General features: G+C 41.8%; 6 protein-coding genes and 1 long non-coding RNA gene across 28 annotated transcripts; 5 read left to right on the forward strand and 2 right to left on the reverse strand.

The window, feature by feature from the left end:
- Nucleotides 1-12,509: 12,509 nt before the first annotated feature.
- Nucleotides 12,510-36,916, reverse strand: LOC135235112 (uncharacterized). The gene is made up of 3 exons (XR_010324282.1): nt 36,749-36,916; nt 13,136-13,253; nt 12,510-12,827 (listed from the first exon to the last, which is right to left on the reverse strand). It is a non-coding gene; the product is annotated as an uncharacterized LOC135235112 (long non-coding RNA).
- An 8,752-nt stretch (nt 36,917-45,668) lies between these two features.
- On the forward strand, nt 45,669-47,121 carry LOC135234594 (rhodopsin, freshwater form). The gene has a single exon (XM_064299348.1). It carries the CDS (start codon nt 45,759-45,761, stop codon nt 46,815-46,817), a length of 1,059 nt encoding a protein of 352 aa, XP_064155418.1. The 5' UTR covers nt 45,669-45,758; the 3' UTR covers nt 46,818-47,121.
- A 7,457-nt stretch (nt 47,122-54,578) lies between these two features.
- On the reverse strand, nt 54,579-143,023 carry LOC135234595 (membrane-associated guanylate kinase, WW and PDZ domain-containing protein 1-like). 8 transcript variants are annotated; one of them, XM_064299356.1, is made up of 23 exons: nt 142,752-143,022; nt 115,251-115,396; nt 111,863-112,072; nt 108,779-108,998; nt 106,968-107,050; nt 105,495-105,530; nt 101,722-101,779; nt 100,735-100,838; nt 97,432-97,593; nt 96,748-96,933; nt 95,511-96,134; nt 87,819-87,850; nt 86,158-86,428; nt 82,083-82,174; nt 78,901-79,093; nt 75,639-75,950; nt 73,991-74,194; nt 70,780-70,876; nt 69,282-69,372; nt 68,082-68,225; nt 66,745-66,883; nt 64,907-64,995; nt 59,890-60,083 (listed from the first exon to the last, which is right to left on the reverse strand). In XM_064299356.1, the coding sequence occupies exons 3-23, from the start codon at nt 111,879-111,881 to the stop codon at nt 60,030-60,032; spliced, it is 3,210 nt and encodes a 1,069-aa protein (XP_064155426.1). In that variant the 5' UTR covers nt 111,882-112,072; nt 115,251-115,396; nt 142,752-143,022; the 3' UTR covers nt 59,890-60,029. The 8 variants fall into 8 exon arrangements, with proteins under 8 accessions (XP_064155421.1, XP_064155425.1, XP_064155422.1 ...); XM_064299351.1 differs by lacking the exon at nt 64,907-64,995 and having other exon boundaries at nt 54,579-60,083; nt 86,158-86,425; XM_064299355.1 differs by lacking the exon at nt 64,907-64,995 and having other exon boundaries at nt 54,579-60,083; nt 97,477-97,593; nt 100,753-100,838; nt 142,752-143,021.
- Nucleotides 143,024-176,755: 33,732 nt separating this feature from the next.
- On the forward strand, nt 176,756-260,237 carry plxnb1a (plexin b1a). Of its 3 annotated transcripts, XM_064299359.1 has the most exons (39): nt 176,756-177,193; nt 216,621-216,735; nt 225,409-225,499; nt 226,343-227,456; nt 230,011-230,193; nt 234,952-235,080; nt 235,264-235,364; nt 235,751-235,883; nt 236,565-236,721; nt 237,834-237,942; nt 238,290-238,398; nt 239,044-239,922; nt 240,446-240,580; nt 241,248-241,370; nt 242,785-242,878; nt 243,029-243,195; nt 243,530-243,681; nt 243,838-243,943; nt 245,028-245,164; nt 245,481-245,657; nt 246,191-246,410; nt 246,949-247,191; nt 247,920-248,096; nt 248,349-248,497; nt 248,770-248,870; nt 249,188-249,405; nt 249,989-250,167; nt 250,583-250,649; nt 250,967-251,113; nt 251,626-251,791; nt 252,762-252,865; nt 253,193-253,277; nt 253,890-254,056; nt 254,635-254,795; nt 255,119-255,266; nt 255,741-255,805; nt 256,420-256,495; nt 256,825-256,899; nt 257,368-260,237. In XM_064299359.1, the coding sequence occupies exons 4-39, from the start codon at nt 226,365-226,367 to the stop codon at nt 257,470-257,472; spliced, it is 6,636 nt and encodes a 2,211-aa protein (XP_064155429.1). In that variant the 5' UTR covers nt 176,756-177,193; nt 216,621-216,735; nt 225,409-225,499; nt 226,343-226,364; the 3' UTR covers nt 257,473-260,237. The 3 variants fall into 3 exon arrangements, with proteins under 3 accessions (XP_064155429.1, XP_064155428.1, XP_064155431.1); XM_064299358.1 differs by lacking the exon at nt 216,621-216,735; XM_064299361.1 differs by lacking the exons at nt 216,621-216,735; nt 239,044-239,922 and having other exon boundaries at nt 176,759-177,193.
- Nucleotides 260,238-262,815: 2,578 nt separating this feature from the next.
- LOC135234597 (ankyrin repeat, PH and SEC7 domain containing protein secG-like) lies at nt 262,816-267,659 on the forward strand. 6 transcript variants are annotated; one of them, XM_064299364.1, is made up of 5 exons: nt 262,816-263,432; nt 263,576-264,081; nt 264,997-265,223; nt 266,078-266,206; nt 266,435-267,659. In XM_064299364.1, exons 2-5 carry the CDS (start codon nt 263,901-263,903, stop codon nt 266,711-266,713), a joined length of 816 nt encoding a protein of 271 aa, XP_064155434.1. In that variant the 5' UTR covers nt 262,816-263,432; nt 263,576-263,900; the 3' UTR covers nt 266,714-267,659. The 6 variants fall into 6 exon arrangements, with proteins under 6 accessions (XP_064155434.1, XP_064155436.1, XP_064155433.1 ...); XM_064299366.1 differs by having other exon boundaries at nt 263,918-264,081; XM_064299362.1 differs by having other exon boundaries at nt 262,819-263,432; nt 263,899-264,081.
- A 3,983-nt stretch (nt 267,660-271,642) lies between these two features.
- si:ch211-220i18.4 (SRSF protein kinase 3) lies at nt 271,643-278,187 on the forward strand. Of its 2 annotated transcripts, none has more exons than XM_064299368.1 (12): nt 271,643-272,080; nt 273,231-273,342; nt 273,848-273,956; nt 274,110-274,287; nt 274,625-274,712; nt 274,856-274,962; nt 275,301-275,469; nt 276,023-276,117; nt 276,354-276,461; nt 276,588-276,657; nt 276,764-276,856; nt 277,473-278,187. In XM_064299368.1, exons 1-12 carry the CDS (start codon nt 271,982-271,984, stop codon nt 277,655-277,657), a joined length of 1,413 nt encoding a protein of 470 aa, XP_064155438.1. In that variant the 5' UTR covers nt 271,643-271,981; the 3' UTR covers nt 277,658-278,187. The 2 variants fall into 2 exon arrangements, with proteins under 2 accessions (XP_064155438.1, XP_064155439.1); XM_064299369.1 differs by having other exon boundaries at nt 271,648-272,080; nt 274,200-274,287.
- Nucleotides 278,188-279,333: 1,146 nt separating this feature from the next.
- LOC135234600 (probable peptidyl-tRNA hydrolase 2) lies at nt 279,334-287,478 on the forward strand. Of its 7 annotated transcripts, none has more exons than XM_064299372.1 (8): nt 279,334-279,594; nt 279,777-279,837; nt 280,628-280,742; nt 281,228-281,299; nt 281,754-281,828; nt 282,200-282,297; nt 284,516-284,630; nt 285,093-287,478. In XM_064299372.1, the coding sequence occupies exons 3-8, from the start codon at nt 280,635-280,637 to the stop codon at nt 285,177-285,179; spliced, it is 555 nt and encodes a 184-aa protein (XP_064155442.1). In that variant the 5' UTR covers nt 279,334-279,594; nt 279,777-279,837; nt 280,628-280,634; the 3' UTR covers nt 285,180-287,478. The 7 variants fall into 7 exon arrangements, with proteins under 7 accessions (XP_064155442.1, XP_064155443.1, XP_064155440.1 ...); XM_064299373.1 differs by having other exon boundaries at nt 280,632-280,742; XM_064299374.1 differs by having other exon boundaries at nt 279,380-279,398; nt 280,632-280,742.
- The last annotated feature ends 880 nt before the right edge of the window (nt 287,479-288,358 follow it).

A 288,358-nucleotide genomic window follows, 5' to 3' on the forward strand; every position in this document is an offset into this window, starting at 1 on the left:
GGATTTATATCAAAGTCAAATTGGACAGCATATGATCCACACAAAAAACCCCAAAATTAGCAATCCGCCATATGCTGGGCTGTGACTTGTAGACATGGTCTGAGCAGGCGGGGGGAGAGGGCCCAAATTTCAGACTAGGTGGATACCAAAATTGCAATGAGCTGCACAAAAATTGCAGTATGCTGTCTGATCTTGACTGAAACACCCCCAGCCAAATCACCAAATGGCTCAGGCGCTTCAAAATCTATGACGAAAATACCACTTCACCAGGGCGGCTCGCTCCACGCCAAGCACTGGTCAGAAAAAAAGAGCTCTTAGTCTTTCATATACTTTGTCTTTTTAGTGTAGCATAGGCAAAATGATGAAATAGGCTGAAAAATGAGAAGCATATAACCAGCATAATGATTACTGTGAACAAAGCTAATCTTGAAATAGTGTCAAAGGAGTCGACAGACATTAATATCAAAAGATAAAATTATTGTAAATGTCCTCTGTCATGTAGACACATGCAAATGCACAGTGAGACACTCATACAGACATACATATAGACAGGCATACACAAAAAGGCTAAAATATTTTAGAGGAATTATGTTGTCTGTCCTTACATGTCCTTTCAGCTAGCAGTGGAGAGCCAGTTTTACACAGTGGGCATGCTGTGGCCGTGGCGAGGACCAAAACCACTACTACATTCTTCCTCCATCCTCCTTCCTCACAAAGGCACTTTTAACCAAGTGAAGCGACCAACCTTATGGGCTCACTGAAAGGGAAACTATATGAACATGGGAGAGCTGCATATTGGACCTGGGTTTCAGAGAGGGACCAGTTTGATCAAGCTGGCCTGTCCTCACCACCACAGTAATAACACTCAGTTTCATCTCCTCTCACAAAATGGCTTCCCATCCCTGGTCCTCGAAGGCGAAAAGATCTGCTGGGTACCATAACTCTGGTGCCGGAGAGCTGCAGGGTCTGATGGCTTTTATTCTCAGTTTGTTACCACTAAAACTATCAATTAAAGCTATTGATTACACTGGGGATTACACCCCAGTCCTGGAGATTGCATGCCAGTTTTCATTTCAAACTTAATTGCCATTCCTGAAGTATAAAGAGCAGTTAATTGTCCAAATGAGGGACGGTTTACCCTGTTAATGCGTCTAATGTCAGAGACAGACATTGATGTTACAAAGAATGAATATCCCATATTAGTTTCATGACTTTTAATCAGTAAAATCAGTTAGTCAACTCATGCTTTACTTTTCAGTAATGAGGAAAATGATACCTTTGAAAGAGGTTACATTTTGTATTGATTCATTGCATTGATTTTGGCCTACAGCTGCTATCTGGGAACTCCTAAAATGCTGAAACTGACATTGAAACTAAACCAGTTGTAGAAACTGTACTGTGTTACAATAACTGTTTTAAACCCATGTTTTCAGTAATTCGAGGTTGAATGGAACAAAATCTAGAACAAGGATTGTCAGAGTTCAGAGTTAGGAACCCATGGATACAGTCAACCTCACCTGGGTTTCTTGGGTTTAACTATCTGTTTTTGGGTGTACACATAAACCAGCACACCTTGCAGACCAGCAACACAGCCTACTTGACTGTTATCAACTAAAATGTATGTCTCTTGGGAATATAAATTTTTCTTGGGAAGTGAATATTTGCATAGGAACCACCTTGCAAGTGATTAGCTTAATGCCAATCACATTCAATGTCAATGTACCACTTTTAGGTTTTAATATTTTTCAGGAAAGAGCCTAGTACTGTAAGGATTTAGTTGAAAATCAAATTCAGAGCCCAAGTTCTGTTTCATGAAGAAAAATGTTGTGAACTCACAGATTTCCTCAGGAGCTGCACAGGTGCCAGGGATGTGTTGCAGGTTATGTCATGATCCAGTCTTGCTCCTTTTCCAGGTGTCCTCAGAAAAGAAGCTAGAAAGTGGAGAGAAGAGGAAAAGTTTCCTCGCATCCCCGGAATTTGTTTGCCACATAGAAATATTTACTTTTAAATTAATACCATTGTATCTCAAAAAAGTATGTTGAAAGACATTTGATAGTATTTTAGTTTCATACTCACTATCTGAAGAAATGTATGGCTACAGAGTAATTAAGTAAACCATTATTTACAAAACATTTTTTATGAACATATGTGTACATATATATACTTATATATTTATATAACATACAGGACTCCATCAAATACCATCAATCTGACTGGCCCTGCCAGGAGGCTAAAACTAGATCATGGTTGGATCTTCCAGCAGGACAATGATTCATAACCGATCTCCCAGTCTTCACAAAATGGTTAATTGACCACAGGATAAAGTTTCTGCAATGGCCATCCCAGGCCTCTGCCCTAAACCCCATTGAAAACGTGGGTGAGCTTAAGAGGAAGGATCTGACATTTTCTATGGTAGAATAGTCTCAGACCCCTTCATATGGGTTCTTCCACTTCATCAAGCATTATAAGGGTAGACTTGTCTGCCCTTTTGACAGAAGGATGGTGCACAAAGTACCAAATGAGGGTGCTAATAATTGTGACAATAATAATTTTGTGTTAAATGCTTTTTTCCACTGAGCATTAGTATCACAACAAAACTACCTATTTTTTTTCAAATTGTTAAGCATAGAAAATCTTTAATAAACAATAGTGAATGTTATCCAAAAATGTTTTGCTCATATTAATTGAAGGTGCCAATAATTCTGGAGGGCACTGTATAGTGAGAACAAAATTGAACCAAGAATTGATCCCTCGAAGACAGCAGATACTATAACAAAACAAATTCAGCTACAGAGGCTTTTCTCTTAGACAGGTAAGGAGGACAAGCAGTCAGGGTCAGTTCCAGATATACCCAACCACTGTCTAAGCTCGTCTAGAAGGACACCATGAACAATAGTGCTAAACGCCACACTAATGTCCAGTAACAGCTGAATAGAGCATTCACTAGAATTGGAATGCATTGAGAAATCATACATGACCCTGAGGAGAGCAGTTTCAGTAGAATGCAGTTTTATAAAGGCAGAAATTTGTCATATACATTATTGTTTACAACATCTCTAATAGTTGTTTGCAGACACCTTTCTCGATGATTTTGGGAGAAGTACATGATAGTACACAATTGTATCTTGGTTTCAGTGAGTGGCAATCTCTCATTAGTATAACAGGCATATGATATCTGCATTGTGACTTACATAACTAACAGCATGTACCCATTCTGCTGAGCAGAAAGGTCTGTGATAAGCTTGATTGCATGGAGACCATGGGAGTCATCTTGAAAGTTATGCAACCCACTGAATGGTGTGTGAGCATTGTCATTGTCCCAGAGGCAACGGGAAAGATCTGGATCTGTGTTGATCTTACCCATTTGGACAAATGGGTAAAGAGAGAGCAACAAATTCTGCCATCTATGGACCAGATGCACTGCTTTTGGAAGCGAATGTAGTCTCAAAACTAAATGCCTAGTCATGTTCCTGGCGGATAACATTGGCTCATGAATCGTCTCTGCTAATGACATTCATCACTCGCAAGGGCAGATACTGTTTCAACAGCCTGCCTTTCAGAAGCTCCTTGGCTAGCAGAACATTTCCAGTGGTGGATGTCCCAATGATGGAGAACCATGAAATGGTGCTCTGTCATGCTGATGACATTCTGGTGTTCGGCTAAGACCGATATGAACATGACAGTGCATACATGAAGCCCTTCAGAAACTGCGAGATGAAGGGTTCAAGTTCAGCAAAGACAACATGCTTTTTGTGGAGCACAAGATAACTGCAACTGTGGAAAAGTCAAAGCCATAATGCAAAAGCCTGAACCTGAGAGGGTAGCATATATGTACAGGCTGCTAACAATGGCTAACTACCAGGCAAAGCTAATTCCGGAGCTGACATTCACTACACTGCTAATAGAGTTACTCTGCAAGACTACTGTTGGGCAGCAAGACAATTTGAGGTTTTTCAGGAGCTGAAGTCAAAACTTAGCTCTCCCACAGTGCTCCCCGAGAGCTGAAACAAGGGTTCCAGCGATTGCATCCTCATGTAGAATTGCGCTGTTCTCATGCAGAAACAAACAGATGAAACATGGAAACATTGGCCTGAAGCCAACGGTATGCCCAAAAAGGAGGTGTTCGCCATCTTCTGGGCATGTGAACACCTTTACTACTTACTTGGGTTGTATTTCATGAGTATTCTCATGACCGACCACAAGCCATTGTTGCTGCTGCTGGGTAGACTGGTCTAGACTGAAGGTAAATTAAATGCCTAGATGGGCTGAATGAACTGTTTTCATTAAGATAAGGGGTTACATTACATTATGTCTGGAGACTGATTAAAAAATAGATTTATACAAAAGCTGTCTTGTACTATAATTCAAATCACTTGAAAGTCATTCTGGATAAGATAATCTTCCGAATTATGTAAATGTAATTGCCAACAGGTGACATTGAGTAAAAAGGAAGACAAATGTTGAGACATCCATCCATCCATCCATCCATCCAGTATCTATACCCACTTATCCTGAGCAGGGTCACAGGGGGTGCTGGAGCTTATCCAAGCATGCATTGGGCAAGAGGCAGGAATACACCCTGGGCAGGCCGCCAATCTATCGCAGGGCACACACACCATTCACTCACACACTCATACTTATGGGCAATTTAGAGTATCCAATTAGCCTACCTGCATGTCTTTGTACTATGGGAGGAAACCCGCGTGGACACGGGGAAAACATGCAAAGTCCAATATTGAGACAATATAATTTAATTTATCCTTTTAAAAAGGGTTACAATTCAAAATGTAATCAGTAAATCCCATGTGCTTTTGTGACACCCATCTGAGCCATTGTGTGTGTGCACCATTACATCAGCGAGAACAAAATGCACAGGATAGAATGTGGTGGTGCGAGCTGTACATGATCTTAAGATTTCGTTGGTTGTGCAGTCTGAGCCCAGCATAAGGCTGAATCATCTGGGGAGTATTTACCTTTATTTAGAAAGCAAATATGTGTGAAAAGTACATTTTTCTGTTAAATTAAGACATGCATGTTCTGTAATACAATGCATTAGGCTAGGTTCCATCCAAGCCATTTGTTTGTATGCACATAAATTCTGTTCTTCTGAAAGAATAATTTGTGACCCCTCCATCTGATATTTTGACTGATATTTTGTTTGATTCCGATTCCCGTCTACCCATTCTGGTTTGTTTGCTGATTAGATCTTGTGTATGACCACTGACTCATTCCTTTGTCTTTGATTCTTGCCTTAGTCCTTCTGGTTTGTTTGCCCCATGATTTTGTGTTTCTGACATTCGCTCTCGTATTCGATTCTTATTCTTGCCTAGCCCTCTGGCTTGTTTGCTGATTGGACTTAGTGTTCAACCATTTTTCCCTCTGTTCGCCGTATAGTGCTCCAGGTAGTCAGTGTGTTCCCAGTTGGAATACAAATCCTTCCATTGGGACACAGGTTTGTTATTTTGCTTTGTTATTTTTCCTTTATTATTTTGAAGGTACTTTGTGTGGAGATGTAGCACTCCTTTGGAGGTACGCTATTCAGACTTTTGGTTTCAGACTATTGCTACTTACAGAGTAGTTCAGCATTCAAAGCTGCCCCTTGCCCAGTACCCTTTCCCTTACCCATTCCCCACTCACTTCCCTTATCACTCACCCTGCCACGGTTTGACCCTAGACCAGGTCGTGCGTGCTGGTTGGAAGCTGAGTGCAAAGTAGGCAAAGCCTCTCAATCAAGTAATATGAATGACTCAACTGAGAAAATGAATCATTACTCCTGATTCAGTAAAAAAATTTGAACGAATCATTCGCAAACTGCATCATCACAAATGTGCAATTGTGCCTGACATTGCTTACTGTATACACATGCGCTTATGCACATACCTGCGCTTAAATACGTTAATTCATTCACTCATTCAGTCACTCATTCACTCTCTCACATATACACTTAGACATAGGGACTTGAGTTTATATCAGGGTACTTGCATGGACATTCCTAGTGCCATTTTAAAATGTCTTATTGCTATACTTGTATTAATTGTAACTTTGATGCTTTACTTATATAATTTTTATTTACAATTTTTTAATTATTCTTTTTTTTCATTTTGTTATGTGATTATTGTCGCTTACGTATTGATTGAAGCCACCCTCTGATATTCAAATAATTTCCTTGTCTTCAAATTCATTACATTAAATTATTAATAGAACAAATTTAGTTTAACTGAATTATGAATACAATTAATAAATTTTACCATTAATATCTGCAATTTTAATTAATAATTAAAATTACAAATATTACTGGTTGACCATTTGTGAGACTGATATAGAGAAACAGCTGCTGCCTCTTGTTCAGCTCAGCTTGTTCAGCTTTCAAATTATCGTAAATAATTACTGTTTACTGTTTAAAATTACAGTTTTTTATTTGACAGGGGCAGTACACACTATATAAAGTTTGTGTATCATATCAAAATGTAAAACTTGATGAACTCATAAAAACCAAGATTACATATTTTTATTAAAGCCTTAGGTACCTTTTGAATGATTAAATAACTGGGAAAATGTGTACTCCATTAAAATACAAAATAGAAATATGGAAATCTAAATATAACCAAAAATGGGAGAGAAGTTATTGATACTGGTTTGATGTAGTTGTTCCACAGATACTGAAATGGCCTTGCACAACTACATTTCAAATTCATGCGAATATGAGAGATAAAGTACTATAGAGAACCACTGCTGAAGCCATTTGTCCTCAGTGGATTTCAGTGTCAAGCTGGTAATAGGTCCTTACAGCTTAGACAGTAGAAAGTCATGATGATTACAAACCTCAGTGCTTCACTTTAAGAATTTCTTTTCTTCTCAGATTTTCATTATCTCAGAAGTAAATGTGACAATGGCAGACAGGCAGACTCTCTCTCCCACATAAAAATGCACGTAGCTGAGAACAAAAATTGTTTCTGTCATACCCCCGTTCCAGAGTAAGTCTAGGCAGTCAATAGGGGTGATGAAGGCATCGCCAATATTCTCAGAATACACTGGGGCCAGCTGACATTCATGACCTAACTCTGTTTGTGGTCACCATTCAACGCGAGAACTGCTGTGGCTGAACCAGTGCAGCCAGGCTGAATGGGAGCTTGTGGGACATTTCTGGCACTGGCTTCCTCATTCAGAGAGCCGATGAAAGCCTATGGAGAGACTTTGCCATCACAAAATGAAGCAACGTACCTGTTTTTCACAGGGCCTGCTGAGCTACCTAACCAAGAGCAGCCAAGTGTGAAAGCTAAAGAACCTGCAGCATTACTGTGATCTACAGCTCCTCAGGGTCATAACAATAAAATCCAAGGAAATATAAGATGATCCTTGTTTGTAGAACTCCAGAGCTAAATAGCTTCTTGGCTGAAAAAGATGATGTAGATTTGTGCCTTATAGGCAACTTCATTTCTGTAAAAGTAAATTAATGCGGCAAAACGTTCAGTGTAAAATCCACTTTGATACGGTACTTTGCACTCTAATAGATAGATACACATTGGGCTCTGTTTTCCAAAATCAATGTCACACTGCGCATGGTGTGCTGGGCGTGGCTTGTGATTGTTGGTATTGTTGTGATTGTAAGGTTTTTAAACTTCAGGTGCAGGACAGTCAAAGAAAATCATGGAAACTCTATGAAATAGGAAAATCATAGAAAGTTATCTACACATATGGTGTGCATAATGTGAATCTGTTTTATCTTGAGATAAGCATGTTTACTACTGTAAGTGGTTCTCCAATGATACACCTTACAGTAGTTTAATGGGTTTCAACAGCAATCCTGTCAGGCAGGATTCAAGGAAGATCTGTTTCAGTCTTAACTCCTCCATACTTTTTCTGACACTCTAAAAAACTTAATGACAACGTGCGCACGATCCTGTGGTTTAAGGACTGGAAGACAGAAAGTGTTGAGACAGAAGATTGGGCCTGCAATTGAGTCACTGCCAAGGCTGGGATTTTTCATCCTCCTACTCTGCAGATGGCATTGCTTTAGGAGAGTCGGAGCGGACAGAGTGGTGCAGATTAAGTGATCCGCGATCAGGACCCCAACCATTTAGCAGCAGTGGCTTCACCCATCACCACCTCCACCGCCTCAGAGTGCACGCCCTTCTCACACGGGGGACTAACGCTGCTGGCCTATCACAGCCATTCACTGTGCTACATAGAATGTCTTTGCTCTCATGTATACAGTAACATCAGAATAAGTTTATTGTCCTGGCAAGCATGATGATACAAAGGCACTAAGACTATCTGCCCTGTCCATCACAGAGCTGGTACTCATGAACTGTCAGCAAGTTCAGCACCGGCCAAATGCATCCCAATAAAAAATCTTTTTAAGTCACTGAAGTCTCCACTAGCAGCCATGCTAGCCGTAATTATAGGCTACCAGGCCTGTCCAGCAAGTTCATACATTATAGTATGCATCGTATGCAAGGATGTTATTCGCTGAATTAATGGATGAGTGCTTCGTTCACTGTAGCACATAAGGGATCTTATGCACAGCAATGACAGGCATGCCAAATGTATTCAGTTTTCATACAATAGAGGTATTCTCTGGAAAAATCAATGTAATTAATGTAATTATTATTGTAATGGGGAAGCCCTAAGATATAGATAGCAGAGTTTTTAGCTGCGACCACAGCTCTATAGCTCTGTCTGTCGGTTGGTCCACAAAAAGTATCCCACCCCGTAGCGGTCACAGTTCTCCCCCCGGCTGAAATTTGGCATGGACGTTGGTCATGACCGCAGGTAGAGCTGAGTAACTTTCAAGGGCGATTGACCAAGAGGGGGCGTGGCAATGGGCGTGGCCTATCACAAAAAGGTGCATAACTCCCAAATGGATTCACAGATTTTGTGGATAGGTTGGTCATGAGCCAAAGAAGAGGTCACGTGTTTGTGTGAGGGTGTGTGCATGAATGCATACACACATGGATGCATGCGCGTGTGCGGTCGCAGCTATTGCGGATTCGCACTTGTTTCTCTTTCACTCCGCCCCACTGCACAGAAGATGGTGCATTCCTGTTTGATTGGATTGATTCATATGGGATACATATGAAGCAGTGACTGATGCGTTTGCTTCTGCAGCGATTTGCACATTTACATTGAATGCCGAGATCACCCACATGGGGTGAGAATTAAACATCTCAAAGATTGCCGATTCTTAAGGTGAGAAATGCATTTGAGCTAGATCACCCCATATGTGTTGACAGCTGTCACAATGAGTAGCAGGAATCTATGGCAGTGATAATATTCAGCTTTTTAATCATCTGGTCCCAGAAGCTAATCAGACTAATTCTGCTCATTCAGCATGCTCATCAAAGAAGCAATACAGGGATCCATCCCCAGTGACCCATTAAAAACCAATTCCTCTCTGAGGGTCCAAACCAATCTCAAGCCGAGAAGGCAGAACTTAACAGCTGAAATAGGAACTTCGACAAAACACTCCTCCCTGCTATTAGTCCAACGACAGGCCCCGCCCAGTCTCCCCAGTGTTGATCCTTTCTCCCTGGGTCCATTCTCACAGATGATTATGGAAAATTCATTTTTCATTTATGCTAATATACTTGTGCATGCGCATGCATAATGTGAAGGAAATCAGAGATGTTTTTAATAAGCCTGATGGTCCTCATGTAAAAATGTGGAGGAGCCTGTTTGGTCCAGTACTTTAAACAAGTGTATGACTTATTTGGCAACACAGAGGATAGTATGAATTTAATTAAACAAGGCCACCATTCTGGGAGACATGTTTATGAAGCTGCTGCAAACTAAAACAAAAGAAGGAAAGTCACATCCCCTTGAGTCATTTTATTGTAGGAAAGGGCATCCTGATAGTCTGTTCACAGGATGGGAAGCATGGCTCTGACAGCAAACATGTGAACTTCATGAATTTGGTGTCATCTGTTCCACAATGCTAACACAGTGAGAGGTACATCATCTCAAATTTGGATTTCTAGTATTTTTGCTAGTATTGCCAACTGTCCCATATAAGGCAGGGCATTCTGTATCTCAGGACAGGAATGCCCCTTGTCCCTCAGCTCCCTATATCCTAAAAATGTTACTGCCATTGAATTATCATGACACAAATTGAAAAACTAACAGCAGACAGGTGATCGAAAAACCAGACTGCTAGGTGGGGCCATTGTGAATTTGATGACTACCCAAAATGAGTCCAAGGCTAACCGATCTAGTAATCTGGTGGGTGCCGATCTTGCTGATGTACTATCCAGGCTTTAGAGGTCAATTCTATTGTGGCCATTTCATGAAACCCACAAACAAGTACAGAGAGGAAATATGTATTGCATTTGGGAAAATTGGTTTTGTTCAGTAAACAAAAAAAAAAAAAAACTTTGGCTAAACCTCAAATTCCTTTTTCTTTAATTACATTTCTCTTCATAGTTTTCACAGCTCCCCACAATAACAAATACATAAATAAATAAATAAATAAATGGATGAGGACAAAGATCCAGAGAGGATGACGAATGTACTGGTGGGCTGGAGTGCTGCTCAGCTTGTTCTTCAGACTCATTCCTTTTCCTGTTTTCTCATTCTGAAAGCCCAGCTCAGCCCCCACAACACCTGTTTTAGCAATAGAGAGGGTCCAAGGGGACGGCACACCAAACCGTTTTGGGCAAGAAAGAGAGAGGCAGACAGAACAAGAGAAAGGTAGTCATCTTTCTATTTTTTTAAGTCTATTCTCCCCTGGAAATGCAGCTGTGTACAGACATCCCAGCATGCCTTCTGAGGGCTGGAAGGGGGAGAAACAGTGGCAGCCTGACCTGCGTGTACGAGCTCAGTACGCGGCCTATACGTCCGACTGAACGAATCAGAAAGAGGGAGAGACAAAAAACAGCCCAAACGATCAATGTCATCTGGGTATCCTGACTGTTCCCCCCCCCCCCCACGCCCCGCCCTTCTGTGAGATATTGTACATGTGCACTCCAACATTTTCTGTAGTAGCGCTCACAAGGACAGGTTTTCAGATAAGAGGGAACCTCCCTGTAGCTCAGTAGCTGTTATCAGAGTGATGGGTTCAGAATGAGTTGTTGTGAATGTAAATTAGACCACTGAAAGAGGGACCTCGGGCTCATCTGAAATGATGGGCATATTCTACCATTCCAGCAGTTAATGCTGAGCCTGCCCACAGAGGTTCAGTGTGAGTAGGACCCTGAGAGCACTTGGGAGCCTGTATCTCCAGGTGAAATTCTGCTCTCTCCTGTACAAATGTAATAAATTAATAAATAATACCACACAAAATGTAATCAGAATATTATGATATATCAAAATACAAAGCACACCAACTAACTTACAAATATATTCATTGTATTTAGGTTAAAATATGTAACTATATGTAATCTATCAAGCTACAGGTAGTGAACAAAAACTGAGAAATGAAAGACAAATACTGGACATCCAAATTATTATTGCAAGCATTGTCTGAAAAAAGAGACCTCATTGGCTGACATAAGCAGACATAGTTTATGCTGCATCACTATGTGTGTGACTGATACATATTGTAGCCTATATACCGGAGGTTAAAATGGAATGAAGCAATAGTGTGATGCACTGAAGTCAGTGAAATTATGCTTTTAACTAAAAAGAACAGGAAAAAAGCTTGACCTGATAAAGCTTGCTTCAAAATAATCTGCAAGCCTTCCACTTTGCTCTGGCTGAAAATAGAAGCTGATTGAACTGAAGCAGCCAATCCTGATTCTGCAGCAGTACAAATGGCAGAAAGGGAACAAATGCAAATTACTATAATAACATAAAAAAAAGATCTCCAAAGTCTATGACCTTTGAAGGGACTCATAATTCTTTTCTTTCTTTTTTTGCGATGGGCACAGTTTTTGCTGAAATTTTTTTTCCAGCTGCCGGTCCTGCAGTTTACCGTACAAATTGTCCAGCAATCATCACAAATTGCAAGGCTCAGAACACAACAACTTTGTCCCTTTGATTTTGGGGAAGTACAATAGACTGATGCTTATAACTGTGAAAAATTCTTCGGATTCATTCTTTCATGTCCTCTCACCATACATTTTTGATTTCACAATGTACATGTGGATGTGATTTTGCAACAAAATATTTCACTAAGCGCATACTGTAGGTCTAATTAGGCACTATGTCAAATTACTGGGAAATATGCGCAGTGATATTGTAAGCATTAACCAAAAAGTCTTCACAATCTGTCATTGCTGAGATCAACAGGAGTGGTCAGCAGAGGACATGTATGTGGGAAAATTAACAAAATGGAAACACAAACTATTAAACCAATAGCATTACCAATGGGAATTCATTTCTTACAGAAAGGAAAATGTAGACTTCCATGGTTTAAAAGGTTCAAGTATACCGCATGACAAATTTCATTGAACAGCACATGGAAGATGTGGCATATTTTAGCTCCTTATGCTGTGATTCAAGCTAAAAATTGGCATTTAATGAATTTTACTTGACTCCATGTTTTGTACCCACATCATCTTGTCCTCCTAAGAGAATGCAGTCTTCCAAACTTTGTATGTTTGATGATGGGAAGCAGGGCAGCCCAGATGTCCCTCTCCCCAGCGGCTTCCCGTGACTCATCCTGGGGCTAGGCGATCCCTGGCCAACTGGGAGATATAACCCCTCCAGTGTGTCCTAGCCTAGGTCTGCCACTGGGTCCCCTCTCGGCTGACCGTTCCCAGTACACCTTCAAAGGGGGGCGTCCAGGGGGCATCTTTATCAGATGCCTGAACCAGCACAACTGGCTCCTCTCAATGCAGAGGAGCAGCAGCTCCACTCTGAGGTCCTGCCAGATGGCTGAGCTTCTCACCCTGTCAAGGAAAGTAAACCCCACCACCCTTCAGAGAAACCTCATTTTGGCTGCTTGTATTCACAATCTCTCTTTCTGTTGCTACCCATAGCTTGTGAGAGTGAGAGTAGGAACAGAGATCGACGGGTAAATCAAGAGTTCTGCCTTTTGGCTCCGCTTCTTTTTCATCACCATACAATACAATGCCCACATTTCGGCAGTCACTGCAACAACACAGCAGACAATCTCCCAATCCCTTTTACTTTCACTAGTGAATAAGGCCCTGAGATACTTAAACTCCACCACCAGGGGCAGTTGTTTCCTCCTCACCTGAAGAGGAGAAGCTATCTTTCACACTCCTGTGCAGCCACGGTATCAGCTGCCTCCTGTGCAACCCCAGTCAGCTCCTGTGCACCCCAGCCAGCTTCTCTGCAGCCCCAGCCAGGTCCTGTGCAGGACACATACACAAAGGAAAGGCTTACCCTAGCATTAGCATTGAAGCTATTGGATTAATAGCTGTAGCTCAGGTTGAAGACACGGGCTAGAGTAGTCCCTACCAAATATATCTGAAATGTGAAATGTATATCTACAGAAGTTTACATAAGGATTATTATGGTATATGTTCACCACAAACATGATATTACCCATATCCTATGTGGGTTAAAATGTTCCTAAATTCTGCTGAGACCAAATAAAATGCATGTTGTCAACAGTCATTAAACCCAGGCACAAGTGTTTAGACTACATAAATGATGAGAATCAATGGGCTGATTGCCTTCTTCTCGTCATTATGTATTGTAATGTTCTTATACTATTGATATACCCTTGCTTCAGTAAAAACTTGCTTCAGATTCTGAAGCAAATGGTTTCTTGCTTTCAAATTATCACGACTGCAGGTGCAATGTTCTCAAATATTTTTTGTCTGTATGCCGTGACCGTATGAAAATGTTAGATAGCTCCAGATTGATTTAGCTCTTGGACCTATGGTCAGTTTCCCACCTTCATTAATCATGCCTGACGTTCAATTTCTCCGGGCAAATCAAAGCATTCACATTCTGAGGCTAATTGGATGAGGCCCCAAGCCTGCTCTATAGTCCAGCTGAACCTGTCCACCCTGGGTTCTGAGATTCGGCCCACAGCCTGCTCACTGACTGTGGTAAAATGACTGCAGATCATTAATCAACAGCGGAGGCACAATGTGCACTTGTCAGTCGAGCCACCATTTTAAACCCATTACAGTAACGTGACGCTTAATTTGGAATCATGTAAATGTTCCTTTGTTTTCTGCAGCCTACCTCATGTCTCCTCCCTCATCAATCTGAACAGGAAAAAATGGCAGCTTGACTGTTTCCAGGGATGTAGAGGATGACAACTGTGAACATTAAAAATCATCTGTACTACTGTTTTCTACACCATTATTCCTCTTAACACAACTGCTGCATAGTTCTTCTGTTAAGGCACTTTTAGTCCTCTGACTGACAAATAACATGGCTTGTATGCAGAAGGCCAATTTGGACTCACTCACAGCATAGACTTGCTCTGTTATCCAGTACAAATTACGAAGCTAATGTTTTATTTTATACACCCCCATTTATACAGGCCGGGATTCACTAAAGCAAACCAGATGAAGTACATTCTTCAAGGATACTACAGCAGTGCCCCTACCAGGAGGTCGCAAAAAAATAGCTGAAAATAGAAACACATTTAAAAAATAATAATAATATAAAGTTTCAATTTATTATAATTATTTTTAAATATTACATTAATTTAAATCAAGCTTGTGTTTGAAATGTTTAATTTTAATTAGAAAACATAAAAATGTGTTAAAAATAAACAGATTGAATTAACATAACATAATATAACATAACGTAAGATGAGAACAGGCCATTCAGCCCAACACTGCTCGTCTATAACTACCACTAAACTGTACTTAATGCTTAGTTTACCTAAAAGCTAGACAGCATCTAACACTGTATCAAGCCGGGCCTTGAATACCCCCATTGTTTCTGCTTCCACTACATGTCCAGGCAAGCTATTCCACACAATGACCACTCTCTGTGTGAAAAAATATTTCCTAATGTTTGTGTAAAATTTACCAATTTCCATTTATGCCCTCTCGTTCTGCTAACTGAACTACGGTATGCTGCATGAACCTTGAACTTCACGTACGCTGCCACAAACTGTCATTCAGCGCACAGTGAGCCAGAATGGTCTCACAGCTAGCTAGCTAGCAGACTATTGAATTGTCTTCAAAACAGCGGTTACTATAAATGCAATCGTCACAAAAATACGGATGAAAATGCATCTCGTATCCATGAGTTAAATGCGCAACGCCTATTCTATTGTCCAAATAAGGGACGATTCCGATTTGCGGGATGCGTAAATAAAGCTAGCAACAGTAACTAGAAATGTGATTCAACTTTGCCATCAATTGTGAAATTGGACATTGAAAAGGGGAGGGGATGTAACAACAATTCAAAAGCGAAATAATAATGTTGCTGTTTAAACTGCTTTAGAATGCTGCATTTTGTAGCGCATTGATTTTAGAACTGTTAAAATGCTGAGGTGTCCCTTTACTGAGAAATAATGCCCACCCTTGGACCAATCAGAATCGAGTATTCAGCCAAGCCGTTGTATAATTTCCAATAACGGGACAGGCTGGCAGCCCGTCGTGTTTATTCCTTACATAACACCATTAACAAAAGGACGTTAACACTGCAAGCGATGATATTCCGTCCAGTCCAGTTTTTTTTTTCTTCCAGTCCAGTTTTTTTTTTATCTTCCAGTCCAGGTTTAAAAAAAAAAATTATTTTACTTTTTTACTATTTGTTTTTAATGTGTAAAACAAGTACTGGATCTCCTGTAGTCCTCTGGCCTGTCAAGTGTAAAAGGCCAATATAAAATAGTCACTGGCTTTCTTCTGTAGTGTCATGTGGTGCCAAACAGGTCTGCAATCGCTATCTCCAGCACACAGATCCCCACTCCTCCCTGTCCTTGATCTCACCTAGGGTGGCAGAATGGCTACAGCCATGTCTGGAATAAGGTTTAGTTTCTTTAAGAGAGGTTAAATATCTAAAATATGAAGGTACTAAGCCAATAAGCAGGGAGCTATTAACAATAGAATATCAGAGAAGTCAAGTACCTTTAGAATTTCCTTTAGAAGTCTAGTAGTTACAATGTCCTTGGAAAAAGTGGAAGATTTCATGTGTACAAATTATCTCAAAAACAGCCTCATCAGATACAGGCTGGAAATAGATTAACTCAACCGTGCTCTGAAAACATTACAGTCTTGTACAGGGGGAGAGATCTGAGATTGGATGTTGACCACCTTATTGACAAATATATCATATCTCTGGAGATGATTCTACAATACAATTGAGATGAGAATTCACACTGTGATAAATTGTACTAAAGACTGTACGACCCCACTGTTGGTAATGTTTTCAGGTATAATAGTAGATTAGTACTTAGCTCTCCAATCGTTAACTGCATTGTTAAAATGCTTCTTCGTGAGGCTGTAGTGAACTTGTAAATTATATGCATTCTATCTGATCTGCCATTGTGCACTCCCTCTTTTTAAAACGAATATGGCCATTGATCCATGGCTTGTGTATTATAGTATGGCTAGATTTCATTTTGCGAGGAGCAACTGCATCTAACATGCAGACAATCATATGCTATTGAAGTTGTTAACTAAGTCCTCAGTATGGTGTAACTGAGTGGGCAGTGTTTGAAGTTGAAAAGACTACAGAGAATTTATCTAGTTGATAACTACATCTAGTTGATGTAAATGATAATCTTAAAATCAACAGAGTACCCTTCACTAGTGACAGGGGTAGGCAGATAGATATGAGGGGTGGAAGTAACAAAAAGTATTTAATAGGCACTGAATCTGAATTGTCGCTCTGGTCGTCCATTTAACACGCACCCCCTCCCTGCAGTTTCATCTACAACTACACCCCCCACCCATGACATAATGGACAATATTGTCTATCTTGGCATTCATAAAAATATTATTTTACCACTAAAAAAATCGTATTCCGTCATAGAAACAAGATAAACCCGACAATAGCCCTAAGATATGCCAATACAGCAGTGAAAATGCTGCTCACTGAATAACGAAATAAATGAGAAAAAGTTTTTTAAAATGATACCATGTCATTCTACAGTCATGGGACTAAATATTGAATAAATATACAACCTTACCGTTAGTTTTGGGCGTAGAGATGTCCCTTTTGAGATTAAGTGGTCATATATTGTCTTGGACAATCCGTTTGTGAAATATACATGCATTTGTGATGCCTGGGTACCTTTCAAAATAGCTGTGCGTAATACCACACGTGTTGTTTACGGCGCTGTCGCCATTTTTAGTACAGTCTGGCTTGATTGACAATTCATTAATTCAGTAGGTGAGAGTATAAGCTTTCTAACGATGTACAACATGTCTAATTTTGCTTTTGGAATAGCGCTTTATAGGTCAGCTTAACCAAATTTTTTCTTATCATCGCATTCACTTATGCATTCACTCTGTGTTAGCAGTAAAAGACGCTGCACTTAACAAAACGTGGTCAACACTTTTTCGTAATTTCTTGGAAAATACTATTAATATTGAGGCCATAGCTAAGCCATACGTTTGCTGATAGACCTAGCTGACATCGTTTTATGGAGCAAAACAGACCAAATAGAACAGTATCATTGATTTACTGTCCCTGTCTCCATCTACTGGACATAGATACAATTTCATCATTGCTATGTAAGTATTACTGCTCAAAATATTTCGGTTATACGTTATTTTTTAAATTGAGTGTCTTTAAATAAGTTTGTGGTATTTAATAATGTAGATATTTTGCACTGTAATGTAAGCGTTAGTTAGTAGTGTAATAATTTTTGTGAGGCATGCAACAGTGATGACGTGAGTGTTGGAACATTGCCAAAACGTGGTGGACGGTTGAAGATTGTTTTCATGTCGTCCCATCCCCATACAAGAAAATATACGAGAGTACAGAGTATAGAAATACATACAAGAATGAATTATTACACATTTAGCTACTGTACCGCATTGTGTGACAATATCTTTGCATTATTTTTTAATCTGATAGCAATGTTTCATCTTAAACCTTCACAAGGGGCTCATTTGTATGCTTTATAGGCTAATGGACAAAAAACATTTTATTCATTTTTGGAGAGATTTTGGATATGTTTCTGGACCCCTAGATATTTTAGACCACTGTACTGGCTGAAAGCTTGTAATTCCCACTTGAAAATGATGCAACAGTGAGTTTCTTGAGTCAAAACAGTTGATTTGTAGTGAAATTAGTGAACATGTTGTGATTTACAGCAATGCATAATTTAGACATTTTGGATGGATTTGGAGACACTGGGTACACTGCTTAGTTTTTGCATCATACATCTATTGTAGTTCTACATATCCACCCTTAGATTTTATGAACATGTGGTCAAGAAGTTTTTGACCCAGCACATGTATAGTTTAACCTGCTGTATAGGCTATATGCAATTTCTCAGTATTTCACTGCCAGAATCAATGCACATATGGCCAGGAGTCCGGGTAGATGGACTAGAACCAGATGTGATTCTAGCAAGATGGTTGCTTCCCCGTATTTCTGTGAATAAATTAATTGTCAAAAAGATTCACAATTGGCTGTGGGGGTTCAGCCAACATAAGTGGTTGGGCCAGCTCAGGATACTATTTAATTAAACAGTGACTGACTAGGGACCAAAATAGCTGGCTGGGCCTATATTTGACACTAGTTTGCTACTACTGTAGGTTTAGGCTCCCTACATGGCGCTAATATAAGCAAGCATGGTTCCCTAAATGCTTAGCCCCAAATGTGACAGAAACTGACATACAGCAACTCTGTCAATTGCTGTCACATATGGGGCAACCTAAAATGTGTGCTTTGCTAGCTAACCTGCATAACAATATTAATAAATAATAATAATAATAGTAGTAATAAAGAAATGTAAAGCCTCTTTGAGCTAAATGTCAGACACACTGAAATGACACACCAAACAACTTTTCCACAATGGGCCCTTTGCCAAAACCACACGCAAGATCCCGCGGCTGGATAGCAGTGTTGCCAACTCTCGGGAGACAATTAAGCAACCTCTCCAAGGAAAACAAGCAACAAGCCCAAACAAGCTGTGAGAAAATAAAGGATATGATGCTGCTGACACCAAATCAAAAGTGTTGAAACGTTTCAGGTTCTGAAAGACACTGGACAAAATGGCAGCAATATGCAAAATATATCAAACAGAAATTAATACATAGATAACAGAACAAACACTGCTAACCACATGAAGCAACAACACTTGATCTGGCTCAACCAAGCAATGCTACACCAAGTTCAGAATCACCATCCATATAGTTATCTGCAAAGTTCTCTGGCCTTACAGCATGGTGGAGAATCCTGGCTTTTGCGATTTGATGCATGTATTTGAACCAAGGTATGTGATACCCAGCAGACAACATTTCAGCCAAACATGCATTCCCGCAATGTATAAGGAGGCAAAGACACAGGTCCAACTATTTTTGCAGAGTGCAGAAAGAATGTGTTAACTACAGTACCGACAGACAGACAGTTTGTTCTACCCAAGACCATGTGGCGATGACATCGCATCATATTTCCCCAGATTGCACCACGAAGAAAATATATCCTGCAAACGTGCATCCTACAATTGTGCACACCAGGAAAAAATAAATATTGAGTTGTGGATGCATATTCTGTGTGGAACATTCTGAACAAAAACCCTGCGCTTGTGACTGACAGTGCAAGGAACATGACCGTGGCAGGTGCTGAAGCTGGGCTGTCTCCACATTCGAGGTGTTTTGTTTCCCGTGCCGTAAATCTCGCCTCTCAGAAAGCTCTTAAGTGCAACGGGGCCGACCGTTGGCTAGGCAAGGACTGTCATGTGCAGGGAGAAACAACCCACCCTCTCCCTTGTTGCACTGCTCCACGGGAAATTGGTTGGACACTTGGTATCCTGCGGGGGTGATGACTCCCCACTTATCACAGAGATGGAAGGCAACAGTGGTCAAAGACCTAAAGGACCGTTACAAGGCTGTACTGAGTGCTCTTCTTGTTGCCTCAGCCCGAGATTTAAGAAGTTGCCCTTTCTGAACAAAGGCGAGAAGAACCTGACCTACAAAATTGTCATTTCTAGGCTGCTACTCTGTGGGACAGAAAAAAATAAGTTGATGCTTCTCTTAATCTACTATTTTAATATTAGTTTACACATTTGAATATTCATGTATTATTAGGGGGAAAAGCATAATTAAAATGCAAATGAAAACATTTTCTGTATTATTTTCTCGTCAACATTAGGTGCCTGCAGAAGCCTGTGCCTGCTCCAGCTCTTCCTCATAGGTGCGAGGAGGTGGTGACAGGTTAGTGTATTCTCTGTTCATTTATGGTTTTATTGTCTTCCACTAGCAAGTAACAGGGAAATAACAAGTGGAAATGGGGGCACAGACTAAATCTATTACACCTCAGGCTACATCTTAATGGGGTGGGAAGTAACAAGATGAAAATATTGGAGAACATATTTGACACATCACGCTCTTGAACCTTCCTTAGGAATGTATAATAATTTGAATTCAAACATAAAAGGTGTAATTTGTATTCAAATCAGGACAGTAAAAAATAAGACAAAAATGATCATTGTGATTATTTTACCTAATATTTTGATTGCAAATACTAATTGTGGTTCAATACTAAATGGAATGCAGTACTTACAGCCTTTTCATAGTATGTAGCATATACAGTTCATTGTGCAGCCTTAGTTAAAATGTATGATCTTGTAGTGCAGTTAGCCAGATACAAATGTTGTATATTCTTTCATCATAAAGATTTTGTTACTTCGAAAATGAATATTAAATTCACCAAGAATCGCAATTATTTCAAATGACAAGTTGAACAAAACTTTGGGAATAGGAAATAAGAAAATAATTTCACTCGTGACAAAGAGAGTGATTTAAAGCAGAGAACTTGTAACTTAAAGTGAGTTCCGGAGGGGGAAAATGTACAGTATGAGAAGTTTTGCGTCTCTGCATGATCCATCTGTCAGTGGAATTGTGTGTAGAGGAGACCCCTTCCGGATGCACAGAAATGTTAAAAAAACTAGCCTCAAGCTCAAACTAGCTTGTTCCCCTTTCACAATCTCTTTGAGTTAAAGTTTGCTCTCGAAGCAGAAGGATCTCGTGTTTGAGATTATCATTTGCCTCCGCGTTTCACAGTTGTAGTCATCAGTGAACTCTTCAGTTGGCGCAACAACAAGCATTCTGCAGGAACCACATGCCACTCTCTTCTTGTTGTTATCCGTATTGCACTTTACTGAAAACAAAATAGGAGAACTCTGACTCCCAGTATGGCCCGTTCTCCGGTGTGTACCAGATTTGTTGGAAGTACAACACTCTGAGAGATTAGAAAGGGAAGAGTGTGTATTATGCAGGCGTAATGCAGACATGCCTATTCACGAAAATATTTCTACATTAGCCGCGTTTCCACCAAAATTACCCGGAACTTTCAGTCCCAGGAACTGCTTTACCAGGAACTAAAAGGTTCCTTCAGCCAATGGCTGTCTGCGTTTCCACCGGGGTCTAAAGTCCCGCGAAGATTAGGCAAATTAGCCCACTGACGTATGGAAAAGCGACGTTGTCGTCGGTCCATCTGTCATATGATTTCTTCTGTAACACCATACTACCACCGAAGTAGCCTACATTATTTTCTAATAACCGGGACAGCCCGGAGGGGTTTATTCCACTTATATACAACGGGTTACCAACAATGACTATATATATGGGTACTTTTGTATTTATTGATTTTTATCGATTTAATCACATGGAATTGAAATATTCTTCTGCAGCCGTTTGGGCATATTTTACTGTTGTCAAGCAAAACTGTCGTTGGTAGTTGAACTTGGACCGTTATGCAACAAATAGGATATAACAGACCAATAGTCAGATTGTAACTGTTTTATATATCCTCTCAAACACATTCATTATGTTTTTATGCGAACATTCGCTTTCATGTCTTGACATCCGAAGTGACAGAATGCATTCACATTTCCAATATAGGCTAACTGGCAACAACAGCAGAAAACATGCACACGTTGTAAACAATTTGCTGTTTGATTACTTTCTCATCGTCAATTCTATATAGGCTAATCGCAATATGACAAGAATAGAACGAAAACTCGGACTTGCGTGAAAATTTAAATTAGTAGTGGTACAGCCACCGTTTGTTTTCCTTCGGAGTTACTGCTAGCCGAGCAGCGAAGTGTGCCCACCAGATGCGAACCATGCACCATAAATTAGTCCATAGTCTTCCTGGTCTTTTTGTGAAATTGAAGAATGGCAGAGTAAAATTACGGCAGTCTGAAAAAGCTAAAGGTACTATTACTAGAATTAACCTGTTATTTTACCATGACAAAAAGTGCGGAAGGTGATTTCCAGTTTGCTTTTACTGTAGGCTATCACCAATGTGAATTACGCAGAACTACCGCATACCTCACATAACTGTATCAAACGTTTTGAGTCAATTACAACGGGCTAACAAAGAAAATCCGGAAGAAAATATTCAGCAACCGAATTAATCAGTTTGAATGTTTTAGTACGTAATATGCTGTCCCAGCACGAATGCTTAGCATTTTATAAAACGAATACTAAAGCAAGAAAAGAACAGAAGAGCACACGTTATAATTCCAAGACGTTGACAGGCTATAACCAAAACTAGGCTACTGCGCCGCATAACATACAAGTTTGATTTGAAGTTATTATGAAAATAAATCGGGTTGCGCCCGCATATTTTCAAACATGGCGGGTAATGGCGGAAAATAAATACAACACAAATGCTACGAGTACTCGACCAATCAGAAATGTTCAGCGCCGCAAGCTCCACCCAAAAGGTTCCTGTACTTTCGGAAAGTACTACCCCCCGAGCAGGAACGTTTTGGGGGGTAAAACAAAGCCCCCAGAACTAAATTTAGACCCTAGTTCCTGCGGTGGAAACGCACTGAGTTCCTCAAAAGGTTCCTAGTTCCGGGGTATAGTTCCTGCGGTGGAAACGCGGCTATAGATTCTGAAGTTGAGTAATAAAAAAGCAACTTGTACAATAGTGTCATTTCTTTAAACACCACTTAAAACCCCCGTCTTAAATAAACCCCATTATCTCCAAAATTATATACAGTGCAGGCATGGTTCAAAGCTTTAAATAAAGAGCACATTTGTATCAGAATGACCAAATCCCCTGATCTCATGCGAGTATCACTTTGTAAACATACAGGACATTTATTTTGCAAAACAACAAGGAAATACAAAAATCTATTCGTATTTTCTTTATTTTGTAGTGATTATATGTACTTCTGATACCGTATGAAATCATGTTTCTTTTTCCAATCACAACACATGATGTGTACAACACCAGGATAAATGTTTGGAGTGGATTGGACAAAGCAGTAAAATTTGACGTGTTTTCCCAAACGTGAGTCCAAATGTCCTCTCCAAATGGCACCAAATTAGAATATTGTGTATATCTTTTTCCCTAGCCATATTCCACCCCAGATGCTAATTCCATTGAGGGTGGTACCCTCTGGAACCCCACAAAACAAATATTCTTTTATATCCATTCTCTCGTTTTGACTAAGCCCCGTATTTCAGTCAAATGTTGTCCTTATGGAGTACAAAATGTGTTCATAATGGTTAATTATCACTACTTATAAACTATATTCACTTAGAAACTAAATATATGTATTCTAAACATCTCAACATTTATAACACAACATTTGTAAAATTCAGGCTTTCGTGTTTTGCACTGTGCTGTGTATATTCAAACATTTTACAATCACGTGATGTAGCTAGCTAGCAAAGCAGAATTTCGTTTTTTTCCAGTCATGTTAGTGGCCATGTTAATTAACCAGTTGGCTAGCTATAGTGGCTTTTTCTTTTTTTGTATTTTTCTTGTTAATATCAGAAAAGCAGTTATCAGAGTTGCAAGAGCTCACAGAGATGCTTTAAAAAAAACAGATTTTTTTTAATGTAGTAGCTATTTCAAGCATAGGCATGCACATTTGAGGCCAAACGATGTATGATGCGGTGTAAATGGTAATACCAGCACACCACCTTTCATCCACCGGAGTAAACGGTGTCCATACAGATAAACCAACACTTATTTCGAGACAGAAGATTGTCAGTGAGATTGGTGTCATGTCACACGAGGAAAGGGTCAGCCTATAGAAACACGATAAATGAAAGTGGTTTTGATTCTGGCATGGACTGAAGGTGTGCAGACCATGGGGAATATCATGTGTATGTAAAGTGTACAGAGGGGGATGACTCTCTGAAACCTGAATGATTAGCTGCAGCAAAAGCCTTGTTAATAGAGGTATAAAATGTCTCTGAACAGCTCCTGTTACATTCTCTCTCTCTCCTTATTTTTCCTCTCTTCGCTTGTTACCGTATCAGGGATATGGTTGTTGGTGACATAATAATATGATTCTATCATGACACCGAGTGACAAAAATATCCTCACAGCTTGATTTCATTCCAATTTTCTCTGTCTCTCTCAACCACTCCTGTATTATTCTTACCCTCCATCCATTCACCTCTCTCTCTTCTGCCGTCCCTTCATCTCAGTCATCTTCCTTCTTTCCGGTTTCCTCTACCTCCCTCCTCCTCCCCAGACATCTTTCTTTCTTATTATCCCTTTTCTCTAAGCTCTATTTTGACAAACCAATAAAGCACAATACGGAGTTTACCATTATGTATTTTAAGTAAGCAACATGCAGCTGCTGACTGATAAAATAACTGAATTTGTTTTCAAAAAGCTATTTATCTTCCCCCAGCAGATGTTTACTTTCTAAGGATTTGGATTCTGTCATAGGAAGGGAAGAACAAGTTTGTCTGACTGAAAACCTCTAATCGGAATGTTTAGGAAATTTTGTTAGTACGAGTGGGGAAGGTGCTATGGAAACATGACGAGCCCAGAGACAACCTGATGTGTGTGCTTTGGTGCCGGTCAGCATTCCTGCATCTTGAAGTCCATGCATGGCACCAGCACCACCCTCTGGCTTTGTCTCAGAGGTCTGGGGACTTGTTTTTAGCTTATGAGAAACTCAGAGGTCTTCAGACGTGTTATCTGGGTTGGTACCTCTTGGTTGGAGGTCTTGTGACTTAGAATCTATTTCAGTGAAACTCAGAAGTATTTCAGACTTAGAGTCTGTTGCTACAAACTCGAGAGGTCTCCTGAGACTTCTCACCTAACTTAGTACTCAGAGGTCTGTGAGACTCTGAATCGAGTGCTAAAACTTAGCGGTCCTTGTGACTTGTACCAAACTCTGAGTGAAGCACAGGGTCTCTCACTCCAAGATCCAAGTATATATACCACAGTACCCAGAAGAACATACACACTGGAAATAGTGGGTTCTTATAAGCTGGGTTCTTAGTATTTGTGAAGCTGTGAAAGAGAAAGGAAAGACACAGATGAGGTGAAAACATGATGATTTCTTAGTAAACATAATTACTGCCTAAGTCTGTGTGAGCAAATATGAACACAATTAATACCTATAGCTAAAATCATCTTTTCGTATGAAATGTAATGGTCATCAATCAGGTTTTAAAATATCACTGAGGAGGTTTAATTTTGATGATAGTTCCCATTCACTCCAATGTTTTGCCCTCAAGACACACAGTACAGGCTTACTTCCAGGTCTTCACAAGCTTAGGTTAGCTGAAGGTGTGCTTGCCTGTCTAGTTAAATATGCATGTCTATGCGTCGTAATCGCCTCCATTCATTTCAATGTGAGCCAATGTTTTTCATCCGCAAGGTATGCTGGGATAGCTGGCGATGCAAGGCAAGTGGGCGAAGCGACTGAAAACACGGGGAACATGGTGTGATAACTAATCAGATATATTTTTCCCCCATTCCACATAGTTCTGTTAAGGAGGACCTGTTAATTATTGCAGTGTGGAGATTTCCAAAATACACAATTGGTATACTTTTAACGAACACTGTTTTAAAAATAGAAAACACGCCCACAAGGGGCCGACTGTGGGAGGGGAGAGCGATGTCAGGCGACCTCGTCGGAGGATGTGTGCCTTTACCCTTAAATGCAGTCTTGAGGAAGCCTTCCATACTTCACAAATCCCTCAGTTTGCCCAAATAAGGTCTGGCCAGGAATGGCTGTAACACCCAGGAAGAAAGATGCTGCATAGTTTACTCCCCTATAATCTTGTGATAGTAATGAGATGCTTTGTAAGACAGTACATGACCTAATGATTGCAACTGTGATTTCTCTAGATACCTTTCTATGGAGGTCCAAGGTGGTGGCACCCTCTGTGATCCAGGCACTTATGTAGGCATGGATATCTATGTATAAATATCCTCCTAAGGCCCAGAAATTCATTTTTGTCCCCTGTAGAGGATGTGAATTTCTAGTCTTAAGAACTCAAGAACAATATGTTCTAATATGAGGAAGACTATATTACAAGGGACATTCACTTAAAACCGTCTAATTATCCCATCACATATCCTGGTTTCTTGCCTGTCTGGTCCAAGAGGTGTTGGTAGGGGTGAAAAAGGACGCAAGGCTGTCCCATGTCCTGAAGATTGCTGTGGGCTCAACAACTTGCCAAGCTCAATAAGCTAAATAAAACAATTCACAGGACCACTTCCAGTACTCAGTTACACTAGGGTTGCGCTACCGGACGCTGCACTACGAAGTACCATACGATGTTCTCACACGTTAAGTGGTATAAAAGATTGTTGTAACACTGTCTAATTACTGTTACCATCTATATGGAATCATTCATGTTGCTACAAATGTGATTTTCAATATCTCCAGCCACCTCACCTCTTGACAGTTTTGACAGTTTGGGGGGGGGGGGGGGGGTCTCAACCAAGGTGTGGGTGGGGTTGAGGACAGAGGAGGAGACAACACAGAGTCTAGAAGGGCCAAAAAAAACCTGCATAGTATACATTTAAGCCTAAAATCTGTGTTGTGCCTTGTTCCACTACGTAACGTTACTGATCGTGTATGAAACTGGCGCAAGATAATGACATATTCAAGTGTGTATTGATTTTCTTTAAGTCAAAATGCTCACATTCACCACTGCGCCCGCACTGGTATCAACTTTTTAACTAGGCTACTGTAGCTACCCTGCAATTCCACATTTCTAAATTAATGTTAGCTAGCCCTATATATCCTCTACCAGCATACAAACAATTAATAGGTCTGTTATGTACAATAGCTCATTAAAAACACTTCCATTTAAAAATATGCCATACACTTGCATTTATTTGTCTTCATGGTATAGGAAAAATGATTGAATCCATGCCTATGTGTTTCTTTCAGCTAGAATTTTGGCTATGAGTGTTTGCGTGAATTTATGTGTATGCATGTCTCTCATATATACTTTTTATATGCATGACTATTATCACTTACTCATAACAAACGCACTAGAAAAAGAAATGATATCAGATGAAAAACACATTTTCAACATACAAAAATGCCAAGTTACTTGAAACAATTTAGGAAACATTGGGTAGCTATGCTTTGGAATACATCTTGTTTCATTTGAGTGGGCTAAGATAGCCAGTATTGTTCATTGTAATTTTGATGTCAGTACTTTCAATGGCAGACATACATTGCCAGTTTGAATTAATGATTTATAGTCAGTGCTTTGTGTGTAACTTGGCATTTTTGTATGATTTTTTACAAAGAGTACAGTTTTATTACTGCATTCCTTCCCCCAAAAGATCATCTGCTTCAGTTGGTTTCTGACCAGTGGTCTGCACAACTGCCAATATACCAACATATCGCACAGACTGCCATTTCCTTGGAAACCAAAAAGCTCACATTAGCTAAAATGGGTAGAAACAGCCGTCTATTAAAATGTGCCGTAACAAAAGCAAAGGAGACATCTGCAGTGAGGATACAATATATGTGCTCTGCTCTGATTGTATTATTTATGACTTTGACACTGTATTGAGCAAGAACAGCTGAATCTAGAAATCTCTTCTGTTCAAGCCATCTTTTTATCCTGCTCCTTAGCACCATCTGGTGAGGAAATAGGATGTATTCCTAACTGTTACACAATCAAAATAACTGCCTATTAAATACAGACAGCACATTAAATATATAAACTACATTACAACATTTAGCATAAGCTGTTATCCTGATTGACTTACATTATTTTTCATACTATCCATTTATACAACTGGTTATTTACTGTAACTATTCACGTTAAATAGCTTGCTTAACCCTTTGGCGCAGATTCTAAATCTGGCCGGTCCTTTCCCATTTAGGGCGTGTTCTGCTTTATAACTCCACATGTGAGCACCACAGTGACTTGGAAAAGGGCTAAAATGAAGCAAGACACCTTTGCAGTACTAAGATTAGTTTATATTCATAATTTAGTAAATAAATGGCTAAATGCAGTTGTAAACATTATAGAGCAGTGCCCTCTGCTGGTGATTGCATCTCTGTTGAAGCATATTATATACTCATTCAGTGCAAAAGCTTTATACAGTATATCTGTGCAGAGATCAGCATAAGAACAAATAGCAATATTCAAGCCACAGAAAAACTGCCTAATTTACACATCCCACTCTTGCAATTAAATTGTTTTCTTCGATATTATTTTCAATCTATTGATCAAGTCGGTCACACTTTATTCAGTAATATGTGCTTCTTGTCAGTTGGCCAGCTATGAACAAAAAAAGTGATTCCAAGATCATATACATCTTGAACAACAAAAAATGATCAGTAAAAATCAAGTCATGTAATGTGCATATGTTTAAGTAAGTTAAGTTTCATTCAATTTTGAAAGTACATGGCACCAGGGGAAGTCATTAATTTAAAGGGGAACCTCAGGCCAAGGGAGTTCAGATCTACAGACAAAACACTTAATCTGTGGCTAGGCGAGAAGATAACATTAATTCGTTTGGCAAAAGCAGTAATAGGCTCTCGGTCCTGCCAACATTTTAGAGTAATATTTTCTGAGGCATTTCTTTTCAAAGACTTAAGACTCAGTTATGAGCCATCAGTAAAACTAAATGACAGGCTGTCACATGACAACATGTTTACAGTTTACAATTTGGTATTTAGCAGACACTCTTATCCAGAGCAACTTATGAAATAGCAGTGTCAGAAGTGAACATTCTGGAAGTTTCATTGATAAACCTCTAAGTGTCCTGAAAACAATAAATCAAATGACAACAAGGAATAGACTAAACAACATACATGTACACATTGTACAGAACAAAAGGCAATGTATACATCCAACTTTACAACGAAGCACAAAGATGTGAAGAAGAATGGGGTGTGGTGTTAGCAACAAAATGAAAATAAAATTCAGAAATGGAAATGAGAAAGGTATTTCTATTTAGGAGAGATTGGCAAACCTGTGCCTCCACCACAACTGGATGGCCTGGGTGATTAGCTGAAGTTGAAGGCTTCAGGCTTCAGAGAGTGCAGCAGGTTTGGCTGTATTTTTCGGTGTGATCCAAGCCTCAGTGAGACAAAGTAAATGTAGAGAGCGAAGGAAGACGTATGCTGAAATTAAGTCAGCTTTCTGGACTTTCTCAGACTGGTAGTTCCATGGCACCGCCTCAACAGTTGACCTAGGTTGATTGATAAGGTTAGAGGGATTGCAATGATGGACAGGAACATGCGATGCAAAGGGCATCGAAAGGAAGAGAACCAAATTGAATAGAAATTAGATACATGATCATAAATACAGATTTTTTAAAATGATACAAACAACTGACAGTACCACTGAGTTGTAGGCCCTTTATGTGCCCGAGTTTCCATGCGGCTAGGCAGCCACTCTTTATTAACAGGCACACAATAAATACTGAAAGTATAGCACCTGTGCTGAGCTGATCAGCTGCAGGCATAGCTAGATAATTTTCAATTGAGAATCTGGAACACTTAACACAAACAATAGAAGCTCTACTATTGATGTCAAAGTGCTCTCCCGGAACTCTGATTCATGCAATTAATCACCAGCAGAATAAAAGTAACTAAGCCAAATTCTACTCAATGGATCGTTTTAATATGGATGAACACTACAAAATGGAACATACTGTTCTCCTCTGTGAGCACAATGCAAATAGACAGCAGTAAGCTTGGCGTCCCCAGAATTCTCAGAATATGCACACTTGTGATGATGCTCTGTTATCAGAATGCTGTCCACTTCAATGGAGAGAACAGGTGGCCTGAAAAGCCTGCAGGAAGGCTTTGGCTTTGATGCAGTGCAGTAAGTGTGCTAGCCAGATGGAGGTACCTACTGTGACACCTCATGCAGGTCTGTCTTCAGGGACTAAACCCAGAATGCATTTGTGCTATGTATGTATATGTGTATGTGTGAACTTGAGTTTAATGGGGTGCACTGAATGTGTGTATGTGTATATGTACATATGACTGTGTCTGTGCGTGCATATGTATCAGATAACTATTTATGATTATTGCCTTAGAGAGACAAACAAAATTACGTGGTCTGGCAAACTTGCTCATCGTCCACGTTATGATTAAATGGCCTTCTCTCTGTTTGACCTGACCTAGGAATGCAGTCTTTATCTCTCTTCTCAATTGCACATCAAAGGAACCATCACTGGGGCAATTAAAAGTCACGTTACAAGTCTTATCTCTGTATACAAACCTGGGGTGTCCTGGAGTCTTCTCTCTTTGAAAGTTTTATTACTTTGTTTAGAAACATACCACACCAGAACCATTGGGGGTCAGAGGCCCAGCGTGACCACAGAATGCCATAAGGATCACAGTTTCTTTTTTATTTTAAATTTGAATGCCAATCTGTGACATTTAATTGAAATCATCAATTGAAAGTCTGAATGTCTATATACTGTAGATAATGGTGGTGGAGGCCTGACATTTGGAATTTGCATTTTTAGAAGCAGTTCCAGTGGAGATTACTGTTGGCTGGATTTAACAATTTAACAATTCACCTCTTTGTCAGATGTGGGAGTAAACTTCCATTTTTGTAAAGGTACTCGACAGCTGAGCTGGATTACATCCTAGCAAATTTATGTTTGGTCTTGAGGCTAAAACCATGAATCTTTTGATAATATCATGCTTGGCCCTGCTTATATCCGGCTTATACATAAGCCAGGCTTTGTTTGACTCCACTTACACACCTCACCCAATCAGCACAACCATCCTCCCCTGATCATTGAGTAAGCATGGGCCAGGAGAAGCAAGGCTGTCCCTCGCCCTCATTCAACGACACATAATGTGGACCTGTCTACAACTTTTGGGTGCTTAACATTAGTCAGTTTACAGCCGTTGTGGTGGACATGATGTTGGTATCTGGAGAATTTGAACCTAGCATTTGGGGCTGATGTATATTAGTGTTCGGTGTGCACAGGGTCTGATATTCCTGGTCTTACAGCTCATATGACATTTTAACAATTTTTCTCACTGGCTTTTTGGAATATATGGTTTTATTGGAATTAATTTGGGATGAACAAGCTGTGGTTTGGTATTTTCTTTCATTCATTTCTTTTGTGACTGTAACCTATCCATGTCCATAACATTCATTGTTTAAGGTAGTTGAAACTATGTCTGTTGATTAGACGTTGAATATTTGTTGTACTTAATAAATATCTTAATTTTTACCTGGTTGTTAGTTGTACATTTTGATAAAGGTTGATCCAATAGTGTTTGGCCATGCATAACGGGACATAAGGGAATAGGATGCAAGGGAAAAACTTTGTCTAAGATGTGTAAGGGTTGTCCCTTACAACATGTTAGGAAAACACTTAGGTTGATTATAGGTCTATGGTACTTATTTGTTCATACACAGTTGCAAGGGTAAACTTGAAAGGAGCCAGTTGAAAATAAAACAGTTTGAAGTAATATTTTTGAGCATTTCTTCATATCATCATGAATATTGTTGTCGCAAAAAATATTTGAAATATTGTGATATTATTTTTTAATCCATGTTACCCATCCCTAATTTGTGGGAGATTTCTGACCTATTGCTGGCATCAGGGTGCTAATTCCAAAATATGGGAAACACCTGGAGCTACTGGGAAAGGTGGGATGTATGCTATATTATATTATAAATTTCATCACATTTAAAAGTGTGAGTCTCTGGCACCTGCAGTCTACACTAACTGGTGTGCGAACAGCTTTCCCCCACTAATACATGTTGCATAGAAGTTATATTTATGCTTTAATTTAGCACCCTGAGCTTTTGAATTCCATGAAATAAAGCAACATAATCACTATTAACTTCACTATTGAATTCACTCAAGAATGTGCAATTGGAATTTTATTTCCAGAATTGATCCTAGAAGAGAATGTCATTATAACTACTGAGGAGAAGAGGATACAGCTGGAGAAACTACAGGAACAGGAAACCAGCCCTTCTCAGCAGGGTTCTAGCCTGAGCAAATAACGACAAGAATAAATGCCTACCACAGTGTTTGAGACGACAAAAGAATCCTAAAGATAATCCCACATTTGTCGAGAAATGGGGTCAAATTGTTAATAAGGGTTCCCTTGATTTAGTGCTGTCAATCATTGAGCATGTCTTGGTGAAGCTAAATCGCTTGAGGGTGAAAAAAAATGGAAGGAAGAGGTGTTTAAACCAGAACATGGCCCAAACTTCACATAGACTGATGAAACCATTAAAGAACCGCAGAAAACTACAAGGGACACTTACAGGTGATGAAATGGAACACTTTCAAGTGGAACGTGATGGACCACCAGCATGACAGGGTTTCCAGATACGAGGGACAGGATAACAAAAGAAAGGCCAGTCGGCCCAGACAAAGCACTCCGTTAGGATAGGTCTGAGAGTGAGTTTCTCTTAATTAAATGCGTTTATACGACCACTATGTTTACCAATCCTCATTATCAAGCGAGCGAGCTAGCTAACATATTTGCTTCACTTTAGCAAGCTAGCTGGCTAGCAAGCCTTTATGAAGTGGCAGTGAGCACATACGCAGCGTAGGATCTACATTTCCAGAGGACATCGCTGTATTCTCAAATAAATAACCAGCCAAAATAAAATGGTGATTGAATGTATCACACATTTGTTTTTTTATCTGAGATAATGATATTAGCTACTATATGATGCTGTGTAAATAGCCAACGCGTGATTGCAAGCGAGTGTGTCATCTAGTCACGCGTCATCATAGCAAGCTAACCAGACAGTAAAAACGCAGATAAAACACTTCTAACATGGATCATTTTAAGCCATGTTATCTAGCGTTGTCGTGATAACATGAGAGAAGGATTGCTGTTGGAGAAGTGAATCAACCAACAGTTAGCGCGGGTAACCTGCATGAAAGCGCATTGTAGTTTTTTCACGTAGGCTATTTCATCCAGTCAATTTAATTTCATCTAACGTTACACTTGATTCACTCTTTAGCTCCGCTAGATAATGTCTTACTCTTTGAGATAATGTAGTAGAAATAAAATAAGAAAATATAATTCATTTAACTTACTGAGAATATATAATAAGAAATAATGAGGCTGTGTCAATAGCTAATTGCGAGCGAGTGTGTCATCTACTCACGCGTCAGAGCGCATTGTAGTTATTTTCACCGCCTAATTCTTATGGACAGGGAAGCTCGCTAGATAGTCTTACTCTTTGAGATCATGTAGTAGGAATAAAATAAGAAAATATAATTAATGTACTGAGAATAGATACTAAGAAATAATAATAACAAATTAATAACAACAACAACAATAATAATATTCATAAAAATACATGCTTGAAACTGGAAAACTTTTTTTTTTAATTAATTTTTTATAGATGGCTGGAAAAGAAAGGAGTAAAAGCAAGGTGTGGAGTTATTTTGATAACTTAAAGATGGTGTTAATATATATATATATATTTAATTTAATATCATCTTTTACTTTTTCTATCTAAAAAGTTATTTGTGTGTTTATTTTTATTTTTATTTGTTTGCTTATAAGTTAAATATTCTCAAATATAGAAACTTAAATAAAAAATAAAATATAAGTTTTTTTAATTGATTTGAAAATGTTGCACTTTTTGACAAAATATCGGTCAAAACATCGGTAATCGGTGGGCTAGGACTCTCCAAAATCGGGATCGGCATCGGACCCAAAAATCTGGCATCGGTCGGGCTCTAGTCTGTACACTACAGTACATTTTCTTTTGTCGCACGAGACTCAGGCAACATTTTTACAAATGTTACTTTATAGTCACTCCTAGGGAAATTTTACCTTCATCAAGCCCACAGTAAATTAAAAATCCCAGTAAATTAATGAGTATTTTCCAAGCCCTAAGTGACAAGTATAGCCCATGAAGTAATACCCCACATTATGTATGATAAGATAACAATAAAATAATATTCCACCTTCAAAACACATGTTGGCGATGTTCTAGTTTCATGGTAAACTAGTAACCTGAAATAGGGGTTTATTTATAAAAAAGGCAGGCATTTCTGTGTGGTGAAACCAAATAGTGTAAAAATATCCTTTAATAAAATCTGGGAATGTGTACTTGTTTGATTAGAAATCAAAAATTCTGGAGTACAGAGCCAAATCAAGAAAAAAAGATGTCCCAAACATTTTGGAGTATATATGTGACTGTATATAAATATGTCACCCCAAAGCAGCTAAATGAGATTGGGATCTCCCCAAAGCAGCTTCCATACTTCTCCGTCACTCTGCTGCCATCCAGTGGACTAAATATTAATGTCAACTGTAACCCGCCAACACAAACAAAATCCCTAAATCATTACTGTGGTTCTGGCGTGATTTAAAAAAAGAAAAAAAAAAGGACATACAGGCTGCTGTTGACACTAAGATCTGTAGTTGTCTGGAAACTTTTTGAATAAAAACAAATATGGGGCTTATTAATGAATAGGCAAGTTACACTGGTGTACTGTAAAACTGGCTGTAAGATAGTGTGGATATCCTACAATGGATCATGCACTTGTATGAGTAATTCTGAATATAATGATGTTTAAGCAATAAGAAGCAGGCTTACAAGTAGACATGACTGGACTTTATTTTCTTAAATTACATGTAGTAGTAAAAATATTTAATTTACAACATAAAATCATCTCATATATGTATCCATAAGCATACATGCATAACTGGTGAATACTTTTCAATATGCCAAAATACACTTCTCACCTTAAAACGTACATTCATATCTAATCTTCTATATCCTCATTATCTCCCAGCTTCAATATGATTGGTCCGGCCCCAGTGGGAGACTTACTTTTGTAATAAAGAAGCAGTATATGATCATTTAATGTATTTATAAATGAAAGGATCACATACTGCATATGATCCTTTCAACTGTGTATGATACTTTAGAAACACATCTCTCTCTCTCTCTCTCTGTCTGTCTCTCTCCAGTATATAATGGTTTTATGGAATACCGCTTTTGTCAGGCAGGTTGTCTTGTAAGTCAAAACGATTTTATTGAAGATAATGGGAGCAGCGGTTTCTTCCACCAACTACAGAGCATTTAAGGGGGTGCTGTGACGGGGGCTCTTAAAAGGGGGCTTTGAAACCTGGCAAGAGCCAGATTTCTTATCTGTACTTGAGGGCTATAATTACAATGCCAAATACTTTTGTTTTAGTATTTTAGTATTTTTTATTTTCTACTGTACTGAGCACCTTCTCTGGTAAAAAATAAACCGCACACTTTAGCAGAAGTCGGTCCTCAGTTGCATCTTTGTTTTCAGCCTTGAAAACACATTAGGTGCACTACCTGTCTTGATTTTATGAAGGCTACCCTGTAAAAAACGCTGGAGGCATCTTTTCTGCAGTTGCTAGGCAACCACACTCCGCTACTATCAATCACTTGGCTGACATTGGTAACATTGTTAATGGCATTACCAAACTAATTTCACTGGGAAGTTGGATTTGTTTTTTTGTTTTTTTGTTTTTTGTTTGTTTCATTTTTAAAACAATGGATAAGCAGAGAGCACTTTCTTTTGTTCTTTTGTAGAGTGAGCGACAAAACAAGTTGAAAAACAACTTTTGTGAAATAATATGTCTGTGAAACAGGAACAACCAATTTCTCCTCAGTCTTCTTTACAATGGATCCTAATGGCAAAACCAAGGCCCGCCTCTATTTTCATGTGATTGGACAGCAGAGAAAAGAATGACAGTGACGTAGGGAGTATTTTGCTCAGAGCGCATCAAAATAGGATAATTTTCAGCTCCATGCTAACCTAAAAATAGCGTGGCACCTGGGGCGGATCAACACAAGGCGCCTGGTGCCCAAAAGCTGCGAGGAAAAAGCTTCAGACCCATTGAGAATAATTCCAAAAATCTTGCGCAGTTGTTAAAGTGCGTCCAGTGTGATCGCAGCCTTACAACATCACTGCCTGGCCAGACCTCTCACAGACTGTTTAAATGCTGGATTGATTTGGGTACTCACAGATAAAAGTGGTGTGTGAGCTCATGACCCTTCATTAAGAATTTCTGCAATTTTTTTAAATGTGAATTTCTGCCATGTTTTAAAATGTGGTCCGTTAAATGCTGTTTTTCGTGTGTTCATGCTATACTTCAATTATGGAACACAGATAGAGAAAAAGAGAAATTAATTGCTGAAATTAAATGATTGTCTGTACAGTTAAGCAAAGTACTATGAACTATTATTTGAAATACAATCTTGCTCTGACCTAGAGTAAGTTTAACCCCTTCAGTCTGTTTAAAATGATTATTATTAGATGCCAGTGACTAATTTTAAATGGCCATAGGGGGTTATAAGGTGATTTTTCACTCTGGAATTTGAACAATTTTTTATTTTACTTTTAGTGTATGTTTTTCAGTAGTCCAGGCAGTTTTTGTGTGCAGTGAAGGATATTTTAACCATTGAAATCACTCAATAATTAGTATGGCCACATAGTGTCAGTTTCCCATGTATTGTTTGTAATTAAGAGGATGAGCTGGATTAAATCCTACCTCTCTGGACATTCCTTCAAATTGAATGGATGTTGTGTAGAATCTAACACTAGTCTTCCAGCATGGTCTCCCAGTCTTCTGCTCATGGCTCATGGTCATGCCATAGTGAATACTGCTGACACTCAGCCTTCTCTCGTTCACTCCCTCTGACACTTTGTCCATTTTTAGTGTCACACGTCACCTCAAACTGAATGCCTAGGAACCTCTTGAAGCTCCATCTGGCTAAGACGGATATGCTTTTTATCCCTGCTGCTTTAGTTGTATAAGGGCTGCCCTCCATGTGTCCTCACCTACATAGCAACGCACAGCCGAGACTCTCACCTCCGGTGACCTCCAAGTGAAGCTGGTCATTAAGCTTCTCCAACCTGCAGTAACCTTGCACCGCTTGTTTTGTCTGTTGATGGTCTGAAGATAGGGCAGTCATTAGCAGGAATGACCCACTTGAAGGCTTAGTGTGTGAACGATGAACCATGTCCATAGTAGTATAACTCATCGTTGAAAATACATTTTTATTAAAAGACCTGCTAACAAGCTAATGCTATTGCTCAGCACACAGACAATGCCGTTATTGATTGAAAACCAGAAAATTGAGGATACTGTTTATAAGGCACTCCACTGCAGATTAATTAGTTAAAGGGAGAGACAACGCTTGATTTTCCTTGGAGCTTTCAGAACTAATTAATTAACGAAATGTTGCCTGGTCTAAAGCCAGGGAATCAAATTCCTCTTCTCTCTGGACTGTATTTCACCATCCCTGTAATAAATCAGGCTTGTATATAAGGAAGTCAAAATCTAATTTTTAATTTATTTTTTGTGATCAATTTTTTTTTTCAGTAGACAAATCATAACATAAACAGCACACAACCATAATTCAGATACCAACAGAGTTATACTAGAATAAAAAGAAAATCTGACATTAATAATCGAAGAATAAAAGCACAAATACAATAACATCTTGGACATCCTGGAGATTTACCCTATACAATGTATTTAGTTCACGAGACATTTTGTCTCAAGCTTGAATGGTAGAAGGACATGATTTATTAATACAAGCTACTGAATGTTCTATCAAAACAATATTTTGAAACTGAGAGAGCCACACATCTCCCTTTAATGGATCTGGGGATGCCTTTCGTGACAACAAAATAGTTTCTAGTGGCTATTAAAGCAGCCGAGCAGAGTTAAAGCATACCTTACATTTAAAACATTTTTAGAGGAAGAGAGGGGATGTCATTGAGGAGAAATAAATTGGGCAGGAATGCAATATTGGTGTGTAGTGATTCTGCAAGAATATATGGAAAAACTGGACTAAAGGAAGTAATGTATGGACACCCATGAAAACATATCCAAATGTGCTCCCTTATTGCATTTAGTACAATTAGGACACTGCATCAGCTTCATTTGATATCTTTTATCAGGATTCACATAAGCTTTGTGAATACATTTTAAGTGTATAAATTGGTGTGCTGGATTTCTGGATGATAACAATTAAAACACACAGAATAATAATTCACCTCAACATCATAAGTGCCAATCTCTTTCTCCCATACAGTTGTAACACCCAGTTTGTTCCAATGTATTAATACAAGCTTTCTGTATATATTGACCACCATTCCAGTAGATTATGTTTGAGGATCTGCTTAGAAATTGGGTGTTGAGGTAGTGGGCAGTCCCATGATACATATTTGATGGATATGCTTTTAAAGAGGATCTCAAACATAAATATATAAAAAAATGAACAGCCAGTTGATTGTATGTCGTCTTCAATTCCTGAAAACCCTTCATCATAAATATCTTTCAACTTTCCAATGACTGACCATAGGGATAATTAAATGGTTTGGAATCAATAAGAATATGGTAATTGTTACAGATGGGTGATTGATTGATAGATGGATGGATGGATGGATCTCTCATCAGAACATATACCTCTCATGAAAACACCAGAGTGTTCAGGGTTTAAATAAAATAATTTATAAAACCAGTTATACTGTTTGAAGTCGGGGACAGAAAGACCACCAAGTTCTTTAGGGGGCTGTAATGTTGAAAGTTTCAGCATCTCTTATAATTCCATGAAAAGTGTATCAAGTTCAAAAAATCTATTGGAGAGGAACGGGAAGGAGGGGAAAACAAATGAAGCCTTCCTAATATATTCATTTTCACGATCGAAACTTGAGCCTGAAGTGGAAGGTTAAGAGATAAAATCATAGGTATTTGCTTTTTTGACGTGACATCGTATTGTAATTTTCTTTCAACATAACGTCTATGTCAAGTTGATACCTGGATGCAGAGTGAAGGTTTCCTTATGCCATTTGACAGGGATTGTGGGTGGGATGGGGGTAGTGCACTTCAATGTGTTTAAAGGAACTAAAACAGATTTTTCCACGTTTATTTTATGTCTGATAGTGTTTCAAGTTCCCAGAATATTTTTTTATTATTCAGTTAAGGGATTCCTGTGTTTTGGAGAAGTATAGCAGAATGTCATAGGTGAAAAGACTGATTTTATTTACAGAATATTTAACTGTAACTGGGGATATTTGAGAATCTTGCCTAATTATTTGAGCCAGGGGTTCTACTGAGCAGGTTAAATTGAGCAGCCCTGTCTCAACCCACGGCATAAGTGGAAAGGTTTGGAGAGAATACAATTTGTTTTAACAATGGCTACAGTGGATATATAAAGAACCTTGATCATTTTAATGAAACAAAAACTGATACCAAAAATTTCTATTACTACCCACAAGCAGTCCCAATCTAATCTATCGAAAGCTTTGAAACAATTCAGAGAAAATTGTGCAGCAGTATGATCCGTTGTTTCAGATCCTTACGTGATTACGTGAATGAGGCATCTGACTTTGTTAGAAGCTGACCTTCCCTTTATGAACCCTGTCTCATCCAAATGAATACGTTTTTTCATTCAAGGTTCAAGGAAGCACGCTAGGACTTTAGCATATAATTTCAGCTCAGTTGATATGGGTGATAGATGTCCATACCTACTACAGTCAAGTGCATTTTTTTTGTTTCCTCAGCAGTACAGCAATTAAGGGTGTGTTCTGCTCTCTATGGAAAATCACAATTTCAACTGTGTATGAAGGAGTTCAACATGAGAGGTCCTACTGCCCCATATCTCCAGTAGGACTGGGGAAAACCCATCCAGGCCAGGTGGTTTACTCTTATTCACTGAATGTAGAGCTACATTAAGTTCTTTAAGAGTATCTGGACTATCAATGAGTTTAGACTCCCCAGCAGCTAACTTGGGCAGGTCTAACTTGTTGAGAAAATGTCTAACTTCTGTGGGCGGGGGTGCAGATAAAAAAAAAAAATAAAAAAAATACAGTTCTTCATAAAAGTATTGTTAATGAAATCTGAATTTTATCTCAACTCATTTCTGATAACTTAATTAACTCTGCTAAATTTAGGAAAACCATTACATCTCTTAACCCTATTGTTTCTTTGATACTCACACAGCAAGTGATTCATAATTCCCAGCTGATAACGGATAAACAATGATTTTTTCACTGTACACTTGTTTCTGCTGGGTATTGATTTGACCACATATACCATGGTCCTAGACCTAGTGTTTCAATACCCATGTTTGCTTGTGATGGGACCTCAGATTCTGGTTTTGCTTTTGAGTGTATTTCAATGACTGAAGTACTTAAAACTTTGAAGGGTATAGATCCAAAAAAAGATTTCTTGACCCAAACCCAAATGATTTTGGCAGCTAAATCCCATTTGAAAGCTGGCAGTATTTGCAAAGGTCATGAAGTCATTGGTTAATGCCCAGCTAAAATATTTCTTGCAGGCTAATTTCATACTGAGCCCAGCAAAATCAGATTTTAGATAAGGCAACAGCATTATAATTGGTCCCTCATGGGTGTTAAATGACATTGTACTGGTTTGAAAATCATTGTGATAGGTGTTCATGCAGATGCTCAAAAATAATCCTCTAAGTTAATTCCCCAAGGTGTACCACAAGGGTCTAGTCAAGGTCCAGTGCTGTTCACTGTTTACATAACATTGATTGTTGTGAAGAACTCAAACTTTGTAATGCAGATGACACAATTCTATACTTCTGTGCTGTTTCCCTGAATAGAGCTGTTCAAGATTTCCAAGAGTAGTTTAACTCTATACATGCATATTGACAATCTTGTTAAAAAGCTTATGGTTAAGTTTAGGTTTTTTTATTCGTGGTCATATTCTTTACATCGATGCATCTGCTTCTATACTGCAGGCTATTGACATAGTGTATTATGGTGCCTTACATTTCACTACAAATATAAATCTCTTACACATCAATGTCATTTGTATGAAAGAGTCTTTAGTTTTTCATAGATTGTTTCATCGGTACACTTTTATTTACCAAGCAATTATAGGGCAACTCCCTTACTATTTAACTTGCCTTTTTAGCTGGAAGACAAATTCTTATGGTTTGCATTCACAAAGCTTGCCTTTTTTTACGGTACCACAGAATTTGGAAAGATGGCTTTTAGTTCTTATGCCCCATTGTCCTGGAAACAGCTCCAGAACAATATTAAACTGGACTACTTTATGCCTCTAAATGATTTTAAGAGCTTATTAGAGACCTTGTTTTATGTGTAAACGGGCTCTCATGAAAAAGAGATGGAAATCTCAATGGTATTCACTTGGTAAAATAAAGGAGAAATAAAAAATACCAAATGTACTTCCTGCCCCTACTGATTAATTGATGGTACTTCACAGGAGTTAACCCTCCACCCAGCCTTGAAAACAAAAACAAAAACAAAAACCCAGAAATGTAAGCCATTTTTGCAGGCGCAAAAACAGAAACAAAACCAGTATTACTGTTCCTCAGAAAAAATGTGATGTGAAAATATAGGTAACAATTAATAATGTTTTTTTTTTTTTTTCATTCCATGCAATTTAAATACTTAACCTATTTCCACTGGCCCAGCTGCCAAAACAAATAACCTTTTTTAAGAGATTACAGACTGTCTGTATTCAAAGGTGTCAAAACACCAATCTTTTTACAAAGATGTTTTCGCAGCATTTAGCTTGCATTTAAAAATACTGGGTGTGCTTTCATGTAATTTACTAATATAGGGTTTCAGTTAGTTTGCAAGTTACAAAATAGTTTGCATCAACAAAGGGTTCATTATAGCAGTATAATCTATATGCTATTTCATTAAAAGGGCACAATATTTTAGTATGCTGTTGTTGGCTAAATGCTACTACACAACCCAATGGCGAAAATTGTTCAACAGGAGTAGTGCAACTTCAGCAAATGGAAATGGATGGATAATCAAGATTTCACATTGGTTATTGATAAGCAAGCATTGATACAGAATTGATCAAGTTGTAGTGTAGTTTCCAAGATGGTAAAAACACCCTTTTCTCTTTGACCATAAAACTTATAAAACGTATTTAGGCTAGTCAACATCATGTTTCCCTGTGTGATGGTGCACAATTGTGGTGGCAGCAGGCATTTTTCATTTCCCAAGTTGAACTAGATTTCTTGAGGGTTTTATTTGGCACGATTGACTTCCTGGCTTGTTGGACACGATGGATCGGTATCATTCAAATGGGTCTGCGAGGCGAAATTGACTCAGCAGTTCTGCAGAATGTTACCTGGCATCAGCTGTTTTTATTTTATTTATTTTTTTGAGTAGCTGCTGCTACATGCTCATACCAGTGATTAATTTCATTTCAGTCAGCAATTGTCCAAAGAGAGAGCAAACTTTGTTTCCAAGGTCTAGATTTATTGCAAACTACACAAAACCAGCAGACAATGCAGGACTAGTTTTTGAGAACCCTGGTGTAAAGGTTTAATGTAAGTCATTCGACTCTCTGATTGACAACATAGTTGATTGTGCTAAACCTATATTTCATTTTAACACAAACAACGTAACTCAGTGTTGAATCAACTCTTAGAGTACTCATGGTCTCTGCTGGACTCGTGTCTGTATGTACTCTGGCAGCTTTGAATTAACACTGGACATTTTGCTGTCTACTGTTGCACTGTTATTGCCAATAAAGGTACCCCTCTTTTAAATCATTAACCCTGCACTTGTATTTTGGTTTGCTTGTAATTTTGGATGAGTGTCTGCTAAAACATACTACTATATGTAATATAGTATTGTGTTTATGCCTAAGGAATTATGAAAACACTTATAAAACAAGCCCCCTTTATAAAAAGGTTCTATATGTTAACAATTAGTACCTAAAACCTCTCTTTTAAAAAACTACTGTAACAAAATATATAAAATTAAATATTACCCATTTTGAATTTGTATAAAATTGAATATAAATGCCGTATTGTGCAAAAATGGCATTGCTCCATATTTCCATATTTTTTAAATTTTAAATTGAAACTTAGAGTATGTGCCTTCACAATCATTTCTAACCAAAGATAAGTGAAATATTTTTTTCAGTAGTATATAGTCGGATAAAAAAGTGAGCCTTAAAGTAGTAAATCAGAAGAAAATATTTAGTGGTAAATGTAATTACCTTCTCGTGTTCTTGTTGAAGTATTTTAACAAAGGACATTACAATCTTTGTATATTAAAATACAAATTTTATTGTATCATATTTTGTAATTGATGCAACCACACTTTAATAAGACTTTTACTTAAATAAAATAAATAAAACAGGAAAAAAAATAAACCTTCTCAATTATGGCAATAAAGTTGTTCTGCCTAAAGTCACCACAAGGAGGGGGCCTTTTCAACCCTCTTAAGCAGGTCTCAGTATAACTATAATCTTCAAATCTCTTTAATGCGGGATGTCTTATAAAATTGCTGAGTATCCCTGTTATGGCAGCTTAGATAGTCTTTTGCTTCTCCTGTATCTGTGTAATCTGTAAGCCAATCACCTACAGTATTGTATAAGCAGCCAGTTTCTTCTACTTCTTCCTCTTCTTCTTCTTATAACCTATGTTATTGTTAACGATAATTTGAAAATTAAAATTTTTAAATAAAACAATTTTTTTAAATGTCCATATTGGATTTTTGAGTGTTAATTTTGAAAGACAGGCTCACATATCTACTGAAACTTGGGATACATTTGCCATAACACAAGGAGTCATTTCACTATTTATACACCCCTACCACATTTGAATCTGTTCTGTACAGCAGTGCCTCCAAAACATTATGAACCCAGGACCCACTGTCCAAATGCGTGTTTACTTTAACTAGTGAAGTCAATGCAACAAGTGTTAAATGAGACTGGTGTAAATGTACAAAAAAAGGGGAGTTTATACAGGAATATCCTTTTTTTAATATTAGATTTCCCTTCAACCCCTGTCATGGCCCACCACTGGGTTTACCGTAAAAATACACTGAGAGATAATCTGTGCTTTAAACAGCATGGCTGTACCCTCCCACTTACAGGGAAGCGTACTGATGCCAAGCGGCAGGAAACCTAATTTTTGGGCTGACAATGGTGTGAGGCTGAAATGTTTGCGCTACACCGCCACACCATGTTTGCCTATGTGCAGGTCCCGGCCTGCTAGGCTTCTAATGACATCCCAGCCATAATCCAATCAATTTAAGACATTTATCTAGGTACAGCATGTAGCTGCAGTGTGGCATAACATTGATTGTATTATCATAATATTTGATGCCAAAGAGCTCAATGCATTGTCATATGTTAAAAACACAACCTCCTTAACTGAACTATGATTGTAATGATAATAACATATATTATGGGTCACAGTTCAAAGATATTCCTTTAAGCTTCCTATGGCAGGCACGAGCAATTTGTGTTCAACCATTTGTGATAATTTTATGGGCTGTTGGGTGCCTCATTCATTCCAAGGCGTGTTCTGGTATCACATCCATGTCATTGCCAGCTACCCGAAAGCCCCACAGGGTGACACACAATTAGTGTTGAGCAGGAGAGACTCAGCTGGGCAGGGAGCAGGAGAGAGTCAGGCAAGGATGACGGCACTTAATTGTGCACCGGCGCCCCCGACTGGCCGAATTTGCTAGTCCACCTGTTGAGATTCAGTGTCTTTCTCTGGCTCATGTCTGTGTGAGCTCAACTTGTTAACTTCTGTGTGTTCAGAAGTTGTGGTGGGAAGAGAGCACATGTTTTTCTGCACTTACCCAAATGGCGGAGGTAGCAGCTATGAGCACTAGTGATGAATATGATTAGCCATTGTAAAATTGGGAGACAACAGGGGGAAAAATTATTTTAAAAATGTAATTTGTCACAAAGCCCTGAAATTCAAATACATTGTACAGACCGATACATACATGGGTTGATAATATGGCGGCCATGTACCATATTCCTTATGATGCCTGGCTGCCCTCTGCCTGCAACTCCTAATTTTAGAATTTATTTTCTGTTTCTCGTCTGTATTTTTCTGCAATTTAATGAACTCTTTAAAAATACCCAGATCAACAACATAATCTATTTTTCATTCCTTTAATAAACTGGATAATATGTTAATTTAAAGTTTAATGAAGCACAAGTATTAAAACTATATAAATTATTAATGAATATGCAAATAATGAAACTTTTTTTTACAGTATATTAAAAACACCCATTCTCTGACAGAGAAAATGTACCTCAAATATCTCTGAAACCCATTCTTTATGACAGAAAAAAATCTCATTGATGTTTCAAAACTCCAAGAGGAAAAATCTCTTGGGATTTTCAAACATCTACTGCGCCTTTTCATGTTTGAAGGCTCCTGGATTGGTAGCACTTTACTTTAACAGTGTAAAATAAAAGTATTCATATAGATAAGAGTCCTATTAGGCAGTCATGTGGGAGCTCGCTGATAAGGACAGGAAGGTGAAAAATTTATAAGCTGATGAGTGGCCAGTTATGTTTTCATTGGCGGCTGGATTACTTCTAAACCAGTGGCCTAATTCATAGTCTGCTGACAAATTAGAACGTCAGACTAATCCAGTGCATACCTTTATAAACAGCTGGGCTAGGGCTCCAGTCTATTTTGTGGTCCATGCTTCTCCTGCTCAGCCTGACAAAACAACACTGCTGAAGGGCTGACCACTACTGACGAACCGCAACCATGAATGGCACAGAGGGACCTAACTTCTACGTCCCCATGTCAAATGTCACCGGCGTGGTGAGGAGTCCGTTCGAATATCCACAGTACTACCTTGCAGAACCATGGGCTTATTCAGCTCTGGCTGCTTACATGTTCTTCCTGATCATCGCCGGATTCCCCATCAACTTCCTCACCCTGTATGTCACCATCGAACACAAGAAACTAAGGACCCCCCTGAACTACATTCTGCTGAACCTGGCTGTGGCCGACCTCTTCATGGTGTTTGGCGGATTCACCACCACGATGTACACCTCCATGCACGGCTACTTCGTCTTCGGCCCCACCGGCTGCAACATCGAAGGTTTCTTCGCCACCCTCGGCGGTGAGATTGCGCTCTGGTGCCTAGTCGTCTTGGCCATTGAGAGGTGGGTGGTTGTCTGCAAGCCAATGAGCAATTTCCGCTTTGGTGAGAACCATGCCATCATGGGCGTTGCGTTCACCTGGGTGATGGCTCTGGCCTGTGCTGCCCCCCCTCTCTTTGGCTGGTCTCGGTACATTCCTGAAGGTATGCAGTGCTCGTGTGGGATTGACTACTACACCCCAAACCCTGAGACCTACAATGAGTCCTTTGTCATCTACATGTTTATCTGCCACTTCTCCATCCCGCTCACCGTCATCACTTTCTGCTATGGCCGACTGGTGTGCACCGTCAAAGAGGCCGCTGCTCAGCAACAGGAGTCAGAGACCACCCAGAGGGCCGAGCGGGAGGTCACCCGCATGGTCGTCATCATGGTCATCTCATTCCTGGTCTGCTGGGTGCCCTACGCCAGCGTGGCCTGGTACATCTTCACCCACCAGGGAAGCAGCTTTGGACCCGTTTTCATGACCATTCCAGCCTTCTTTGCCAAGAGTTCATCCCTCTACAACCCCCTCATCTACATCTGCATGAACAAGCAGTTCCGAAACTGCATGATCACCACCCTCTGCTGCGGAAAGAACCCCTTTGAAGAGGAGGAGGGAGCGTCCACCACGGCTTCCAAAACCGAGGCTTCATCTGTGTCCTCTGTCTCCCCGGCATAAACCTTGTCTCACAGAACACGGCATATTACCACGAAGACCGCGAATGCTCACTGAAACCGCTAAACGCTACCATTTCAGAGACGTTTTACGATTTTTTTACACAACCACAGAGGCTTAGCCCTGTATACTGGTTGTCGTCAATGTGATGTCAGTATGTACAGAATAGTCAACATGATAGCAAGGCTTTCTTTTACAAGGAAAATGTCCTGTGTTATTCAGTTTGATTCCATGTTGTTGGCTTATTTGAGATTGTAGAGACAATGTAATCAACCATATGTGAAATAAATTGCAATTTAAAAAATGAGTTAAGTTGTTCTTATACTCTGTTTCAAGTAGATGGAGGCAACTATGTAATGGTATTTAAATTCATATTTACAATCAGTCATGGAAATAGGTTGAGACACAAATCAGGCAGCAAATGTTTAAGATTATTCATTTTCAAACAATAATGTAAAATGATGATATTTGTAAATGATGCACATTTTTGTTTTTTGAATAAGAGTACCTTCAGTATTAAATCATTTTCAAATGTATTCTTGACATCACAAAAAATATAATTTTCCAATATTTAAAATAATTTTATATTATTGTTTGAAAATGAATCATTAATTGGCTATGATTTTCATTCTGCCCCATTGCCATAATTGTTAGCACATATAAGGTTAAACATCCTAACAAATCTGCTGCAAAGGTATTTCCCACTTCATAAAAATATCAACAATTTACCACCAGACGGGGCTTATTTTTATATATTTTATGTGGTTGAATGAATCTTGCTTTGCTCAAGTTTGCTTCAAGGTCATTCAATGTTACTTAAATGCAACGGCAACTAATTAATCCCCTTACTTTATGGAAAGTGTTATAAGACGTATTAAGAGTGTTTTAAGCTCTGACCCACATAGGTAAGCACAAGGTGAGGTACCTTAGGGTCAATCGTATTATAACCCTTCATACCTAATTATGTGTAATGGTATAGTGAGGAATTTCAGCAGTGTCCAAGTGCGTATGTTGATAAATACCAATCAAAGCTCATTCACAGAACTTTTGATTAACATAAATCGATGTCTCTAAAATACCATATAGGGAGCTTGGAATTCCATTGCAGGCAATTTAAAGAGATGGTGGAGAAAAGCAAAGATCTGAAGTAAAGTTTGAAGTGCTGTTAATGGAAGTAAAATCTTTTGATTAGCAGTTTAAGCAGTGGAGTGTCAGGGCCGGGGAAAGAGTGTCAAGCCTGGCGAGCTACAGCTGTTGTAGGCTCTGTTGTCTCAAGCTCCGTGTAGCCTACTATGCAACTGATAAAATGACAATGATTTAACATGATTTAAAATGGAGGCAAAGAAGAAAATCTTAATTTCTAATAAAGCTTCTAATTAAGTGTGGCCAGCCATAGCAATGAAGGCATAAGCTATGACTTCTGCACTGTATTTATATCAAACTTTGTTCAGGTGGTTTATGGAATTTATGTTTAATGCATTAGATTAATCTGCTTTTTAAGCAAAAAGAGGCAGAAAGGGACTGGAACAGGAAGCAGTCCACAGGGATAACTAAAAACCATTTTGCACGGGCACATTGGAGATGAGCTGTATTGAACCCAAATCGATCCAAGATGGTGGATATAGCTCAATTTGCTTTTTAATTATACTCTGTTGGCCCTCAACCAAGGGTATACCAAATACTGTCATCAACATTGCAGTGCATTTTGGGTACCACAGGCTTTTTGGAAGGATTCAAACATGATGGACTATGATGGAAGCTGATTTTATTTCTGATACTGGTGTTTTGTTTTTCTTCCAAAAGAAAGACACATTTGACCACACAATCATTCAGTATATCTACTTAATAAATTGTGTGTGACTGAATTGGCTTACAAAGTAGTTTATAAACATATAGTAGATTTGTATACTGACAAAAGTAGCAATATAGGTTACCATATGTAATGTAAAACGTGAAATGCAGTTTACCGTATGTAATGTAAAACAGTATATCAAATGTTGAGAGGTCATAATTCAGAAATATTTATCACACTTGAAATACACATTTATCCCTTGGCCTTCTGGGTAAGTGTAGGAACATCTATTTCCAGATTTCCAGTGATTTAGTCATATCTAACAAACAACAGCCAAGCGCAGACTGTATTCCATATTCAAGCTTACATTTCCAGTTTGCAAACACATTCCCAGTGTGCTTGAAAGAATGGCATTTGTGCTGAGAAACATCACCCGCATAGCCTACCAGAAGTTACATCAATCAGAGGCTTTATGAGGGCTGGTACGAAACCAATGTTCCTCGTTGAAAACGTGACCATGACATCTGCGTTCATTCATTTATTGCACTGACTCATTCAGCGTGCTCCTGTGGCTTCCATCAGATTTGGACTCTACCGCACAGAATCCATTCTCACGTTCCCATGGCAACAACCTTTCAAGGTCACCTAGCCTTTCAGCTGTGGTGGTTTTCATGATGACATTGTAATTGCATAGAACGGAGGTTGCTCCAGCACAGATCTTCAGCTTACTGTCCGTTGCAAACCAGAAAAACAAAAAACTTGGCAAACAAATTATTCTGTAATTAATTAAACAAGATTGTTTAAGGAACGAGCAGAGTAGCATTTGGCAACAGTACTTGCTTATCCATTGCTTATGCTCGGACCCTTTACTGGTTCAGTTGCTCTAAGTGCTGATTTATACTGTATGCCAACACTATCAATATATTGTCAGTCATGCATCCTGACTCCTAAAAGGACTCACCCTCATTTAAAATGGTTATTGATACACTACAAATGGTGTAGTGGTGAGGAATAAGATGCTAAAGGCAAAAGCTTCAACTTTAGTATCAACAGTCACACCTCAGACCCTAGACTGCACCAGGCTTATACTGAATTCTGACTGCAGGTTCAAAATGACCACATATCTGACTGAACCCTTCTGTGACCCAGTCTTAAAAAAATTAAAAAAAACCTGTATGTTGTGAGCTTCACAATTCTGGTACTTATGGCTGAGCTGCCATTCAGATACCATTTGTTTGCAAAGTTAATGCACTCATAACCTGGTGTAGGTAGCACAAAACCTGGATTGCTAAGCAATGGAAAAGATTTATCTGATCTGATGAGTAATCTTTTAGACGTTTTGCTACATCTGGCCGGGAGAAAACCAAAGAAAGCCTTCAACACACAATGTCTCTTCCCAACTATATGGATATGCAATGGCATGGGCAGTCATGCCATGGGAGTTATTGGGCTTGATGGTTGCCCTGCACGGAGCAGTTGTGCGGGTGGTCATTTTTGGAGGCCCTACTTATGGCGTGTTTAGCAGCCATCCTGTAAAACATCTTTTTGTCCCTGTTTGTGAGCTTTGTTTTTGAATACCCACCTACACCCCTGCAAAGCCTGAAAAGCATGTTAGCCCATTCAGCTAAAAGCACATGCCCCGAGCTAAGGGGACAATGGCTGCTTTCCAAGTCTCAGGGAGACTGTCCCCCACCACTCTAGAAATAGGTGCTTGGGCATGCTGAAGGACAAAAAAATAGTTTTCCCAAACAAAAATATCAATTGTTTTGGTATTATCAATGTTCTTGTGTAGTAATAGAGGAAAAGTAAAGATGTATAGAATTTCACTGAATAGCATATTTGTGAAGTGTCTGTTGGGATTATTTAATGCATTATTAAAATGTATATAGCATAATGCACATTATTTCTAGCCTACATAAAGTGCCATATGTTTGATATGTTTCAGCAAAGCCCCTTCATCCACACTGCCTGCACATAATTTTAAATATTGAAATAAACACTCATATCTAATTATATAAACATGCTAAATTTCTCTGTGAGTATTCCACAGTAAGAGACTGAAGAGATGAATGTGCTGCTTGGACATCAAAGCAGACCATCTGCTGGTTTAAATGTTGACCTTTAACGTGACCAAGCCAATTGTCTTTATAGAGTGTATGGTTTTAAGGCTCCTTGGCTTGATGAGTGGGAAATTGGTTATTTTCACCACATAAGGATGTGTGAAACGGGATTAATGCATTCCCCTAGTTTTGGCAAACGCTGAAAACAATAAAAAGCATGATCATCTGTGTAAGATTATCTTTCTGTTTCTTTGCTCCCAGTTACATGTTTAAAGAGTAATTGTACTCACTGTTTCACCCTGGCTCCACCTACTACAGAATTTTGAAAAATGCATCCTATGTGTGTCCATTCATTTGCATGAAGTATTCTATATGAAAATTAATTTGTACAGCATAGTTGCACCTGAGACATGGATCAAACTGTGAAACTAGGTGTTGCAGATCATCTGATCATATGAATCTGATCTCTCCTTAAATGTTTACCGAAACATATTTTAGTGGACTCATTGGGAGGAACATGACAAATTCTATGAACAGGCTGCCATGTTTCTCGAGTTTGTAAATCATTGGGCCAAAACCAATCTGGCAAATCGGGTGCCAGCAGTCTTCTGTCATATTAAAAAGTAAACTTAAAAATTTGTGGGCGGCAACAATTTTCTGGCTGGATATCTTCATTGACATCTACGTGACGTAGTAGTTCTTCCAGAGAGGGCCTCTAATGTCATGACTGGGGCGGGGCCAGAGCAGAATGCCGAAAGCGTTTTTCAAACAGAGGGCAGCACCAGGACGAGTTCTACCAGTTTTTTTTTCTGCCAAATTACATTATTTCAGAAATGTTGAAATAATGGCATGGATTAAAATGTTTCATTATAAAGTAGGCATACAACACGTTTACCACTAAAAAACTGATCTAGGGTGCAATTACCTTTTAATAAACATTTACTGCGTTTCATATGTACAAATATGTGAAACTCATGTTTATACTTAAGCTGCCACATTGGAAGTCAGTCAGAGGTCCACAAACTTTTATCTGCCAGGGCCAGATCACTCAGTCTTGATCTTAAGTAGGGCTGTAGATAGAAAATAATATGGGCTGGAGTGAGTCTGTTATTATAGAAATGGATTTTGAGTCATGCCAACTTATTATGATGATATTTTTACTAATTATCTATTTATTTATTAAGGCTAGCCTGGTTGATTTAAAATTTATTTATTTATCGTTATGCTCATGGAGTTCACATTGATCTACTGCCATGTGGGTATTAATTAAAATTGAACTTGAATAGTAATTAAAAGGCTGCAGTACACAGTTGTAGCCTATTTAAGGAAGACTTTTCAAATAAGATAGATGTACGTAAAGACCATTACTATTATCATACTTATATTTTCATTAAATATTGCAATTAAAACAAGAGCATTGAGCTTTCCTCTGCATGTTCATAATCAGTGTGAACTGTGGGCCTGCATCTGGCTAGTAAGAAATGTAATGTCTCCATTCTGGTCACAGCCCGTCTCAATGATTGATGTAAATGTTCATCTGAGAGTCTTGATCTCGTTTTAGTGTTGGGGAAGCGATAATCTGTTTAGATATGACAATTTCCTAATCCCGCACTTTTTAAGAACTAGCACCCGTTTAATGTTCAGCATTCTGAATATAGAACACAAGTGCATTTACAGTTAAAACCCCTCACTTATCCAACATGTAAAATATATTTATTTAATTTAATTTGTTAATTATTATCCAAGATATAAATAATCAATTAAGTCACCAATTCACTGACTGGCAGGGAAACCTGTTGGATAGACCTTTATCAACCTTTATCAAACCTATCCCAGTATGTATTGGGCAAGGGGGCAGGAATGTATAGGTGAAAGTTCACCTAAGATACAGTGTACTTCATTTTCTGGTACACATTCAGTACTCTCAAGGTGTATTGTGTTCCATAACAAATACCCTAGAAGTAGGAGAAACACACAACTTTATTCTGCTCAAATGAATAATTAAAAAATATACATAGACTTATATACATATATTTAAAAGGAAATACATAAAACCATGATTGACAATGACAGATAAAATAACAATACAGTTAATAAATCAAAAAGAACAGTACAATTAAACATGGCAGCAGTGGATACTGAATAGGTGTTAGAAAAGTGTAATTCACTTTTCCGGGATGGAAACAAAGTGCTAGTAGTATACTTACTGAAAGCATACTTTAATTTCATTACTTGTTGGAGTACTTTAGTATCCCTTTTGAAAGGATACTTTAAATATGATTATATCAAATCATATTTAGAGTACATTTTCAAAAAGGAAACATGAAACATTTTTGTATACTTAAATTATATTTTGAATACACTTCAGTCCACAATTTTTTCACTTGGGTGTTAGGAGGTAATTCAGCTCAGCTATTGAATACCTCTACAAAAATGTGAATTGACTACTGCTTTTAAAGAACAAAGGTGATAGTTGTAGGCAACAATGGTTAAGTCCAGCCAGTAATGCAGTCTCCATCTTCAGGCAAAATATTATCCATGCAACATGGCCAGTCGTAACATGCTGACCTCCACTTGAAACTGGCCGGCCTCAGCAACCATTATCTACATAGACATTAAGACTTTCAATTGATGATTTCAATTGAATGTCACAGATTGGTATTCAAATTTTCAATAAAAAAGGAAACCACAATCCTTATGGTATTCTGTTGGTCATGCTGGGCCCCTGACTCCATAAATGGCTTTGTGTTTTGCATCTCTTTGGAGATAGTTAGACTCTCCAGGAAAGGAGACACCAGACCTCGGATTTTTATACATAGATAAGGCCCTCAAGTGTGTCTTTTAATTGCCTAAAAACATTCCTTTTTATGCCCGTGGAAGAGGGAGAGAGAGAAACAGGCAGCATTCCTGCGGTCATGTCAAACAGAGCAGGCCGCTTAAAAACAATTCAATATTCCATGGACCATGAGCAAGTTTGGAATATGAAATTATATTGTCTCACTCTCAAAGGCAATAATCTAAAAACTAGATATCCAACAGGAGTTTTCAGAAGTTTCACTTGTGAGGTTTTTTCACAGATGTAGGTGCTGCCAAAGAGCATGCTTTTTAATATAAAGGTAGCTAACAAGGCTATCTACCTAGCTAGCTAGCACAATTATGGGTAATTATGAATTACACTCGATGGCTAATGTTAGCTACATACCTGCTACATAGCAGTTCTGATTATGATTGCTAACATTAGGTAGTTGGCTGCCCAAATATAGCTAGCTTGCGAGAAGATAACGCCATATTAAATTTGGTTCAATGCATATCATGTAAATATTGTATTTATCTAATGTTGATGTTTTGAATGCACTGTGAAGATTCAGTTTTGCAAATGTATGTGAAATTACTGGTACATAGACTTTCCTGCTAACTAGTGTGATCCTGCTAAGTGACCACGTAGCTAGTGATTGCTACGTATGCACATAGCAATTGTGATTTAGTTGCAAGTTATTTTGCAGTGCTATAATAACTTCTTTAGCCAGCAATAAGTGGTTGATACATCACAATGGCACCAGAACTGGGAAAGAGAGGGATGCCACCAGAGGTTGGGGATTCAGCCTACATCGTTACACTGGCATGGTTCATAGTTTGGGGACCCCTGACCTATGTTCTCTAACTGTACAAGTTGTTCCCTTGCAATTGGTTATGGGTGCACCCACCTATAATTCAGTGCTACCATACGAAACAAAATCTGCTGTGCTGTTTAGCTAGCTAACATTAACTGTCTTCCAGTCTGTCAACAGGGATTCTTCCTTTTTAAATAGTCTAGATAGCAGATAAAAACAAACAGAATCTGTCAAATATTTCAATTAAAACAGTGCCTAATGTTTTACAACGACTGTGTACACACTCTGAGGGTATGTCCAATTTGTCCAGATTAGTTTGATGATTTCAACCACAGGACAGATAATTTTTAAAGAACATCGGCACATACAGTTGAAATGAAAGGTGAGAAAAGGGGGCGATAGCTATTGCGGGTACATATGCATTTTGGGGAGTTTCAATGTGAAACTGCTGAAGACTTTGGAGAGAGTGCACAATGTATGCTATTAATCAAGGCTGCAGGACAAGTAAGTGCTTGTGTAAGCACTCAAACCTGTGGGTGTAAGCAAAACAATAGCTTTGTTTCAGGCACCATTTGAGAGGGAATCCATCTATCTCTCATCCACTGGTCTGAAGAACACTATCAAAATACTTTGATGATCGCATCCAACCTCACTTCATCGGCTATTGCGGATGAAAGATGAGCTAAAAGCACTGAGAGACATTCCGTTCCTTCTCACCATGTTGAATGAATTTGGTTCTGGAAAATTCTAGCACAGTAGGAATCTTAAGTCTCCATCATCCAGTGCACTTTTTCTTTCTGTCCTGCTTGGACTTATTATAAACCGTTTGAGTAAACCCTGAACATTTTACTGCGTATGAAATGAAAGGACAATTTATTTTGGCATTTCATCTTTTCTTTACAGTTTGTATGTTTTATTTTGGAGGGCAAAAGATGGATATTATGCCTGGCAATTGTAAATTATGTGTACATGTCGTTCTTGCGGTGTGTACATACAGTTATATATATGTTTTTTTTAAATGTGTTTAAATGTATGTATTGCATGTGGGTTCTTTTAACTAATTACTTTGAGCAAATCCAATGTAACCACAAAAATTATATGTTAGCACCCACAATGCTACAATGTGACACTTGGAAATTTGTATGGAAAACTTTTATTTGATAATAAAAATAGCATTCACAGACTTCTTTTTTTTTAGCTACATATACATTGTGATCCATTTGGAGGAAAGAAGCTTTACTAGGTAAGTCCACATCTACTTGTACTTCGACTAATGTTATGTATAGCTTCATGGGTCAAATAAAGCTATGAACAATGTAGTATTTATATATGCATAGTGTTTTATAAAAAAGATTGGCCCATATACAAGTACTGCTTTTAACCAACACAGAATATAGCAATATGTCTACAGCACATTGCAAGAAATAATGCTTAAAGAACACAGACTGCATACAAGTGCTTTATAATACAAAGGCAGGCTCACCATCAAGAGAAATACTCAAACAGACGAAAAAAGACCTTCTGATTGACTAATACCATCTTCCATTTTAAAACATCTTTACATACCTGATTCAGAGTACTCTAACATATTTCCCATGAATCAACTGTTCCATATCAGAAATATAAACACATATCACATTCCTCACAGATGAGGTTTCTCATAAATTCTCTTTTATACAAGAAAAAAAGGCAACATTTCCCTCCCCCCCCCCACCCCCCCAAAACAGGCTATTAGTTACATACTTAATTCTGTACAGATAATGGCTGGCCGTTAAACTTTGTTACAGTACCATGGTGACGACAGTGATTAAACTTTTTTGAGATGCTTTTTTTGTGACCTCGCATCTTTTTTTTTTTTTTTTTTCCTTTAGTGAAACATATTATACATACAGTATACACACAGAAATACATCGTAAGCAGCATTCATAATCCAGTGGTCTGACAGAAGTGGCATGGCTCAGCGTGGCAGGTGTACTCTTCTGGAATTCTTACCAAAGCAGACTCAACAACACACAACGTCGCTTCAATGTCTCTGGACTCCAAAGGCATGCAGTCGTCAAACCGAGCTCTGCCTGCCTGGGCTCACTGTACAGTTGTTTCTTTATTTGGTTGTCGGGTTGAAAAAAAAAAAGCTAATGTTGCGGTTGATCTAGCTACCCTCATTTCCCATAATTTAGCTGTGATAAACATGACAAAACACAGCGTGTGGTGTTAGGGTAAGGAGTAGGGTTCGTCGAAATTGATAGATGATGGTATCGATGCACTGTGTTTCCTCTTTTATATAAAACAAAGAACAAACAGAAACCCAAAAACGTGTTTAGAAGTTGACAGTAAAGGCAGTGTATTGAGCACAATGCAGCCAAACAACAGAGTAATTTCTTATCCCGTTCTTGCATTTCATTAACAGGCATCATTGTGGAAAATCAACAAAAACAAAGAAACCAATGAGCAGTTATTTCCTCAACTAACCCAGAAATCTTTTTGAGCTGGAATTTTTTCAGCAGACTGCTAACTCTTTAGGCCCACTTCCTGCACATTGGACTCATGCAGTAAGTAACAAGGAAAAATATGTTGTTTTCTTATATAAGACTGAAAAGCATTCTTGTTCCCATATAATTAACATGTGCTCATTTCTGTGCGAATTCTTAAAAAATAAATAGTAAAATTCATTAGAGGATCAAATGTACAGCAAACTCCACTATGTATGGGACAAAGACTTCTTTTATTGATTTGAGTGTGATTTGTAATCAAACAATTCACATGTGGTTGAAGTGGCCCATCTCAGACTTTATTTAATAGTATTTTTATACATTTTTGTTTCATTGTGTATCAATTACAGCCCTTTTTATAAATGGGACAAATTGCTTCACAGGTGTTTCGGATTAGTCTGGTGTGTGCAATTGCTTCCTTAGTAGTGCAGGTATAAGAGAGCTTTCCATATCCAGTTTTGACTCTGGCTTTTTGAGTCTGTTATTGGTTTTTGTCAACATGAGGACCAGGGTTGTACGAATGCAAGTCAAGGAAGCCAAGATGAGGCTGAGAAATAAGGAAACAAGACCAGGTCAAAACCTAGTATATGGCTGGACCGGCCGACCAATGGTGTGAGGTCATAACTCGGCCGAATAATAGTGTAACTTCATCACTCAGTCAGTCAGTCATAGACATTCACGTTTGTACGGCTGGCCCCCCCTGTTTCGGTCCAGCCAAAAAACTGCCAGAGACATAGGCCAAACCTTAGGTTAAACAAAATAAACTGGAAGGTCAATAAGAAGAAAGAGCACTGGTGAGCGCAGAAATCACAAATAGCCTGGTAAGCCAAATAAGATCTCTACAGTGAATACAATGAATTTGGAGGCATTTGGTTGAACATGAGCAGATAAGATGCTTCTGTATGCTTCAGAATTCATTTTGGTGCTGCTATCAGCAGTTACATCATCAATGAAGACAAGCGAGCCAGTATCTGTGGCTGCTGTACATGCCGTACAATGTTTCACAGATGAGGGGAGGGGGTGCTCTGGATCTTGGGCAGTTCCCCTTGGCCTCCACACTTTGCTCTTGCCATCACTCTGATACAAGTGAATCTTGGTCTCATTTATCCACAAGACCTTTTTTCAGAACGCTGCAGGCTCTTTTAAGTGCTTACTGGCCATCCTGTTTTGCTGCAAACTAGTAGTTTGCATCTTTCAGTGTAGCCTCTGTTTCTATTTGTGAAATCTTCTGTGGACAGTAGTCACTGGCACATCCACACCTGCCTCCTGAAGAGCGTTTCTGAACTGTTAGACAGCGGTTTGGGGTTTTTCCTCATTATGGTGCAAATTCTTTGGTCATTTTTAGAGGTCTTCCTTCACTCACCAGGCTCATAATGGCTTCCTTGACATTCACTGGCACAACTCTGGTCCTCATATTGACAAACAGCAATAACAGACTCCAAGGGTAATCAAAAGGGTAGAATTAAAACTAGATACTAAAAGCTCTCTTATACCCGCACTAAGTAAGCAATTGAACGCAACTGACAGAAACACCTGTGAAGTCGTTTGTCCCAAATATTATTGTGCCCTGAAATGGGGGGGGACTATGTATAAAAAGTGCTGTAAGAGTACTGCTCTACATGGTGAAACCAAAATGTGTAAAAACACCCTTTAATAAAAGCTGAGAATCAGCACTTTAACCACGTGTGAATTGTTTGACAACTACAACAGAGTACAGAGCCAAATCAAGAAAAAATATGTCTTTGTCCCGAACATTATAGAACTCACTGTATGCACGTATGTATATATATATATATAACCTTTTTTGTATTGTACCTCTTGAAAAGAATGCTTCTGAATGTGTACACATAACAAGCTTTCAAAATGATGCAGGCTTGTGCTATATTCTGGTGGAAACCAATGGCAATGCAGTAAGAGATAAATGACGCAGAAACCCTTGAGCTATGCACAGCATAAATCAGTGCACCAATTACAGTACAGTGCCAGTGACTTGGCGCACCTTAGCTTTCTCTGGAAGAAATTAATCAAGTCAATCAGACAACTGTTAAAAATGGCCCATCTTCTGATTAAAAACCTCTATGTATGGTTCTGTTAGGCACATTATTTTCTTTTTGTAATTGTAAAATTCTGATAAACTCTACTATGCTAAAAAAAACTACAAAACAAAATGAATAACAAACCATGAAAACACTATCAGTGTTTCTGCTTTTTGGGGGTGATGTACTGACTCTCTGTCGAAAATGAACAAACTTAAGATGTTCAAAGGTATAAGCTCCACCTCTTCTGCGGATGAGGGGGTGTGTCATGAGGAGATTCGCAGCTGGCGATTGGTCAGACGCTCAGGTCCTTGTGGCTCTCATAGGGCCTTTTCTTGGGCTGGGGCTGTTTATTGGGGCAGCGGCCTGAACTGGACTTCAGAGTGCCGTAGTACTCCATGAGTCTGGGTGCAGTCACCTCGTCTGCGTAGCTCCTGTGGGGCGAGGCTTGCTGTGGCCCCGCCTCCGCCTTGTAATACCTCTCGGGCGATCGGTCTCTCGCGAACTTGTTCTCTCTGTCGCCCCTCTCGGGCGACCCATCCCTCAGCAGGTTACCTTTCTTTTTAAATGCTCTGTGGAACAGCTTGCCCCTGTTCAGAGGAAGAGCGTCTTCCTCCTCCTCCGGGTCGGCGTCTCTGTGGAATCTGGGGTCCCTGTGGAATGGCGGGAGAAGCGAGGCCTCCTTCAGAGGGCTGTCCTCCTGGCAGGAGCGCCGAGGAGCCAGCACCTCCGCCAGGAAGCTCCCGCCTCGCCGCGCCTTCTCCGGCCGCCGGTCCACCGACTTGGCTCGGCGTCGGTCGGGGGAGCGTTCCCGCCCCCGGCCCGGCGACCTGTCCAGGGAGCCCCGGCGCCGGCAGTTTTCTGGATTCTTCTGCCTCCCCGCCTTCCTCCCGCGCCCGTCGTCCCGCCTCAGGGTCCTGAAAATCCTGGCGATGCCGCTCTCCTCCGACTTCTTCGCCCGCTGCCGGCCGGCCGCCTTGCCGTGGTCCGGCGAGGCGTGGGCGCGCTGCGGTTCGGCCCGGCTCCCGCGGTTGTTCCAGGTGTGGTGGTGGTGGTGGTGATGGTGTTGGTGGGTGGCGTGTTGGCCGTGCTCCCTGCTACAGTCTGACCAGTCTGACCCAGACTCCTCCCTCATCTGCTGCTGCTCCTTCCATGATGATTTGTGAAGATCTGGTGGATAACTTGGCTCCAATGATGGGTGTGGTCGACTGTTGAGCGCCAGCGGCTTCACTTCCGGAACAATTTGTGCACCGGCGGTGGGACCGTTCCGGTCGCTGGTGTCTGCAACATACACACATTTTTAAATTTTTAAATGTTTAATCTTTCTTATACTGGACAGTACTTTCCTTCTTTTCATATCTTCTCTTTTCTAACAACAAAACAGTTATTTAGCAATGTAGCACAGGTTAATACTCATGGTTAATAATTATGTAGTATTACTGCAGGTTAACTTGTGAAAAACTACTCTCTGCGTTGCCAGATGTAATTATGCTGTTCACTGCAAAATATTCTACTAAAATATTACTGTTCATAAGCCAAAATAAATAATGCAGAAGCACATATAAACAACAGTTCATTCTGTAAATTACGGGGTAACTGCTAAAACTAGGGTGTTCTTTAAAAATCTTTTTCCACTTTTTCTTTCTTTCTTTCCCGAATTTTGAATGATCGACTGCGCTTCTCGAGTCAACACTGCGCAACAGAGACATGCGGATATGAGGGAGACTGCAGCTCAAGCGCGTCACTCCTCCAATGCAATCGCCCTGGAAACAGGGGCCATTTAAAAACCCTGCAGTTCACACAGTACTACAGGAGTAACACTGACTGGAGCAACAACTGGCGTGGTGGGATGAGGCCAATGGTGTCCGTCCGATGAAACAGTCGCGGCTGAAAGACATGGCTGCAGCTCAAACCTGCTACGGCACTTGGCCCTAGCCTGCACTTAGGGCCAAGGCTTGAGGCACTGGGCAGCCATATTTTTTATTGACAGATAAAGCACCAACATGGTATTTTCTGTGAACTTCATGCACTGCCATGCACTTGCAAGAGGAACGTTCACAATATAATGAAAACCAAAAAAAGTTGATATGGGTGCATTTCTCCAACACAGTCAAAACTAAATGGATATTTATGAGACAATAAATCTGATTTCAGAATAAAATGGATTTTGCAGTACAACAAGGAATTAGCAGACCGGGGAGCCAGGTGAATAGTACATATACAAGTACCTCACTTATCCTCGATTTGAATATTTCACATGAATTCATCAAATGACAATGACCTTTTCATTTTTAAAGTCCATGATTTCTGGAGTATTTCATAAGTAAATTACTCAATGAAGAATTGAGATATGTGTCCATGAAGGATGTAAATCTGATCATTTGAAACTGAGAGTGTGAAAGAAATACATGTTTAGCACGACCTGTATCTCTTTGAAACATCTTAGCATTCACAAAGGTTTTTATGCCATAAGATACACTTAAAATAAATCAAATAAGGAAACTTCTGATTTTTGAGTATTCTTAAAAATTCTAATGGAATACATTGAGATTCCATCTTGCAGAATCAGTTAAAGAAATCCTTGATCGTGACCATATTCAAGGAACTCATAAGTAAAAACGAATTCCTTGAATGAGAGCCAATACCCTGACAGCACAGCGAGGTTAGGTTAACAGCTTTGCCTCTCTTCTCAGTGTGCTGTCTGGGTAGCTTTCTGTCTGAGGGCATAGATTTAGAGAAGGAAGCACGAGTATGGTATGATTCCATATTATACTATATGTTAAATATGTTCAAGATTATGTATAAAGTCCGTTTTATGTAGATTCCCAATCTAACAACTATACCAGTAATATGAAACAATATTACGGGTATAGTGTTGTGACTCAAAGAGATTTTTGTTAGTAAATGAAAGGGCAGTGGTTCCTTGTACATAGTTACTTACATCATGTGTTTGGTAGACACTGAAATACTGCTTAACAAACAAACTGAATAGATTCTCAATGTGTTAGTAAAGTTAGGGTAATTTGCTCAGTTGTATACAGTACATCGTTCAGTTGCCCAAGTATCCCTTGAGGATAATCTTAAGGTCACAAGCACATTTCAGAAACTGCCTTAGAACTATTCAATTTAGTTGTTCAAGTAAAAAAAAAAAAAAAAAGAATTTACATTGTGGATTGTCATTTGTGTCACATTTATGAGGAATGTTTGCAATATAAAACAAATCTGCAATTTCATTATTTTCATTCAGCATTCTTAAAGGTATTTTACATGTATCCCTCTCAAATCCCTCACTAAGACATGGCAGGAACATCTGTTACTTTGACATAACTTGCTTGGGGCTATGAAGTATCCTTATCACTGGTATAGCACAGTTTCTCTATAGACCATGGTATAACTATATATGTATGTATATACATAACATTAATATGTTACAAAAATTATAGTTCAGTGAAACCTAAGAGTAGTGTGCACTTCAACAACATGTGAAATGCTTGATCAAAAAAATTAAAGTAAAATTGTGGATTACAGAGCTAAATCAAGAAAAAAAAATTGTCTCAAACATTATGGAGCTCACTATATATATATACATGTATATAATGGATTCTATATTTTATACTATGGTTACAACTAAATTTCATGAAATAATAAAATGGTGTTTTAAAAACTTTTAATCAAGTATCCAAATATCGTTTAAAGATAGACGGTACTAGAGTTCGTATTCTATGGAGGTGTCTATCATTTATGAAAAACCTGAGAAAAGAGAAAAAACATTTAACAATGAATAATAATAAAGAAGTATTCATTAACTATTGGTAGGATGCTAAGCTGCAGTATATTACTAACTTATACTAACGTCTAGCTAGCCGCAAGGCACAAATTATATTACTATAATATAAGTATAATATAATATAACATTTTTTAAATCAATATTCAGCATGCAATTAAAAATAAAAACATTATAAATGATACAAAACAGGATTTTCATTTGCAAATTGGCATACCGTTGTATGAAAAGTGCTTTCAGCACCCGGTAACGTGAAGTGCTAGCTACAGCAGCCAGTCAGCTGTGTCATTCACTCTAATCCACATAACTGTGCTATGCTACGTTATTTACAACCTTCACAAATACTGCACCCCTGACCACTAAAATGCTTAGCTAGATATAATGTGTTGCAACTAAGATATTTGCTAGATAAAATTGCATATTATCCTTAGCTATAGATTTTGTGAATCAACTGTTATGACCTGTTGCTGTGATTACGTATATTCAGTCACTCTTGGTCTTTGTTGTAGAAAGTGGGTTTTTGCTATTAGCCTACACAAATGGGCTGCAAAGCAATACAATCAAAACAAATATAAATAAATTAAATCAATCTACCTCTATTTGAGAGATTCTTGCCCTGTCCCCCTGTCTTTCTATTAGGCCTATTAGCCTGCTGGCTGTTTTTGATAGCCTACTGAGTCTACTTACTGACATGCCTGACAGTATGTCTTGAGACATGGTGCTTCTAACATATAGCCTGCCCTATAGTTCATAATTAGTATCAGTTTTGAAAATGATCTCTGCAGAAGCCATAGTCAAAGGAATTGTTAAAAAGAGCTTAAATGACGTTGCAACATCAGAAGAAACTGGGCAGAATTAAGTGGTGCTTTAAAGACAGCACTTCAGTAAGAACTTTAATTGAGCTTAAAGTTCTCTTTTTGTATCTTGAAGTTTAAGTATTTAAAATATAAACAAGTACTTGCTTTAAAGGTCCAGGAAACTGCTGATGTGTTGTTTAAATCATTTTTTGCATACACAAAAGGCTGAGAAATATTTTTTAATTATTCTTATCTGGATGCAAGTTATGTAACAAAAAACAAAAAAAGTCCAGTGAAATATTTTATACATGTTGTATTGTAAAAATGTAAATGATGCTCTAGCCATTTTTGTGTTGGTAAGGCAACTAAGTTGAAATGTCCTAAGCATTGCCCCTTCTCTGGATGTGGAGAAAGCAATATGCTTTTTTCTTTTCACAAATATGCAGAGCCCTACAAGAAATGGGTTTTATTTCAGTAGCTCAGCGTTACAACATTGTTACATTGAATTGAATGATCATTGAATGATCTACAGGTTTAACTATACAGTGGTATAGCCAAGTTTATGTTGCTTTCTTTCGTTTTGTTTGGCAGTGTAAGGTTACTGCTCCAACCGGTTAGCAATGAGGAATGGTTTTTATAATTATGGCATTTTATCCCTGTTTTTATGTTCATTCTATGTCTAATTTCCTGTGAAGCACGTAATTTCTTTATTGTAAAGCACTTTGAGCTGCATTTCTTGTATGGAAGGTGCTATACAAATAAAGTTTATTATTATTATTATTATTATTACATATGAATGTACCCTGCCCATGTCTGCTGAACAGGTAACAATAGTGCTTATTCCAATCGAATGCCTATAATTGGGTTAAAAATTTAAATAAATATTAAGAAGACAATAAATTGTCATCACGATTTGAATCCAGTTGCCTGGACCTTTAAGTAAAGTATTTTCATTAAAGTGCACCTTATGGCAAGAAACCTTAGTGTATGAAAGAGATGGCTTCTTACCTGTAATACTGTAATACTACCTGTAAATTAAAGCCAACACTAATGCATAATTGAGGCAGTAAATTCCATGTGTGTTGGTGGCTGTACTACTGACATGGCTTCCTGCTCAAGGGACCAGTGGCCTTTAGGTTAAGAAGCTACTATCTATCCAATGCTAAAGATTAGCAACTGCTCAGCAGGAGAAAAACACTGGAAGAAGAGGGGTGAGGGTTATATTAATGAGGCAAGATAGGTCTAAGAAAAAAATAACAAAGAGCGAAATAAGCACCATAAAATAAATAAATTAATAAAACCAGACCAAATCTTGCACATTTCAACAGTGGACGCATGCGCCCCAGGGGTCAAATGCGAAGAGCTATCGGCACGAATCCATTCTGACAATAGCCAGTAAGAAAGAGAGGTGCAGTGCATTCTTGGTGAATGGATTCATGTGCGCATGAAGCATAGCATGAGTGATGGGTGAGTCAGGCCACGCCACACAGATACCGAAGGGACGGACTTTCCAAGCTACAAACCGTGGTTTGATTTTGGCCCATTAGGTAGAAACAGGGCTCTCCCAGCTTGTCATTTCTCATACACGCAGCGAGAGGAGGAGCCATCATCGCTGACGGACAGGCCGAAGAGCCCAATCAGAGAAGGAGGAGAGGGAAAAAGAGAAAAAACAAAACAAAATAGAAAAAGAGAATATTTAGATCCTTGAGAAACTACGCTTTTCTTAATATAGGCTTGAGAAACTGTAATATACCCTTAGTTTTGTTTTTGTTCTTTGTCTTATAATGGGAGAATGATTTCACAGGTTTTCCACGAAATACCATCTATGAGAAAAAATGACAAAAACAGAGAGAAGTCCTGCAATGCCTGCTTCTTCTAAAACATTTAAAGATAAAAAAAGCACATAGATCTACAAAGTCAATAGAGAACAAAGTACACAACACTGCACAAACAAGTCATAGCGCACAGGATAGTACTAGTTGCAACGGTACTGTATGCACATGCGTTATTATTATTATTATTATTATTATTATTATGATACACTATAGATATGCATAGTTATTATGGTTATTATGTTTGCATTCTACCACTCTAATTAAATGAATTGAGAAACAGTTGCATGGGCTGCATGGGCGAATAGTTTTTTATTTGGTTTTCATTTCAAATGTGCCTGTGTGTGCTGAGAGCCAAAGAGTCATCAGTGCCAAACTACATTGCCCATGCTGCAGGCCTCATTTTTTAAAATGCAAATAACACGATAAACAATTTTGAAATGGGATCCAAGTATATATATATATTCAGCATTCTGCCAATTTTGAGTTCATGGATTTTTCTAGTGCCAGTATATTTTAAAAGCACATGTGGATTTTCTTTTCTATGGACACTTCACCAAATTTGACAACAAAATGGAATGCAACAATGTTAGTGAAGGCACCTAATATGATCAGAATGTAAGGATCTGTTTTGGAGAGATGTGTTTGGAATGCAGGAATACTATAGTCAGGGAGTCCTTGCAACCTGGCTTGGAAACAGCTACTGAAGATAACCTTCAGTGTTACATAGTACAGGAATACCACTAGTACTATCCAACAGTGCATGGCATGGCTCGATATAGCGAGGGATTACATTGTCAGTTGCACATTGACAAAGTGTTCAAAAATATTCTGTCCATTTGTTTTGTTTGGTAATGCTTCATTTCTGGAGTAATCACATACCACTAGAATCACAAATATCCCAGAATCACCTAAATTAAAGCTGCATTTTGGCTACTTCTATCTGATCATAGCTGGTCTGTGGCTGGTCAAAGCTGGTCTCCAGCTGGAAAAATATGGACAAAGCTGGTTAAGATGGTAGAGTACACTGGTGGTCAATTGGTGGACCAGCTTATTATATAGGCTGAAAAAACACATCTAATACTGGCTTGACCAGCTTAGACTGGTTTAAGATGGAATTTTCCAGGGACGAGATTTGTGATTAATTTTACTGCAAGCAAGGGACTGTGCCTGAGCTAAGTTGATACTGTAGTAAAAAAAAAAAAAAAGCATGTTACAGCTTAATGGTTCGTGCAATCAAAGGTCTTACAACAGAAATATATTATTCATTTTGAGAATCAATGTAAAAATAAAAAAATACACTCCCATTTTGGGAAACCTAAATCATTTGCCACTTCTGGTTTAAGGAGCATGCCCAAAATGGCGGCTCCTCCCTGAACTTTCTCCCTGCTCCAGGAAAAGACACAAGTCAAAAACAAAAGGAGATCCAAATCTCAGCTTTCGGGAGACCCTCCGGATGAGAATGGGGTCCCCCAGAGTGTTTTAGAAGGGTCAGGATGCAAAAAAAGGAAAGTTCTAGAACAACCCACCATATTCAGGCACTGAGCCGTCCCCCCTCTTGAGAACAAGGCGAACCCTGCGGCCGCCATTTTTGATCAGTTCGATGGCGCGAGCATGCTTCATGTTCTTTGTGCTTTCTCCATTGATTTCCAGGATTTCATCACCGACCTGTGTTACAAAGTGTCCAGAACAAAATAATGATCAATAGAAAAGCACATGCATCCCACAAAAATGGGACATAATATAACCAATTGCAATTTCACTTAGAACTTGGTCTACTCGATAAAGTATAGTTTAAAAAGAATTATCTATGAGCACTAAATGCTGCTCTCCAGATTTTTTAAATTAAAAAACCCATTATTTTGCAAATCATTTAGACAGAAATGCAGGTCTCTGGCTATTTATTAGTGATGGGCTGGAATAGGGTATGTGGTTTGTGAGCATACTGTGTGAGGAGCTTTGAAAAGTGGTGCTTGTGCACATCCAACAATTCACCAGTGTTGGGGGGTTTCACACAATTGCAAATAAATAAATACATGAATAAATAAACAATTAAAGTGGAGTGTCTCACATACTGTCACACCACATTTATGGGACATTTTCCCGAATGTCCTGATGGACTTCCCTATGTTGAGCTTACATGCCCCGTTTGCCAGCAACACTGGGTAGGGTGCTGAATGCAAACCATGTTAAAAAGGCTTGCTGCGATATCAGCCATGGGGTACACCGGTACTGAAAAACTTCCCGAGCCCCCTTTGCAGTGGCAAACGTGAGAAATCCATTTTACTACACACGGCTTTTTGGATTTATTTTCTGAATCAAGGCACCTCAGGGGCTGGAAGAAGGATTAGACATAAAACACTTTATGTAGCTTCATGGGGTCATATAGTCTGAGGCTTTGTTTTTAATGTTTTTTTATTGTTTTATTCTAGATTACAATCATTCATTGTTTTATTCACTTTATTATTACATTTTTGTTGAATTAAATTACCCATTTAAAAAAAAAAAACCTTTTTTATGTCTTTATTTTATCTATAATATTTACTTTATAAAGCACTCACATGAAGCACACACATATAGAAAATATAGCTGTCATATGAGAACATTACTTAACTCTTCTATTGAAGCTTTTACACCATGACTAACTATCATCAAACTATCATCCAAAGTATATAATTCAAACAAGGCCTACACATTTCAGATCCTCATACAGTTACTTACAACTATATAGTGCATCTAAGGATTTACCATGTTCCAATGTGGGTTTATCCTTTTAGCAACTGTTAGACCTGCCTTTCCCCCTGTATCTCTAGCATGCATTTCTTTTTGTTCACCAGAAGTGCAGGTTCCTCTGAAAGATACACACCCTCATCTTTCCGTTTCGGACGGCGGCCCCCTCCTCCGCCAGCCTCAGGACATACAGGTCCATGTTGTACTCCCGTCCACCTCGCAGGCTAAACCCAAATCCTTTATTGTCCCGCTCCAGGTCAACAGAGTAGAATTCTGCATCCTATCAAAGAAACAAACAAACAAACAAAACAAAACAAAAAAAAAAAGACAAAAACATATATTCGGATTAAAACATTAGACAAAAGCCCACCATAGATGAGGTCAGCCAAGGGGAAAAGGAATGCAGTTGAGCTTCAGAACAAATTATGCCATGCCAAGGAAAAGTCACAGATTGTCGATAGGAGCACAAGTCTCTGAAACGAATCAATAATTAATTACACTGTGGGTGCTAGTGGTATAGTGGTCTGAGAGCAGGCTTCTGAGTGCTCGCCACGGGCACTGCAGATATCAAGCATCGACACTACGGGCAATAAAACAGTCTGCAACTACTTTAGCCAGACATTTTCATTTTAAATGTGTGCCGTTATCTCTTCTAGTGCACTGTGAAGCTGGCTGTTGTAAAAACTGTTTTGTATATCCAGATCTTCACGTCATTCATAAAGACGGTCTGAAGGCGCTTTAGGCTATTGAGAGTTAAAGGCTGTGCTTTCGCATGTCCCAGAGCAAGGAGAAGGGAAAGCAACCCATGTTACTGACAGATAATAAGGTGGGGGAATGAGAGAGACCGTTACTTACAGACAGACGGAGAGTAGGAGAGACGTAGTTATTGACGAGAAGATAAGGGGAATGAGAGAGACTGTGTAGTACAGGAATAGAGGGGATGAGAGACTGTTAGTTAGTGACAGAGAATAAAGAGGGGGAATGAGAGAGACCGTTAGTTATTGACAGAGAGAGAATAGGGTGGGGGAATGAGAGAGACTGTTAGTTAGTGACAGAGAATAAAGAGGGGGGATGAGAGAGACTGTTAGTTAGTGACGAGAATAAAGGAATGAGAGGACTTAGTATCAGGAGATAGGTGGATGAGATATGTATTGGATAAAGATGGAGATACACAGATAGAGAAAATGATAGAGGAATGACAGGTGGTTAGGCACAGATAGGGAATAAGATGAAGGAATCACAGGTGGTTATTTCAGATAGAGAATAAGATGGAGGAATGACAGGCGGTTGGTAACAGATAGACAATAAGATGGAGGAATGACAGGTGGTTGGTTACCTGAGGCGGCTGTGCTTGGGATGGAGCAGGTGGAGGGGCCTGCTGCGGAGACTTAAACTCAAACGAATCCTGTTTTTGTTTTGTATTGTTCCTGTAAGTAAATCATGTGAGTCAAACATTACAATCAGACAGAATGTCACCACTAGCCACCAGATATATGAATATTTACAAAAAAAGAGTGTCTGATCGTGCCTGGACTTAAGAATGCTTACATTTGAGGTTTCAGTGATGCAGTTCGGTTCAGATTAACTCTCTATTAATAACAGACAGATATTGCAGTCCCCTGTCTCTAAAAGTATTAATTCCACCAATCTCAAGATAATAACTTTAAAATAACAAGCCTTCTTTGTAATTCATGCATCACACAGAAGGATCTGTTATTAGTCTGAATCTATAGTATATATTTTGAGAAATAGCCTCAAGTTGTTCGTGAAACTGCACCATTTCACAGACCAAAATACCTGCCATCCTCAAACCATTTTGTTTTTGTAGACTGAAGCTACTCTCTTTGTGTTGGAGTACCAACCTGTTCATTATAGTTGCTTGGTTTTTACTAATTAGCATTGATCATGTTTTTGATGTGTACAGGTTCTGGTAGGTAGCGTGTAAATCACTTTATCCACTGAGGTTTTCCAGTTTTTTGATGAATTATTATTATTATTATTTTTTGTTTTGTTTAAAAAAAAAAATGAATTGCCTGAGGGGGTGGAAAAACCAAATGCCGCTTAAAAGATAAAACGCATAATCAGAAAACATTTATTGAAAAAGCTAGCCAGGGACACTCGGTAATGAAAACAAACAGGTTCTTACTCAAACGTACTTATCCAGCAGATGCTATCCTATGCTAGAAACAGGCTGGCTTCAAATGCAAAATCAGTAATTGTTCACCTGTTGTAGTTTAAGGCTGTTCCTTTCTTTATTAAGCTATAGACTGATTAAACTGCAGTTGACCCAACCTGATCCTCTGTTTACATCAGTTTCCCAGCATTTTAATGTAAAGGGTCAACAATTGCACAATTGAATAATGGAAGGAACAGCACTGTGAATACTAGCAGTCCGTTAGGCAGTTGTGCCAAAGGGAAATATCATGCCCAAATTTTCATCTTTAAAACAGATTTGTACGTCATTTAACTACAGCTGTCTCATTGGTTCTGAAAGTTTCAAAAGAAATCCAGCTGTTTTAGCATTTAAAAAATCAAACTGGCCATGACAACAGAAAATGGTTACCAAGCCGCGCACAGCAGTTTGCTTTGCTTTATTGGTCAATTACTCAAGAAACAGAAACCGCAACCCCCGAGCTGCATAAGCGACTCTGACAACAGAGGAAAATGATGAAACATGCCTAACTGCAACATTGGCACAATTAAAACATACGACAGGAAAAAAGCAAACAGGTAAGCAGGCAGGTAGAATGATGGACAGTTTGATTTATAAAAGAACGAAAAGGACACGTTGCGTGCAAGCTGAGCGAGACGGACGCCCTGCTGTGCCTCCTCACCTGGGTTCAGGTGCAGCCTGCTGCTGCTGGGCTGTGTGGGTGGTGGTGATGGTAGCGATCTTCTCAGCGTTGGTCAAAAGCGAAGCGTTGGAGGATTCTATAAAGACACCACCGGACAAAGCGATGAGAGCGAGCCAACTAACAAATAGGGCTCTAATTTCATAGTCAAAGCACAGCTATCACACTCTTAGCAGCGACTCACAGTGATGGTGAATTAAAGCGTGTCCAGCTCAGTTTGGCCATTTTGTTCAAGACCAGAGACTGTGGCTCAGTTGGGAAATATCCAGGGTAGATTGTCATTTGGTTGAGCCCTCCACAAACAGCCTTAGTTCATGCGTATTCATCTAAACTACTTCTGCCAGTCATTCTGAACTGTCCCAATCATGTTACACACGAAGCAACTGGAAACATTCTATTATGGTTAACGTATTCCGGAAAAGCATCGTGGAGATGTGTCAAGGATGTTCCGCATGAAACATTGGGCTGCCGCTCAATTCTAAAAGGCTGGTTTCAGAGGAATGAATGAGTTGTGGATGTAGTGGAGATTTTCTTTCATTCTGGCCATTACGGCTCTATTCCTTCCCTTCAATGCCAAGGTCACTTTCTTCATATCTGATGTACTTGTCCGGAGATGCAGAGTTCCCACATGTGCACTTAAGGCATCTCAAAATAAGCTTCCTCACACAAATGATGTCAAGACTAGAGATGGAACCCATGACATGATGTATTGTTTAGTTTGTGTATTTTCAAATTAGCTAGATATGTCTAAAATATGACTATTATATATTTAAGGGACACAATGCTATTTTCCAAGTCAATTAAGGTTCATTGATGCACTTGCGATGCACCACAAATAAGAAACCTGAAGCAGTGTATGTAATTACGTCTAATCAATAGCATGTTGTGGTGCAGAAGGCGAACATTAAACTGAAGCAAATCACTATCCATTGGCAAGGCAAGTACTATCAATATTAGATAAAGGGATATATATGGGTATTGCTATAAAATACAATTCTGAAAAATAGAAAGTGTTTGATGTACTGAGTGTCTCAAAGGGTGAGTTGTAGTAAAATACAAGACACAATCAAAAAAGAAATGTGTGGAGCCTATCCAAGCGTACATTGGGCAAGAGGCAGGAATACACCCTGAACAGGTCTAAAATGACAGCAGTGCAATTAAAAATAATGTATATAATAATCTTTCTCAACATCCACCAAACAGCACTAGTATGATTACTTGTATGATTACATATTCTTTATTATGTTCAGTGTTCATGTGTACACATTGGTAAAGCCACCATAATAGCACAGAGCCCTCATGTTTGGAGGTGTTGGTTGGTGAAAATACAAACAAATTATTTGGCACAAATGAGCACAATGCAAAAATGATTTCTATTGACACACCACCAAACCCCTGTTTACACAAACTGCTTAATTGCAGATCATAAACTCACCAAACCAGGCAAAAAAATAATAATAATAATAATAAGAATAATAACAAATAGGGTTCTAAATGTTTCCAGAATGTTTGTTTAATTATTTATTGATTACTGTGTGTATTTATTAATTTATTCATTCTCTGTCCCTATTCCAGCTCACACATGAATTTAGGCCCGTACAATTTGGTACTGTGCGCTACTTGGGGTAGTGATCTGCCATCCTGTAGGTTTTCAACCGTAACAAAGCACAGCTCATTCAACAGCTAGAGATCTTGTTGAGCTGCTAATTGATAAAATCAGGAGTGCCAAATTAGGGTTGAAATGAAAACCTACAGGACGGTAGCTCTGGGAACAGGGTTAGGAGCCACTGATTTAGCAGATGTTTAACACACAGCAATGTTGGCAAAGTCTTTCCTTGTTCTTTTAATTAAACATTCACAAAGCTCTCTGGGCCTTCAAGAACAGAAAAGCAAGAGGCAGTGGCTTAGTCATTGAGAAGCCTCGTTTTGGCTTAACTACACTTCTGTCCTTAAATCCAACCAAGCTGTACTTTAACACATTTTGGAAAATGTATGACAAGGCCTGGATTATGCTGCCTCCCCAGACTCTTATCAATAAAAATGAAATCCAAAATAATTGGAAACCGTCTGGGAAACACAGTAATTCCTCATACTGCTATCATTCTATCATTTCAGACTATATCTGGCAAATACATCCACATAAACTAAGGCTCTTTCAGCAGTACTGTGACTCTGGCCCTGACGACAGTTTGTTATTTAGTATACATTACTAAATAACAAATGAAAGCAAAAAAACTGGTCTTAATTGCTTATGGTTGTGCAGTATAGATCGAGGCGACATGAAGATGTGATCAAACATCGACAATAGCGGGCGTACGTCGACACCTATCGTAACAAGCGATAATCATCGTAGAATGTGAGGAAAATAATTGATGCACAGCCAAATCATCTTTGCAACATCTGACATAGCTGACATAAGCAGCACCTGGGGAAGCTTTTCCCCCTATTATGCAACTTCATAGTCTACTGACACCTGACTTTCCCTAAAAAAAAGGCACTTTTTTACAACTGATCAAGGCACTTATTGCTGTTTTTCAACTCCAGTCTTCAAGTGCCAGTTTTGCTATTCTACCAGGCAATCACATATCCTGATATTTTCAAGTGCCAACATCGTGATATAATTTTTAGAGACATCGCCAATCCGTAATGCAGTCAGACTGGGAAATAGTTAGACGTAAACTGCTTGTAGCTCCATACGACATGAAATCATGTGAAGTTTCACATTTTCACACGCGACTGACTTTTTCAAATGCGAACTACAATGTTTGTGTGTGAAAACAAAACGTGTTTTCCTCTCTCATGTCGAAGTGCGATTATTTTCATAGTTCCCGTGTACTCTTCACATGTTGGGCATTGACATGCGGTTTTTGGAGACATGGTTTGTGAACACGTGATTTTTTCATGAGGGGTAGCCAGTTTGCTTTGAATTCCAAGCAGTTGTTTCATTAAGGCGGATTGCCGAGAGCATCCGCGATGCTAATGAACAAAAACATCGATACCATTCTCCCGCCATATAAATTGATCGAGTCTCTTCCGTAAACCGTTCTCCGAGGTAGCGAATGCAGGTTAATGAGCCGTTCGGCCGGCGCCCCGGCGCAGAGATAAGCCGGCCGGCCAGCTCACACGAGCCCCGTGAATATTTAACGCTCGTGAATAATTCAGCAGAGGAAAGCGGGGCGGAAGGCGTGCTCACCGTCTCCGGGAATGATCCTCAGCGTGACGGTGTTGCCGGCCTCCTTGATCAGGTTGACGATGTCCGAGTGGGACTTGTTGGTGATGGAGCAGCTGTTGACGGCCAGGATGCGGTCGCCCACCTTCAGCTTGCCGCAGCGGTCGGCGGGGCTCCCTTCGATGATGCGCCCGATTTTGTGGGGCATGGCCACGCAAGCGTTCCCGGCTTCGGGGGCCAGGGGTTTGTGTGTGCGCGAGATTGAGGGAGGTGATTTTTTTTAAAAGAAAAGAGGGAGAAAAATGGGGAGGGAGGAAAACAGGATAGAGAAAAGGCGGTTCAGGATTCCTTGTCAATCGACAGAACAAAGTTGAACAGGAAGCAGATTAAACCATAATCTGTTTTTAAATGGAAAACACTGGACCGCTTCAGGTTATAACAGCTCTTGGTGACTGGGAATAGAACTTTACCAAATGTACTTCAGAATTTAACATTGTTCTGGAAATGCATTCAAAACATTGCGTGAAACCGCAGCCTGTTAGATCAAAGTTCCTTGTGCTGTGCAGGCCATCAATTCCTCGACATGGCCGGCGTCGATTTCCTCTTGTCCCATCAGCACATGGATCAATGGGACAATAACTCTTGGCCATAGCACGGTCGGGTGTTCGGATAATTGAATTTCAGTCCCTCGGACAACACGAGCGAGATGGATTTTTTTTTTTTTTACCACAGTAACCCCTGAAGCTCACTCTCTTCCTACTGACAGTTGTCTGCCACCTGTGCCACAAAGTCAGAAATGGACGGTATTTCAAACAAATATGTATTTGGATTATTGCATTTCATCAATATAGTTATATAGATGAGATACTATATAAAAACTGCTTGCCACCAGTTTTTGTATAGTATCTTACCTGCTCTGTCTGCAAGGCCATCTACATTTCCACCATCTTGACTGTGGGATAGAGCTACATTTATCTGGGAGGTATTTTGTATCTGTGGCAGGATACATGTTGTTGTATTTTTGGCCATCCCCGCAGGGGTGCCGTCCGTGCGGATGCTCAGACTGCTCGTGTGACAGCATTCTGCTGCATTCCCTTTATTTACTGCCTCCCTGTGTGGGGCTGCCCCCCCCCCCCCACCCCCCACCCCCCACCCCCCCTCATGCATATTTATGACATCACCTGCAGTCTCAGCTTCATCATCAGCGCATTCCATCACTGGATGGCTGTTATTTACTTATTCACTTTTTCTTATTTTTCTGTATATTTATGCATTTACACAGGGAGGGAGAGAAGGCAGAGTGTCTGATGTCTCAAGGGTGTTCTTGCCAGTGTTTATTCAGTTTTCCATTTTGTCTTTTCTTTTCCTTCCAGGCCCTTACACAATTTACAATTTAGACTTCTAGCAGATACTAGCAGATTTAGACTTCCATAGTGGCTTACAGAGGCGTATTAATTAAGTTGGATGAGAGAACCACAGCCAAACTGTCAGGGCAAATAAAACAAATATTGCAAGAATGCTGCAATGATGCAGGCAGCGGCCGGTACAGAACCCCCTAGGTGATGCATGGTAACCATGGAGCCATGCAGCTCAACACACATCAGCACCGTTCTGTGTGGAAGAAAAACCCTTCCTTACACCACTGCGGAATGTTCCAGAAGGCCCGGCTTACCGAAGTTGGTCCCCGCCTCAGGCCGGGAGACGGAGGAGACGATGACGAACCCGAAGCCCTCGTTCTCGCCGCGGCGGATCTCCACGTCGTAGGGCTGGATGGGGACGGCGCCGGTCGCCACAGCGTTCCCGCTCCCGCCTCCCCCGCCCCCGCTGCCGATGCCGCTGGTGCTCCCGCTGCCCGAGCTGACGGTGTTGAGCGAGTTCTGGCTGCCCTGCGGCGTGCGCTTCTCCTCCGTCAGAGAGGGCGCCTGGGTGCTGCTGTGGTGGGACGAGGCCGGGGACGGGGGCACATCGCCGTTATTCTTCGACGCTGAGGATGAGGAGGAAGCGCAACACTGAACCGTCAGGCAGAAGCCAAGAAGCCATTTCTGTCAAACAAGAACTCACAGCAAATCTAGAGGCTAACTATGCTGCACTGCAGACAGATAATAGACAATAGCAGAATACTGTAGTTGCTTTTAATTAGATTAGCTTACAATCATGTTTATTGGAATTTAGGATTGATAAAGTAGCCATACCTACATTTTACACTTTTTTTTTTGAATAAGCACATTTTTAGCATCCACAAATGCATCATGAAAAAACACCAGTGTTAATCCAGAAATCTATCTTCCTTATCTCTTATTTTGTGTTCATTGTGTGCCAGACACATTCTCTCCAGGGCAATAGGTTTCATTCATTCATTAGCTAGTTGAATAAATGAAACAACAGCTTGTTAGTCAGCTAGTTCAAAATAGAAATGATTATATTTATTATGTTGCGAGCTAGATGTAGAATAATTTGGATAAAATACTAAAATCATATCTCCCCTGCATAACATTTGTATTATCTTCCACAAGTTACTACAATATACACAAAACTAGCTATATTTTATTTAGCTTAGTCTATGCAGAAGTTTGCCTTGACCTGCCTCGCAGCCAGGTCTGTTTACTTCAGGTAATGCGCATGGATGCTTGAGACATTATAGTGAAGGAGAGGAGTAAAGATTCACACTTGAATGATGAGGCTCTCTCAGACAGAGAAAGGAGCGCTATGAAATGGGTGTGACTCTCATTCTCGGTAGCTCACTATACAACCTTTTCTCTGTTCGCATGTGTCTTGTCATATCTCAGGGTCTACTTTTAAAGGCAAAAAAATAAATAAAATCCCGACTTGACGCCCTGTGCAGACTGCCCCATTCCAATCCCCCTAGTGACAGACCTACATCAGGGTTCTCCCTTGCTTGTGCTGATTTTCATTCCACAGATAACTGCAATTTCTGACATATAATGAGCTGTTAATTGATTGCAATGACACATTTTACCATCTAATCACAGAGAATTTACCCTATTAATGCCGCATTATCTCCGAAAAAATATTAATCTTACAAAGAGTTCATAATCGATTAATTGAAAGACTTAATTAGACCAGTTCTCCGATAACAGTGCTCTCACTTTCTATAATGTGCTGAGGCAAATGGTTCCTTTTGAAAGAGGCTCCATCATTAATTGGCTGACGGACAGCTGAAAGCGTGGGACATGGTCACTGAAACTAGGCCATTTGCAGGAAATTAAAAAGGCCAGCAAACGGCAAAAAGCCAAACTTGTGTTGTATTCAAATCTCTTTAAACACAAAATTATGGAAAACAGTTTTCAGTAGCCTTAACTGATCACAAAATTGAAACAGAATGGGGATCTCAAGACCAGGGTCAGTACTTGATGAATTCTGGTCCTATGAAGTTACCTTCCCCAGACCGTGCAAGAAGCATACATTGTTTTCATCCAAAAATCAAGATTCAAAAGTTACCTTTCAAGCCTTCATTCAATAACAGTTTCTCTATAATCCAAATATATGATCTACTTGAATCTAGTTGATCATAAACTACAGCCTGCAAACTACTGTGGTCACCAGGGCAACACTGAAGCACTATGAGACAACATGCTTGTTGGAGCTAAGAACTATGGGTCTATACAAAAACAGGGTTAGACTGACATGATCACAGCACCCGCTTCATGCAAACACAAGCACGCACACACACTAATGCATCCAAGAAAACTATTACTTGTCAAATGAAAGAACAGCAAGTGAGCTTTTAGGAAATTATAAGGGTGCATAGGGCACTACATCCTGTATCGGGATTACTTGTCACTAATTATCACTAAGCTATTACTAAGATTGTAGTGCCTTGCATCGCCACCTGTCTGTAGCATTGGGTCACCCAACTGACTAACACCATAAATGTAGTGCAAGAACATTTTTTTTTTTTAATTCAAGCCTTTCGTGAAAAAGTTTACATTTCGGTTTTTTGTCTAATTTGAATAACACTTAGAAGACATTTGACTTATGCACTACAGCAAAGGGCAGCTTTTTATATTTCCATTTCAAATATGACAAAAATAATGGGTAACCATACAATTCCATAGTGAAACAGCAATGAAGACAGGAACAGTATTGCCAGAGGCTATACTAGTGCATGTTAAAAATCACTGGAAATGCCTCTGGCAGGCAATTCAGCTAAAAACTCTGCCCCATGGGGTTATGGTACATTCATTATAAATATTATTGTTACCGAACACTTATGATATTTTCAGCAAACCCCCAGGGGCAAGATTCTGTTGCATTATTCCTGATAAAAGAGCTTTTTGGCAATTGCATTGTCAAGTATTGTTTTTCCGTCAGACAGAACAGTCAACATTCTCTTCAGTTTGATGAATTTAGTGCAATCCTCAAAGACAGGGGTTGACAACCCCGGCTCCTGGAGGGCTGGTCTGTGTGCAGGTTTTTGTTCCAACCAATTACCTCAGATTTTGTTTTCTGACAGCTCTATAAACTACGCTGGTTCACTGCTAGATCAGCACAGTAAAACTTTTAGGACACACTTGCAGTCCCTTACAAATACCAGATCAAGATATGATCGAGCTAATTAAATAATTAGAGCAGAAGTTGGCACACAATTCTGAAAGAAAAATCAGAAAGTCATTGTGCACCCCTGCTCAAAGTCAATCATTGTCTCAGAAGGATACTCCGCTAGTCTTCTGAATTCATGGTGATATGAGCTGGCACCATGTACCATTCCCCACACTTCCTGACCTCACATCCAGCGTGATCATTGAAGTGAAGTGAATTAAATTAATAATTTAAATGCAATACTTGAACATGCTGTTGTTGGTTTAGGTCGAAGGTTTCCAAATTTCTCAGGATATGACTTGATTTGTCTTATTTGACAAAAACTGATCCTCTCTGGAATAAGATGTAGGTTTTGGCTGTGCAGCTGAGCTTACCGCCATATCCGGTCTTGCGACGCACGGTGAGGTTGACATGGCCCTGCTTGGCAGCCTGCTGCATCAGCTGGACCACCAGCTGATGGGACTTCCCCACCACGGCTGTCCCATCCACACAGATCAGCTCGTCCCCCGACCGAAGGCGTCCGTCCTCGTCCGCTGCCCCGTACTTCACAATGTGGCCTATGTAAATCTGCAGCCAAACGTCAGGAGAGTCACTGTGATTACAATGCAAAAACATGCACACAATGTGGCCTTTGTAAATCTACAACCCCAAAATCACTCAACATCTAGTGTCTTGGTTTAAACACTCTCTGGCTATAGCTAGCAAAAAGATATCCCGCATTTCATTTTGCAACCTCTATCCTACCACAAATCAGCTGTAAAGACAACAGCAGATTGCTTGTTTGCTTTTTTCCAGGTCTGACCGCTTCACTTTCTGGAAAGTTATGGACCTTGTTCAATACATCGCCGCCCAGTGTACATAAGGTGTAACGCCATGTGTACAACCACTGCGCACAGCCGACTCAGAAACAGAAACATTGGACAGCGTTGCACACATGGGAACCAGCCTGCTTTTACATGACCATAAAACGACCTTTACTGTCTGGGAACAGCGCTTACAGTAGCAGTGATAGGCACTGCCAGGGATGTGCCAGCTTAGATACCTGTCAAATTCACATTGCAAATCACTTATGTGCGCTACACATATATTATCAGCATTCCATACAGCCACCTGACCTTATCAAGACTGACCTGACATGTTATAGATAGTGCTCTAAGAAAACATATCTCATGTCAGGCTGGTTAAAAATAATTGGATAAATGTACATGAATCTGTAGGGAGGGTTTGAATACATTTGCCAGCTGAATAGCTGTTGGTAGACAGGATAAAGCACATATCCACAACCACTGAAGAGACCCAGTGGCAAAAACAATATATGTCAGAATCCTGTTGAAGCATGCAAGCATCACTGCCCTCTTAAAAAAAGGCTGTTAATAAATTGTTTTGTGTCGTGAAAGCTTGTTTCTAATAGCCATCTAAATTAGTCCCACAGAACATGGCTTTGTTCAGTGGTGACATAGGGTTTGGTCATCACGTTGTCTCATTTTGGAGAATGGTTGAAGCAGGTTGAAGAAAATACCAGCCTGCATTTTATCTGAGCTTGTCCTGTTGCAGAACACTGCATGGCCAGCTCTAGGATCAGCAGTAAGATCAGCACTAGTAGCAGTACTCGATTGAGTACTACAAATAGTACTAGAATCAGCACTAGGATGAGGGCTAGGAGCAGCACTGATAGCAGTATTAGAGTACTAGGAACGGTATCAGTACTGGGAACAGCAGTTTTTCCATACTCCTTGGACAGGCTTGCTGATGTGAGATAGATATAGCATTTTTTTTTTTTTAAATCACACTAACAGATTTAAGTGGAAAAGAAATTTGGCTTTCTTTAAGAAGCATTATTCTCATCATACCGTCTTCAACTGCCAAAGAAAAACCATTATTTGGATAAATGTTGACTTATTTTGTGCAACAGCATTAGAGTTTGTTTTTTAAAACCCTGCTGACTACAACCACACCAACCTCACCAAGTGGAGCAGAAGGTAACTCATGTAATATATTCAAAATTGCAGGACCTACCACAAAACTTAAAAGTAGAGACGCACAGCTTATATCTGCCTGGTTTTATTTTTTGTGGCAGTGCAATCATTTTTGCAAGCCAGTCAGTTGATTCCATTATGTGTCTGATTTGTAGGAATGTAGAAAACCTAACTGTACCACAAAGAAAAATCCCCGATATGACCTTCATATTTTTCCATTGTTCGATTTTGAGAATCTTGGTTCTGAGCAAAGGAACTGTCAAGAAAATAGCTGTTCCATCACAAAAGGGCCAAAATGTCTGAGCATTGATTTCTGCCTTTGCCTCCTCAAGGATCCTGACGATAACTGCTGTGAAGTCACTTGTAAACATGGCATAATGTCTTTTTTCCCTTTTAGGAAAAAGAAAGTGCACCTCCTCATTCAGGCTCAGAAGGTCAGCTACCATCCAGAGGTTCTAGACCACAGTAGTCGAGCCCAGAGAAGCTTCTGTTCAATGCAGTTTGAACAAGAAAGGTGTGTGATGCTCATGCATGTAGTGTAGCAGATGGATTCCGTTCAAAACTCAGCGAGTTGAGTTTGACCTGCTCACTACTGTGGTATTAACTTCCACAGTACAAACACAGAAGATGTACACATTACATTAAAACATTACATTACGATAATTTGGCAGATGCTCTTCTCCAGAGCAACATTCAGCTGTTTCTCTCAGGAATACATACATGTATAATAATATCACCAAGAACATGACATGATCACTTCAGTCAGCTCACACTGAAATTCTTCCCTTCAAAACAACTGAGAGATCTTTAAAAGGATCTAATGATTCAAACCCACAATTGTTTCTTTAAATACATTTTTACTATACTGCAGTTGCATCACATAAAGTCAAAAAGCAGTTCATCCAGCATGGCTGAAATGTGTGGATATAGGTATGGATGATGGAAGGAAATAGAAAACGGACAGACGCACATATCTCTCTATTCTGGGTGTATTGTCCTTTAACCAAGCATTAGGCAAAATGCAAGACATTTACTTGGTCTCTCCAAGACAAAGGTACAAACCACTTTAAATGGTTGGCGTCCATCATTATATTGCATTACATTTATTTAGCAGATGCTTTTATCCAAAGTGACGTACAAAAGTGCATATTATGGTCATTGGAACAACTACAAAGCACAGGTTCGATAAGGTACAATACTCATTTCGTACAGCTATTTATAGCCAAGAACACACTTCAGTTCACGCAGTGCACAAAAATACAAATTACAAAAAGTCATCTGCTAGAGTGTCCCATAAATGTATTAAACAAGCTCCCATCCCTAGACAGCAAAGCCATCTCAGTATTGCTAGACCCACTGCTATGTTAGCAGTTAGCAATATCTCAGTAAGCAGACATTCATATACTACTCAGAGTAAGTGCCAAAGCCAGCATATGTGTCAAATGTATGTGTCAAATACAGTATATATGATGGTATATAAATGCAGGATATAGCATGTACCAATGTTTCTAGGTACCAAATATAGCACATAACACCACGTGATAGTGTGCGTAGTAGTCCCAAACATTGCTGTGACTCACCGGCTCTCCTGGCTCATTTCCTCCAAGAATTCGGAATCCAAACCCTGTATCCTTCCGCCACAGGAAAATGTCCTGCTCCTGAGAATCGGGCACTATAAAAGAGTGATAAACCTCAATCAACACAACTGTAAACTATAAAAAAGTAAAACCCCTGAATCAACACATCTGCAGTCAGGCACTATAAAAGAGTGAAACACCTGAATCAATGATATGATAATTGACTCCATGCACACATAAATATCCTAGTAAAATTGTATAATTTTTGAGACACTGGCACAAAAATCACGTATTATCGTAATTCATTTCGGTAAAATGGTTAGCTTGCTACAATTCTCAGCAGACCACATTATTAGAAACCGCAGCATTAGTAACTTAGAGCTGAACCATAATTGTGTACCGCACAGTTAATGGCAGTCGGAATGGAGTCTGTGGTGGCGCCAGGAATTCTGGGGGACATAGTGAAAAGCCGCATTTTCTGGGCAGAGTCAAATCGGTGGCTGGATAAAATCACAAGAAGTGCTGGGGCTGCTGAGTGGCCATCATGTTAAAGCACTGTTCTACTGCACGGATGGACATCAAAGTCTCGCACTGAATCTGGCCAGTGGCAGTGCTGATTGTGGACAGCAGCCCTGCAGAGCAGTGCGTAATTGGCTCTAGTGTCACCCAGGAAAGGGAGGCTTTCAGCTGGTTCACTTGGCATTCGCAAGAGCGCTGGTTGAGCTGCACATGAAGAGAATTCTCCCGACTCCCTATCTGTACAAGTCTGATGTGCTGCTAAATGCAGTATACCTACAAGTCCAAGTATATCCTCATACATACTCACGCATGTGTACACACACACACCTGCACAGATCTCTACTAGAGGCAGGAGGAGGTGAAGTATCCTAAAATATAGAGGATAAATATGCCAGCCACTGCTAGCCAATTTGCCTTCTGGCAGGGAGATAAGGCAAGGGTCATCTAACCCTTTGACCCAGACTTCACACAGTATTCATAAAAATAAACAAAACAAAACAAAAATATTCACATGAATAATAGATATTATGGAAGTAGACAAAGTAATATTTGGAAACAAAGCTAAGCAGATAGCTTCTTCAAATATAGCTGTTGTTATTCTGACAATAGAAAATACTTCATGCACCTTCTCAATGATCAAAGGGACAAATTTGCCCCCCCCACTTGAATAGCCCTGCTCTAACCCTACATCCTACAGTAGCGATAAACTATGGTCTGCTGCACTGGTCCTGGAGAGTCACTGATTTACATTTTTACTGACCAATTAAAGCAGTTCATTACACAGTTATCCAACCTCACCTGTTTTCTTGAGTCTGAATTTGTGGATAATTTTAAGCTAAACGCAGAAACCATCAGACCCCACGGCTCTACAGGGCTGAGGCCGCTGCCCCCGAGACCAGGGGCTAAGCTACTAGCATAGGCTCCGGGAGCAGTTATGTCCTCCTCGCAGCGAGGAGGTGGCAGATAATTGGCAAAATCAGGGCCAGCTGGCAGAGCGGACGATTCTCCTGCCACGTACAAAATGTCTGCCAAGGGGGGCCCAGCATGGCTAATCTCCGCACCAATCGGCAGGCTTATTTCAGTCTTGGCATGGTCTCATTTGTGCAGGAGGTGCTAAACTGCACAATCACTGTGGACTCCTGCAAACTCTATCTTAGCCTCTCATAAATTGCCCTCACAAGCTTTAAAATGAGTCCTCGCAGAGCAAACATGGATATTAATTCAGGGACAGGCATTGTGTAATTATTCCCCGCCGCTACCATGTGTGACTTGTAGCAATGGGGATACAAAAGCACACTCAGTCAACAGAAGAAATGGATTCTCAGCAATTAAGGGGAAATAAACCAAGGATGCATCAGGACCAATCAGCAAAATGTGTCCCGACCCCCTGCACAGCAGTGATTTTAATAAGTCCTTTTTTATTGGTTTTCTGCAACCAAAACCAATCACTATGGAGTTGGCTGGATAATTATTGAAGATCACAGTACAGACTTACTGGTCCACTGATTTTTTTAAATAATATTTTCCATATTTATATTATTATTTTTGCTCTCTTTGGCCCAGTGGTACCAATTTGGCTATTCTAAAGCATGACTTGTGGGGCCTATGAAGTATTTTTTACTATTATAATTTGGAGTAATATCAAAGAGTTTTAGTTCTGCAGTTTGTAATTGCATTAGCCTTGAACAATTTTCATTTTCTTCACAAAGTGTTTGACACAAACCCAGAAACCTGTTCCTCAGCAACCATCTAACATCTCCCTAGCATATGAAGTATGCTGGTATATTACCCACATCTTTTAACATTACCACACATGCAAAATATGAAATTCTCTATCTCTGGCCACATCTGGTTGTAATGTACACTGTAATGAACACAATGGAAAATGTGTATCAAAGTACACTGACACCGGTGAGGCTGAAGACCATATGCAGTGTATGCAGCAAAACCTGGTCTAGCACACAGCACAGTTGGTGGCAACTACCAAACCCACAAACATCTCTTGTACTCACTCTACAAGCTCCAGAGTTGCTAAGCAGCAGCTAGTTCAGAAATAGCAGCAAAGTGAATAGCAATGATTGCTGTAGCAACACTAGCACACTAGCAACCTCTTATGCCATATGTATGTATATATGTATCCCAAATATGGAACAGGAAGCATTCATTTAATCTGCATGCCTACGATGTTAGAACACTTTGCTCTCACGAAAGACTAGCTCACAGAACCATTTTAGCACTGAGGTAGCTTTGATAGCAATTAATGAGTTATGCATTAGGAGTCAGAGTGTCAAAATGCTTTAGCGGCAATGAGTTAGATCCAGTGTTTATGAGCCAAGCTGAAGAGGACAGTTGACAACCGAAGAAAAATGACCGCTCAGCTTCCTGGTAGCACATTCAGCTCCAGAAGGTTTTGGCATAAATTGCATGGACCGTGCCAATTCTGACTGTGGCCAGGGTTCACGTGGGGATGCAGGGTCGGGCAACATCTCAAATGCATGCATTTGAATTATGTCTATGTATGCATTTCATATCCAATAAAGCCTGCTCACCTCTTTTTTACACTTTTAAAAAGCTCTTCTTCTTTTCCTCCCCAGTTTGGAATGCCCAATCGTATTAATCAACGCTTACGCCTGTAACCTCTCCGATCGATTCAGGAGAGCGCAGACAAGTGTGCGCTCCCCTCCGAAGCATGTGACATCAGCTGCTTCTTATCAAACTGCAGTTCACAAGTACGGCTCACACAGACATGAGTCAGAGGAAAACACTTCAGACACCTGCTCGACTGGCAGGGTTCACTGTTGCTGTCAACCCATTGTTGCTGCAATCTATAGTCCACAATTCAGTCCAGTTTTACTAAAGCACAAGGACTTCTTTAATCTTAAAGCCAATATCATTAGAACAGGAGGATTTCAGTGTATCCATTGTATCTGGTTGTCTGTTTACACACAATTTGTTAAATGCTTAATATTTGGCTATGTGCATTTATGTCACATTTCTCACGCATTAACATCACATTCTATCTGACTCTATGCTTTTCCCGGGATTTTATTTGTCAGTGGAATATTACCAGCAGGAGAAATGCTGGAATGCAAACTTACAAATCTGAAAATGGCAGAATCTAAATAAAATCTAATGCACACGATTTCTTGAGTTCAGATTTGGTAAATCAGACAGATGTCACATGAAAAGACAAATGGGGTCCAAGTTTTCACATTGATACATGCGACACTTGTAATATCCGACAACAGAGGACCAGGTGGTACTTTCACTGTCAGGCTTTTGACTTTATGAATCATCTTAATGACATACAATTATAAAAGGGAAGCAGCACTGACAATAACACCGGTTGTCATGGTAACACACAAAAAATCCCCCAGTAACCAATGGTTATGATGAGAAAACCGCTCTACAAGGACAATGTCTGCTCGATCCATCCAATCCCACGAAACCGACAGCAACTTCTATGAATCGTTATCTTTTTCTCTTGCACCGTGGCGCACTATAAACTTAACCAGTAGGGGAAACCTTGAGTCCTAAGTATGAACTCAAACATACTTACGTCTGCTCTCATACATACTCCTGGACTGGGCCCAGATTTTGAAGGGGTCTGGTTTCTTCTGGGCAGGGCCGTCGGCTGGGTCCTGGAGGGGGGGCACGGCGGGCAGGCCGGGCAGGACGGGCAGGGGCTGGGTGGGGGGCGGGGGAGGGGGGGCGTTGGCCTCGTTTGGCGGTGCGGCGACCGTGTGGGCTGGCGAGTCGGTGTGGGTGCTCCGGTGACTGCACGCACTGTGCTGGGAGCTGCTCTGACTGTCCTTCCTCTCCAGCTGCTGCTGCAGGAGGGGAGAGGGGGAGGAGAGAGGGAGGACAGCGGGAGGAGTAGGGGAGGAGAGAGAGGAGAGGGGGAGGAGAGAGGGAGGAGAGGTGGAGGAGAGAAGGGAGAGGGCGGAGGGAAAAGAAGGAGAGAGAGACAGGAGGGGAGGAGAAAGAGGGGAGGGGGAGGAGAGGGAGGGAGGAGCAGGAGGAGAGTAGGAGGAAAGAGAGGAGAAGGGGGAGGCGAGAGCGGAGGGGGGGAGGGAAGGGGAGTGGGAGAGGGGAGGGGGAGGAGAAAGAAAGGATGGGGGCGTGGGGAAGGGAAGGAGAAAGGGAGGAGAGAGGAGGATGAGAGAGGAGAGAATGAAACAGGATGAGATGTGAATAAAAAGAGAACAGAAGGCACAGATGCACAAGGCCAGTGGACTCGGCGTGTGGATCCTTTTTCTGACACAGCTTTTGAGACTCTCCCGCACACATGCACATCTACACAATGTGACAGACTCTCAAGGAAGTGCAGTTCTGCATGACCTACGATCCAGCGCACACACACACACACACACACACAATCACACTTAGTGACTAGTAACCGCTCCCCACGCAGATTAAAAGGCTCGGGCACCGCTGAGGGAATCTGACTGCCTGAAAGCAGCAGCGAAGGTATTATTAAGCGTTAGTTAGCGCAACCATCTAAGCACTTCTCTGCAAGCGTGTCTGAGAAAAAAGAGGTTAAATGAATAATGTATATATGATATATATAGTCATAAATTTGAAGAGACGGATGCTACTCTCAGTTAAGTGACAATCGCGTGACTTAAATCGGCCGACGGCCTTGGAGCAAAACCCTCTCAAAGGTTCCTCGCTCCTGGTGAGTGGAGGTGGGCCTGCGTAGTCACACTCATGGGGCACTGGGACACTTCATTCACAAAAAGCGACTTCCCTCCAAAATGCTAGTCCCTACGCGAGCGGGTCATTCTCCGACTTCACAGGCGACCAATGCAGGGGTGACTTTCGAGTTAAAGGTGATGGAGTTCAAAATTAAAAAATTCTGAACTCCGTCGCCGCTTCAATCGACAGGATCGCCGAGCGCAGTCCGTCTCCCTCGCTATTTAGCATTTCGCTCTGCCCACAGCTGTCAATTTTTTTTGGTTACAAAGTAATTCAGAGCGAGGGCAGGCTGTCATTTGCTTATGGCCCTCAACCCTCTTGGCCAGCTGGTCATGATTAAATCCCTCGGCTGGGCCCGGCGAAAAGCAGCAGCTACAGTCCGTTAGACTAGCAGACACAGAGGAGGCAGAGAGAGAGCGGGGGAAAAAAACCTTCTTTTTCTCGCCTTCTATTAGTAAAACAGACAACAGTCCCTTGGAGGCAGCGGGGGGGAGGAAGGGGTCACGGGGAGAGAAGACTCACCAATTTCGGACTCTTCTTTGCTGACACCACACCTGCAAATCAAGCACAGAAAGAGAGAGTGTTAATTATGCACTTTTTCTTTTCCTTCTTTTTTTTTTAAAAAACCTTTCCCGGCAGGAATAACCGTCCACTACCGATCGCAGGCTAGCAAGAGGCTGCGGTCGGCTCGCCAAGAGCCAGAGTTATCCTCCTTCCCGTACGGGATCGAGAGTGGAGATGGGTACGGTGGGGGGAGTGGAGGAGGAGGAGGAGGTGGAGGAGGAGGAGGGTTGAGGGGGGGGTGAGGAGGGAGAGATTTCTCCGCATTAGCAATGCCGGCTGCTTCTGCGGCGACCCCCAAGGGCCGCCCAAATCCGAGCCGAGCCGAGCTGAGCCGACCCGAGCGGAACCCGGAGGGGCAGACTGAACGCCGGCGCGGAATCTCAAGCATTACCCGCTGAGAAGGAGTCCAGGAGCCTGAACATCAGACTGAAGGCGACCGTCAGCTCTCCCCTCACTGAGACCATCCTCCGAACATCCGTTCACCTAACACCTAACGGCTCCGCTGCCGAGAGCTCTCCTCATCCGTCTCTCTCTCTCTCTCGCTCTTTCTCGATCCCTCCCTCTCAATCTATTTTCTTTTTCACCCTCCCCCTCTTTGTTGCTTTGTAAGTACCACCTCTCTCTCTCTCTATCTCTCTCACACACACACACGTATGCACACGCGCATAATCAGAAACACACAACACGATATGAAAAAGACCGTGCTTATGATTCAACTGCATACTTAGGAGCATTCATTTGCCCTTGCTTAAAACCATTATAACAATTAGCAGCGTGCTAATACATGTTTGTGATGGCCTTGAACATGTATTGGTTTTCTTCTGCAATAGCGCACCCATTGTAAGGTTACAATGCATTCAATTGCAATTCCAATTGCATTCCAATTGCATTCATATTACAAAAATAAATTCGTTTTTCCCCATCAAAAGCCGTTGAATGTAATTATTCAGTACCTTAATGTCAAGAGTCTTTCCCGCTCGCGGGGCTATTGAGAGTCATCCTCGTGCCATCACTGACTGTGAATGCAGATACTTGACGGTCCTAACACACCGCTAGAGCTCTGCAGCAGCGGTACCGCGTGCATTAAGAGTGAACCGCACAAGCCCATCTTCCGCCCTGTCCCTGGCAGCCTGCCTCCCTCGGCACGCCATTAAATGTTAAAACTTCCTGTTGTCGTAGCGCTGCCCTCGCTGAATGATTCATAATTCATTTCCGATCGCTCAAATCGGGGGACTGAACCCAGCAACGGAACAAAAGACGCAACAGCTCCGGTGCCCCCCTGACAGACACAATTCGCAGCAGGGCTCAGCACCAGCTGAGCAAAACCCCTCCAAAGTTCTGTAAACTCACCACATGGATGGCAGACATGTCTCTCGCTTACACTGTTATTTATTCGTAACGTAGCGATAAATGCTACCTATAAAGGATGGTGACTCGCGCTAACTTACATTTACATGTAAAGTGTGACAGAGCCTGTATGAACCACTATTGTACGGACAAACACTTTTTTTGCTTGTTTTTACATGAATGGCCTAGACTGATGGCAGAGATATGAGACCCAACCCACCAGCACTTATGAGCAACGAGCAGGAACCCACGATGGAAAGAGCACGGCTTTGTCATTCAAATGCGAACAGGAAGTAAACAAACCGGGCGTAAATGGAGCCGGCAGGCTGGCACACCAGGGTGTTAGAGCCCTGCCAGTCGCCATGGCGAGGGGCTCGTTTAGGTCAGCTTTAACTCCGTGAGACCCAGCAGAATTTAAATGAACGCTATTAATAGTCAGATTATCATGTGCGGTGTTGGGGGAGGGAGGGGAGGGAAGTGGGGGGTTTGGGTGGGCGGAGCACAGCTCTATTTGGCCTTGATACAGCTGTATTCAACAATCTGGCCATCTGTCACACTGAAGCCCTCCCGACAGCAAAGCAAATAAGACTAGCCAAGCAATCATCTTCCGTACACTGATAACTTCAACAACGCTGTTATATAATTTCCTTCATGTAGAGAAGTAAGCATCGAATTGCATGTCTGCACAGTAAAATGTTTAGTGCAGAATCAATCACTCTTACAGAGTACATACAGTCTCAGTTTGACTTTTTTTAAACACTCAATATAAAAGCATCTTTCACTGACAATATTGCTCTCCTGCTGTTTTTGTTCATCTCTAAATGACAAACTATACAAAAACAATACTTCTATTTGATATAAATACAGCCAATTTCAGTCCACTGATCCACCTTTAATGATAAATCCTAAATGAAGAAGTGCAGCCTATATTAATTGGAACAAATATATGAATACCCGGGCCAAATATGGCTCTCAGACATCAGTTGAACTTCACTAATTAACTTTTGTATGGAAGATAAGGACGTGGGGGAATCAGAGCTTGGCTTTTAAGCCACTGGTGACTTCATCATCTGGCTGTGTAAACAGAGACAATCCCAGCCAATCACGCTGAGCTCTCGTGGGCGTGGCGTGGGTGATCCGGATGGCCCTGGGGTAAGCACTTTGCCACGGCAAACATGGACCAGAGCACACAGTGGGTACAGCTAAATGTTCAGCATTGTCAATGAGTTTCTCACCCAGCTGAGAGCATTGGGAAATTTCACAAGATCACCGCAGATCCCCCCCCCCCGCCCACCCCTGGTCTCCCTCAAATACTGACATACACCTTTTCAGGGTTTACACACGCGACCAGGTTTTCCAGTGAACAACAGTGAAATGGTTTCCAGTGAAACATTTCTGCTCTCATTACCTTTTCCCCACAAATACTCAGAATTACTCTACGAAATGAAAGCATGGCCCGTTGTGTATAATATTGTCATTTTTGCATGTCTTTTATCTTTGCAGGCGGTATTGACCGAGCCCTTTTCTTTACAAGGCATTTCTCTCGCAAGGCAAAATTGCATTCGTTCCGGCTTTAATGCAAAGCAAGCAAAATGATGCCCTTTACGACGAATCAATCCTCTGCCGCTGCCATGCCCATTTGTCTTTCGCTGGGTTTATTTGCTATTTGTGCCAAGCCCCGCTCTGTTTTCACTCCGGGAGAAAAGCCATTTACCAATCCACCACAAAAAAAACTACTCTTACAGATAAGAGGGGTCACTAAGCGCGGCTAGCATTATAAACAGCGTTCTGCGCAGATTCGGGGAATGACTAAACCTCTCCGATAAAGACCCGGGTGCAATTTTAAGTGTGGCTTAGCCATAAAGGGACAGAAAGTCTTATCAGAAGTTTAAGCGTCACGCTCGATATTCAAAAGCGATGGGTGACAGACAGTTTTAGGCGCAACGGTTTTATGAGCAGTTTGTTTTGCTGTATGAATACATGCTCCTGCTGTCAATTCGCTTTCATGTTTTACTTTGACCTTCACTTCTCTTTTCTTTGCGTAATAAAGGAGGTGTGTTTGTTGTGACTCAGTGGCCACTGATTGATGACGCAGACCCCGTGCAGTAAGAGCTTTTATCGCACTCCCTGCGACCAGTCCACCCCTTCCATAACTCAGACATGCCATTCTGCCACCATTTTGCTTAGACGTCACAATTAATATTTGCCTTTGGAATCACAGCTTAATCAGCTGACCTTTTTCGACAAACCTGATTGGATTCAATTTGACTCGTGGACACAAGCTTTAACAACTATGCAAAGACGTAGACTAACCATACTCATAACCACTTAAAGAACATGATAAATGTAGTCCAATGTTGTACTCTGCTTTATGCACTCTTTTATTATTAAAGCGGAAAGCATGTCCATTTTATTACCACTTGCATTTGGAATGATGCTGTGATGTACATTGTATGGTATATTGAATCTCAGACAGTAAAGTAACACAATAAACTTATTTAGAAAAAAAATAAGTGCATGGCAAACAAATATGTGGATATCTTTACCGCAGTATTTTATCAAACAGGAAGAAAAAAAAAACAATAAAGACGGCATACAGTCCAAGGAGAACTGTAAATTATGGCATAAGTACTCCCTCAGCTATAAGCCATTTAGCTAAGCAATGCCTTGGCCATTAGTATTCCCTGGGAGAATATCAATAAAGAAATACTGGAGACTGAGCAAATTTTTGGGTGTGAAAAAAAAAAGTTATTCTACAACAGAAAAGAAAATATCACAGAAGACCGGAGACAGAATAGTTTTAAATCATCATTAAACAGCACACAGAGCTTAGCCAGCTCAGCCAGGCGCACACGTATTGAAAATCTGGGGGCCATCGGCAGTTAGCCTTGAGATGAAAGCAGACATTCTTTGCGATTTTGCTGAAATGAAACACATTCTTGCATTCACTCCTTTGCCTCTCGCTGCTTTCTGAAGTGGCTCTAAATCAATAGTCAGTCTTTATACTCTGGTCAATACGTTTTCTTTTACACATACGCAAATGCACGCATGCACGTACTGTACACACACACGCACGAACACACACACGTGTAAATACCCGCACACACATGCACACACACACAGAAGCAAACAGAAAAAATATTTATAAAGGAGAGAATGACATAAAGAGGTCTACACTGAATTCTATTGCCATATTGTAAGACATCATTTTTAATGAACCTATTCATAACACTTTGACTTTTCACCAAAAGAAATACATGGAAATATGTTTCAAGTAACTTATTATGAAAAATGTATTTCACAGTAAAAATGTCCGAGGCTAGAGTCATAGGGCCCAATAATTCATACAGTTCAACAACAAACCCTTGCACTAACCCTAGTATCTAAACATAAACTTAATCTTGCCTCAGACCTGACCTGTACAGTTTTCCTCACGCTAACCCTAATTCTAGCCCTAACCCTTTAGGCAGCTAGAGGGAATGGCTTATTAAGCAAATGGACAGCAGATGGCGTCTCAGCCAGAAATTAATTGGCCTTTCCTTCATTAACTGATCTGTTTTAATTAATATTTTCCATGGATTTTTAACTGGTCCTACAAAAATAAATGTGTTCGCATTTGGCATATATATTAACATGGAGAGATATTCCAAAAATAAATCTGACTGAAGTAAAACAAGTAAAAACAATTTAAAATATAAATGTTTTCTGCTGTACTGCTTTCCAATAGTGGCAGGGCAGAATTGCCTACACACATGTTAAAAAAAGAAATTCAAGCAAGGCAATATCCACAAAACATTCATTCTGGTATTGAATTCTGGTTGTTTTGTAACCTAATCTGAACCAAAGCTCACAAAAATTGTACATGACCGACAGTACATAACAACAACATGAATCATTTATTAAGTATTTTGGGTAAGTTGTGAATAAAACAGGGGGGTCTTTTTTCTCAAGAGTCCCTGCCCAAAAAATTGTGTATGTGGGTCTAAGCCACTGACAGGAAAAGCTGGGCTGTTTCTAGGATGTTTCTAGGGGGTGCTTACACTCTGGTAATCTGGGGCGCTCTGAGAGACTTAATCCCAGACATTATGCCACAACCATTGCTGTAATTCTAAATAATCAGTGAAAGTACATTTATCTGTAACAGTTTTTTATTTGAAATAAACGCTGGCAACCACTGTGGTAGAAGGCGAGCACAAACACCATCACACCATCACAGTAACTGCCAACTTCAAACTACATCAACCTTCAAAAATGATTCACACCCTTGATCAAGACAATGGCTGTATAAAACTGTGTAATGGTTTCCAGAGTCCATTTAATGGTTATCAAAGTTGAATATTTGTCACCTTTGAGAATTTAAAGGTGACAAATACCTTTGTAATTTACTTTAAAGTATTGTTTCATGTCTTTAGTCAAAGTCTTCCTCAAAGATTTGAATACTTTTGGAGACCACTGTATAGAGAAACATCATTTTTCTTGTTCATTTAGAGAAAGATATTTCTTTATTTTTTTAAGTTCAGCATATTTTTAGCGCAACATATTTCTGAACTCATTTGGATAAGAGAGCAATCTGTGTTCGGTACTAAGCAGTACTACACAGATTGCCGAACTACAGACACCCAGCTTGGAAGCTGACAGTTGAGTTGGGAATCGTAAATTAAGTAAAAAATATTTTAAAAGCGCAAGGTGGAGGTTGAGATTTTCATATTCATAATACTTCCGTGAACATTCCATATAAATTCTCTATAAATATAAATGCTTGGGCCCTATCATTCAGGGCCATATTTTCTATTATATTGTGGGTTTCCATCTTTGGCATTGCAATTATTTTGAAAAACCAATTCACTGACCCATTTACATATGTTTGGAGAGAAATGAGACCTTTTCCTTATTTCCTTATTTTCCCTGTCTAGGCTGATCAAAACCATTCAATTAATTTTACATAGCCAGTTACATAGCCACACTGGACTTCGATCGATCAAGAAAAAACCAAGATCAAGATTTGTAACAAGGTCACGTGAAGATGCTTAAATCCTATTGTAGTTTCATAGCTTCATCCCAAAGCTGAAGAGGACATAATACCCCACCAAACACCCAATGTTCACAGACGTTGTTTATGGACTGAACTGATCCGTCCGCCGTGACCATCAGTTAGCCCAAACATAGCCATTGGAACAGTGGCTTCCTCTCAGGTTGGCAGCCTGTGAGTGGTCTGCAAGTGTGAGGGCACGCTCAATGTTTGGTCTGGTAGTGTAGCGGTCCACTCAGTGTCGTACCTATTATCATTGAGTGTTGAAATTACACACTTTGCAAGACGTTGAAACAGCGACCTGAAAAAGCTGTACTTTCAACTTTCACCTTCAACCAAAATCGAACGCATAGAATCGAACGCATGCGATCAACAAAAAGCCAGTCTGCTATTCAAAATTTTTTCAACAACAATTTGCTGTGTGGGAAACCAGTTCAACGGTTAAAAGTCCATGCCTGGGGTGTTAAATTTTCTCTGCATCACAACCCCCCCCCCCCCCACCCCCCACCCCCAAGCGTTTGATGGAATGAGGCCCAACCAACACAATACAGTCATCACCCACAAGCAGTACAGAATGTATCAAATTACTGCCCCATATACATTACTGTTGGTTGATGCTTCTGTCTCTTTATAGCGGTAAATACAGTAAATGTGCATGCAAATTATCAACAGATAATCGTTAAGATAATTACTGTTTTTCATAATCTGAAAATCATGACAAATTAATCTTTGCGTAAACAGACAATCAGACAATTATCCATTTATCCACTGCCCACTTCTACTGCTGTGCGTACAACAATCAACCCAGTGAGCACAAACCCAAATTTCAACACTTATTCTTGGTGATTCATGGGAGAAATTTGGTCTGAAAGTTGAAGATTAATGTTTCACTGACAGTTTTGTGTGGGTGACACTTTCCTCAGTTTTACTTTGTTTTTTTGTTTTTTAAACCAAGCACAAATACCAAATATACAGTTTGCAATTCATTTCAAATTCCATTCCTGTTACAAATTGTCTGGTAATGGCTGCAGGTTCTTTTTGAGAACAATCCATTTCTTGCAAAGCATATAGGGATTAATGGAGGCTTTATATGGGCCGTGAAAGAGGTGGTCATTAATAGTGATTGGAGATTCTAATGAGACTGCAGTTTTATTCTATCCATGTTTTTGGTTCAGTGCTCACCTCTGTGCACTAGCACAGTGACCTCAGTTCCTGTGACCCTCCCTCTACTTCATTCAGCAAATCAGCACCTTGTTTAGCACTTCAGAACTCACCTCTCTGCACCAGCATGGTGACCTCACTTCCTTTGGTACACTTGCTCAGGAGATCCACCACCTGGTTGTGGGTCATGCTCTGCACGTTCCTCTTGTTGACCTCCACCAGAATGTCTCCCTCCCTCAGGCCCCGGCAGCGGGGGTAGTCCACGATCTGCTTGACCCTTTGCCCGCCTCCTGAAGGGCTGTCGGCAATGGTGAACCCAAATCCTTTGTCGCCCTTCTCCATGTGGACGGTGATGAGCTCGGGCTGGGTGACGATGGACGATGCCAGCGTCACCACGTCGCTGGGCTCGGGCCCCATCTCGGTCGAGGAGGAGGGGCTGAACGGGAAGGGCTCCCGGGCCCCGTTGGAGCCGTTGCCCGGGGTGACACCGCTTCCGCCATGTCCAGACGGTGAATCGTAGCTCTCCTGTCCATTGACTATGATGGGCTCCTTGTCAAGGATGGCCACCGAGGTCACAAGACTGGTGTTGGGGTCGTCGGGGTCGAAAGGTAGGGGGTACCCCCGGCACAGCTCCAGGTCCACCATGGACCCTATGGGGATAGACTGGAAGATCTTCACCACCTGGGCATGTGTGTAACCCAGCACGCAGGTCTCATTCACGCTCACGATCACGTCGCCTGCAGGGAAAACCAGTCAGAGTTTCAGTTCATAAATGTCAATCTATTTGATTGATGACAGACATAGGATTAGACTCCTTGCTTTGGGCTTAATAGACTTTGTCATCCCCTGATGAAGGCTAGCAAGCTAAAATGCCTAAGTACAACATAATTTAAAATGTCTCTTCTACAATCTTTAATGTCAAACAATTTTTCTTGTGAACAACTAAGGTGACTTTACTTCTTCTGGCACAGGTACCATCTTTGAACAGCTCCTAAAGCACCAGCTTAGACACCCAGACATTAGTCAGATGCCTAGTGGGCGGCTTGTGGAAGTGTGCAAATGACACATACTTCCTCTTGCTATTCTACCACTTCCCTGTGTCTCATATCTCACTCATCTTTGAATCACCACCTTCACGTTAAGCCTGCGTTCACTGAGGCGATGTGATCGACAAGAAAACCTTGGTTTGCATTCATTGGCGGGTTTATTCCTCTGAACTGCACTGCTTTCTCTAGGCTGTTAGCGGGGAGGTGTAAGCCTGCCGCACGAGGCTAATCAAACATGGGAAAAGGTTGTGAGCCTGGAGGCTGGAGTCCATTTAGAACTGCTTCAGAAAGCAGAGGAACCCACCTGTCTCCATCTTCCCGTCCAGAGCAGCGGGCCCGTCCAGAACCAGGCTTTTGATCTGCAGGAACTCATCCGGCTCGTCGCCTCCGACCACGGTGAACCCGAAGCCTCGCCTGCTCTTCTTCAGCTTGGTGTGGATGAAGGTTCCCTTCAGCTCCGCCGGGTTCCTCGTGAAAAAGGGCTTCCCTCCTGGAGCAGAGAAATGCACCAGCCTTTTCATTCACTGCAGACACTTGTGGGCAGGGATGGGTGGTATTTCAAATACATGCATGTGTGTGCGCATTTGTTTGTATTTCCATTTGTTCATCTATGTGTGTATGTGTGTTTGGCATGTGCTATATGCCTGAATGAATGAAAATATATTTGACATTTTAACACACCTCAGAATACACTGAAATACTTGAATATTTTTAATGACACTTCTTACCAAAACAATCATATGAAAGACTTATTCAGAAATTCAGTATTCTGGATTTTTCTCTGAATGTTGCTCTTAATAGATGTCTCTTGTAAAAATGTTCTGAAGGAAGTCTATTGGGTAAAGTAGTTGGCCCAGGGCTCGCATTTCATCTCACTCTTGAATATTCCATAAGCTGGCCTAGGCTCCTGGTTTACCCCAGGTCTGGCAGTACCGTGACTCAGATTTGGCCCCTGGTTCACCCCAGGTCTGGCAGTGCTGTGACTCACGTTTGACCCCTGGTCCACCCCAGGTCTGGCAGTGCTGGGACTCACGTTTGACCCCTGGTGGGGGCGGTAGCGGGGGCACTGTCTGGGGGTCTCGGTACGTTTCCAGGTGGTTGATCGTGAAGCTGGAGATAGGGGCTCCAGCAGAGTGCTCCTCTATCCATTCTGCAAAGAGGAAGGGGAGATTCTGTGTCTGATACTTTACATGCACACACACTCACATACACACATATGCACATACATCCGTGCACACACGCACACACACACGCACACACACTTAAATAAGAATACACACACAAAAAAGTCTGTGTCACAAAGAGGGGACTATCACTCTGTATTATTATTACTACTATTATTATTATTATTATTATTGTTATTATTATTATTATTATTATTATTATTATTATTAATTCAGCCACGAAACTTGACTTTTTTTTTTTAATTAGCAAAGTTGGGACCTCAGCGGCCTGCAAAGGAACAATGACTGCAACTGTACTCAGGTGCTTTCCACAATGGCTTGGATTCTTTCAAGAAGGGGTAGCACTCCATATATTGTTAGATTTTCCAAGGATAAAAACATTTGCTTCACTAAATCATCAAAAAGGTACTCTAAAATGAAACATACTGTAAATGTCTGTAAATTTTAAACTTATACACATAAAGATTATATAACAATTAATATAACTATTTAATTCATTGAGGTTTCAATTATATTAAAAGAATAATAAACCAATCAGTATTTATTTATTTATTTATTTCTGTAATTAAACACGAGCTAAACGGTGCTTCAGATTTAGCTTCTGTACAAGGGCTACAACACTGTATGACAACACTCAAGAAAGATTTATTGCAATAAGATTTTTAAAAAAAACTATGTTTGAGGACCATTCCATGGCAGCCGTGCGCAGAACCGTGTCACTTTATGCCAACTAAGAGAGGACTTGTGTCTTTTCACACTGTCCAAGTGAACAGAATTTTATCATGGCTAATAACAGACAGTGACCCCAATTAAGATGTACTCTAGAGTCATAAAAATGTAAATACAATAAGCAGCTACAAAAATGTTATACTGCATACCCGCAATTCACTTCCTTATTACACTCGCAGCATACAAGCTCTGCTAACTACTGAAGTGGGAGATTTGGTGGAATGCATTGTATTTGTAGTTACCTGGTGAAATCAAACCTGTCAACCTAATCAGACTGGGTAATTATTGGAGCAAGCTGAGCAATTCTAAAAAGCCACTTTCGTTATACAGCATATATTTCATACAATCCGGCAGGGGACATAATTGAGTTTCAGAGTGCACACAAAATCTAAACATTTAAAATGAGCAAAAACAATGAACATTTGCTGAATTGTTCACGTCTGTGATGTTTGGATGTTTTTGTTGAAATGTCACACTACTGTTGAAATGGCTATTTTTCATTTAGCCTGCCAGCAATGGTAAGTCAGTCCTTCACTTGTAGATGACAGCTGCTTTTATGTCAAATTAAGCCTGTTTTCAATGTAGACAGTATTTTTTCTGTCACGTTATTGCTGCTGAAATGGCCAGTACTGGAGCATATCATGAGATTGGATGTTTTCCAACTGTGACCCCGGTTAGGATGTGCGGTTGATGTGTAACAATGCCAGACAGGTAGATGAGAGAGAGAGAGAAAAAGAGAGAGAGAGCCATTCAGTTTTGTCGGCACCCTTAGAAAATATGAGCAAATAAATGTTTATCAGCTCGCTACTGCATGAGTAAAATCAAACTTTCACTAGAATTGTTGCCACCCTAGAAATTCTTCAGGATAAAATATAATAGAACTACTTTTTTAGAGATCATCAGAGGCACAGAGCCCCATTTATAATTGCTGATTGTAATATGAACCTAATAAACAACCATTTGTATTAACACAAGAATGTACGATTAGACAATGAAGTGCAGGCAAGGAGTGGGCAGGAGGTGCCAGATGACCAGAGGTAGCAAAACAGAGGTAGGTGGGGTAGGTGTGCGAACAAGATATAATGGAGCTGTCGCTTTAAGTGCCCAATAGGCTATCGGCAAGGTTTTGAATTTGAAGTGGACCAATATAGGTAGCCAGTGGAGGCTGATGAGAAGGGGTTGAGTAGGTGGTGAGGGAGACAAAGATTATCTGAATGTTGTACAGGAAGAATCTGCATGGTTGACAAACATCATCATCATGTTCTCAGAGAGGGACGGTTTGTTGTCCAATATAACTCCTGAGATTCCTGGTAGATGAATAAGGACACTGTGGTGGTGCCATCCAGGGTGAAGGATATGTCCAGCAGGGGGCATTGGGGGGACTTAGCTGGGAAGGACAGTATCCGTTTTAGCTATGTTGAGCTTCAGGTCTTATAGGGAAGCTGAGATGCATGCCAACGGGTGGGTGGAAGGAAAGAAAGAGCTGTGTGTCATTAGCACAGCAATAAGAGAAAACCCCAATGGACACCTGTTAAGAGTTCCTGAGATCTCCTGCCCCCCCACACCAACAAAAAAAAATATCCTGCTAAGTGTTCTCCAACCTTATCAAACATTACTGGAGAAAACTGAAGAGTTGCTATCATGGCGAAAAGAAAGTGCACCAAGTACTGAATGTAGGGGTGCCAATAATTGTGACAAACATCTTTTTCAGAATAAAAATGTACTTTGTGCTACTTTGTTTTCTCTGACAACTGGTATCACAATAAGATTATTTAGATCATTTAATTTAGATTATTTCTCATATTGTTGAGCATAGAGAGCATTTGATAAACTAAGTGAATTTTGTCCAGTATTTTTTTGTTCATATCAATTGAGGGTGCCAATCATTCTGGTGGGCAGTACACAAACACACATGCACACTCACACACACACACACACACACACGCAGCAATACAAATACACTATAATGCATGCAGACATACACACTCCCTCATAACATTTGACTAGGCAGCAGATTAATATGAATAAAAGGTAAATTCAACATATAACATGAAATTGTAGAGAAAGTCAATGTTTAATGAGGGTAGCAGGCAACTAAAAGCTGAGATAAGCAGTCAGAAAAGGGTACATTTCTATTCTTAATAATTTAACAATTTTTTATGGTCTTTAGACATTAACAGGATGAAATAGTCATCAGGAAACTTAAAATAATAATAGTAAAACCAGCAAAACAATGTATGTTAATGCTCTGGAAGAATAAAATAATGATTACATAATGATTCTCACTTAAATAAATGATAATGCAACTTGATGACAGACAAGACCTTCACAAACATGAAGAAAGAAAGAAATGATGCCATGTCTGGCTGGGAACGAACCTCGAATGTACCGCTCACCTTCGGGTGGCTGCTGTGGCTCGAGCTGCTTTTTCCGTTTGGCCTCGACAACGGGGTTTTCGTACTGCGTCTTCCTGTTTATGTGACTGACACAGGAGAGGAGAGTGAGCGTGTGTGTGTGCGTGTACGTGTATGTGTGTATGAGTGTGTGTGTGTATGTGTGTGTGTGTGCATGTGTGTGTGAATGTGTGTGTGTGTGTGGCGTGAATGTGTGCACATGTGTGTGTGCATGTGTGTGCGTGTGAGTGCACGTGAGTGACATATGTGTGGACAGGTGTGTATGCATGCATTTGTGAATGCTTGCATGTATGAATGCAGACAAGTCTGTATGCGTGTAAGTGTGAGGTGGACAGGCTATGGACATTCATACATGTATTCAGGTGTGTTTGCCTACATTTCTCTGCATGTGTAGGTGTGAGTGCGCATGTGGGTGTATGTGTGTGTTGGCAATATTCACTGAGATCACTGCATATTTATTATCACAGCACCCTTTATACAAGCTAGTGGAATAAATTAAAATCAGGTTGTCACATTGATGTTTTCAAACTCGAATGAGCCAATTCCTGCCAAAGGAGGTATAGTACACCAACAACTCATTTGTCAATACTACATTGTCTTTAAGCAGAAAAATAATATAGCTTAATAATAAGTAAAACAAGCCCTTAACATAGACCATAAGCCTTTGTAATGTGTTGTGACAAAGGCTGTGTAGTTGTGCATTGGGAGCCGGTTTCACTAGTTCCAGTCTAAATCCTGATTTGAATGAAGGTTCTCCATATAAAACTCAATTTAGTCCAGGACTAAGCTTAATCTGTGTCTGTGAAATTGGCCCAGGTCTAATAATGGCCCAGCTTTGCTCACTGCCCTATTTTCACTTGCACCACAGAGCATTTTAACAGGGGTACCCTTGTCTGCTTTAAATTTTAAGGGGCAAACAGCTGTGGAGTAGACCTAAAGAGAGGCACTTACTCAACGTAGTACACCCCATAGACTGGGTCATCAATCTTTTCCCATCCTGCTGGTAGTTCTGTAAAACAGAATACATGTGGGGCGTTTGTCAAAAATGTGACGCTGAGCAATAATTTAATTTCCATGCAATGCACATTCTGCCACTTCATCTTCTGTGAGAACAGCAGTAGTACACAAAGAAGGCAATTGTGAGTAATTCATAAGAAAATAAACAAATCTGTTTTTGTTTTATATACCCACACAAAATGGGTGAATTTTTTTTTTTTTTAAACTGGGTAAATGCTGCTTTACATGCTTCTTAGTATTCTATGCGCACTGTACAAACATGTTTACTTCACATTAATGATGGTGCTTGGCAGGTGGGGCCAGGTTACCCCTGCTGTTTCTGTGTCTGATAAATAAATTACATACCTGTCTCTCACCTACTACTCAAAACATAAACAGCTATCAGGGGATTCAAAGCCAATCATGTTAACCCTGCCCTCCTTCTGATTTAAATGCATTTATTCAAAGAGAAAAACGCTTTCAGTAAACATGGGGATGTGAGATTATTACAGCACACATTAATCCTTTAACTGGCACATTAAGGAAAACCCACAGAAAAATTACCCAGGCCTTGACATTCACGCTCGCCCGGGGCAAGTACATTGTTTGATCATGCAACTAAATTATTCACCTTGCTGCCCTAACATTATGTAGGTTATAGCCATGTGTGCATGTTAGTGACATGTTTGTGACAGGTCACTAGCTCCAAGTGCCAGGGGAGAGAGGAAGGCTCAGATTACCCTCTGATACTAGCTACGTGCTGATATCACAGGCAGTTTAAACTCTTCCATCCTCCATCAGATACGTGGACCGAAAATTATTATAGTATATCTCATTATTTCAGAAAGCACCAATCTACCTGTTCTTTTCAGTACAAAATTGATCAAATCTGAACTAAATATCATGTAATCCTAGAAGCTAATGTCCCAGAGTCAGCTGAAGCAGAGTTATTTCAATACAACGATGTTCCAAAGCATATCTCAAAATCAACCATGAGCTACTTAAAGGAATGGCAGATTAAGGTTTTGTTTTGGCCTTCACAGTCCCCCAATAATTGAGTATTATTGAAAATCTGTTGGTAGATTTCAGATTTCAAACATACAGTGCCTGCAAGAAGACCCAAAAATATTTCTGAACTAGAAGTCTTCTCTGCCAGGAAGAGTGAGAAAACATTTCCTAAAGCAAGACCAGAAAGACTGTTAGCTGGCCACAAGAAATGTTTGGAAGCCATGATGTCTGCCAAAGGAGGTGTTAGTAAGTACAGACTGACAGGGTGCCCAAACTTGGCCATGCCACAATTTATGGTTTCATTTTTTCAACCTGTTAAACTGAGCAAAGAAAAGTAGTTGTGTATTAAAATTTACAGGAATATGTAACGTGTAAATTATTCCCTGCAGAGGCTGTTCTTTTCATTTAGAAAATCAACAAGACATATTTTTGATATATTTAATATTTGATATTTTCAATTTCTCCAGGGGTACGCAAATAAATGTGTGTGGGTGGGTGTGTGTCCATAAAAAACAAAAAAAGAAACTATCCACCATTCTGGATCACAGCAGTCTCCCCATCCCTATGCCTACATGGAAAACGCCTTTCAATTGTACCGCCTAAATGTCAACAACTCATTTTAATCACCCTGACTAAAGCTTAAAAGAACAATATTACTTTACTGGAAAATCAGAGATAAACTAAACAAAAAAAAAAAGAATATATATATAGCCATGGTTAAACTGGATGCCAATTCAAATTTCAATAAAAAACAGCATTCTCCAAAAAATAAAATACAACCATTCACTGAAATGTACATATACTTCAGTGATTTCCTACATCTGCCTGTGAGCTAATGCCACAATTCCACATTTCAACCATAGTATAAATAGCCCAGACAAAAACACACGACAATTCCTCAAATGAACCTAGATGCAACTACCCACACATGGTTACCACTTAATTATCATCTCGCATGTAGTTAGGCTATACAGTACCTGTTTTGGTTGTCTGTTCACTGTGTTAATAATGAAAATGAATACAGCTTTTACAGATTTTCGTTCAACCAGTAAAACGTCCCAAATTCCTGTCTGTTTGTTTCGAATCAGATTCTGGCTCTGTTAGTGTGACTATTGTTTGTCTTATTTGGCTGATCACGTTATTTCTGTTCTTTTTTTTACATGTGGTGTGAAGGGTAGACTGACGTATGTCAATGGGTGATGGATGGAGGGCTTGTCATGTGTTTGTGTGGGGGTGCTGGTGGTAGGTTTGTCACACTGACAACAGAGTGAGGAGGGGTGTCACTGGAGAATGGAAATAAATAACAATAGCAATAGCATGAACAAGAATAGTCACGCCATATCAGCATGGTATAAGCACGGCATCCTCCAACTTTTCAAAAAGAAAAACACAAAAAACAGGTCATATATATTAATACATGATATACATATATTTTCATTAAAACTAGCACTAATTTAGGAGTTATATTTATGGACCCACACACAGGAATATGCAAAATAATAGCACAAAGTTGTGTGATGGATGGACACTGTTTTCAGGATGAAAAATATTGTAGTGAAGCGGTTTGCCTGAGTGCCATCCTAACCACCCCACCAAAGGTGAACTCATCTTTAGTGTAATGGCTAGTGCAGCTGTCTCTTCTGCTGGAGACCTGAGTTCAAACCTTGCCAGATCCCTGCTGTTACAGTATGTTCTGCAAGTCAAAAGTTAAAAATGCATTTTATCTCCTTTTATATAAGATTCTTAAGAGTTCTGGCTGTCAAGGCTAAAAGCCTTATGACAGTGTTGAAAAATAACCCAAGCGTGTTCCTGCGCAACCAGATGACGAAGGCCTTGGATGAGAAAAAGTCTTTTAAACTATCCAGCCTATTAAACTGTTTGCAACTCATTTTTTGTCTTTTTATCATATTTGATCTCCTGCACTGACATGAATGCCGTGCTAGAAGTCACGCACTGACTTATGGGAAAACCGAAACAACTGCACTTCTGAAAGGCATTGGATCAATAACCGCTGACTGCTCACATCCAATCTGTCGGAGATACACTGGCCTGATGCGTAAGGCTTACAGAGTGCCCGGGATGGCATTACGTTACAGAGCCTCTCCAAGGGAGAATCGAGCTGCCCTGGACAGGTTCCTCTTCCACTCGTGGTAAACGTGTTGGGCGCATCATCAAACATATGCAGTTGCCTAAAGCAGTGTGCTTATTCTGATGTGGAGGTGCACAACAAAAAGAGTGGACAACAAAAATATACTCATTTAAATGAAAAAATAACATGTATTATTTCATCATTTCAGTACCTGTAAGCAATAAAGTGTATTTACTGCGTGCTAAAGGAAGAACTGGCGTTGGTCTTTTGGAGAACAAATTGTTTACATAACCAACATGGCAATTTACATCATAACCTATCAATTATAACCTGTTTAGTGAGCTGCCAATCAAAAGTTAAATTGAAGTTAATGGTACGCATTGTAGAATGAACCTGCTGCGTCAGACCTCCAGTGTTCAGAAATGAAATGTTTCAGGATTTCTCAAACCCATGGGAACCTTTGATTGAGTTCTTCCATCGTCTTCCCAGACGCCGCCCTTTAACGGCAACAGCGTCGCACAAAAGACTCGCATGTCGCCAGAAGGGTATTAAAGCACAGCCGGGGAGAGAACGAACGGAATGGAGACTCTGATCCTGTCAGTGTAAAGCAGGAGGGAGAACACACACTCACCTAACTCAGAGTCCGGCTCTTCTGTGTGTACGCCTTCTACTCCGAGAGGAAGATAGCACACGAATGAGAAAAGAGAGAGAGACGGAGAATGAACAAAGAGACAGGGAAGCATTTAAAAAGAGGAACAGGTTATTCAGGAGAACAGAAGAAGAGAAGGCAATTGATTTGAAAGTGAGGTCAGGGAAGAAATAGATTCTATACACGTTTCTAGTGAAGATCTATCGGAAGAAAATTCAGAAATGCGTACTGTTCAGAGAGGAATGAAATCGACAAACAGGAGTAGTCAAAATACACTTTACAGAGATAATGTTTTCTCCATGGCTGCCACTGTGTGGCACTATATTAAGCCTGGGAGATTCAGTACAAAGGCAGCCATAGAGGAGTGCTTTGCACACGGTAATCATCTTAGCAAACGTAATTGATTTGTCAGTTATTGCCACACCAGCTCTAATGAGTATTCATTAGTGAGTCAGTTCTCTCACTTCATTGAGTTTTAAAAAAAGTGTTTTCACAGTTAGAAATTTAAAGACACAATGCTCCCTCTTACGAACGGACTGACGTAATTTATTTACGCACGGAAAACTACACCTACACACAGTCACATTGCTTTAAATGGAGAGCTCTTTTTGAATAGCAAATATCAGATAGGGATGCTACATTTTAATGATATTCTAGGACGGATCTTTAATTGTGAAACCAATTGCCAGTGTGTTCTTTCATCGTTATCATTAAGAAACCCACCAACCACCGTTGGAAACGTGCTCACGTAAACAGCGTGGAGATTTATATTTTAACTGTTGTGCCAGTCAGAAGTGGCCCTGAAGTGAATATCCATTCAGAATATCTGTGGTCTCAGACATACACTCATGCACACAAGCACATTCACGCACGCACACACTCGCACACACAGTTAAGTACATTTTATTATTTGCAAATGTGGAAAAGGACCATTATATATATATATATATATATTTTTTATCTGTGTACTTTCATATGTCATTTTCTGCGTGCCACGGATTTTCTGTTATAGAAAAATGATGTAATCATGCTGTTCGTCATTCCATCAGAATCCCTACTCAATGCGTGCCACGGATGGTCTGTTTGGCTGCTGAAAGTCAATTGCACCACCTATGGGTATATTGAGGTTCCTGCAGCCCATCAACCACAAGGCATGCTCAATTGTAACATGTTTTTGAAGCCAATTTTCTTCAAATTACTTATATCCTATTATATTTGCAGGTCAATCGCTGCAGCTGCTTTTGTTGGCTGGGGCGAACACCACCACCCAGGTAAGGGCAGCCAGTGGCTCCTATTCAACCTGCAGTCCCTCAGTAGCGCAGCACACACGCTACAGCACAGGCACAGTCCATACTATGCAATGAGAACGGGATGACAAACACAGTTTCCCCTGAGTCGGGGCTCAGCTGGGCCGGACGTTGAGATTCATCTTAATGAAACCACAACATGGCTCACCATCATCTTCGCATTCTTCCAGGGGCTTCTGGGCTTTCTCCACGGTCCGAGGGTCAATCCAGGATGTCGTCTTTGTGTTGTGGCTAAAATAAAGAGGAAATAATTATGTTTTATTTCATAGCAGCTGGAAGAATGCAGTTACTAATGAATTAAAGATTAGTGCTGTAGTGGTATGTTATTCAATATGGCTCTATACAGTGTTACATACCAATTTAGAGCTGTCAAATTTAGATTTGATATTTGAATATATTTTAAATAGGAAAGAAAATGAAAATGACTGTAAAAATTGATGTTTGAACATCTAATCACGTGTCCAGATTTCAAAACGTTACCTCTTGCTTTTGAATGACCTCATTTTATCTATTTTTTTATTCAGCATATCCAGTCCCACCCAAATCTGGAATGTTCGATTCACGACTATGTACTGTACAAGCATGCTGATATATGGCCCCTGCCGCCGACTTGGGAGAGTGAAGACAGACCATGGCTCTCCTCCAAAGCACGTGTCTACCACACACCACTTCTTTTCACAGTGCAGTCACAAGCCACCATGTGCAGAGCAGGGGCGGAGGAGACCCCTTCACACCACATCTTTTGGCTCCATTCACTCAAAAGACTTGTTTGTTTGATCGGCTCATTTGTTCACTCACTCACTACTTCCAGAAACGTTGCTCAACTCATCATTCATTCACTGTGTATACTACTCTTAATGTGAGGTGTCCGCTCGGATGTTGACAGTCGGATAGTTAAATGCACTCAAACAATCAGTGGTATAATTTCTATTTATCAAAACTTTATTTAAAAAGTACCAAAATATTCCTGAGCCTCCTAAATTCCCATGAGCCTTTGTGCAAAATGTGGGACCAATTTCTGTCAACCATCAGCAGCCAATCAGAGGATCGCCACTAGAAGGCCACCCGAGAAAGGATGAGGTCCTGTCCAGCATTGGGACAGACAGATGAAACATCAAAATAAACCATTAGGGGAAGGGGGAGAGCAATCTTAATTTCTCTTTTCTTGTAATTTTACTTAATCTTAATTTCAGCAGTGAAATTAATTCACACAACCACTAGATGTCTAAGAAAACGGGAAACATAAAAACTGTTCGGAGGATTTGACAAACTTATTTATTTACGTACTGATGAGAGATCAGACTGTCGTCAGGACTTGGGTGGGACTTTCTAGGGTACTAGTGGGGCCCATATAATACGTTATTTTTCCTTTGTGTCTGCTTTCTTTCTCCCCCTTGTGGACAGAACATGCATGACAGAAAGCGCCCGAGAGTATTTCGTGGCAACATATAATGATGCAATTTTGACATTTTCAAGTAGATTTTGCAATAAATATTCAAATATATTTGAATCCCTGTTGTATTTTTGGAATTAAAATTAAATTTGAGGTCCAACTTTCAGCCCTATACCAATTTATTCATGAAATCTGACCAGGTCGCATGACACATACCACAGCCTTTCTCTGAACTGGAAGGACATTGATATAGTTCTCTAATACAGTGAGTTGCAAATCATGTGCTTTGCTATGTTTTCCAAAAGTCACAGTTGCAGACTGCACATTTATCATTGGTGAAAATGTTTTACTCTGGGTTAACACAGGAGAGAATCAGCACTGTTTAGGACTATTTTAAAAACTGCAACTGTTCAGAAATTTCATTCTAAATAATTAGCGGGGACAAAACCCAGAATACACACAGGACTTTCGGGACAAGGAGTTGCGCACCCTGAAGTAGATCCATGCTTTCCGCACCGCGAGACGCTAAGGTAAGCTAGGTGATAAACGGGTGAGCGTGCGCGTACTCTATGAAGTAGACCTCTCTGTTCTCAGTGTAAGCCATCTCCCAGTTGTCCGGCAGAGGCCCCAGGGGGTCCTCTTCTTGCGGAGTCTGGGGGTGTCCGTGCGTCTGCTGGGAGTTGTCCGTGGTGGAGGCCGCGGCGGCGCTCAGACCGTAGGAGGGAACTCGCGGTCGCGGTGGGTACGGCCGGGCGACTGACCGCTCGTCCCGTTCGCTGGGATCTCCTGAGCGAGAGAGGGGTCGGGGGGGGGGGGGGGGGGACAGAGTGAGCTTACAACTGGAGGAAAAATGCAAAATAATGTTTTTTGTGCCGGCAGATGCTAATACAAGCACCGCGATAATCTATTGTGTCCTGCTGGAGCAGAACACCACCCAAGAGCCCAATTTTTGCAGTCAAGGCACAAAACTCTAGTGAAAACTCAAGGCGCTACCAAATTAGGGCGTGTCCAACTCAGTTTTGGTAATCTGACTCCAAGCGTGAGCTCACAGTGTGGGGAGTAATGTAATTATTTCTCTTGCTCTTGCTGGTTCGATAAGAATTAATTATCTGTGGGTGTGCTGGGGGTTTGGTTTCAATATTTCCAATCAAATGGAAATTTCTTTCCCTTAAAAAGCAGTGTGTTAGTGCCACAGCGAACCACTAATGTCTTCATGGCCAAAGACCAAGCGCATTATGGTAGGCTCTGTTACAAGCATTTCTACAAACTATAACTCATGATAAGAATGTGAGATTGAATAGTTTTCATTTTCATATTTATTTTCCCCCTCAAACAAAATGTATTTTTAATGAAGAACCCCACTCCTGCGGAACATGAAAAGCACACATACATCGGTATCTATGCGCTCTGCTATGTTGGTGTAAGTCTCAAAGGGAATTATGTTAAAATGAACAAAAACGAATTGTATTACATGAATGAACAAAATACAGATCAAGCTACTTTTTGGTATGGATTGCTAGCACAATTAAGATATCAACACACAGATGATATCAACATACAGATGATAGTGAGTTTTTCCTTTTAAAAGTTGAATTAATCCCCAAGATAGATGCTCAAAGCCTCCCACGTGTTGGCACCTCGCCCTGTCCCTCCAGTGTTAATGAGACTCATTTGGCTGAGTAGAGTAGAGAATGCTAATGCTAGCGTGCCCTCTCTGTGCCACTTGGCCCCTCTCATTTTGTATCCTCTCTCTGAGCTAATCACATGCCCACTGACAACAGAAAATCTTTTACAGAGGATATAGCCATCTCACAAACTGTCTGGGAATAAAGTGAAAATACAAAGGACATGGTGATTAAAAAAGGTAAAAGTCACAATGGTCATGTACTGTATGTATGCATGTATAGTATGTATGTATGTATGTACTTATGTACATATGTATGTATTGTCAGATATCTAGTTTTTAGATTATTGCCTTTGAGAGAGAGAAACTACAATCTGATATGGCAAACCTCGGGAATGTTGTTTGTTCTCTCTATCTGTCTTTTCTATCCATGTTCTCCCCTCCACAAACATCAAAGGAAATATCCTTGAGGCAGTCAAAAGTCATGTTGCAGGTCTGATCTCTATATAAACCTGGGGTGTTCTAGAATTTTCTCTCCTTTGAAAGTTTTATTACTTCTGTTACCTTCTGGAGGAAGCACAAAGCGCCAAAACTGTTGGGAGCCAGAGGCCCTGCGTGGCCACACTTTTTTTTTTACATTTTTAGAAGCAGTTCCAGTTTCAAGTGGAAACCAATGTGGTGTGATTTGATTTTGATACATGGAAAAAAATTTGCCTGAAGGTGGAGATTACTACTGGCTGGATTCAACAATTACTTGTCTATAACCTCTGTTGTTGGGAGCAGAACATCCATTTTTGTAGAGGTACTCAATAGCTGAGCTGGATGACCTCCTAACATATTCATGTTTGGCCCTTTTAGGAAGATTCTAAAACCATGAATGTTAATAATAATTAATAAGTAAATGTGGCCGTCCTACCCTGATCATTCATTAAGTATGCATGGGCCAGGAACAGAAGGGGTGTCCCTCCCCTCTTTTAACTACATAAAATGTGGGCCTTCCTACACTTCTGGTGAACAACTTTGTGAACTCAAATTCAGCCAGTTAACAGCTGTTGCAGAGGACATCGGGGGTTGACCTTTTCTGTGGAATCTGAACCTTGGATTTGGGCCTGGTGTTTTTGGGTCATTGCTGTTGTTCAGCAATGACCCAAAAATATGGGCGTGTCCAACTAACCTGGCATTTTTACATTTTCATCCCTGGCTTTTTGGAATATTTGGAATATTTTATTGTCTTCTGGCTTTTGATCATGGTTTTCTTGGTACAGCTTGAGAGAAACAAGCTGTGGTTTGCAGTTTTCTTTCATTAATTTCTTTTGTGGCTGTAACCAGCCCATGCCTGTTACATTCCTAGTTTTTAAGAATGTTGACCTTTGTTTGTAGATTAGTGATGTATATCGTTGTAACTTAATACATTTAATCATTTTAATCTGGTTGTGAGTTGTACATTTGGGTAAAGTTTGATCCAACAGGTTTCTCTGCCTATCAACCAATTCAGCGATGTAATTCATAACTGATTTATTTGATAATGATGATAATGTTCAGTATTCAGAGTGCCAAATGGTCAACAATGGTGTATTCAGAACATAAACATATTTTACTCAATCCTCACTTCCCTGACAGTATGTATATATGTATGCATATGAAGTGAGGTGGCAATTGACAATCAGATACATAATCTGCATTGGATATAAACATAAATAGATTTTTTTAAAATAAATGCATGACTCACAAAAGTACTATCAATTATTTTGCAATTATTTTGCACCTATAAGACTGCAGGTTCGCTGACATTCTCCTGTCATTGCAAAACAAACCAGGCAGGTGAGCACACTAGGAATGAGAGAGAGAACTTAGGCACAGGCACATATGCCACCACACAGCTGGAAGTTATTTGCAAGAAAAGCAAAAAAAAAAAAATTGCAAGAAGGGAAAAATGATGCAACCATGAGACATAATAACATAGACCTGCAGACGCACACAAACACACACGTACGCACACGCGCACACACACAGCGTGTGGTTTCACCTGAAAAGCTATTGTTCATTTCAGGAGCGTTGTCGGCGTCGTCATTGCCTGCAGGCACTATTCCAGCGCGCTGTGAGTCATTGCGGGGCTCGGTGTGCTTCGGTTATCAGCGCTGGAACCTGGGGTGGCTGTCAGTCAAAGCGGCATCACTGGAGATCACTGTCCCGCAAGGGGCAAGGCTGGGTGGTTCAGAAGCTCCATTGCAGTCACCTGGGCACCAGAAAGACAATGGCAAGTTCTCAAAAGAAAGCCATTTGGCCAATAAGTCTTTTTTATACGGAAAACAAAGAAACGAAGGCTAATTATTTCCTAAAATACACTCCATGCATCAGTATGTATTGTAAAACTATTTGACTGTTGTATACATTTCTTGTTCAAATTTTCTGGCCATAATGATAAATCAAACTGAATATCCAGGATTCACTGGACCCCTCTGATACTCTCGTTAGGAGCTTGCTCACATTCAAAATTTGAATCGAAGTTCAAACATGGATTTTTATTTATAAATGATTTGACCATTCTTCCTACTCCAGAGCCAAAATCAGACTGCTTCATCTTGAACAGATTTCAGCTTTTCCATTATGTTAAATGTGCTGCTGATGCACATGACAGCTATCTGCTAGTTACTGTCATTGTGGTTAGAGCTGCCAAATACCGTTGGTGTGTCTTTGCTATGGTCTGAGGAGAATCAGTACAGAGAACAGAGAATTGAGTAAGGAGCGCTGTCATCTAAACAGTAAAAGGGCTATTACTGCACATTCGCTTCCATGCTAACACAGGTGATTTTATCTTCAATTAGATTTTTCTGACCGTTTAAAACACACATAAAGTTGCTCCGACTGAAGACAGCCATGACATAATTGAGCGCCAATGAGGATGAAACACAACGCTCGTTTCATCTGCGGTTCTCTTGGGTGGGCACGGGGTACGGAATCACGGGCCTGACAGCTGAGCGCTCGGCGCAATAACAACTCAACGCGGAGAGCCTCATTAAACAGAACAGAAGCAGATACGCATAAAAACAGATTACTTCATAATAACCCCGTCTAGACACACAGTCCGTTTGGCACCCGTGTCTTCGGCGCACTCTTGAAGCTTTCCGCTGCGGTGGCTCTTCAGCCCAGACCCGCAGTCTATTCTTTTGTGCGGCAGTAACATTTTAAAATGAATTAAGCCGCGTTCCATTATAGCGAACTGTGTTTTTCCACGCCGTCGCCACATGCTCTCTCCCTGCTTGACTGCTCGCTCTTACTCCGCGTGTTCTCTGGATCAGCAGCCTCATTCACTGATCCGCTCCAGGAATATTCGTCCGCCGGTACATAAATTGAAGAAAAATTACCCATAGAATAAATCTTACAGGTGAACTTAGGTTTTTGTAGCTCAGCAGGGAACGGAATTTACTGGAACGGGAATAAAGTAAACCCTTCTCTCCAGCTGATCCGTTGCGGCACCTGGCAGAGCGGTGTGTGACAACCGAGATACTTCACTGAGATAAGTACGAGCTGAGCTCCCCTGATTGCAGTCAGGAGCAAAGCTCGTGACCCACACGGGCTTGTGTTGCCACCACTTGCTTTTGATATCTCTAGCATTTGGCTTACATTATCTCAGCGGTGAGCACGGTTTGTCACCAAATGTGGGTAAGCCATTTGGCTGCAAAGAGAGGTTATCAGGCCACCTTGGAAATAAGCCTGGTGCTAGATCCAGTTGTTAACTGGAAACAATTCCGACAAGATAACCTTTTTTTTTCCGAGGAATAATCTGGAAATATACACACACCACCTCTGGAGGCATACCATTGCTGTGCAAGCTGCTTTCGAATTACTGTGTAGTATATAGTCTTACTGTAGACCCTGAACCCCCCAAATGCCCCTATACTGTAGCAGTCATTCTAAAGCCGGAAGGTCCTCAGAAACCCATATAAATATAAAAAATATCCTTCATTGCACACAACTGTCTGGGCCAATCAAAAAAACATATTTTTTTTTCAAAGCGGAAATTGAGAGGCATAGAAATCCATGTTCAATCTTTGAAGTTCAATTAAACTAAGGTGGAGGAAACATCCTAGCCAGCCAGCACTCGTCAGATTGCCATCTGCAGCAGCTGTCAGTGTCAGCATTTTGCAAATGTGCACTGCAGGAGCCTGTGACCATTCACCAACTCATTTGCTTTCCTATAACAGCCGATCCTCATCTCAACTACCTTGCCTTGACTGGATGCTAGTAGACTGATGTGGCGGCCATTTTCAAAACAGCAGGGCTATACCAACTATGCTCTCCTGGCACCAGCCCGCCAGTAGCTACGTCATGCTTGCTGGCCGGGCTGTGGTTGTTTGTTAGTGCGGAGGCTAATAATATAACTGGGGTGTCCTAAAGTGTTTATACCCAAAAACAGATGTTTAATATGGTCTGCAGGGGAGAGGGGAAGATGCCAATGACCTGTGGCGTGAGGTACCAAGTAGCTTAAGCCTGTAGCTGTAAATAAACACAGACTCAGGGATGGGTCAGAGGCAGACCTGGGTCAAATATGTATTTATTTTGGATTCAAATACTTTTCTGTGCTCCATTGATATTTCCTGGTGTAATTGAGCCTGCCAATATGACCAGAAGGTGGGGTTTGCACTTTTTGAGAGTATTTAATTGGTTCCAATACACCAAACAAGATCAGTAAAGCATAGAAAAGTATTGGAATTCAAAACAAATACGTATTTCACCCAGGTCTGGTCAGAGGTAGCATCAGGATAGAAAAGTTGGCTATTCATTTAACCATCTTTTTTGGCTTCATAGTTCACATGCATCCCATGTCCACAGGGTCAAAATGACCCATCCTAACCCCCCGTTATAAAGCCTTTGTAAATTATGTGTGACAACTTTGATTCTGATTTCATGGCTGCATGTTTTTAAAAAAGACTTATAAGATCTTTGTACCCAATACTGTACTATTTTTGTAAAAATACAAAAAAGAACAATGTTAAACTTGGTTTAATGGTAATGGTAGGGTCTAAAAGTAGGGTCACTCCAGGATAAGTCATCAAATTTCATGCTGAAAAAAATACATTTCAGGGGTTTTCACTGCTGTTAAACTCAGGACAGGGTCATGGTTACCCCTGAGGACAACAGGAGGGTTAAGGACAGCTTGGGTTAAGAACATAGTAACACACTTCATTTCAGTGCTATATTATTTTCAAAATTATTATTCTCTATTTTTGCTTACTTTGGTAAATGCAGTTTTTGCAAGTTCCCTTGGCTTAAATTATCCACAAAATGACAAAATTTTTCATTTTATTTTCTGAAAATCTGTTTATAAACTGATCTGTGAGGAGGACTGAATCTGTTTCTCAATGATGAAAAGAGTGGTGAAAGAAAGGGTGCTACCTTGTAAAACAGCTTACCTTCATATGTTACTGTTTCCAGAAGAGCCGCACCCTGCATCAATGTCCTGTAAATTCTCTCCAGGCAGGAAGTTGTAGTCTATCTCCAGACAGGAAGTTGTAGTCTATCTCTGGAACTTCACCATCTGGAAGTGCACGGGCTGTGCCTGAGGAAAACAGGACAAGGAGGACATCATTTTCCTGTGGAAGCAGCACCTCATGACAAGCAGGATTCAGCAACAGGTCCATACACAGACACCTGAATCCATAAGCACTGTGTATGTGCCTCCTTTGCGCACGTGGTTTCATAAAGATTATTACGTACTTATGCAATGATTGAAAATGAACCCATGGGTACACTAAAAGAAAAAAAGGCCATCATTTTGGTTTAAAATCTTCATAAAGTGTGCACATTTAAGTGTGCAAAAGTTATAGCTGAATAATACATTTAATTGATAATGTTCAATTGATAACCATAAGAATCACAGTGGTATTATGTGTCCTTTGAGATGACAACCAACCACTGGTGTATTAAACCACTTAAGTTAAACTGGAATGCAGTAAAATAGAAATAGAAGCTCCTATCAAAGACCTTTACTGGCACTTTACTGGCTCTATGATTTGGGTGCTGTTCATCTGCAACCAGGAAACCTATTTCCTTGTTTGGAATAGGCTCAGACTGGAACAACAGCATTGTCCACACCAGCAAAAGAGACTGAGGTAGGGGGAAGGTGACAGTGTATCAGATCCATGCACACCTGACAGACACACACATGGCTCCACCCTGTTTCAGCTCTACTCACTCTTGCGTGCACGCGCACGCACGCATACACACACACACCCACACACACATATACAAACACACTCAGTTTCAGGTCCACTCACGCTCTCTTTGTCCTTCTCTCTATCACACACACAAACACACACACACAGACCGTTCCTATCTTAGAATCAGAACAAAGAGTACAATAGACTGCTACCTGGCTTGGCCTCTAGCAGATGGCTGGGTCTCAGATCTCTCTCTGACTAACAGACAGCAGGTACTGAATGTAGGAAGCACTGATTACTGTAGCTAGACACAAAGGTGCCAATACAATATGCATTATTCAGGTGGTTCTGCGTCCTTGTTTCGAACACAAAGGAAAGGACACTGTGAGCCATGCAGTCTGTACGTGCTATTTCAGTTACTCCACCAAGTTGTAGATACTGTTTTGCATGATGCTTGATCCTTCCCTGCAAACTGGATTATTTTCTTTTTGCAACTGCTCTCCAAAATAAACCTTTGTCTGCTTTTTTTGCAACATCAGAACTGTGACTCATCATCTGTGAGGTCAGTAGACAGTGCCCCCTCCTTATTTATTATCCCACTTCATCCAGACAGGGGAAAGCAGAGTGCTACAGGTAGAGATGAGATTGCAGAACAGAATGCGGGATCGTGAACCCACTCAGACCCCTGGCCACACGGGGCAGATCAGTGTATGAAATTAATTGCAGCTGCCTTCAGACTGCACCACTCTTCAGTCTGCAAAATATCGTATGTGAAAAAGTGATATTGATAACATGGAAGGGTCTTAGTACAATGCAGTGAAGCAGATGAGGCAGTGCGGGACGCTAGCAGGCCAAAGCTAACCCAGATGCCAATGTCAAAGTCAAAGCCAATGTTGAGATTAACTGCAAAAGGCAAACTAAAACCGCAGAACATATTGCAATGTTACGTCAGAGAGGACAGGTTATGATGGGAAAAGTTATGTTATGTATAAAAATTGTTTTGAAACCCCAGAAGTGGTGTCAACTATTCTGTATTATTCTTTAGTCTAATTCAGGGTACCTGTCAGAGATAATCAGTGTCAGACAAAAAAGATATGCGGTTAAAGACGGTTAGCATTTGCATATTCATGAGTATTCTAATTATTACTCTATGTAGGGGCTTCAGATCCATTCTCTGTCTTTAAGTGTTTGGTCACAACTCAACAAAGTAAATTTGTTAGTTAAAGAATTGTGGGAAGGATGAAACAGAACCACAGAGCTGTTATGTGTAATGCTGTTGCCCTATCACTGCATGTGAAACTCTGGTTTGCTATTTCATGCTATGCTGGGATGCTGTCAGTGCAGCATCACTCTCATGGTTTTGTACAACCCTCTTCCTTCACATATTTTACATATGCTACCATAGCTTAGCGCCCTGGGCCTCTGCATGTGCAACAGGTAATCTCATAATTATACAGTGCCCAACCTTCTCCACCTCTGTGTTCTTCCCTGGAGCTTCTGCCCCTTCCCCTGACCTGAGTTTGCAGACCGCTCCAGCCCCATTCCTCTCTTGGTTCAAGCCCCATGCCATAGCAAATCTGGAATCAGTCTGTCTGTCTGTCTGTCTGTCTATCTACTTAGACTGTATTTTATAGAACAAAATTACAAAAGAAATTCCCAGCAGGGAGTTTTTTCTCACCACCATTTGAGTATTTTTCATCCCACTATTTAGATTTTTTTGCCTCACTTGCTCATTTTTGGAGGGTTTAGGCCTGGCTTTTACCACATTTTCCTGCTAGTGTTTTCTCTGTAAAGTGCCTTTGTGATTGTGTCTCTGTAAAAAGCACTATAAAAAATACATATTGAATTGTTTTGAATTACTTATGCTTCATTGAACACTTTAATATGCATATTACCAAGCATGCCTGTTTTATTTTATTTCTCTGACATGAGTTCTTTTTACATTATGTGGACCTCTGTGATAGGATCACAGAACAGATTATTATTATTATTTTTTAGAGGTTGATTTAATAATCAACCTTCACGGATGCAAAAAAATAAAATAAAAATTCTAAAATAGTTTCTACACCAGTATTTCTGGTGTAAGGACTATGATCATATCCTCCAACGTATGACTGACAGCATGCAAATTGGATCCACCAAAACTACTGCATGTTGAATATTTTTTTGGTGTTTCCCTTCAGCAGGGAACATTCACAGGCGTTTTAAAGCAAGTTCCCTGTGAACACCATTACTCACTTACCAGTGCCAGATATAGTGTCTCAAATGCTTTGGTTTCACTGAAGTTTTAATACGCTCACAAAAGTGGTGTACTTCAACATTATCTTTTAACAATGTACATTATGCTACTAAAGTAGCTATTCCTTGCCGGCCTCCCTGCTTCCATCATCATTCCCCTCCATTTTATCCAGAATGCTGCAGCTCACCCGATCTACATCTTCCCAAAGCATTCTCATGCCCTCCCCCTCCCCATTCTCACTTCCCTCCACTATTCTGTTCTGTTCTGTTTCGGCTCGTATCAGATCCAAAACCTTGGTGCTAGCCTATCTGTTTGCCTACCGACCTCCCATCAGGAGATCATCAAACCTTACAAACAGGCTAGACCCCTTTGTGTTCTACAGACTCAGCATGCCCCTCTGCCTACCACCACACTCCTCCCCCTCTGCATGCCTGCTCTTCCATGTCACACCTGCTGTCTGTCCTGGCCCCCCAGTGGTGGAATGACCTCCCTACAGCAGGCAGAACAGCAGAGACACTTCCCACCTTCTGCCACTCACTGAAGGACTCACCTCTTTAAATTATGCCTGGCTTCCCCCCACCCCCTCCTGTTCTCCAGTACTTCTGCCAACGACATGGCTACTGCAACTGAGTAATTACTTCTATTAGATTGCACCGTACTGTTTCAAATGCTGGTGGAGTTGACTCAAGGTGCTTATGTACACTCTGTGTATGAAACCAATATGGATCATAATTTGGGATGTAAAACAGAACCTATTTCAGCCTTTATTTCAAAGAATGATTAGGTAGCTCTTCTGTGCTGCCATCCATCATACAAATCAAACAATACATTTTTTTTTCCCAATCCGTTCCTTTATTTAGCCTGCATTCTGATTATGCATGTTTGTCTGGTTGACATAGCAACGATAAACATTAGCTGTGCAGCTGTTCTAGCCTTGGCTTTATTCATTAGCTTTCTTTAGTATGCCAGGTAAACTGAAGAACAGCTTTGGGTTGCGTCGGGTAACATTTATGAAGTATCTCCCACCTCTACGGTTACTGTTGTTCTTAACCCCAATTTATGCATTTGTCTTCTCATTGTAAGTTGCTCTGCATAAGAGTGTCTGCCAAATGTCAATGTAATGGACAGTAGTATAATATTTCAAACATGACAAACAATCAGAGACCAGAAACTAATATAAAAAAACATAAATAAAATGGAGAACACTGCTGGTTTTAAGTACAAATTTTATCACAAATTTAACGCTGCATTAAATTGTTTTGTGCAAAATAGCAGTGGATAAGGTCTGTGGAAAAAGAGTTCTGAAAATGGTGTGGAATCAACTCTGACAGAGCACAAGTGATCCCTGATAGAGTACTTTTATCTGGAAATCTTCCTGTGTACCTCTCGAAACCAGGGGCTTTCATATGGTCCTGTAGCCACCCTGTGTCTTCTCATTTTCGTTTCAACCATTCTTGGAATTCCTGCAGCATACTAAAATGTTTATTGTCCTTAATGAAATGCTTTTAATGTGTAACGCAGGAGAATGCACTCTCTTATGACCACATTATGTCAGACATAGCTCTGTCAGCTCAACAGAATGAGTACTCAATCCTAATTCTTACAATCAGTCAGAACAGTTCTCTGACAGTTAGTGCTTTCATTTTTTGTAATATGCTCAATGGGTACCCTGGAAAGGTGTTGTAGAATGATTTGAATAAATGAAAGAGATTAAATCAGTCCTAAATGATTAAATTGTGAAAATCTGGGTCAGTGTATATAAATATATGACAAAACATTTAAGAATAGTCTCACCTTTTGGAGTAAAATAATACCCACCTCATATGCAAGATATAACATTCATAATATATTTATGAGAAACCTTTAGTGAAAAATTTGAGTGATGATTCTGAGATTTTTTATTTGTATTAAATTAATAAATTTGGAAAATGTTATTGATCATTTCACACAAAGGCTTTCAAATTTACCTTTTGGTACACTAAATTCACTTCATTTGCAAAACCATTTTGAATAAAATCACTTTCTTTCATTTGAATATTGCAGCCACCTAATTGAAATTCGAATTTGTAAAGAGCAAGCTTACTGCTTTAGTAATTTCTCCTATAGAGGTGTGTAACTAAAATGTGGTTCTATCCTCATCATGAAACAACAAATTCTCCAGTGAAATGGAAGTGTTTAAATTGTGGACATAATATGGTGAGGAATGGAATTGATTTAGTACTCACACTCAAATAACCTCTTGAAATGAACTTATTTTTACCTTTAAAAAATTATGCAGGGTTTTCAATGGACGCCACGCATACTCAGAGCTTCCATACTGCATGTAGGACTGCACAAGGGTCGGCCTGTTCAGGATCTCATGCAAACTGCTGCTCTTATTGTTTAATCCAGTCCAATCAGATGAATCATGTTTGTTTGACTTAACATTCTTATAGCCAGGAGATAGTCACAGGCTGCCCATGTACCCGTGTTGAAAAGATTTTATTGTGTGCGAGCCAGCATTTGCACACACAGACATGTTAAATGAATACACAAAAAATCAAACTGTAATTACTACACCTCCCCTCCTCAATACACACACACACACACACACGGGCACGCACATACACAAGTTGAACTTTTATCGAACGTTTGTGTTAACTGTGAAGAGAGAGACGTATTCATATTTGTCTGGTATGTGTGGGTGCTTTATTGAGGATGTGTACTTTTCAACTTGAGCCATTCAAAAGTAGCATAAATCCATCATAGAGATGAGCAACATACAGACAGGACCACTGCAGCTGCCCGTCTAACACAGAATGAGGCAGTGCTTGTACAATGTCCGCATGTGAAAACAATCAGAGGTGTGACGTATTTGAATTGAAGCTGCTTTACTAAGGCTGCGCAAGATTGGCAAAATGCGTGATGTGCGACGAACATGTCGGATATTGCGATGGGGATGCGAAATGCGATGAGACAATTATTTAAGTGTGCCACAAAGGTAGACCCAATTCTAATTCAATGACTGACATTCGTCATACATTTCGGGGAATGGCATTTATACTTTGGTGAAGGCCTGCGGGGAGGGTTCTGTTCTCTATGGTAACAAGACACCAATCTCTTGACCATTTGTTTACATTTGTGAAAACATGGCAGCACACCCATGTGTAAACCATACGATGAACATAAGGAAGAATATGTGCATGAAATGCTGGATTAAGACACACATTTCAAATAGCCTATTTTCGGATGTCGGCCAACCGGGCCAATGACTAAATTAACCCCATCCATCCCTACATCGTACATGCAAAACTTTCTTATTCATTCTGATAGTTTCCCTCTCTCTCCATTCATGTTTATTAACACCAGTCGAAATTAAAATAATGAATCTGAATAGTGAAGCATCTGGCTGCCCAATCACAGCGTGCGTGATGGTGTCCACCACATAAAATGGTGGATGGTTCTGCCACACGTTTTTCAGTCGAAAATGCATCTGTTTTGATGAGGTATAAATTAGGCCTTACTGATTGCACTGCAGGGAAAAAGAGATTGCATTGCAGAGTGAGGTTTACATGGCTTGTGTCAATATTCATAATCCTGATATCGCATCCCTTTACGTAGCCTTTATTGTGTAAATTCATATTGCAATGATAATTTAAAAAGTGATACATCATGCAGCCCTATTGCTAACCAATATACCAAAATGAACGCGATGCAGTGTTACTAGCTAATGCAAACTCAAACACAGATTTATTGTTACATAGGGTACACACTAACAGAGAATTTGCATTGCAAATATTTTTCTGTCAGAAAAAATCCTATATGGGCATCACTGCCCTGTTTCCATGGTGATTTCTGCTGCCACTCTTAACCTCGCAAGAGGTCATCAGGACTCTTAAAATACCCGAGGTGTGGAGTGTTCTTTCAGCTAAAACTTTTGTCTTACCACCTTTAACTTTTTTTACTCAAGAAAAATATCTCACGACACAGAACATACTGTATTTTTCCATTCTCAGTAGTTTGGTGCTCACCCTAAGCCTTTGAAACTAAACCATCTGTTTGAAAAGACGAGGACAGAGAAATCAAATGGCAATGAGCCTCAAATCCGCGTTCAGCTTCAAAACAAAATCACGGAACAACATGGACATGTTTTTTTGGTTACAGCTTTCTCAACCAAGGGACTCAGTGAAACTGTCTGAGAGAACTTGGATGTCTTTGCCAAGGGTGGGTGGGGGAGGGGGGTATACTGGAGCTGCATAAGAATGATGAGATCTCAGATATGAACAGCTCAATTACTGAGGATTGTTTGCACAGTAACCAATGCAAAACTGACCGAGGGGATCTTTAAGCTGCCCGCTGCTTCACCTGTGCTCTACCAACTAGTATCTGGGTGGTTGCTTCTGTGCCAAATGAAGTGGTCTACGGTGAGGTAAATCCCCCCAAAGGCTGTGGCTGTCTCCAATCACTTTACTCCCCTATACCTCCACCACTGCAAATAACAGGCAGACTTTTCTGATTGACTAGAGAATCAATGATAACACAGAATTTAGATTTAACAACCAACCCAGTGAAATCATATTTTGTATTGCATGCAAAATGTTCATTAAACCCCAAGATAAACATGTATGGCTAACTTTTATTTATAAAAAACATATCTCATTTCTAAACAAGGGATCTGGAGGCTTGGGAACGGCAAGTTCAACACCGATTGGCAGTCCACTAAATGGACACATCACCAATTTTTCACAATATAAAAAAATGGGGAAAAATTGTGATATTGATTGCACATGATCTTTAACAGCTGAAGTACATTCACTACCCTGAGTGCACAGGGTCACTCAGAAACAAACTACCTGAAAAAGCCAAACTCTGTAGGCTACAGAAAATTCTCTCATTTTCCAGCTACTGCTATAAGACTCCCTGCAGCACATTTCCCATTGTTAGACCTGTACATTCAGTACTGCTGGAAATACAAGTATAATCCCTGAAAATGACAGCAATGAGTCAAGATAAGAGTGTACTGTATATACACATCATATCAGGCTAGTCTGAGGCTCATCTGAATAGTCTTTCTACCTCAGTACAGGTTTTTGTTCAATTACTTTTGCACTTTTGTTCTTACAGCAAAATGACAGTAATTCACGTTTCCTTAACTCCGTGAACTTTAGTCAAGGTTGTTGAATCTTTGGCCAGTTAAGGACAAACCAAATGTTTCACTGTGATCGTGGTTTATAGTTATATAAATCAAAGGGTGGTAAAAGTTGAAGATAAACAACCACATTGGCGCAGCTGTATTAAAATAAGAAACTCCACAGTAAAGTCAGCTAATATGGCATCAGGCCCCATGTGGCCAGTACAGCCTGTACTGTATGTGCCATTGCAAAGCACATGAGTGTGAAACTGAAATGATGAAAGGCCACAGTATCTGCAGGTTTCTATGCTACATATGTTCAGTCAGCAGCCAGTGTAGGCCTTTGATACAAGATGTACCAGTCTTCAGCCAGTCAGTGACAAATGAATCCTTTAAGGCGGGGAGGCTGAAATCTGGCCCTCAAGCTCAGTGTTGCCACTGGTTTTCTCTTCTGCCGGATAGTCCATAGTCACTGGTTGGTCAGTGATTACATTCACCTGGTGCGCCAGGTTTAAATCAGTCCCTGCTTAGAGGGGAGGAATGAAAACCAGCAGTCCTACTGGCCCCGAGCGCCAGATTAGCATATCCCTGATTTAAGGGCTGCAACACATTAAAATCCATTAGACCCTCAGAACTCAAGCCTGACCCTGCTTTCAAGCGATGTCAGGCCGTTAATATGTCAGAACCCGGGAATCCGACTCGCTCGTGCTCACATGCTTTATGGTCGGACAACCAAAAGAAAGATGGAGGCGATTAATTATGTGCCTTATGTGTGGCCGCACGTCAGTTCCTGTTGGGCTGTTTACCTTCTAGGCTAGCAATCGACTAGCCAGTTATAGCAAGCAATGTTTGACTATTTCTGGGGGTTAAGAATGCAAATAAAACAGAGAATTGAATGCTGCAGTGGCTGTGGTTCACTTATGGCTTTATTGTATGAAATAAAGTTCATGCAGGAGTGTTTTGTTTGACTACGTTGGCAAGAGCGAGTACTTCACAACTCTGCCAATTCCTGTTGTATCTAGAATCCCGATTTCCCTGACTAGCTCATCCAACATAATAAGGAGATCATATGTACCTTCCTGGAGGCAAACTCGTGTAGACCGTACATTTGACATCACGTGAAGGCAGGCATACAAGAATGGAATTCTACAGGAGGAATGCACCACCAAAACGCCACTCTCCCACAAGAACTCAGTCAACTCATGCTTATTGATTTTGTGGAAAATGCCATTCACGCATCATTCCGGAATATTCCAAAAAATAAATCCCAATATAGACACCTACGCTTGCGATAGTAGCGAGTGAATTTGGCAGTGTGTGGACATGTTTACAGCTGGTGTTGTTTCAGTACTGAACAAGGTAAAATCTCTGCACAGATGTCAAATTAGCATGTTAACTATCACCTCTCAAAGGTAGACCCACTTTCCATTATTTCAAAATTTTTACCTTTCCCACATTTTCCACTGTCCCAGGATAGTTCTACAGTGCTCCCCCCTTCTTAGAAAAGAACCATAGTATTCCATTTAATAAAAAGCTCTTCACAGAGTAAATGTGATTGGTGTTGCTTCCCTGCAGTGTCTTCCCAACATTAGAAGAATGCATATGTTTCTCAGCATATACTGTACTATACCCAACACAGGGCTGCCAAAAGTCCTGTATTAGCTGAGATGCCCTGAGACCACTAACTGTTGCTCCATCTTACCTGCACAGGAGTTACTCAGTAATAACCTCTTGTTACCAAATTAGTTACAATTTAACTAATGCAGCTAATTTAATTAAGTTAGCTGTACTTTACTGTAACTGTAAAGTGTTACCTACGTTTCCCATCAAGTTCGTGCTGGTATGCTATGATAATTTTAAAATCTGAAAAAAAAAAAAACTGATCAATTATTTTGTTGCATTTTATATGGCAAATAAATCAGTTCATGGTTTGTTATGCAAATATTTTATTTTGAAAAAAATAATAATGAAGGAGATTCCCAAATCGGAATGCCATTCAGACCTCCTAACTTTTATAATAAAAAAAATATTTCTCATTATTTCTATGGTTTATCAATAAATAGTTATGTTAGACTTGCAGAAAAACTTAGTGGCTAATTTCAGGCACCTAAAACATGCAAATGTTTTAAACTCGCAAATTACCATTTATGCTAACCTATTTAATGACACTATCTTTCTGAAATTGTAGCGCAGATCTAATTTTGTAGTTACATTTTCTTGGAGATCTTGTGTCCACAAACTGTAACCAAGTCATTTATTACTTATTTAAGTTTTTAGAAATGGTTGATATTGATTACAACATGTGCTTGAAATTGGGTCATCACTTATTTTATCCTTTATATTTTCGAAATGAAACAGAATAACCACATATTCTGAGGTATAATCTTTCCTCTTCAGAAGTTTTGTCAATGATTCTGCTATTCTGACCACCGTGGGAAATCATTTCCACAACTGTGGGGCCAGTACAGATAAGTACTATGATTCAAAGCAGCAAATATATGGTTGCCCTGAGGTTGCAGAACAGAGAGATCTGAGTATAAAGTTTTAACATTGATTGAGGTATGGTGGATCACTACAGTGTGCCCTGAAAGGAAGAGTACATTTTTTAAATTCACTATTATATAGATATTTTATTTTTTGCAGTCAATGACATAATAACTCCTATGTACAAGATGATTACTGCAACATACAAGTTAAGTTGTACATACAAGATAAACTGCTTCAATTGTCATACATACAATTTAACAGGTGGAGGCCCTGAAAGCCTGAAAGGTAAAAAATGAGAAAGGTTTATCTCATACATATGAGTTATCATGTATGCATGACTTCTCATATGTATGAGTTATCGCATACGTATGGGATATATTTTACCTGACATTGACCACAAAAAAGTAAATTAATATATTTTTAAAAGTGAACCTTCCCTTTCAGGGCTTCTGTGCTACAGTGATCTAGTTAACCGTAATAAAATAAGATGGTATCTTTGGATCATGAACTTGTTTGTATTTGTATTTTTAAACAAATAGATTCCACTTCTAATTTCAACATGCTGTAGTTAGTTCTTAAAACAAGTGCATAAAACAAAATCCACAAAGAAGATGGTTGAGGAAGGAGTTAATTAAGGTCATTTGAAACAAGCAACCTACATTTTATTTATATATTATTGTTATTATTATTGTTATTATTATTATTATGTGATCATCTTCATCAATTTTTTTGGAAAGTTTCTTATTGAGTCAGCTCATTATGAGGTTACTTGATATCTGCAGATAAACAGAAAGTTTCCCAATGGTAGAAAAAAAAGTCATTCTCTGATGAAGAGCCATTCCATATATAGTATTACTGTGACAAAAATAGCCAATGGCTGCTTTGGATTAGAGAGAAAAATGGCATCCCATGATGCACTGTACATGCTCACAGCTGGGTGCTATTTGCATGCAAATGTATTCAGTCAGTTCTATGACAGACAAAGTTCAGTTATGAGTCAAACTGATCATTTTGATAATTTTGCAGTTTACTGTATATTGCTCATTTAGATGAAATACACATGTATAGCAAACAGAACAGTGGAACAGCCATGAAAATATAAATCACTGCTTGATATTCTGTTCTTGTTGCTATGGACAACCCTGCAACGACTGACCTATCAGAACCATACCTCAGAAGCAAGAGGCTCATTTTTGTGGTGCTTCCACATTTTTTTTCCCAGTGCACCGCAAAGCAATATAAATGGTGAAATTCTGATTTTAAAAAAATAATTAATGTTACAAGAATAAGTGCCCAGCCCTGGAAATTTAATTTGCAAGCTGGCCCTGCATGTCCTGGAGGAAGCCACACTGAGCCAAATATCAAGGAAGGAAGCCTGGATATGAAGGAATAAATATCCCTTGGCTTGATGCAGAGGGGATTAAGGGCAAATGGCAAAGCCACAGTTTTGGATTGAGGGCAGAGTTAACCTCGCTGACTTTGAAAGCACACACACACGCAGCCTCGGTATCTTCAGACACCTCTTCTTCAGAGGACAACAACACGAGACGTTCAGCGTGTTCCTGGCGAACGCTGCCGGCGTTCCTCCTCCGCTCGGCACAATGTGAAGCAAGCTGTCGAGACTCCCCTTTCTGTGTCCCTGTCGACTTAACATGTGACACTGGAGGGTGAGATTAGCGAGAGGAAATCCTCAGAAGCAGCAAATCAAGAAGCGAAATCGCTGGGCTCTCAGTGCTGTATTCTGTCCTCTCTATCTTGAACTACTAAATGTTGCATGTGAAGCATGGCTACACTCCATCTATTGCAATCTCCCATCCTGAAGTACTTACAATGTCTGCTGGTTTTTGGTGGGTTCCAGCATTTAGGTCATTAATTTAAATCACTGGTTAGTTAAAAAGCCCACATCTCGATCTAAGTTGGTTGCTGATTGAAAGGAAATGACAATACTTCTGTATAATTTATACTCCTGCATGGTTTTTTTAATAACTCATGCTCCTGTCTACTCAGAAGTTGATGTAATACTTTCTGAGGCTTCTTGTCAAACAATTAAGACATTGCAGTACCTCAATCCATCATTCAGTTATGACAGGTATGTCTAATTTTACTTGGAGATGACTGGCATGGGTGCAGGCTTTAGTTTTAGACCAGCACTATCATTATTATCATTACCATTATTATTATGATTATTAGTATAGGCACACGATTCAACTAATGATCTAATCATGGTCTTCAATCAAAAGTTATTTTCTTAAAAGACTGCACCCACCCACATCTGATACCTTTGCAGATTAGATGGGACACCCCTTTTCAGAGCAGGGGTTCTAAACCCTGGTTTTATTCACCAAATGGTGAATCAGAGGGGAAAAAATGGTAACGTTTGTGTGATAATCAAAGTTAAGGACAAATGTTGATTGAATACGGACCAGATTCTATTACATATAGAATCTCCTGATGATTCCTGTTAATTTGAGATTTTTAAATACAACAATGCATATTTCTTCTCTGCTAGTATTGGGTGTGTGTTTGCACATCACTATTTTCCCTTTTTTCTGCAGGGTGTATAACAATGTTTTAGATAATGCATTTGTACCTATGTGATCGGATTAGAGAGTGGCCAGGTGGCAGACAGTGGGGGTGGTACAGCATAGAAAAAATGGTTCCCAATGGGAGGACATTTGTGCATAAAGAATTGCTGTTGATGAGGATGGTGCAATAAAATTGGTAGTATAGTGCAGGAACACTTATATAAGACAAACAGTGGCTGACAGGTAAAAATGTAATTCAGTTGAGCTAGTATCTCTCAAGGTTACATGAATATTAATAGTTGAAATACTGTATATCATAGATGGTATTCAATATAGATGGGACAAAGGTTAGCTGGTAATAGGTTATTTTGCTACTGTTTGCAAACTTGTTATATAGGGCATATTTTAGCTAATCCAAGTTTGCTATCTATAAAACAAATCAACACAGCATAACATTAGGAACTATTCATGTACTTAAGTATTTGCAAGATTTTCCCATAACACATATTCGTTTTCTTGCCTAAGCTGTAAACTGAGAACTTATTTCTTATTATTCCAATTCTTCTGGACCCAGTTTAACATTTTTTTAAACTATACATACAAAATGTATGCCATTGTCATGCTTCCCAGCTTGCAGCAAAGCTAATGTTTAATGAAACAACACTACTGCCAGGCTCTTCAAGGTAAGTACTGCTTACTTATTGCTACATGCTTGGTTGTTTAAAAAAATTACCTAGCATGCTAACTATCTACTGTACCTACATCTAAAAATGTCCGGGAAAAATCGGTGCATATTACCTAGTTAGCTACAAAGTGAATGTTAATTTAACAAAAGAGGTGGATAGCACCATAGGTATAGTCACCAGTTTGCAGGTACGCTATACAGATTATACATTCACTACCAAACATTGGCACATTAAAATTGTTTATGGCTCGTACGGTAACTAGTTAAAAGTTGCGCTGCATTCACTACAAGGTATATCTGTGTGTGTGTGTGTGAGAGAGAGAAAGAGAGACAGAGAGAGATTACAAACTGCTGGAACTAACTGTAAATTTCATTCCTGTGTCAGTCTATCAAATTCAAAGGCATGCTAAGGACTCACTTGTTACTCTATACCTGTTCAACGCATCAGGTTTATGATGTGCTTTTTAAATTTATGATAAACATAATTTTGTTCAGTGCTGATTTAGAATAAAAATATACCTAAATGGGACTTTTGTTTACTCCAGCATAAATGACTAGGTTGTCAAAATAAAACCTGTATATAAAATAAAACCTACTTAATAGGTTTTCACCCCTTGGTATTACAAACCTCAATCGGGTGTATTCAGTTTTCTTGAGACTCTCACAATGCAAGTTTAATTGCATGATTTCAGAAGAACAATCACTGACATGGTGAGGTCTCACAACAGCAGATTGACCAGTCACATGGTCTTAAAGACAAAGCAACTGCCCGTGGAACTTCCAGATGATGTTGTTAGGAGGGAAAAAGATTTAGAAGGTTATACAAGATTGGATTTGAAACTATTAACATTTCCTTTGAACGTGCCATTAAGTCTATTCTAATAAAACAGAAACAAATATTACAGAACCCAGACACTACCAAGATCAAGCTGTCCTAGCAAACAGAGCAACTGAAGGAGAAGTGACAAAGAGGCCATCTACAAGGCAGAAAGATTTGCAGAGCTCATTGGCTGAAATTGGGGGGGAAATGTCCACAGATCAACAGTAATTGACAGATTTGTCATGTGTTGGAAGAAAGGAAAACATTAAGTCATGCCTTGAGTTTACCAGAAGGCATGTGACAGACCCATAGGCCTTCTGGAATAAGATGTTATGGTCTGACAAGACTAAATTTGAGCCTTGAATCATAGCGCTATGTTCAGTGCCACACCATCTCCACCAGCATGGTGGTGGCATCCTCATTACATGGGGTAGCTTTATAGCAGAATGGACTGAAAAGAATGTTGCCATCAAGGGCAAGATGGGTGGAGCCAAACGCAGTCTAGTCCTTGACCACAACCTGTTTCAGTCGATAAAAGATTGGCTCATATTCCACCAGGACAATGACCCACAGCATATGGCACACAAATGGAATGACATAAAGACAAGAAGTTCAGTATTCTGGGACACCTTAACGTATAACAACATAATGGATGACGTGGGAAAAGTCTAAGGTAGGTTTATCATTTCTGAAGGCAGTGAAAGCATTATATATTTATATATTTATTTATTATATATTTATTTATATATAAACTGCATGTTCCTTTTGCATTTTATCATAATACCCAGTTGTTTCATACTGCAGTACAATGCATTCAGATGAAAGGAGGAGAAACAAGGCAAGCAGGTCCTTGGTTTGAATCATGAGCCTTTCTGTGTGGAGTTGCATGTTCTCCCGTGTCCACAGTCCTAAGATATGTAGGTAAGGTGAATTGGAGAGCCTAAATTGCCCCTAGGTATGAGTGTGTGTGTGTGAGTGAATAGTGTGTGAGCCCTGCCAAACTGTCCAGGGTATATTCCTGCCTCTTGCCCACTGCATGCTGGGATAGTCTCCAGCACTTCCCGTGACCCTGACCAGGAATAAGCGGGTATAGATAATGGATGGATGGATCCTGCAGGTAGCAGCAGGACAGTAGATGATATCTCAGCTATAAAGTCTTTGTCCTTTGCTTCATTGACTGATCTATTTTAATATATAATTCCATCAAAACAGATCCTACAAAATATGAAAAGTAATATCCCAAATATAAAAAGTAACTGCGTGAAGTAAAACAAGCTAAAACTGATATTTTTCCATCGCATGACTTTACAATAGCACCAGGGAAGATTTCCTACGCAAATGCAATAAATAAATTCAAGATAATAACCAAAAACATTTAAGATTCTGGTAGTTCGGTAAGTCGGTAACCTTATGTAAACTGGAGCTCTCATATATTGTACATTATCCACAGTACTAAATAACAAATACACAACGGATTTGTAAATTATATATGTTAAATTGTGAATGAAACAGAAGGGTGTCTATTTTACATGAGCCCCTGTCCAACAAGTAGTCCGTGTCATCCATATAATCCCACAGTTTAAGATACATTTGTTACGTCTTCCTACCACAGTAAACACATATGTAGAAACATAAATTTTACTCAGTGAGGTGCACTTGTCCTTTAAGGCTTTCAGGCCAAAATGCTTTGGCTCTAACTTCTTCACTGCGCAATTCTTCAGAAAATTCACTGCAATGCAATTACTCCAGGGGCACACCTATTGTAGCCACACAGCGAATCAAGATAATTAATTTATTAATCTGAAGTTTGGCATACTTATCAACATGAACTGCACATATGCACACATTATTTTGTGGGATTCTGTGAGCACTGTCTAAGCTGGCACATCCCTGGAATGCTGCTGACTGGCTTTGTATCCATAAAGGTACAAAGATGCCCCTGAAGGAATGTTGAACTCTGCATGTTATTGCCAATCTGTTCTCTTTTATGAACCCCCAAAGGCATGTTACTGTCACCAATCCTCAGTGCTCCCACACAATTTTGCACCTATAAATTCTGCCGACACCTGTTGAAGACTTGCGTTGGGTTGGACTGATCCAGAACTTTTGCACTCGTACTCTGACAATCTGTGCTCATTTCAGATTCCATGTCATGACCTGGAAATGGTTCAACACTGATTTCCCATTTGTGGCTACTCCTACACAAAAATACCTTGCTGCACTTTGTAGCAATGTTGAGAGTGATTGGCTCTCTGGTGCAGCCTCACATATTGTGAATGAACAGAGCAATAAGCTAACAAGTGACAGAGAAGGAGTGGTTCTATTTATCAAGAGCATTTCACTCACATTCACTTAGGTAGCTAAACAAGGTTTTCTCATTATCAAAATTTTTGGAGATGCTGCTTATTTTGACCAAGCCCAACAAAGTTGAGCCACTTATATCACACATTTCTTGTTGACATATTTTGGTATTTTAGATTTTACAATACATATTTCTTTTCTGCCATTGTTAGGTGCTTGCGTTCGTAAATTACAATTTTCGCTTTTCCCCTAGTGGCATGATGAGTTTTTCAATATTTCCATTCAGGAGCTCAGAGAGCTGTTTAATGGTAGACAGTGGGGTGCGATATAGAAATACAGCGGCTTCATATGGCAAGACGTTTGTACTTGAGGAATGACTGGTAGTAGGCGAGGGTGACGGGGTGTATAATGACGGGGTGGTACAGTTACATTGATTTTTACACTACGCAATACATTTATGCAAAATGTAATGCAAAACCAATTTTAAATTTCATTTTTCTCTTTAAAAAAAAAAAAAAAAATCAGTGGAATCGAGACTGTGTCAGCAGATACTTTTAGACTGGCCTATGTTTCAGAATAAAATGGTGCAACTTTAATAAGGGCCATACTCATGTCCACCACTCCCACTTCCACACATGCATGTGCATGCATGCTGTGCTAATTTCCCATCATGCCTCTGGTTTCCCTAATAACTCTAATGGAGTACAGAACCAATATCTTTCTCACTATGGCTAGACGAATAACATGGGTAAAAAGACCTTAGTTATCACGGCAGCAGTCAGTCCAATCTATTGGAATGTAGAAGGATTTGCTCGCAGACTTCACTAGGTGGCTAAATTTGTGGATTTTACCAAAAGTTACAGTCAACACAGAGCACTGTAAAAACAGTTCATGCTGTCCCACTCCCACATATGGCTACATTTACATCTAAAGGTGAATCAGGTGAAGAGGCCTATCTGTCATTTTGACTTGGTAATCAGTCAAAAACGTTATGAATCAAACTTGATATACATTAGAGTATTAGCTACAGAAAATAATAGCTAGCCAGCAAATAGGCTAATTGGAAAGTGGCCACTCCTACTGGCATGTGAAAAAAGCTAGATAGCTAGCAAGCCTGATTTTCTTGTTTATGACGGAAAAACGATATTTTTCTGACTCATGTATGGTTATTAAATGGACACTGTACTGCTCAGGGTCTAGTCCAGGGGCCACCTAATAGCTTGAGAGCCCAATGTGGCACAGGAAAGCATAATTCCCCATTCTGCTGTCACTCCTGTCAGGCCAACTACCAAGCTGCTGGGGCATACTGCTGTAGTACAAGGGCCACCCTCTGCATGGTACATTGGAAAACCTACAGTGCCTTTAATAGATTCGATTTTCCAATGTCCTTTTTTCCCTTTGCTCTTTGTTATTTTGAAGGGGTGTCTGATTCATATATTCAAGGTTTTACTGATTTAACCTACAGCACCATGTATCTGTATCAGTGCAGTGCTTTACGTGGGCTGGTACTCACTGGTATGCAGTACCGGCACTTCTACATTCTGCACTTTGGAGCACTGTGACTTTTTCCTGCGGACTGGCACTTATTTTAAGCTCCTGGTCCTCTTCTCTGCCCCCGACAGTGCTTGAAATGGGCTGGTACTTACTTCAGATTTTTGCCCACGTGTGTACCATCACTTCGCATTGCGTACCGCCACAGTAAGACTATCAGTTTTAGGCTGACAGTTTGCAAACTTTAAGCACCAAAATAGGCTTAAGATAAGTTCTTATTGCGCTGTTTAAGAGATTAGCATTCTGACAACAGCTGATGCCTCCTGATGCATTTACAGATATTTGAATTTTGAGTATATACAATTTTTTAAAAACTGCAGATTACCTCTTGTTAAATGACTTTATTGACCCAATGGTATATTTCTGTAAATGATGGCAGCTGCGATTAAACCTTTTTTCAATGTTAGCATGACTCAGAAATGGGAAGTTCCAGAATGGACTAGTATGCCATACTGGGACTTCTAGGTTTTGCTGATGTGAGTACCGCCACTTATTGTTTCCACTTCAAGCACTATATCGGTACAAGATTGTCATGTGAGCCCTGTTCTTAATGTTATGCTTGTGTGTCATTGCTTAAAAAGAATGGAGAAGTACTAGAATCATTACAAAAATGTGAAGACAGATAAGGCACCAGGCCCTAGTGATGTATATCTAATAAAGAGTAAAGAGGGGAGATCATCTATAAATAACTGACAGGTATTTTATGCAACACTGGAAAAATCCTAGATAACTGGAGGCAGTGTAATATAATACTAATATATAGGAAGGGAGACCATACTGATCCAATAAACCAGAGGCCTGACAGTTGCATATTATGTAAAATACTGGAATCAACCATTACAGATGGAATTATTCCTTGAAAAAAACAAGATCTTGAGGAATAGCCAACATGGGTTTTTTAAGGGAAGCTCACAAACTGAAATAAGATGTAGTCAGTGGGAATTACGGGACCTATTTCAGAGTGGGTTTGGAATGGGGAGGGACTTGGTTCCTAGGTAGAACCAGGGGGGTAGGATTTGTCTCCTAACGTGTGTCAGCGGAAGTAGCGATTTTTGGACTTCTCTTCAGTAATAATAATGACGCTATAAAATTGCAATTTTGAAAGACTGTGCTGTACTGTTTGAATAAGCTGCCTAAAAATCCTTAAATTGAAAGTTTTGCCATATGGAAAGTGGGAAACTCATCCACACTACATATTATTGCAAGTTACTTTGAGACATGTCGCCTGCCAATCTTGTGCGTTCCCAGTTTCCATTGCACGAGAGGCTGCTCAGGAAGTGATACGATCGGCCTCCAATATTGCCCATTGAAAACAGCAGTGTCCTGTCGTATATTTATATACTGTCAATGGGTAGAACACACAGAGTAACCCTACTTTCAAGGGATGTTGAGTCATAGTTTTCTCCAAGCATCAGTGTCAGAGAGTTAGGTAACCAAGGTTCTATGAATGAAGGTCAGTTGCGTTTAGAGGTTGTGCTGTTGGGAGACAGTTTAGGAGAAACCAGCATGACGTCACAACAATAACTAACTTCCTTCTGGGTGGATAACGCTGGGAGCCAGCTCACCTAGGACCAATATATGTCATATAGAGTTTCTTTTCATTGATAATTAATTGTTAAACTGTTGACAAAAGCCATGTTTTTAATAGGCCTACCTAAAAGTTAAGCAAAAGTTAAAACAAAGTTATGGAAATTAGAAAGCAATTAATCACAGGAAACATTGTCAAATTAAAAGAATTTAAGGCTTTATCAATGAAGCGTAGTATGGGTAAAGTCGACAAAGCTGCTGAACAGAAAACCGTAGGACAAAACTAAACATTTTCTTCTCATTAGCATCACAGTCATCGTCAGAGTCTATTTTAAAGGGACGTACTATCAGCTACTTATCCATTTTTGTTGGGAAACTTGAAACAATTTTACTTAGGTAATATTTCAGTTATGTTACAGATTTTTGATGTCAAAAGCACAAAAAGACAAGACAGCGATAATTAGCTAAAGCCATTAACTATCTTATGTTGTATGAGCAATAAACAAGTTAATTCGGTACAATCACCTTATCTCGTTGTGGAGTGCAGTCGGAATGACGCACCAGTCAACATTAAAGCAGGCATTTACGTGATTATAGGAAATACACTGTCAAATGCAAACAATAAACATCTGCTGCTACCCAAACGTGGGTAGATTGTGCCCCACTGATCTTTAGCTAACATCATGTTAGCCAACGTTATTTAGGTAGCTAGGTTACATAATTTCAACCTACTACCTTTCTCTACAATCTATATGGTTAGATAATTGGTGATCTGGCAATCTAGCCGGCTAGCACACTAGCTAAGCATTTTCTCACAGCAGTATGTCTGTACCTAACCATCATCGGCCAAACCATGTGAACAGCAATATCATAAGTCTGGCACTGACAGAGCACTGTTGCCACCAGAGCCTGCTGGCAACTGAAGGTAGGCAAACTTACAGATACTGATAACACAAAACTGGGGGATAGGCAAAGTTTGGTCACTGCTTCAGTAATCCAAGAAGGTTTAGATCATCCAAATGTGAGGGGAACCCTGGCAAATGAAAGCTAAATGTAAAGTTCTGCACGTGGTAAATAAAAAATAAGGATATATATCCTACTTCATGGGTGGAAAAAAATCATAATGTGTTCAATCTTAAAAAAAAAAAAAAGGCAGTACTTGATCAAAGCCTATTAGGGCCTAGACATTATGCCGTAGCAGTAAAAAAGGTCAACATGATGCTGAGATCAAAAGAACATTTGCAAAAAGTAGGCTAAATTCTGCAAGAACATTAGGTAGTACATTGCCCTCCAAAATTATCCATGCCTGTGATAAATTAATGAAGTACTATGAAATAGTACTGAGCTATGTTTTAATCCTGAAAGTGCAAAATATTATATATTAATGATGATTCAATGGAATTTTTTCAAGAGAAAAGTTTTTTCCCCTTTTCTCACAAATTTGGAATGCCCAACCATGCTTACACTACAGAGCTTATAGCAAACTCAGTTGCTGAGAGCGCAGGCAAGCATGTGCTCTCCTCTGAAGCATGTGATATCAGCTCCCGCTTTTCATCGCAATACAATTCGCAAGTCAGGCTTCCACAGACATGAGCTGGAGGAAAACACTAAAAGTGAAGCCTAAGAGTCTTAACAAGTGCTGACATCCTGGCTGACTGGAGCCTGCCAGCCTTGGGTTACATTAGAACCAACTGTGTCTCACCCTGTGCAACTGCTGGTCACAGTCAGCAATTGTACAATCCGGGTTCCATATCTGAGCGTGGGGCAACTGCTGGTCACAGTTAGTAATGGTACAATCCGGGTTCCATATCTGAGCGTGGGGCCCACTCAAGCACAACAACGATGAACCATCCAGCAGCTGAAAATATTTTGTAAACCAAATCTTTTTCTCTCACCAATTCTATTAACCCCTTAGCGCACATGCCAAATCTTGCCAATCCTTGCCCATTTAGGGGGTACCCTATTTAAAGCTTTATAACTCCAGATGTGAACATCACAGAGACTTGAAAAATGGCTTAAATGAAGCAAGACATTTGTACAATTTACAATACTAACGCAGATTAGTTTATATTATAATTTTGAAAGAAATAAAGTGCCACAAATGCAATTGTCCAGACAAAAAATCTTATTTGCACTTTTTTAGTTTGCAATGAAATACTGAGAGATTGCATAGAGACAGCAGGTTAAACCATACACGTGCTGGATCAAAAACTTCTTGACCACAAGTTCATAAAATCTAAGGGTCAATATGTAGCCTAGAACTACTATAGATGTATGAAGCAAAAACTAAGCAGTGTACCCAGCGTCTCCAAATCTATCCAAAATGTCTAAATTATGCATTGCTGTGAATCACAACATATTCACGTATTTCGCAACAAATCAACTGTTTTGAATCAAGAAAATCATTGTTGCATCATTTTCAAGTCAGAATTACAAGCTTTCAGTCAGTACAGTGGTCTAAAATATCTAGGGGTCCAGAAACATATCCAAAATCTCTCCAAAATTAAATAAAATGCTTTTTGTCCATTATAAAGCATATAGCCTAAATGAGCCCCTTATGAAGTTTTAAGATGGAACATTGCTATCAGGTTAAAACATAATGCAAAAATATTTTCACACAATGCAGTACAGGACTTAAATGTGTAATTAACTCTTGTATGTATTTCTATACTTCGTACTCTCGTATGTTTTCTTGTATGGGGATGAGATGACGACATGAAAACAATTTTCAACCGTCCACCACGTTTTGGCAATGCTCCAACTCTGACGTCATCACTGTTGCATGCTTCACAAAAACTATTACACTACTAACTAACGCTTACATTACAGTGTGAAATATCCACATTATATAATACCACTAACCTATTTAAAGACACTCAATTTCAAAAATAACGTATATAACCGAAGTATTTTGAGCAGTAATACTTGCATAGCAATGATGAAATCTTATCTGTTTTCAGTAGATGGAGACAGAGACAGGAAATAAATGATATAGTTCTATCCGCTCCTGTCTTACACCAGAAAACTGTCAGCTAGGTCTATCAGCAAACATATGGCTTAGCTATGCTCAGAAGTCCTCAATAATAATAGTATTTTCCAATAAATTTCGAAAAATCGTTGACAAGGTTTCGTTAGCAGCGTCTTTGTTTTACTGCTACCGCGTGAATGCGTAATTGAATGCGATGATAAGAACATTTCCGGTTACGCTGACCTATAAAACGCTATTCCAAAAGCACAATTGGACATGTTATACATCGTTAGAAAGCTTATACTCTCCCCTACTGAATACACGAATTGCCAATCAAGCCAGACTGTACTAAAAAGTGCGACGACGCCGTAAACAACAGGTACCCAGGCATCACACATGCGCGGATATTTCCCAAAGGGTTGTCCAAGACAATATATGACCACTCAGTCTCAAAGGGGACATCTCTGTGCGTAAAACCAATGGTAGGGTTGTATATTTATTCAATATTTAGTCCCAGATATTGGCTGTAGAATGACATGGTATTATTTTTAAAAACTTTTTCTCGTTTATTTCGTTATTCAGTGAGCAGCGTTTTCACTGCTGTGTAGGCATATAGGCTATTGTCGGGTTTATCTTGTTGCTATGACCGAATACGATTTTTTAGTGGTGAAACAATATTTTTATGAATGCCAAGATAGACAATATTGTCCATTATGTCAAGGGTGGGGGTGTTTTCTAGATGAGACTGCAGGGAGGGGGTGCGTGTTAAATGAACGACCAGCGCGACAATGGTGGCACTGCGAAACTCCGTATTCGGCATAGTTGTCGTGTATCGTCTACTAATGAAACTTAATCAATACGTTTCTGTTTAACTCATACTTTGGTTGCAGTAGCACCGAATGTCTGTGTTGAGTAATCTCGGCACGCCTGCGTGCCGACCACTAGGGGCTTTGCGCTAAGAGGTTAATATAAACTTATATATATTTCCCATTTTTGAGCATACAATATCACTCATTACCCATATTGTTTATTTTATACAGCCGTCTTTGCTTGTCTTTATTAAGGGTGGACGCGTTTTATATCTTTATATAGAGTTGTCCATGTGTGGGACACCTCGCCAGTCATTTAGTAGAAGCAGAGACTCTGTGCAGGTTCAGGCTTGATATAGTTCTGGATATATATATATATATATATATATATATATATATATATATATATATATATATAGTGTATCTTAATATACAATGCAAGAAAAAAGCTCATATAAAGCTAATATACATTGAGCTCCTGCGGTCATCTGAGAAACCTGTAAAATGAGAAAACTCAGCAAATTGAGAGTGAGGCTGTGACCTCAAACTTTTGTGATGTGAGGATGTGCAACCTTAGCTGCTCTTTGGACTAAGACTTCAGAACAGCCATGCTAGTGAGACTGTGAGAACTCAGCATCACAAACATTCTTCACTGATAAGCCAAGAGAATGCCAGTCGGCAAGCGTCATTTGGACCACCATTGATGCAAGCTGTCGATCCACAAACGTTCAACTATTTTGTATTCTTATAACAGTTCTCCATTTGACCTTTAGTTGACCTCATTTCAACTGCCACACCTCAACGTGTCTCTTCTGGGACTATACAGTCCCCCTCAAGGGAATTACTGCACTTCCATCCCTAATCTTTCTGCTTGTGTTTGCGGTGTAAGTCACCCTCCATTACAGAGCAGCGTAGTGTAATGTAATGTACCTTTCTGCTAGCGGACTATTGAAGTGCCAATTATAAAAAAAGGCAAATCAGCACTACAGCGTTGGTGGACCAGCTGTGTTGATGGCAGGTCCCTAGTGGGCACAATACATTTGCTGTCGAGGTACTGGCTGAAAGAATTTTGTGGAAAGCAAATCTATTAAAATTACAAACGCAGCATTGATTTTTGATGAAATCAGACCTTGGTGATCAATTGAGACATCAGTACATGTTGGTACTTAACACTACTCCCTGTCCCCAGTGGACCGATCTCGGGAGTCTCTTGTCTTACGGTCTTGGAACAACTCTTTTGCGAGAAGGGATCATCGTGCTCATGTGGTAGTAGAAATCAGATTCGCAGAGAGCAGTTTGCCGAAGTGCGATATATTTCACACACGCCTCCTCTTGCTATTCAACCATTTCCCTATGTCTTCCTGTTTATGCCCCCCTGTGAGCTAGCATGCGTACCGTGTTTGAGGGTAGCATGGAAGCATTTAATTCTGTATTTAATTCTGTTCTGAGGTACATAGAGATTCTTGACTTTCCGGTTTGAATCACCACTTCCACCTTTAGACCTAACTTCACTGAGACATGACAACTGATGCATCAACCGGTTCATCGCCCTGAATTGCACAGTTCTTGTCAGGCTTACAGTGGTCTAGGATACACAATATCGGCATGCAGGGATAACTGTATGCTAATGTATTCAAGGAATGATTTATCATTACATAATAAGCCCAAAGAAAAATAGGCCTAATTTTCTTTATGGTACATTTGCCTCTCTGGTCTGAAACCGAGGTCTTGAGAAACCAGGATGTTCATTATAATGCATTGTTTAATTGATTGATTCAAGCAGTTGGTTACACAGTTAACTCACCTGAACTTGTTCCCTGGGCCTGAAATGGCTGCTGATTTTAAGGTAAAAGCAAAAACGAGCTAATGTTATGCCTCTCCAGGAGCGGGGTTGCAGACTCCAGGTCACATGACCAACCAGGCCTGTTTCACGGTTTAACAGCATCGGATTGCTCACCCATCTAGCTGCCTCAGTGTGTATGCATTCATCTAAAAAAAAAACAATCCACTATCTTCTCTATGTCGCATCTCACTATGTCTGTCACATACGCACACATACACACGCACTTCACGCTGTGCACAATAGCATGAACTCGACCCAGCGATATCTGAAACCCACTGTCTTGCCTCCCAGCTGTCGGCTGCTGAGCGTTGTCTGATAAAAGAGCTCACACAAACATCCACTGGAAGCTCTTTTTACCTGTCACATTTTTAACCATCACTGTGCTGAAGGGGATACACTGGGCTCTCCTCCCTCTAAGAATACCATCTAAAACCGCGACCATCTTTTTTAACCAAAAAAGATAAAACAATCTATTATCATCTAAAAATAAAAATCTGTGTTTTACTTAGTTGGAGTGAATTTGTGTACCTGCACTCATGCACATACACCATTTCAGAGTAATTCATTTAAATACAGCTGCAGTGTACTAGCAAGTGTGACACCGCAAATTGTACCACAAATGTAACAGTCAGATTAATGCATTATGGTGTTTCCTAATATCCCATACACCCTTGCTATTCTATTTACTTGCAGGTTCATGCAGTAATGGGACCATACACAATTTGAAAATAGTCTGCTGTACACTGAACATAAAAAATATAGTCCTATTTGGTGTCTTAGGCAATTAAGTTGAATCTGCAGAGAAAATACACCTGCTCTGAGAAAGGGCTCATCCACAAACAACCTATGAAAAAATACTCCATTTTCCAACATTTTTTCACCAAACACTCTCTGTTTGCGTTAGCACCCCTCCATGTTCAATATAAGCCATCCCTTACTGTATGTTGGACACAAAATTGGCTATAAATGGTTATTATTTGGGGAAGTCAGGCAAGCTTTGGTAGAATCGTCTTGGCTAATGTATCCTGAAAGAGCCCAGTCTTAGACAGCCAGGCCCAACAAAACAGGCCTTTCTCACAAACCTATTCTCCATTTCCATTTTCCACAGCTGAACCTCCCTCTGTGTTCATAAACACTGAGGTTCTGGTGTGCGAGCGGTGGCCAGGCTGGGGGGTGGGGGTGGGGGTGCAGGGGAAGGAGAAAGAAAAGAAAAGGATAACGCTACAGGCTACAAAAATACAACTGAAAGCTTAATTGCTCGGAAACCTGACAAAAATGGCCCGAAAATGCAGAGGTTTGTCCTTTTTTTCTCCCTCTGGTAAAAGCTCCATTTACTAAAGGCAAGTGTGATGAGAGGGAGAGGAAGGGGGGAAAAAAAGCTTTAAACCCATTTAAAGAGAGAGCTAGAGGGACCGAGGCAGCAGACAGACACAGAAGGAGAAAGACGGTAGGGAGGGAGGAGGGGGAGGGGGGGGGGGGGGAGCGGGGGGGCTTTGGGAAAAAGGAGACGGCCGGCATCGTAGATCCTTTCTCCGGCAGCCATGGCAGGAGGGCAGCAGCAGCAGGCGATCGTGTTAACAGATCCCCGCTCCTGTCTGCCCTTCACCGCACAACCGCCATCACAGCTGCTGCCTCTCTCTTTCTCTCTCTCTCTTTCAGACGCACGCTCGCACGCACACGCACGGACACACACACACACTCATGCATGTACACACAGTCGCACACAAACACACACACACTCATACACATGCGCGCCATCATGTACAGACACATCAAGCATCTCATCACCATCGCAACACACAGATGCTCTGAATTCGCTTCCCCCCCCCACCAAAAGCCATGCCATTGTTCGCGAACAGACAGGTACATTTAAGATTTAAGATGAATACCTTGCTGTTGTTGCTGCCACCGTATCCAAACTGTAATTCCAGCAGGAAAATCAGAGAAAGACAGATCCAGGCAGGTTGGTTTTCTATTCATCCACTTGCATTTCAGAAAGCGTTCGTCCAGGCAGTAGCCTTCTTTTTTTTCCCCCTTTTTTTTCCCACCCAAAGCCCACAAGCTCGGCAAATTAGTGGTCCTGCCCAGCTTAGAATCTAAGCCAATGTGAGCTATTCACACTCAATCTCCTGTCTGAACGAGCATCTACTGCTCCACAGCCTCCCACAAGCACCCGCCCACCTCAAATCAGATGCTCACTCGCTCGCTCTCTTTCCCTCTCTCTCCCCCTGTCTCTCCCTACCCCCCCTCTTCCTCTCTCCCTCTGCCCCCCCCCCCTCTCTCTCATGCCCACATAAATCCATGCAAAGGCTCTCTCCCGTGATAAACAAGGCAGCGGAGTCACCGGTCGCAGGTCATGTGACCCAAGGCAATCAACACTCTTAAGAGGAGTGCAGAGGCAGGGACTGGGGCAGGATTAGGGCTGAATGAGATTTAGAGATAAAGCCCGACAGGTCTGGCCCTGCGCGCACACACGCACGTTGCCTTCATTGTGTTCAGTCAACCCTGCGACTGACCGCGGCTTAGCGACCCTGGGGGTGCGACCGTCAGACTGCGGCCGCCCCCCCGTCCCGAAAGCTCCCTGCTAACGACCGCCAATCATTATCGCGCGGCGCTAAATGAGATCATTTATCAGCGATTCAATGGGCCGCTTCATTTATTATGCGATTATTAGTGTTTCCATGGAAGCAAGACCAGGTGTGAGAACAAACATTTTTGTTAGTTTTTTTGTCGTTTTCTTTGTTTTTGGAACCATGTAATACAACTTTTTGAACCATGAAATGTGTATTACTTGAAATAGCTGGGCACCTCATATGAACTTTGCTAGCTCCTAAGCTAATTGATGTAATACTGAGAATGGGTTATCAATTTCAGTTTTAAAATACCATTCACACCCCAGATCAGCTGACTGCAGAAACCATAAGAGATGATTGGGAACCCAGAGCATCTTGGGAAAAAAATGTAAAAGGACAAAGAAAAAAAAAACACTTTTGTGAGTACTGGCCTTTGCTGTAGTCCTTCCGTATCCAGTCAGACCCAGCGGATAATGCCAAATACACTGGGATAATTTATCAGTACATCAACAAACCCTGCCCTTAGTCATTATCGGCCTCCTACAGTGATTGATATTTCATTTTGATTTATATTTATAATTTTACCCATTATCTACCCAAACAGTGTTGACTGATCAATTATAAAACCGGGGAATTACGCATTACACTTCTAAACAGGCCATTCAGCCATCCAATAAATGTATATGTTCAAGAACAATATACGCGGTGTAATAGAATATAGATTTATGACAAAAGGAGAATATTAACATTCTGAGAGTAATGTGACCATGCCAAATTAGAATTTTAAAAGGCATGTTAAAAAAATTATAATGGACAGCTGAAAACCAAGCAGACAGGAAGGAATTTTCTTCAGCATTCTTGTATAGTGCTTGCTATTGTTCTACATTCCTTGATTGCAGCCTTGTCAGTCAAGTCTATTTCAATTTCTTCCGTGGTTTTCTTTGCTGTGTTACCCTCGTGATTTACAAACCACATTGGTTTAGGGTTATGTATGCTGATATTTCTTGTCTAGAAATTCAACTCACCATCTAATAAATTTTACATTTGTACATTGGGTCGCTCTGACCTAAATAATTGTTGTTATTTATGTTTTCCTTCACAAACACAGTTTGACAAGGTCAGTCAATCTACAAGAGTTATCATTATTTGTCAAGAAAAAAACCTAAGAACTGGATGTGCTTGGTACCTCTAAGTACATGTTCTGTACATGTTTTTTTTTTTTTTGGCAGTTTATAGCAGAAAAGCTTTTCTGGTTGCTGTATTTGGATTTTTTCCACTAAATGTTCCACTTCTTTTGGGAATACAACACAGATTCAGTGAAAACATATTTAATTGGCATACTTGACTACTTCTTTGAAATCAATCATGAAGGACTGTGATTGAGTCCACCATTCACCATTAAAATACACTTTTCAGTTTTCTCATTCCCTTGATATTTTAGTTTCATGGTGGTCAAAGGTGAGGCTGTACAGTAATATTTTTGGGAGACTTGTGGTTAGCCAGTTGCTATGCACTCCATAGTCAACCTAGTTCACGATATTTGGTTGTTCAGGGTTGTATATTTTTACAATTTAGCAGACACAGATCAACTTATGCAGTTTACACACAAATAAGTTGAAATACCTTGGTGAAGGGTACAATGGCAGTTACCCACCTAGGAATCAAACCTACAATCTCAGAGTTGAAATCCCAGTTCCCGAACAATTACAGTAAATTGCAGACGGTTTTGTGTGCTCTCCATTCTGTGTGATTTTGAGGGGTATGTTTTCACAGTTTTGCCTGGGTCAAGTGGGCTGAAATTCCACTTGCCCTGTCTCCGTTTTTTCTTTTTTCTTCAAGTCTGAAAAAAATCCATTAGCCAGTTTTTCACAGTTAGAAGTTGACAAAAGAAGTGCACTTAAGGGATTAAGAAGTTACTTGTGTAAAGATTAAATGTTTGGTTGAAAGATATATGAAAAACGGCAGGATGTAGTAGTATGGTGTCCGGTGTCGGGTCCTTTTTGCGAAATCAAAATTGTAGGCACCGCATATTTCGTTTTATTTGAATTGAATTAACATTCATGTGCCGAAGGAGCTTCATTCTATTTTTTTCTTTTTTACAGAATTAGCCAAAAAGCACGGTAGACATTTGGCTAACAGTTTCCCCACAACGTTCCTTCCCTCTAATACCTGAACAGAGGGGTTTCTTGCAATTTCTTAGTTAGATCTGCTGCTGACAAAGAGGTAATCATGCAGAGATATTGTTGGCATCTACCTATAATATTTTGTGAGTTAAAATATTGAATTCAAATATATTTATTTGCATTTGTTCCATCCATTTTTTAGCATAAAAAAAAAACATTACCTAAATGTGTAACTATTCTGGCCCAGTTTTCATTAGCTAATAACCCTGTAGCTAAATATCTTAAGTGCTCAGCCATGTGCTATAACTAAGAAATGATGTCATTCACAGCAGTAAAATGACTCGGTAGATCAACTGTTGCTCAAGTGAAAGAAATAATGATAACTCACTAGTCAATCATTAATTGACAACAAAGGCATGGGTTACTTAAACTAAGTGGAACGGACTGACTGCCATTGGAGGGGTAAAACAGCCTCAGCCATTGGAGGCTCAATAGGGCAGTTGCCACTTGCATTCCTTCCAGAAGACATATTCTTTGGTTGTTATTTTGTCTCCATTAGCATAGAACCCATAATATTTCCAAATGGTGCTCCTGAGGTGTGGTGGAGTTACAATGCTCCTTGGTACCTCCACCTAATGTATAGCCTACAGCCTACATGGATAGCAGAACCTACACATGAGCTTTATTTCTACTTAATGGTATACCCTGCAGAAAAAACAATAACAGGGCTTGTTATTGGTCGCTTCAAGCGCTACCATGAGTGCAGCACAGTTGAGCACAGAGCTCGACTGGGCTCCTTGTTTCACCAAGGCAATGGGATTACAAGTTCAAACCTTAATTATATATTCAAACCTTGTGACAGGTTTGAGTATTGAACAACAAAGTCCTGCTAGCTAGCTATAAATCTGTGGACTAAATTACAAACATAATGTATGGCTCTGGTACGCTAAATAATGTTAACTGGTAAGTAACATTGGTAACATTATTAAAGTTAGCAGCTTAGGGCCAGCACACAACAGACGCAGGTGGGGCATCACCATAGCATCACTGATAAACAACAACGGTAATGAGCTACATTGCATGCTCAGAAATGGGGAAATTATATTATTTTAAACTGATACAGTTATTCCTAGCAAATGATTTTATTAAACACATTTTGCTAGATTTGTTTTGTACTCACAATGTGAGTTAGGTTCCCTGTAACAGTGACGGATCATATACAGATCATGATTTCATCACATGAAGGCTTCCAGCTGTCGACTTGCGACTGCTGGTGGACTCAGGGATGAGTGCTCTTATGGGCTCCGTCACAAGAACTGCCAAATTATTTAATTTGGCAAGGGGAACAGCGTCAAAAAGTATGGCAGCATGTGCCAAAGACAAACAAACTGCATTGGCAAAAGGGAACAGTAGTCGCAAGTCAAAGCTCGCCAACAGGGACAGATGGACTCTTAGCAAGATAGTTGCTAAACACCCAAAATCTATGGCAAAAATTACCACAGAATTAAATGGACACCTGTGTGACCCAGTCTCAACAAAGCGTGTACATCCAGAGAATCAAAAAGCTGGTATTTGTGGCAAGGCCACCACTTGGAAAGTGCTTTTATTCAAGACTACAGCACAAAGATGCATAGCCTGGTGTAAGGAGCACAACATATGGACCACTGAACAATAGGAAAAAAAAGAAATAACTGACTCTGTGACTCATTGTGCGAGTAGTTTCCAAATGGCAGCATAATACCAGATTTGTGGAGCTCACAACATAGTTTTTTTTTTTTTTGTTTGAGGCTGAGGTCACAGAGGTGTTGATTACCTTATGTGGTCATGTTTCAGGCCATAGTTTTGGGGTGTTTAGAACTATCCTGTTAAATGTCTGTCTGTCCCTGTCGGTAAGCTCCGTAATGTATTGATCCTAGTCACACTACAGTGTGCCAGCATTCCCTGTAATATCTCTTAAGGTTACTTAATTCTGGTTTTTCCTTGCTCAGCACACTCCAGTCTGTACTGCTTTGTAGATTACTGTCTGTACTGCTGAGCATAATCTACTGGTCAGTAGACACTGGTCCAGGATTAGCCACTTATCTAAACACTGTCTGGAATGGTCTCATTCAGTCTTCCTGGCAAAGTCAGCGCCAATGACACAGTAACCTTACATAACCTTACATACCATGCATCAGTTTAGTCAGCTCCATTTTAACCTTTATCCCTTTCAAGGGATTGGTTATTTTGGAGTGCTTTTTCAAAATTCTTAGTCAGTGTTCTAGAACCCAATTGCCAATACCGACAGTGATTGTTACATCAGCATTAGAATATTCACATCAGAACATTCTAATAACGTATCTGTGATCTTACACCTTAAAATATGAATTATTCAACTTAAAACCAGGCATGCAGCCCTCCCATTCTGCCCACCCGGATTCTAACTGACAACAGGAAGCAATGCACTTTGATCTCATGTCCAACAGCTGTGTCACCTGAGATGAGAACTACAATGCCCAGATCACATGTTCTAACCGCAAGTCCAGACTGTGCAAAGGTTGAGCATGACTTTGATGTTCCACAGCCTATTCCTTTGACTAAAATTGCTCACTGTGAGTTGTCTGGCCTTACATTACATTGGTTTGCCAAAGCCAAAAGGACCATATATACCAAAAATAGGACCAAAAATAATAATGACACAATGTGGCAATGTTTTAGGTAGGAGACCTTCTCCTAACAGTAAAATAATATAGATAAAATGCAATAAAATACACAAATTGAAAATTGAAAAAAATGAAAATTCCATATTTGTGGTAAAATTACATAAAACATCACATAGGATTCAAATGGCTGGTGGAAACACAGCAGGTATTTATACATAAAGACCTGAATTCTGCTCACAAAGACACAATTGGTACAAAAACTATTCTATACAATGAGAGCTCGACAGAAACCACAGGAAGCTCTTTTCTACGATGTAATTTAATAGTGAACTTCGGCTAATAGTCTTAAACATGGGAGATCTACATATCTAAAAAATCTGTATGTCACCCGTGATAGAAATATGATAAATAAGAACTTCATTGTAGTTATTCTCTTGTCTGAGATAGAGAGGGATATCTAGATGTGTAAGGGGTATCTGTTGATGTCTGGGTGTGAAAGGGGTATTTGGGGATAACTGTCAGTGTAGGGGGGTATCTGGGGATATAAGTTTTGCTTTGACTGATGACAGGGTTAATATCCCTTACCTTGTATTACACCACTCATGTTTGATTTAGGTGCTAATCGGTTTGATGGAATATTAATAAAAACCTAAGTGGATTCAAACTGTCTACAGGCCACTGAAGGGCAGTGCTGTGGTGACATGACATCACACGGTGTGTATTTAATTCGGTCTGGTCAGTGCTGTCAAGCTGTACTGGATCACAACTGAATTAGATACTCGTTTCATGTGATTATGTGGTTATTTATGATTGCGTTTGGAGTTTGAGCTGAATATGGCAGACCACAAAATGTGCTCACACTCGCTTAAACGCACAAACACTCACATAGACACACAAATAGGAAAACACACTCTCACACATGTACAAACGCCAACATACGCATACACAAACACAAGCATAGGAACACACAAGCATATGTACGGAAAAAGAAGTGTACACACACACGCAAACGGTTGTGCGTGCATACACACAGGCAAACAAACACACACGCGCGCACATGCACATACACACGCACACACACACACAGACCCCACTCAGCACCTGCCCTTGCAGAATTACTATGCACCACAGACCCCATTCTCTCTCCATTCTTCCTGCCTCCTGCATTAGCATAGAGGTTCGCTTTCCTCCGGTCCCTCGCAACAGAACGCGTCCGAGTGCGAGAACCAGTTCCGTGCGAAGGACAAAAGTCTCCGTTTTTTTTTTTTTCTTTTTTTCCCTCCCCTTGTAAAACCCCAGAGCGCAGAGTCCAGCTGTCCGTTGGGCTATGGGGAGAAGTCTCCTCATTAAAAACGTGGCTCTCCAGATCCAGGCTGCGGCGCAGAATGCGGAGCGGAGCACAATAGCAAGCGCCACGCTTCCCCCTGCAGTTTCCTTAAGAAAGCCCTTTTGTTCCCATGGCATCTGGACGTGATCTGGCTGCATTCGATGCAGATGAACCCCCCCTGCCGCCCCCCCCCCAAACCCCCCCCCCCCCCACCTCCTCCCGCCGCCCACCCCCCACACGCACACACACACACACACAAACCCTGCCCCAGGCTACAGAGTGCACCCGTCTCCTTTCCTCTGTGAAAGGAGGTCTGTGTATCAGTGGTTCTACGCACAAAGCCTGCAGGATGAATTGGAGAAGGAAAAAAAAAAAAAAAGAACGGCGGCTACTAGCCATCTGTCGTTCGGAGCTGGATGTGTCTCCCTCCTTCCCCGTGTTTCCCACCCCCCATCACCTCTCTCTCCCCCTCTCGAACACACACACACACACACACGCACATACACACACGCACACACACACACGCACATCCCTTCCCCCACCGCCATCCCTGTATGCACAGCACACCGTCAGCCAAGCTTGCACATCGCCCCATTTCCCCCCCGCCCGCATGAACTCCTCACTCACACAAACAATGTCACGTCTGGGTGGGGGCAGAGGGATGGGGGTGGGGTGGGGGGCGGGGGTGGGGGGGGGGGTGTATGAGTGCAGAAAAAAAAGGAAAAGAATCGCTCCCACTTGCCTGGATGCAGAGACGGCGCGATTCTTGAATGAAGCGGTAATCCTCTCTTTGTGCGGGCGGCAAACAGAAATTAGTCTCCGACAATGATCCAGAGATCTGCAGTGGAGCAGCCACAGAGGCGGCGGCGGCACTGGACGTGTGTTTGCGTGTGCGTGTCTGTGTGTGTGTGTGTGTGTGTGTGTGTGCACGCGCATGTGTGTCAGAGGGAGGGAGAGGCTACGGGGGTCCCTCCACACCAGGAGATCTGAAGCAGAAAGGGAGGAGAGGCAGAGGTAGAGAGAGAGAGAGAGAGAGACAGAAAGAGAGGAAGCTGAGGAGATGGGCTTCCTTCGGCGCTATTGGCTGGAGCGAGTGTTGGAAGGAGGCTCGCGGTATGCCAGCCGGAGCAGCTGCAGGATGCTAATGCAGGAAATGGACTCCTTATCTGTGACATTTTCAGCATGTGAGAATAGCAGCCATCTTCAGCAGCCATGGGATGGGGGTTGGGGGGGAGGGGGGGGGGGGATGATGCGTTCCTGAACAAGCAACAAGCACCTGTTTGCTTTGGTGGATATTGCCAGAAACTAAGGGTTAACAACCCATGTACTGACAAACCAAGCTGAAATCCAGCAAAGAAACAGGAGTTTCAGGAAGACAGGAAATGGAGGGATATAGAAAGAGAAAGAGGGAGATAAAACACAAATGCAGGCCTGATCAGCCAGTTCCCAGTTTTCCTCTTCACATGCAGTAAAATGTGTAGCATTAATTTTGGTCAGTGTTGAATTAACACAGATTTTACTTAGTGTCTCCACTATAACTGCATAACTTTGCATTACACACTCAGGCAGTGGAAGGCCTTCCTTGTGTCTGTATAAAAGCATGGACTGTTCTCAGCCTCATTCAAAAGAATTATCTGATTTTTCATTCATTAGCTTCGATTGGCTGATTTTGATTAAGTGCTTCTTGGTTGGTCCAAAATGACCAAGACTATTACCATTATATTTCTTTATAGGGTATGTATATATTAATCTTTTAAAGTCTGTATTTTCTATTTGATTGTGAATAATTTGGAAAAATGCCAAATCCAAATCCCTTTAGGCTTTAATTACATAGAAGATTGTTTATATTTCAAGTTAATTTGAGACTTGAAACTTTCCATATTTTGTCATTTTCACACACTGTGTGGCATCATAGTCATAATATCACAGCTGAAGCCTGAGTCTGAGTCTTTAATTTTTATGTTTTATTTCAGTATTAATATGTACATTTATAATATGTTATATTGTAATAGTATATGTTTTATTGTAAGTTTTGCATCAATATCAAGTGGCAATATTTAACACAAACCAATCAAAGAAAACAGAACAGAAAAAAGAACAAAAAGAACAGAGAGAGAGAGAGAGAAAATCTTGGAACTGGCATTGTTGGTATTGGCATATGATATTTTTGACACAGTGCTCTGCACACTGGCCGTTTGTATCTACTGCAGAAGATGAGTTTGAGATATCTGTAATTCAGTTGAACATGAACATGCACACACACACACACACAATGAGCTAAAACACAAGACACACTTTTATTTCATATATATATATTCCTTGGCATGGAATTAGTTGCTCAATCTTTACTTTGGTCAGTTAAAACACTCATACAACTGTAATATAGTACTGTAATCTGAATATGGGACTTCATGGCATGCATCATTATTTCTGACATAATATGGCTTAAGATGCTAAATAATCCATCAAAACATGACAAGTGTAATGAAGAAAAATTAAGAGCTTGTTAAAATTCTGGGATTGCATCGGTGGTTGGAACAAAAACCAGCATACACAGGGGTCCCCCTGGACTAAGTCTGAGACCCACTACTGTACTGTAGATAATTATTATCTTATCCTTTAGCCTGTTATCAATGACCTTTCTCCCCAAAGTCAATATAATTCCAGCTCTTTGTATACTATTTCCACATATAGTCTTTTTCACATCAATTCTCTGCTGAGGATGCACAGATCTGCTGAATATAATTACAATATGCAATGTAATATGTGTTATGTTGGGAAGGACAATTGGTCCTTCCCTTTTCCAAATGGTAATTGCTCAGGAGTCTGTGTGTGTGTGTGTTTGTCGGTATGAAACAGAACTGTGTGTTTCTATGACAGTGGAACAAAGGGTAAACATGCCACCAGCATGGCAGTAATCCTCAGAAATATTTAATATTTGATGACTTCCTCATTGATTTACAATGACACCTGGGCTTGTGCTTTCTTCGTGTCTCAGAGAGGAGTCTGTCATGCCCAGTGGTGGTCACGATCAGTGGAAAAGCGCTGAGAAATGTGCTATGCGTTTTCAGCAGTAGTATTTTTAATAGCCATATTTTTATTGTATCAATCTTAATGGGATAAAAGCACCATGTTTTCATCATGGTATAAATGAAATACAGCAATGAAAAAAACTTACACAAGTTTTGCTATGTGAGTAATTTTAAAGAATGAGTTATTGTATTACATGATTATGGTGACTAGGTTTGTGATGTGGTGATTATGATGAGAATGATAATGACAATTATTATTATTATTATTATGGTGTTTTTAATATGCCTGTTTTTATATGGGACATGCCTTTGACCCGAGAGTGAATATATCTTTTTAAAATCTGACTGCTTGCCCAGCACGGACAGCTGTCAGCACAAGCTGGTTGCTAGGTAACAATTACCTGACTGAGCTTTGCTCATGTAAGAAATAAAAAAAAGTAAAAATGGCAGAACAGTGAGTGCATTTCCTGCAACATACAGCATTCAAACATTATTGCGAAGATGCTTATATTTATGGCAACCCATTTGCCTGCTGTGGTTCAAAATGTGTGCCTTAATATGAATACAGAATGGGTCTATACATGATGAGTCACAGCCCGCCTTTGTCATACTGACTGCCTGTACAAATTTCATTCAGTCAGTCTGCATTGTCCCAACACAGAGAAATGAGATTTATACTAGGACAACGACATGACCAAATGAACACAGAGACAATGCTAAACACACAGCACACACGTCACACAACATAATATAAACACCAAACAATCAAGAGAGGCAAAGCAAACTCAGCTTGGGTGGGGAACTAGGATATGTGATTGTAAATGGCGGAGGTTTAAAAAAAAAAGTTGCTTAATTGGTTCATCATGCCATTTTAATTGACAACCATAGAAACCGGGTTGGAGCCTCTAGCCCTGGTTCAAATCTTGCCTCTCTGGCTGATGATTTTCAGTTTGCTTATCTAGATTATGGCCATGATGGTCTATTAGGTTTTATTTCAGCTCTACACTGTTAGGAAAATGTTGTTACAATGACAGCAACTTGCTGGCAACAATTAGCCAAGACAAGTTGATGTCATTAATTTAACAGCAAAGTCACCGTAGTTTTAATTACAATATACATTGAGCTCCATAATGTTCGGGGTAAAGACTTTTTTTTCTTGATTTGGTTATACACTCCACTTTTTGGTTATACACTCCAATTTTAGATTTGTAATCAAACAATTCAAATGTGGTTATAGTGCAATTTTAATGTGTGATGCCATATGATCACACCACAAACATTTTTGCATATGCATGTCAAGTAATGGAATGTTCACATAATATTCTCTCAGGCAGGAAAGGATTGAATGAAAATGAAAATGAAAGAAAATAGCATGCACACTGATTTGTCAAGGAGACCACCAGATACTCTATTTGGATTATTCTGCAGAATCTGCATGGATTATGGACCTGATGCTCAATCCAAAACAAAAATAAATTAATGCAAAGCGATTCACATGAATTAGAGGGATGTTTTTTCATAGAAGCAAAGATAAATGTTTAATATAGTGGCTGAATTTGAAAGGCGCACACACTCTGGGAACTAAAAACCGATCCTCTTTGTTGGTTCTCGTTGTTTATACAGCATGACGCATTGATTTTTTTCTTACAGAATTACTCAGACAAAATTTCGTATATCTATCACATCAGAATGAACTCACACATACAGTACATTCCAATTTATATTGTTACATGATGTTTTTGGTGGAATATAAAAATGAATAATTATTACAACAGTCACAAAAACACACTTGTCACTGACAATTACTTGTCAGTGCTCAGGCAGTTTGTAATTGTTGTGAATAATAAAATTTAAATATTTTAATTGTATTGTGTGTGTGTGTGTGTGTGTGTGTGTGTGTGTGTGTGCTTGTGCATGTGTGTGTGTATCTCTGAGAGAGAGATAGCATTGTAATGGCTATGTAGAATCAGGGAGAAGGCCCTCTATCTTTGGTTATTGTGTGTGTATGTGTGTGTGTGCGTTTCACATGCACAGTAATGTCACTGTTGTGCACAGGCAGGATGTACCTTTTGCTGTACATCAGCAATTAGCATCAGAGGCTCAGCTCCAGACTGAGACTTGAAGGCCATCCTAGCTCAACACCACCCTCTGTTTTCATCTTCCTTAGGACTGGCTTGTGTCACATGCCCTGTTGCCATAGCAACTCAGGACCGGCAGAACAAATTTAAGCCCTCTCATATTGGTGTGTGTGCTTCCCTCTAGTGGGGACTTCAGAGACAGAAACACTTATCAGTAGGGCCACCAGTTTGTCTCCATCATGTGACCTGCAGGGATTTAAACTTGCATTTCAATGGTTGTCCTCCAAGGGTCCCGATATGCTCTCCAATGGCACAGTTAAGTGGCTAATTGTACAATTCAGTTCAGACATTTATAAACACAATTAGTTGATGCAATATGGAGAAGGAAAGTGAACATGGATGGAAGTTTACATGCTACAAAAAGTTGATTACACACCTGGCTTCTTGGGTCAGAATCGGTCACTTATCTTACAGAAAAAAGAGAAAACCAACTGACTCACTCTTAACATTACTTTCTGACATAGCCTATGTGTTCATGGCTATGAATAACTGTTACATAATGAGTACCTTGTGTACCTTGTGGGACCTGTTTTTTTATAGTTGTTCCAAAGATATTCAGCATTCACTTATTGTACGTAACTTTGGATAAAAGCATCTGCAAAATATATGTAATGCAATGTAAAAATGCATCCATATGAAGCAGGTTTTAGTTTTAGCCCAGTACTAAGACACCTGATTTTACTTAAAGTCTTGACTGAAGACTATGGTTAGTTAATTCGCTGAAACTTTTTTACGTGACAGCTCTCATTTTTAACGTGGCTATTTCCCACTGCTTCTAACAAAACCTATCAAGCCCCTGTACAACATTTAAAAATACCGCAGCATGTCCACAGTAGTAAGTAATCGAACTGAATTAAACACGAGTGTCACTTGTAAACACTGCTGTCAATCATCATCTGTGCTTAATTAGTGGTAATTATTTATTATTTATGTTGTGCAAATGGGATAATTGTTTGAGAAAGTGCTTGACAAAGATGCTATTTCAATATCTAGCAGAGGATTGAAGTACAATGCGAGAAAACAAGGAGAGAAATTGGTGGCCCTACTTTTCAGTAATAAAAAATAACTTTATTCACTGCTTTTTGTGTTCATACATGCAAAGCACTTTACAGGAATTTCATAACTGTGATATTAGCTATGACTGTATGTATGCTCATGACATAAGAGCGACAACTCAACAAAGTATGTTTTTAAACAAAGAAGTAATTTATTAAACAGAGGACCATTACATTATGTAATGTTACAGAGAACCGTCACCAAACCATTACATGCATGAGTGCTTGCACCTCATGCGGACACCTGACATCCAACATCCAAAATTGTGGGCATTAATATGACTAATGTCCATAATTTTGGATGTTGGATGTCAGGTGTCCACATGAGGCCATGTAGTGTACCTCAGATCTCTTTCTGACATGATCAATGCCCTCTTTGCCTAGAACTACCTGCCCATTGTAGTTCTTAAAAAATGAGAAATGGTAGAGATGTAAATCATTATGATGTATACCGCTATCAAATTCGCATGCGTGGATGTGTCAGTGATGTTACGACCTGGTCTATGGTCAGACCATAACAGGATGTATGATAAGGGAAATGAGCGGGGAAAGGGTAAGAGAAATGTATGATGAGTAACTCCGGTGCTTATCTGCCTGTACAAAATGAACAAATGCCTGACTTGTTTTCGAAGGGTTACTGGGCACGGGGTGGCTTGGAACGCTGCGCTTCGGGGAAATCCGTCAGCAGTCAGAGAACCAATTTTCAGAATAGCGTACCCCCAACGGAGATTTAACAGCCTTACTTTCAAAAATAATGGAAAAACAACAAAGCAAAATAACAAAGTTGTGTCCCGATTTGTAGTCTGGGAAAAAACTAACCAAAACACTATACGGGGAGTAGACGGCAAAACGAGAGTCGAGGTTGAGAACGAGCAAATGGTCAAACACGAAATCCAATCAGCAAACAAAACAGAAGGCCTAAGTCAAGAATCAGCATTGAAGGGAACGAGTCAGTGGTCAAACACGAGATCTAATCAGCAAACAAACCAGAATGACTAGACGGGACTCGAAATGCAGCTGCAGTGCTTTGGAAAATGTGCAAGCTCCTTTAAACCTGTGGGTCTGGGGTATAGGAATTGAAAATTCAAGCATGCCCAGTCTCTTCAAAGACAAGTTTATATGTTTCCTGATTCTCCACCCAAGAATTTACACGTTTCTTTCAGGGTAAATTATGAAGACAGACATTATATGGCTTGTGCAAGTTTAGGTAGTAAGCGGTGATGTTTGTCACAAGCATTTCGCCTGTCGATGTAGACAGCAAGCTGAGGGGAGCGCAGGTGCTCCCCCTCCTTCCATTGACCCTGGTGAGGGGGCGAGGGTGCAGGCTTCCTCTGCTAATGAGGCCATCTTTCGCTCAATAATACCTGACCTACCGTCGGGGGAAGCACAGGCTGAATTCGGTGACGACAATACCAACAAGCACGACACCGTGCAGACCCACGGCGCACTTGTACAGTGTCATGAATAAAATTTGGCTAACTATATAGCTAGCTAGCTATGGCATGTCCTCACCTCTGTAACGTTTTTTGTTGTCCTCCATGTGTCCATACATCTGTATCGGTGGTACATAGTAGGTCAACTAAAGTAGGCGAAATGTTAACATGTTAGGGTCAGCTAAAGTAACGTTAGGCGATAAAGCTGTGCTTAAAAATCTTGTGCCGTTCGAAGTGGTGATTTTGGGAGATGCACCTGTGCATGTGTCCTACTAAACAAAGCACCACCTGCGCATGCGTCCCGCCAAATGTCCCTCTCAGGTCGTCCGTGAGTGAGTGACCACAATTTGCCATGCAAAAATAGAACACCAAAGCAGTGAGAGGTGCTGAAGTGAAGACTGTGATTGACAGCGTATGGGAAATTGGGGTTCTTGAGCCCTGCCAAATAGAGCATGCTGGTGGGGAGAAGGTGGGAAAGGAGTTGATTGCTGCTGACAGCCAGGAAAAAAATGAAGATGAGGAAATGGATTGTGATTCACAATCTGACGGCATGTGCAGCCACCATTTAAAGGTCACAATTTATACACATTGGATCAGGTGAATTATTTTCTTGATGAACTGTAAGGATTTAGATTTTGTCGCAGGAAGAAAAACACGTTTTCCTTCCTCTGACTCCATTAATTTCAAAACCTGTAACGTGGATGTTTGTTTGAATATGGGCTAGCATATACATGCATTGAGGTGTGCTTATATGAAATAATGGGAGGCAAGTCTGTACCCCAAAGAGCGAGATAGACAAATGCCTGGCACCAGTATAAGTGTTCTCTTGACACAAAGGCATTTTATCCTAGGAGGTAAAAGTACTGCTCATCCGGGAATCTTGCAGATACAGTTTCTGCGCCATGAAGAAGCAACCTTAACCCAAACAATATGTATGTCTGGGTACTGAAGCTAACAGTAAACCCCAGGGAACCCCAACTAAGGTTGTTGAGACTTTCTAAATATCCTGGACCATGACCCAATTATTATTTTTATGAAATAATACTAGGATCCATCTGGTCACTGAAACTAATATCTATGCGAGAGCTACTGCACATTCGGCTAGTGAAAATATCAATGTACCACATGAGTAACTTGTTATTGGTGTTACTTCAAAACCACATATGAAACCAATACAATGATTGCTTTTTGCAGAGATTCACCTCCTGGTCTAGTCCATGTATTTGCTTTTTGACTCTGAGGAAGATGCTGTAGACGTCGAAACATTCGTCTTTTGCTCTGAGCTCTGTGTGCTCCAGCATTCCTTATTTTGGGTTAGTCCCAGTGAACTTGCCTGGGTAAGGAGTCCACCGAGGATAGGCAGTTTCGACAACTGTTAAAGGTACACTAAAAACACTAAATTTACAAAGCAAGACAAAGACCACTATTCTAAACAAAGAGAAAAGACATACTCTAACATACTAAGACACAGAAGAGGAACACAGAGTGCTGATATACGCAGATACTCCGCAAATGTCCCTTTGGACGTCCTTTAAATGCCAACCTGAGCAAGCCTTCCACATTCCACTATTCCCTTTGTTTGCCCAAATAGGGTCTGGCCAGGAGTAAGGCTGTAAGGCTCAGCCAGCCCACCAAGAGACACCCCCCCCCCTCCTTTAGGAAGGAACTGCATAGCATACTCCTGCATAATCAAATGTTAATAATAAGATGCTTTGTATGATGGTGCGTGATCTTACGATCATTTCTCTAGATAACTTTCTACGGAGGTCCAAGGTGTAGGCATACATGTCTATACTTAAATATTTCACTTTCCCCTCCATACTGTACATACTTGTGATCGTAACCTCCCTGTACCTGTATCTTATAACAGCTCGGTGTGCCTCTGTATGTATCACATACGATTTGAATTTTGGTTAATATTATTCCTGTTCAACCGCATTTATCATTTACTATTTTTAATATCCCCAGTTATTTACATGCATATAAAAATAGTGCTTTATTTCAGTCCATAATGTAGGTATTGGACATAGCCATGTTCCTATCTGACCCAAGGGTGACTCTGGTGGCTCTTTAAGAGTGAAGGAGGCCTTGTTCTGGCTATCTGTTTTACGCTGTGACACATCCTGGGTTATGGCTCTTCCAGTCTGAGGGTGTTGTTAGGGCCATCTTGTTCCCGTAAAAAGGTCCCAATATTGTCCCAAGTCCTGAAGATTGCTGTGATCCAGTTTTATTGTATTTCCTGCAGCACTTTACAGCCTGTGGTATTTATGATTCCACCCGTGGAATTATTACAGTCCGGAGTGACGAGTCAAAGATGCAATTTGGTGGTTAGGACAGTTAAAATTACACCTTACAGAACCACTTGGAAAATAAGTTAATTAATGTGACCGCTTATTTTCCCGACACTGCAAAGTTCATTAAATCAGCTTCTACATTACAGAAGTTTGTAGGTTTTGATTTACTGGATGAAAAGAAAAGCTTTTGGCTGAGAAAGCATTGCACTGCTTTGAGAAAATTAGACATATCCCAGAAAGTGATGATTATTAAAAAGCCAAGAACAAAAAGGTATATAAATAATACAATTTTAATAATAAAATATGAATAATAAAAACGATCAATGTCCAGCTGTAAGGCAATATAATTGGGTTAAGGTGTTAGATAATAGGGTGGATGCAGAAAGGCTAGACATTTTTTGTTTCACACGCTTTCAGTGCAAGATTATTGAATAATTGTATTTATCATGTTGGTTTTACAGATCATCATTTGACAATCACTGAGCTATTTTTCTTCCTTTCAGTGAAAGCACACTCCTGTTGGCATTTTAATATGAAGACTGCTACAGGACTATGATTTTAGTTTTTTAAAAGTGTATTTTTGGAGGTTTTTTCAGATACTTTCACAGGAAATTACCACCAGGAGTACTGCAAAATAAAATAAATAATTTGAAGAAATCACTGGGTGTGTCCCAATATTGTTCACTCCTCGCCTCCTTCATTCCCCCACAACCTCTCATCTCTTACCCAGAAGTATTTGGAGGAAAGTAGGGGAGGAGATAAGTGGAGGGAAGGAGAGAACGAGGAAGCATGTTTTGACAATTTGGACAGCTTATCTGTTTCTCTGTCATCAAAGTCAACGCTGACTATTGATTAAAGGGGAATTGCACTTTTTTAACACTTCTGCTTCTCGTGACTGATACTGTCTTTCTAATGAATGTGCCACCCTTCATTTTTTGATTAGTTATTTCATGATGTTAATAATATTATTTTGATGTTTTCCTTTACAAATGCGGGAAGTAGACCCAGGCAGTTTAATGGTCAGACCATTTAAAGCAGCAAAATTGCTTGTGCGTTTCAAAGTACAAATGGTTGCATTCACATACTGAAAGAATGGTAGCTGCAATGTTTACTTATGTTTAAAGTCATGTTAGTTTAAGCAACATTAATGTACAAGCAAACAAAAACTTGCTTCCCTGTCTTAGATTGCCAAATTTGTCTGTAGGATATGAGCCACAAAAGCGAACTGGCACTTTGTTATCTATTGCAGGCCCTCGGGTAGGATGCTGTGTGTGATAATAACTTACTGAAGAGCACACAATATCTTGCAAAATTTGGGGAATACCTGGTAAGTTTTCTGCCATTTGCACTTTCTAATGTTGGGATACTGTCAGGTTCTGTGGGATGGTATTTCAGTCCTTGTGGGTGTGAGCATGATGATGTCACCCAGAGACGTGAAAAGAATTCTGCGGTAGGATACTTCAATGTGCCCTTCACCAGGAGGAGACGAGGAGTCCAGTTTGAAGCCGCTTCACTTGTCTCCTCTGATATTAGGTGATTGGAGGGAGAGGGGACACAAAGATCAATTTCTGGGGCACGGAAGAGATGAAGTGGTAGTGGAAGAAAGGATGATATATTTTTTTAGTATTAGGAAGTACCTACTGGCATGGAGCAACGAGATGACTTGTCTTTGCCTTCAGACTCAGCTGAAATGAGGAGGAATGCAGTGGATTTATACACTGTGGAATGCAACAAGGAGTGTGCTGCAGAACTTCTTCAGGGGCCGCCTCAGTTGGGTTGTGGAGATCGGAATGCTTTAAATACAGAGATCAGTCTGGAAGAATTGACAAAAGCAGTGGGATGAGGGATGAGCTGGCTTCAGGATGAGTACCTGGAATAGATGGACAATCTGCATAATTTTATAAATATTTTTGACAATATTTAGGAGCTGACTTTTGGGGTGTCGCTCGACTGTGTTAAAAGGGGCTCATTACCAGCCTCTGTTGGGACTTGGCTTTATTAAAGGTGGGTAACACAGCTCAGGAGGTAAGAGCGGTTGTCTGGCAGTCGGAGGGTTGCCGGCCCTGAATGTGTCGAAGTGTCCCTGAGCAAGACACCTAGCCCCTAATTGCTCACAATGACCACCGTTGGCATGTGAGTGTGTGTGTGTGTGAATGGGTGAATGAGAGGCATCAATTGTAAAGCGCATTGGATAAAAATGCTATATAAATGCAGTCCATTTACCATTTAAAAAACCTGTCACCCTGTGGCGCTTTTGTGTTGTGATTATAAACTGCTTTCAAAGGTACAGGCAAACAGTCTAAAGGATTATCTGGGTATCTTAGTTAGGATAGGCTACAACTCCTCGTATTAGTTAGCTACAATCCTCATAGAAGATAAGGATTTCGAACTAAAGCTTGACAGACTCCATAATGATTAGCAATAATTGAGTGTTGTGATTGGTGATTCAGCTAGCTGCAGGACGGCTTGGAACAAGCTCCCAGAAATAGAAACCGAAGAGAAAAATGCAGAGAAAGTGCAAACGAGCTTCTGGTTATGCAATGCAAAGCAGTACGTTATCAATGTTTGGAACTGAAAACTAATTTTCAACCTGATCTTTGCAATGTTAACTGACTTTTCGCCCATTTTTTAATACCACCAAAAAACACCATTAAATTCACAGATAAAATATATTTATAAAAAAAACAAAATGAGCCTTAAGTATGACATCTAGTTTACATAAGCATTTGAAAGTTTCCTTGTTCAACAGCACTATATCTATAAACGATAACGGCAACTATAACAACAGAAGGTTTCGCAAGCATACACACTTTAACGATATCATTTTACAATGTTCCACTGTATCGTTTTTGGAGGATGAATATTTCAGCAATCACCAACTATTGTACATATTTTCGAAAATAAACAAAAGGCACAGTTGGCGAATTTGGGTACATTAAAGGTACCTTTTACCGAGGTGTCTCCCAATGTCTGCTTTTTTGTGGCAATTTTATAATCGGGATCACCCTTGGGTAGATGGATAATACTTGTTGGCTAGATAAATTCATTGTAGGTTACAGTCTTTTCATAGGATATATTGATCATAAGAAAAATATAAATGCAGTCCATATTAAATTACGCCAGCCTTAATTCTTCAACAACATGGATTGTGGAAAGAAAATTGCTGCTGTGCTCAACCTGATTTCGGACAATGACAATTTAATTTCTGATGACGAAGAAGCCCATTTTAGAGTTGGACAGAGAGGAGGAAGGAGATGCGTCATTTATTCTTTATTATTATTCTGTTGAACTCGTAGATCATACACTATCATATTTACATCCACACTCTCATATTCATCTTGCACTCTCTAGTGTATATCTGTTTTCATTGCAGTACTGTTACTCTGTGAAAATGCAGTATTTATATCAGCAACTGCTGTATTTATACTGTACACTGTTTCTAATGTAGAATGAGTGATTAGGGTATTCAGCTATTTCATTGTTAATACATAAAAAAACACCCATATTTTTTTCTTCCTGATGTGCTTTTCACTGATGTGGTCATTATTTTAATGATTAGTGCTGAGCAATATATAAACATTTTGATAATGTTTCTCTTATTGTGAAAATAATAATTAGGCATGAGAAAATAAACTCAGCCCAAGATATGGTTCACAACCCAATATCAGTTTGGCAATGTGATATTATAAGGACACCACATGCCCATGATGTGATTAGAATCTCGATGTTGGCCTTGCAATACAATGTTTCCATTGTGTGATATGTTAGAAGAAATATGCCAAATGAAGAAGAAAAAAAATTAATTATTAATCTTAAATAATGTCCTATTTATTGAACAATATAAATATTTAAATATCTAAATATTTAGATATGATTTATATTTTTAAAACATTATTTATGAAGTTTATTTTACAGTGATGATGTACAGATTTCAGTAGTTAAGCCAGTAGGCCATTCCATTGTGCTATCACTGAAAATATTTTAAATATGACATCAACACCTCAAAGGCAACTAGCTAAATCCTGGGCCAATAAATCCAGAATGTTTCTGTGGCAATAACTGCAATGATGAATGATCTGTAATTTACCTTCCATTTGACAAGTCAAACTTTTAACAGAGGGAGTTGTGATGGCAGAGGGAGAGAGAACTCAGGAAGAAAAACACTGAATTATGAGATAATGTCACACCATAAACATTCTGGAACAGTAGGCCATAACATTTCATTTCTAATCATAAATTAAATATTTATATTATAGTAGAAAATCTGTGCAAAACCCTAAGCATGTACTTTTCTACTGAACAGTCGATGGTGCACTGACTAATGTGGTCACATAAAAATAGAGATAGAAATAGAGGAGGTCTGACCACTTTTATGCAGATAAAAAAGCAATTTATTGAAAATCTGCATATAAGAGTGTGAGCCTCCCTCATTTCAATATTTATATTTATATTATGTAAAATGTTTTTTTTTTTTTTTCAGATTTGAGACATAGCTCAACTTTATAGTGAATATTGATCTAAAAACATATATATTTTTGTTATTAAAAAATATGTTGTTTGTATAGTTCCCCTTATATTCTTCAAAACTTTCACAACTTGAAATTGAAATAAATAATTGGGATTCTTTCAAAAAATCTAATCAAGACTACTGAAATTGGACAGCAATAATTACTCAGCACTACTGGGTAAATTAATCAATGTTAACTTGTGTCAGGCCATCAGAAACAACATCATTTTGAACTAAATCTTAAAGCGCTAACTCTTTGCAGTCTGCAGTTAGATACCCATAAATTAGCTTCACTGATAAAAATTATTCTATCAGTTCTCCCAATGATTAGTTTGCGGCTGATTATTTTACTGCCTCATTCTACCCATTTACTTCAAAAATTGTCTGTGTCAACAGGTGTCTCGTGTTCCTTAACAGCCTCCTTAATGAGGTGTAATTGAAAGCTATTTAAGAACTCTGGATTTCAAAAGTGAAAACACCTGTTGACATGGTTTTAAAAGCTGTGCAAGGCAGCGTACCCACATTCAACACACTGACTAGCTGAAGACAAGACTATCTGAAATGGTTAGGCAGGGCTGCTTGAGGCATTTATTTTATGTGGTACTGAGAAAATGAAAGAAATACTTTTACACAACTATTTCTCAAGACTTACTACGTCAATTGAAAAGGCTGAAACCAGAAAGAATCTATGCATGTTAGTAAAAATTAGGCTATATTCGTGCATATCTGTTTGAGCTTCCAGCTGTTCAAATAGTCTTTTATATATTTTTTTTTTCTTTTGTAAGTAATGGTACCTACAGTGATTATTCTTTAGAAAATGTTTTCTCAATGTAGGTTTGAGAATATAGATTACATCAGGTTGTGAAACTACAGATCTGAATCTAAAATGTCATTACTTCATTGTTTGCTTGCCTTCAATTGGTTTGCACACATTACAACTCCATTTGTTTGTTCTTACAAACACTTAGCAAGTCTACATTGCTGATACACAGCAAACCTGGTAGAGTTGAAAACCATTATATTCACTTGGTTGCAAAAAAACATCTGTCTTAAGTTTGAAAAACTTAAAATGACTGATCAAAATGATTCCATTCAACAGTACGCTTTGAGGTTGGAGTGACAAAGTTCCACAGACAAATTGTTTGCACCTCAGGCAGTTCTCTGGTTTTGTGAGCACAGAAAATTTGCTATGAAAAAGCAAAGGGGTAAACTGCTTTTGGTAAAATCGGCTGGGTGGCCTGAAGTTCAATAGCTGGATCCCAGCATATCAAGTCCACATTCAAATTATAATAAAGACCAGCGAAACAAAAGCACTGGTTTCCACATTACTCTGCCGAGTAATGCATCTGTGAGCATTTACCCTGTTAACAATTTAAAGCTATACAACAAAGTTTGCCAGACCTATGAACTGTGTCAGGAGTGGGCAGTTGGCTTAACTGGAATGGGATTTAATAAAACCGACTTTAACCAGGTGTCGACTTCACAGCCACAAAACTAGTGGCTCCATACTGATCCACGCAGGTTTCTACACTGTCTACACTGACATTACCAGTGTGTTGGTGACTGCTTTGTACCTCTGCTATGAACTGTGCGTACAGCTGGCACAAACCGCAACACCACAATCTCATATGAGAAGCTGCACTATGTACCTGTGAGCACGAAGCACATTCACAATATTACCATGGAGCTGAAATTGGATCAGAACAAGAATGTTGCTTTCAGTTTTGGGAAAGTCATCACTAAACAGCCTAGGTGGTTTAAGGGATTATTTCAGATGGCGATGCCTCTGCTAAAAGGATTCGGCATGGCCAAACCACATTTTGGTCTCGACCGCTAAGAACACAGGATTTGTTCACCAAAGTTGTGACTAGTTTCAGTGCAGATGGCCAGGATGGATCTGGACTCATGGTGGTGACAACTTCAACAGAAAAGGCCTCCAGGGTGGAGTGTCCAAAATAGACAACCGTGTAAAAAAACAAAAACAAACGGAGGGTGGCATGCACTGAATTTATAGTTGGTAAAAACAAACAGCAGGTGAAAACATGGAGAAAGCCAGGAAGGTTGCTAAGGGCAGAAACATTTTTTTTAAATGGCCTATATACACGTCTGATGAATGCATCTTCATCTGAACTGGATCTTTTTGCCATTCCATACACAGACAAGTATTGAGAAGAGTATCTGTGGAAGTGCTCCCACTGTCAGCTGTTTCAGATACAGGGCCTCATTGCTGGAAATGGTGAAGATTACATTGACCTCAACCATACACTTTTACATCTTCGATGCATAATCACACGAGCCAATGGCAACCCGTGTTCAGCAGTTGTCTACGATCATGAAAATGCACTTTTTGTACGTCGCTTTGGATAAAAGCGTCTGCCAAATGAATGTAATGTAATGCAATAACCTCAGACAAATTAACGACGTTGGCATCATTAATTATCCCATATAGGAGCCATATAGATGTGTTTGGTATCTATAGGCAGAAAAATGTTTGCCAAAGCCTCGTTCAACCGATCAAAGTAATCTCCAGCCATTTCATGCATGTCATTAGTGGCGTGGTTAATATTATTAACAAGTTGTAGCAGATCTGGGTTTATAAAATCATTTTAAATGTTTTCAGCAGCTTGTGGGGTGTTTTGATTTATAACATTAATTGCGTGTAAAATTTGTGAGGTTCATGTTGTGTGTGCCCGGCCTAACTGATCTGGTTGTTGCCTCTGCCATTTCTAATATTTTTCAAAGATTGTCTGAAATGCCTTAAGTCGTTGTTCTGACAAACGATACTCAGATTCCTTCAACACCGCAAGATGACGTTCAGCCAAATGTAACTCACAATTGAAGATTTTCAGAGCTTCCAAATGGGCTTGTACCTTTAAAGGGCCATCTTTCGGTGTCCTCTGGCTTCTGGAGAATTGTTTCGACCGCTGGTTGCTCCTGGAGGTGTGATTCTCGGGCCTTTTGGTTGCTTTCCTCAGCACTGCCGTCCTCTCTGTCCAGGGGCTTCCTCATCTGGTTGCTCCTGGAGGTGTGATTCTCGGGCCTGTTGGTTGCTTTCCTCAGCACTGCTGTCCTCTGTCCAGGGGCTTCCTCAGCTGGTTGCTCCTGGAGGTGTGATTCTCGGGCCTGTTGGTTGCTTTCCTCAGCACTGCTGTCCTCTGTCCAGGGGCTTCCTCAGCTGGTTGCTCCTGGAGGTGTGATTCTCGGGCCTGTTGGTTGCTTTCCTCAGCTGTTACTGCAGAAAAGCCCAATATTTATCCGCTTTTGTTTCAAATCATACTTTTCATCAAAACTTACAAGTACCACAAGCTCTTAATAGACTTACCGCACTCTTCAATCTGTGTAGGTTTTTGTGCTGTGATCTGTTTCACCACAGTTTCTCCCAAGGCCCTCTCTGCCACATGGGTCTCAGTACCTGATTCTGTAGAAATAGTTTCATTTGTCTAAATTGCATACAAAACAACAGTGTGGTAACAAACATATTTTAAACAATTCTCACCGCTAAGTTTCCTTACTGAGCTTTAGACAGGATTTTTTTTTCTCTCTGGTTCTTCTGGCCCTGTATAATAACTAAATCCTTCAACCAGCATACTAAACAGTTTAAAGAAAGGGTTCTTACAAAAGTGTAGGTGTCGATAAGCTTGCGCTCTCCTCGGCAGGGTTGATCCGCACTTGCTCCGGTGTTTGTGGATTCGTTGGTAGACTTGGCACCAGCTCTTCATCAGTTGTCAAGATCTCTAGAACTGGTAAAGTCATCCTGTTTTATAAGCAAACTCAAAAGGCGGTCCCATGAGCAGTGTTAATGCATATGCAAATTGCTAACCCACCTTTGTTCAGGACTTGAGTGCTGGGCATATCTGTTTATAAAAATATTTAAAAAATAAATAAAAACTTTAGCATTAACAGGCTTTTGCTTTAAGTGTCTTTATTTCAGAGAATTAGAAACTCAAATGTGGGTACTTACAGGATACATCGTAAAAGTCAACTCCAGACATTCTTGATTGTGGTTTGATAATTTCTCACCAAAGTAAAGATGCTGTGTCCTGGCCCTAATTTATGCTTGGTGTGTAAACCCCCACCCTTGAAATCCCAATGTTTTCTTTCTGACATGGGGGTGTATAAACTTAGTTTAGGCCTATTATCTGTATTCATTTATAAAACCCTCAATGCACTCTCCCTGATGGAAAAGCAGGGATGCCTTTGCCATGTGCATGGATTCACAGAGGCTAGAGCATACCATAAACATCCAGTTGTACCAACATGTGATGTCAATGTTGGCTTTAGCTAAAAATATTTTTAATACAACATTTTACGAAGATCTGTGTAATTATTCAATGTTTTATGCACCCTTATATGGTATCTGTGTGCAATCTCCACTTAAACCCCTTTTTAAAGGCTTAAAAATGTGAGTAATATTATGAACCTTTTTTTTTTTTTTCCTTAGACTCTAATCAAGTTGTTTTGTAAGAAATGTTTTCTTACATGGTTGTTGAAAAACATAGTTTAGGTCAGTGTCTGTATTCAGAAAAAGAAAAGGCATAACATTCTCCTCGCGGGAAGTTTGAATTGATGTTTACCCCCCCCCCCCCCTTCCCGTGCTTCACAGGGGACCTCAGCTGTTCCGATGCATCCCCACTATGTCACGGACGCGTCTGTGCCTTCTGCATGCATCTCCCGGCGTACTAAACGTTGCCGACTATTGATTGATGGGGCTCTTCGAAACTTTGTGTGGGGGCATTGCTCTAAAGTAACACTGGCTCCTCCCTAACTCTGTCGATGCTTACCGGCTTGCTGTGACCATTTTGATCCTCGCAACTCAGCTGTGAACATCTACCTAGAGACCCTCCGCTTCTGTTTGTAGCAGGAAATTGGCTAAGTAACTAACGCGTGTGCTTTTTTTTTTTTTTTTTTCTTTTCTACTTTAGCTTTCTTAAAAACCTCTTATACCGCTTTAACACCCCCAGATTCGGCTTGTTAAGACTTTGCATACTTGCCTGGGCTTGTTTTCTTTAAACTAACATCCAAAGCACTGCTTTAAAACTTAGTTACTTACATATTCTCTCACACTGCCTGTTTTTCTGGTAAAGAATAAAAAAAAAGTTTCAAGTTGCACAAGCACTTTGCCCCACAAGGAGTGTAGTTACACCAAGCATTCTGAACATTAAAATTATTTATTTTATTTTATTTTTTCTATATCTTTGTCCTCACCATCTGGCAACCACAGCCCCCCTTATCCCTCACCAACCAAACCATATCAGAGGTCAAAAGCTCAAACCGATCAATAAAATCTTGACAATATGGGCATCATAGAAAACCGGACCATATCAGGTCAAGGGGGAAGGGCATCAATCAATCATTTTGACAGGAGGTACATCATACTCTTCTCACACCGGCCGAAAATGCATACGACATACGACAAACTAGATGTCTGGCAGAGACTCAGAGGTGGGTGAATATCTTCATCTCTGTTGGGTATAACAATTATGTTCAGGGACCACAGAGGATCATATTAAGACCCCGTTATCCACATGGAACACTGCCAATTGGAGAGTCCTTTGACTCGCAACTTATTGATCAGATAAGCTGAACAGACGCAGATTCCCTAGCTGTCATGGAGGCTCAGACTGAAAGGATTTACAACACTGGTTAAACAATTCCCAAAAACCACACCAATCAAGGGTTAACAGTTTATTAGTCAGGTAGGTAAGTCTCTTAAAACAGTCAAATACAGTTACAGATTGCTTTGCCCCTTCTCCTTCAATGTCCAAACTTAGTGTTTGATCTGGCGGCAGAGGTCAAATCTCTGAACTGGCCAGTTAGTGGTAAAACTGGAATTTAATTCCTTTTTCCAGATGTCCTAAGTATTTTACCAATACCAAAGTTATTGAATAGATATGAAACATGTGTGCTGCTTATTAAATTAATACCACTGTATTCCCTACTCCAATGCGATTCAGACCAGACATGACACTGTCTGACTTTATACTTTTGTCATGAAACCTCCCTTTTCAGTTTCACTAATGAAATTAATATTTAGACCAAACAGATCCCTGAATTCCGGTTGGAGCAATACCCACAATATACACCTTTATTAATACACATACTTTACCTGACTTAGGTTATAGATATTACATTTACCCAGTATATTGTGATTATTTTACTCTAATACAATATTTCACAATTCTTCAACATTCTTCAGACAAATAATATCTTAATGATAAAATACTGCAGAGTATTTGCAGAAAATGTTCATTACATTAATACATTACAGGCATTTAGCAGACACACTTATCCAGAGCGATGTACAACAAGTGCATCAGTTCAAAGTGCAGAGGTGCAGAAAATCGTAGTGCCAGAAGTGACCACATGGATCAGGACTCCAACCCTGTAGGGTAACCTGTTACATTACATTACATTACAGGCATTTGGCAGACGGTCTTATCCAGAGCGACGTACAACAAAGTGTATAACCATAACCAGGAACAAGTATGACGAAACCCCTAGAGAGAAGTATCGGTCCAAGTACAGGGAACAACCGCATAGTTCAACTTGGACCCTGGTGGTTAAACTGATTAACACTAACAACGAGAACGGCAACAACGCAATCTATGTAAAAATAAAAATACAAGTAGTCGTTAAGACTGGCGCATCAACTAAGTCACCTATTAAACAGCTGCCTTGTTACAACCCTAAGTTTAGTCATTTACAGGGGGGGAAGGGAGGGATGGGGAGAGGTGCAGCCTGAAGAGGTGGGTCTTCAGTCGTCGTTTGAAATGGGTCACAGTCTCAGCTGTTCTGACCTCCACAGGGAGGTCATTCCACCATCGTGGGGCCAGAACAGACAGGAGACGTGTTCTGGAAGTGCAGGTGCGAAGAGGGGGAGGTGCTAGGCGTCCTGAGGTAGCAGAACAGAGGGATCTGGCTGGCATGTAGGGTTTGAATATCTTGTGAAGGTATGCTGGGGCTGATCCCTTGACTGCCTGGTATGCTAGGACCAATGTTTTGAATTTGATGCGAGCTATAACAGGCAGCCAGTGGAGGGTAGTGAGCAGGGGAGTTACGTGGGAGTGTCTGGGGAGGTTGAAGACCAGACAAGCCGCAGCATTCTGAATGAGCTGCAGGGGTCTGGTGGCAGATGCCGGTAGTCCAGCCAGAAGAGAGTTGCAGTAGTCCAGGCGGGATAGAACCATTGCTTGGACCAGCAGCTGGGTTGAGTAGGTGGTGAGAGGGGCGGATTCTGCAGATGTTGTATAGGAAAAATCTGCATGCCCGGGTTACTGCTGCAATGTTGTTGGAGAGGGACAGCCTGTTGTCCATCATCACTCCGAGATTCTTGGCGCAGGGTGATGTCACTACGGTGTCCCCTAAGGAAATGGAAAAGTCGAGGAGGGGAGAGGATAGAGCAGGAATAAAGATTAGCTCCGTCTTTCCCGGGTTGAGCTTCAGGTGGTGATTGTCCATCCAGCTCTGAATGTCCCTCAGGCAAGCGGAGATGCGGGCAGGGACCTGTGTGTCCGATGGGGAGAAGGAGAGAAAGAGTTGCGTGTCGTCGGCATAGGAGTGATAGGACAAGCCATGGGCAGATATTACAGGGCCAAGGGATCTGGTGTACATGGAGAAGAGAAAGGGACCAAGGACTGAGCCCTGGGGAACTCCGGTGGTGAGGGGACGGGGTGGTGATACCTTACCCGCCCAGGCAACCTGGAAGGAACGGTCAGAGGTGAGACTCAATCCAGTCAAGGACTGTGCCGCGGATCCCTGTTGCTGCCAGGGAGGACAGGAGGGTAGAGTGGTCCACAGTGTCAAATGCAGCGGAGAGGTCTAGAAGAATCAGGACCGAGGAGAGGGAGGCTGCTCGTGCGGCATGGAGTGACTCACTGACCGAGAGGAGTGCAGTCTCTGTCGAGTGGCCAGGCCTGAAGCCAGACTGGTGGGGATCAAGCAGGTTGTTCTCAGAGAAGAAAGTAGATAGCTGGTTAGATGCAGCACGTTCAAGTGTTTTGGATAGGAAAGGGAGGAGAGATACCGGGCGGTAGTTTTGAATGACTGAAGGATCTAGTGTGGGTTTCTTCAGCAGCGGGGTGATGTGGGCCTTCTTGAAGGATGAGGGGAAACATCCAGAAGATAGGGAGGAGTTCACGAGGGAGGCGACAAAAGGGAGGATGTCTGGTGTGATTGCTTGAAGGAGAGATGAGGGGATAGGGTCGAGGGCGCAGGTGGTAGGGCGGTGAGTGAGCAGAAGCTGAGGGACTTCAGTGTCTGAGAGGAGAGAAAATGTGGAGAAACAGGGGGCGGAGGACGCAGAGGGGGCGGAGGGGGCAAAGGAGCTGCGGATGTCTGCAATCTTTTCATCAAAGAATGCTGCAAAGTCATCTGCAGTGAAGGAAGACTGGGGTGGAGGAGGTGGCACGCTGAGGAGAGAAGAGAAAATAGAGAAAAGTTGACGAGGGTTAGAAATGGAGTTATGATAGAGACTGATAGGCTGAGAGGTCAGATGGGTCCCTGGATTTAGCCCACTTCCTCTCAGCAGCGCGGAGGGTGGCCCTGGAGGTGCGTAGGATGTCAGACATCCATGGACTGGGAGGGGATGAACGTGCTGGCCTAGGGACGAAGGGGCATAGGGAGTAGAGTGCTGAGGAGAGAGATGACGTTAGGGTGGAGGATGCAGCGTTAGTGGGGAGCTTGGAAAATGATTGAAGAGGGGGGAGGGAAGCAGTCACTCTGGGAGCAAGAGAAGAGGGTGATAGGGAGCGGAGGTTACGGCGGACAGTGACAGTGGGGATGGGAGGGGGAGAGGGAGGGTGTGGAGAGAGGGGGAGGGAGAAGGAGATGAAATGATGGTCAGACGTATGCAGGGGGGTAACCGTAAGATTGGAGCTGGAGCAGGTCCTCAGTAAGATCAGGTCTAGGAGTTTGCCTGCCTTGTGGGTTGGAGGAGAGTGTTGTAGGGAGAGGTCAAAGGAGTGGAGTAGGGGTAGGAAGGCAGCAGACTGGGAGGCTTCTAGGTGGATGTTAAAATCTCCAAGGAGGATCAGCGGGGTGCCGTCCTCAGGGAAGGAGCTGAGCAGGGTGTCTAGCTCATCCAGGAAGCTTCCCAGGGGCCCCGGGGGACGATAAATAACAATAATATAAAGGTTAGCAGGGTAGGTGATAGAGACAGGATGGAATTCAAAAGTGGATATAGTCAGGTCAGGGAGGGGGAGAACAGAGAATTTACAGGTGGGGGAGATCAGTAGACCAGTACCACCACCACGGCCAGATCGCCAGAGGGTGTGGGAGAGAGTAGGAGGATGAGAGGGCAGCAGGAGTGGCAGAGTTGTCTGGTGTGATCCAGGTTTCTGTGAGGGCAAGGAACTGCAGGGATTGGAGGGAGGCATAGGCGGAGATGAAGTCTACCTTGCGCGTAGCAGACTGGCAGTTCCATAGCCCCCCTGTGACCGTGAAGTTCTCAAGGGGTCAGCGGGGGGTAGCAGAGGTTAGAGGGGTTCCGTTGTCGAGGGGGGCCACGTCGCTGGAATCGCCTTCTGAGGGGGAGAGCACAGATTGGAATGGGGAGCTGGTTCATAAACTAGGAGGGAGCGACGCTAGCGTCGCTCCGAGTGTACCTAATTAGCAACTGAAAACCTGAGTCGAATAACTCGCTGATTACAGAGGTTAACAGTTTGTGATTGTGCAATAATCGCAATCTATCAATTCTAAGAATCAAAGTGAAGCCCAACAACCTAAAAACAAAGACCAGTTTCCACACAGGGAAAAGTTTAAAATCTAACGCGGTATGTAATTAGTAAATGAACGCAGATACTTATCCACTCTAGCAGGACGGATTTCGGCAGTTCTACGCACCTGGACGAATTATACACTTACTTTACATAAGTGTGACCATAAATGAAGAAAGGGGCTCATCAGTACTTTTCTTTCTCCTGACTGTACCTTCAGCTTCAAGGGCTGCAGTTTTGATGTTTGTAGGCATGTGCTGTGTAGATCGGCAGGTGTAATTTTTGGTCGTTGAGGGAAGACTTACTTTGCTTCGATTTTTGCAAAACTTACTCCTGACTTTTCTTGGAGTGCCAATGTGTGTTTCCTCTCAAAGGGAAACAGTCTTATGTCTGGAAAACATTTCAGAGCATAAGGCAAGGACTTGATATATAGTACATCCTCTTATTCATCCTCTCAAAAACCTGACTCCATACATCACCCTTATTGGTTTCTGTAATGTAAGGATATACAGAATGAACCTAATCAACACATCAGCTTATTAGGCTTTCTGTATGCGGGTTAGTCTGCGAAAACAAGTCCACTAAATGTCACCATCCTTATCAGCAGCTTGTCCTTTTTAAATAACTTTATTGTTCTAGATAGATCTCATAGTTCGTAAGCTTTTTTTCTACTGAGGGGGAGGGCTACACTTATTTTTTCAATCCATGACAGGAAGGCAAATTGTTTTCAGCTCCTCTTTAACTCAGAACTCCATGATTTTAACATTTAACTGGACTGTATATACCATTTCTCTCAGTAGTATGTTGAGTAGAGCTCCTTAAATTTTGTTTCTAAATGCACTGCGGATAGTTGCTATCGACAGTGGTGATTTACTATTTGTTTTTCTGTCGAGAATTCTCAAGGAGTATCATTCAATTAAAATGCGGCATGTGTTGTAGGGTCTATTTTGGCCACTAGGTGGAGCTACCGGTTAATTATCGGTGTAAAAATAGATTTTCCTGTTTAGATGGTTCTGGATCGTCCGTCTGAAAACTTGTATGTCTATATTACTCACCCAAATCAACACAAATCAGATGACTGCATATTATAGACCTTTACTCCTTCTGTGGGAGTATGTATATTGTCTGGTTTTATTTCATGTAGTGTACAAGATCTCCTCAAATGCTCAACAATTTAAATAAAGTTGCAGATCCAGCAGCAAAATTCCACCAGTAGCAAAAAAGCACAGACGAGAACAAATGTTTTCAGTTGGTTTTTAAAAGAAGCAGTCATTTCAGAATACCAGGTCTTGGAGCTGGATCTTGGAATTCCATGATCACATTAAAATGTTTTTTTCAACAATGTCATTGCGATTCTCATGCATGCCTTCAACTTTTCCCAGCATTTAAAGAGCCAAAGTGTTTAGATAAGTATTTAAATTGGGTCTGGTTCCAACATCCTCACCAGGATCAAATGTTTGAGCTTCACCAGTTCATGATCCATAAATTCATTGTCAGGTGCAGGTCCGGGGTTTGTGGTGGTCTGAAGCATGAGCCAGTCTAACTCTTGTTTTGCATAGGCAAATGCACATCTTTGTTACAGTATATTGTTTATAGTCCAGTGTATATGTTTTGATTTTGGTAATATATTTTTATGAAATGGGAATGAGCGCTGTAATATTTTACGGGCATCCATGTGTCATCTAAAGGTGTGTGGAAAAGGGGGTTTAGAGGGGCTTTGACTTAACAGAGAGACAGTGTACCAGAATAATCCAACGACAATGTTTTGAGTAAAAATGAATGAATAATGAGTCGGCGCTTATGGATGAGCCACCTGCAGCCTGAGCGTTGGGCGGGATCACCCTCTGGCCCAAAAAAAGGTGTCTGTTTTAAAGAGGAGTTGATATTCAGCACGAGGTGTCAGCAGTTGGCCCTGTATGAATGGGTCAGTGTGTTAAGGGGGCTGAATGTAACAGTCTCTTGACGGACAGGCGATCCAATTCAGTCTCCCCCCCCCCCCCCCCCCCCCCCCGCCCCACACAACTCCGCTGCTGAGCCCTGAATGCAGAGCTGAGCTGGGGGGTGGGGTGGGGGAAACCAGATTAGGCCACAGAGGGAAAGGATTAACGCCTCTCTCCCCTCACATCCCCAAACGGTCTTTGTCTGCCCCCCACTGCCAACAGTTGCACACTAAATGTATGTAACCTGTGGCCTTTCACCTTCCCTTAGACTGCTTTGCTGAAAAAGCCGGCTTGTTCCATTTAATTTGCGAAAAAGGAACTCATACAAGCCTGAGTAAATGAAAAGGAGCAATCGGAGGAATCAAATGAAGGATGCGCATGGTCCGTTTATTGTGTTTAATAGTTCCCAGTTAGCTTGAATGACGCTGTTCTGAATGCGAATGGCAGCACAGAAATATTTCCATTCTAAATTTGGGTGGCATTTCAGGGTAGACCGAACGACACTTGCAGTGCCCATGTCAGATGTTCACCGCTAAAAATTTACCCATTTGACTGAATGCTGCTGGAGTCCCAATGTTCTTATGCAGTGCCAGAGCCCCAACAGTCATTCAGTTTTTCATGTGCAAATCTGCAGTTCTACTGTGTGTAGGGTTACTCAAATATTTGAAGTGCCTGGCACATTTTATTTTCTTTTTCCCTATAGGCCTACCATAAAAATGCATTTTACTTAAATGTGCAAATAAAAGGGTATGTTGTGTGCAAAAAAAAATTTCATTTTTTTATTCAGTCCACTTAAATCCTATTTCAAAACGAGCAAGTTTTTTTTTCAGCCTCCATCATAAACAATACGGTTTTGACTAATAATATTAGGCCTTACCAGTAGTTGCTATTATTACTGTGTTATGCTTAGCAAATGTAATAAATGCCAATTATAACAAACGGCGGACATTTGTCAGATACTTGACAGGAACAAATAATATCCTGTCCTATCCTCTTCTCTTACGACTACATCGGTTGCCGCTTAAAGAAAATGCGTATGTGGGAAAGCGTTTGATGTGCGGGGTCCGTCTGTCCCCCGCACCGTTTGTAGTCGGTGACGTGTTGCGGGACATTTTTTTTCCAAGGGAGGCAGGCTTAGCCTGCTGAAATATTCTCTACGCTAAAATCTATTCATTCCGCCATCTGCGGCGCACCGGTTACTTGTGATATCGTAGGACCTCTCCGCGTGTCTTGAAAGGGTTGAAATAAAGTGTGCCGTTTACCGCTTTGGAAAGAAGAAACGGGAAACATATTTTTTTATCACACAAACCTTATGAATATGAAACTTTGTTAGAGGTTTGGATTTATAGCCCTGGATTGATCGGGAGATTAGATTAACATTTTTTGTCGAATTTCAAAACTGTTTGCTGCTGCTGTCAACTTGGATGAGGTGCCAATAACCGCAAATTCTGGGATGCAGAGGGACTGCAGTTTTTGTGGGTCACAAGTACAACAGATGAAATAAAAACAGATACGAAGCTACAAGAGACGTTGGAAAACTGTTTCTCGTTCAAGGTAAAACGAAGTTTGGACACTTCTATTGTGTTCGTGCTGTCAGATTTGGTTTATTTGTGAAAATCGTGGACTACACGTTTCTGAAGGACGTTATTTCAGCTTTTAGGGCTTCTACGCTAAGAATTGTTGACGTAGGCTACTGACGCTCGCCGCTTCTTATTTTCAAGCTTTGGAGTTAACATGCAGCTTGATGTAAAATTATTTTGACATGGCAACATGCAGATTAGCTCCAAGTGCGCATTCTAGCATTGAAAAACTTCAAACAGTTGAAATTGTACCGCTGGGTTGGATGTTAAAACTATATGGAAGACGCTTGTTTGATATTGGAATGAGAGCTGTCTGGTTAGCCTGTGTTTTCGTAGCTCCTGAATTCTCCAGTGGCTACTGTTTTGTTTTATTTGACAATATTTGGCGCATTGTTATATCTAAATAAGTTTAGGCATAACGGTACACTTAGCCAAATTCTGCGCGAACAAGTAGCCTAGCTTTTTCGACATCACGGACGAATGATAGCCAAAGCTTATTGTATCCCGTTCCCTTACATAGGCTACCTGGAAAGGCATATTCATTTTGGAGCCACATTTCGGATTGATAGCCCGCCTTTACGTTTAAGTAACAAACAATTGCGCCGTTTTGTTTTTTTTCACGTGAAGTGCAAAACAGGATGGCTGATCTTATTGCAGTTTTTTGCTCAAAGCGGGGTTCTCCAATGTGTCTGTGTTCGTCCGCTAGGGGATCCCTGCTATGCAGTATGCTTTCTTCGCCCTGAACATTTGGCACAGTTGGCACCGTGGATCTGTGATTTTCACCCGTCAAGTGTAGACTAGGACACCCCTAAGAAGTTTCACCTCTGTTGTGAAACTGACAGCCTACATAATGTAGTGTCTAACTGCGGTCTTGGATATGTTTAGGAATATAAAACCATGTCAAAGAAATGTTAGGGAAGTCAACTATTAACGGTTTATTCACCCACTCAAAATACAAATATGAAGGTGTACCTGTTTTGATAGATAATCTGTTTTCATTGACTGCTCACTGCGTGCATGACTGTGTATTGTCCTAAATAAAACCAATGCCTAATGTAAACTTTCGAGTTCACTGACAGCACACACACACATACTTTGTAGTCATTGATCAGAGTACTTTGGAATTCCAGATCATCACCAGGTTCAAACGGCACATTATGAAGTAGCAGTAGTTGATATATTATTGAACAGTAGCAGATCTGTGACATTTGGTATGTGGGACCAATTCTAGACAAGAGAGCATCTCATTAACTTCTAATCTTTGACGTCCATGCATTTTTATGGGGAGGGGGGCAGAGCCTTACTTTTGACATTGCATGCATGTTCCTCAGGGCTCTTTCAGCCTGCTAGAGATGCTGGAATATGCTGTTAAACGACTTGGCTTGCTGCTCGCGGTGCTTGTGTTGGATTGTGACCTGTGTTTTCAGCTGTGTGCTTTTTAAGGGTTCCACCTCAACTTCCCGAGAAGCTGACTTCATAGTTGTTTCTTGTTTGTTTCTGGTCTTTGTGGCCCCTAACAGTGTTTATCTCCTTCCCTTTATCTGGTACAGGCAACCCCACACAAACAAGCACAGAACCTCTCAAAACAGCTGAATGTTCTGTTTTCTGAAATAGCAGGACATGAGGGCGGAAGAATACCGAACTAAAATGGCCTCTCCTTGTAGGACAGTGAATGTGGATTTGGTGAGGGGAGGGGTGTTTCAATAGGTTAATGATTCAGGTAGTCCTGTGCTCTTCCGTAAGCAAACGGTTACTGCTTCTGGCATCACTGGAGATGCGGAGGGGTGTTTAGCCCGGGTAATTCCCAGGTCCTGCAAATGATTAAACCATCATTCCCTTTACTCAGTTTCAGGAATCTGATTGCTTCGAATGGTCAGTTTTTTCAGGTACTAACTGGTCTAAACGTTAATACATTTTTCACTCTTTAATTGACTTCAAAACGAATTCCATTTATGCTACTCAGTTCTTTAGTAAGATTGACATGTGTGTTTTACAGTGTAGCCTTGTCTCTGGGTCTGTTTTATACTGTATAGTAAAATTCCTGAAAATTGGGGATCTGCTCCTTGCCAAATTGTTGGTAATCACAGAGGAGCTATGACTGGAGCTCTGTGCACTTCTAAAGCCATAAGACAGGCAGAACAATTGTTCCAAGGGGAGAGAATATGAACAGATGTGTTAGATGGATGAGTTTATTGGGTAATTAAGCATTATTGTTATTGCCTACACCCATTTCCCCTCCCCCCCAAGTCCCCCAAGTTGGCACACTTCTATGCAGTTTGAATTCCTTAATAAAATTCTTAATTTGTAATAATAGTAAGTCATTCAGGAATATCAAAGTGCACTTGCTGTAACTTTATTTAAATTTATATAAATAGTTTTTAATTTTTTGTATGCTGGACATCTCACCTGGTGTTCCACCTAGGAAAAATAAAGCTATTCTATTGTAAATTATTCTTTCCCACCTGCACTTTATACCGTTATTTTATTCATGCTGGATTAAAATGAATGATTTTTTGATAGACGTCAGAGTGCAGTCTTTTCTGCAGAGTGCAAACTGCAGCTCTTTTCTAATTATTGAGATCATTGGCTACTCGCACCTGCAGAAATCTATTGACTGAGCTCTACAATTTTACCTTCCACTGTCTTCCGCTGATCAAGTAAAATCAAGTAAGATCAGGCTTCTCTAATTCTTCTCCAGCCCCGCTAAGCCATCAGGATATGGAACATGCAGATTTTCTTCTCTTTTCAGTTTGAGTTTTGGCCGTGGTAATTAATCCACATAACCGATGGTTATGGAAGTGGAAGCAGGTGTTTGGAGCGCAGAGAGAAACGTGAGCCTTTCCGAGTGATGCTTTTGTTTTTCTTGTTCCTTGGCTTTACGATTACAAAGAATTGCCAATGGGTCAGCAGCAAGTCAGTGAAATGAACAAACGATGTCGATTTAAGGATTAAAAAAAAAAAAAAAAAAAAAGAAAAGATCTCTCTTAAAACGCATCCATCCCTACTTGATGCATTTTGGGGGAGGTGGCAGTTAGCGCCTAGAGCAGTCGCAGGGACAGTTTTCACACCATGGAATTTGGCATCTGTGCCACAGTTGGCGGATCCTTGATCCGTTGGCATGTTGAAGCAGTTCTCACTGGTGGGCGGGGTCTTTTAGGGTGACCGGGTTTTACCACAAAATCAGAATCACTTAATTCACAAAGTACAACAAATGTACTGCAATTTTACTTGGTGACATTAGTGGACAAACAAATCAATTTGGATCTAGTGGCATAGACTTGCATTAAATAAAAAAGACAGTGCAGTACATGTAATAGACAGTAGACTAACACATCACTATACATGTAAACCTCCAATCTATCCTATCTTCAAATAATGCAATAGTGCAGGTACCAGGCAAAACATCTTGAGGCACAGGTGTACAGTTATTTGTTGGAATAAATTCTAGTGTTGTACCGTTGTGTATACTGCCATGCTCAGCACAGCCATAATCATAAATAATAAATATAATATGATTATGGATGATAGCAGTAGTGGGCCAATAGCCTAGTCCTTACAGAAGGGTGAAAAAATATGCATGGCAGGTGGGGGAGTGTTGTGGGGCAGCATAGTGTGGGCAGTTGGGGCAGACTTAGAAGGCCCGGTTAAGTAGGGTGATGACCCTTGGGAAGAAGCTGTTGAGGTGGCGGGGATGTTCTGGTTTTAATGGACCAGTACCGTCTCCCAGAGGCAAACTTTTTAAAAAGGTGTTTGCCAAAGTTCTTCCTGTCCTCTTCCTCGATCTGGTGCCATTCAGCTCTTTAACGAGAGGCAGCTGACAGCCAATCACCTGCTCAGCAGCACAGACGACCCGTTGGAGCTCAGCCATGGAGTGGGTGGAGGCGAAGGGGAACCAGACTGTGATGGATGGTGCGAGGATTGAGCTGTAGAACTGGACCCGTGCGGGCTGAGAGACGTTGAGCTTCCCCGGTCACCCGCCGTTGATCCGCCCAGATGTTTCGGCTCGGAGGCAGAGGGCCTCTGCTGCGCGGGTGGGAACGGGTCTGGATATCCGCGGAAAAGCCGTGTGCTGTGACCCCAGGTTCCGCCCCCCCGTCCCCGTCCCCCCGGACCAGAAGCCATTTGTAATATTTGTGTGTGCAGCTGTCTTATCTGACATTAATGGGGGTGGAACTTATGCAAGCGCTTTATTTTTTTCTGGAAAGGGAGCAAGAATGTTTTTTTTTTTTTTTTTTTTTCTTTTCCCCCAAGCTCAAGACTGTCCTTAATTACTTTCCACAGAACTCACTCCCTAATCTCGTTAACTTTGAGATTTTCCCTTAAAAATGCATATGAATGTGCCAGGTGTAGCCTAATGGACATTGTGTGGTCTGCCTTAAACACCGATCACAGATTGTTTTAGAATGAGTTTGTACACAAGTAAATGCAATGCATTTTTTTTCCCACTCACTTTATTTCTAAACGCCAGCGAAATCTTTGTTTGTCTTTCTGATTAAGGTCTGTGTGTGTTGCGCAGTACAGTAGCTGCTCTCTAGCAGTTGTCAGCTGGTGTTTCAGTGGCTGATTGCGGGGAAGGGGAGGACCGTGTACAAATCCCCCCCCCCCCCATTTCCTTCCAATCTATGATGCTAAATTCCTGAAACAGAACCTGCTGATGCACTAAATTATGTAAAGGCTTTCTGAGGATGATATGGACACAAAAACAACATTCCTCCTTGAGTGTGACAATATATTTGGGTTGTGGTTTCTTAACTCGATGATTTTGTAAAACTGAAGCTGTTCTCCACCATTCAGGTCTCTGCAGCATAGGGGATGTCAGCCAGGGGGAGGGGGGAGGCAGAAAGGGCGGTGGAGGGAGAGGAAGAGTAATAGAACATGGTGCAGCAAGAGCTTCTGATTGGCTGTCTGACAGTCCCAAGAAATGAACACCTACTGTACAAAATCAGAGCTGAATAAAATCATTTGAGACTGGCCATAATAAAAAAGGCTGCAATCTATTGTTAGCTGAGGAAGTGTGAGCGCTCTAATGCTGTGCATATTTATAAAATAAATTTTTTTTAAAATAATCAATTACATTTTTCTTTTTCTTCTCCACAGAGTCATTTTTGTTGCTGTGTGTTTATTTTTTATAAGCCCTGTTGGCCAACTGATGTGTGTGGGTTTAAAATATCAGTCCTAATTATTTTGGAGAAAGCACTGTTGCCTCTGTTCTGTGTGCACCATTGGGACTAACTCAAAGCAGCCTCCTAGAACTGTGCGCTATAGTTTAATTATACACACCACAGGCCCTTGTGCTTCTCATTTGTGAATATGGGTGCATATGGAAATATGGATGGAGCATTTGGGCTTTTAAAAATCACAAGCTTTGGGTCGATCTCTTTAATATATTCTTAAATTTTATATAGTTTTTGGAAGCTTTTCTGTCCCTATCTTCCTGTTTTAGACTGCATCGGGGCTCTTATTTTGAATTACTGTGAAGACTCATTGTTGACTCATTTAATCCTCTGATTCCCCTGCTTTACGGTCGTGTTGTAACAGAACACGAAGTTACTGCAGTGCAGAAGCAAACCTTAGAGAAACAATGTTCCTGTTCTTTCGGAGAAAATTAGGGGGTGAGATTTTGAATCTCGTGATTGACCCATACGTGTGGAAAATGACTGATACTGCCTGACTTCTATTGAGTAAACTCCAATCCCATATTAATCTGTCCTTGAAGGCCTGATGTAGCCATCTATCCACTGGATATGAATCTCACACACTTTGTGCCACAGGCCTGAAGTGGGGGAAAAAATCCTCAAATGAACTTATTTTTATTAACACTCTTGAGTGACTCTGCTTACTTCCCCTGCCCTGTAGAGAGAACTTACTGCACGAGAGCAAGTTGTACTGCAATAATTAACTTATGACAGAACTTACACACATTTTTCAGGTTGATTTCTGGCAGTAGAAGGGGGCACAGCTTTAAATAAGGTACATTCCCCATGAATATCAGGAAGTAGGCTATTTTTTTTATCTATTCTTATTTATTTGGTTGATTGGTTAGTTAGCTGGTTATTTAATTGGTTCGCTAGTTGTCAATGTGTGGAAAAAGTTTGCCAGCTCTTAGCTCATGCAGTAGAGGCAGAGACCTTCACCATATGCAGTACCAGGGTTGATGGTGCTAACTGTAACTTAACCTATGCTGTGGTAACCGATCCTATTCCTGGAGACCTACTGTCCTGCAGAGTCAGGTGTGCCAAATTAGGTTTGCAATGAAAACCTACCGGGATGGTAGATCTCCAGGAACAGTGTTGGTTACCACTGCTCTTGCTTGAATTCAGGGGGTAGGGGGGAGGAAGGGAAAGCGAGCTGGGGGGTAGGGGTGTGGGTGTGAACAAGGAGGGGATTGGCGTGTACTCCCCTCTCTGCAGCACATGTCCCAGCAGAGGCACCCAGAAATCACACCCGTGTTTTTTGGGGGGTGTTTATTCCGTCAGAACCGTTTTTGACTCCATGTCTGTTTAAGGGGGTTTTATTCTGTCTTTGTTTTTAAACCAGGAAATGCGTGCCTGCACCTGAAGTCATTGTGCCAGGAGCATCAATCTAGCATTTTCCCTCGAATACTGTGGTTGTAAAATTAGCTTCTGTTGTTCAGCCCGGTCAGTTCTTTATCAATAAATGCACAAAGCTGATCTGAAGCGGTTTCCCTTCACTGTTGAACTGATGGGAAATATAAGCTGTGGTGAGAACTTCACTTGTTTCTCCCTGTACTTGCTGGTATTTGCTCAATAGCAGGGATGAAGGGTGGCGTGGGCTGGTAGCAAAGGCCACTGGGTATGGTGGCAGTGCAGTTATTCCTCTGGGCTGTCTGAATCTGTCCTGCTCTGCCAGTTGTTGGCCTGGCCGGTTGCCAAGTAGAGGTTCTGGAATCCTACGAGGAGGAATTCTTGGCTTGTGGCATTCCCTTCCCAAAAAAATGTCTCTGAACCAGGGCCGTCACCCAGAATACCCTGGGGGGGTGGGAGGGAGAGAAGCCTTGTTTCTTCCAGGGAAAAAGACTGAATGGAAGATCAAATATTTAAGTGTGTGTAACCAGCGAAGAGCTGCTGAAGGGCATAATGTATTCGCCTCTACTTGTTGACTCTAAATCTGGGCTGGGGGTTGAGGGTTTCTTTTTTGGGGGGGGGGGGGGTTAACACAAAAGATAAGCACACACACGTCCTGAGGTTGTGGCAGGTGGTGGACAAAGAAAGAAGCGAAGATTAGAAATGGAGCATGCACACCAATCTGCACTTGTGTTTTACACTAGTTTGGGTTAGAGCAGCCTGTTTGAGCAGAAATGTGGTTTAGAGTACTTGTGATTGATTTGCAGATGGGAACAAAAGGAACAGTGTCCTGACGATGATCGGCAAGGAATAGAGACAATTTCAAGCATCGCGCAGCTTAGTCAACATTGTACAGTTAAATTTTATTGCAAATGATCCAGAACGCACTTGAGAGCATTAATTGTATGCAGGCTTTACTTGTTGCCTGTAGCCATTTTAACAGTTAACAAGACCGCAAAGCCAAATGCACTGAGCAGTGCACTATATCTGGGCCTTTAGATCAAGTGCTTATCCAAGAAAGCTTTCATTTGTGGCCTGGCAACAGTTCTAAACGATGACATTAACTTGTGGTGCACTTTCATTGATTCCATGCTCGGTTTTAATTCTGGGTAGAACATTATAGGCTAATTAGACCAGCAGTTCTTGAATAGGAGAGAAGACAGGTGAGTTAAATTGTACAGTAATTATAAAACAATGACAGAAAAACCAGCAGCGACTTCAGGGAACGGTGCATGCTTGGAAACGTGCCGGAGAAAACACTCGATCAACTGTCAACCAAATTTGAAATTTCCCGCTCTTTTTGGTGCTTTATTGGACATGAGCACAACCTTCCCTTGAATGGCTCCATGAATATTTTGGCATTGATACACTGAGTGACTGAAATTACCGTTTGTGTCGAGTCAGTCTTTGGCCACATGGGGTTCCAGTCTCAAATCTAGACTTCTTGGTGCGTTTCCAAAGCTACCTGGTGCACATCTGGGTCCCACGCAGAACGTCACGCTCCGTGGAGGGCTCCTCTGGAACACCTCATGTTTCCACACCCCTGCGAGCAAAGGTTTCTATAGAAATGAGACCTTGAACTCCATGCACCTAGCGATCAGAACTTTTACATAATATCTTGTGTAATACCCAATGTGAAATGCTGTTTTGTAAAATAATCTGCAGTTGCATTGTTTGTAGGCTATGTATTACACAACATTTTGTATGTACCAAATGTTTGTGTAAAACAACATGGGCAAGGTGAGAAAAAAAAAATCCCTACTTAATATATTATGTCTCTTATTAAAATATTCCACATACTGTATCATTGTGAATGCCAGAAGAAACTCTGGTTGAGAGGGTTCAGGACTCCCTAACATAAACCAGGAGAAATGTGCAGCCAGCAAGGGCTTGCACTGCCTGCCTTTCTGATTGACAGGCACTGGCTGCAAGCTACATTGGGGGTAATGGCCAGTATCTTAGGTCTGGATACTGTGTAGAGCTTTCACAGTAGAACACACAGGACAGGAATTGACTAAGGTTGTTACTTAATCATTGCAGGCAGCAGTTCAGCTCAGCCATTAGCCACTGGCCACTAATTACAGCCCTGCATCCCCACTGCCTCATACCTCACTCCTCCCGCCTTGTTGTCAGTCTCCAGTTTCACAGTTGCAACCCACACAGTCAAAACGAAACATCTGCCCGCCCAGCCGCGGCTGTGGCGGGATGTAGTGGGGCCGTGCCCGGTTCATTCCCGTGCTGACTCACAGTGGTAGTGGTACAGGCCTGGGCAGCATTAGAAGCGATCGCCCAGAATTTCGGCTTTCGAGAAAACAGCGTCACGTGTCAGAAAGGCCTTGATTTGTTTTGTTTCACTTTGGGAAGGGGGAGGAGGGGGGGGCTCGTCCTTCACACTCCTGCAGCCGCTCTGCTGTGTTTCGCCGCTGACATACTGTCTGTGCGTGTGTGTGTGCTACGGCCTGGGCCCAGCGGCTTGGTAAATACGGAGTTTCATTACAGCTGGGCCCGAGTGTTTTGCTTAGCAGGAATAAGCTTTCCCACCTCCACACCCCGCCAACTTTAATCTGGGGGAAATGAACAGTGGCTGTGTTGCTGTCCGGTGGGGGGCCTGGGCAGTCGGGGGAGGGGGCAGGTTGACCTCTTGTTCCAAACCCCCACACACACACCCTCCTCGCACAACACATAAAGATTCCTCCCCTGCTGCCCACCCTGACTTCTGGGAAACAGGTGAGGGTTTTTTTGGGAGGGGGAGGGGGTGTGTTCCTTCCCCTAAACACACGCTGCTGTTTTAGCATGTCAATGCTCGGGACCCACCAGGGGTGCGCCAAATGCTGCCGGCTGTCGGACTAAAAATATGCCTGTAAAAAGGGGCGTGTGGCCGTGTGACGAGGGGTTTCCCTGTTGCTCCGGAATTAACTGTTTTTGGGTGGGTGCTGCCTCGTAAAGTTGACCCGTCTGTCTCTGTTCTGTGCAACACTGAACTTGAGCTCAACACAGTAAGTGCTTTCCATGTGTTTTTTAAGTCAAGGCCCATTTGTGTGTCTGTTTAAACTGATTAGCGTTCAATGGTAAGAGGGAGGTGGACCTCTGTGCCCCGGATTGCATTAGAGAGAGAGACTGCCCGTCTCCTGTGTGAGCGATGGCGGGGAGCTGCAAACGTGGGCGTTAAAAACCCCATTGGAGGGCCTCTAGTGGCGCAGTCCGTAGAGCGCTATCCACGTGCTCAATGTGAGCCGCGACGTCGGCGGTTCGAGTCCGACCGCCGACCTGTCGTACGTCTCTCCCTCTCCCTCCTCCTAATTCATCTTGTCTCTCTACACTGTCATATCCAAATAAAGCTGAAAAAGCCCAAAAAAATAAATAAAAAATGCCATTGGAGCCACGGCCATCAGTGCGACAGGTCCTGGGGAGCAACAGCTTTAAAAACTCACACATCCTGTTTGCGCGTTACCCCAGATCCTCTGCTTCAGAACGACATTACCAGCGTGGCATCGCGGGGGGAGATTTGTCTTGCCCTCGCGCTGCCCTTTACGCTCGTCAACAAATTGAGACGCGGGCGGCGCAATCGGGATTTAGCGGTTCGCCGGGCCCTCGTCTCCTGTATCAGGTGTTTTGGCTGTGAGCGCTCAGTGGGAGACAGGAAGTGAGCCGGGACTAGGCCCGGCAGACAGCTGTCACGGTTACTCATTTCATGGCCCACAGCGCACACGGCACTTCTCCTCTGCCTAATGTCTGACGTTAATTAGTTTTCTCTATTATGGCCACTGATGCATGTAACATGGCTTCCGGAAAGCTTTCTTTTTTTTTTTTTGTCTACTAAACTCAGAATGACTCGGATGGGAGAGGATAAACAAATAATGCTGCTCTTTCAGTCTCAGTCATGGACTAATCTGTTTTAGAGGCAGATGTTTACAGTCCAAGCTGATTTGGGTTTACTGAGAGCTTATTTGTTTGCTTTAGACCACAGATACCGAATGCCTCTCTCAGTAACTTGTGTGTATCTAAAATGTCTGGGCCAATTGTTAGTGTATAGCCTACTGTTAGGATACAGAAAGTTTGTGCTGTAGGAGACAGACAGATTTGTGTATTCCAAAACCTCACGTGCATGTGAGAGTCCGCCATTGTTTTACGAAGACAACCAATAAGACACAGTGGTAGAAATTGCAGCCTATAGGGCAACTCTGTATAACAAACAACCAATCAGAGTTCATGCTGTATTCTGCGCACAAATTTGAATATATGTAAATGCAACTGTATAAACTCCACAAACTCTAACAGTTGAATTGAACATTTTTGTGTGAATCCCTGTTGCTGGCTTTCTGTATAATAAATGCTTCCTGATTTTTAAACACTAACTTCGGATCTGCTTCTACCTGGAACGACGGTCACTATTGTTCTTGGCAACATTTCTGGTTACCAACACTACTAAATCGCCAAGTCGGCCTGATCTAGACCCTTTTCCGAACTGGTGTATTCTCTACCTTATTGGCTGTGGCATTATTCAGACATTGGAATTGGGTGGAACATGATGGGCTGTCCTCTTGCTTTGTCATATGGGATTAAGCTGACAGACAAAAGAATATCGGTGCGGATCCTGTTCACAAGCTTTGTGTTCATTGATTTTTGTCCCTAATTATGGTATCTAGTGGCTCGAAACACAGAACCACTGGGATTGCTATAAAGTCATTAATCAATCGTATTTATTTGTAACCTTTATTTTCCTGTGGTGGACACCCTTATGGAAATTGAGGGGTATTTTGGGGGGCAGGGCAGTCTCGAATTGACTGATGTATTTATGATTTACTTGCAAGCTTTATTGCTTTATTATAGTGGTTACCTTTCAGCTGACGTTGGGAGACCGTAGGGAACTGTCCGAGTTACTCTTTGCTGGTCTCCTTCCTTCCTAAACTCTTCTGAAATAACTACTGACTGACTGCGCCAGGTTCCTTTGCCTGTCGATGGAATGGAGGTTGCATTTTTGTGGTTTTCAGGTGCGTTCTTGGTCAGCTTCTCAGCAGACCTAAGAAATAATCTGCTTGCTGGTGAATAATGATTAATCTGCTGTAAATGTTCTGCTTACACTTTTCTGAAACAGTCTATTTCTCCCTGCATCAGTTACTGCTAAAGGAAAGAAAGCATGAATATTCATCACCCAGCCTAACTGTTTGGGACCATGTTTAGGTTCATTGGGCCGATTGGGATCATCCCGTTTACTCAGCTGTACTAACGAAAGGGTGTTAATGAGCCCTGGAGATCCTCGATTTAAAAACCCAGTTATTGAATGTCCAACCAGACACCTTGCCAGGGGTAATTTTCTCACAGAGAAACCCTATGAATTGCTTTACAACTTGCTTTGTCACTGTCACTGCACTCATTGACACTGTCTTTGCAGAGATTGACAGCAATAGCCTCTGTACACAATGAGAGCTGCTGGATTTATGGCACCATTGTGTAGAAACCGAGGACTTGGGGAACCAATGTGTGTCATCGTCACCATCATCAGAAAAAAAAAAACCTGTAGTTTCCATCTTATTGTATGACTGGAGGAACTCCTGCTACTCAATGATAACCTCAGCTGTGGTCAGAACTGAACTGAAACTGGAGGCCAATGTTGACACACACTTATTCAGTCTCTCTCTCTCTCACACACACACACACATCTGCTGTGTGTGTTTATGCTCATTTTACAACCACAGTACTTGACGCCAAATGTCTTGATTGATACTCTTGGCACAATGACTTCGGGTGCAGGTACGCAGACACACACACTCACACAGGAGCTGAATGGAAATATGAATATTTTATTTACTGCTTCTGAATTGCCTGTCTGGCACCTGACAGTGGTGCTATGATGAACAGTTTGCTGTGATGATATTCTACACACACACTGAACTGCCAGTGCCTGGATCCAATGGCTGGATGAATTATGTCACTATCTGTTGGTCTTAATGTCGTATTGCTTGCCTGGACTGCAAAGAGGTTACCTTGGCCACCAAGTCTTGGTGGAAAGCCGTTAAATGCCCAAATGTTTTCTGATTGGCTTTTCTGCTAGCTACTATAACTATGAACTTCAACCATGAACTATCTGTTCAATCAGTGTTTTGTCAGACAGCCCCTTTTGTGTCAAATTAGACAGCTCAAGTTGTCAGATTGCAAATCAATTTGGGTCAAACCAGCCTACCGTGATTGATTATCTCAAACACTCTGAAACACTATGTGGATGAGGGAGACTAGTATTCAGGATAAATGACAGATCCACCACATTCAGTTCAGTCCATAAGTTGTGATCTAAACACATTTTGTTATTTATTTATTGGTTTTTGAAGTGAATTATGGGGGTTTGAAGTGAGGAAATGTCAAAATGCCTTTTTGCACTCTTGAATGGTAAAGTTTTAAAGATGTGCGCATTGTACCAAGGTTAAATTTGGAGTCTTTATCATTGTCTGGAAATTACAAAAAATATTGTGTATATGGTCGGTCAATCTTTATTTCCTTAATCTTTAAAACCACTGCCCAACCCACCCCTCAGCATATCCTGTTCCATTTAGGCTAATCAGAGAATAATATTCACAACTAGATTTGTTGATCTCTACCTTTAAAATAGAAACCTATTGTTCTTGTAATGAAGTGCCACATCCTCAATTTGTGGATTCTGTGGACAAAGCTCTGTGGATTTACTGGGTCTTTTAAAAATATCATCTGGATAGTTCACATCATGCCCTCAGCATACTCAGCCCTTCCAGATAACATAAGAATCAGTAGATCTGCACCTGTTCTGATTCATTAGGCGTTCCCTTTTTTGGGCCCAATGAGCAAAAACCTCCTCCCCAGTTATTAGGAAGTGATATAATTTATCGGCCATTTGTCAGTTTGTACAGCAAATTTTGACTGAAATATCGCTGGGAGTTCCCATTACTAAGAGTTGCAGTGCAATTATTCAAGAGCTAGTTCCTCATCACAGCTCTGTGGAGTTACTCTCCTCTGAGGTCTAGAACACAGCACCAATTCATTTCCACATTTTCTGTGAATTGGCTGTTTTTTGTTGAACTTGCATCGTGTTGCTGTTGTAGATGTTGCATTTGGACTTGAAGGTGATTTGTGTTCTGTATTGTGTCCATTTGTCCTGTACGTGCAGCTCTGCATAGCAACAAATCAATACTATATACTGCATAAGCGGATCAACACAGCATTGATCCAGAAAAGTGAAGCACTTGCAAATAAGCAGTGAGGGAGTCATGGTAAGAGACACAACAAGACCACACCAGTGCCAAAGCAAACAATTGATCACGCTGGCTAGAAGCAGAAGAGCAGGAGGCTGATCTGTGCCAGTGATCGTGTAATCACGGTGAATGTAATGTGCTTTTTAACCCTGTCTTTAGCCTGGAATACCTCTCATTTTGCTCTTGCCTTATTCAGTTTGCTACTCAAACTCCAGCCAGTATTGTTGGTCCGCAGGAATATGTTTCACAACTGTAGGACTTGACCTAGATTTTCTGTTTTCGAGAAGGCCCTGCATATTTAAATTCTGAGGTAATTTTTAACGCTGAGGTCTTTGTTTTGATGTCCTACCCAGCCCATCTCCGAATGGCCCCGCTGTGTGTTGACCTCTCCGGGTATTTCCACTGCATTTTTCTGATAGCCGCAGTCATTAAGGTTCCCCCGTGCCTGTGTACAGTATGCTGATGTTGTTGAATGTATGTGGGTGTTGTGGTTTTAGTGTAACTCATGCCTTTCAGCCTGAGATGCCAAGTTATTAGATGGGCTTTTGGTAAACAGGCCCATATCTTTTAAGGGCTATTTTTTATGACCCAGGGGTAGCAAATTAGGGTCTGCTTTGACTGCACTGTGTACCTATATTCTCCCTCCCTATGATCTTCTAGATGTAATGACTACCAAAACCTTTGTATCTGTGTGGGCAGTTCTAATTAGGCCTATGTAGGCTATACCTGGTTTATAATGTATAGATGGCCCCACCCTTGGTTTTGTTGGTTTTTTTGTTCTTCTGAGATGGCTCTTACCTTGTCACCTCCAGTCATTATAGAAAATATAATAACTTTTTTAAAATTTTCTTCTTATAGGCTACTTGCAGTCATGCATCCATTCTGCTACCTCCTTTGCTCCAGTCTCTCTATTTACATCTGTTTCCCAATGTTTTGTTAAGCTGTACTTTCCAATTCTTCACACAAGTTTACAAGTCAGTGATATCTCTTCTTGCATCCTGTATTGTGTTGTTTTTTTTGGCAGAGTGGGTAGATGTGGGTGGTTGTTTACACCAGCACATTTTTTCTCTGTGAAATTAAAGCTCTAATTTTACTCTGCTGTTCTTGAAGGAGTGACATTTCAAACTCATTTCTCATCTGGCAGTTGGTCAGATGTCAAGCAGATTCAGATGTTATATTAAGTCCTGGTTATTCAGGGCAGCCTTCAGTTCTCCGCAAAAGGATAGTATTTTAGAAATCCTCAGAAGGAACTTTAATGATTTGTCCAGTATGGACCGGCCATCTTTTGGAAGAGAATGCCTCTATTTGCAGACAATGTTGACATGGAAGTTTTACGGTGCATCTTGCCAGATGGATGTTTTTGTGGTATTTTTTAAAATTGTAGATGAGTGGAGTAAACTCAGCCTGCACTTGCAGGCGGATCTGTCCAGATGTTTTTGTTGAACCTGAAACTGGCTTAAATTACTGTTTTTCTGGCCCAGACCCTTTGTTTCAGACAAATCTTAAGATGTTTTCCGTAACCCCGCCATCTGTTCTGACCTCGGTCAGGGGGCCTAGATAATGTGTTAAATCAAATGGAAAATATTTATCTGAGTGCATTACTGAACTTCACAATAATTAAATTGAAGATCTTGGCCTTGAATGTTGTTTGTTCCAGTTCTCTGGTTAGCTGACCGGAGAACTCTTCAGAGCCATTTTGGACATCTGAGGCTAACCCAGGAAGTACCAGTTTGGCGTACAGCGTAGGCTAATATAGCCAATGCTTACACATATGGAGGATGTATGGCATATAGGCCTGCTGTGATGAATTACTGTTCATACGTTTGATGGCTACCTTCTTTGAGTACCATTATTTGAGCTCAGTCAAGCAGTCAACCGTTCTCCGGTTAGCTGGAAGAATTTGTTTGCAAAACTGATTCTTAGTTAAACTGCAGGCGTCTCACCTCAAAATTCAAAATCCCCTGGCATCAGAAGTCAAAATCGTGGTAATGTGCTGTGTAGCAATTTATAGTTTGCTAGATGATTTTATTTGGAAAGTTTAAATTTCTGGCTGGCTGGACATGATTTTGGGTACCTTGTAAATGCCTGGAGTTGATCTGATTATTTTCTTGTGCTGCTGTGGGGGATTTGAGTGCTGTATCTCTTCCAATGGGATTTCTCCCTATGTCAAAGCAATTCTAACATGGTTATTTTGTCATGGTGCTGTAGTACCCATGCCAAGTTATTCAGTGCTAATGCAGTGTGATTGTCAGTCCACTGTGTGTTTCTTTTTCTAAACTGGGGCGGGGGGCGATGGGGTGGGGAGCTTCATTTAGGCAGTCGTGAATTAGGCACAACAGTCAAAAGCCATGTGCTGGTCAGAGAATGACTGCTGCACAAATAATAAACATAGGGAAAGAGAAGATTTATTTTTTAAATTATTTTCAGAAGCACAGTTGCAAGTATGATTTGTTTTCAGACAGACTGCTAGGCTGGTTTCAATGTTTGCCTGGTGGGAGCAATGGAACAAAATTTAACTTAAAAAAAAAAAAAAAAAGTATTTTGTCCCGATCGGTTCAGGAATGTTGTGTTGAAGGATGTAAAAAAGAACAGAAACATTAAAATTCAAATTGTACTCTGAACGAATGAATAGAAATACAAGTCCTGGTATGCATACAATGTGGCATTCCCAAGTGCAGTATTCCCACTGTATTCACAAATCCGGATGCTGTAGCTGCAGCAGGCCTGGCTAATGCCTGTGTGCTTTACTGTGCTTTCCTCATTTGATATGGTCCTCTTTATTATGGCTTTTTTGCAGATGCGACACTTCCTGTGAAGAGTTATGTATCTCTGCAGCTAGCGGGCTAGCCTGTAAATGTGTGCTTTACTAGGGTCATAAAAGTTTAATGAGACTGCGGCGTGAGTGAATCGTAGGTAAGTACGATCTCTTGGAAATCTTTGTCCTGGCTCGCTGTCCCTTTTCTCTGTTGAAAGGTCGGGGTACTCACCCCGCACCCCAAATCTCATAAATGATGTGGGGACACCCTGCCACTCTGGCAGCTCTGTGGGTGTGGCCCCTGTGCCAGCTGTCTGTCCGCAGCTGTTTGTGGGATCAGAATACCAGTGGGAATGGGAGAGCATTGCTGCTACTGGGGAGGAAAAACAGACTAGTTATGCTCTGTTGGTTTAATGGCACTCCGAGTGCTGGCTTTCACTGCAGACCTAATAGAGACTCGGTTCCCCAAACCACTTCTGCGGTGCCCACAAGGTCTCTGGCTCTGGTTTTCAATTACTCGATCTGGCACGGCTTTGCCTGCACAGCTTGCTGGCACAAAAATGATCCCAACTCTTAAGTCATAAAGGAGATGAAGCAGGGATACTTCCATACTGTGTCTGTGTGCCTGTGTTGCGGAAAAACCTTTTTACATAGATTGGCCGTAGTAATATATTACAAGCTGTAAGACTTAACTGGAGGGTCATCTTTGACTTTAAGATGGGGCTTCACCCAGACTTACTCATGACACCTGATCTGTGTCCTTGGAGTTGATCTTTGACCTGGACTTGAGTAGACAGGCCTTCATAGTTCAAACATGTAGCACTTCTCTTTAGTGATTCTCTTTATTGTGATTGGTTCATTATGTATTATCAGTATATATATTAATATCTGTTTAAAACTTGAAATTAGTTAAATATTTCCTAAAAAAGGAAAGTTGACGATATTGCCAATATCAGAGAGTTACAAATTGCCAATCACTTCAGCTACTCTGATTTCCTTATTCAGAGAACAAGCCTGGGTACCTTTTTCAGTATACCATGGTTCTGTCTGCATGTTAGCCTTTATCTTGCATTGGGTGGCTGCACTTTGTAGGCCCAAGGGAAGGTTACTCAGTCGCTTAGTGATGTAATGCACACTGTTTTGACTGTTCAGACTGCATCTCAGTAAAGTGGGCACTGGTTAATTAGATTTAACATGCAAATGAAGCTGCCTCTGGTTCTACCCTGTCTGTCATCATAATGCGATTACAGCACATGTGTGAAAGAGTGGTGGATAGGAGGGGGAAAGTAGGAACGAGAGAGGGACAGAGAGCGGGAGTGTGAGAGAGAGAAATCAGGAGGGGGTTGGCGGGGGGAGAAACAGCCGGAGGTACACTGACCTTTTCGGTCTCTGGGTTAAAGAGTCGCCCGGAATGAGGGAACCAGTGCAGACGAGCCCCCCGGGCCAGTTAACGGTTAGTTCTGCCCCTCCCTGACTCACTGCAGATATCCCCAGAATTTTCCGGGTCAGGTGACTGTGGTGGGTGTGGGTTGGTCCGTGAACACTGACTTCAGCTGATGTGTGGTGAGCATTCTTGTGTGAAATGGCTGCTGTGCATCAGCTTGGAGGATGCTACACATTAGTGGTGGTTGTGGAGACATTCCCTATCATCACAATTATTATACATTTTTGCAGTGTTCTGTTTCTATTCTAATGGCGGAAATAAGATGTGATTTAATCAAAAGAAAAGTCACTAATTGCCTTGGACACCATTTCACTGGTGAAGGCAGTGGGAATGTGAAACACACTCCACACAGATCTTTCTGGAATGTTACTCTAGGGCGGTAAAGTCAGTGCATGACAGGGTGGTAGCAAAACTGAAGCCAGGCGATGGGCGGGGTGGGGGTGGGTGAGGAATCTTCCATTGACTGTGATGGAATGTGACTCCATTTGTTCAAACCCAGTGAAAATCACCCCTCTGTGAGGAAGGAATGGAAAATCTGTAACACCAGCACCTGTGTTACTCACTGTGGCCTATACCACTATTTTATTCCATATGCTCCCTTTTGACACATGATGTGCCGTTCCAAACACATTTGTGTGCTATTGTTGTTTTTAGCAGTGCATGAACTTGGTGTCATTAGTTGACTGGGGAGCCTGAAAGGAGGGGGGGAGGGGGTTGTTTTAAGTGTTTGAAGCTCTCAGACAGCTGAACGAGGTGAGATGGCTCACAGTTGTTTACTGTGAATTCTAGGGTGGTTGAACGGAGTGTTATCTGGTAAGGCTTGCCCATCAGTTAATGAAGACTGTGATGAATGCATGTCTGGATGGAGTAGGCGCTACATTTCCCTATCATTTTAGAATAATAAGAATTACAGCCCCTCCTTGTTGCTGGTTTGCCAGTGTTTAATGCCCTGTAGTGACGAGCAAAGTGAAGAGACCCGAGGGTTTGTCTGCTTCGTAGGGCTGAGCTACTGTTTCCCAAACAACATAGATCCTCCTTAAACTAAAGCCGTAAATGGCCTTTTGTTGTGGTCTTGGTCACCTGTGCTGGCCCAGCCTTTCTAAATTAGGAGGATGACATTCTCTTTTTGTTTTGGAAAGAAGATTCAGCAAGGGGCAGCCAGAAATTGCCAGTGCCTCAGGAGAGATCTACGATTTTGGGAGGATACTCTGATGTCACATTTTATTTGGAAGGCTTTCATCCAGGTTTCCATGTAAAATGAAGTCGATTTCATTGAAATAATGCCAAAAAGCAGCATGCCGTGCTCGCTGGAGATATGTCCATGTAATGTTCACTCTGGGATGAACACCAGTTTGTGTTCTACTTTAATTAGCCTAAAATATTTATTTTTGGTAACTGTAACCCACAATTATTTACTAACCACTGTTTGAGAACCGCTGACCTATAAATTATATATGGGTCTCTGTCCCTCCTTGGTGATCCCACATTTTGTATTCCTGAGAGTAACACTGATGTTCTCCACTACTGTACATTGCTCTGGGTAAGAGCGTCTGCCAATCTGATGATTTTAATGTAATGACTAGGCTAGAAGCTGTCATTTTCCCGCGGGCCAATAAATGTTTGATGTACTTGGTTTTTATAAAGAAAAGAGCCCTGGCTCTCTTGGGGACAGGAGTAGGATTCAGCAGTGTCCATGCCTCCACCACCCCCCCATTGTTCGAAGACAGAATCTTTTGTTTTTGGGCTGTATGGAGCGTTTGTAGCGTCGCCTCACGTGGGTGCCACCAGCCCGCTCAGGGCGTGAAAGAGGCGACAGCTGCTGTCCCAACGTCGTCAGCCTCAGAAACGACAGCTTCTGAGGGTGAGACAGGAACCAAACGGCCCAACTGAGCGAAGCAGGGAATGTGAGGCTCTCCTCGTTCTTTAAATGATGAAATCCTGAGGAAACAAACATTTTTTAACCTTCTTAGTTAATCCCCTTTTTCAAAATTTGTATTATTTAAACCCCTTTGATAGTTTTTTTTTTTTTTTGGAAAATGTTTCCCATGTTTAGAAAATTAGTTTTATATCGCTGTGAAGCATTATGAGATCATGTTTTGTTCTACATCAGTTGGTATAAATAGTTTATAATTCATTTTATCATATGAGTCATGACAGGAGTAGGTCTATGGGGAAAGGGTGTGGTCTGGAGCATGAATCATTTATTTTGGTTTGATTTCACAAATTGGCTTGGTCATTTTATGCCGGGACGTTGACGTAAACCCAATGGAATGGAGTCCTCCTTCTGAACACAAAAATATTATTGGGCTGCCAGTACTGGTGAACCAGCAAATCTTAAGAGGACTTGTTTTCAGTTAAACAAAAGGACTGTTCTTAAAGTGACAGTGCATTTCAGTCTAGCTGCTATTTTGTGCTGGGTCACTGGGTTGTGACTTGAGCTACTAGCACTGGACACACTGTATAGCCAATTTGCTGTAGGTAATCTTCATTCTTGTTGTCGAGCAACAGCAAACCCCCCCCCCCGCTAACATGGTAGCATGGTGCGACATTTCAGAGGGCCAATAGTGATTTCTGGTGAGATTTTTTTGGCAACACTGTACTAGACATGTGCTTCCTCATGCTTTTTCTGTACAGTACCATGCTGTTGTGTTGTGATGGGGGAGCTCAGGTGCCCCATATTTGGCACAGGTTACAATGAGCTGTCAATATTTGTCCTGTTTGAAACAGTGAAAGGGTGTGTTCTAAGTATTGGTGTGTAGAACATTTTGCTGTGCATGTACAGTTGAAGCTCTTTGCTTTACCTGTGCGCAGTTGAAGCAGGATAAACCCCGGAGAAGTTCTATCAGCCTGTTTCTGTTGATATTGTGGCCTAAAATGCCTGGGGTGGGGTAGGGGAGGGGCAGCTCACAGAAGGGTTGATGTTTCAATATGTGGGTGTGCCTTGCATTTCTTGCTTTCTGTGCATCTAATACGGTATTGCGCATATCGATTTTTGTTTGGTTTCGTTTTTGTGCAATTTGTTGGTTTGTGGTGGAAACCTGAAGACCAGCTCTGACCGCACGGTGACTAAGATCAGCCCCCAGGGATGTTGCCATCTTTGGTCAGTTATTCTGCGTACAGAACACAGTATTACTATCAGGGCTAGTATTTGACTTTCCTTTACTAAACATTAGTTGTTATTTGTGTGAATTATTTCACAAGATTCTTACTATACAAGTTCCTTTTGTGAGCAAAGTTTATTTTTAAAAATCTTAATTTTTTTATCCTTTATTGATCGACCTAATAGTGTCTCAGTTGTGTAATGCAAACACATTCTGTTAGAATGGTTAATATGGAGAAATGCAGACATATTTAATTTAATGCTTTTCTTCCCAGAAAGCTATTTCAGATCGATGCAGTTCATAGCTGGTTAATCTACCCAGCTGTTCTAATAAAGGCTTTTGGGCCAGAAGTGAGGAATTTGTCAGAAGTTTTGGCACGGGAACCCATGACGTGTCCTAGCAATACATCAGGGCATTGTGTGGAGGATTATCCCCCTCGCCACACCGGGCCTTCATCATTTCCTGTAAAGACCATCGTGTCCGCTCCAGAGAAGTTCTGTGGGCCGCGGGTGTCTGAGAAACGTAACACCTAAAGGAGATTGTCCTCATTTTGCGGCGAAAGATCCAACACTTCCCTCCCTGCTTCCGTCTTCAGATCGCCTTCAGATCTGGGACCCTGAGGGTTCTTTTGTTTAAATGTATGGTGCGGTTGTAGTTTAGCCTCAGAAACGCAACCCTTTGAGCTGACCTCCCACAGTGCCCATCTGTTCTAGGTATGGAGACATTCTCCATGCCCAAAGGAGTGGTGAGTGGGATGAGAGAGATTCATGAAAATTTCAAAGATGGAAAAAAGGCTGAATGCTAGCAACTGTTTCGTCGACATCGCTGTCCTCCTGGATGATGGATGATATTTGGTGGAGTTGCTTTTTAACCATTGTGAGGATTCGTAGAGTGACAGATGTCTGTATTAATTCTAGAGTTATCACACAGAATTCCAGAGTTCTGCCCTCAGTGTAGACCTGGACTTTGTCTGTGCCCATGGAAACTGTAGGCCTGGCAACCACCACGGTCACCCGCAGTCACTGCTAATAGCCTTTGTCTAAACACACCCATTAATAGGAGTTCCAGAATACATCTATCATAGAATCATGCACAGAGGAGAGCCTGCTAACGTTAGCATTGATGTGTCAGTTAAGTCTTTTTTCAGGTGGAGCTGGGCAAGTCTTAGTAAATATTTTTCATATTTCAAATGTATATATTCAATTTCATAGTTGTATATCAAGTGTGTTCAAAATAAAAATTGTGCCATTTGGATGATAGCTACTCATTTTGGAAATACACATTGTATGTTTGAATAGTCTCTAATAGTCACAAGTAGGCTAAATGATGCTTATTGATCTAAATGGGCTTTTTAGAAATTTAACTAATATTTCCAGACTTTGTTGCATGGGTCTTGCTATTTTATTCTGCATTACTTTGAATCTCTTGCTGCCATACTGTAAACTTGAAGTAAATGGGACTTGTTGGGACTTGTGCAGTGTGGAATTTCCTTATTTTGAGTAGCCTTTCTCATAAAACATTGATGTTTGAATTAAATGGATAGAAAAGACTCTGTAAGGACTGAACAGAAAACATAACATTTTGAGACTGTTTAAATTTGTCAGTCATCTGTTTGATCTAAACACAAATTGCCCGTATTGTTGAAATGGCTGGATGTCGATTCTGTCGGGCCCCAGCAGACTGGCTGGGCTTGTGCATGTGCAGCAGGGGACGTGTTGCTCGATGTGGAAAGCATGATCTTCCAGTTTCCCACGGGCGCCCCCCTACCCCCCCACGGGTACGTTTTGCATTTCGCAAATTTGACCGTTGCCAACAGCCATTGCAGCGAGTTAGTACCTGTTTACTCACCTTGTCTGCACCTCTGTATGTCTGTCATGTGTCTGACTTGCCACTTGCAGTTTTCCATCTTTGATTGGGCACTGAAGCTCTGCAGGTGTGTGGACACGATCGATATCCCCATTGGCTCTACTGTAGGGCTAAATTTCATGTCATGCGTGTAATGCATGCAACACACTTGACTGCTGTCAGTACCTGTGTATCAATAACCTTTTATTTAATCCACTATATTTTATTTAAGACTACACTGCAGGTAAAACAAAGGCACTAAAATAATAAAATACTGTATCTTCTGAACCATTTTATGGGGGGTAGAGGGAGGGACTTGACACATTAGTATGGAATCAGATGTACAGAAGTCAGTGGAGCAGAATAAGGGCCTTTGCTCATCTGCTAAAGCAGCCTTCACGCACATCTGACAGTGATGAGGGAAGATAGTGAAAGAGTGAATGAAAGGACAGCAACAAAGAGAAAACAAAAAATAAAAACGTACTAAAGGGCAAAGACAGAACATGAAGAATAGAGTCTTGGTCACACCTGTGTTGAAGAGAGTGAAGACAGAAGTAAAAGAAGAGAATGCAGAGAGATAAGAAGATCGCTTGGCAGAAAGAGAATGAGAAGCGTGGTCCTTGAGTAGAGTTGGCATCTTACAGCACATTTCTCTGCTAGCGCCACGGTGAGAGAGAGCCCACAGCAGCTGCAACAGGAAAAGAAAACCTGCCCGAGAGGAAACAGGATGTTGGCTACTGCAGAAAAGGCAAGAGTGCTTCGTCGGATTCCTGGAGATTCTGATTCCTCCACCGATCTGGCAGGCGCAAGGTGTAGGCCAGGCCTCCCGGTACTACTCTACAACGCTAGCCAGGTCTGTTTACCCTCACCAGTCCTCAGTGATGCGTACGTGACCAATCACAGCAGTGTTGAGGGACCGGGCTCTGACCAATGACAGCTGTTCTGAGAACTGGCTCTGACCAGTCACAGCTGTATTTACTGACCTGGGTTTGAAAAATCAATGCTGTGCTTTGCCGCCCGAACCTGACCAGGACCCAGCTTTTGCAACATGGGTAAATCCGTTAGTGAGAGACCCCACAAGGTAACATCTGAGACTGCAAGGGTCTGCCAGGTCTGTGATATAGTCCTACTGGTCCCAGTGAGATAAGTTATGCGTCGGCAGGATCAGGCTTGAGTCTGGTCTTTTAATGGGCACCAGTGAAGGTCTAGGAAGTTGATCTTATGTTTTTTGAGCAAGCAATCGGACTTAGTCAATATGTGAAATTGTTACTTTTGCTGGCAGATGAATGAAACTGCTAGATCAGGAACTTCAGCAAACTGTTTCTCTCAAATGTTGAACCATATGAAAGAAGACTTTATTAAAATTGATGTTTCTAATGAAACTGGCTAGTGTGCTGGAATGATCCCTTTGAGCAGGTTTTTTGTAAAGTCAGTGTTCTAGAACCCGCTTTTAACTACCAACGGCAATTGTTACATCAGAAATTCAGCATTAGAATGCTCAGTCAAGGACATTCTAATTACATATTTGTGATCTTGCACATTAAGGGGCTAAATGATTCTTTGGCACACATCGGGACCTGGTGATTCTAATTCTAATGTTTATGTTTCTGGCTGTTTTTGCAGCATTTTTATTCACTACTTGTTTTTCTGTAATTATTTGCAGGTCGCCCGGTGTGAATTCCTGCCCAATAAAGTTATAACAACATGTCTTAATTTCAAGTGTATGCCTAGACATAATTTAGAAAACTGTGTCTTTAATATACTGGAAGTCAAACTCTTATAGTTGGTTCTGGTTCATCATGGTGGACATTATCTTGAGAAGAAATACTCTGTGTGGTTATTTTTACATTGCTGTTGACTCCTTATTTTCTTTGCCTTGTTTTAGCTTTATAACTTATAACTCCTGACCTTGGTTACATAAACATGCTCCTTATCCTGGCCTCATTTCCGCCTGTCCAGTCAGCATGTTGCCTATTCTTATGCTTATTAAGCTTGGCTGTTTTGATAGTTTTGTGAAATCAGATGAGGGAACTTATTTCTCTGCCTTAGCCAACTGTTTACTTTCCCCCAGAACACTGGGGGAGGTATCAGGGGACCTGTCAGCTACTGTGGTTGAACTCTGAATGTATTAGAGCATGCGCATGTCCTTACCTTTGCCTCTAGGGGGCACTACGACAGCCTTGTTTTTAGGGGCGATGTGCTTGGGTGCGATTAAATGTTGCTTTCCTTCACCTTGTGGCTTTGCATTTGGTTCTTTGCTGTATACAAGAAGCCTTTCTTGAGACAGGTATCGAGATGTTTTAATATCTATTTAGATGCCATTTATTTAATACTTTAAAGGCAGCTTTTTTTTCTAGATTCTGCGTTTTATCATGAGTGAACCCTGATGAGGACGAGAGTCTTTTGCAACTTTGTTCCCTTTGTAAGTGAAGTTGGCTATACAGAGCTAGATAGCATTCATACTGTATCAGTTCAGTTCCTGATTGAAATAAATGCTGGTGAATTACCAACCTAGCTAAGTTGCAACTAAAAACGGTTGCAGCAGTTCATATGGGGGGGAGGGGGGAAGACATCTTGATGGGAGAACAGAATTTGATACGAAAGCTACCCAACCTCAGGGATCTAGCTGCCTAATGTAAAAAAGTAACATTACTTATGGGTCCAACATAAAACAGGCCAACTCCGCATTGCTTTATCCCCTTGGCGAACTTCAGCTGACACCACAGAGGAAAAGCAATTCCCAGGTTGACTAGTTTTTGAACGAGCCGTGTCGGTTTATCGTTTTGCTTCGCTGTATCCAGGCTTCTTAGCATCTGCCAATGCAGCAGCTGGCAAGCAATAAACACTTTGCTGGAATATGATCCAACACCACAGGGTCTGTAGCCACGCCCACCCCTCCCCACACAGAAAAGTGTGGCATGCTCAGAAACGTCCTGACACATTTCAGAATAACAAATACTGGTAAAGGGTGCAGGAAACTAAGTAAAGGCATAGATTGCCAGTGCATCATAGATATACCTTAGCATAGTTATTTTATATAATATTTTCATGTAACAAATCCTGCATAGTCTGTCTTTAATGCAGGGTTGTGATAAGAGCATGCCTACAGTGTTTGTGTGTGTGTGTGTGTATTAGAGTATTGGAAAAGCAGGCAGTACACTTATTTTGTCCAAGTTAGATGAATATGGACTATTGAATTTTGCATTCATGATGAATCTAAATGCTCATAAGGTGAAGTCGTAAACAGAAATTCTAAGACCTGGATTCAATCAACATTCATCCTCAATTTTGACCAATTAAGTACAATTATTGGTTGTATCCAGGGCTTTATTGTGAGTGTTAAAACTTTTTGGGAAGCGTGTTAGTACCGGAACACTGCTGTGTTTCTGTTTTTGTAATTTGCAGTAGATTTTCTGCCCAAATGCTACTTGTGCCCCCTCTCACAATGTAGCCATTGTGGCAGCTGGGCTCCATCAGTGCAACGCTGGTGTTTGTTTACACAGATGAGCCCTGCGTACCCCCACCCCACCCAAACCGCTGGTAGTCAAAGCGTATCATTCCCCCATTCCACTCTGCTTGAGAGTGCGTAATCACAATTTGACGGAGTGGGGGCCAGCCAGCTTGAATCCGCTGGTGGTATTTTAGTGAAGATTTGGAGTTTGGGGCCCTCAGATGTTCCAGTAGCCGCTACGGGGTTCAAGGAGCGTGGCACGGCCTTTCTCCGGCACGGGTTTGTATATTCAGCTGTTCGCACGCTCTCCTCCTCGCTCCTCTTCCTCCCCCTTCGCCGGCGCTGTCCGCAGGGGTTTCTAGCAGCCGCTGGGATTTACCCGCTGCTTCCGCCGAGCGGGGGAGGAGTGTCACCTGTTCCTTATCGGATATCGGGCGTCTGATTTACGGGTGTATTAACATCACGTGAACTAGGTTTACCTGTTTATCAGGATCCTTGAGAAAGGGCTCGAACCACAACAGTGGAGACTCATCACTGTCCTTCATAGGGTTTATTTATTTGTTTGAGACACTCTGGGGTTTTATGCTAGCTGGTCATTCCTGGTTGAAGAAGGGTTTGCTTGACACAGAAGCTGGAACTCGGTGTGATTTAAACTGCATTGACTGTCTGTCCTGGGCCAGTGTCAAGGAGCTTGTTTCACCAAGGTTTTGACCTTGTAAAATGGCAAGTGTCAAATAACTTCTTGAAGTGCTGTGTGTTCTTTATGGAACAAAAACAATAAATTGTGTTCAGGAAGATGAAACGCCAGCTGACTGCAAAATCCACGCTATGAAAGTGGTTGCCAACCAAGAGTAAATACTGGAATGTTAAACACAACAAAAAGCAAAACCTCTGCACTTGTTTAAAACCCTTATCGCTACACGACAATTCCATGGGATTGAAATTGTGTTCTGATTGGCTGGGAGGCTTCATGAGTTAGGCTGCACAGCTGTGCAGCCTGAGTTCTGAAATGTTACCAAGAAGAGTTTAGTCATTAACTACAATTAGCCAGCATTTCCTCCTCTTCAGCATTCTTTCATACTATAGACTGCTTGGCCTCAATGCAAGTGCTCTACTGCTAAGAAGCGAGGGGGTGAGGCAGAATGTGGGGTGCCCGGGCGGCCAGGTGGTGACATCTTTATTGAAATTCAGAGACGATTAATCGCTTTCAGTGCGAGAACATCTGTGCTTGAATTTTACACTCAGACGATGGGTTCTTTAAATTCAGGCACCCTGTTCGTGTGGTTGGGTAACATTTCAGGCTTAGATATGCTTAGGTCCTGGCTTGGCCGAATCCTCAATCTGCCGTAGAGTAGGGACCGATGGATTGCATTTCTCATCTGCTCTACTCTGCTTTGTCCCAGTTTACAACTGCATCACATCTGTTTGTCATTTTTCTACTTTACCAATATTTTTTTTTATTCATCGACTGTGGTATTAAATGACGGGGTATGAAAAAAACTCTACTCTTCTTCTTTTTTTAGTGCATCCGTTGTTGAAAAAGCTTGGTTGGGCTGGGGAAAGAAATTGCTAAAAGAAGCGGAAGGCTTGGCATCTGGAAGACGATTCATTAATCTGCAATTCAATGCAGAGGGACGGCAACTCTCCCACTTTTCATGGAATTGGAGGGGTGGTGAAGGGGCTGACTTAATGACTGAAATCAGCCCCGTCTGTCTGGACGTTCATCTTGTCTGCGGGAGTACGGCCAGAACCACATCCTGTGTTCGGCTGAAGCTCGTCCGTTTTCACAAACCAAACCAACTCTGCAGTCAGGGCAACAGAACTTGAAGAGTCCACTGTAAAGGAAAGAGTCCTAACCTGAAAAATATTCACAGATCAGTTCAGAATATCTATGTTTTGTGCATGGGTTCACTGCCTTAATACCATGATATTTCATGAATATTTATGTTAAATTACTTTGGGATTGTACTTTATTTGATACATGAATTTGGCTCCCTATATTGAATGTTTTGATCATTGAAACCCAGTTTGCAGGACAGTGAATAATTTCACGCATCTCAGAATTTCTTCTGAGGTAAAAGAAACTTCTTGATAATTCTGTCTGAAACTCTGAACTTTTCCATTTTTTATTTTTATCATATAGAAGCATTTTAATCCTGATCCAAGCAATCCATTAGCAGTCTCATGGTGTATTTTAAAATAGCTTAAATTAGAGCCACAAAATACATTCTTGAAAACACTGAGCGTGGGTCCGTTCACAGGTCATGCATTGTCTGACTTCAGAATTGTACCTCATATCTGGTAACCCCTCTGTGAAAATACTTGTGTTTTATAGGGATGCACCATAATATAATGTGATGCTCAAAAAAGTAGCCTAATCAGTCATCTGAACCTATTTTTACTGAATCATTTTTATCGGCCAATCTCAAAAGCAAGGTTATACGGAGACTCAGCAGGCTTCTAGACTCATGCTCTGTGCTTAAAAATGAAGTAAGCAAGTTGAAATATTTCGTTTTGCAAGTAAATGGTTACATCTGTCCATCAGAAGTTGACTGTGCTGATCTACTTCTATGAATGTGGAAACCTGGTTGTAGTTTGCGCTCATGCAGTAAAGTAATTTATGTATAACGGGGACACATGAGCAAATATAGCCAGCCAAGTATTGGTTACTGGTTGTTGTGCATCCCTAGTTTTTTCATATTCCCCCTTGCTGAGAAGCCTTCCTGTACTGAAGAGCTGTTGGCCACAGGCTGAATCCTGCCCAGACATGTCCCTGAGCACCGTATGACTACTCCTGAGTCCTGATTGGAGGAATGTTGTCAATTGGCTGCTGCTTTTGGCCTTAAGTGGTGAAACCGGGAGCTCATTCCAGGTGGTTATTTTTTCCATCCTTGTTTCCTTTCCTTGTGTCCTTTCCTAGCTCCACCCATTGGAATAAGCAAGGAGCGGATGCAAGGGCGGAGAAATCAAGGGGATCTCATTAGGCAAATTTAACATCCTTGCTCTTTCAAGCGTCAGTTTGAAGCCATGTTACTTATAGACGTGGCAGATGGGAAGGGGTGGATCCACAGGTTGATCATTTATACATCACACATTCTGAATAAATCCTTCCTCAAAGGATACACTCGCGTTTCCTTGATCAAGTGTCTTTCGGGAGCCTCTTTGATCCTTTAAGGTGCATTTAACAGGTTGGAATGTCCTAGAAGATGGTGTACCTCAATCAATTTTTTTGGGGTCGGGCAAGGACAGAGGAGACAAGGGCAAATAAAATAAGACTGGAATGAACCCTTGGCTGCAGACTCTGTAGGGGCCCTCCCATGCCTTGGCCAGCTTTGCTGAAAAGTCCTTCTCCTTGGATGACGAAGGATGTGCTCGGAGCAAGGCCAGAGCTCCCGGTGACAGGGTTACTGCTCTGCTGTTAATCATACCACTTCTTCTGAGATCTTTGTTGGTGTTGCATGTTCACGCCACGTCTTCAGCTTCACTCTCAGCTCGTTCCCCATCTGCTTTCCTCTCCGAAAAATACCCCGTACAGCAGTGGGCAGAAATGTAAAAAAAAATATATGTATATAAATATATTTTAAGGTTTCTGCTGCTTTGAATGGGGACTGCACCAGTCGCTACTGTTTTGACTGTTTTGCGGAGAATGGAGAATTTAGAGAACTTCCTCTAAATCTGAATTTTCCCTGGTTTCTCTCTTTCTGTAAAAAGTTTGTGATTGAGAAATATTTGGCCAGAAAGTTTATAGACTGTGTGAGTGTGTGTGTGCGGGGAGCAGTAACTGAAAATGGAAACAGTGTATTAATATATGTGCAATTTTCAGTGAGATATGGGTGGCAGTGGATCAGATGCATCAAAGGTTCCATACACAGCTAATTAACCAGCCCCTGCATCCATACTAATTGGGCCTCGTCCTCCAAGTGGGTCACAGCCCAGATTGAGGGGTGGTTTATTATTCAAATATTCGGCATTGCAAACATGTCTAGCCAAAACTGAAGACACGTTGTATTTATTTACATTTCTTTCTATTTTCTGTACTATTTATTCTTTAAAAGCTAATTATTTGTTTGGTGTGGGGTGACGGGTGGTGGGCAGTAAAAGATACCGTGTGTGAAGTTTCTCTTTCCCTCCCCTTAAGAGCGAGCACTGAGGCAAACTGAATCCCTAAGTGAAGTAGCCAGCACAAGCAGTGATTATCAATAATTGATGCCGTCACCAGGTGCTGTTCCTGGAATGGGACAAGCTTGCAGACACAGGGGACCCTCCAAATTGCACCCCCCCCTTCACTCCTGTCTCCCAGGGAGATGGTGCAGGCTGACAAATTAACTGCCCCTCCCCAGTCCTTAGGAGATTGCACAGTTGTCCCAATTACAAGGGTTCCAAGATTCCGTAAAAGCTTCAACCTCCACTCTTGTGAGTGCAATGAGATTTCCCAGAGACTTAGACTTGAATTTGTTTTTTTTTTTCTTTGTTTTGTGGTGTTTCTTAACAACTCAAAGGTTTTTTTAAACAGTAGCTAAAGGTTCAGTAGCAGAAGTTTAAAAATCACAATTTAAAAGTCAGCACAGGGTTGAAGCGTTGAAAAGCAGAATTGCGGTTTTGTTTGGCACAAGGTTTAATAGCTTAGTGTTGATTTTTCTCTCAAGAGGCATGCAAGAATTTCAGCTTTTCATTCTCACCATATCTGGATTTTTGTCAGACTCAAGTTGTTCTGCGCAAGTAACCAAGACCAACAAAAATAATGTGCGATAAGCATGTCGGGGCATGTCATTGTAAGATTTCAGCTCCAGCGATCCAGAAGTGTGTGACAGATTGGGGACCAGTCACATCTTTTATTCAGGGTGTCCTTTGTCTCTTAGGATTGGGGTGGGGGTTGGGTTTTGGCAAACTGGCTTCCCCTTTAATTAATGCGACTTTAATGAGCAGAGACACTGATCATCTTGAAGAGCTGAATGCCCAGCAGCAAGTCTTAAAACCTTAAAACAGGGTTCATAAGCAGGGTTCTAAAATTTTGTGCACAGGCAATAAAAAAAAAAACATTTTCAGTTTACCGTACCAGTTTATGGCATATGAATAAGATGCATTTTACATGCCTGTAAACAAAGTAGATTATTTCTTAGAATGTTCATAGCTAGGCTATGTCTTTTGATTACATCACTTCAGGGAGGCTTGCAGATACTGTTTACTGCGCAGATGGAGATCTGGGCAAAAACACTTTTCTGAAGCACACTTTTTCCCTCTTCAGTATTTAACAGTACATCTGTGGAGGCTGCTTTTGGTCCCCTGGGCCCCCACCCGTTGAATATCCCTGCTTTTTAACATCCTTATTGCTACTGTGAATCTGTGGGCTGAACTGTTTCCTGAGCAGCTTTCACAGAGAGTACACTCACGGTGAGAGTCACAGAGCACCAGTAGGCCTGTCTTCTGAACGGACAGAGTCACAGAGCACCAGTAGGCCTGTCCTCTGTAGGGACAGCCATAGAACAGCAGTAGGCCTGTCTTCTGAAGGGACAGTCCCAGAGCTCTCTATGCCCTGGCATGTTTCGTTAAAAAGACTCAAGGATCAACATGAGTGTTTTGAGATTTTACTAAAACTCAGAGACACTGGTAGTCAATGGGACAAACTGTAATGAGGAAATGGAAATTTTTGGTTTTGTTTCTTAGTGAGTGAAACTGGTTTAGTGTGAACCAATTTTGGATCAAATACCCACAGAATGAAAGTAAGAATTCACCAGATGTGGCGAAAAACAGATGGCAGAAGATGTGCCTATAGCCTTGTCCTTGTCCTTGATTCCTCTAGCCTTCTTTTTGTTTCCTTTTCTAGTGGTTCTTCCACCTTCTGTCATACTTTTCTTTCACTCTCGCTCTTTTCCCCCATTCTGTCGCTCTTTTCTTTCGTCCTATGGCTCTCTGTGTTGCTTTTTCACTCTGCTTCTGCCTCGTAGAGCGTGGAACAAACAAGCATCTGTCTCCATTCCGGCTCTCCTCCAATCACCATCGAGCATTCAAACCCCTTGACCCACTTGCGCTGTCGAGGTCAGTCAACTTAATTGATTGTCAATCAGGGTGAAGTGCGGGTTGGTGAAACAAGTATTCGGCGGTGGACGGACGGGCGTGCGTGCGTGCGTCCGTCCGTCTGTGTCCACAGGCCACGGGAACGGTCTATAAATCGATAGGAAGCCTACTGCTCTGGTACTCCCCCACAAATTCCCATTCGCGTTCCGCCGCGGGAACAATGGGGGGTGTTCATTGTCGTTAAAATGAAGCTGTCCGTCTTCTGTCTTTAGGACAGAAGGCTAGTTAATCCACCCTGTTTCCGGTCCCCGTTCTTTGAGAGAACACAACCCCCTCTCTCACGAAGGCCGGACAGAGCCGGGAGCATGTGCGCTGGCCAATCAATCAAAATGTGTCTGCGGTAGTGTTTTTTTTACGATTGCACCAGGGCTAATCGGGGGTGGGAACGCAGGATGATGAATCCCTGACTCAGTGTAAGAACAGAAGAACTGCTGTATTGTAGAAGTACCGTTAGAACATGTTGGTTTTTATGCGTGTGATGATGTGGTGTCTCGCAGGCACGCACAGGTGCTGATGGAGGGACCTGGCGTGCAGGTGCGGAAAGTCAGCCTGACCCAGACAAATGCCTCTTTCCTGAAATCTGACCCAACTCATTTGTGTCTCCACTCTGCTTGTGTGTGCATGTGTGTGTGAGCGAAAATGAGAGAGAGAGCTGCAGAATGTTACACAATTCTGGAATAGATACCAATGACCATGAACCCTGAGTTTCTCCACAGTATGTGCAGTGTAGTTGTTGGTGCTAGGTAGCCTACTTCACAGTGGCAGGTCATAAGAGTGAAAGTATCAGGCACATACCCTCCACCCCCCCCCCCCCTCCCCAAACAGTTTTCATCCCTCTGCTCTTTCTGTGTGGCAAAGCACCTCCCATACATCCAAGGAGAAACCACCCCCACTGGGCCTTTCTGCATATGATAACCAAATAACCCCACATTCCTTTCCAAATGTTTTTATAAAGGTAGTCATCATCGAAGTGTGGCTCACTGAGACCACAGGCGAATGGAAAAAGACTAAGATTTAAAAGTCTTGCGCTCTTTTCAGACCTAAGCCAGGTCACTGTCCTTGTGGTCAGAATCCTTCTCCATGACAGTGCAAGGTTACAGGCTCGAATGTCAGCCAAGTCAAATTCTTTCATGAAAGTATTTGCAGTAGCTCTGCAGTGGTCTCGGGAGGGAGGTCCACTGGTCTGTTTTCGACTTTTTTTTTTTTACGGTCATGAGGGTAAAGCGTCTTATGCTGTTGGTCTGGGCGTGGTTGCTATGGAAGTTGTGCTTCTTGAACCTGTGATGTTTGTATGGTTGTTGTGAAGCACACATATGTGGCTGTGTATTCATTTGCAATTATTGATTATAAATGGGTCTTCTGGACACCCTTGATGATGTCACATTTCTCTATTGTTGAGAAACACTGATGTTCTCCACTTTATAGAGTCGTGTTGGCACTGAGTGTCTGCAGAGTGATTATAATGTAATGACACGATGGTTTGCATTTTATTCAAATAAAAGGGGAAAAGAAAAACTGGTTGAATAAGAAAAGTCTGGAACCCTGATGCTTGTCAGCACAGCGGCCCCTCATGGTGTGAAAAGCATGCAACCTGGTCAGGCTATATCTGGCCAAGATTTAACAGTGGTTTGGAGTGTGTGTGTGTGTATACGAATGTGACAAAGAGACTGTATGAGGGTTATATGTGAACATGTATGTGTTTGTTGCATGTGAGCGAATGTGTAAGCATTGTCCTTTGTCGAAAGCACATATCTTTCTATGTGGGAAGGGAGCATCTGTCCCAGGGCCATCTTCTGGAGAGAGCTGATTGGCACTGGTGTGGTGGGGGTGTGGCATGTTGCCATGTGACTGGTTCTGGCCTCAGGCCAAGGGTGTGGCTCAGCTTTCACTCATCAGATGAGCAGGCTGGGTAATCTGTTGGTGAATTACAAATTGTGATGCACCCTAAAGATTATGCGGTGAGTGTTTCTGAAAACATTTATTCTGACTGCAGTCAAAACCACAAATGGAAGTAAAATATTTATAAATGAGCGAACATAAATTTTAATGTGTAGCTCAGTCCGACAACCAAGATCTTTTATTGTACTTTTTTATGGACACTTAACTGTAGTGTTCATACATAAAATATCTCTGCAATCACTGTTTAAGAAAAGTTAACTTTCTAATGTTTTATTGTGTGTTGAGGAAGTGTGTCTGGTGATTAGATGTGAATATGAACGTTTGACATGGAATAGTAGGTTAGTAATAAGACCAATAAAATAAGTTATTGTAAATATGAATATATATCTATCTTTACTCATTAGTTGAAGGGACTGTAGACAGACAGGCAAGATGGGGTTAATGGGTACATCGAACATTACATCATATCCGGTTATGTCATCTAAGAATATGTCATTTTATTTATCTGCACTTTCGGTGTGTCAGAGACATTAGATGCCACCCCCCACGTCGCTGAGCGAGTGTCTGGCCTGTTTCAGTCATCGTTCACATTCACGTCATCTATGAATATAGATGGGTGTCTCATGAGGTATGATAAAAGGATTAATACTGGGGCTAGGACTCGTGGCCCTAGAGTGCAGAAAGCAGGCCTCTTGGTTCTTCTGGCATTGCGGCGTCTATGGGAGCGTGTAGGAGAGAGAGACGCGGCTAGCGTTTGCCCCACTCCGTCCTGGGAGTGGAAAGAGAGAGTGCCGGACGGATAGAGTGTGTGCCTCTGAGGCAGGGAGAGAGACTCAGAGCTCTTCTCCTTTCATCACCAATCTTCACGCCGCCCAACATAGCAACAACCCCCCCCCGCCGGCCCCCTGCACTCCTTCTCAATCTTACTTCTGATAAACACACCTGATCAGGTCACCATGGCGTTCACCCGTGCCAGACGGTGAGGATGCGTGCCTGTCAGCGAGGGCCGCTTTGACTTTGGTGGCATGATGGTAACCCGGGTCAGTTGATATCTCAGACTTAGGCACAGGAAGAGACAGGGAGGTGGAGGTGATATCAGGTCACATGATTGCACCAAACCGCCTCAGTCAACCTGGTTTTGACCATTGCAGAACAGAAATCTGGTCTCTGTGCCTCTGTGTTCCACCAGAAACCGTTTCCCTACAACACACAATCTGGCTTCTGTGCAATCGTGTTCCACCAGATTGTTTCCCTACATCGCCTCTGTGTTTAGCAGCCATTTCAAGAGCAGATGTATGCAAAGCTTTTGAGATCCTCCCATTGCCCGCTGTGAGGTCCAGAGACTCTGATTTATTCCAGTGAGAGCTCCGCTTTGAATCTGCCTCACTTTGGGGTGGTGGTGGCCTCGGAGGGCGCTGTTTCTATGCCGAGCACCCCGACCAAATGAGACATGAAATTAGCGCGGATAAGAGAGGATGACTCTTGAAAACCGAGAGCGATTACTTCTACCCGACTACCCTGGCAACTGATGAAAAGAAAAGATGAAAGCAGTTTTTTTTTTCTCCCTCCAATCACTTTTTGGAGCAAAACAATCATGCCAAGATTCCAGTTAGGTCAAGCGTTTCTCTCTGGCAAATGTGAGTAACTGTGTGCGAACTGGAAAGCAAAGAGAGGCATCCAAGACCATTACTGCAGTCTCTCAAACATGTGAGCTAATGCAATTCCTGCATACTTAGCAACGGTGCACAGATGTACTCTCCCCCAAGCAATAGATGGAGAGCTGTAATCTCATATCCAGTGAAGATGTATTGAAAATGCTATTTAGTTGGAATTATTGAGATGGATCCCATTAAAGACTACAATAGTCTTTTTTTTTTTTTTTTCTTTTTTTTTAAAGGGGAGCAGACAGTCCACTATGTATTTTTTTAAAAACTTTATACAGACAAAAAGCACATACTGTACAGAAAGAGGCATGGCAGGGATTTGTAGGTGGGTTTGAGAGTTGTTATAGTGTACATTTCTATATATATTATTCAATTACTACATATTTTTCAATTCTATTATCTGTTTCATATTTTGCAAATAAGTTGGTGCTTTGTCTTTATAGCTTTGATATATGTAGAGATAAATGGTGACACAATAATCAGGACAGCATTACAATGTTACAAAAAATGGCAAGTCAAGAATGGCAGTTTACGGATTATGTTGAGGTGCTTAACCTCAGTTGCTTCATTAAAATATCAAAATATGTAAATTGGTTTTCGAAAAGTGTTATTTATGCAAGTGGCTCTCCGTAAAATCATAATGTAACGTGTCAAAGTGGAGCTACTCGGCCACAACAGTGCCCCCTGCTGGGCCACAGAGGGGACTGATGAAGGTTACCATCAGGAATGGTGTGATCTGACTCAGAGACACGTGCCTGGTGATGAACGTTCGAGGGGGGGAGGGAGGGGGGATGCAGAGAAGAACAGATAAAGGGAGGCATGGAGAGTGAACATTTGTGTGAGAAGGAGAGACTGATAAATTGAAAGAGTGAGGATGAGATTTGGGAGAGAGAGAAAGACAGAAAGATAGAGAGAAAAAGAGCAAGAGAGCAGTGTGATGCCCTGCCGGCTGAAACAGAGGTGGAATTCAGAGCATTTCACAAGTCCCTGCAGAAGAAAATTCATCTGCGTGTGGCTAACGCAAAAACTTAGAATAGTGCCTTTTCTTACTGTAAGTATCAAAGCAATGCAGTTTCCAGTTACTTTACAATGGAGAAATTGACTTCTCCTCCCCAACACACGGCCATACGCCCACACACGCATACACACACGCACGCCGTCATACCCACAAACTCAAATGTACGTCCTCCACACGTTTTTTTTTTCTTTTTTGAATGAACATTATGGAAACCAACCGTCTGCGTCACAACGCTGGTCATTGTGAAAAATGTGTGCTTGTCCACACAGAGCTCGGCATCGCTCTGACTTTCTAATCAAAGGCTTATCAGCAGAGCCCTTGTTTTTCCCCCCTAGCTAACAGAAGGCGACTTGTGTTGCAGACCAGTATCGTGGTGCCAGAGGCAACGCAAATCCCGTCCCAGCTCGTCCCCTTAGGCCTCGAAGGCATTCGAAGAAAGCCCATAAAACCACAGCTGTGAAATGTCAAAAGGTTTGGGCCCCTTTCTTTATGAATATCACATATGTGCAAACCAACTCGTGTCCTAAGGTCAGAGGATCCGTCCGGCAGCTGCGTCAAGTGCGGAATTTGCGGGCGTGCTTCGTTATCTTGCCGCGCTCCGATTGGCTGGCCCAAGACCCCTGCTCCAAAGGAGCTTACGTCAGTAGTCTTCGGGAAATCCAAAATATTTGAAAGTCCCAACTTGAGCAATTAGGGAATTTATGGTGTAAGCAACTAGCAGGAATCTGTTTACTTGGAGACTTTTTAACGCACATTGTCTTTGGATCTCAGGCTCGTTTTCTCGTAAGACCTGCAAAGCCTCACCCAGCTGGGGGAATAATATATCCAGCCTTGCTACTGAACATTGGAATGCAACACTATTAAATAAATAAAAAAGCTTTGGAAATAGCCCAATGTTATGAAGGGCATTTAAGCCAACCAAAACATATGAGCCTTTCCTTTGCCATGAAGACAAATGGCATCTCCATTCTTTAATTTAAGTCTGGTGTGAATCGCTCTTCTCCCTGCTACGAGTCTGTTTTCAGTCTTTGAGCCACGCGTAACATGTCATGTGTACAGTAGCATTTTGGTAATGTGCGATCATTCAGGGAGATACAGTAATCCGGTGTGCTTAAGCAATGAGGCCTTTCTCACACACACACACACACACACACACACACAGAGTCATGTTTGAGCATCCACATGCAGTAACAGGCATAGCAGAGCCTTCCCTGACTTGACTCATCTCCCAAATCTCTTCAGTTAACCCCCCCCCCCCCCCGAGGGATCAGAATCATGGGGGGGGGGGTAAAGTAGGTAAAGAGGGAAACATTAACCCCCTGGGCGCATGGTACAGTGGGGCTGACCTCCTTAGTGTGCCCAGTCCCTCTGCGGGGGTACAGCTCCAAGACCAACACCTCTGAAGGTTAAAGGGTAAAAAATGAAGCTAGTTGAAGGTTCAAGCTCCCAGTAGGGGCATTTAACAGCAGCTGAAACCTGCAACCATCCGATGCCTTACTCGCTATTCCGTACCTGAGCTGGATTACTTTAGTATTTATTACATGATCTTTAAGTGCCCAATAACATATATACAACTAATAACATATGCAGATATGCTTGTATATGGTAGCGGTGTGTCTGGTGGAAAATAGTGGCGTACATTACAGTGTGAGACCTGGCACCAGGAATGATTCCAGGAAGCCCTAGTGTCTAAGTCCTAAGCCCCTGAGGGAGGGTCAGGTGGATAAGGCCTACTGGCTGGAAGACTGCTATGGAAACTAGGTTTATATCCAAATGGTTATGGGGTCAATTCCCCGGTGGCAGTGCTGTTAGCAATATGACTAACCTGAGCTGCTTCCCTGAACATCCAGCCCCATGAAGAGGTACCATCGGCCGCGCGATTGCGTAGAATAACTGACTGTGGTGTTAACTCCTGGGATCGTTAGCATGTGAAGGTCCTCCTGATTTTGCGTCTGTTGGGCTCTCCCTTGAAGGCTGATTATTTTTGGTTTGTTCACGAGGATCGCGCCCAGCACGATGCCGCGCATCCCAAACGTGTTTGGCATTCCACTCCGCGCTCCGGCAGTGCCAGCCACTCCGGAGGGGTGGGGAGGGGTGTGGAGGGGTGTGGTGTTGGAGGGAGGAGGGATGGAGGGAGAGAGAGAGAGACAGAGGGAGACAGAAACAGGAACGGAGGTTGCATCGGGCTGGTTAGTCCAGCGAGGTTGTTGATGTCCCTTTCATGGAATGCCACGCTGGCCTTTTTTTTTTTTTTTTTATCTTGTAGAAATGGCTTTTGTTTCCTCGTGGTGTTTTACGGGAAAAACTCTTCTGACATTTTACAGCTTACAAATTGTTATCAACAGGCCTGTGATCTGGGCAGACCACTGTGTCTGCTGTGCTGGGTAGCCAACGGGCTCTGCTGGCTTTTGGATTCATGGGTCTGAATTGATTTCTTATTTCAAGGTGGGAACAAGTGAGGTGAGTTCAGCTGTGTAATAAAACACTTTAATGGGTCAATTAAGCGCTGCGCAACTACAAAAAGCAGACCCTGCGGCTCTACGGGACCTGGGCTGCAGACTGCTGGCTGTATTTTAGGCCTCTCTTAAATCTCCCGTTTCTCCCCATCTCCCTCTTCTGATTGCTTTAGATTTAATAAGGCTGCCCTCAAATCATTTTTATGGCCACGCTGATCCGAGAGAGTGGTAGAAGTTACGGAAGCGTCGCTCTCGAGCATCCCTTTAATGTGTCCATAACGCATAATGAAATTTGAAGGACTTTTTGGCAGGGGATCAGCAGAGCCTCTGTGCTCTTGCCTGTGGAGCTGTGGTCTTTGGGCTCGTGACTGGTGGGCGTTTGCAACCCAAAGGGTCCAGGCGATTTTCTCTTGTTAAGACACTGATTTTACCTGAGGTTTACCTCAACCCTTCCTGCTTCCGTATAATTAATAATAATAATAATAATAATAATAATAATAATAATAATAATAACAGCAACACTAAGAATACTAACAATATATTTCATGCATGTTACTTTATTCTTAGTTTATTATTAATAATATAATTAATTGATTTATAAAATCACTCTGGGTTATGTTGTTTAATCAGATAAACAATATTATGCAAATGTTCTCATCAATTCATATTCACATGTGGGTGCACAAGCAATTTGCAAAGTCGTTTCTATTCTGTGTTTGTAGGAACATCGGCTGCATGAGTTTGCATTGCAAAATAACGCCGTGTGCGCGCGTATGTGTGCATGAGTGTGTGCACGCGAGTCTGTGTGTGTCTGGCATCCTTTGGGACCCCCCACCAGTCCAATCAGACAGAGTGGGGCATCGCCATGACAACCGGAACCACAAAGGGCATCCTCAGTCCCTGCTGCTAGATGAAAGGAAGGCTCGTTGTGAATGGGAGAGAGCGATGTGGGCGGGGCTGGGTGGGCGGGGCACAAACACATGAATAAGCGTGTTCGCGGGATAAAAAAGCTTTCTCCGTTCCCCGCGACGCCCCAGTTAGAGCGCACAGTATAGCCTTTGTGTGCAGTGTACTCCCGTAATAATTAAGACTGATTTAAGTGGATGGGTGTGCAAACACTGTGCTTACTGCCACCCTGCATTAGACCACATCTGTCAGGCTGTCTTCATTTACGTTCATGGGGTACTGTAGGTGGCCTTTTCTCCTGTGTGCCCCAGAAAGATCTTCAGTTGATGTTTAAAATTAGATTTATATGAGGATAATGCTGAAAGATAAAATGCTGTGGCGTATGCCCTTGTGGTGTTACTGAATGTTTCAGTGTTGAAAATACACTCTGAGTGTCACCAAAGCAGCTTGTCTCACATTATTATGATTCTAGAGGTTTGTGTGTGTGTGTGTATGTATGTACGTGTATACAGTGCAGTCCGTAAGTATTTGATCGAGACAATTTTTGTTGTTTCGGCTCTGTAGTCCAGAACATAAAATGATGAATATGAGGATAAAAGTGCTGACTCGGCTTCAATTTCCATCTCATCGGGTGAATCGTGTAAAACATTCAGCTCTGTTTATACATAGACCCTCATCGGGCCATTGTGATGTTGTGGAAGCAGACTTTCTGTAATGAATACACTGGTGATTTTTATCCCTCTCCCCTCAGTGTTAGCTGTGGGTACGAATGTGTACTTTTCCAGTGTGTGAATTTCAGGTCTTCCTATAAGCGGGGCTTGTGATTTCATTGGTCGGACTGGCTCCTGGTCTGTGCTTTCATTGGCCAGACAGGCTTCCAGTCTGTAATGTCATTGGCTGGACTGACTCCTGGCCTGGCACAGTGGATGGGACAAGGCTGTTGTGGGGCTGCAATGGGCTGGGTGTGGGAAGGAAGCTGAGGCATCTGTCAGTCAGATTTTGGTTTTGGCGGTGGGGTATTGGGGAGGGGGCTCTTAATAGTTAAGCTACATGCTTAATATCTTTCTATGTTAATGTGTCTGTGTGTCCATGTGTATTTAGGTGTTCCTGTTTTGCTGTGAGACTTATCTGTGAAGTTTTAAGCAGCTGAACATGACTTAGGCTATTCACACCATAAATGTGTACATGCTCTTCTCTCAGACTTAGGGAGGGGTCCATGTGAGTCCATGTTTGTACCCACAGCTCATTGAGCGCACATGAACACACGCATGCACACACAGCCAGTACACTCTGGGTTTTAAAATAATTTTTCATCATAGGTACCTGGTAATAAAGTCCTTGTGAGTTCATTTCACCAGACATTCAGCTTTTTGTGTTAGCAGCACCCCAGTTCAAACGGAAGCTACCCAGCATGAGATTGTGGGGGGGGGGGGGGGGGAGACATCTGCGGGTGTGGAGGGACAGAAATGTGGGGAAGGAGAGGCGCCGGGACGAGGGTTAACCCAAAGACCGGCGCACACATGCAAGCCATCGAAAAATGGCTGAAACAAAGAAAACAGTTACGCCTTTAAGAACGTTCTGTGGCCAAAAAAGGAAACATGAGGCACAGCATGCATTGCTGAAATTGGATTGAATTTCCCACCCAGAGAGAATATAAAGTTCCTTGTGCACTTTTTATGAGAGAGAATGGGACAGATCAGGCAAAGGCATTTTAATATGGCAGAACTGGAGCTGAGCTCAATAACAATTACAGTGAGCACCCATAAGACACAAGCTAGAAGCCGACCGAAGGTCTTCTATGTGCTACCAAATTACAAATCAGAAAATCAGTTTTCATTGGTTTTCTGAAAATGTAATTGCTACTATGAAAGGCACATGTTTGGTTTCTCGGCTTAAGTGTAATAAAAATTGTGTTATAAGATTGTGTGATTATTTTTAGAATGTGTTATTGAGTATGCAAAAGCTAACGACCCATTAGCCTGCACTGGGTTGGATTATTCGTCCCCAGTGATGCCTGAAAACGGCATTAATTGAGTCCGCGCACAGACCGATGTTTACGAGCGAAAGCTAACGAGTTTTATTGGTTGAGCGGCAGACCGATGAGCAAATCCGATCTGAACGCACATGCCCTGAACGCGATGCTCCACATGCAGGCCCCTCGCACTGTGCCTGTCTGACGGTAAGGGAAGCAGGAGGGTGGGGGGTCATGTTTTAAGGGTTGTGCTTCACCACCCCCCCCTAAACTCACTCAGCATCCCCCCCCCCCCCCTTCTCGCTCCGGGGGAAGGCGCCGGGCAGACGGTGACTGGAGATAACAGCAAAGTCCTCTTCAATTATTGAGCAGGGCTCTACCCCCCCCCCCCCCATTCTGCCTGGGGCAATCGAAAGAGGAAAGGGATTCTGGGATTGGGTCTGGAGTGTGTCCCTGTGATTGATAAGTGTGAGGTTGTAAATGGTGGCTCAGCAGCAGGTGTGTTTAGTGCTTTCCCCCGCAGGTCTCCACGAAGAGCTCTTGTCTCTTTACTTATTAATTTATGGTGGGAGGTCTGATGGCACCCTCCCCTAGCTACATAGAAGACCCCCCCCCCCCCCCCCACATGCATTCACTTATGACCCCTGGCCACACAGGCTGATGTGCAGTGTTAGGACTCGTACTGCATTGGGCTGTCGGGTGGCACATCCAGCTAAAGCAGTAGATCTCAGCAGAGACAGGGTTCAAATGGTCCCGAATTGAATCTGGACTGCGCCATTGCTAACTACTTGTTAGCGACAGCAGCCCTGACCCAGGAGGTGGGGTTTCAGCTGGGCCAGTCACTGAAGTGCAAACCCTGCAGTCAGCTGAGAGTCAGTCAGGACCAGGGCTGGGGACCCCAGCATACTCTCTAGCTCATAGAGAGGCCATAGAAAGAGGAGGAGTTGGGGAGAGCGGCATTTTTCCGAGGTTGGAAGACCAGAGGTCAAGACATTGGCGGCAGAGACTCCATCTCCTCTCTGTCTCTGTAGATTTATAGATCTTTTGGTCAGGGTGACCGAGGTCCTGGAACAAGCTAGAGCAATGATTTCAAGTTTTTTTTTTTTTTTTTATGGAAAATGCCATGAGTTATGTTTCTACATTTTAAATAAATTTCAGACCAACTTAAATTCTTTACATCTTAAAAGCATCTGTGACCAGTGTATTTATTTGTTTGTTTAAATGAGAGCAGGCAGTCCCATACTCCTTATGTATTTTTAAACTGTATTCTGACAGGGGGTAAGCAGGGGCGGTTACAGGTGGAGATGAGATCACTGTACAGAAAGTGTCATGGCAGGGAATCGAACCCCTAGCCAGGCACATTTGTATGGGTTTGGAAGTCAGCCACCCTACAGACCGTGCCTGCAAAACTGCCTGGGCCAGTCAGAAACATACACTAAAACTGGAATATCAAAAATTCACAAAGTGAACTATCAATTTAATTGTACAGAATACTTTGCTGAAGGGAACACAACTAAAGCCGTACTGACCATCACATAGTTCTCTATTCCCGTTCAGTTGGCTGAGCTGTGCAATTAAGTGAAGAATTTTAGCGTGGCTTTCTCAGTCCTGAATCACACATTGAAGTTCTCTTGCCTAGGGCAAGTCGGAGCTTTGAGCCACCAAAAACATCAGTGGTTACACTTGGCATTAGACAAAGTGAAAGGAATTTTTTTAATATTTTTTTTTATTATGTTATGGATGGGGGGTGGCCTGTGAGGGTTAGACTCTCCCAACTTGTTGCTTTATATAGATTGCTTGTGCGCACAGCCCTCCAAAGACCTTTCTCTGGGGAATTATTGGCAATTTTTCTTAAAATTACATGCGTGTAATTGCATTGTGGGAATTTGATGTATTCTGGGAAATTTCTTAAGAGTGAACACCAGAACAAGTGAAATGAAGGAGACAAAGATAGTATCCTTGTGACCAAGTGTTCTGTTTGGTATACCAAGAATCCATACATTCATAGACTTGTGAGAATGTAGGCTACGTAGAGAGTGTGTCCAACTTAACTCTTTCCCTGGATTTCTGCACGCTCGCCTGGGCAGCCATTTCACAAGAGATCGGTTCATTCCGATACTTTCTCGTGCTTTTCTTTTCCCAAGCTCCACCACATTTTAGTGTATTTTCAAACTGCCAACCATCTGCTCCTCGGTATTACGGGAGGTTCTGATATGGAGCTGCCGTTGGGGTTCCTCGGTAGATATCCGGCCCCTGGCCTGCGGTTGCCCTCTGTGGGGCCGATAAAAGGATGAAAGGGGGTGGAGCCATCGCAGCCCGTGTCCTCTACTGCTGCTTGCCCTCTACTGCTGCTCTGTTTGGGAAAGGGTATTTATAGTGCGGGAGTCTGACTGTCATGAGAACTTCCTGTCTAGAACGGTGGAAACGGTCCAGAACGTGGATGTTTGAGAGATGTTTTTATCAAAAGGATCATTTGATTAATTACCACAGCTTCTTTGAGTGCCCTTTTTTCTACAAAGGAGAAACAACAATAGTCTGAAATCTAATGGTGAGGACTTCTGAGCAGCAGTCTTGGGTACAAAAATGACCCATTGTAAGCCAAGCTATAGTTATGGGCCACAGGTGTATTTTTAAGACATACATTTCTTTTTTTTTTTTTTTAACTTCACCTTTGTGTCCTTTTCTGGATTATGTGCAGGCATTTTCCAGAAACACAGCGAAATCGTAACGGGTGTTAGGACGTGCTGTTGGTGTTCAGCAGTGATGTGCAATATCTCATTACATTCACTGTTTCGGTAGGTTTTTGAAAGATTAACTGTCAAAGTAAAAAAAAAAAAAAACCCATTTCGTTCATTTTAATGAAGTTTGCCTAAATTTTGGGTGATTGGTTGCAGTGGGGCAGAAAACATTCAGCCAGGTTTTTATTTTCCGTTGAATTGGGTGGCCTCAAGCAGGATATGGGATTACTGCGTGTGTTTCACAGGCCGTTGACTGGGCATGTTTTGAGTGGACGGCCACTCCTCTGAAAGCTAGAAACTTCTTTCTTCCGATTTTGATTCTCTCTCTGTCTCCCCCCTTATAATGTAGCCTAATAAGGTATTTCACAAAAAATAAATGAAGTGATAATTGTGTGCTCTGTCTCTGGAAAAAGAACTCAAGCGAGTGTTGTGGCAGGGTGCAGGAGCAGTGTGAATAGACCAGTGTGAATAGCTGTCGAACCCAAGCACAGTGAGGCTGTTTTTGATGCCCCCCTAGTAGAAAGAGTTGTTGCCCTTGGCGGCGATAAGCGGTTTTCATAATCTTGGCGAGCGGCAACCTCCTTAGTTTGTTGCCAGGTTCTTAACAACCCCTGACCGCATTACATCTGACCCGCGCAGTCTGACAGGTCGCGGAAAGGCTTCTGACACAGTGGTGCGATTCTTCCAGCCCCCCCGCAGGCGCAGTGCGGCCTCCTTCTGGGCCTGAAATGTTTTCCACCGGATCCCCTGGTCTCTTCCCAATGTCACGCTTTAATAACCAGCAAAGGATTCGATAAGGGGAAAAGTTCACCCCTCTGTCCTGCTGGTTGGGTGTGGGGGGAGGAGGGCCATGGAAGTGCTGTGTGTGTGTTTTATTTCTCTTTAACCACTGATTTGCTCTCATTTTTTAAAAATGGCGGGCAGGAATTTCTGTTCTTCTCATTTGACTATTTACCAGATTACGAGTGTGCAGTTACTCCTGGTTCTGACTGCGACTGCAGCAAACTGACGTATTAATGATTAAATAATTGCCAGCATGGTGATTGCTGGTTAGATTGAACTAAAGAATGGATGCAGCAATGTCCTCTCTGTAATCATAGGAGCCCCCCTACACACACACCCCCCCCTAACTAACTGGGCAGTGGCCTGAGTGCATGTCTCTGTCGCACTGTGGGAATAGGGGCTCTTTCAGAGTCCCAGTCTTTCTCTCCAGTGCCAGCCTTCCCACTCCAACGGTCTGGCTGAACTGGCTGGACTCCATCCCACTTCCGTGCCATGCGTCAGAGGGAGGGAGAGCGAGCGGGAGACAGAGGCAGTGTGTGTCTGAGGATGACCGAGAGAGAGAAGCGGTTGAGAGAGATAGTGAGAGAGAGGAGGGTTAGCCAGGGTTAACGCCCAAAGTGACCAGGTCATTCAATGGGCAGCATTCACTTCTGCTTCATGCTTCTGGTTACTAAAATAAGGTACAAAAAGGTTTTCATTTAAGAGTGCGTTGAATTTAACTGATTTGATTTTGTACTGCAAATTTTAACTGTGAATTTGAATTTATTCATTTAGAATTTTATAGTATTGAATTTATAGTTTTGAATTCCCATCTCACAAAGTAAGATTCCTAAAATTCAAATCTTAAAAAAACTAGGCTTCCAAAAAATGCAAGTTCCATTTTTCCAATGCCTCAAATTCAGTTTTTAAATATTTCATTTTTAAAAATTCAGCTTGTAAAAATTCTGTTTCAAAACAACTACAGATCATTTGGGTTACTCTGAAAAAAGGGGTTGAACGTGGATCCGATCAATTCTACCTGGGGCCAATCATCATCGATCTCTGTGAAAAGGGCCAATGAATGGCCAATGAGGATTCCTGTTGATATCCTGAGATCTGAGCCACCTGCAGCAGGCACATACAGCAACTCTCTAATGTTAGCAAGCGAGGCATAAATGGGCAGTGCAGCAAATTGTCTTGTCATACACTTTTGTAGCTAGCCAGGCAAATTTTACAGTCTAATTTCTAGAATGATATACGTGTAAACTGTAGAATAAGTAAGCCAGCAAATACCGTTCTAAAAGCGAGTTAGCTAGGTAGCTAACTAAACCCATGTTCAGGTTGTTTGATAACCGCTAGCTAGCTAGTTTTACTATGCTAGTTATGTATTCTAGCTACCATGTACCTATGTGTAGTATTCTACATGTAGGGGACAGCGGGGCCAAATGTAACATGGGGCAAAATATAAGACTTTTTAGTGGTTGCATCGGAGCAAAATGTTTAAAATGTTAATTTAAAGCTAAAATTTGAAGCAAATGTATTGAAACAGCTAAAAAATTCAACAATTGAATTTAACAGATTGATTTTTTTTTCTTTGTGAAATGATTGTGTTCTTAAATTCTGAACTCTTCAAACCTTATTTCCTTCTGTAGTTCTTTCTATTGTATCACCTTTTATCATATCAGTTCTGACTAATGCAGGAACAGTATGCACTGCTCTGCAGAAAGAACTTCATGATTTTGTTATAATTTTGTTGCAAGTTGAGAATGCAGCTTGCTTGGTGCCTGTAATTAAATTTTGTTCAGACAAGTAGGGGGAATGGTGTGGGCGAAATCAGTTTATGTACAGAGATGCCTTATTACAGAAATGATATACAGTCCTACCAGGGTTATAAATCACAGCAAATCGATCAATTCTAACTTCATACTCATCTGTTCTGAGTGCTCCAAGTTTCCAAGGAGATGGAATTATCTTCCAATCAACAGAACTTTCACGTCTACGAAGCGCTCTTAGGTCTTTCAATTATTTTACTGAAACAGTTCACTGCTGGCACTATTACATCAGCAAAAACTCCACACACAACCTACACCAGCAAGCAAGCAAATAGCTTGATTGGCATTTGTACACTCTCTATTAGGGTTGGATCCCAATCGTGATTAACTTCCTGAAAAACAATGCCAAGTCCTGCCTGCCAGTTCTTACTCTCGCCTTGCATTTCTTTGTGAATATTGTCATCATAATTTAATATGGAAGTGTTGTGTTAAAATAGATCTAATGCTGCTTTGATCTTCTTTCACAGATGGTGTCAGCAGGGTTCCATTTGAATTGATCCCCGTAGCTGGATGGCCAAGAGGATCGATGCCTCTCTAAAACGACGTCAGAGACGAATGGTGAGCAACAGAATTTTCCCGAACTTCATTCATTCACCTCAATTCCACTATGAAAATGGTGGAGAGGTGGGTCACTCAACCAGTGGAAAACCATATAGAAAAGAGAGGAGTGATGGATTGTGTGCAGGGTAAACCAAGAATGATGATAACGATAATATCTTTATTTATTGTACACCTTAATTGTGTGATGATCCTAGAGCTTTACACTATAAAAGCTGGCATTTTTGCACCTAGTTTAAATCTGAGAGCAGTAATATATTACTTTTTTGCAGATTTAGATGTGGAACAGGGCATTTTGTAATGGCTTTTTAAATTTAGACAGCTATGAGTAATCAGGCACTAAACATCTACTGTCAAATGTCAGTCTTATCAAACGGAGTCAATAAAAACAGGGTTAAGATGAAGACTGTGAAATGTCCACACTTTGGTGCCACACTCAAACTATTTCATTTCATTTCATTTGTTTACACAAAAGCTTTCTGCTGGTATGGCACTAATTCCTTAATCCTGTTATTTATTTATTTTATACACCCTGTTGCTCTCCTGGGCTAGTTAAATGGGAGTAAGACAGTTATGATTACTATGTTGTAATTTAGAGGCGCTCTACCAATCCCAGAGTATCTTGGTATCAACCAGTGAAACAATGTCAGTGGTGATTGGTGGATACTACCTCAAGTAATATCATCAGTCACATTGTTCTATTGTTTGGGTCCAATGTAATGTGTCACTTCTGGGGCTCCTTCCTGTTTTCTCAGAGAAAGGTGACATTGATACTGTCATATCATTATCCCTCTTACTGACCAGGAAGTGGTTTGTCTTTTTCTTTTCGCTTCCTGTTCCCAGTCTGTTTGCCAGTCGGCCTGGGATGGCGCTGATCTGCACGGCTGCAGTACTGCTGTCTCTCTGGGGTGGCGCCAGCGTGCTGGGCGGCTCCCTCTACCCTGCCTTCACCCGCGATGACACACTCTTCCAGCACCTGGCCCTGCACCGGGACCCGCGGGCCGGCAAGGTCTACATCGGGGCCCAGGACCGCCTCTTCCAGCTGGGCCAGGACCTGCAGCTGCAGGAGGAGGAGGTGACAGGGCCCGTGATCGACAGCAAGGACTGCCTGCCGCCCATCAACGAGGCCAACTGCCCCCAGGCCGGCCAGACCACCAACCACAACAAGCTCCTCCTGGTGAACCCCTACTCGGAGGAGCTCATCACCTGCGGCAGCATCTACCAGGGCACCTGCCAGAAGCGCAACCTGTCCTCCATCCGGGACGTCCTCTTCTCCACCGACCGGCCCGTGGACACCCAGTACGTGGCGGCCAACGACCCCCTGGTGTCCACCGTGGGGCTGGTGGTGCGGCCGCGGGGCAAGCACCCGGTGCTGTTCGTGGGGCGGGGCTACACCAGCAGCCACCCGCCCATCTCCACCCGCATCCTGGACTCGGAGCCCTTCTTCTCCTACGAGGAGACGGCCAAGCTGGCGGTGGCGGGGCGCCTGTCGGAGTACGACCACCATTTTGTCACCGCCTTCTCCCGCCGCACCCACATCTACTTCCTCTTCTACCGCCGCGACCTCAAGTCGCAGTCGCGGGAGTACAAGACCTACGTGGCCCGGATCTGCCTGGATGACCCCGCGTACTACTCCTATGTGGAGGTTCCGCTGACCTGCCGCTCGCCTGAGGGGAGGAGCTATAACCTCCTCCAGGCAGCGAGCGTGGGTCGGCCCAAGGTGGGGGTGGGTTCAGGGGCGGAGTCAGAGGCGGAGTCGGAGCTGCTGCTTGGGGTCTTCTCCGCCCGCCTCTCTTCCTCCAATCGGCCCAGCGAGGACTCGGCCCTCTGCGCGTTCCCATTGGATCAGCTGGACCGGCGGATCGACGCCACCCGCGACCTGTGCTACACGGAAAAAGGGGGCGAGTCGGCCTACATCGAGTACGATGTCAAGTCCATGTGCGCCGGCCTGCCCATGGTGAGACCCTGTCAGTTTCTGCTGGGATATCGCATATTTAACAGCGTAGATCAGGGAAGCGCTAAACTGGCCTTGGAGGCCAGTAGTGCTCCAGGTTTTCTTTTGCCTCATGTACTCAGGAACTGCAGTAGCCAGTCAGTGACTACAATCGATGAATTATCTATCAGGTGGAAAAGAAATCGAACAGTACTACTTGCTTCAAGGGCCAGGTTATGGAGTATAGGCAACAGTGTGGATCCCTGTTACTCTAATCATGGCCCTCATGGTCCAAGACCTCCTGGTTTTCCACCCACATTTTTACAAGGGAGTGAGATGGGAAGACAGTCTAACCAATCAGTAGCACTTATTGTTCAGTTAATTAACGGGGGGAAAAGGAAAACCAGGGCTGGATTTGGATTTGAGGTCCAGGTTTCAGTATCCATGGTATAGATTATAGAGCATAGAGGACAGTATAGATTATAGAGTATAAAGGACAATGTGATGTACAGTATCACCAGTTTGTTTGAAATACAATATATCCTTTCCCACTGTTATCCACTGTCTAAAACACTCAGAATCATTCTCTGAGGTTGTGTTATCTCCAAGCATTACACATAGGCCTACATTTAATCTGCAAATGAATTTAATGCACTCGTTTCCTGTAAGCAACTTTACTTTCGTATTTGAAATGCCCCCGTGGCTGGAATGGCTGGAAGTGGTGCCTGTGCACTAGGCAGACGGATGGAGCAGATGCCTGTGACCAGTGAACCGTGTCATATTTAATGAGACTCGGGTTCCGTTGGAGACGGGGCCCCTAATGCTCAGGAGCGAGCGCTGTACTGTAAACCGACGGTCTAATGGTGCTCTGTACATGGACAGAAGCAAATGACTGCGATACCTTAATGGGACTTCTGGGAATCAATAAGAGGCCGTTATGTTATGGCCGTTTAGAAAGGGCGAGGTGTAATGAAGACAGACGAGCATGGATGACGTCCTTTAGATAAGATAGGCATAGGCTAATCTTTTGTAAGCAAGATGTCATTTTTTATATATTGTCTTGTCTTCTCCATCTCTCTAGCTTAATCTATTTGTGAAGTCTCTCTAGTTTGCTCTGGTGGGATCTGTCCTAGCCTTGTATCTTAGTACTGTCTAATCAGTCATGTCTAGTCAAGTCGAGTGTACTTAGTCTTGTCTGATGTTTCTGTATTGTTGAGTCTGGCCTAGTCTGGTGTGGTGTATTCTGGTCTGTGCTCATCTAATATATTTGTCACCTCTAGTCTAATTTAAGCTGCTCTATCTCTTTGGCTAATTTAGGCTGTCCTATCTCTTAGTCTAGTTTATGCTGTTCTGTCTTTTAGTCTTGTGTCGGGTGCTCTATCTCTAGAGCTTGTGTAGGGTGCTCCACCTCTAGGCCTAGTTTGGGCTGTTATACTGTATCTTAGTCTAGTGTGGTCTATCTCTCAGTGTATTTTAGGCTCTTCTGTCTCTGTCTATTGAAGGCTGCCCCATCCCTAGACCTGGCTCTTGTCCAGTCTTTCTGTAGCCATTTGTCTGATCTTGTCTTATTTATCTGTCACACCAATTCCAGTTTTTCTGGCTTGTCTATTATTCATTTTAAAACTATCAAGCATTGTTCTATGCAAAATAAGACCATTGCACGGAATCACACTAGATATAGGCTATTTAAAGCTCAGACATTTGGAAATAAGCTCAAGCATTTGCGAATAAGAATTTTAATATTTACCGAATCAGGGTTTCCCCCAGGAAAATAGAGGAAGGGAAGTGCCTCAGAGGTTGAGCAGCGGAGGTGTAAAGTGGTGAGCCTTGGTATGCACATGGTGTAGCCCACACCTGACCTGGGGAAAACATGACTACACAATGCCAGTTTTTGCCCTTTGTTTATTGGAGATGTGAGTCTAAGGTTTTATTGATTATTCCCTGATGTTTGTAGAGGTGCAGCACCTCCACTATTAGTACCTGGGGGAAACCCTGTAAATAAACATCTTTTCCTTTTGGTTTTGCAATTACAAGTCTAAAATTCATATTGAGTTCCTGTTGGAGATGTGCTGCATGTATGCAAGCTAAATTGTCTTGTGTAATTTATACAGAACAACCCCATGGGATTTTTATGCTTGTTGTAAAGGGTATTGTATATATTATACAGTAGCCTATATATTGCTTTATAAAATACTTATATTCATAGACTGCAAAATGCTTGTGGATCGACTTGGTGTTATTGGGTTTTCAGGTATAAAGTGCTCATATCATCTCAAATTTACTGAACAAGCATGTCATTCCTGGGTGGAAAGACCTTTGAGATGATATAGGGATCAGTAATGTAGGCAGTATCTGAATCTGTTTGGTACTACACAGGCACTACCCAGGTTTCAGTACTTTTTAGATGAACTGAAAGCCTTCTTCCATAGCTGCTGTTGTTTTGAGTATGAGCAAATGTAGTAAAAAGGGAAGCAGGGATGAGTTGAGGTTTTAAAGGGACAAACAGGCAGCTGGCTTAGGTGACTTTGTGAAAGCGTGACAGGAACTCTTGCACACTTTGCCTCTGCTTGTGTTCTAGAACACGCTTGAGGCCTACCCCTGTGGCTCTGACCACACCCCTAGCCCAATGGCCAGCCGGGTGCCCATGGAAGCCGAGGTGCTATTGGACAGCCCGTCCGCCCGTCTCACTGCCGTGGCTGTCAGCATGAGGGCGAGGCACGCCATCGCTTTCCTGGGGGACTCCAAAGGAAACCTACACAAGGTAAACCGGCCATGTCGTGTGTGTGTGTGTGTGTGTTTTTTTTCCTGAAATATTTTTGAGTGGGTGGGTTAAGAAGCATGTAATCTCTCTTACATTGGGTCTGTCACACAGCACTTTTGACTACTGTCAGCTTCTTCAAAGTATGTTCTTGCTTCTGGGTTTGCTGTTGCCAGTTAGATAAACAGAAGCAATTATGATGCGTGTGTGCCTGCCTGCGTGTCTACCGGCGACTCAAATTAACCACATGAACACATCTCACAGACACCAGCACGGGGACCTTGAACCCATTGTAAGATCTAACCTTCCCTCTACAATTTATTACCAAGGGAAAGAGGATGTCAGAGCCAGCATCCCTGAGGCAATGAGGCGGTGCTAATGATTGGTGCATGCTGCTTTTTGTTCCATCCAATTAGCCTGGCTTAATTGGTCTGGTTGTTTAATTAGCTGTCTGCTTTTGAACTGATGCATTTCCCAAGATGCATTGCATTGAGACATCTATGTAAAATGCAAAACTGTCAAATGAAAGCGGGAGCAGGTGCAGCATTGTACAGGTGCTGTGGTTTGTTCTGTGGGTCCCCCTTATTTGTTTCCTGTGAGAACCAAGCAGACTCGCCATCTAGTGGCATAACAAGGTTTTGCGGATACTTTTGTGGAGCTGCTTAGCCAGTCAGGTGAGAGGATCCCTAGCTTTAGCCTGGCTGCATAGTCTCAACCAGCGAAGCCGTGCCCAGTTAACAATCAGGCTAATGCAATTTTGGAAGTACGAGCAGAGGCTATAACCTGAGGCTGTATATTCACAATATGTATGAGGTCACTGTGCATTTGTTGCATTGAGTGTGTTTGAGGTCGCGGTATGGATGAAGTCACAAGGTATGATGTCAGAGTATTTTAGCCTATATGAGTTCATATTAAAGTGTATTCAGCACCAGTGTTTCAAGGCGTGTTTCCTTTCTACGCCCTTGGTGGAAATCCCGGCTTGCTTTTAAGCTGTCAACAGTCAAGCTGGCAACAAGATGGCTGAAATAGCAACCGTGCTGGCAAGACCGTGTCCAGCTGGTGGGCCAGTTCGGTATAGACAACAGACCAGCACCTAATTCCAGATGGTATCTCACTGGGGCAGAAGCTGGTTCCAACTAGATTCCATCTTAGGCTGGTGGCTGGAATTTCACCAGGGTAGTGCTAGCCCATGGGAATGCAGTGTGGTCTCTCAGCAGAGCATTGTCTAGTCCTCTGTTATATGGGTTAGTTATCAGCGTCAGTCAGGCTAAGAAAACTGTTCCACACAAATGGGCTACTGTATTCATAGCAACAAGTTGGGGGAAAAATTAATTAAATGTGAAACTTAATTGTGGGAACATAAGAATATTGTTTTGCTTTTTATGCCAGTTGCTGATGGCCTTCTCTATTGTCTGTCACACTGTCCTTCGGTGCTTGGGTTTTACAGTACGTGGCCCTTGAGATCACTGTGCTCTTTCTTCTCCTCTTATGTGTATTTCAATGCATCAAATGCACTCCCCTCCCCTCTCCCCCCACCCTGCAATGGCCCTGCCTTGCTGGTATTTAACCCACCCCCCCATAACCCCTGCTTGCTTCGCTCTCGCACGCGGTCATGTGGAACGTTCCAGATCCGTGAACTCCAGGGGAGTCCTGCCACGGGCGGAGGGGTGGTCATGTTTGGGTCCTCGCAGGAAATGTGGCCAAAGTTAGCGGAATGCACAGCACTGTTCCAACCCTTAGCAACCTGCCCTGCCGACCTGGCAGGCTATGAGCTCGTTTTGTATTAAATGGAGCTACGCTGTGCCTCATCCTTTTATAGAATCAGCTTTGTCTTTTCGGTTTAATAAAAAGTAGTCCCTTCTCCTTAGTTAGAATTTAGTTATTTGCTTCCAGATTTTCTTCTGTTTTTACATCTCTACTAGTCACATGCCTTTTTTTGTGTAATTAACACATCTCTTTTAATGTTTGCTATCTTTTTTTGTTGTTGTAATTTTAAAGTTACTCGTGCCACAGTGTGGAATAATTAAAGAAGCCATTGAACTCTGGGTTGTCCTCTCGCCCCATTTTAATGAGTAGTGTTTTATAGCTGTTTTATAGCCAGTGTTACTCTGTAGAGTTTTATAGCCGGTGTTGTTCTGTAGTGTTTTATAGCCGGTGTTGTCTGTATTTAGCTCCTAATGATTCACAGTGACAGCTTTGTTCAGGGTTCCGCTGTCGCCACGGCCACCGTGACTGCGGTCCAAGTGGGGTTTTGCATGAAAAGGAGCCATTATTTCCCCTGGTCACTGTCCTGCCATTCACCGCGGACACTGCCAAAGACAGGACGCAGACGTGCACAAGCGCTGTGTCATTGTCACTGCTCTACTGTCCGTCACGCCCCGCCAGGCCCCAGCCGTCCCCTTGACATTTTTGCACATGACCTCTATTAATCAAAGCGCGGAACAAAAGCCGCCATTGTGGCGGAACCCTGCAGTATGTATAATTCATAAGGTCAGGCTCTGCTCGTCAGGAACATGGGTACCCTGTGTTCTTTTCAGGAGTGCAGAAAGCGAAATGCGGTATGCAGTACGTTAGTGTGAGATCTTAAAATCTCCTCATCTCCCTGGTTGCTGCCCCCAGACTCTGACATTTAATTTCTCTCTTTCTCTTTCGCTTTGTCTCTCACTCTCACTCACTTGCAGTACTTACTGTCTCTCTTTCTCTTTCTCTCTCTCACACTCACACGTGTACATACAGTGTGCACACACACACACATACACAATCTATCAGTTGCACTCCCACAAGCACACTTATGGGCTAAAAACAAATATGGTGCCATAAAACTATTTGCCCATTCATGATTTCCTCTATTATTCTGTATTTGTCACGCAGAATGGTTTCAGATCTTTAGACAAAGGGTAATATTAGTCAAAGGGAAACTGAGTAAGAAAATGCATTTTAAAAAATATTTCATTAATTTAATGAAAAGTTGTCTAACACCCATTATCACCCATGTGAAAAAGTAATTGCCCACCAAAGTTACTCAATCAACCAATTAACCAATTTTAATTGATAATTTGATTCAGCTGATTCAACATAGCCTGTTTAATCTAAACGTCACTCATTCAACCTTACCATCAAATTGAAGTAGTCACCACAAAGTTTCTACAAGCACGCTATACTACGATCAAAAGAAATCCCAGAAGCTCTGAGAAAATTATTGAACTATATCAGTCTGGAAAGGGTTACAGGATTTTTAAGGCTCTGGGACTCCATCGAACCACAATGAGAGCCATTATCTTCAAATGTAGAACACTTGGGTCAATGGTGAATCTTCCCAGGAGTGGCCGGCCTGCCAAAATTTCTCTAAAAATACAACGAGGTCTCATCCAGGAAGTCACAAAATATCTCAGAAGAGCATTGAAAGAACTGCAGGTCTCTCTAGCATCAGCTAAGGTCAATGTTCATGACTCCACAATGAGAAAGAGACTGGGCAAAAATGGGCGTTCTGGGAAGGTAGCAAGCGGAAACATCTGCTAACCAAGTGAAACATCAATGCTTTGCTTACATTTGCAAAAAAAGCATCTGGATGATCCCCAAGCCTTTTGGGATAATGTTCTATGGACAGAGAAGTCAAAAGTACAACCTTTTGGATGACACATTGTCCCATTATGTCTGGCATAAAGCAAATACAGCATTTCACTGTAAGAACACCAGACTAACAGTGAAACATGTTGCAGGTAGTGCGATGGTGTGGGGTGCTTTGCTGCCTCGGGACCTGGACGACATGCCATTATAGAAGGAACCGTGAATTCTGTTCTGGTCTGTACCAGAAAGTTAAGGAGAACGTCCGGTCATCTGTTCATGAGCTGAATCAGAAGCATGATTGTGTTATGTAGCAAGACAATAATCCAAAACACAAAAGCATGTCCACATCTGAATGACTGAAAAAGAAATAAAATCATTTAGAGTGGCCTAATAATATTCTTAAAAATGTTTTGTGTTTACTCAGATCTGAAAACATTTAGTGTGACACATAATAGAGAAAATAGGGAATTAGGCAAATACTTTTCACAACGCTGTACTTATTTGTGCATTTAGTTTTATACAGACTTAGGTGTTGTAGTACCATTTGCTGTCTATTTCATTCACCTCACATAGATTTATCAAGCTCTGTCTTGTTTCATCAGTACAATACAAGATAGTTCATCACTGCTGGTATTTAAAACATTTTAAACTTCAATTACAGGAGAGTTTCGTTTTAAGGGCCAAACCAAAGTTCAAACCTCATCTTGACGTTTGGCAGATGTGGACAGTGATTGGTTCCCATTCTAAATATTTGGCTTAGGACGATCAACTGAAAAGCAACCGGCCATCAGGTCATATCGCAAGAGGCAACCTTTCTGCCTGCACCATAAAGGCACTGGACTGCCCTCAGATTCAAATGTAAAATGCCTTAATAGCTGGAAATGCCTCTATGAGTACTGTCAGAGCACACCACGCAAGCACAAGAAACAATAAAATATAGCAACAATGCTGACAACAAAGTGTATAGAAAAATTAACTGTTGTTGAAAATAATTTTTCTGTTTTGAAGTTTTTGTCTTTTTTTTTGGAATTTGTTCAAGGGATTCCACGTTCATGTTGCTGTAAGCTGCTGTTCAGATTGTCCAGATGTATAAATGAACAAACTGTTGTAACTGTTGAGTGTTTCCCTCGCTGATCCCAGATCAGTGTTTGTAGGATGGCTGTAGTAACAGATGGTGGTGACTATATTTCCCAGGTGTTCCTGGGACCTGACGGAAAGACCAAGCAGTATGCTACCATCCCCATCCAACCCGATGTGCCCATCAATGGTGACCTCCTCCTGGACCACACCCAGGAGAACCTCTATGTGATGACCAGCACCAAGGTTAGGGACCTCATGGTGTTGCATGGGGAACTGATACAACACAGTGCTTGTAACCTTTAGAAGGACGCATAGTCTGGATGAGAATAAGTTAAAAGATGATGTAGAATAGTATAATGGTTAATGGTTGCAGGTTTGATTCCCAGCTCTGGTTGTGTTTGTGGAAAGGCTGTTTCTCTATTCCAGGTGGAAAAGAGGCCGGTGGCCGAGTGTTCCCAGCACATGGACTGCGGATCCTGTCTGTCGACCAGGGACCCGTACTGTGGTTGGTGTGTTTTAGAGGGAAGGTGAGCCTGCAGAACCGAGATAGTCCCTGGTGATGGACTAAAACACATCATGCAGCACAGAACCCAGACTCTGTACCAGGGATAGTCCCTGATGACAGGCTAAAACACATCATATTGCTTATTGGATCACTATCTCTTCCATAAAATGACTAGCTTTATTTATTTCTTTTTTTTATTAGGGAAGGAAATTAGTATTTTTTGAAAATGTTTTTTGTTTTTTATTTATTTTTCATATCTGAATTTTTGTTGGCAATGTACAATGAAAGACATTTTTCTCTCTTTTGTGGGTTTTGTTCAGGCAGCAATGACAATCTCTCTTCTCGCTTCTTTCCCTGTATCTGACTCTTACTCCCCTTCCACACCCATCCCCCCTCCCACTGCCCCAGGTGTGTTCAGGGCTCAGAGTGCGCAGGGGCGGAGCTAGCAGGCCAGTGGCTCTGGAGTTTTGACGCAGCACAGCAGTGCCTCAGCGTGCAGTCACTGAGGCCGTCCAACATCAGCCGAGAGGAGAAGAGAGACGTGCGTGCAGTCCTGATTCTCTTCCTGTTTCTACTTTACTGAGATTCCTCAGTTTTCATTTCTAGGACGATTGTATCAGAGTCTGGCCTAGTGGACCAAAATAAAAATTTAATAAAATTTCAGTATTCCTGTGTTTCAGCAAATAACGCATGTTTATTAGGAGAAGGTAGTAAGGAAATGTAACAAACAGACACATGATCTACTGTAACTTTAGGGGGTTATGATAGATCACCTGCAACAGTAAGTTATACGCAGTAACATAGATTATAGCAAAGTATTTCACCTGATATTAAGTGTGCACTACATGCTCAATTCTGCTTGGTGAATTGCTTGAACCCAGAGATGGTTCTGATGGGCTTGTTTAGGTTTCTGCCAAAGGCACCTGTAAAATCGAAGGTTTCGTTCCTTCGTCTGCCCGTTTTGGCACCTAGCAACATAGCAGGATGGTGGTATTTTAGAGGTTTAATTTGAAAGCAGCTAGTTCTCTGTAAATGTGCCGTTTCATTGGCTGTTTGGAGGAATGACAGTTTGTTTTGTCCCCATTTAGTGTGCACGCTCATCTTGTTATCATTACATTTTTTAAAAGGGCCTATAACCTGTAACTTTGTGTATTTGGCTCCGCCCACACACATTCCTACCCAGAATGCACCCGTAACACCGAAGTGTCCCTTTGCCCTGCAGGTTTTCCTGTCAGTCCCAGGACTGCCTCGGATGGAGAACGGCGGGGCGTACACCTGCGTCTTTGGCGAGCACGAGAGCCCCGCCATCGTCATGGACACCAGAGTCACCTGCTCCTCCCCTGATACCGTGAACATTCCCCCTATACACCCGGGAGAGGGTACGTACATGCAAAGAAAGACAAGATGAGGATAAAAGAAAAGAAAAACTATTAAAAGTGGCTTAACTTTCCCTGTACATCCTCTGCAGAACATTTACCCTTTTCATTGTGCACGTAGGCAATCACAGGTTGCAACAATCTTTTTTTTTTTAATGCATTTTTAAAAATTATTTGAAGTAGGAGTCTCAGAATCTACAATAACCAATGGATGGGTATTCATGTTCCTGTTGTACAGTGATGCACTACATGCTTATATTTCCAACTATCTATAATACAGCTATCAACAAAGTCACCTGTAATTTTGCTTTATAATAGTGGTTTTGTCTCCCAGTAACTTTGCCATAAGGCGGGGATTGATTCGGCCTGTTTGGTTGTTCCTGTTATCTTTGGAGCCTTCGGAGGGTCCGGTCAAAGTAATACATTGTACAGGCATCTGTCCGGCCGTGCATTTTTTAAAAAATTCATTCATTTCCTGGTTAAAACAACAGTGGGAAGAAGATCTGTTTTGATAGTGCTGATGAATGTCAGAAGCTGTTTTCATTTCCTCCGCTCCCAGTGCAGTGGGGGATTGGCAGGAAAGGAAAAGGGCACACGCTCAGAAACTCTACGCTCCAACGCTCCCGTCTTTCTGTCCAGACGGACACTTCTTTTCCGTGAAGTCATCGCGGGAGATACCGTATTTATTTATAGAGTTTTGCTGAGATAACAGAGCTATCCGCCCGAGTGAGTGGGTGTTGAGCTGACATCTTCTGCAACTGTACGTTTTTGTTCGCTCGTGGGTGTTAAGAAGCGAAAGATTGACGTGCTGCTCAGTTAAGAGCCCTTTTGTATCGCGGAGTTAAATAACAGGTTACTTATATAATTACTTGTGTTATCTCAAACTCTCCACTGAGGCTCAGTTTTTCTGGCACAGATGGTCATTATTATAGAGATGTTTTTGTTTCATTCATTCCGAAGGAAGCACGTTCGTTTTTTTTGTTTCTGAATTCTCATTCTGTCTGCTAGCCCGAGGGCGGTTTTTGATCGATGTTCTCAGCGCATTTTGTGGAGGCGGGAGAGAGCGCTGTCATTCTGTCTGCCCGCTGAAGGAAGTGTCGTCTTCCCGTCAACAGACCACGTGAAGACCACCCTGTCCCTCCGCTTCCGCGAGGTCACCGTGGCCGCCCACGAGTTCACCTTCTACGACTGCCGGGCAGTGCAGGAGCTCTCCCAGAGCGCACCGTGAGTCAGCTTTTAATTTGTAAACCTCGCCCCCGGGCCGGCTAGCAACTTCCTGTTTATATTTCAAACACGTTGGTTAATTATTATGGTGACAGAGAAGCTCTTCTCGAGCCGGTCCTAATGTAATGCTGGCGCCCTGCTCAGAGGAAGCCACGGTGGAGGTTTGGATGGGTTTGGCACCCACGTGTGGAATGTAATTGCTGGCTATTTTCCTGTGGTCCCTGGCCATTTCTTATCTGTGTAGTGATTGTGTTCTCCTCTCCTCTACTTCCTATCTCACTTTTGGTCACCCTTTACTTATTTTACTTTTCTCTCTCTTTCTCTCCTTCACTCCTCCCTCCCCCCAGTTGCCGTGGTTGCGTGAGCAGCCGCTGGGGCTGTAATTGGTGTGTTCAGCAGCACGCGTGTTCTCACAAGGACACGTGTGAGCGGGGAGTCGTCATTTACAACGAACACGTAAGTCATCGGGGCTGACCAGCAGTGTGCATCACAGAAACTGAGCTTCACGCTGTTACTGTACTCGTAAATCTGGGAGTTTGTCCTTGCCCCTGGGGGTCTAGGCCTCCATATACTGTGAAATGTACTGTCACAAAAGCACTATACAGTATTTATAAAAACCAGTTGATTGATGATTGGTTAAAGTAGTTGGTTTATGAAATATTAGCTGCACAAAGGTGTATTTGACTAGTATTTAATAAAAACCATGAATACCAGGATATATATATTTTTTTTTTTTACGTGGATATATGGGTAAGTAATTGTCTCCGCTTGCACTAACCAGATTTGTTTAATCTTCGATGTTTTGCGCTTGATGTTGCAAAACATGCGACGATGCGGAAATGGCGATTAACCCCCCATCGTGTGTCCGGCTGACAGTCCTGTTGAGCGCACGCGCTGTGTGTGTAACCCGTGTCAGCGTCCGGAGAATGCCGTAACCCAGGTGGGCCTTAGGCCCCCCCCAGTTTTGGATTTTTGGTCGGCTTTCATGTTCATTATTTATGGTTTTTTTTTTGTTTGTTTTTAAAAAATTTATTTTCTGCCTGCCTCCGTCTGTGTCTCCCCCCCCCCTCCCCTTTCGACCTCTGACCTTACAACTCCCAGTTCAGACTACCCACGTCGGCCCCCCCCACCACAAAAGCCTTCGATAAATTGACAACCCCAACAATCCCCGTGACAACTCCAGCCCCCGCGACGCCCCCGTCCACGGTAGCACCTACGACCGCCATGACGACGACTGCCCCTCCCGCTTCGCCCGCAGTAGAGCCCGGCGCCCCCACTCCGCCCCCGACCGAACCCACCACCCCCGAGGCTACGGCGCAGCTCCCCGTGCCTCTGTCCACCACGGCCGCCCCGACCTCTCCGCCCGTCACCACCCCGAGCCGCCCCGTCGCTCCACCCTCAGGTGACGACAACTCCACCCGCGTGCAGACGGAAGTGTCCGACCCCGAGCCCAACCCCCCGGAGACAGCGGGCGAAGCGGAGGGTGGAGAGGGGGAGGGTGGAGAGGGGGCGGAGGAGTCACGGTCGGGCCAAGGCTCGCACCCCGGCACCACCCTGGCCCCGCCCCCCTTAGTTCCATTTGCGGGTGTAGCGACCGATGCGCCCAACAGCACAGAAGTGTTAAAGGAGGAGACCCCGCCCCTGACCGAACCGCCCACCGCGGCCCCGCCCTCCTTTGACACCCCCATCCCGACCCCCAACCATGTCCCCGTCCCTTCTGAGGGCCCAGCTGAGCCTGACGACACACTGACAGAGCCCCCCGCCTTGCCTTCCCCCACTGGTCCTAACGAGGAGGCGGGCTCAAATCGGGGGGGCACCGTGCTTCCGCCCCCGGGGGAGGGCGAGACAGACTACGCGGGCGGCGGGAATGGAAGCTCCACCTCCTCGACCAGGCTGCCCGTCCCGCCCACCTCCCCCCAACCACGGGACCTCTACTCCGACCTGGGGTACCAGCATGACCCCGCTGACTCGCCCCCGCTGGTGAGTCCCAGCCCTCAGACACAGGGACCAGCCACACACCCACCCCCCCTCCTTATTTCTGCTCCTCAGTCAACTCAGCTCACCCCCCCCCCCCCCCCCGGTCTGAAATGTGTGGCATCTGTTCTGTGCATCTCATAACCTACGGGCCTATGCGTTTCCATTGCTCCTGCTGTTGCCGCTGCTTTCAAAACCAAACCAAAAATAAACTGGGCTGCCTTGATGCTTCAGAAACAGTGCGTGTGCCTGTGTGTGTTTGTGTGTGTGTGTGGTGAGTGTGTGCGTACTTGCGTGTTTGTGTGTGTATGTGTGTGTGTGTGGTGTGGTGTACTGTGGTGAGTGTGTGTGCTTGCGTGTGTGTGTGTGTGCATGATATTATTGTGTTGGTGTCTCTTCCATCTTGTGGGAAGATGTGCTTTGCAGTGGGCTCATTGGTGGGGTCAGAGAGGCTGTGGGTGAGGTGGGGGTGACCGGAGGGAGAGGGGCACTGTTTAACGAGGGGGGGCTGTGTGTCCCGGGACCCTAGGGGGATGAGGGCTCCATCGTGAGCATGGGGGCGTCCGCCTGCCCCTGTGTGGAGAGGGTGCAGAGTCCTGCCCACCTGCCTGTCAACATGGAGAGGAAGATCACCTTAGTGGGGCGCAACCTTCACCTCTACCAGGTACAGCACACCTGCTCACCTGTGTTCTGGTCCCTTAATTAATGTGGGGCTTCCTCATTGTACAGGAAAGATTGCAGTATGCATGTGGTGTCTTCTCTGAAGACCATGTAGGTCAGAAGGTTTCAGCAGAGATGGACTTCTCCTTCCTTTTCTGCTTCTTTTTCCTTCTTTCTTGTTTTTCCTCCTCCTTTCGCCTTCATCTTTCTTTTGTTCTTCTTCCTCTTCGTCCTCATCTTACTCATTTCCCTCCTCCTCCTCCCCATTTTCTCCATATTTCTGTTTTTGTTCATAAAAGTGTTATTTGCAGAGCAAATGTGGGACATTATGATGATGCATAAATGTCACATGATCAGCAATGAGGTCCTAATCAGCCAATATCAGGGTAATTAAACACAAATAATGTAACCACAGACCCATTTTAAATTTAAGCATGTAGCAGGTCGCAAGTGTTTCACAGTTACGTACACATACACACAGCCACGTTCACACATTATATGGATATGGTAATTGCATGGACTCTGCAGGGCTCTTGGTACGGGAAAGTCTAGTTTTGTTTTGGAGCGCTGTGACGCAGTGGTGTTTTCTGTCAGTGCACACACTGGCCCGTGACTCCCTATTGGTGGACGGGATGAACATGCGGTCTCAGGCTCGTGTTTTGATTGGCCAGGAGGAGGCGCTGCGCTACGAGTGCGTGCTGATGATCGAGGGACGTGCGGTGGTGGTGGGCTCGGATGTGGGAAAGGATGAGGCCGACCACTCCCTCTTCTACATCACCTGCAACTCACACAAGGTCTCCCCCCCGCACCGTCTGGTTTCTGTACCATTTCAATCTTCCATCTCTGTGTTATTTTGCATAATTTATATAGCATATATATTACATAATATTTATGTATTTTTAGAGTGTTAAATTTCACCTGCGATTTTATGGTATTATTACTTAGTGTGTTTTCATAACTCATACAGACCAGGAAACCAGAGAAATGTTCACTCCGCATAAATATTCATTCTCTCCCTAAGGCATTTCTGATCCTGTACGTCAGGGTATAAATATGACTGAATATGCTGTAATAATAATGTTGGAAGGATCGCATTTTTTCCAGTAAGGAAGTTTGATATTCCCTCTGCTCTCCGAAATGAGTAACCTTTCGGATCTGTGATGCATTTAACACGTTATCACGGAAAGCAAATAAATGAATATACTGCCTGAGGCAGGCACCTGGAAATGGCATTGAACCACGCACCAGACTCCCAGAGCAATGGATTGCCCTTCATTCCTTAAATACTGCAGTGTGTGTGTGTGTGTGGGTGTGGTGGTGGGGTGTTCGACCCCCACCTCCCTGTTACTGTTACATTCCTAAATTCACAGAGAGGGAATGTGGTGGGTGGGACGGCGCACTGAAACACCTCCATTTGGCCTTTCGGCCTTTTTTATCAGCCACCTCGCTACGGGCTGCTGTTTTTCACAAACCGCTAGAATAGCTTTCCACATGTGCGGGTTCAAATCTGACGCGTTTCTGTTGATGACTCTTGCCACGTGGGTACAAATGTTCAGTCCTGGAGAGCTGCGGTATTTCTGTGGTTTCCTTTCAGTCAGCAGCCAGATTAACACGTGTGGACTGTTCCCTTTAGCAAATGGAATGTTCAGCAATATATTGAAATAAAATTCCAAGGCATTGCAAAACATCACTATATTGGCAACATATTTTTTACATTCATTGCAGTGATAACTTATTGTATTATCCAATTTGTCCACGTATTTAAAATATATTGCTGTACATTCCAATTGTGGGTTCAAGTGATCAGTGGCTGTAATTAAGCACTTAAAGGGATATTTCACTTTGGTGCAACAAGTAATTTTGTGAAGCTTACCCGATTGTATTTGCACTGCGTGAATCCTAGCAACGGCAGCTGTCTCTGTTGACAGTTAGCAGCATCGCCTTTCCTCCGCTTGTCCTGCTTCCTGTTTACTTGAATTCATTTTCGGGACCTCTCTGAAATTACTAGTTTTAAAGCACAAACTAACTATAAAGGATAATAGATTGATAAAAGAGAGAACTTGTGTTATAAGGTGAAATATCCCTTTAAGTGCGGAAACACACTAAAATGCACCATACACACTGCCCCCCCCCCAGCACACACCCTACCTCACCTTCACCCTACCTCAAAGCACAGGTCACTCAGACAAAAATCTAATGTCGTCACAGTACTCCTACTCGGCGCTCGTGGAGGAGTACCACGCTCGGGTGTACGTGAGGAGGACGGTCGTCCACCACGTGGACAGCCCCCAGGACCTGCACGGTGAGCTTCCAAAATGGCCGCCACGATACTAGCAAACGCAACTTTGAATGAACATACAGATGTGTGAATGCACACCTGCTCACGTGTGTGCGTGTGCGTGTGCGTGTGCGTCTGTGTCTGTGTGCGTATGTTTACATGTGTGTGTTGCAGTGTATCTGTACAACTGCTCGGTGGGGCACTCTGACTGCAGCCGCTGCCACACTGCGGAGCAGAAGTGGGGGTGCGTGTGGTGCCAAGGGTCCCCCACCAGCTGCCTCTACAATGAGTCCTGCACAGGCCAGATCATCCAGACCTGCCCGGCGCCTGTCATTCACTCTGTGAGCTCCCAGCTTCCTTTCTTCCTGTTATTAATTCTATTTCCTGTAATCCAATTTTTTAACCTCAGCATTGAAGGTGCCTGAGTAGCATACTGATTATGGAACCAGGCTTATGACAGAGAATGCAGGTTCAAATCCTTTGTGTGCGTGGTATATGACCTAAATTACTCCAGCAAATATCTAGCTGTTTGGATTAGACCAATTGATCATATTTGTTTGTGTGCTTGCTCAGCATGTATGTATTCTGTGTAATATAATGATATTTAATACGAACGCAGCACTTTCTGCCCTACTTTAGTTCAGTGGTGTAAAGGGTGTTTTTTTTTTGGGGCAGATCGAGCCTCTGTCCGGCCCACTGGAGGGGGGCACTGCCATCACCATCACAGGATCCAACCTGGGGCAGAAGGCCCAAGACGTGCAGAACTCGGTCACTGTGGCTGGCCTCCCCTGCGTTTTGGACCTCAGCCGATATGAGGTGTCCTCCAGGTAGTGGGTCAAAGGTCAAAGGTGGGCTGGGAGGCCAGGGCGGAGGTTGGGACTTTTGGGAATTGAGAAATGAACACTTGGTGACTGTCCCAAACGTGATTGGGCAATGGAGGCGACAAGGCGTGGCCTTTATTGACGAGCGCGTACCCCTCACAGGATTGTGTGCGTGGCGTCCGCCAGCGGGGCGGAGAGGAGCGGGAAAGTGGACGTGGAGGTGAACGAAGGGGGTCGCGGTCAGTCCGACCAGATCTTCAGCTACCAGGTAACCAAGAGCAAAGGAACGGCTTAGGAGCGTGGCTTTCCATATCCAGACCAGACCCGCAGGGCGTCGCCCAGGGACGGCAGGGTTTCAGCCCGCTGGAATAAGAGCGTCTCATTGCACATCAGTGAGCCTGGCTGGTCGCTTCAAGACCTTGCTCCTGAAGTGACTTCCCCAGACTTGTGTCTAAGTGAGCCTGACATGCGAGCTGCAGTTTTATAAGGAGTGGTGACCATAACCGATAATGGAGATTGTGTTAACGGTGGAGGTTGTGTTGATGATGAGGGTTGTGCTGAGGATGGAGATTGTGTTAACAATGGAGGTTGTGTTGATGATGGAGGTTGTGTTGATAATGGAGGTTCTGATGTGTGTTGCATTGCGAGCATGATCACAAATTCCAAACTGGGGTGAAAAAGGGAGAGAAGTTTAAATAAGAAAAAACAGCCTGCTTTATCTTTAATGGTGGCTGATTTGCTGCTTTTCAACCTTATTCAAATGAACTGTTGCCGTCCTAATTTACTGAAAACCCAGAATTAGTGTTTTTCGTTCAATAAACGAATGGGTTATATGTGTTTACAGCATGTTTCACTCTGGGGATACAACACAGCACACACAGTCCGTGACATTCATGCCATTTCGGAGTACTGCCTGTATATTGTGCAGTCTGCTTTGGTGCTTTCAGTCCCCAAACGGCTTAAGCTGGCTAAACAGCGTGGAATGTATTGAGATTGAGCATTGAGCATCCCAGATAAATCAATAAGGGACATATAAATGATGCTTACTCAGTAGTGCAGTATTTAAGGAGGGTAATGGAGTGAAAAAAGAACATGGGCAGACTCAACAGTAAATTACATCACAGGGCTTGTAGTCTGAATATTAATGAAAATGTGTAAGAAATTATTGCCAGCATTGATAGAATTGAAATGAAATCTGTAACGTAATCAGTTAGCACATTATTGTGGATGTCAGTCTGTTTGAACTGACCTTCCTTCCATACGTATTAGTTATGGGGGTTGGGGGGGTCGTCGGTGTCATGTGACCCTGCACATGCCTGAGTCTATTTTAACACCCTTTTCTCAAACCTTAGGACCCCGTGGTGAAACAGGTGACCCCCCAGAGGGGCCCGAGGTCAGGGGGCACGTCCCTAACCATCACGGGACAGAAACTCCGCACGGGGCAGCCCAGCGAGGTCCGCGTGCTGATCGGCGACGCCCCGTGTCTTATGTGAGTACCCCTTTAAATCCCCCCTGCCCCCCCAGCCATGGCCCTTGGTGTGAATGGTGCAAATTCTGTGATGGTTTCCTGAGAGCAAAATATGCAGCTATTCCATCTCCACATATTACATTTAATATTCTGGCACTGAAGGTTCCATTTGTCATAATCTGAACAGAGATCTGTAGGCAAAACTCGTCTTTCAGGAATACTCTCTATGTGATGGAGTTAAAAGTGGTACTGCTTTGTGAAATGATACTTCGCATATTTGGAAACGTCTAAACCCCCCACCCCCAAACCCTTTGTCCTCTTTTTCTTTTTGATGCAGCTCGTCGGAGATCCAGGGGGACCGGATTGAGTGTCGCACCAGTGTCAGTAATAAGACAGGGGAGCAGGACGTGGTGGTGCGTTTCGGCAGCAGTGAGCGCCACTTGCAGGGCACTGCATTTCACTACACCACCGACCCCAACGTGACTCAGGCTGCACCCTCCAAGAGCTTCCTGAGGTGGGTCTCCCTTAGCTCACACTCACTACTTCTGCTATCTTCTTATTTCTCTCTCTCCTTTCTCTCCCTTCTTCCCCCTCTTTCCCTTCTATCTCTCTCCCTTCACTCCTGCTCTCTCTACATTCTCCTCTCTCTCTCTCTCACTCTCTCACTTCTTGCACTCTGTGATTCTAATTGAGTTTCAATTTAAAGGTTATTAATAACAGACAAGAAAACAGAGGAAGTATTTTTTCTCTTTACTGCAGTGTTGAATTAGCAGTTGTATGTTTGTACACACACGCAGACACACATACATGCATACACACACACGCCCACATGCAAGTTGGTAGCGTGAAAGGTGTAAATTCCAAAGTAGTAATTTATTTTACTGAATGTGCTGTATGGGATGGAATGTTAGTTGTGGGATTGTTATGTAAAATTGTACTTCTCCAGATTTTAATCTCCCCTTTTCACTCATCTGTCCCCCCTTTGCATATCTTTCCCTCTACCTATCCTTCCTCTGCTTCTCTCTCGCTCCGTCTCTTTCTCTGTAGTGGTGGCCGTGTGATCAAGGTGTTGGGACACAATCTGGATGTTGTTCAGGAGCCTCGTATCCAGGTGACGGTGTACCCGTTGGAGTCCCACCACCAGAGGAGAAAGAGGCGTGCATCAGGGGGCACAGAGCCCCAGAGAGCAGGGAGCCCGTTGCCTAGGCAACGGCGGATGGTTCCGGAGCTCGGCTGTCCTGCAGACACACTCTGCACAGTCAAACAGGCAAGTCCACTCATAATGAGATCAATTCAATAGAGAGCCTAGTGACTGGCTTTCCTTTGGTTCTCACATTGGTCTTATTACCGGAAGGTGGTCTGCTGTTGTACCCTTGAGTATTATGCACAATATATCTATATATATATAAAATACGCTATATAAATACAATTTGATTGATTGAGAGCTTCTGCATACCACTGTATCTGTATAAATAAAGATGTAGTGTATATAAATAGAATTAATAAATGATTTAAGCTTCTGTTGCACTGAGATCCCATGGCCAAGAAGGTACCTCAAAAATAGCAAACAAGCACATCAAGCCAGTCATTGCAACAAATCATATGTGTAACATGGTAAAAACTGAAATAGTGTAAATTTAGGTAATGATTCGCTTTTAACCCAGATTGCTTCAGCTTTTTAAATGTTTGAAATGTTTGTAGCAGAGCACATGTGAAGCAGAAAAAAATGTATTGTAATTTAACGCCTTCCATAATTTTCTGTCTATTGAACACTGCACCCGCACCCCCTCCCGCCCCGGACGCAGTTTGTGGAGCGCTGCGAGGTGAACACCACCTCCCTGATCCTGTGCCGGACCCCGGCGGTGGAGGTTGCGGCCCGCCACGCCCGGGTGCAGGTGGAGTTCCTCCTGGACAACCTGCGCTTCGACTTCGCCTCCGTCAGCCAGAGCGAATTCAGCTACGAGACCAACCCCGTCCTCCACCCGCTCAACCACAACGACCCCAGCAAGCCCTACAGACACAAACCGGGGAGCATCATCTCCGTGAAGGTGTGGTCACTCACTGCATTTAAAAAAAACATGCACCCTGGAGCTTTTCACAAAGACTGAGCCATCTGCTGTGTGGTTACAAAAAGTACGCTCATAAAATAACCAATAATAGCCATATTGGCTGCTGGGATGTTTCACAAAAATAAATCAACAGAAGTTTGATTTTGTACAGAGGCAGTAAATCCAGGTTTCGAAAGTAAGTCCTTTCTAGTACTTTGTTCCAGTGACCTGATTGTGCTAATAGGCACAATTCTTCAGCCAGGAGATAGAACTCATTAGTGGCTGGTGTAAGAAACACGAAGCAGGACCCCTGAACTTCCCACCTCTGCTTTTGTATTATATTTCGGCTGTAATATGACACAATACATTTTAAAATGTATAATGTGTTTTGGGCACCATACTGTGAAGTGCACTGAATCATTCAGAGAAGAGCAACATGACTGGTTCTGGTTATCAAGAACAGTGTGAATCTGCTTAGATTTTTCTTATTGAAAGGAGACTCTTGAGGGAATTTGATTTTAGGTTTTTCAATTAAGGGATTAATGAAGTCAGTTCCTTTGCAAATACAGAGAGGGAAAGTTTATTTCGCACTGAAACAAGAATTTTTGTTCACAATTATAAATGTGTGCATTTGTCAACTTATGAGATGGCTGAAGTGTGAAGACCAGGCTGGATGGGCCCAACATCCTATGTTTTCTCTCTTTCTCTTTGTCTCTTCTCCCGTGCAGGGGGAGAATTTGGATCTCGCCATTTCTAAGGAGGAGGTGGTGGCTCAGATCGGGGAGGGGGTTTGCGCCGTCAAGACTCTGACACAGAACCATCTGTACTGTGAACCCCCCACCCAGCAGCCATCTCCGGGCCCAGGCGCGAGGCGTGAGGGTGTGGTGGCCCTCCCCGAATTCACGGTGAGTCCCAAACCACCCCTCCTCCCACTCCTCCTGCTGTTCAGACTCAAGTTAAAAACCCAGAGATGGAGGTAATAGAGTGTGCAGGCCTAGGCATTAGGGTGGAGGTAGTGTGCAGTCCCAGACATTAGGGCGTAGGTAGTGTGCAGACTCGAGCATTATTGTCTAGGGGAGTGTGAGTGTTAGTGTAGTTAATGTCAAAGTTCTTTAAATGTCCCCACCCCTAACTGTGCCCCTAACCCCCTGTTGTAGGTCCAGATGGGGAACCTGAACTTCTCCCTGGGCAAGGTGCAGTACGACACACAGATCCCGACTCCCTTTCCCCTGGAGGCCCAGATAGGGGTGGGGGTCGGGGCGTCCATCGTGGCTCTCATTGTGCTCATCATCGTGCTCATATACAGGTTTGTCCTCACACAGGATCTTCTCGAATGTTTCCACAACAGTTTTTTTCTCTGTAAAATTCACAGTGACTTATAGGCTAAGATCCATGTTTGTGTACTAACCTGAGGATATAGAAAAATGGGTAATACCCTTTGGGTATTATACAGCCACAGCTGCATTATTGTAATGTTTTCTGACATCATTTGCCACATAAAACCCACCATTCCCGGTATGTTCATATTGGGTCATAAGCTGATGTGTGCCCTTCTTCTTGGGGGCCCTGGTTTGGCAGGAGGAAGAGCAAGCAGGCTCTGAGGGACTACAAGAAAGTCCAGATTCAGCTTGAGAACCTGGAGACCAGCGTCAGGGACCGCTGCAAGAAGGAGTTTACAGGTGAGAGAGAGACCTGATTGTTGAGAGAGTGAAAGAGGTTCATTAGTGAAAGGGACCTTATTCGGTAGAAGAAGGCCTAGAAGCTTCCGAGAGCAGAAATAATGGATGTGACACCATTTGGTTGTGTAGCAGCCCCAACCCAGCTGATCCTTATGAAGCCTACTTGTCCAGCTTCCGGAAGCTTCCCTAATGTCTTTTGAAGGGCAGTTACTGTTTCCCTGAGCTTTGTTGCTTGCTGGAAGGTTTGTTTTCTGGTGTCTTATGTTACATATTTAATTTCCATGGGAACCCCCATCCCCACCCCTACCCATGCACAGACCTGATGACGGAGATGATGGACATGTCCAGTGACCTGGGTGGCTCCAGCATTCCCTTCCTGGACTACCGCATGTACGCCGAGCGCATCTTCTTCCCTGGCCACCGGGAGTCGCCGCTGCGCCGTGACCTGGACGTGCAAGAGAGCCGGCGGCAGACCGTGGAGCAGGGCCTGGTGCAGCTGTCCAACCTGCTGAACAGCAAGCTCTTCCTCACCAAGGTAACCAATCCTGAACCTTGCCACTGTCACACACCCTGTGCCTCACAATGTTAAAGAACCTGCAACCTCACCATGGTACCTCACCATTAAACTCACCAAGGTGATGATCCCTGAATCGCACCAAAGTCACCAAGGTAACAATCCCTAAACCCTGAACCTCACCAAGGTGATGCAGCCTGAACCTCATCAGTAAAAATACTGCATCTGGGTACACAATCTCTTGCATTCCCCACCCACATTGATTTACCAAATTGTCACTACATCATTAAATTTAATTAACTTATTAAATAAAGTTCAAATAGAATAGAATAAAACATCCATCAATTAAAGTTAGTCTTCTCTACAGAGGTAAAGAATCCCCTTGCTTATTGTAATTAAAGAGACCTCTCCACCCTCAGATTTATCAGACCTCTCGTAACTAAAGTTCTAGCCTGAGAGTTTGAATGAACAAATTCACTCTGCTACAAATACATTACGTTCAAATTATGTTGACATTCGGGATGAGCTCAGTGGTCAGGTTTCCTTTGAGACCCCCATGTGTGGTGGTCCCGTTTGTGACTGTCGCTGGTGTCTGTGACGGCAGTTCATCCACACCCTGGAGGTCCAGCGCACCTTCTCCCCGAGGGACCGAGCGTACGTGGCCTCCCTGCTGACCGTGGCCCTGCACGGAAAGCTGGAGTACTTCACCGACATCCTCAAGACCCTGCTCAGCGACCTGGTGGAGCAGTACGTCGCCAAGAACCCCAAACTCATGCTGAGGAGGTGAGGGTGGGGCCTGGGGGGACCGTGGGGTGGGGGAGGGGCACACCGCACAGATCTGTGCATCCGATTGGCTGGTGCCAGTGGTTTTGACTCTGGCACGGTTGTTTGGCTGCTACGGCTGCAGACAGTATCTTTGATTCCCGCTGCAAAAGGAATCTTATTTTTTCTCTGAAAAGTTATTACATATTTTACACATTTATCATTCTGGCTCTGAAAATCAATATCATTTTACTCTTAAATCCAGAGTAGAGTGTTAAAAATGCTTTCCAATTACATGTAACATGTAACACTGCATGTTTATAAGTGGTGTGATATGATTTAATTACTAAAGTGGTTGTAGCAGCACCTGGTGTTACCAGTGTCACAAGTGTTGAGTGAACATGCTCAAAATAATCGGCCGAATCTTCCTGTTCAGGACGGAATCTGTTGTGGAGAAGCTTCTGACCAACTGGATGTCCATCTGCTTATACGCCTTCCTGAGGGTGAGTTAAGGATCACTCCCCCAATTTGTTAATAGGGACAATGCACAGTAACCAATCAGAAATCATTTTCCTCTCTCTTCCTTTGGCACACTGGGGGTTTTTGAATTGCCTTTAGTCACAACACTGATTCTATTTTGTTGTGTGAAAAAACATCTATTTTTGATTCCACTCTATCCAGGACAGTGTGCGTGCATGTGCATGTGTGTATGTGAGTGCCTGCATGTGCAGATGCACCTGCGTGTTCGTGCGTGTGCCTGTACGTGCGTACGCACTTGCACGCGTGCGTTTGCCCTGATTCCAGTGCTCTCTCTCTGCAGGACTCTGTGGGCGAGCCCCTCTACATGCTGTTCAGAGCCATCAAGCACCAGGTGGACAAGGGCCCTGTGGACGCGGTGACGGGCAAGGCCAAGTACACCCTGAACGACAACCGTCTGCTGCGGGAGGATGTGGAGTACCGCTCTCTGGTGAGGGCCAGGGACCACGCCCGAAATAGCCCCCGTTTTTAAAATTTACAATTAATTTAAAAGAAGAAAAAAAAACTTACTGTCGGAGACATAGAACATGAACTGAATTTTTGAGGATGTTGAATCCAGAACTGCTGAAGTGAATATTTGAAAATAAATAAAATTAAGGAACAAGTACTGTACGAAGAGGTCAGAAATTACATTCTGCTAAGCTCTCAGAAAGTCAAAACTTTTGTTTACTGTGTGAAATTAAACCATTTCATATTGCTTGTGTATTCAACCATGACATTGTGAGATTGATTGTGTTGATCAGTGTGTAGCTGTGTAGCCTCCATCAGTATCTACAAATAAGGGTCTAGAACACCAGCTGCAAAATAAGTGATAACTGGCTGATATTTCCATTATCGATTATAAGTGGTTCTGCCTGAGGTGAGAAACTGAGTTGGGTAAAGCAGTAAGGGAGGAAGAGGAGGAAGAAGATGGTGTAAATCTATGCCTTCCCTCCCTCCCAGACCCTGAACGTGCTGGTGCAGGGGGGCGGAGGTAACGAGGCCCAGGCCGTCCCGTCCAAAGTGCTGGACTGTGACACCATCACCCAGGTGAAGGAGAAGATCCTGGACCAGGCCTACAAGACGGCCTCCTTCTCTCTGCGTCCTCACGCGGACACCCTGGACCTGGGTGAGCCCAACTTCGCTCACTTCCTGTCCTGATCTGCCTCTTAAAACCACAGTTGAGAGTAAAGCCTTGGTCGGGTTCTTTTTATCTCCGCCAGGCGAGAGCTTGGAGGGGATTATGCGTTTGGTCGCGCGTGCGTGTGTGTGTGTGTTTGTGCGTGTGTTTGCGTATCTGTCCGCAGCTAATCTCGCATACTACTGGGCCAATCAGCCTAACATTTGTTGTGCATGCTGGCAGCAGGCCAAGGACCTGAATTCTCGAATATTTTGCAAATCGATCAACAAGTATTTTATTTGAATTAATTTCCATCATTGTCCATTGAAATACATTGAGTGCTAACTCCTCACTCCTCCTAACCGGCCGGTAGGGGCCACAAGTGATCAACAACTGCTTCCGTTTGGAATGAAAGACCAGCGATGTAAAATGTCCATTTCTACGATAAAATTCCAAAAAAATAATCCGCCAGCTAACGGGGTATGTTAATGTTTGAATCTGTGGAAATTATTTTGTTGCCATTTTCACATTGAAATTGATATTTTACATCACTGGTCTTTTGGAATTGTTCCCGTCCAGATTGTTCCTATCCAGATTTGAAACGAAAGTGCCAGACTATAACGTCAACGTTCTAACACCGTGGCTGATATGAATGACATTAGCTAACAGGTCACCACCTTTAGCGTTACTTCACTGAATCAGCTTTTTTGGGATTTGCAGTGGCACATGGTAAAAACTTGTAATATTGTATTTGTCTGGTTGCATTGATTGTGTAGCCTCTATTGTTGCATCAGCAAAGCTGACACGCCTGGCCATGCGAGTGCCAGTTATGGTGAGCCATAAAAATAGATGAGTTGTTGGCTTAGGTCAGGGAATAAAATAAGATGGTGGGTGAAATCCGGGGACAGCCTGCATGTAGCTCGTAGAAATGCTTGTAGCAGCTCCGGCTGACCTTTGACATGCATGTGGTGTCCTGCAGAGTGGCGGTCTGGCGTGGCGGGTCACCTGATCCTGTCGGACGAGGACCTTACGTCGGTGGTGCAGGGAAACTGGAAACGCCTCAACACGTTACAGCATTACAAGGTCAGCTGGGGTCAGAGAGATCGGCCCTCTCTCACAGAGTGTCGATCAGCACAATATTAAGGCACGGTCTTGACCAACTGAAGTCTTTACAATTGGTCAAGAGTACTGAAGGCATTCTGTTACTGTATGCGCCGTGCTGATGTGTTGCCCGTGTCTAAACCATGTTAGTGTAATGTTCATTGAGGAACGGTCTGTTCCCATAACCATTAATGTAAGGTTGAAACATAAATATAAATGTACATGTTGAGGATGTGTTGTACAAGGGAATTGTAGTACTGTAGTTTTGTCTCTGTGACTCCTCCCACCTCTTCTCCTATTGGTCCACAGGTGCCAGACGGCGCTACGGTGGCGCTGGTCCAGAGGCACACTAAGCACATTCACCATGAGAACCAGGACTACATGGCAGGAGAGAGTGAGTGTCCCTGGGGTGCTAACACCTGGCTAGCCATTAGCTTCACTTATGTCAGCTCATTGGCCCATTCAGTGAAATGGGTATCCGTTGTCATATCAAGCAATTGGGAAGATTGAAGGACCAATCTGTGGGCTCTGGCTGCAGTGATGGATGGGCAAGTGGGCAGATGGGTGGACGGAATATTTCAACAATACATGGATTTTTAGATAGATATAGATAAATTGGTAGGCAGATAGATAGGTAGACAGGTTGATAGATGGATAGATAGTGAGATGAATAGATACACAGATGCATAGATGGATACAGGTAGTTTTGAAGTTGAAAATATGTTTTGAAAATATGTTTTATTTATTAATTATTAAGGGAAATCAGATTATGGAAGCTACAATATGTATTTTTGATTCATAAATACCACAACTTCTGCAGTCCTCAAAACTGTAAAAGATAAGAATATAATTGATTTGATCTTTTTATTCAGTCTTCATTGAACCAGTATTTGAGGCAGCCGAATGCACATAATACAACGTGACGAGGAACAGTGACAGAATATTATTGTTGCTGTTTTGTGTGCTATCCGTTATAAACTGGGACATGTCCCCTCATCCCTCTCAGAGACGCCCATGCTGGAGGACGCGGACGAGGGCGGGGTGAAGCTGTGGCACCTGGTGAAGGCCAGCGAGGAGCCGGAGCTGCCCAAACACCGGCGGGGCAGCCTGAGGGAGCGGGAGAGAGCCAAGGCCATCCCCGAAATCTACCTCACGCGCCTGCTGTCCATGAAGGTACTGCACCGCGCAGTGCATCACTGCACTGCACTTAACTACACCACACTGCACCCCATCTTACTGCTCATCACTGCACCACAGTCACATCACTGCACTGCACCAGTCACATCACTGCACATCACTACACTGCACATCACCGCAGGAAAGGAGAGGGGCAGAGGGGCTTGTTATTAAGTATGCTGTGGTGTTCATAAGCTTTATAAGCAGTCATTATTGAATTATTAATAAAACATTTCTACTGATATTCCAGTACAACCTTTGGAGGTGTAAATGCATCTGGAATACATCAAGAACATTCCTAACTTTGAAAGTCACAACACAGCAGTAGTAGTAGCAGTAGTAACAGCAGAAATAAAAGTAGTATTTGTAATATTTTGCATGCATCTAATAGTACTGGAACAATCATGATGAAGCCCATTGCTCAAGGCTAGGTAGTGAACTGTACGCACACACAAACAACGTGCATGCATGTGCACGCAAGCACATGCATGTATACCCACACACACACACACATGCACGCGCACACACACATGCCCACGCACACACACACACACCTGTGTTTGTTCTCTCTCCAGGGTACGCTGCAGAAGTTTGTGGATGACCTGTTCCAGGTGGTTCTCAGCACCAGTCGGCCGGTCCCTCTGGCCGTTAAATACTTCTTTGACCTGTTGGACGAGCAGGCTGCCAGTCACAGCATCACCGATCCTGAGACCATCCACATATGGAAAACCAACAGGTGGGAGTAGCCAGTTTACTGAGGGAATGCAATCACATTGGCCATCGTAAATAACCAATCAAGTTAATCATTGATTTTTGGTAGGTGAAGTGTTTAACAGTTCTTAGCTCAGCTACTTAACCTGTGGGTGGAACTACCATGTGCTGTACCATGTCCACCAATCAAAGACCCCGCTCTCCTATTCAAGATTCTATGATTGGTTAAAATCAGTGAGTAAAATCATCACTGCATAGGTTTGGGTTGCTTTTAATTTAATTGAGAATGTAAGTTTGTCCTCACTGATTTGATATTTTTTTTCCCCTCATTCTCACAACTCAATCTAGTTTACCCCTGAGGTTCTGGATCAACATCTTGAAGAACCCGCAGTTCATCTTCGACGTCCAGGCCTCGGACAACGTGGACGCCGTGCTGTCCGTCATCGCCCAGACCTTCATGGATTCCTGCACCATCGCCGAACACAAGCTGGGCAGGGTGAGCCAGAGCCCCGCCCACACCTCCTCAGTGCATTCATCATCCCCGGCCATGGCCCTGGAGAGACGCAGGTCTGCTGGTCCCAGCCTGGCTGGCGCAGTCTGCTGGGGTCCCCAGCCCTGGCCCTGGAGGCCCGTCTGTGGTCATGGTGTCTGCTGGGTACCTTCCTGAAGCCAGTCCTGCTTGGTCCTGGAGAACCACAGTTTGTGGTTGGTTCTTGTTTTTACCTTAAAATTGGTAGTCAGTTCAGATGTGAGGACTCAGGTGAGTTCAGTTTCCTGCTTTCATAAACCCGTTTAGTGCTGAGTAACAAAGAATCTGTGGCTCTCCAGGACCTGGGTTCAGACCCTCTATTCGATGAATGGCTGTGGAATACACACTCACACACACACACACACACACACACACACACACACACACACACACACATCCTGTTTAACAGTGTGAGGTTTCCTTGCTCCCCCTTTGTTCCAGGACTCCCCAATCAACAAGCTGCTGTATGCCAGAGACATCCCCCGCTACAAACAGATGGTAGAAAGGTGAGCATGGCATCCCCTGCTGCCTCGAAAGTAAGGTCACAGGCCAATGCATTGTGGGGCATGGACAACTTGAATGTGGATGCATTTCTGGTTGGGGTGGGTCAGCTGGGTATAATAGTAAAGTGGCCTGACCTAGACAAATCAGACAATAAAGATGAAAATATAGACCAGAGATACACAAGGTAAGTAGTACTGCTGTTTTTTCTCTACTGTCTCATGGTAAATAGTCCAGTAATGTCACCCATTGGCCGGAGATTACACTGACCAGGTGCATCAGGTTTAAATCAGGACTGATTAGAGGGGAGGAATGAAAACCAGCAGTACTACTGGGACTGACGGCCAGATTTGAGTTTCCCTGATATAGACATTTCAGATAGCTATATGCAATGGATGGGTTGGGTTTGTCATTGTATTATTAATGAATTAATTCAAATTGTCGTAGCTTGTATGTGCCAGTATTTAATGTGACTTCCTTTGGTATATAAAATAAATGCAGGTCAATGCCTTTGTCCCTGAGACTGTGAGTGATGACACCCTGGTGCTGTTCTTAATATCGCCCTTATATCTGCCCCCCCCCCCCCCACCCCGCTCCTTCCCCCCACCCTACACACTAGGTACTACGCTGATATCCGACAGACCATTTCTGCCAGCGACCAGGAAATGAACTCCGCCCTGGTGGAGCTGTCGCGAGTAAGTCGCTGTGCTATTTTGCCCCGCAGTGCTGTGATTGGTCAGGGGGTGGCAGTGTGGCATAATCAATGGGTACCTAGGCTCGTAAATCGAAGGCTGTGAGTTTTATTCCCAGCTGGGGTTGAGCATGGTTGGATGTTTACAGAGTTGCTTCAGTAAAATATCGTGCCGTGTAAATGGATTGTTTGTAATGAATGCTAGCCATGTAAGTTGCTCTGAATAAGAGCCTGCTAAATGCTGAAATCTAATGTGATATTTTGTCAGTGTGTAAAACAGCCCTGTTAACGTAAAAGGTTTCCTGCCCGGTCTGATTTTTCATGTCTCAACAGAATTACTCAGGTGAACTGAATTACCTGGTGGCCCTGCATGAGTTGTACAAGTACATTAACAAATACTATGACCAGGTGAGTCTATACTATGGCCTGGTGAGTCCTTTCATGTCCAGGTATTGGCACATGCCTGCAGGTAATTTGTCTGTGTGCCGTTGATTGCTGGTTGCAGTTAGCTTTAATAATAGATTCACTTTGCACCATACTTGTCAAACCAGTAGTAATAATAGTTCTTGGTATATTTGGTAGCAGTAAGTAATTTTTCATTTCACAGCAGTAATAGCTGTAACTGACTAACCGGTGAAATGAGCGGGATTTTTATTGTATCTGTATTACTCTTTGTAGTCATTGTAACTGTTACTGTCATAGAACGGTAGTAGTGGTTTTAGTGGTAGTTAAGTAGTACCTGTCGTAGTAGTTTATGCATTTGTGCTATAACAGCAGTAGTAAAACTGATAGTTGTTAGTATTAGTAATTGTAGTATAGCCGTTAGCGTTGTCGTCGTAGCAGAAGAAGGCTAAATGCCGGCTCTATGCATCCCAGATCATCACTGCATTAGAGGAGGACCCTACCGCTCAGAAGATGCAGCTGGGCTACAGGCTGCAGCAGATCGCCGCCGCCGTGGAGAACAAAGTCACGGACTTGTGACAGTGCGACCAAACGAGGACGGAGGGGGAGAGAGAGGGGAGGGAGGGAGGACAGGTACAGAGGTGAGACTCCGCCCTGGTTACCTGCCAGCTGACGGGGGCTGAGAAAGCAGAGTTTCGGCGCTCGCTGCGTTGCCGGGACGACCAGGCCTTCGACAGCAGTCGGGACTTTTACTAGCCTTTTCCGCGAGCTTCCCCTGCGACCGTTATCGCGGGTGACAGAACACAGACTTGTCAGCCAATCCCGGCACTCTGCACAGGGAAGTGAACAGGAATCGTTGACCTATAATGGGGGAAAATGTTAAACTGACCCCAGGAGAAATTAATGCTAATGGATTCCCATGAACTGGCCCTCGGCAGTTCGGATTGCAACAGTTTACAACTTGGCTACGGAGTCGGAAACCTGTCCTTTTGGAATTTCGGTTGAGCTATTTTCTAAAGCAGATTTTTTTTTAATTAATTTTTTTTAATTTGTTTTTTTAATTGTTGTTGTTGTCACCACCGCATACTTCAGGTGCAGTTCGTCATTTCTCCTTTGGGGTAAAGAGCTGAAGGGGCTGACTATCGCTGAGCTGATTCGCTAACGTTGTGTACATTTTCCGGATGGTAACTGGAGAATGCATGCTGGGCATTACTTTGAGAAACCCTCCCCTCCACAGACCTGCGGTACAATACTAAAGAAACTAGGCCTGTAATTAGGAAGCTGTACATTTTATCACAGGTAACATGTTTAAACTGGATTTCTTTAGTTAATATTAAACTGCATAAATAGATCATACGGAAAAGTCATACAAATCAAAATAATATCGATAACCCAATACCAACAGTATTTCTTGATAGAGGTGGTAGAATAATATCAGATAAAACAACCAATGAGCATCTTGTGTCTGAAAATCGGGGAGACTGTTAATCTAAGTTTAGCCCCTTCTTCATTAATGTGGCAAATTAACAAATGTTTGCAGTTTTTCTTTGAGGATTCCTTTGTTACTTTGAGCTGTGAACCTTAAGTGAAAAATGGCTAATTTAAGTGTTTTGCGATTGCCGTCTGTATGTAATTAGCATAAAAAGCTTTGGCTACGAGTATGATTCGAGAATTCGATTTTCTGTGCCATTTTGTTTTATTTTTTTTTTTAAATTTTGCATCAGCATAATTTTTATCTTCACTCCCTGTTCCAGTTCTCCGTCCAGACAAACTGCTCTCCACAGAAATCATAGCAGATGTAGTGGTCACTTCTCTTCATGTTTAGAGGCATGTGGCACACAACAGTGCCAGCTGGTGACATCACAAAAGCAGATAATGACATCACACTAAAACAGAATTTCACTCCAGTCCTGAAAAGGGCCAGGCTCACTTTGTCTTATTTGTTGCATCACTGAAGTTTGCAACTTTTGATCTCTAGGCAGTCTGGGAAACGGAGTTAACACTCAATCCAGAATCTATGCAATAATGTGACCAAAGGCCAACTTGGAACGGAGTATGCACCATCCGAGATCTTGTGTGCCCATCTTTTTTGTAGGCAAGCGGTCTTTAAATTCCTAGTTCCTCTGAGGAATGTGTTTCTCACTCGGTTTCATGTTCACCAGGCACATGCACAGATGGACACTGACATATGCTCAAGTGTATGCCCCCTGCCCTGAGACAACAAAAGTTCTCATTCGGCTGCATGGGATTTTTTAGAAATTTTTATTTAACCGCAGTCTTAAAAAAAGAAAAAAGAAATTGCGGTCTCTTCAAAACACCAAACCGACCCCATCCGCACCGTTGCAATTGCAATCGCCCCCCTGCCCCCCACGGTGATTAGTATCCATTAATGTTTTATTACCATTTCATTTGTTTTCTTTTCCTCTGAAGACCGGCTCTTTTCATGGGTTACAGTGCATTTGTTATGATGCATAGAAATTGTTTTGTGGTTATTTATCTCCCTCTTGTGACCAGAAGGGGGCAGTAAATCAGACATGAAAAAGCTGATTACAATGGACTTCTTTGTTAAAACCATTTGTTTATTTATGAAGTTACGGTTTTACAGATATTATAAATCCTACAGTGAAGTAATTTTTGCAAATGTAAAATAAAGGACACAGTAGTAGTCTGGACAGTAACTTCCCTAAAGGAAGTCCTTGACAAGTATGCAGGCACACACGCACGCATGCACGCACACACACAGACACACACACAAACTAAAGCTCAACACATTGCTTTTTTTTTTTTTTACTGGAGGCTGCAGAGGCTTTTTATATTTAAAGAAACCAAAAACAAAAAAAATTGCATAAGCCCATTGCAACATAGTCTATAACCTTCTTGATTATATTAATCTGCCCCAAGAATGAAGAAGTCTTAAATTTTACTTTGAAGAGTGTATAAGGTGTTACATTTAAATTATTTATTCTTATTTGTGCTAGGTCTCATGTTGGATTAAAGACTTTTAAAATTTGAGAAAAAAATGATTGATACGCTACACTACTGCTTGTATAATTTCTAAAAAATCGATGTTGTACTGTGGTGACTACGGTACAGAAAAACTGTTGGAAAGTTTTAGGTTTGAAGGAAGAGCAGCTTTTACGGGCTGGTACAACTGCAGCTCTCTCAAGCAAATTCAGCTGGGAGGAATGGGTCAGAAACCGTTTGAAGGGCTGTCGTTTTTTTGTCAATAGCACTGAATAGCACTATATACTGAGTAACTGGGGCAAACCTGTAGCTTCTTAACCTCTTTGATAAGAGCAAATGGGACTTCTTACAGATGGGAATAAAATGTCCTTGGAATTAAACTGATCTGTGAGTTCTTGAATCTGTATGACTGATTTTCATTCTATTGTGACATTTTTATTTGTCAAAACTTAATGCTTTCACAAACTTGGTGAATCTATTTTTTGTCTCCCCCTAATATCTACAGTGTTATGGTAGTAATTAATCTAATCTAATTTTTTTTTTACATGCATTAATTGTACACATGTAACAACCTGAAGTTTGTTTTCGTTCCAGGGTTGTACAGCGAGTCTTTTGAGAAATGTGGCCCCCACAGGTGGCCAGAAGAGCATTTTACAGCCTGGCAAATTGCTCAACTGCCATTGTGTTATTGGATGATGGTCTTGCTCCGTTAGCCTTATAAGGACCTGGTATACTTCTGGCAAAGCATGCTGGGAATAGGAAGCATGGCCACCTGTCACTTGCACCCCATGCACTCTGAGTCACTGTTGTCTTTGCTGTTTTTGCTCTCAGGGTTTTATTTAACACTGAAGACCTCTTCATTAATATAATGCAGAAGACTTAATGAATCCCAGGATATGGTTTTAAAGAAAAGTTTCTCATTTGTAGTAGGACTTCTAATGCATACTGCAACCTTGACCGGTATTTCAGAATTTTTGCACATTTGAAAAATAAATGGTGGGTTATCAGGGTTTTGCTGACATACACAGTAAAATGTTAACTGTTAACACTGATAGTTTGAACCATATTGGTCTCAGATAAACTGTGAAATGACCTTAGTGAAGCTTATGCGTCATTTAGAAAAGCAACAAAAAAGGGAAAAGAATGTACAAGAGACAGTTCATTTTATTCAAGAAGACGGCTTCTCTTCTACAAGCAAAAGTTGTACAGTGTAATTACATTTTAATAATTGGTGTGTCTTGGGCGAAACATGGGATAAACCAGTGCCATAGCCACCTGTTTCTTGGTGAATCGCAAATATAATGACAGATTTGAAAAAAGACCTGTGTCTCTGATGAAACAGACCTGCTCATGCGTGAGGTTAAAGTGCACAAGCTGAGAATATATGCTAATAACGGGGTTTGACCAAAGTGCTTTAAAAACGTTCTGTTTAGTTAGGGACTAACCGGTGAAATGAGCGGGATTTTAATTGTTGAACGCATGGAAACCTGGTCACTGTATTTTTAAAAAAGTATTCAAACAAATGAAGTGTATTTTCAGCACTACAAGCATCATCTCTATTACAGTGCATGTTTTTCATGATTTCTTGACTGAATTACAATCCATGCGCTGTTGTAGGCATGATATGTGATGTCATCAGCCATGTCTTTAACGGACCCCCTGGATGACGGCAGGAATGACAGAGCTGGCCAAGATAAAATAGTCATGTCTTAATCCAGGATAATTGGCGAATATATGTGTAACCTAGGCTTGAAGTAACTGCATGTACGGCTAAACTTATCCACAGATTGGGGTATGCCTCAGCTTGTCTTTTTGCTTTGCTGTATCTATGCTTCTTAGCATCCGTCTCTGATCCCAAACCACCGGCTCTGTAGCCACGCCCACCCATCCCCACACAGAAAATAGTGCCATGCCCAGAAACATCCCGAGCACATTTTAGCATAACAAATACAGGTAAAGGGTGCAGGGATTTGGTGAAACTAAGAGACATAGATTGCCGGTGTATCATAGATATGCCTTAGCATGGTTATTTTATAATATTTTCAAGTAAAAATCCTGCATAATCTGCCTTTTTGTTTTTGTTGGTCTTAGCACCAATGCTTACAGACCAATCCCCAGGTGGACGCATGTTCATTTGCTATTTAAACAACATGGGCACCGAAAAGGAAAATGACAACTGCGTTGTTCTGAAACGACACAATTGCTTGTTAACGCCGCCAGTGAGTGTCGACTGAGTGCCAAGGTAGAGCATGTAGTAAATGCTACGCACCGGCCATGCCTTCAACTGCCACTAGGGGCAGACTGTCACCAGCTCACTCACTCTCTCTGTTAACCAATGTGGACCCATTAGGTACTATGCATCTAAAAAGACCCTGGAGTCAAAAATACCCTACATGAGCATTGAAGAGTTACTGAGAGCATTTGCAATACATCCATGAAATGAAATACTAAGTAATTGTACACTTGTTTAAAATATGTGCGATTTTATTGCTTTCAAATAATCCAAATAAATGTATTCCAAAATGAATCACAATCAGATACTTGTATATGTAAATGCTTTCCCCAAATAACTCAAACAAAATGTATTGAAAGGTCATGAAATATTTGAAATATTTGCCTCAAGTCTTTTAATGATGTCCCTGACCCCTAGCACTCCCATACATTTTTTTCTCATTCAGATTGTGCCTTTTGTATAGCTTTAGGTTCGTTTTAGGTCGTGTTATGGATGTTATATATTTGCATTCCGAATGTGTATTTTAGTTCTAGGTTATCATAGCAGACTTGTATTAATAATGTTTAAGTGATGCTGCATTTTTAAACTGGTCTGGGAATTTTTTTTTTTTTTTTTTTGGCCAGATCAGACACTTTAGGTTTCGGCTATAGCCTACTGTAAATTGCTAAGAGTGCCTGATAATCTTTGTCAGTGATATCCGCTTTTCTTGCCATTTTCACACAAATACATTTGAAGACGTGAGTCATATTTCTGTATTTAAATCCCACAAAGGATAGTTGAACAAACAGATTAACAGTTCCTCCTACGCCGAATTGCTGCAATTCGTATTGACATGTATCAACTTGAATACAATTTAGAAGTACGAAGCAAACAAAGCAAATATTTCTCTTAATACGTTGTGTCTGTGGTACGAAAACGCTGCGTGTAGACGGAATGTAGAAGTGAGAAGGCTTTCAGCACCTCAGACAGCGAAAGGCGGCAGCGAGAACAGACACGCACCTGAGTGACATTTTAGAAAACACGTGATGCCTTTTTCGTTAACGACACTCATCCAGATAGATTATGCAGGATCGACGAGAAAGCAAGCAAACACGAGCTCGGCGCGATGGAACATTTAATCATAACGTGAATGTGGTCTTGTATTTTGATTCGTGTCAATGTATCGTTCAATAGCCCATACACTACTTGTTAATGCTTATGCGGTTTTACGGACGAGATGAATTAGACGGGGTATGTTTCTTTAAAATGCAAGAAGAGTTGTTTATGAAGGACGAATGTTTTTTTCAGGGTTATGAAGATATATTTTTTTCCAAAAAGGCTGAGGAGATGATTTCATGATCAGGTAAACTGCCAGCATAGTGATTATATTTACGATGAATTAATTCATCCACATGGCTATCTATGACTATGACATACCTGCCTATCACGATATACAAACGAAAATAACTCATTCTACGATGCGCTTGTATTCATATTTTCTTTTAGAACTGAGTCACAGTGTGTAGGGCTTCCATGCCTAAAATCTTATGCTTAAAGCGACGTAGCCCAAAATAATGCACATGAGTAAAATGTAAAAATATATTCATATATCCGTATTTGTGTGCTAAATAAGAGAATGTATGCCATTAATGCCTCTCCAGCGCATCTCCAAGGTTTGCCTGATGGTGTTTGTGATAGTGGATTGTGATGATATGCCGATTTTTCAACCATGCTAATCTTCGATGCGAGCAGGAGTGTTCGTTGTCCTTAAAATAGTCTCGCGCTCATACTTGACCACGGACTGATTCCCCGTCCCCGTGTCGTTGAAGCTATGGGTTTCTCGATTAGCTCACTGTCACGGACGGAGATCCGCCGTGTGAAGCCACTGGCCAAATCGCAGCCTCCCCGTCGCTACCAACCCGCGCCAAGCTACAACTACAAGTGGACGGAAATCCACTACGAGGCCAGTCGCGGAAACCTGGACAAACTGCGCGCGCTTCTTCTTACACTGGGTAAGAGGCAAACGGTGGTACTGGGAACGCCACGTTGCGTCCTGAAGTGTTCATGTCGAATGCGAGCAGTGTTTTAGATCCTCGCTTTTACACGGTGCACATTTTAAACGTCCTGTTGTCCTCAGCTTCAAAATGACCATACCCTGTCTTTAAAAGTAGTGAAACCCCCCCGAAATGTTTTCGTCTACATGAAATTGTATGACTTTTCCTGGAATGATCATACCATTACGCTAGAACAGATTGAACATTGCCCTTTTTGTATTATTTTTTATTTATAAAAGTGGTACAACATCAGGGTCAAAGGTTGTCTTATGACTATTTTTAACCCTGCAGTTATGAAATCAGAAGTCATAATCAAAGTTAAGTGTCACACATTTATTACAGCAAAAAAAGACCAATTATGATGTGTTTTTTGTAGTAAAAATCAATTTATCGATGTATGACAGATGTTTCTACATTAAAAATATGGATTGTAGGGTTTAAAATTCAATAAAGAGGCTTTATTACAGGGGGTCTGTTGAGGGTGAGCCATTTTTGACCCTGTGGGCACTGGGTGCATGCATAATATGAAGAAAACAGAAGATCACTGTACTTAAGAATGCATGATGATGAGAACAGCCCATCAAGGCCCTTTGGTTACCTACAGTCAGTTATCCAACACTGTGGCAAACCCCAAGGATCTCTCCATCTTTAAGGTGTTCTGTCAGGCTGTAGTATTCGTTGACAAATGTATATATATATATATATATAATTTCTGGTGTCAGATTCTAATATTAGATATCCCATCCTGGTATATATTGAGATTAAAAAGTTTCTTTTTTTCATAACCTGCGCAGTGGCCAATTTTACTGTGAAAAGATGCGCAAGCACAAAATGGATGAGAAAAGCAATCAGAGACATGTTTTCTCCTTACAGAGTTGTTGCTCTCGCTCTGTTCCGCTACTCCAGATAAAGAGCAGATCAACAGGAAAGACTACTACGGGAAGACGCCGCTCTACTGGGCTGCTTACAAGGGCCAGAGGTCATCGGTGGAGCTGCTGCTGAAATGCGGCGCGGACGTGAACTCGCAGTGCAAGCACGGGGGCACGCCTCTACACGCCGCCGTGGGGCTCTTTCCGGACTGCGTGCTCGTCCTCATACAGGTGAGACCCGCTCCATGGCTCACCTGTACAAGCCCCACAAATATTTGGTGGCAGTTTAGTATAATGGGTAATGAACTAGTCTTGTAACCACTGGTTTGATGCCTGCATAGGGCACTGCTGTTGAGCAAGGTACTTAACCTGCATTCCTTTAGTATATATCCCACTGAATGAATGGATGCAATATAAATGCTATGTAAAAAGTTGTGTAAGTTGCTCTGGATAACAGCTTCCACTGTTAAGATCACACACACAGTATTTTTCTCAGTTGTACACAATAAAATGTACAGTGTTGATTCATCGCTAACGGTGTTAATTCAGCCCTTAACACTCTAGAACATGGGACCAAACATTATCTGGTAAAAGATGAAGTAATTCTGTCAGAGTTGAATTAACACTGGACACTTTCCTGTGCACAAGTGTTACTTGCAGTAAATCATTCAGTCACTTACACAGACGATTTACAATTTACAAATTGGTGATTTGGCAGATGTCTTTAGCCAAAGCGACTTACAAAAGTGTTTTTCACATGGTGAGCAAAGACAACTTGAGATATGCAAAGGTACATTCTATAAGTGCTACCATCAGCTTTCTGTCTCAAGACCTGAAGACCGGTAATTTTTCAACAGAAGCATCTTCTGCTAAATGCCCAATTGTAATGCAATATGCCAAATGACTTAGCTGTTCTGAGCATATTGAATTCCTCTAACTGCCCCCCCAACCCCCAACCCCCCCCGAAGACCGGTAATTTTTCAACAGAAGCATCTTCTGCTAAATGCCCAATTGTAATGCAATATGCCAAATGGCTTAGCTTGCATATTGAATTCCTCTAACTGCCCCCCCCCAACCCCCCCCAGCACGGGGCAGACGTAGACCTCCCGGACATCTGGGGTGTCACGCCTATGTACCTGGCAGCCTGCAGCGGGCAGATCGCATGCATCCACCTGCTGGTCCAGGCAGGCGCCAAGGTCAACTACAAGAACAAGGTACAGTAAGCAGGGCCTACCCAGTGCCATGCCCACAGGCCAAATCCTTTTTTTTATAAGCGTGTAATTGGTCTCAATTAAGGACAAATGTTGACTGAATTGAGGCCTTTGAAAATACTTTGCAGGCGAGCTAAATTATTGTGGCCTTAAGCCCTAAATTCCTTGTGTCAAGGAATTCTTTAGGGCGAAGCTAGGCTATGTTGGCTAAGTACGCCGTGTCCTTTCCAGAAGACGGGGGAAGCCCCGAAGCAGCTGTCGTCCCGGCCGACGTTGCTAAAGTGGCTGGAGGAGCTGGTGCGTGAGCCTCGCTCCCTCCAGCAGCAGTGCCGCCGGGCCGTCCACCACGCCCTCGGCCCCGCCCGAATCCCCGCCCTCTTCTCCCTCCCCATCCCCTTCTCCCTCAGGGCCTACCTGATGTTCCAGGACCTGCATGTCCCGGACACTGTGGGGCAGAACCCCACTGATGATCACTGGACATCGGAGCAGAGTGTCCTGGCGGTGGCCTGAGCAACCGGACAGTGGTGGGAGGGGCCAGATGTACTGATGGCTCCTCCCCCATTTGGGACAACAACTCGATGTGACCGAAAATGCACGACTGATCAAAAACCCGCTTTCACAAGCTCTGCAAACCTTCACCAACACAACCCTTTTGTTTGTCTGTAAGGACAAAACAAAAGCCAAAAGACTGGATTGGACTGGGTTGATGTTTTTCCATTTCTAGAGACCCTGAGGGGATCCAGGATACCTTAGAGGGTCTCTGATGCAATCACTGGCAGATTCACTCTCCCTGGAATTAACGGACCTAAATGATTGTGGTCGCTGACAGACATTGAAAATGTAAGAGTGTACCGGAAAAGAAACATTTTTACTCGCATTCCCTTTAATGGCTTTCCTCTGTGTTTGCCTGCACAGACAATAGGCGACGTGAACGGTAGCTTTGTGACTGCACACGGGGGGCATGAATCGCGTCCCCCCGTTTTTAGATATAGTGACGACAGCGTGTCTTGCAGAAAGACCGCGATGACCGCGACGGCCAGCACGTCCTCGGTCGGAGCCTTCCCAGCTTTGCGTGAACGGAGGCGGGGGATGGGAGAGGTGCTGATACCGGTTTCTCGTACGCGTTTAAAATAGGTAACTGTGTCACGAGCGACAGAGACGGGCTTGAGCTTCAGAGTCTAATGAAGACTCGAGGGGAGCTCCCCCAGTCCCTCGTCTCCGATTGTTTGTCTCAGGATTCGCATCGGCGAAATTTGATCTCGTCGGCTCACGGCTCGTTTGAGATAGAGGGAACCTTGTGAACTGGAATAAAATCTAACTTGTTTAAGAGAATCTGGGTCACCAGAACTATTCTTGATACCAAAGCATTTTTTTTTTAAATTGTTTACAATCGTTTTTTATCTCGTGGGACAGTGAAACGGCAGTTCTTGGAAACCAGGATGGGGTGGGGGGTGGATCTGGCTTTGTGGAGAGGGGTAGAGGGGGAGGGGGAGGGGGAGGGGGAGGGGTGGTGGAGGGCGGGGGATCACTCCGGGACTCGCTCGCGATGAGGGACACATGCTGACAGAGGCCAGAGGGACGAGAGCGGCACATCAGAGCCATACTGTACAGTCCGGCTCGACAACAGCTGATGCAAGCACAGGGGAGCCGGCCTCCTCTCTCCGGAGAGCCCTGATTGGCTGACAGCAATGCCCAAAATAACTGCGACTGTGTACGGCAATAAGCGGAGTGACCCAGAAGAGAGAAACCCCTGTCCCAGGATAGCAGAAGAACACAGGGCTGAGAGCAAAGAGTTACGCTTTAACAACAAACTTATTTCAATTGTAAAAGTAACCGAGGTAAATACATGAAATCGGTTGTAATATATTTTTTTAAATGTCGATTTGAATATTGTTTCCTGAAAATGTTTTCTGTCAAAAAAGTTAAAAAAAAGAAAAAAAAAGAATTATGGCTGAAAACGGATTCTTTTTTTACACTTAACAACATAGCATATGGTTTAGACACGTGTGGTTTTGAACCAACTTTATTAGTTGATGTGAAACTGATTGACTGATTGTACATACAGCTGGCTGACAATTTTCAGTGTGTGTTTAAAAATCAAAATGAGCATACAATGATCATTTTTGATAAACAATATGTGATTATTGAAACATTTTGTGATCAGCAACAAAATCCCTGAAATAAAGTATATGATAAAATTATTTGGGCAGCTTCTGTCCTGTGATGAAGGTGTTTCAGATCCTGTTTTTGTGACCAGAAGATTTCTGTTTGCTTTTTCTATAGAAAGAAAAGACATTCTTCCATCGCAGTATTTGTTCTTGTTAACTGACCCTTGATCACCTTTGACTTGCCCAAAATACTTTATTGTTATTGACCTTCTACTCACTATTTAGGGACTATTTATTACAGGGGTGTAGGAAGCAGGGGGGGCAGGGGGACATGACCCCCACCCCCCACCACCACCAATATTTGAAACGTGCCCTGTCCGTAGACTTTTCTGTAGCTGCAATCCCCTGTAATGCTCGAGAGAAAGTACCAGAACCAGGTCAAAAGTCGACGCCTTGTGCTGATCTAATAGGTTCATTTAATGTATTCCCGAATTCTTTGCCCAAACCGCCACACGATGCACCAAACGATCTCAGCATGTATCATAACCTTTACCCGGGCACCTACATTTCATAATGCAGTTGAACCACATTGCGCTAATGGGTTGGAAGCGAAAATATGTAGAAGTTTTTGTGGCCATATATTTTTCTTTCTTTATTTTTTGAGAGTGAAAGTTGGGTAGGGAGAAAGGGGAATTCAAAGCTTTTTTGTATATCTGTTCTATTTTTGGAATGTTCTCATATGCCTGCACCTAGCTGTGAAAAGGGTTTCCTCTGGAGGACAAACTATCTATTTCAGTCTTTCTTTATGTCATATTCTCAGATAATGTAAACAAATGTGTCCCCCCAAATGTGAAACTCACTCCTACGCCCCTGATTTCTTAGCTTGGCATTTGTTTCTGTCCTGAGGAAATTAAATAGTATGTGTATTGTATCAGTTCAGTGATACAATGTTTTGTGTGTTTGCAACTGCTTGATATTTACTGAAGGATTTAGGCTTTAATACCATAGATATTTAGTATGTTATACACAGTTAGTGCCATAATGTTTGGGACAAAAACATTTTAAAAAATTGATTTGGTTCTGTACTCCACGATTTTAGAAACATGGTGCCCTGAAATGTAATGAAACTACTCACATTTGGTTAAAGCGCACATTCACCATTTCTACATGGTGAAACTAAAGTGTATAAAATACCCTTAAACCAAATGTGAATAGCTTCATTACAAATCAAAAACTGTGGAGTACAGAGCCAAATCAAGAGAAATATGTCTTTGTCCCAAACATTATAGAGCTCACTGTATATAGTGTGTGTGTGCTCGGGTTTCTGGAAAAGAAGTGAAGAGTAAATGCCTGATATTTAATCTGAAACATGAGTACGACGGTCATGCCACACCTGGAAATTAAACCTGAAATCCTTTGGCTATAAAGCCATTTCCTTAATGGCTAAACCACACTGCTGCTCTGACGACCTCAGTGTGGCATTTACCAGAAGTCTCAGGTTCCTCCTGCCCTTCGATACATTAACGGGCAACACTGGACCCAGCGCTTTGCCAAGTTGAGAATAGTCCTCTATTTCAGACGCGCGTCTGCATTTCATACCATAAATCACACTAAGGATTCCTTGAGCTCGGAAGGGGGAAGTTGTGGACTGGGATAGTTGAAAGACAAACACAGCGTTGAGTGAGTTCAGTCGGTCTACCAGTCATCGATTCTCCGGTGGCTTGGCTTCAGATGGAATATGGAATCTGGAATTTCGGGATGGAGTGAGTTCAAAGAGGAAATGATGACACCTCTAGAGACTTTTCCACTGCATCAACACTCTGTTACAATGACTGGCCAGTTATCTGGCTTAAGCCTCTGCACCAAGGAGGGTAAAACAATAAATATTTTGTTACTCCCGGTGCTTGGATACAGTCTGTAAGGTTGAATGCATGACACGGTGACTGTCGGCAAACTCATCACTCATCTTCAAAGTTAAAGCTGTCTCTGCTCTGTCAGAAAAGCCCTCAACACCAGTAACACATCCAGCAGGGATTTGATGCCCAGTCACCATCTTCTCTTCGTGTTTGCCTTAGCATACTGTGTAAGCATGACCTTGTTTCACCTGAAGGTGCCAGTCAGTGGGTGTACACTAGTGATCGAAGCTACAGATCCAGGTTCATCCTTCATATTGTTTTTCCTTCAGTCTTTTCCCATCCACATCCATTCACAGTTCTCAACATAATTTTGTATTAATTTATTTGTTTGCCTAGGACACTAAAATATGCATGGCAACTGGCACCTGGATTTTTTTAGCCTTGCTGTGGTCCTCTGTTTATAACCAAAGAAGTCTCCTCCTCCATCTTCAACCCTGCCCACTCACCCTGAGTACCTGACTTTGGCTATCTACCTACCTAAACGGGCAACACTGGAACCTCTAGCTGGATAGCTAGAGGTAAGGTTACTTACAGGACCAACAGAAAGCATATCAACTCCCCATCACTTTCTATCCCCCTGGCGAACTTCAACTGACACCACCAAAGAAAAGTAATTTCAAGGTTGACTTTAGTTCTTGAACAAGTCCTGTCGGCTTGTCTTTTTGCTTCAATGTATCTAGGCTTCTTTGCGTCCGCCATTGCAGAAGCCCGCAAACTAGCAACAAACAATCTGATCCCAAACCACAGGCTCTGTAGCCACACCCACCTCTCCCCATACAGAAAAGAGCACCATGCCCAGAAACGTCCAGAACACATTTTTGAATATCAAATACAGGTAAAGGTGTATGAAAGTGCATAAAGACAGAGATTGCCCGTGCATCATAGATATGCCTAAACACAGTTCATAATATTTTCAAGGTTAAAAAAACCTGCATCGTATGCCTTTAAGACAATTTAATATCTAGTTGCTCTTCAAGGATACGCCACTGCCCGTAGTTCCTGATAGAGTATGCGACACTGGATGATGGACAAGTATTGTAGAATTTTCCAGTGGTGTATTAATATTTTCCATGACATGCACGGGCAACTATCCACGTCTACATTTCATATCAGGTGGACAAGCCAGAGCTTGGCGGCATCACCGTTTAAGGCCACAATGCACAGAAGCCTCTTGAATATTGTCATAACGCGCACTCAGATCGATAACGTCCCTATTTAAAGTTCAGCTCTCAGAAGTAGGCTACAACACACCAGGTAACGGTTTTCAATGTGTGGCTTAGACGCGTGCCACAAAAGTGTTAACAGCTACGCCTTAATGATATGCAGCCGGCGTGCTTTCTGCGCACGGAGCGCTGATATTTATACCACCGGTCTCGTTCGAAAGCAGCTGTTAAGTGTTTCCCAAAACCGCACTGCTTCCCACGCACCCGATAAATATAAGGATGTAAAAGATGGAATGGATTCAGACATGTATCCACTTGCTTGAATTTCACGGCAAGATTTGAGATAAATGGGTTAACATGCCACTCCTTCTGTTTGTCAACAACTTAGATTTGCAGACAGTGGAAAATTCAATCCTCTCTCACACGTGACGTGCGACTTTCCAGCCCGGCGGGATCGCTGGCCATAGTTTAAAATGCAATCCTAGCCATCTGTCCACTCTCGCCGAAATATCTTCCCACTGCGATGTATTATCGAACACCGGGGGGCGTGGATAGAGGGGGATTTCTCTACACGCCACATACACAACCCGCATGCGGCGAATGAAGCGCACCGTGAACACCGCTCACACAGCCGGCCATGTGGCAGAGTCAGCCTGCGGGGCAAAGTCGTGCCCAGGTGCCCCCGAAACAGTAAGTAAACGAGCGCATGGACAACGGCGCATCTGCCGCAAGCCACAGCTGACAGAGTTGTATGTAGCCTATGTAGTTACGTGGCGCAAATTCCTGCTGGCCACGACTGCCAATTGCTGCCATTAATAAAGAGCGTTTGACTTTCGTGCCTATTAAACGTTTTGACTTTCTTGCCAATTAAATCCCCTGATAGCATACTGGAAATGAGCATGAAAAATATTCATAAAATTAGGAAATCATATGTAGGCTAGTAAAGTGATTGAGTATTTGCCCCAAATGCTCATGTTTGATTCTGCGTTTCCCTGAAAGTGCATGCATGGACAGTTGGCGCAATGCTTTTAATTCCGTTTTGCGAATGCCCGGAATTTTTATGGTTAATTTTCCATAACTCCAGAGACAATGAAGAGGTTACGTTCTCTGAAGTTTTAGCTACCTTGGTCTCTGGGGTCACGTAGGCTACAACACGCACTGAGTTTATATTATCTTGCCCACCGTAGTCAAAAGCAATCCGAGGGCAGTGGACTATAGGAGTATTGAAAAATCATGTGTATATTCTTACTGTTATAGACCTATTACTTGGCTTTTATTATTGGAAATTATATTAAGGAATTACCGGATCATCCTCCTGCGTACAGTAGACCTAGCCTACAAGAGATGCCATCATCAAAGTAATCTGTGTACATGGATTATGAGAGTAATTCGTAAAATAGGTGTCAGAAGCAGTTAAGTGATATGTGCAAATGCTTAATATTAAGTTGTAAAAGCAAATCCTCGTTTAAAAACTCCCCGTCTAAAAATCACATCATAAATCATAAAAATCGAGAGGCCAGAGACGACAGTGGTTGCCTGAACGAGCCATAGCTTCACACCTAAAGAAAGCGATCTTGAGATATGATCGATTTTCAGTTCAGGGCCTTTCCGTGACCTCCTGCTGGGCTGGTATTCTGTCTGTGTTATCTGTGAATAGGGGGATGTCTAAAAGTAGCCCGGCCTGGCCTGTTCCCTGGTCACTCTACACTGCCTGGATACAGAGGTGTCGCTTCACAAATATGTCTACAGCAACTTGACGTCCGTCTGCGGAGGTGGGGTTTCTTTATGAGTCTTTCACAATGTCTGTTGTTTTTTAAACGCCATCTCGCCCTGGCTACAGCGAGAGAAAGCGGAACGGAAAACGGCAGTTGGGGTTCACGAAATCGGCTGTCTCCTGGACCTGGAACGAGAAGAGATGCAGGACGAAGAGGATCCGATGGACTACTGCTACGGTAGGTGTTCTGTTGCGGACATCCCGTATGGTCACCTGTTGAACCTCCTAACCACACCAGTGAGCTATTTGGTTACAGTTTTAGGTCTCTCTCATTTCCCTGCCTTGCCTACGAAGGTTTATAAACCCCATTTGTCTTCATTAATTACTTAAAATCATACATCTTTCCGATTTTATATGGCTTTGTCTATTATTTTTTATTGTGGTTTAATGTGGAATTGAACTCATTTAAGGTTTGATTTACTAATAATTGTTTGCCCCCAAAACAGAATGTAATACATTATTTCACACTTTTTCTTCCAGTGGAATCCTTTTTTAAAAATACATAATTTTATATCATGTCATTTGTGTTGTACATAAAGCATCTGCATAAGGACATCTTAATAGATGAACTGGGTGCTGATTTTAAGGTGAAAACAAAAACCAGCAGGGCCTGTGGCTCTCCAGGGCCAGAGTGGCAGACCCCCGGTGTAATGGTTGTATCTCCTGCTGTATGTCACGTACAGGAGGGTACCACCCTGTTCAGATAGGGGACACCTTCAACAGACGATACCAGGTTCTAAGAAAGCTTGGCTGGGGCTACTTCTCCACGGTCTGGCAGTGTCTGGACCTCAGGTACTGTGGAGTTCCACTGGACTCCAGGAAAACACACCATTGCGGAGAATTTCTCATCACTGACTCTTTGCACAGACAGTTTTTCTATGATGCTTTTATGGCCAAGATGATGTTGGTCATTCCTTTGCTGCATGTGTTTGTGTTGCTGATCAGTACTTTTGTACTGATGTTTGTGTGTGTGTGTGTGTGTGTGTGTGTGTGTGCGTGCATGTGTGTGTGTGTGTGTGTGTGTACATGCTGCAGGTTGAGTAGGCATGTAGCAGTAAAGGTGCTGAAGAGTGCAGCGGGCTTCACACAGGCTGCTCAGGATGAGTTAGCACTGCTGCGCTGTGTGAGTACCTGACACACCTCCTATGGTGTATACCAGCTACTTTACTCTTTCTGTCTCTCTCTCTCTGTATTTCCCCCTCTCCCTCAGTCTCTCTTTCTCGCTATCTGTCTCACTCTCTCCCTTTGTCTCACTTTACTCTGGGTGCTATTTCAGTGCTAAATGCTTAGTCTATGCGGGGTCATTTCAGTAGAAAATGACTGGGTTATGCAGGGCTGTTTCAGTAGAGAGTGCCTGGGTTTCACAGGTGTATTTCAGTACAGAACTGATGGGCTGTATTAAATCTTGCTGTCCCCTCTCGTCACCCCGAACACATAAACCCACCCCACCATCCCACCAGGTCTGCGGGCCCAACAGGAAGCACCCACACAGTCAGCAAGTTGTCCAGCTGCTGGACGAATTCAAACTGGCCGGAGAGAACGGGATTCATATCCTTACGTTTAACTGTCGCCCTGAGGTTGCCTCAGACGAAGTGGGGGGTGGCACAGGACTGCGGGCCTGAGCGGCTCTGGGTCTCATGTGGGGGATGTTTGTGGGGGCGGTGAGGTGGGACCTTGACTCCTGCTCTCAGACGTGTGCTTGGTTCTGGAGCTTCTGGGCCCGGATCTTCACAGCTGGCAGAACTGCTTTGGGAACCCCGGTCTCCCACTTCTCTGGGTCAAGCAGGTCATTAAACAGGTGAGTGGAACGGCCTTTTTAATTACAGTGATGCATGTTATACTAATAATATATACTTTCTCCTCCTGCAGTTTTTTCTGACAATGGCTGAAAAGTAATATTTATGATAAATATTTATATTTATTATCAGCATCAAACAAAATCAAGAAATAATTAAAATCCCTTAGTTAAATTTTAGTCGTATGTTCTCAATAAACTTTATTAGCACGGCCAATGACAGTACATAAAGCAATAATTGAAGATCTTTATTTATGTATCAAACTCCCAAATCTCAAAAATGGAAATGTGAGTTTTTTTATGACCCTGAGGTTATCAGATAAAGGATTTTTTGCCTGCAGGTTCTACAAGGGCTGGATTACCTACATAACCAGTGTAAAATCATACACACTGACATCAAACCTGAAAATATACTGCTGTGCTTGGAGAATCAATCCTGCAGGCAGACAGCAGAGGGCGCAGTTCGCACACAGTTCCCAGGCAAAGAGGCACTGAACCAGGACAGTGCAGGTAATCTAAGGCCTATTACCTTACAGACATTTCTAGCTCACATATTCAGCAGCCAGAGGCTCATAGGTTTAACTGCATTCATCTTTCGTGCAGCTACCATAAATAATAGTCATTCTGGTTATTCCACCATCTATGGTCAATGTCTTATCCACAAGAAGACTAGCAGAAGCACTGCCAAGGAAGATAACTGGTCACTGTGGTGTTCTAAACAGAGAAAAACAGAACTTAGCCAGTACTCAGTGTATCAACTCATGGCAGTTGTTTATTGTTAAAATAATCGTGCCTCCTTAATGAGGTACCCATGCAATTAGTGCTAAAACTCAATCATGTGACCTCCTCCAAAGCTCCTCCTTTCTTGCTAACCAGTGGCTACTTTACATTTAGAACCAGTTAAACTATTTAACATAGAATTTCCAAAAAAAAAACACACACACACATACAAACACTCACACACACACGCACAATCACAGCAGCTTGATTGCTTTAACTCTCAACCAGCATAGACCGGAAGTCACTTCTTATGGCGGAATCAGTCTGTGTGTGCCTACCTCAGTTCCAGTAAGCAAGTCCAGGGGCAGTGGGTTGATGTCCAGCAGCATGGAGGGGATCTCTGTCAAGATAGCTGACCTAGGGAACTCCTGCTGGGTGGTGAGTACTGACATCTCAAACCATATATTTATATACATTCCGTTACCATCACCCACTGAATGGGAAAAAAAGAGTAAATTTAGCTTGGTAGATAATTCTGGGACAGAATTCTAACAAAACCTGTGATGTCAAATCCACTGAGTGACCCGTGTGATTCTGAACAATGAAAACTGTCCTTGTATGCTGAAATTGACCCACGTCTCTCGCCCTGTGTTGTTGCGTTTATACACTGACAGTACAAGCACTTCTGTGACGAAATCCAGACGCGTCAGTACCGCTCCCTGGAGGTTCTGCTGGGCTTAGAGTATGGCCCGCCAGCGGACATCTGGAGTGTGGCTTGCATGGTGAGCAGGGCCCGAACACCCCATCTGCCTTTTTCTGCTTCGCCATTTCTGGCTTTGTTTGATGAGAACGGCGCGTGTGCGCACGGAAGCTAACCGTGTTAGCGGCTTTCTTTGCTGATGTCACAGGCTTTTGAGCTTGTCACTGGCGAAGCGATGTTTGAGCCCAAGAGAGGGAAGACCTTCTCCTTGGAGGAAGGTATGTCTGAGAAACCTGAAGCTGAGAGGGTAAGACATTACTCTGTGAAATGGAATATCCATTCCATTAACTTCCATATTAACTTTATCCAAATGTTTTTTTCCAGACCACTTAGCTCACATTATCGAACTTCTGGGAAGAATCCCCGCTTCTGTGGCCCTGTCTGGGAAATACTCTGACCACTACTTTAACCACAATGGTGAAGAATATGTTCCAAGTGTTTTTAATGAATTGTCATAAGCATGTGTATTCTAGATTTAACTCAGGAAGTTCGATATGTCAAATAGCAGAACACTTATTTTTTTAGCAAAGCAAACCTGCACTTTTTCAAGAAAATACTTATTTTGAAGATTCTGTGCAATCACTTTTTTTTCTTGCATTTAAAGTGTTCATTAAGCCACAAGATAATGATACATGTTTACTTGCTCCAAATATATAAACAAGAAAATAATTAAGTAATAAATTCCATTAGATTTAAGCCGACTAAACATATATACCACTGATTGGTTACAACATAAATCACTGACTAAGTGACCAATACCAAATCCTCTGGTCCTAGATAGTATGAAAACTGCACAAAATAGGCTTAATATCATAGTATTTGTTTTCTTTGGTTATGTGTAATATTACATTTTTAGATCAAGATTTTGACTGAAGGATCTTGAAAGACCCATAGTGATCGATAGTAAATGCATGCTAAGTGGCATTTTAAATGGTCTTTAATTTTAAAAACGCAACAACACCAAATATTTGCACTCTCACTCGTTGCTTTCTCTTTAACCTCACACTTGTTTGGACCCCCTTCCCCCATCCAGGTGACCTGCGTAGGATCAGTATCCTGCGCCCGTGGGGTATGTACGAGGTCTTGGTGGAGAAGTACCACTGCAGCCTAAAGGAGGCTTCCCTGTTCTCTGACTTCCTGCTACAAATGCTGGATTTCCTGCCAGAGAGAAGGGCAACTGCAGCCCAGTGTCTCTCTCACCCCTGGCTCAACTCTTGACAGCAGCTACTGATGAATAACGATGACCTCTGACCTTCAACACCCTTTTATACATATTGATACCCTTTTATGAATTGGATATAGCCCTTTTCCGACTGGTACCGGCAATCTGAGTGGATTACCAGACCAGAGGATGTAAGAAGAGAGTTTTGAATTTAACTGAACTCATTTTAAATTATGAAAATGAAATCATTTTTAATTATTTATATTTATTTATATGTGCCTTTTTATAAATGATGCGTTCAACATCAATATAAGAAAATTTGAATGTCTAAACTTCACAAGATGATGATTACATAATACCATAAACAGAAGGGTAGACAAAAAAATAAAAAAGTTTTACATAGCATTTACATATTGTTCTTTGCAAATCTGTTTTGATGAAAACAACTACCGTTCACTGAATACATTATGAGTTTTTCATTGTGTGTGTGTTTTTGTGTGTCTTGTGCCCATTAAGCCTACTCTTTTAATGGGCATTGGAGCCTAAATGCTGTTTTTTAATATAAAATAAAATATTCCAAAATCCATGCCACCTCTGCCTCTTGTAATATATATTATTAGACACACATCCACAATTCCCTAGTCTCTGAGCCTTCATGGCTATGCAGTGACTCAATTTTATATGGCTGCAATATTACTGTAATTATCATTATATGGTGAGGAAAATAAAATTTAATTATCCTATTGTAACGAGCCAGTAAAAAGTGTGCGTATAAGCCTCATGTGCATATGGTCCTTATATGCATATTACCTTAATGTGCATATTATCCTTATGTGAACATTAGCCTTATGTACATATTATCCTTATCGGTATATCAGCATAATGTGCATGCAGTATTATCCTTATAGGTGTATCCGCATAATGTGCATATTATCCTAACGTATATATTGGCCTTACGTGAATATTATCTGTATGTTGTGTAATGTGTAAGTTGGGTGTTTCTTCCAGTCTCCAACTGATACTGGCAACTCCATTTGAGCATCCACTTTTTTGTTTTTCTATAAGTCTTATCTCAGTATCCTTTTCTGATCATCATTGTGCCTTCAGTATTAGAAACAAATATGCATGCTAAATATACCATTTAGTCTGGTCCGCTTCACCAGTCTGTGGAACAGCAGAATAAAGTCTGTGCAATGTACAACGGGAATATGTGTAAATGAGTGACAAAACATTTATTTAAGTAGGATAACAACTATGCAGTTAACCATGAATGGGGGTGTTGTGGAATACCCCACATCTATACAGCAATGGGAGATTTTAGGGTTTCCAACAGAAATGTAGCCTTTCCTTCAGAAAACCACAATGACCACATGCTCCTTATGAATACTGACTTGTGTAAATACATATAATTTGAATACAACTTAATATAACTTAAGTGATTTTGTTTCTTTTTTATCTTCTACTTTTTTTTATGTTGATTGCATCATCAGAAATCCTCAGTTCCCCTCAATTATTTATTCTTCCTCCCAGGCTTGCTTCAGTAAGGAGCATCTATTTGCGCAGCTTGTGTCCCAAGGGTGACGGCAGATGGATTGGCCTATATGATTTCTTCCACATTACTGTGAGCTACATACTATAATCTATAGGGTTTCATTAATGAACATTACACACAGCCTACCGAAGACTTGTGTTAGGTACGGGCACTTGGTGTCCTTAACAGCATTTCCACCCGACAACTATTCCCTGCTGGACTCTTTGCGAATTCCATTTCCATCCAAGTGTGTAGCGCACATACTGGTTAGCGCACAGTTCTGTTGTTTATCGGGTTAGCTTGCCAGCTGTCTAACGGGAAATGAATGGAATAGGAGACTGTTTCAACTATCATTTTTACATAACAGCATATCGGATCAGTAAATGTTTCTAAACCCATCCACGACTAAGCTAGTTCGCTAGCCAACGTCTGACATCCGGAATTGCTCGCTAATAGTGAGCAGTAGGTATCGCTACATAACATAGCCAGCTGGCTGACTTGCCAGAATTAGCTTGCTAGCGAGCAAGCTACCTAAATTGCAAAAGAAAAAAATTAATTAAATAAAAAAATACAGTGAGTCGTCCTCACAGCCTGCAAAGCTAACTGAATAACGTAACATTAGCTATTTTTCGTGCTATCCCAAGGTTAGCCACCTTCCCGTTCTACAAGCTACAAGTGGATCCTAGGTAGCTCTGCGTAGTACAGGTTAGTACCCAGCTAAGCTAGCAAGGAGTGGCTGGTAGCGTTTTGGGAAGTCCAGTGATTGCATGACATGGGCGGCATCCCAGGGAAAAAAACTGGCTAGTTTGAGTAATTTGGGGAGGGGTGATGTTTTTGCTGCTGGCTTCCTAGCTGCATAAATGCCTGCTAACACAGTGGCTTGTTAGCTACTGTTCAGACAACTCTGACTAGGTGCTAGCTTTTCAGCTAGCTACCTAACTAACAACAGCACATTGTCTAATAGTTTGAGCGTCACATTGGTAACATTAACACATTTTTGGCTACATTGTCATAAGGCACATGATGTTTTCAGATATTGACGTCTTGTGTACGCGTAGTCCTGGTGTGACAACCTTTTATTCCGGGATATTGGATCTAGCTATGCGTAATTTATCTTTTTTTTCTGAATTCATAAAGAATTATGACAGCCCAATCCTCACGGGTCCGAGTTATGGGTCCGATTGACGCTGTTGTACCATGTTCTAATCTTATGTTTAAATTTCTCTCGATTTTCACCGAAAAGCTCATAGGCAGAATGCAGATGCGTATCCATGTAAATGTTCGCGAATTTAACTTTACCATAAGTAAAAATGTAACTGAGCGGAGTGAAATGCCTTTGAGTACATTATACGTGAATCTACATTATGCGTTTATTGCTATCTGTGACAGTACGCAGTGGAAACGCAGTGCTAGCCATTTTTGGAGAGCTGTCGATCCCAGTTAGCCGGCTTTCCAATGTAAACGCCATTGACTATTTTTGCTGTTTCTTTTTGAGTTAGGAAATGGAGCCGTCGCAGCAGGGTGGCCCCGATCCCGCCTCAGAGGAGGTGAACCCCGCCTACCTGCAGCAGCTGCGGGAGTTGGACATACCTGAGGAAGCGGCCAAGCAGGTATGGTTACACTCTCCTCTGGGCCATGATCTTCACCAGGTCGCCAGCATTCCCTCCCTAACACAGGCCTCGCTCCTCATCCACTGCATCATAACGTGTTCAAGCAGGATTCACTGCGCACATTATTTGCATCTGAATTGATTACCAGATTAACAGCATTGGTTCAGAATACAGAATTAATTTCAAATGAGCATCTGATTTTGTCAGCTTGTGTTGTTTAAATGTGGATTAACAACCTGGTTATTTTGCCAGAGGTTCCAGTGGCCTGGCACGTGATAGACTGCTTGTCTATCTGTATTGCAGCTGTTCTCTTGCAGTCTGCACAGTATCCATTCATACCGCTGCATAAATACTAAAGCAATTCAGGTTACCTACCATGCTGAAGCATATGAAGGCATTGTCCTACCTGGGAATAGAACTTGCAACCTTCGTTTACAAGTTCAGTCCCCTAACCATTATACTACACTGTGTTTGGTTCCTGTCAGGCTCTTATACACACCCGGAATGTGTCTGCAGAGGAGGCTGCCATGTACTACTTCAACAAGCTGGAAAACGAGGTTATTATTATTATTATTATTATTATTATTATTATTAGTAGTAGTAGTAGTAGAAGTAATAGCAGCAGTAGCTTAGTAGTAATAGTAGTATTGTTTCTATTGTTGTTATATAATAATAATTATTATTAGTGGTTGTAGTAGCAGTGATGCTAGTAATGATATTACTAATAGTACTAACTGAAGCAGAAGTAAATTAATCAACTGTCTGATGAGTGACTGATTGGTCAGCTGGCTATTCTCAAGTTGACTTGCAAAGATGACATATTACCCAGTCATAGAGGGTTGATAGGAACAGTAGTAGTCATAGTGGTAGTGCACTATAAATTAACTGATTATTGGATTGAAATGCTCACACCCTAGGTAGTTTCCAAAGCTCATATATTATCCTTTCAAACAAAGATGACACTTGTCTGATGATCTGTGCGGTAAACCTATTTACCACCTTGTTTTCCAGGAGGAAGTTGATGACGATCTCATATTCAAGATGGTGTTTGTGGTGAATATGGATCTGTCCATGGGGGTGGGAAAGGTCAGTGTCTCCACATTAACAAAACCATTTGTTTTAGATTTAGTGTAATATTTTCACAGGTTCCATTATTATTCTGATGAGTAATTGAAAATGTTGGACCTGCTGAGGGACCTTCACAAAGGTGCACACTTGTGGTACAGTAAGAATTGAGGACTGAATCCAGATGCATGTTTGTGTGAGGTTAGAGCAGCTGAATCCAGATGCATGTTTGTGTGAGGTTAGAGCAGCTGAATTCAGATGCACTCTTTTGTGAAATTAGAGCAGGTGAATCCAGATGCATGTTTGTGTGAAGTTAGAGCAGCTGAATTCAGATGAGTTTGTGTGATGCGAGAGCACTTGATTTGCGATGCGCGCTTGTCGTTTGCGAGCAGGTGGCAGCGCAGGTGGCGCATGCCGCTGTGGGGCTGTACCAGGCCTTGCAGGAGAAGAACAGCTGGAGGGAGATGGCGTGGAAGTGGGACCGCACTGGGTAAGGACTGCTGGAAAAACTCTGAAGTCCTGCAGAGGATAAAGTAAATGCCCAGCACAAGATGTAGGCTAACACCCTGTGCTACAAGACAGCCACTGGCGTAGTGCGGACTCCACAGCCCCGCCCTAGTCTGATAAAAAAGAAGAAAAAGAAAAAGATATTTTTTAAAAATGTGACTGAACAAGGTGAGATCTGACAGTTGGTGTTGATGTTGATAGACAGCAGAGAGCCCCTATTGGCTACAAGCTGAATAGACCGTACTGAGTAGCCAATACCCTTCATCATCACAGAAACCCCTACCCATCTATCACACTACCATCGAATCACGCCTAATTTAAACCAAATAGATTCTAGAACCTAGGGCTGACCTGTGTGAATAGTATCCCTTTCAAAACATATAGAGACAAAGGCTGTAGCTTTCTCTTGATAACTAGCTAGACCTGCTTTTTAAAATGAGGAGAAAATATCTGAGTGTTGCTCAAAAAAGAACTAAGATTGTTGAGCTACCATGAAACAAAGCTACCAAAAATACCATCACTCACTAAATCAGGTCGTGAGAGAGAGACTTGTATGTAGGGCTGGCTGCAGGATACATAGAATCTTTTTAAGCATAATAAGAATAACCGCCACTTTAAATGTTGTATTTAAGGCTTTAAATTTAACTCATGATGTGAGCATCACAGAGACTTGGAAAAGGGTTTAATGAAGCGAGACACTTGCATCCTTTACAAATACTAACAATACTAGATTAGTTTATATTCATAATTTAGGTAGAAATGAAGTGCCACAAATGCAATTATCTTGGTGAAAATGCAAAAATGTTGTTCTCCTTTAGTTTGAAATTTTGAAATTCTGCATGAAGTAGCTGCCTCCCCATGTTTTATTCGAAACAGCGTGAGTCCACATTAGTTGTTTATTTCTGCAGGCAACACACTATACTTTGCTTTGATTACTTTTTCTTTTTAAAGTGACATATAACCAACTGTCATTTCACTGTGTGCGCTGCCAAGTCCTCCCTCCGCTCCAATGTTGCGTGGTTGGGATCCTTTTTTTAAAAGCTGCTGGTAAATTTAAGGAGTCACAGGTTGCATTTTTTTGTGCTTGTGTTTGTTTGGACATGTGTATTTTTGGGATTTTTATTATTGTTTGGCAGTTTGGGATAAAATGAAAGCTACACTATGCAAAATGCTGCTAGCTCTCGCCCTCCCCTCCCTGTGCCCAAGAGCTGTCGCTTGTTAAAATTTGCCAGTTGTGTTTTATTTCACTCTTCAGCGAGCAGCGTTTTCACTGCTGTATTGGCATACCTATTGTTGGCTTTATCTTGTTGCTATGACAGAATACAAATTTTTGGTGTTGAAAGAATATTTTTATGAACTCCCAGATGGATGTTATTGTCCAATGTGCCGCGCTAGTTCCACATGAAACTGGGCAGGGGGTGCTTGTTGAATGGATTAACTACTGGACAATGGTGGCACTTAAAAACTTCATATTTGGCATAGTTGTCATGTACTCATAAAGCTAGAACACAGACTGTGTTGTTTCCACTCATAGTTTGGTTGCAGGAGCACTGAATGTCTGATTTAAGCAATCTCAGGACAGCAGCGTCCTGGCCACTAGGCGGCTTGCGCAAAGGGTTAAATCACCAGACATAGTAAAAGTTTTCCAGACGTTGCCACGGCATTTAACCCCTTAAGTCATGGAGTGGGCTTATTTACATTCATTCCGTTTTTTACGGTGCAATTTTCAGTCAACCTAGACACACAATACATAGTTTTAAAACTCATGATTCTATCTCTATAAACTTGTTACGATGGCAGTTTCTGAGGAACAACAGTATCTTATTTTATAACGTGGGAGTGAAAAGTGGCTTGGGAAATCCGCACCTATGGGGGGCCAGAGAAACTGCATTATGCCAGTGAACACACCTCTCCTTTCCCCACAAAGAGCCAGTGTCATGTAGAGATCTGACCCCACGGAAAAGGGATCAGATATCACTTCCGACCTATATAGTTATTTGTTGTAAATTAGTTTACATGACTGTATTCATGTTTTTATGTTTAGATATGCGATGAAAATGTAATTTTATCAGTAATTTGTATGTTTCCCCGAATAAGAATACATAAATAATTGTAGGTTATGAAATTGCATAAATACTTGTTGGGGTCACTTTTCCATGGGGGTCACTTCTCTGTGTGACACCGGCTTCCTGTCTCTGCAGGGCACAGAAAGTGGTGATGCAGGGCACTAATATGCCACACCTGCTGGAGCTGCAGGCCTTGGCCATGAGTCTCAGCCTCCCCACTTACTTGGTGCAGGACGCTGGACAGACTCAGGTGGGCACCTCTCTCTTCAGCACGATACCAATTTACTGCTGTTTTGCCAGTTTTTACCTTTCATGTTAGACGTTTAGTCAACCTTCTACAATAGCAGTGCCCCATCAAGATGTGAACCTGCAACCTCTGTTACAAACTGTTCCCTAAACACTATATTGTAGTGCCGCTCAGTTCTGTACTGTACAGTTCCATGTACCAAAGCTGATGTTCCTCTCGAATTTGATGATTCACATGATTAGTCCTATAGGTTTATTTATTCTGGGAAATCTGTCTGTAGAGGAGTTACAAGAAAGCAGGTTATCAGTGTCTAAATGTTTTGACAGTTTAAAAAGGGTTAAAAATATGTATACTTAATTTGCTACAGTTGGTGCCTCAGTTGCTGTGCAGCCAATGGTTGTGATATAGGCGTTAATGGCAATAAACTTCCTTTATGTGTAAATAATTTTGGAAACCCTTGGGTAGGTGGAGCCTGGGTCTCGCACTGTCCTGGCCCTGATTGGAGAAGAGGAACTGGTCAGCAATGTGACCGGGAGCCTGAAACTGCTCTGAGGACCGGGGACGCGCCACACAGTGCACCGAGGCGAACAGCAGGGGGCAGCATCGGCTTTCAGCGGGAGGGTCCGGGCACGCCAGCATCGCAAAAAAAAAAAAAAAAAAGCGGGAAAAAAAACAGCATAAAAAAATCACAGCCATCTTCTCAATTATGTTCCATTACCACCACAGACCTGCAGGGGGGGTGATAGGAGAGGCTCCTGAAGCCAAAAAAGACAGTTCAAAAGACAAGTGAACTTAAATGGGAACTGTTCTAAATAGTTGCAGGAAGGTAATCAGGAGTCAAAATTAGCTTAATTTATATAGAATTTGATGAAAACTATAAACTCTATCATCCACACGTCATTTATTTAAAATATTATATCCTGCCGAAAAATTCTGCGGGAAACTATAGCTCAGTTTATGGCTCATTTTTAATCTAAAGTAGTAAAGGTCAGTCCAAGTTTATTCAGAACTGTCTTGTGCATACCCCTTAAAAAATAAGGACCTTAGGTTTTAATAGAATAAGTAAATAGGCCCATGTTACCTGTTGTATTGGTGTACAGATTGGGTAGATGTTGCTGTTTTTAATCCTAGGGGAGTGCTAGCAGTGAGTTATAACGGTATATGTTCATGTAGAATGGCTATCATAAGTTATGCGTTTTCTCCGCGGTGCCATTTCCGATGATCCCTTCGGCTTTTGTTTAATCTTTGGGAATGGGGAAATGTGATTCAGTGTGATTGACTTCCGCTCCTTTTTTAAATGTAATTCCCGGGGCCATAGAATGGCTTGGGGTGTAATTTTTGGGCCGCTCTGCAGTCGTCACTTAACGTCTTCCCCGTCGCGTTGCCCCCCACCCCCCTCCCTTTTGTCCCTGTCTTTTTGACGGACGCTCCCTGAAGGGCGTACGGGGGGGCATTTTCGTCCACCCCAACAAAACTTCGCGAGAGCCGGAAAGGGCGCGCTCTTAATTTGTAATATAATTGGCGGGAGGCGGAACATGATTTGCATCGAACGCTCTTAAGTCATTCCAGATGTAAAGTGTTTAAACACACAGAGGACTGCGCATGATCCCGCATGGTGTGTATACACATGCAAACACAGAAACACATGCACACACACACACACACACACTCCCTCTCCCGTCTCTGTTTTTCCCTTGGTTATATCGGTGGTAGGAAGCTCTGTTCCTGCAACGCCAGAATCCTGCAGGTTTTCCTGTCCGTGCATGACAGCAAAATAACAAAATAAGTGCTCCAGTTAACAGGGTTTTTATTGAAACTTCTTAAATTCCTGTCTTGGAAAAGACATTATATCGTTTGTGCGGTGTCTTGAAAAATTGGCTACGTTCATGATTTTTACTTTTTGTTCTTTTGCAACTATCAACTATATGCATGCATTTCTCACTAACTTGCTAGCTTGAATTGTTTAATACCAGGATTAGCAATGTTAGTGGGACTTGGCTTGTAGCTCATCGGCTTGTATACAGCCAGATGGCCTTATAGTCTGGAATTTGCTGCCAAGAAGACATGCAACACACGAACATAATATATTTGCAAATTGGCACCTGCATGTTTACTGTAGTTACATGTTCAGAATTACCTGGCTTTCTGGCTAATTCACTAGCAACACAAAAAATAATCATTTAAAAAAAATCTTGAGCTTTAAAATGAATCTGATTATGGGAACCTTGAATCTAGAAATATGGGCTGAATTGGAACAAAAACCTGCAGGTTTTTTTTTTGTCTTTGCAGGACAGTACACCGGCCCCTATTGAGAGAGGGAGTTCAACCCACATTGAACTGACAGTACTGACGACGCATTACCTGCGCTTTATTCCAATAACAAACACAGAACAATGCAATGCTTATGTACAAAAAAACAAGGTCATGCTGAAAATGTGTGTTTTTTTGTGCTTTCCTCGTTTGGTAACCTTGGTGAAGGTGATTTCCGTTTTTGCAGTAATGTTATCCTCTTACATAATGTGCCATTTTGACATGTGGAACACTGACAAAGGAACTATGAACTGCACCAAAAAAAAGTATTTTCCAAAAAATGTGTAGCCTAAGTTATTGAAAGGATTTCCAGTGTATAGAGAGGGCAATATGTTATGTGAATATATTATGTAAAATATATAGTATTTAAACAAAATTTTCTGTTGGTAAATGTTCTTCATCTATAAATGTTAGGCTTCAAGCCTTTTCAAGTACTTAATACTCATTCCGCTGCTACATTTGAGTTAACTGTGCTTGCTAATAGCAATTTTAAAATGTTTTAAACTGTGGGGAATATTAAAATAATCCATAAGTAAGCTGAGTTTGAGTCTGGAGTGTTTTTTAAACACCTCGTCTTATTTCATGACAGCTATTCTCGAAACCAGACAATTCATAACTGACGTTCCAATTTTCACAGTGGATTGAAATATGATGGTCTAAAAGACAACTAGATATTAAACCACCATTTTTTAAGAAGAGGAATGTTTTCTCATATGTAGTGACTTGAAATATTATCTAATGCATCTAATGTTCTTTCTGTCATGTTGGCATTTATGCATTTTATTACCTGAGCCAAAAGCACTGAACCTGAATGGGTAAGATTAATAATGATACACCTGTATGCTACTTGTGCTTGCAGCTATTATGAAGCTCTGTGCTGCATTACTCTTTCATTTAGTCCCAAATGCAGAATGTCGTTTTCTGGATCAAAATAATCTGAAGTGACAAAAAAAAAAGAATTGCCTGCAGCCTTTAGTGGGTTGCTGTCCACTGTTTGTACCTCAGTTTCTGTAACATCATTGATTGCTAAGGACCTGGTGCTAGCCATTCCTGATAGCTAATGCAGGTTCTCAATCGAACCTTCTTCAGTGAATATCCAGCTGTTAAAATGGATCGTAAGTTAAAAGAATTTAAAAGCGAAGTCCTTTACTTCAAGAGTTTAAGCAACATTGAAGTTGACTCTGGTAAATGTTCAGTTTATATGTGCACCATAGTAGGAGTGTTACCTGACTGGATAGAAAACAGCCTGGAACACTAACTGGAGCCACTATACATTGAGCATCAGGGCAAAATGAGAGTCAAGGTTGAATAGAACGAGTCAATTGTCAAACACAAAATCCAATCCGCAATCAAACCAGAAGAGTTAGACGAGAATTGGAATCGAATGGAATGAGTCAATGTTCAAACACAAAATCCAATCG

The sequence above is a fragment of the Anguilla rostrata genome, chromosome 11, assembly GCF_018555375.3.
Source record: "Anguilla rostrata isolate EN2019 chromosome 11, ASM1855537v3, whole genome shotgun sequence".
NCBI lineage: Eukaryota > Metazoa > Chordata > Actinopteri > Anguilliformes > Anguillidae > Anguilla > Anguilla rostrata.

What these genes read in the sequence shown, in the direction of transcription:
- LOC135234594 (XM_064299348.1), top strand. Translation starts at nt 45,759, where the DNA reads ATGAATGGCACAGAGGGACCTAACTTCTACGTCCCCATGTCAAATGTC.
- LOC135234595 (XM_064299349.1), bottom strand. An exon ending in AGAGAGGTCTACTTCATAGA is followed by an intron (nt 107,051 to 108,778) that starts GTACGCGCACGC and finishes TCTTTATTTTAG; the next exon opens with CCACAACACAAAGACGACAT. An exon ending in GGAAGAATGCGAAGATGATG is followed by an intron (nt 105,531 to 106,967) that starts GTGAGCCATGTT and finishes CTCTCGGAGTAG; the next exon opens with AAGGCGTACACACAGAAGAG.
- plxnb1a (XM_064299359.1), top strand. Translation starts at nt 226,365, where the DNA reads ATGGCGCTGATCTGCACGGCTGCAGTACTGCTGTCTCTCTGGGGTGGC. An exon ending in TGGTGTGTTTTAGAGGGAAG is followed by an intron (nt 235,365 to 235,750) that starts GTGAGCCTGCAG and finishes CCACTGCCCCAG; the next exon opens with GTGTGTTCAGGGCTCAGAGT. An exon ending in TCGTCATTTACAACGAACAC is followed by an intron (nt 238,399 to 239,043) that starts GTAAGTCATCGG and finishes TACAACTCCCAG; the next exon opens with TTCAGACTACCCACGTCGGC.
- LOC135234597 (XM_064299363.1), top strand. Translation starts at nt 263,901, where the DNA reads ATGGGTTTCTCGATTAGCTCACTGTCACGGACGGAGATCCGCCGTGTG. An exon ending in CGCGCTTCTTCTTACACTGG is followed by an intron (nt 264,082 to 264,996) that starts GTAAGAGGCAAA and finishes TTCTCCTTACAG; the next exon opens with AGTTGTTGCTCTCGCTCTGT. An exon ending in AGGTCAACTACAAGAACAAG is followed by an intron (nt 266,207 to 266,434) that starts GTACAGTAAGCA and finishes TGTCCTTTCCAG; the next exon opens with AAGACGGGGGAAGCCCCGAA.
- si:ch211-220i18.4 (XM_064299368.1), top strand. Translation starts at nt 271,982, where the DNA reads ATGCGGCGAATGAAGCGCACCGTGAACACCGCTCACACAGCCGGCCAT. An exon ending in TGGCAGTGTCTGGACCTCAG is followed by an intron (nt 273,957 to 274,109) that starts GTACTGTGGAGT and finishes GTTGCTGATCAG; the next exon opens with TACTTTTGTACTGATGTTTG. An exon ending in GGCCGGAGAGAACGGGATTC is followed by an intron (nt 274,713 to 274,855) that starts ATATCCTTACGT and finishes TCCTGCTCTCAG; the next exon opens with ACGTGTGCTTGGTTCTGGAG.
- LOC135234600 (XM_064299370.1), top strand. Translation starts at nt 280,635, where the DNA reads ATGGAGCCGTCGCAGCAGGGTGGCCCCGATCCCGCCTCAGAGGAGGTG. An exon ending in TGTCCATGGGGGTGGGAAAG is followed by an intron (nt 281,829 to 282,199) that starts GTCAGTGTCTCC and finishes GTTTGCGAGCAG; the next exon opens with GTGGCAGCGCAGGTGGCGCA. An exon ending in TGGAAGTGGGACCGCACTGG is followed by an intron (nt 282,298 to 284,515) that starts GTAAGGACTGCT and finishes CTGTCTCTGCAG; the next exon opens with GGCACAGAAAGTGGTGATGC.